General features: G+C 29.9%; 1 protein-coding gene across 2 annotated transcripts; it reads right to left on the reverse strand.

Moving 5' to 3' along the window:
- Positions 1–55,964: 55,964 nt before the first annotated feature.
- On the reverse strand, positions 55,965–199,807 carry LOC142326491 (uncharacterized). 2 transcript variants are annotated; one of them, XM_075369071.1, is made up of 4 exons: positions 199,417–199,807; positions 114,062–114,149; positions 73,177–73,254; positions 55,965–57,912 (listed from the first exon to the last, which is right to left on the reverse strand). In XM_075369071.1, exons 2-4 carry the CDS (start codon positions 114,092–114,094, stop codon positions 56,983–56,985), a joined length of 1,041 nt encoding a protein of 346 aa, XP_075225186.1. In that variant the 5' UTR covers positions 114,095–114,149; positions 199,417–199,807; the 3' UTR covers positions 55,965–56,982. The 2 variants fall into 2 exon arrangements, with proteins under 2 accessions (XP_075225186.1, XP_075225187.1); XM_075369072.1 differs by lacking the exon at positions 114,062–114,149.
- Positions 199,808–288,358: the final 88,551 nt, after the last annotated feature.

Here is a 288,358-nt window from a genome sequence, read left to right on the forward strand (position 1 = left end):
TCAATGTAACTACCATAATACATCTTTTGTCCAGGCTCTTACTGAAACCGAACTTGTTTTCTTTTAGTTCACCTTCTATCATATATTTCAATTATTTTAGTCGCTATTTTCTATGACTGTGAAGAATTTAAGTATATTTTTTTCTTTTCTTTTTTTTTAATGAGAACGTAATTTTCTTGACAATATCAAAATGTCAAAAATGCAGACGCTTTCGTATATATCTTTGTGACACTTATTATAAAGAAATTTATAATATATTAATTCATAATTTTAACATATTATTTCTATGTGTAACCCTCCGGAATGGTCTAATAGTAAAATGGCCGTCGTAGATCAGCTGTTTAATAGCTGATTTTCGAAATCGAAGGTTCGAATCCTAGTAAAGGCAGGCTACATTTGTATGGATTCGAATATTAGACAGTGGAAATCGATATACTTTAGCAGTTGGAATTCATTTACCCACGCATCTCAGGAATTGTCGAACTTTCTTTCTTTATTTCTTTTTCCTGTTTAGCCTCCGGCAACTACCGTTTAGATAATACTTCAGAGGATGATGTGTATGATTGTGAATGAAGTGTAGTCTTGTACATTCTCAGTTCGACCATACCTGAGATGTGTGGTTAATTGAAACCCAACCACCAAAGAACACCGGTATCCACGATCTAGTATTCAAATCCGTGTAAAAATGACTGGCTTTACTAGGACCTTAATGCTGGAACTCTCGACTTCCAAATCAGCTGATTTGGGAAGACGCGTTCACAACTAGACCAACCCGGTGGCTTCGGGAATTGTCGACCTGAATCTGTACAGGATTATACCTTATTTTTGTTATATGTATCATCCTAATCTTTTCCGGCTATGAGATTGCTTATTTTTCACAAGTTGAACCTACTGTAACGTACACATTATGAAAATAAAATAATTTCTTTACGTAAGACTTAGGTTTTTTGATTTTTTGGAAGGGTTTTTACTTTGTATTATTGTTATTTACTTTTAAATACTTGCGTTTACATTTTATTACATTATAACATGTATATCAGTTTACTTTATGGTAAATTATTTTCTTTCCACCCTATTCTCGGGCCGGATCCACAACAAAGCAAAGCATAGCCCAGGGAGTTGTCTACTCAAACGGCTCTCACCGTCCGCCGACCATAAGTCTAGTCAGCCCGCCGGTTAGATCTCATTGCCTGCCTCTAACCCGTAGGGTGGGGTATCCAAGCCCGACTACGTCGTTCCTGGACCCCACCCCAGAAGCCGGGACTCGATCTTGACGCCTATGCCTCTAGTGAGAGCACCCTGTGCTGGGCTCTCACACTGGGTCTCGTGTCTTTCTCGCGAAGGGATGAGAGTAAATGATTACGGTAAATGATTAAAGGCAGTATATATATATATTGTTCCGTTCTTTTTTATTTATTCGTTTACTGTGATGTAATACTTAAAATAAATTAATTAATAAGTTATATTTCACTTGTTTTATAAATTTCGTAATAATAACGTAAATAGGAGAAAATTCTGTTTGTAATTTTATTTAATTTTCAAATTTGCTGCAATTAGGATGACGTTTGTTTTAAATATTTAAATTATTGAAAAATAATTAACCGATATTCTGCGTACTTTATATATTACGGCATAGTCATATTAACCGGTTGGACTAGACGTTTACTAGAGAAAGTTCGAGGATTACAATCAACATTAAATTAGGGGTTGATGAATATTATTTTTGGATCTCTCAATTTAACTTTCAATTGTTATTGAGCTATTTTTTCATATGGGCTATTAAGCAGATATCTACAGTAACAGGTTTACATCCCTCATCTATGTTTCTGGATCCGTCTAAGTGATTAAAAAAAAAGTAATTGAAGGCATATTTACATTCCTAACAAGCTTTGAATAGGATTAACACTATTTGGACAATAATTATTATTTTTATAAATTTTTACTTACTAATATACGTAATAAATTTGAAATTATAACTTTTAAATTTACGTTAAAATAAAATAAATAAAAATTTACGTTATTGAAGTTTTACAAATTTTTATGTATCAAGAGCACCTACTTGGGAATGAAGTAATGTTTCTGCCTTTAATCTGGAACATTCCCGTCCGAATCCCATTAGATTTATTTTTTTTATTCTACTCGATTTTTTGTATCATCTTATTTACCAACCTTTAATCTCCCTTTGTTGAGTTAAAGATTATTAAACAAAGAAATCCATAACTAATAAACCGATTTACCTTTTGTTATTTATTTTTAATCAGCTTTAACTGTTTCTATAATAATTTCATAAATTTATCTTTACAAATTCTTGCAGTTTTGGCTGTTCATTGCTCAGCGAAAACATTTTATTTGTGATATAAATCCATTTCATAGGAAATTAATGTATTAATTATACCTGTGGCTTTTAAAACGCCATCCAAGAACGTCTGAATCTAACTCCATCGTAACAATATTTATTTTCCCTTAAGATAAACTTTTTATTATTATTATTATTATTTTATTTATTTATTTATTTATCTTCTTGTAGTGCATTTAACAAGGAAAAAATCAATAAAATAAAAAATTAAATCCTTTAAAATTTGCTGCAATACATAATTAAACTTGATTGAACTTCTGTCCACGAACGTAAAACAGAGTAAAACGGAAATTCTGTTTTCCTCTAGTGCTCTGAAATAATACAAAACTCCCAAATATCAGACGATTGAGGTTTGGGTTTAATATAACGAGGGTAATGGAAGCCCTTATTATTTCTCGAGTCAGGTAGATAATGTACTTTCAAAACCGGAGTAGTGATCTCTGCTCTTACCGAATCATTCCGTATTTCATTCGATTTATTGAAGGTAGTTTCTGTGTTCCTATAAGTCAAACGCGGACGTCTGTGTCGTGTTGCGGTCGCTCTTTAACTGGAGCCGATCGCTCATCGGTCGTGAGCGAGTCGACTGAGCCGGGTGACCGCACCGGTGTAGAGTTGACCGTGTCGGATATATTCGATGAGCACGAGAAATTTTTACACTCGTCAAAATTCGTTCCTTCCGGCGAAGCTCGCAGATAGCCAAGAAAGCTGATTCGCTTGAGCGGGCGCGTCAGAATTTGATTTCCGACTTGAAACTCGAGGGACTACACTACATCTCTTGCGGCGATATGCGAGTATTCGGTAGGTAGTCTTTGTTCTATCAAAGGGTAAATGACGACTGGCATTATATTCGTCAGATTTTATAAAAGCTGTAAATTTGGATGATCCCGCGTTCATCGGCTTGGGGAGCGGCTAATGTACAGAGTGTTCAAAAAGTGAAGTGACGTAACCTTATGGGAAAACGAGTAAGTTAGGATAGTTGTTAAAAGGGGCCTTCAGTATGCGATTCACGTAATTTAATACGATGTTGCACGCTCTTAAACGCATGTTGTAATGTTGAGGGATTGCAGCGACGCATCGTTCAATTTCTCTCTGCCATTCGGGAACGGTGTGAGGATGAGTTTTCTAAGCGGCATCAAAGTATCCACACAAGAAAAAGTCAGGAGGGTATAAATAAGGTGACCGAGGGGGCCGTAACCCTTTCGAAATCAGTTGTCCATGAAAATGCAGATTCAAGAAAGTCATATTGTTGTTGGCTGTACGGGCCGTAGCATCGTCTTGCTGAAGCCACATGCACTCTAGCCGGTCTGCAAATATAATGTTTACAATTTGTTGCACCATCTGTATATAGCGCTCGCTGTTCACTGTGCCACGAAAAAATGTCATGATGATCCGCCTAGGTGACATTGTACACCGATGCAGACAAGACTCGTGCAGCTGATGTGTTTTCTCCGCTCACCAAACGCGTGAATTCTGTGCATTCACGCATCCATCAAGGTGGAACTGTGCTTCCTTAGATCAAAACCGGTCATCGAGTTCTTCTCCGTCTGGCTTTACAGATGACATGAACCGCTGACAGAAAGCTACACGTTTTTCAGTGACTGCAGGCAACAACTCGCGAAGAACACGAATTCTGTACGGATTCATCTTTAAACTCTTGCTCGATGTCGTGCGGGCGCTACCAACGGAGATACCAAACCGGATAGTTAGGCGTGGCACAGATGTCTTGTGACTAACAGCATATGCAGCTTGCACGTCGATCATTTTTTCTGGTTTTAGCACTTTCGGTCGACCACTTTTGGCTGGACCTGCCGCATTCCCTTTCTCTTGGAACTTGTACAGCCGCTTGATGAAGGACTTGTTCGGTGCATCCACACCGTATTTTTCTATGAAGGCTTTCCGGGTCTGGGCATAACTGGAACATCTAATGTATTAGGAGACAATAAATATTCTCTGCTGCATTGTGTAACCCGTTTTCCTCAATTAAATCGGCAACAAAAGATGGAGATGTTCTTCCATAAGGTTGCGTCACTTTTTGAACACTTGATATTTCAGTAAATCCAGCTGGGACAGATACGGATCGCTTGATCGTTTACCACGCTATCATCGCGCAAGGGTGTCAAAGAGTACGCTCAGGTGTTCATAAAACAGTTAAAGCAAATTTTTTCGAACTTTTAATTATCTTATCTTCGGATGAACTGAAATCTTTTGGTAGATAAATAGTTCCGGTTATTTTCATCGAACTAATATCCAGTAATTCGACTGGCTTTTTTCGTTAAATTTATTACGTTTATTTAAATTATCATGTAAGCGACAGGTACATAATGTTGGTATTTTTATTGTTTCATTAGCGGTGTTCCATTTAAGAATTTATGAATGATTTTGCAGTAATGTATTTTTTACTCACTTTTTTTACAGAGGAGGGATTTAATGAAAAGTACGGAAATTATTAACGCTGACCAGTATATCTGCACTATACTTCATTCTTATCCAAAAACATAAATTTAGTTAATCGCTTGATTAATTAATTAATTGTTTATAAACAAACGAACACAATTAAAGATAAATTTATATATAGATGAAGCTTATGTACCTGTACGGGTTATTTTTAAATTATAAACCGATAGGTTTTATTTTGTTTGTTTTGTTAAGTTGATATTATATTGACCTTGTCTAAAATGTTTTTTGTCAATTAATCAGTCAGTACGTTTGTTATCTTATTTTATCTGTATTATTTAAATATAATTATTATAAAATAAAAGTATTAAAAATGAAGGACAAACCTCGAGGCTTACGTTATTTTTTACATAATAATTTATTAACAATATCGCTCATAATTATAATGATAAGGCAAAAACTATGTACTCAGGTCTTTACGCGTTTATTGTTTCGATATAGGATAATATTAATTTAAAACGTAATGAAAAATAACTCTTATTCAAAAATAAAATGTCAAATTAAGAGAGAAAACAAAAAAAAAATTATATTTTACTGGTTATTGCTTTTTACGTGTTAAGACTATTTCGGATAAAAAATTAAACCAGCCTAAGATTAGGCTAACTGTAAGTAAAATGGAGATTCGTATTTTTAAATATGCCTGATATACTGAAATATAACCTACTCCATATTTTCGGATTTTTTGGATCGCTTACCGGGATATTTTTTCATTTTCCATCTTACTTTATGTTCATAGCCACACCTGTTTTGAGGTTTGTTTTCAATTTTTTCACTTGTATCGCTATAACTAAAAAAAAAATAAATCAAACATCTATATCTAAAAAAACAAATTATTTTCAGATTCAGATTTACTTTGTTTTATTTTTAAGTAAAGAGGTTAAATAATTAAGAAAAACGAATGATGATCCTTTAAATCCTGTCTGTTTATTTTATAACTGGTAATCCATTCCTGTTTTTATCTGAATTATTAAGTAAATTGTGTAACCGTTATCCCGTATCATCCCCTTTATAGGAGAGTGATACGAATAGATATGGACACGCCTTTAAATTTTATTATTTCTTTAGTACTAATAGTAGTAATACATTGTTTATTCAATGACAGCTATAAGACCAGAATAGAATACGATATGTTATACATTATACTTCATTCCACATTACAAATAGAGAAAAAATTTCACGTACGAAGAATAGAAAAAAAAAATGCTAATACAAATTTACATTTTTCAGTGTTTGACAAGCGATAGAATACAAATATATACTTTACATTACTTTTGATTAGACATTTTCTGAAATATTTGTATTATTTCACATTGTTCTTTTGATGAATTAAATTCATTTTTTACTCAAATTTATGACTTAAAAACCAATTTCACCGATTAATATCGGTCTACAAAAGTCACACGATTATTCTATCTGGTTAATAGAGAGCCACCATCGATAAAGACTTTCTCAATAATTTAATTAGGGAATCCATCTGCCAGGTAGATGGATTACCTGGCAGATGGATGCGTTTGCTAAAAAATATACATCCTTCGATAAGCAGCAATGATTTACAATCATCAGCGCAGAAAACAGGAAATCATTACATCAGTATTTTTATTTATATTTCAGTACGGAGATAAGTCGTATTTGAAAAGCTATCGATTAAATATGAGGGTCGTTGAATAATAATAAAAATAAGCAGCCGGCGACATTGTAAAATCTGTTTAATGAGTTAAACTGAAACAGTATGATGTTCAGGTTGGTATACCTGAGAGAAAATACCAACTGTTGGAAAAGAATTTCAATTATTATAAGTTCTTTTGTTTATTTTAAATGTCGGCTCTGCTTGAAACGTGTACCGTGGAAGAACAGCATGCTGTGATTATATTTTTAATTTCTAAAACTGTAAAACCGGTCGAAATTCACTCGCGGTTGTTAAAATAGAGTGGTAAAAAAATTGTACTAGGTAAACCGAGCAATTTTTTATGAATAGATTGAACGGTTTAAATCCGGTACAAATGTTACTAATTTTCATCGTAGCGAAAGACAAGTGAAAGTTTCGACTGACATTTTGCAAAAATCGCATTAAAAATCTTATTCTCAAGAAGAAGATGCATCAAAATTGGGAAATCGGTGAAATTTGTACTGTAATGTCAGGACTATCAAATTCATTATCCATAAACTTCTTTTTTTGTCTTCCAGCCGCCGTCTGCCCGTGCAGACGGTAAGTGTCGGGCTCCCACTGACTACAAACCCTTCCCCCTTATATAACATGCCTTGATACCCGCCTTTCGGCATTACTCAGACCATGCTGTACACTTAAGGGAATCTTTGGCTGGGTCGAAGAATCTTGGATACATCAGCAGCAGTGATGACCCCTAAGGCCCCCAGCTGCCTCTTTGCTCTGGTTAAACAAACACAACATACTTATAATGATGTGTGTGTATATATATATATATATATATATATATATATATATATATATATTGTCATATTATTCACAATGTAAAAAAAAAAAATTGATAAAGAAGGTAGAAAATATTACACTCGGAAAATCTTTTATTCTACCACCTTCTTATTCTTCTTTCTATCACTCATCCATCATCTTCTGCTATAGTACTGCTCTCTGCTCATTTCTGCAACAGAGTTTCAGTTTTCTTCGTTGTAAAGACGTACATCGACCAAATTATCTGTAACCAACCGCCCAGTGACCGCTGTACACCGCTGTCTCTACTCTGCCCACCTGTCGTACTGAAAAAATGTGCCGAGTATATACTCCAGGCCTTCATATACACACCCGGTGTCTTCTCTTCTTTCCTGTTCGCCAGGTAGGCACTGAACGCTCCACGGCCTGTCAGTAGCTGGGTGAGCTAAAGGTTGACCTCCCCGTGCTCCCGACAGACCCGCCTACGTGCATCTGGGATTATTCCATACGTCCAGCGGTCAGATCTAGCCTCATCCGATCTGTTTTGCCACCTTTCCGACATCGCATCCCAGGTTTGCTTCTTTAGGTGCCCATCCGTCTGTCTACTCGCTCTCGTATTTTTAAATCCATCGAAGGTACGCCTGCATCCAGGAAGACCGTCTCGCTGAACACTGTTCTACAGGCCGAGACAACTCGTACCGCCATCCTCTTTTAGATCCCATTTAACGTTCTTTTGTTTTGTGAGACGTCCAATGCTCTACACCAAACCGGAGTAGCGTATGCGACCTCTGAATCGATTATTGTAGTCAAGAGCCTCCACTTATACGACCTTAGTTCCCTGGGTTCTGCATGAGCTTGGTGAGTGCCGTTGTCATCTTTTTTGCTTTCTCGGAAGTTTTAAGAACACGGGTCGTAAATTTCACACTACAGTTCAGCCGTACTCCTAGGTACTTAACTGAGGCCAACGGGTTTATAACTGTACCGCATATTCTAACAGTTATACGGGGAAGATTATCCGTAAACTTAATTACCGCAAAACGTATTTGAGGTTGATTCCGAGGAGGTCGACTCAAAATCAAAGACGCTCGAATTCACATTTATACGATACTTTGACAAGTTGACCATTGCTTTTGACGGAAGGTAATTCTTTTTTAGATCTCATAATAACTTGTGATTAAATTCTGATCCTTCATTTTGATACGGAATCCATACGTCAAGTTATGGAATGGAAATATACTAGTTCGCCCGCCAGTGTAATTTCAAAACCTTCGCGTAAGCAGGTAAAAGTGTTGGTAACAGTGTCTTTAGAGTTATAAAGACCCAATTATTGCGTTCTTTTTTGTTGAAGAACGGCGTTCAGCGATTACTATTGCAATAGGATAGAAAATAAAATGAAACCCGTAATTAGAAGGAAACTCTTTGTTCTCTTTCAAAAGTTGTAATTTTTGTGCACGATAACGCCTGCTTCCATAATACGGAAAGCTATTCAGAAGTCCGGTAGGAAGGCGTTACTACATCCATCGTATAGTACAGATCTCGTACCTTAAATATTTTTGTTTGTTTGGTCCTTTCAAAGAGTTTTTACGTGCGCACCAATTTTCTCAACAATGAGCGGTAAAAAATGGTTCAGGCACCGAGCCGAACAGTTTTTTACTACTGAATCAAGAAATTCTACAGAACGAGTACCTAAATGTAATCGTAGATTATGTTGAAAAGTAGTTTTAACATTGAACAAGTGTGTTTCATAGTCATTGAATTAACAGTAATTTTTCTACCGTCATTTGTCTCTTTAATTATTGAACGTTCCTCGTAACTGCTTTATCGACTGCGTAAAGGGAAACGTATGTAAGTAAACATTAGCATAACATAGAACCGTTCTGAAATACTGCTGATAAACCCTTGCATCCGCTTGAAATATTATTATTAATCCAAGTTTTACTGGTAATAATCTTTTTATTTTTTGTTCCGGCAATACATATTTATTTATATTTTATTTCGTGGATTTCCAGTAGTAATAAATTCATTAGACCGCTTTCCAGTAAATAGTAAAGCAAAAGAAACAAGTTTTTACGTAAAAACTATTAAGCTCGTTTGTTTTTTTATGAAAAAATTTTCCTTTCCGATAAATAATTAATAATCAACAAAGTTTATCGGCTTTGACGGGCAGTTTTGAGATGAGAAGTTTTTAGAAACTGTTCCGAGACGCAGCTAAATGTTTCTGATACTGGCTTTAACAAATGTTTTTTTAATGATTAATTATAGAAAAGCATGACAAAATTTTAATATATTTTTTGGCTTTATTTTTATTTTTTGAGTGTATGTTGTTCAGAAAAGTGATACGAAATTTTTATGAAAATGCTAAACTGTATTTAGCAGTAGACAGCTCGTACTTTCTTTCATTATTATGTGATTTATGGTAGATCGTAATAATAACTTTTCATATTAATTAACGAATTGGGAAACATAAAATATCTCTTAAATAGGTTTCAGAAAAGAAATCTATTAATGGATAGGATAAAGTATAAATTTATTTTCACATTACGTCGTTTCCACAAATATTTTATTAATACACGACGTTTATTAGTTTTATTATGTTAAGGCCGTTCATAAATTTCAATGCGTGACTGAAACATAATAAAAAAGAATGCCAAAAAAGGACATACTGTAGTTCTGTGCGAATGTGTAAACAAAATATGTTGTATATTTGGGAAATAAATCATATATGTTGTATAGAACTAAAACATATACGAAGTTATATTACTGTGCTAAAATAAACCACTGTTTACGAATAATTTTTTTATAATTGGAAATTAGCCAAAATTTTGTAATTCCTAATTATACCTTGAACTATAATTACGATTTTTTTTACGAGTAAGCTTGGAATTTAATTTTCGTTAAATTGACATACGTTGCTATTTAACGAAGGGATTTCTTAACGCTTTACAGAATTAGAGAGTTTCAATTATTTGTACAATATATTTCTTAATATGTAGGATTACCCGTTAGATATTTCAAAATCGTTATCATATTATTTTCAATTTTATAAAACTAAGAATTAACTCGCATTTTTTGGGATGCATACAAGGTGCATATGTCATTAAAATTTCAAACTACCGAAATCATTTATGTACATTTAAATTTTAAAACTTTTTGTTAAAATCTATACACATTATCACCACTTTTAAATTAATAAAATTATTAATATACGAGTAATATTATTTATCTATTTATTATTTTTAAATAAAAGGAATTTAACCATTTTAAAAAATACCTGAATTTTTTAATTCTATTCAGTGTGAACGTAAAAATGTGCTAGTATAATTTTCGTTAACGACAATTGTGATTTTTTTATATTGAGTTTTAGCCGACATTTTGATCTAGCTAGATCTAGTCTGTCACTGTATCCATTATCCTCATCCTTGTGGGAATAATACTGATAAATAACAATTAAAACCTGTTCGTTCAATTTATTAAAAAAACCTATCACTGTATTGTATGTCTTCAGAGAAACAGTACGGTCAATCAACTCGAAACTTTCTGAAGTATGGGGATTTCAGAATAGTCAACTCCCATCTTAAAAATAGTAGTTAAAGCTGGTTACTCGTGCGAAGGACGGGTAAAAGTGTTTTGTACGGTTCTTAACGGTACCAGACAAACGCTGTGAGGATGCATGTTTTTTGTGAAACAGTTTGTGAACGAAGTATTCTAAAGAAAGGACTTGTGGACGTTATCTACAGCTATCTGTCTGGAGTGTACGTATTGCATACAGATTGTTTCCTTGGAGACTGGAGCTAGCCGCATACAGTTGTCCGTGCAAGAAATATTATCTTCAAGTTAAGCCAGTTGAAGTTTCTGCCCTTGTGACATATTTATTGTAATAGAAAAAGCAAGTTTAAGTGGAAACTAGTGGAAACAGTGGCGCCTCTGGAGGCGCCCGCTGAAGTAAAGGGCAAGTGTAAAGGAATGTGCGCCGTACACCTTGACACATTTAAAGCTACTTTTCTCAATAACCGAAAAAGATAACGAGAAAGACGGATTTTTTAATAGAAAATATAATTTCAACGGTTTCTGAATTCGATCTGACCAACGGTTTGGCGATAGTAGTAAAGTTGAATATCGGCAAGGAAAGTAATCCGGATAAACCGTTAAAACGGCTACCATCTGGAAACACTTCGTAACGGCAATACTACAGTAATCCCCCTGTTATCCGTCCCCCGTTTAATCGGTTCTCCTGATTAACCGCCGAACCTCCTAAAATAACCGTTTGACCGACTCTTCGGGTTAAACGACCCTCTTGTTTTTTATAAAACAATTTTTCAATTTATTTTTTTATAATTTGGTTATACGATTTAATGTGATTATGTTATACAGTACAGTACTGTATTAGTATGTGCGATAAAAATTAGGCCTACAGGCAAAGATTTTTATGAAATTAAAATACGGTACACACGTAGACTCTATACACTACTGTATGACACCGGCTTTGACTCGTACATTTTCTCAGTCAGTCTAAACATAAACAAACAATTTACACTGTTATTTCTCGCATTAATTTCACAACATCAATACATTAAGCCAGTGATTCCCAAACTGTGCGCCTTAGCGCCCCGGGGAGCCGAGAAATATTGCAAAACTTTATAATTAATTGAACCAAGACATTTATAATTATTAATTTAATGTTAATAAAGTAAAAAAGATAATGGAGATGTACGAGTTTTATTTATTTTTATCTATTACTTGCGAGTAGTCATACGTTTACTTAGGGTAGTGGTAGGACGTAGGGAAAAATTTTAATTGAGAAATGGCGCCGCGACTCGGAAAAGTTTGGGAACCACTGCATTAAGCGGTTTTATTTAAAAATCTCTTCAATATGGTGATGTCATAACTGCGTTATAATCTCTAAGTGGAGTCTCAGAAAATCATTACATCGGTTGCGTTATGAATGGTATAACATAAAGTAATGTCTATAGATTGAAAAATTATTTTATATAGTACTTGTTATAGCATTATGAAAAATAACCGCCTTTTAAGTAACGGACACACAGTGCGTAGAAAATTTTGTTCTCGTACATTAAATTGTACGTTTAATTTTAGTTCACGTACATTAAATTTTTTTAGTTTTTTAAAATTTCGTACAGTTTACTTTTTCGTGTACTTACAGTTATGAGTAGCAAAAGAAAATTTGTAGTTTCGATTGAAACTAAACTAAACTAGGGTTAGAAAAATTATATAAAGGTCAGTCGGTAAAATCAGCGGCATTAGATTTAGGTGTCGGTGAAACAACGATTGAAGATTGGGAAAGAAACTGTTCTCAGCTTGAAGCATATTGTACGCAGCCAAGCGACTCTACAATCAAGGTGTACCTTAAAAAATCTGTTAGTTTAGCGCTGTGGATGCGGTTCCTTCAAAAAAAGAGAACGAGGAACACCTATCGGCGCGGGCGGACCTCTATTAAAAGAAAAGACCATTTATTCTGGATGGAAAAATAGCTGCAGCAAATGGTTCAGCACTATTAGCGACTCCTTTACCGCAAGTGAAAGACGGTTACATCGTTGGAAAAAGCGTTACGAAGTCCATACCTTAAGTTTATCTGGCGTAAAATTATCTGTACGCCACGCTGCAGCGGAAAATTTTATCAATTTCATAAAAAACAGCATCTATAAAAAAAATCTTAGTTACTAAATAACTGTATAATGTCTACTGTATAATGCGGACGAGACGGTTCTCGTATATAAGTTGCTACCAAATAAAACGATAGCCGTTCGGGATGCAAACGCTGTTCCAGGATATTAAAAATCAAAAGAACGGGTAACTATAATCGTCTGCTGTAATTCAAGTGGTACTCGTAAACTTCCATTTTTTCATTAGAAAAGTATAAAAATCCGAGAGCGCTGAAAAACATTAATAAAAAGACGTTACCGGTGTATTACACTGCACAAAAAATGCACGGATGAGTGCTTCGTTATTTAAAGAACGATTTTATCGCAAAAGAAACGTTAAATAAACGTTTCCTAAAGTAAAACAAAACTAAGAAAATTAAATTTACCTGAAAAAGCTGTACTATTCGTAGACGATGCTTCGTGTCGTACTTCTTCCGACGAGTTTTTAGAGGCAACATTAGGGCTCAATTTCTACAGCCTTGTGTAACATCCTTAATCCAACCTATGAATCAACGGGTAGTACCCTTCATATTTTACCCTTTAGTTCTAATAGGGTTATTATATACAACAGGGTTATAAGTATATCTGATGTAGGACCTTCAATTTTTTTTTTGCTTAATGATCTCGCCACATTAGCTTGAAGCTCGTGGGATATGGAAATGGAATCTTTGCAGCGCATGAAAAATGCCACGCTATTGTTACAATATTAGTACGAAAGCTTAAATATTACTTAGTATTGTACAAAAGATACCGCCACAGTATCTCCTATTCATAAAAAAAAATTCTTCAGTTTAACCGACTTTTGCGATTAACCGACTACCCGTCGGTCCCGAGTAAGTCGGTTAACAGGTGGGGAGGGGCTTAACAGTAGAATTTCTTCATCAATTACTCCATCCGATTCTTCTTGTGTCGCTTTATACAGAGTGATTCAAAGAAACGGGTAATTTAAAAAAATTAAATAACGTTAATGGAAAATTTTTTTTAGAAAATGAATTTTATTTCATGTAATTGTACAAATGTTGCCATTTTAGGATACATACATTTTAGTTTATTTTTTAAAGATGAAATCTTGCAGGTGACCTCCTCTTCTTCGTAAACACTCACGAAGTCTCTTCGTTAAATTGTTCATGGTTTGACGTAACATCTCAATTGGAATTTCCCCAATTGCTTCTCGGATCTTTGCCTTCAGTTCTTCCGTTGTAGCAGGTCTACTGTGGAACACTTTGCTTTTAAGGTGACTCCACAAAAAGTAATCGCAAGCTGAGAGATCAGGCAAACTGGGAGGCCATCTAATGTCACCGTTTCGTGAAATGACACGTTATCCAAACAATCGGCGTACAGCTGCCATCGATATTCGTGCAGTATGTGACGTTGCTCCGTCTTGTTGAAACCAGACTGTGTTAAAAATCGGTGGAAATCTCTTTTGTTGTTCCACAACAAAGATTTCAAGCACGGCTACGTAACGAGTCGACGTCACTGTAATCGCAAGACCGTTGTCGTCCTTAAAAAAATAAGGGCCTATAACACCGTAAGATGACATAGCACACCACACGGCCACTTTCTGGCTGTGCAACGGACGCTGGTGTAGCTGCGTAGGATTTTCTTGTGTCCAGTATCTGAAATTTTGCATGTAACAAATCCACTGAGGTGCGCTTCGTCTGACATCCACAGTTCGTGAACAAACTCTTCGTTATCATTTATCTTCTGAAGCATTACATTACAGAATTGTGTTCGCACAACTGCATCGTTCGGTTTCAGTTCCTGGACGATCTGCAACTTGTATGGATGGTATTGCAAGCCCTTCACTAACATTCTTCGAACACTTGAACTATGCAATTGTAAAGATGCTGATAGACAACGGATTGACCGATGAGGACTTCGTGTGACAGCATCTTGTAAAGCTTGAACATTCTGTGATGTACGGACGGTTCGCTCACGGCCTGGAGGTTTCTTTTTCATTGCCGAACCGGTTTCCTCAAAATTAGATATCCATGTTTTAATTGCATGTGCTGATGGAACACGGTCGTGCCGTCCCAGATTAAAATGACGGCGAAATTCTCTACACGCTCCCTCCACACTGTCATTGTTTTTGTAAAACGCTTTGATAGCAAATGCACGTTGCGCACCACTCCAAGGATCCATGACAACTAAATGGCAGGTTAGGTTAGAGAGGCTGGCGCCACTTATCAAGTGGTACCAATCGCTCACGGCTACCAACACAACTTTCAAAATTTCCCGTTTCCTTGAATCACCCTATAGAAGCGATGTTTTACAAACGTCTTTTTAGTGATTTTGACCGTCACATATTCATCTAACGCCGTCCAGTCTTCGTACTCGTCTGTGGTCATGTCCTAAGGCCACACTTTTTTTTTTTTTTTTTTTTTTTTCTTCTGTTAAGCACACGTCTACGATCTCACTTTCTCGCTTAATACAGGGAGCAAAAATGATAACGGTAACCTAACTGGTGAATCCGATAACTTTATCCATGATTACAGTAAACGATTAACACTGTATGTGGAATTAATTAATGTTGATTGCTTTGTTATTTATTTATGAAACGATAATCGTTACAGATATTAAAAGAAATTTAAACTTTCGTGTAATTATAAAAAAAGGAATGAAAATGTACGTTTCCGAAGGTGAATAGAATGGAATATGATTCTAAGTAATCTTAAATTTCGGGGTAAAGGTTTAAAAAATAACGGGAAACTTTTAATTTTAGTCTTCAACGTCGGTCTTTCTTCTTTCTAAAGTAAGAAAAACAATAAAAATACCCTTTTTAAGTTTTTTTTTTGTAGATTTTTCATGTCAGGAGTAATGTTTGCCCTATTTCAGGTGGATTAAACCCGTTAAGGTTAGGGGACAATTGTTTTAATTTTTATATTTATACACTTTTTTTAATTTACCAATTTATTTTTTTTTGTAGCGTTTACAGATCGAAGGGTTTGATTGCTTATTAGGTATTCGTTAACATAAAGAATGATTGTAGGGGAATGAGATATTGGATCTCATTTGTTGGATTAAATCGGGGCGAAAATTTATTTAAGAGACAAATAATAAATCTGGATTACTTCGTAATAAAATTTATAGATATTTGTTATTTTCATACGGATAAATGTAAAAGTTTTGAAAATAACTTAAAATTTCTTATAAAATTTTCATGTTTTTGATGATTTATAACTCCCTTTGAGAATAGGAACTCGTTCAATTTATCGATTAGTACCGGCTAGTATCTGAAATTTTGTTTTATTTTTCATTATAAATAAATTTCATCGAATATATGGAGAATTTACATAACTTAAAATGTGTAATTTTTTTAATTTAAACACAATTTATATTTTCTTCTAATTTTATTTGATTGTAACAAAATTAATTAAAATTTAAAAAAAGAAAAAACTTAATTACATCTTTGGTATTGTACGTATAGCTATATTGAACTCTGTGTCTATTCTTTAATCCGATTATGAGATAATAAAATATGCTGAGTTACTAGAGGATAATTAGGTAAGGGCATATACACTACCATAAAGACGAAATATAAGAAAGGGTTAGATATGGGGTAATTATTAATTGATTTAAAATATTGGTCGATTTAAAATTAGTTACGTCTCGATGTAATGGGTTTGTTGGTCGACTTGTTGGCCTTAGGCGTTGCGTTTGGGCTCATGCACTTCGGTCGGATTGCGATTTCATGTCTAAACGTGACAACGATATGCTCTGGCTATAATAAACACACACACATACACACAGAGTTTCATATAGCATAGCTGGGCGAACAAGACTTGTTTTAATTTAATTTCAACTACCTCATAAATCGTTTTGTAATCTGATAACAGAAAGCTAATTATCTGACATGTTCATGAAACACGGTAACGTATCAATCAATTCCGATTTCCTGCTATAACTATTTTCTGAAAAAAAAATTACGTGTATATTCAATAAAACCCCTTTATCCGGATTAAATAGGCCTCAAAATAGTCCGGATAAACGAAAATCCTCGTAATTCGAATATTTGATGTATGTCTTATAAAATTATATTCATTAAAAAAAAAAAGAAATTCTAACTCGTCGGATGTACATTTATGACGGGAAAATGAAAATTTATTTTTATTTTCGAAATTTAAAGTTACTATTTAATTTAAATTATAAAAATTGCTCGTTGTAATTTAAATTGATTTATTTATTCTATAAAATAATGAAAGAACACTTTTAAGAGAAATGTAATATATATAAACTTATACGTTTGATGTAATTTTTAAAAATATTGTAAACGAATTTAAGCATTAAAATAATCTAGTAATGCATTTATTTCATGAAGTATTGTAATCGCAATAAATTTCGGTTTTCAGATTTCAACGGAAATATCCATTTTGACCATCCCTGAATCCATTTTGACTAGTTTCGTCGTGACGTCTGTATCTCGCATAACTCGAAAACGATTAGCCGTAGAATGTTGAAATTTTGGATTTTGGACTATTGTAACATCTAGTTGTGCACTTTCCCTATTGATTGCAATGGGCCAAAAGTGTCCAAAATCCAAAACATTTGGATTTTGGACTTTTTCTTAACTACAGTAATAATCCCTTATTGAGAGCTTTACAAGGATCTATCGTAAGTGGTACTTATTTTTATTGGTTCCAGAGTTATATCCCAATAAAAGTTTGATTAATGAAATATTTGTATCTTAGAAGGGTAAGGCACATCTTTTTTTAAATTTAATTGTACTGATTTAACCTCTGATAGTAAAAAAAATTACAATAAATAATAATTTAATAATAACAACAAAAAATATGTAATAAAAAATATACGTAATTTAATAGGCATACAAAGAAGTCATGAGGACTCCATATCCGATTTTTTTTTAAACAAATGAAATTTGCATTCATTCATTTTTCTAGAGTAAATGGATTCATTCATTTCGAAAAAATTGACTCCTTTTACTTTAATTTATTAAACCGCAGACGAACCGTGCAGTCGCGTAAATGTTTAACGACTTTTTTTCTTTTTTTTCTCTCTCTTTTTTTCTGTTTAGCCTCCGGTAACTACCGTTTAGATAATACTTCAGAGGATGAATGAGGATAATATGTATGAGTGTAAATGAAGTGTAGGCTTGTACATTCTCAGTTCGACCATTCCTGAGATGTGTGGTTAATTGAAACCCAACCACCAAAGAACACCGGTATCCACGATCTAGTATTCAAATCCGTGTAAAAATAACTGGCTTTACAAGGACTTGAACGCTGGAACTCTCGGCTTCCAAATCAGCTGATTTGGGAAGACGCGTTCACCACTAGACCAACCCGGTGGGTTAAATGTTTAACGACTAAATTCGACTTACTATACGGTTGCCGTTTTAAGTCGGTTAACATATTGTGACTGTCTGGAGTACTTCCATACATTTGATCATATGTTTCCTAATCATAGATCATCATCTTCCATAATTCTTTTTTACATCCAGGTTTAATGTTTCTGATAGCTCATGGTCCATGTGCAAATAAACTATACAGTATAAAAGTGAAATAAACTGATGCTCAGGATAAATGTAAGGTCGTAGACACACACTCTTCTTTTACAGAATCGTTTATTAAGTCATTCTTTAATTACGAGTAGCGAGTGACGTGTAGTTACGTTTAACTTGGGTTACAATATCTATCTGATTTTGGAAATAAAGATAATCTGTTGAAATTGGTGAACAAATTTGTGACAATATAAAAATGAAAATGTTTCTGTTATCTTATTATAAATTTATTGTCAATTTCTTTATTTCAAATTTTCCAATGATTTAATTACTGAAATTTAATTAAATTAACCTAAAATTCGCACGAGTTTAGTTAAAAAGTATAAATAGAAGTAATACGAAATATAAGATATATAAAAAAATATAATAAAAGAAATAAACCGAAATAATAACATCTTAAGAAAACCTGCTTCGTCTGACAAGCTTCGTTATAACAAACTTATAACAATGCAACTTCGAATCGTTTGAATTACCGATTGATTCACTTTAACCACAGAGTCGCGTTAGAAAAACGCTAGGTGGCGCTTACCGTTGTATATCCTCTTGGTAAACGGGTCGGTCGTTTCGTTGCACTTCAAAACAACTGAATAATATAGGGACTTAATCATCAATTCGACAAAGAATTCCTTAACAGCTGTGTTTTAAAATGAGTCTTAAGTCGGATTTTTTTAGTTTTACTAGATATACAGAGTGATATGCGATAAAATTGTACAAGAAACCCGAATGCAAAATCAGTGACTGATTTGCAGCTTCGGAAAGACATAAGTATTTTTAAATAAGTTTGAGGCGGGCGCAAAGTGAGATCCGAACGGCGGGCCGAGACGTGGAGGCCCGTTAGAATAAAGGACACTCCCCTGGGCTGTGTAATACTTAATTGCAGGATCCGGCCCGGGGGAGAAGAAGAAAAAGAGAAGAGAAAAAAAGTATTTTTAAATAATTATAGAAAAGTCTCCTCCATTCAATAACCTGTATTGAAAAATTTATATTAAATCTAAATTTACGAAAATGGCTAATTTCGCTAGCTTATTTGTAAAGATAAGTAAACTTTGTACTGTAAAACATAATCTCTTCTCAGACGGGTCTCTTGCACCGTATTCGTCTCTTCTCCTCTGCTCATCACTAAACTTCTGTATTCCTGATTTATCTCATTTCCTTTTTCATCGTTTGTAAGTTTTACTCTTTTTCGGTCACTTTTTTGTATTTTCAACTGATTCTTCTAACATTGTTTAATCGATCTTTCTCCTCACATGATAATGTCCCAGCCAGTTATCTTTCCTATTCTGAATTGTTCCGATTAAGCTTTTATTTCTAGTTCCTCTCCTAATTAGCTTTTCATTTCTCATTTTGTTTAATCTTCCTCAATTCTTTCCGTACGAAAATTTCAAATGCCTTCAGTCATTCCTTTTTCTTAACATCAACGTTTCAGATCCTTACAGAATATCCTTTTTGTGTAACATTGCATTCCAAGAAGGTTCTTTGAGTCGAACTCCATCTTACTACGCGGTAACTGTTTTTTAACGTTTCCTTATCCATTACTGTTCTTGTTTTTATTTCGTTTTCATATCTGAAATTTTTTCTTAACATCGTACTAATTATTTGTATTACTTGTTCATGTTTACTTCCTTGTACAATGTAAAGGAAGTATTGTGATCACGAAAAATTTCGGTTTTCAGATTTTTACGGAAATATCCATTTTGATCATCCATATATACTTCTTGATCAGTTTCGGCGTGACGTCTGTAGGGTGTATGTGTCTCGCATAATTCAAAAACGATTAGCCGTAGGATGTTGAAATTTTGAATTTAGAACTGATGTAACCCACCGGGTTGATCTAGTGGTGAACTCGTCTTCCCAAATCAGCTTATTTGGAAGTCGAGAGTTCCAGCGTTCCAGTCCTAGTAAAGGCAGTTACTTTTATACGGATTTGAATACTAGATCATCGATACCGGTGTTCTTTAGCGATTGGGTTTCAATTAACCGATCAACTCAGGAATGGTCGACTTGAGACTGTACAAGACTACATTTCATTTACATTCATACATGTCATCATCTTTCATCCTCTGAAGTAATACCTTACGGTGATTCTGGAGGCTAAACAGAAAATGAAAGAGGACTGGTGTAACATCTAGTTATGCACCTCTCCGTTTGATTGTAATCAACTGGACCAAAAGAGTACAAAAAGCCTAAAATCCAAAAAAAATTGGATTTGGGACTTTTTTTAACTGCAGTAATAAGCCCTCATTGGGAGATTTTCTACGATTTATCATAAGTACTTTTTTTCATTGGTTCCAGAGTTACAGCCAAATCAAATTTTAATTAATGAAATATTTGGATCTTACAACGGGAAGGCACATCGTTCGAATCAGACTTCATCTCCTTTTTTGTTTACCTTTTTTTTTTTTATTTAAATATATTGATTTATTAATAATTATTAACCCCTGTAAAAAAGCTTACAATAAATAATAATTCAATAATAAAAAAATGAAATAAAATTAATAAAAAAATATTATATATATATATATATATATATATAAATCAAACTTAACCTACACTCGCTTCTCTCGCTAACTTTGACCAGCGAGCGAAGCGAGTGTAGGTTAAGTTTGGTTCGATTATATTTATACTTTTAGATTTATTTATTATATAAATTTATGTATATATATATATATATATATATATATATATATATATATATATATATATATATATGTATTTATTTATTTGGTTATTTCATAACCGAACATGGACATTGCCCTTTTCGTTATCTTCAACTGCTCATTCACGTTATCTATGAACGTTCCGGCAAATTTTTTCTCTTCTTTTCGTCTTGAAGTTGACCTCTAAATCATATACAATACCAGTAACATATTGCAATAAGGGAAAAGTTGAGGTTTGGGAATAATTGCTCAGAATTACCTAAATTTTAAATATAATTACTACGTCGCTCTAAATTTTTGTATTTTTCTTTTTGTCTGCAGAGTAATAATGACGTTTTAATAACAAGGTACGCAGTAATACGATATTTGAATACAATAATTTCTAAAACGTATGTCGTTTAAAGATATAAAAACTTTTTTCGATACTAAATAAACCCGTATGAACTTAATTTTTTTTATAAAGCCGAAGTAATTTTTTTTTAGTGTTATTTAAAAAAGAAAGAAAGAAAGATAGAAGAAGGTATACTACCGTTGTTTATTAGGGATCTTAAATCGCGTTCCCGACGGTAACGTTACGTAGAGAACTTATGTTCCTTTATACGACTGTCTAACTCAAGTCGCTGCGTTTATCTGGATTTAAAATCAAGTGGCCGAAAAACTAGCCACAGGCCGGGTCGAGCCGGTAATGAAGTGACAACTATTGGTACACCTTATTATTACTTTCTAGCGTGTAGCTCGATTTAGTGTTACTTCCACCGAACGTGAAATTAAAAAAGAAAAAAGTATTAATAAAATATATAATAATAATAATAAAAAATAACATCGGTCGATTTACAATGTTGAACTCGTAAGCATCAACTTCACTTAAAATGTTAATTTTATATTCTATAATGGTTTTTATGTAATTTACTGCTCATTATCTTTAACACTAACTGCTAACGCGTTTTGTTCTGTTAACATTTTTAAATCTCTCTCGACCGGACTATCTTTTAACCGTATTCAGTCGTTATAAAATCAACAGTGATAAACTGTATTGAAACCTTTTTCTATTAAGCGAGAAGGTAATGTCGGGGCATATTCTAACAGTAATAAAACTTAATTTATTTTGAAAAATGGATACGTCTAATTCATCGAATATTTTTTACATTGTTTCAGCGTGTCGGCCGATTAAACACGTAGGATATTTAAATTTATATGAATTATACCGTTGTATAATCGTAATTAAGGTTCTGCCGATCCAAATAATTGTTACGTTTAAATATTTATTCCATGTTAATTTTAGAGATTCATAATTTTAATTAAACTAAAAAGAAAACTTTTGAATATTTCCGCGTTTTATGCTAAATTATAAGTGTAATATCTTTCGATTACGGTAAAATAGTCGTCGTGTAATGGAACGCGTCAATGATTTTTCACGTTAATATTACAGAACATTAACGCATAATGCTGTTGCTGAATAGTTCTTTGATCGGGGATTGTGTTTTTATACATATGTATTTTTTGAATTATTTTTTCTTGAAGTAGGATGATGGCTTATTCAAAATAATTTTAGTCAAACTCGGGTATCGGATCCGGGATTCTCTGCAAATCGTCAGTTTTATGACGACCGATCAATCGTACGGATTCGATTACCACCCGCTAACCGATATGGAACTGTTTAGATGCAAGACATAAGCCGTATCAGAACGTTAAACCGAGGTGATTCTGACAGAGCAGAACTCTCCCTGGTTTTAAATGAGGATACTTCCTGTTTAACCTCGAGCGGTCTGGACCATTACTACCTTACTCCGGTTTAAATATCGATCGGCTGTATCGACTGGGATATAATTTTTTAGGTACCTGGGGATTGCAAAAAACACACGTGGTACCACGAACAAATATCGATTCCGTGATACCAGATTCCGTATACGGAATCCGGTCTGGATTCCGTATATGGTTCTATAACCGGTGAAGCCGAACGAATGAGAGATGTAAATCATTATTGTTGATGACGACTTTGTGTAGATCGGTTGAAATATATATTGCTAAAATTTTTCCTCCCTTGGTATAATAAACCAAAAGAGCGTACTGATTTTTTTAGCGGTGTTGATCCCCTGATGAACTGGTTGCTGATCTTAGATATTTGTAAATTTAGTTTTTAATTAGAAAAAAATTAATCGGTTTATTATCCTTTAATAGCGAATAAGTCAATAATGTCTTAATGGTTTTTTATTTGTAGAAATCTATTTCAACATATTGATTAAGTCCGTCAAACAAAGTATAATTCATCACATTTTTTTATAGTCTGATCTTCAGAGTTGTTTTCTAACATTCCAGTCAGTTTAAAAATAAACTTATTCAGCTGTATCCCCTTCTTGAGCGTAGTAAAATATCAGTCTAGAGTGGAAGCAATTAAAATCAATTCGGTTTAGTTTATTACATCTGGAATCCAACTTACAGTAACAATATCGTTTCTTGATCAGATTCCTTTTTTGCCTCTAGTTACTTAACTTTTATATATACATGTATGCATTGTATATTTCTTAAACATCTTGTTTTACTTATAAGTATTTATTAACTATAAATGTCTACGGTTGCGCATATATATATATATATGTGTGTGTCCCGGGAGGTTTTGGCCAAATTAATACACTTTTTCGGGATATCGAGATAAAAATAAAAACTAATTTGGACAAATACCCCAACTGGCTTCCCCCCTCAATGGCCGAATGTGATGAGGAAGAGAGAATGACGGGCAGAGAGAAAGTGAAGCGAGATAAGGCACTCATCCACATTTAAATTTTTTGTTTCGATGTACTGAATCGGTTCCTTGAGTTCGGCCTACACCTCCCGAGACCCTACATATATATACACACAGACTATAAAAGTATCTTTGAAAATTATATAAGGATCTACAGATTTAAAATTAAGGAAATTAAAATTTGTTCCAGTTTCGCTTTTTAACGTTTTGATACAACGCATCTCTAAGCGTATAAATTAAAAAAAAAAAAGTTTTACTGAAAGAACCACGGTTGTAATTTTCTTTTATTACTCACGTTAAGCGAGAAATGCCAAAAATTAATTTTTCATCACAATGGGACGGCTCAATATTAATTGTTTCAATTTAAAAAATGGCAAATGTTGCGACTGTAAGAATTACGTAAACTGTTATGTGTAATTTATATAAGCTCATTCTTCAAGTTTCTTTTTGCAAGTTAAAAGCGTTCTTGCGTAATCCAGTGAAAATAATAAAACGAACATAAATCGAATTAATGAAGATCGATTTGAAATAATAGCTGAAGCAAAAGCTTTTGGTTTAATTTTATATGGAATTAAAAGTTAAATATAAGCATGTGTTAACTAACGTAACTTATATATATATATATATATATATATATATATATATATATACACATAGACAGTGCTCGCTACGAAAAATTGTCAGTTGATCTAAAAAGATCGTATACCATAAAACTTGCTTACTTTATAATGGAGGTTCGACAGTGTACCCTATTTTTGTTAAATAAAATAAAATAAGACTCAATCTTTTGTCATATTCCCTCTTTCTGTGAGCTTTCTGATTCCAGTAGTAAAGAATTGTTCACTTTGATATCTGACCACTCTTGTACCGCATTCTTGATGACTTCTTCATTGTTACCGAAGTCGGTGCACGTAAAAACTGAAATAAAAAAAAAAATTGATGTGAAAGATCGCGGACTGTGGGGGGTGTGGCAACCGATCCCTACCCGGGTACTTTTTTTTTACTCCGTGTGTATGGAACGTTCCTTGTTCGTGCCCTTTTCTAGTCGGTGGAAGGAATATGAAAGCGGTTTAGTTGTTTTTTCAGTAACTATCAGAAGATGGCGGAAAGCAAGGGCACTTTGATCGCCAAATCTGCCCAAAAACACGCCGGAACGGCGAGTGAGAATGTAAAAACTAATTACGTATTTGTTTCTGTGTACATAGAAATTTAAATTAAGCACCGTTGGACTATAGTGTTTTGCAGCGGAAATTTTATTAAGTTATTATCTAATAATAGTAAAAGATATTATCTTTATTGATATTTTATTATTTATTCTGTTAAACCGAATACCATTTTCGTGTACCATATTCTTGAATGTTATAAAGTGTAGAATTAGATTATTATCCTGCTTCTGCCTATTCTATTTGATTCATTTTTTCGGTTCTTATATTTTACAGAAAACTTTAACCGTGGCCTTGAAAAGGCCCAGAAAATAATTTTCTGGAGCAGCACCCTTACTAATTTTAGCTACGAACTACACTATTGGTCGGGAGTGCAAGTTGAATATCAGAGTATAGTTTCAGATTATTCTATTAGATAATTTTTCACTATTGCCATTCGTCTTTAATTATTGAAAGACCTTATAACAGCCTAAAAAAATCAGTTACCAAAATCTATTTGAAAGGATTTCTACACAATTAAGTACATTATTTTGTAGGAGTTTACATGGATTTATTTTTCCCGGGCGTTGTTTTATATATTAGTATCTTTATATTTCTCGGTTGTCGCTAGTAATAGATATTTTTTAAATACCGAATTTATATCGATTTTTTACTATAAATAAATCAGTTGTCATACTTTAGACTACAGCACAGACTTTGGAGGTTTTTAAAATTTTAATTTAAAATATGAAAGTTTTACGTACTGGATGTAGCACATACGTATAAGTTATCCTACGTCTCGTACAAGTTATATAGATCGTTATGTTTATTAATTATCTAAGTTAAATTACATTTATTAATTGCTTATGGGATGTATTGGGAGTGGGACTCTATTAGAAAATTGATTGATGGTACTTAATATGTCAGACTGACAAGTACACATCGACTTTAAAGACAACCCTGGAACGGAACAGCAGGGGTTCTTTGCTCTACCTCTTGAGTACTCTATAAAAATAATCTACTAAAGATAGTTAACTAGTTTTTTCTTTTAGTTTCTTTTTAATCGTCGCTTACCTTAATGAGATTTGAATATTTTTGTTCGTTAATATTATGTATTGAATTCAAAATAATTTGTTACATTTAAGAATAAGACATTTTTGTACATTATTTAAACAACTTTTTCTTTCGATATATTCTTTTCTATAATCAGTCTGAAATAATGAAATATGTGTTACGATTACTGATTCTTGTACAATATATAATGAGCTCAGTCCTCACAAAAAAGTCATACAAATAACTTTAGAGGGCTTAATTTTTAAGAAGTAAGTTGGAGGAGTGCATTTTAATTAAAATAGGGGCTTCAAATATCATTAAATAAATTCATATGTAGATAAATCCATAATTCATGATTGTTTATCAGATCTTTTCCTGTACTGCTGCTTTTAATGTATCGGTTACTTATAGATTGCAGTATATTACTAAAGGGAGTTTATTCGAGAACTAGTATTACTCGGAAAATATATATTTATATTTTCAGGATATTTGAAGTGATTTTTAATATTTTAATGGTTTTAAGTCTAATTTTAGCAATTAATCTAATTTAGCTATCAAAATAAAACATTTCAGTTTAAGTTTTAATTTGAAAAAAAGATAATAAATAAAACAGCCTTTAAAAAATTCGTGTTATTTCAATTCGTTTTTAAATTTTGATTTTCATAAGTCCATGACAAATTATAAATAAATACACCAAATCACAAACAACTATCGACCATTTATTATTACTTAATTTGACACCGATTACTAAAAGTTGAAATTAAATACTTGTGAGGAGGTATCTTTTTTTACTTCCTTGTACGAAATCGCCAAAAATTTCAGGTTTCAGATTTCAACGGAAGTATCCATTTTGACCATCGCTGAATCAATTTTGACTAACTTCAGCGTGGTCTGTACGTACGTGTGTATCTCGCATAACTCAAAAACGATTAGCCGTAGAATATTGAAATTTTGGATTTAGGACTGTTGTAACTTCTAGTTGTGCACCTCCCCTTTTGATTGCAATCGACTTGACCAAAAGTGTACAAAAAACCCAAAATCAAAAGAAATTGGTCTTTGGACTTTTTCTTAACTACAGTAACAAGTCCTCTTTGAGACCTTTTCAACGATATATCATAAGTGGTGCTTATTTTTATTGGTTCCAGAGTTATAGACAAATTAAATTTTAATTAATGAAATATTTGGATTTTATAAAGGGAAGACACGTCGGTTCGAATCAGACTTCATCTCCTTTTTTTTTTTTAATATAAATGTATTGATTTATTAATAATTTATTAACCTCTGATTGTGAAAATTTTTACAATAAATAATAATTCAATAACAATAAAAAAAAATATGAAAAAATCAGAAGTTATTAGTAAAATAAAATTTTATGTAATTTTCATTTAAAAAAAATGTGAATATCAAATTTAATTGGCGTACAAGGAAGTCATATCATGTCCACATCAAAATTTCTTGATTTTTTAGTGTAGGCTATTTTTAAGTCTGTCTTTTAAAGAAATGTGTTTTTATTTTATTTTAACGGTTAGGCCTCAAAAAAATTTTTTTTTCCAGTGAAAAATTAGTTCGCAAGAAGCATAAAGGAGAGAAGTTTACGATTTGATAAGGATGGAAATAGGAATTCAAAGAAACTATATAAACAGTCTTCTGCCGTGTTTCGACTAAAACTTTCCTGATTCGTTTTGGAGGTAATTTATTATTATTATTATTATTTTTTTAGTAGTTATTAATATGTATTATTATCTCTAGGTAAGAGAAAATAAATAGAGATGATTTATCATTGCTTCTATTTCGTTATATTTAAAATAAGAAGCGTAACCCTGAAAAACGACGTAAAGAGACTAATAAGCGTAATCTATGACGACTGGAATACTAGCGTAAGATGAATTTTTTTATTTTAATTTTTCCAAGTAGATTTTTTTTTAATTTTCCTGTGAAAGAGCTTTGAATATGAGAATGATTTCAAGCTGCTTATGCTTATGCTGTAACAACACCATATTAAGTTTAATTTTGTTTTCTCTTCAACTAAGAAAACCTTACGCATGTATCAGACAAAATTTACGCTGGATACAATTTGCGGAATAGCAGTGGTAAGAATTTCTGAATGCTAGGTGGATTTGTCACTGTAAATGTAACCGATCACTTAGGGCTGATGTTGAGAGTGCTGTAGAGATCCTGTTGATTATGGAATATAATAGACATTTCAAAGCCCTTCCTTTTAAAATGACCAGGATATCGATATTTTTGTACACCACTTTTTTCGTTCCCATCTTGAAAATTGTGTGCTCTTTACGGGAGGAAATAGTCGTAAACCCGTCTTACTAGCATAAATAAGTTGTTCATATAAAGGGAAATTAAAATTGAAAAAATAAGTGTGTGTGTGTGTGTGTGTGTTACATATATATAAAAACTATATTCGTGATTTTTTGTTTTAGTGACCGACCTTTGAACATAGTGACGGACGGATAACTGCAAAAATCTGAGTGTAAATCTTAATTAGCTTCATATTAGGTAGATTTCATAAAAATGCTACCCGTTTCAATAACCTGCTAATCATGGTATGCTAATTTGGTACCCGTTACAATACCTATTGTAACGGGTACCATGATTTGACTTCCGAAAAATTACGACATACCTTCGCTTTTTACATCCCCCAGATTCCAAAACCACCGTCACTTTAAACGTTTATATATGTATATATATATATTTCTCTTTTTTATGTACACGATAACTGCCGTAATTTTGCGCCAATCACTTTCAAATTGATACATAAAATATAACGACCCAAAATCTCGGTCGAGTTCGTTAATGGGCAAAATCGGACCATGGGGGTGGAAATGAGGGGACTTTTTCGAAAAAACAAAATATCTCAATTATTTTCTTATTAAGTAAAATATCGAATTCGTTTAACGTTCCTACTACTCTTTGGGTAAGGGCCTAAAACTTATTTAAGTAAAGTTTTTTTTATCACCAACCATTGGCCCAGGGGGTGGAAAAAAATAGGGTTTCGAAGACAAAAATCATACCTCCCTTAATAGGCACAGTATCGAATCGGTTTAAAGTGGTCGTTAGTCCTCTAAACATTACCTAAACCTTTTGTCTGAAAGAATTTTTGCTATGACTAACCCTTACGGCAAGGGATGACCGAAATATTGCTGGAATTGTAAGAAGATGGGGTTGTCGTATGTTAAACATAAGAAACTTTTTTCATACGCAGCTGTTGTCGTATCGAGTAAATTTTAAGTTTTTCTTAACTTTAAGATGGAAATTTTTTTTATTTCCTACTTAGCACCGGTGAAATCTACTTCCGGTGTACCGAAAGATATTTTTTATAATTTGTTCATTAACTTGAGATTTCAACAACGTCACTCTATTAGTTTTACTTTTTTCATTCGTTCTTTTTATACTGCAATTCAACTGATTATTCGTACATTACATGTATGTACTATCCAATTAAAAAAAGAAAGTGTAATAGAAAAATTCAACATAGAACTTTTATTACGAACATTAATTGAAATAAAAATTGATAATTCTTCAAGAAGCTACTTTTAATTTGTTTCGTTTATTAAATACGTCATAAGGGTATTAATTGTAAAATTTATGAGGTATATAAAAATGTGTAAAATGTTAATGCAATATATCATTATTTGATATTTACTTAGAAATTATTTATTATTACAGCGTTAATGTAAAACTTTCTTTCTGACTGGATAAGACTATTCTTGGCACCGACAGTGCTAATTGTATTTTGTATGTTTTAAATATTTCTTTGTAGTTCGCATCATCATGATATTTGTGTAAAAAAAAAGATAATAACATTATTTTAATTACTGTTTTAAATTCCTCCATGAATTTATCGGAAATGAATTTTTTATAATTAATATGCCTGATACGGTATTGACCTGGTATGTAATATTTTCTTTGCAGGCGGTTAATTTTATTTCACTGCGTTTCATAAGAAAGTAATTTTTAAACCGTTTGATGTACGCTGTGTCTTTTACATTATATGAATTATGTACGTATTTAAACGATATTTTAATTCAATTAAAAATTATTTTTGTGTATTACACATTACATAGCTTACGTGTTAAAACTGTTAACGAAGTATGGGATCCTTTAACTAACTTTTCAACCGTTAAGTATAGAGAATTGAAATTTAGACGCCACTTTCGTATCTCAAAACGATCTATTTTTCAATATGAGATCACCGTATCCCAAGCACCATGAAGGCCCCAATAACGTGGAAGTAAAAAAAATAAAAAATAAATAAATAAAAAAAAAACTTAAACGGGAAAGTAGAAATGTGACTTATAATTTTGGAAAAACTTCGGGCTACGACAACGCTAATGAAAATGACAGCCATTTAATATTTTTTACAACTAGTTTAAAAAGATATCTGCAATTTTTTGTAAATAATTCTACACCTGTGAAAGCTTAAACAAAAGATTAATATTAAAAATTAAAGAACACGACTGCCGAATAAAACATTGCCCTTATCTAAATCATTCCTTCTTGCATTCTGACCAGCTCTCGTGCGCGAAGCATTATCGGGTGGGATCCTCACAGTCACCTCATCCGCGATACCCGATATCGTACGGTGCTCAGCCGTTACCTTTATGGCTGCTCGCTGCTGCAAGGCGGTCCCTTTTTTCTTCTTCGGTCTAGGGCTGCAACCCGGTCCGGAACCGCATAAAGCGGTGATGACAACGCAGTCGTCATTATCGATCTACGTTTACTCGCCTTGGGACACTTCTGCGTCGCCATCAGCCGTCCCAGGGTCGCCACCACCTGCTTGCACCTTACTGCGCCTCCTGTAGGCGGGTGATGAAGACCCCCGACCTGTCGATCCAAACACTCAGGTATTTGGCTCGGCGCTGAGCACGTTTATCTGCATCGCATAATCGCAACCAGCCTTTACTTCTCTGTACTCATCTCTGCCGCTCGGATCCTATCGTCCTATAGATTTGTAGTAATCGGCGATTCACTTCCATAAAAAATAATAGGGGCAGTCATAACTTTGTATAATTTAATTTTCGTATTCTGGCTTTATTATTTGAGGTTATAATGGTGCTACTGTTTAGGAACTTCTTTACATTTCCTTCACCGTAACAATCTAAGTAATGAGAGTGTTATTTACTCTTAAGATTATGATATAAAGCGCATTTATTGAACGAATAACGGTTTTGTTTTTTTTAATTTGTACCCGTTATCTTGATTTGGGATTACGCACGAACGATATAACTTATTTAAACCTAACTTTCAAAACGAATATGTTGTGACCGGTCATGACAGCTTACGTGATTAAAATCTTAATAATGTATGGTATTTATCTATTTGAAATATTTACTAGGGCTATCCCATGTTAACGAAATATAATTTTTTTTGCATACGAGTATTCACGCTAAATATGCATTTACAATATCTATTTATATAATTAATTAATAAATAAGAAAAAAAGTCAAAGTTAAACTTGTTTCACAATTGTAAAAATTTATTTTATTTTTTATATAGCTCTAGATACAATTTAGAAAAATATTTTAACGGTAGAAAATAAATTAAAAACAAATATCTAGGAAAATTTTTTTTGTTTAGTTAGAGCCGGGGGAGATTCTACGCTTCCATTTACATAGTCTTTATTTACGGTGTATTTGTGAACGATGCTTTTTAGCGAAAATTATAAAGAAATAGAAATTGAAGAAAGTAGAATTTTATAAAAACGGTTTTTAAATCTCAACCGGATTCCTTCCTCGTCTATTGCGGATATTTGTTGTAATTATTTGGTTAAAAAATGAACTGTTTTTCCTTATTAAACGGCAAAGAATATCGAACAAAGATTATTCTATTAAAAACAAAACAATAATAATAGTAATAATAATACAAAATATTAATTGTTTTAGTATTAAATAGATTTCAAAGTGTGCTAACAATAAATATAATAAAAATAAAATCAATACCTGAGTGGTCTATTGTCGCGATGAATAATAATTAATTAATTGATATTGTTGAAATTGTATCCCGCAGACATAGTTAACTGGAATGTTAACTGAAATATTTCACCGTTAAGGTAGTACAAGTGTTACATATATATATACATTGAGCCCGTGCAATACTATTACAATGCAGTAATGCGTATCTGTAATGGAATATATATTATATAAGGAACGGTTTAATTAATCTATTATTTATAATTTATGATTGACCTAGAGATGACAGGATGAAGAATGAAGTTTACTAATAAGAGAAAAGGGTTGTGTGCGGTGTGGTAGGAGTGGGAACTTCGGTTATAACTGGATGGATGATTGAGAGAATACGAGTACGTATACCTTGTAGCATTTATCGACGCACATGAGTGTGTTGTTTTAATGCCTTGTTTGTTTGTTTGTGTGCACTGCATGCAGTGAAGTGGTTAGGACCTTACCTTGATTTAAGTCCATGTTAAACAATGAATAACTACTGGCCTTCATTATAATTTTTTTTCCGCTGGACTGAAATCAGATGTCGAGTCTAATAATAAAAAAGAAAAAAAGAATATTGTTTAAATATTTACGATTTTTAAAAGTTTGCTAAGCTTATAAAATAGTCTGTATTCTTTCAGTAATAATAATAATAAAAATTAAAAATTACTAAACGAAATATATAGGTAATATGTAAAATAAAAACAATAAATATAGTTCAAAATTTTACAAAAAAATAAAGAACGCTTTATCCTTGAAACTTTGTAAACGACAAAAAGGAACGAATTTAATACATAAAACTAGTTGATAAAGTTTTTAATCGTTCTTGCTGGTTTTTTCAGTAAGTGGTACTGCTGTACTTACATTTGCCTTAGCTGATGTTATATGTAATGTTTTTTTCTAAGACACGAATTTAGAATGCGATTGATAACTGTCTTGAATTTGAATTGTTCCTATTCATTTAGTGTAACTTTATTGTGTATTTATACGTCACATTGAACGAATGTTTAAAATGCGGTCCTTTTCTGTATTATTTGTGGTATATCAAGGTTATTGTCTATATCGATAGATTTATGATTTACAAAAAAGGTTTTTTTTTTGCTGTACTGGGCTTTTAAATGTTTTATTGTATATTTGTTTGAAACTGCGTCCCGTTTGACCGGTGTAGTAGAACATATACCGGTTCAGATAGTATATTCTAGCGGAATTGTGTTCTACGAGTACGTGGAATGGCTTTTGCAGTTTTATTTGTTTTAAAGGCTACATTGTGTTCAAAGTTTATTTTAATTTGTGAGCCGCTTTATTTTCTCTGAATCTTCATGCGAGTTATGATGTATTTTTTTTTTTAATTATTTTTATCAATGAGTGTGCTGTTAGATCCGTTTATATATCCTACGTATTTTGCTTATATAGTCCTTTTTACGGTAAAAAAACAACTCTCAGATTTTTTAACAAAACTTTTTATTTAAAATTAAAGGTCCTTGCTGCTTTTCTACATAATTATCGTTACAATGTAAACACTAATCTTACCGTCACGACGAGTTTTTTATTTCCGTATGATATTCCTTCACTATCAGTTCATTGGGATAATTAATCACTTTTGTCTTCGTTACTCTAAAAAGGTGCGTTTCTCCCAAAAACCTTTTTACGTTGAAAACAAATGCTAGTCACAGGGGCCAAATCGGAGCTATAGGGAGGATAACCGAAAATCTCTCCCTTAAATTTTACGAATATTTTTTTTTTCTTTTTTTTTAAAGCAGCATAAGGTCGTACATGGTGCATTTTGTGCAAGATGGTTAATTTATTTTTATATTTGAGATGAATAGTGATAATTTCGTGGATAATAATGGTGCGAAAACAAATGAAAACTTTACATTAATTTCATCATGAGTGATAACGACGAACCTGTTTGATGGATACCTCATCGTCACCGCGATGAGGTTCCATAATGGCAGATAGATTCGTTCATCATGAAGAACGTTTTCTCTTGTTTTTCTGTATAAAATTTTTACATCCGTAGTACCGATGATTCATCCATCACATCTCGATAAATTTCCTTGATTTAACGGTGAATATAGCACGGTCGCATATTTCTTGCATTAAGAAATCGAATCTCAGATCTCATTTCACATGCAGCGGGATTCTCTTTTTTTCTTTCCTTTTTTTTTTTTAAAGTCGCACAGAAATAATAAAGGTGTAAAGAATGCGATGAAAATTCGTATAGACTAAGGAGACATCTGATTGAGTATTGTTAAGTAAGAAAAAACTTGCGCGAACGGGTATTACGTTCCTATTATTACGACCCTATCATTGAAGTCTCATATCATTGAAACCATCAATGATGTGGATGTTTTTCAGTAATCTGTTGTCATAAATCTTAAAGCAGAAAGTTTAAGCCGTACCCGTTTACGGTAGCTTTGATAATTTAAGGTGTTGTGGATAAGTGTGTGTGTCGTAAGTTTATTTGTTTTTCAATGCGACTCGTAGGAAAATGAAGATAGGAGATAACGTCTCAGAATTTTTTTATGAATATTATTTTCAAAATTTTTAACTTCGTAAAAATCAGCATTCTAGAAAAAAAATGTTATTTTAATTTATATATCGATACGGGATCTTTTTTTTACCAATTTTCGGCTATTTTTATAAGATTTTCCGGAGTAGTTCAATTAAGTCTATTGTCAATTACTTATTCATTATAATTTCATATTTTTTACTTCCTTGTTCGAAGTAAAGGAAGTATTGTGATCGCGAAAAATTTCGGTTTTCAGATTTCAACGGAAATATCCATATTGACCATCCCTGAATTAATTTTGACTGGTATCGGCGTGACAACTTTACGTACGTGTACGTATGTACTATCTCGCATACCTAAAAAACGATTAGAAGTAGTATTTTGACATTTTTGATTTAGGACTGTTATAACATCTAGTTGAACAGCTCCTATTTTGATTGCAATCAATTGAACCAAAAAGTCCAAAATCCAAAAATATTTGGATTTTGGACTTTTTCTTAACTGCAATAATAAGTCTTCATTGAGAGCCTTTCAACGATTTATCATAAGTGGTACGTATTTTCATTGTTTCCAGAGTTATAGCCAAATAAAACTTTAATGAAATATATGAATCTTGTAAGGGGAAGGCACTTCGGTTCGAGTCAGACTTCATCTCCTTTTTTTACCTTTTTTTTTTTAATTTAAATATATTGATTTATTAATAATTATTTATCGTGATTGTAAAAAAATCGTTACAGTAAATAATATTATTCAATAATAATAATAATTAAAAAAGTATGAAAAAAAATCATAAGTTATTTGTGAAATAAAATTAAAAATGTGTATATGTAATTTAATAGGCATTATTACATATGTTTATATGTAATATATTTGGGGAAACAACTGATTATTTAATATTAATTGAAAATTATAATTTAGAATGGTATTATTTTTGAATTTTTTTGTTTAATTTTATTTACATTAAATTTAACTACAGAGTAAGTGAAAAATAGACCCTCACAAGAACCACATAAACCGTACACTCAGGCATACATGCCCGATCTTTCATAAATTGCAATTCTTATCTTTTAGTTCATTACTCCAGTGATATTGTCGGACAATATTCTTTGTAAGTCGGAGTTGATTGTCATTTCATTTATTTGTTCTTTGTTGTCAAACATTTAATCACTCTTTGGTTTGATATAATTCTTCTGATCTTAATTTGTGTACACATTCTCTAGCTTTCAAGATTTCTCTCTCTTTATATTCATCATCCTCTTTTAATCTTCTTATTCTTTCCTTGGTTTTAACGTTTTCTTCTACTTTATATTCATCTTCTGGTTGTTTTTTGAGATATATTTCTTCATCTTATCTTTCTTTTTCCTGTATGATTGTTTTTTTTTCATTTTTGATAATTCACCAAATAATCCAATAATAAAAACTGAATATTTTACACCGTAAGGTCGAAATTAACATTTGTAACCAGTATAGAGGAATTCGCTAAACGGAATAGTTTAATTATTATTAACTTATTTATACGATTCACCAATCTGAAACTTTTGTTAATCAGCAACTCACGAAGATATGAATAATATTGATCTAATTATATGAGTAATAAAGGGACTTTTACTGTAATCTAATATTTCATATAAGATTGTTGTATTAATAAAGATTTGATGTTAATAAAACCTAATATTTCAGCAATTATGTAAATTTACACTTATTAAAGAATTTGAGGATCGTATCTCACTTTCAAATGAAATAAATTTAAATGAAGTGCAGCAAAAAATGTAAGTAATTTAATAGGCGTACAAGGAAGTCATGTGGTGTCCGTATCAGATTTTTTTTTTTATGCGAAAAGGCCAACTTAAAATATCACTTCTTTTTAGCTTTTGTTCTTTCTCCATGCTTTCTCGTTTTTTTCGTTATGGCTTCGTGTTTGCTCATCTATCCATTTTCTTCTTGTCCTTTTTTCTGCTACAAGAACCTTTATATTTTTAATTATTCGTGGAGTTCTTTCTATTACAACAGTCCTCTTCTTTCAAACCTATCCTGTGGAGGTCGTCTTCCAACCGTTTCAAGTAATTTGATTTGATTTTCATTTTCCACGTTTCGTGAAAGATTTGTTTATTTAATAAATAAATGTTCATATTTATTAATTTACTAAATTAGTTTTTACTTTACGTGTCCAGAATATTTTTTTTTTTTTTGAAATGTTCATGAACCACGATTATTAATAACAATTTAAATACGGTTAACAAGTGGACTGCAGTCGCATCCTAGTTGTAAATAAAATGCACAGAATTTACAGGTTTGGGGATTTAAACTTATGTACAATGTTGAATTTTACATTTTTGAATTTTTTATTTTAAAGTTTATTGATACTACTATAACGAAGTCATATAGAGATATTTTCAAAATACCACGTACTACAATAGCATTATAAATTTATTGTAGTTTTTACTTAAACTATTTCTGTATTCAGTGCCAAGAAGTAAAAATAATGAAGAAATTTATGATTTTATATTTCAGATTTGAGAACCTTCCAACGGTTCTTTATTTTTCAGTTATTTTCCTCGGTTTCGAATTTACTTTACATGGCATACGATCAAATTTCATCGTTTCAAATTCTGTAATTCACTAGAATACATTTTAAACTATTTTTGTCCTGGATTCTGACAAACAAAGGGTATAACAAAGTATTCAACCGTTTGAAGCAACATTCAAACTGAGCGTATTTTATTGTGGTGTTAGGTTGCGAGGACCTCGCAACCTAATAACCTAAAGATTATTCGACTCGATCGATAAAACCAACCGATCTGTCGCGTCCCGAAAGATTGAAGGCTAGCCTACATACTGTAATTTGTTCGATATAATTCCTCAATTTTTATTGAAGTTTCGAGAGTCAACGTTCTTCGTCCCTCAGATTCGTATAAATTCTAAAAGATTGAAATCGCATTAAAAACTTTACATTTCACTCCATTCTCAAAGAAAAAACGACGAATTTTGGTAAAAAAGTGGTTAAATCGGAAGGGATTTAGCTGCAAATCTATTGATCGATTTAGATGCAAACGATTTAAGAAGATTTTTAAGAATCGACAGTCTGTGTTTCAGCCGAATACTTAATGTGGTGCGGTCATCATTTATCTTAAAACTACCTAATAATACATAAACTAACAAATTAATATTGAAAATTTTAAATTAAAAATTATTAAACTGATTTTACAAATTACATTAATAAATTGACTTTTTAACATCACAAAATGAGTGGTAAACGACAATTTTACTAGGGATTTACTAATGTGAGGGTAATCTTGAACTGGACCGTTTGTGGACCTTGAACTGGACCTTACTAACATAGGGACAGCTTACTCGGTTCAAGAAATTCTACAAACGGTAAAATTTGATCGAATGGTTGGTGTGGTGGTTCCGGCCAAATTGGATAATAAAAAAATAGGCCTTAAATTATAATCGTGGATTACGAATCGATTTTTAATTGAATTACGATTATACATATTATAAGACTTTTCATTTTTTTAAAATAAATCTGTAGCCTTGCATCTTCTCCGTTTTGCAGTATGCACAGGAAATTAATCTCAGGTAGCTGACTCTTGATAGTTATTTCTAAAATGTTACTAGAATTTACCTACTACCCAAATAGGAAGAACCCAATTTTGTGGAATTAGTATCTGCCCGTTGTCTCTCATAAGATACAGAAAGGGCTTAACTTTGTATATTTAAAAAAACACAAAAAGACTTACCGTAATATGTTATATTAATACAAATTCTGTGTTCATTCATTTTTTCTTTTGTTTTTTAGTGTCGATTTTGAATAATTTTTCTATAGCAAAATGTACTGAACTATTAGTCAATCGATCAATATGTTTTTATTCCCTCAAAATAATACAATTACCAATGGTAGTACATAAATACTGAATAATAATTTAAAGTACAAATATCAATGGCTTTACAAACTGGATTGCATAATAATAAATTTCAATTAGGGGTTTCTAGTGATAGTGCTATCCAGTGAATATAATTACAATTATTTTATAGTTACCATTGGCGGTTAATAAACTAACAATAATTTATTAATTTCATAACTAAATTAATGAATTAAACATAATATCGATCTATAATTACGGCTTCGATTACACACAACGATGAAATCAGCCAAAACCATGAATTCAAAAAATATATAGATTGAATAACTGCAACATTATCGAGATTAATTTATAAAATTTATTTGAAATAAAATTCATCCGTTATCCCGTCCGCTATTTCCCTCAGTGAATTACTTAACCTCGAAAATATAAATTTAATAGGTGTCGGGTGTACCGCTTACACACATTATGAAACTGTCTCCTATAGAAAGTGATGAAAACCGTCGGAAGGTTGAAACACACTTCACGTCGTAAATGGTGTGATAAATTTATTGTAAAAAATTATTTACGTACATTTGTCTTATTGTTAGGAGATCCGTTTCTTTAAAAATGTTTTTGTTAGAATTTAGGCGAAACTTATCCAATGTATCTATAAGAATATATTTTTCCTCAGTAAACAGTTTATTTAAGGGAGTATCAAATGTCCCGAGCAGAACTTCTGTGTAATAATTCTGTAAAGAATGAGCATATGCGTAATGTATTCGTTGTAATTATATGAAAACATTTTATTTTTCGAAAATTAAGTACTATATTTACTTTTACATAATTACTTTCTATTCGATTACTCGATTTTATAAATTAAAATTTTGATATGAGATTGCCATTTAAGATTCTGATCTATCATGACTCACGGATATTTTACAGTCGTAGTCTTTGTTACCGATTCACAACCGCAATTACTTATACATTCGAACCTCTTCTTTTTTTTTTGTCTTCAGTCGTTTGACTGGATTGATGCAGCACTTCAAGATTCCCTATTTAGTGCCAGTCGTTTCATTTCGGTATACTCCCTACCACCTACATCACTAAAATTTGTTTTACATATTCCAAACGTTGTCTACCTTCACAATTTTTCCCTTCTACCTGTCCCTCCAATGTTAAATCGACTATTCCAGGATGCCTTAATATGTGGCCTATAAGTCTGTCTCTTCTTGTAACTATATTTTTCCAAATGTTTCTTTCTTCATTAATTTGCCGCAACATCTCTTTATTTGTTTCTTTATCCACCCATCTGATTTTTAACATTCTCCTGTATCACCATATTTCAAAAGCTCTAATCTTTTCTTCTCAGGAACTCCGATCGTCCAAGTTTCACTTCCACGTAAAGCTACGTTCCAAACATATTCTTTCGAAAATGTTTTCCTGATCTTTAAATTAATTTTTGATGTAAACTAATTATATTTCTGACTGAAGGCTCGTTTTGTTTGTGCTATTCGGCATTCTATTTCGCTCCTGCTTCGTACATCTTTAGTAATTCTACTTCCCAAATAACAAAATTCTTCTATCTCCGTAATCTTTTCTCTTCTTATTTTATATTCAGTAGTCCATCTACATTATATCTATTACATTTTATTACTTTCGTTTTGATCTTTATTTTCATGCGGTAGTTCTTGCGGACTTCATCCATGCGGTTCATTGTTTCTTCTAAATCTTTTTTACTCTCAGCTAGAATTACTACATCATCAGTAAGTCGTAGCATCTTTATCTTTTCACCGTGTACTGTTACTCTGGATCTAAATTATTCTTTAACATCATTATCTGCGAGTTCTATGTAAAGATTAAAAAGTAACGGGGATAGGGAACATCCTTGTCGGTCTCCCTTTATTATTACGGCTTATTTCTATGTTCTTCAATTATTACTGTTGCTGTTTGGTTCCTGTAAATGTTAGCAATTGTTCTTCTACCTCTGTACTTGAACCCTAATTTTTTTTAAATGCTGAACATTTTATTCTAGTCTACATTATCGAATGCCTTTTCTAGGTCTATAAATGCCAAGTATGTTGGTTTGTTTTTCTTTAATCTTCCTTCTACTATTAATCTGAGCGATAAAATTGTTTCCCTTGTCCCTTTACTTTTCCTGAAACCAAATTGGTCTTCTCCTACCACTTCTTCCACTCTCCTCTCAATTCTTCTGTATAGAATTCTAGTTAAGATTTTTTATCTATGACTAGTTAAATTGCAGAACACGTATCTAAATATTTTATTAGAATTTTATTGTTAACGGGTTATAAGAGAATCTTGGAAATTTTCGCTTTACCAGTTCAATCAAAAAACCTGTCGTTCTTGACTGTTGTCAAGAATACTTTGTGTTTGTGTACGGATACAATTTAGGTACGGAAATCAAAAGAATGACTACATTATACTCACAGAGATGTCCAAAGTACTAAATTTAATGTCACTATTTAAAAAAAAAAAAAAAAAACAAATTACTGTATGTTATTTTATACTGTATTACCATTTCGTTATTTAGATGTATGAATACGTAAAATAGAGGTAAAATTGTACGTAGTTTTATTAAAATGTCGTAGATGAAGTAGAAACGTTTGTAAAATCGAGGTTCGTTATATAGAGACTCGACTGTAGTAGTATCAAGAACCACCACACAAGATGCTGTGTGAATTCAGATCGACTGGCTATCCGTAGGCTGGCCAGCAGCATTTGGAGAAATCATTATATATTTGGTTTTATCCCGGTTTAAATTTAGTACTTTGTGTTCAAATGAATTTTCAATTTTTAAAATCATAACCTCTGACTTGTGGAAAATATCGTCGCAAGATCTTCGTGAGAATAAAACAGCAGCGTCCTCGGCAAAAGATATAAAAAAATATATCGGTCTTAATTTTAAATGGATCAATGACGTAAATTAGATGTATCAAGGCGAGAGCATCTCCGTGCCCGGGGGAAACCATAATCGGGTATTGTTATCCGGGATTTGTTTCCTGTTATTCAAACAGTTTGTGAATAATTTCATTGGTTTATCTCGTATTCCATAAAAGTGAAGCTAATTTAATAGTCTATCACGAAACACTGTGTCAAACGCCCATGCCACATCCACAAAAATTGATAATGATTTTTTATTGCTATCGAAGTAATTAATTAGTCATTGTGTCAATTTTTTAATTTCATCTTTTATACATTTATTTTCCTGGAATCCATACGGGTTTTGATCGATTGCATTTAATTTTTTTTAAACAGCACAATAACGTGATCTTTATTATTTTTCCCATAATTTTGGTGAAATTACTTAAAGGATGAATAGGTCTGTAATGTCATGGGTTAGTTTTTTCTTGATTTGAATCGTGCTTTTATTTTAGAGATTTTAAATTATAAGTTTTAAATTTGATCTCAAATCATATTTTAATTATTTTGATCGTTTTTAAAGTTTTGGTATTTGATTCGTTTCAGTTTTTCTTTTTTTTTTTTGTTTGGAAAACAATAATAGCTACTGTCAGCCACTTTTGTTATTTTCAAATCTTCATCTCAATGTTACAGGCTAATTTAAGGAATATACCGGGGGTTGAAAAAAAAAACAAAAATTACTTTCACAACTGTATATTTATTTATACAGTACGAATAAAAATTTTATAATATTCTAAATTTAATATTTCATACAAATAAAAAAAAAATGTATATTTTACATAATTATAATAATGATAATATATTACATCTATAACATATATATATATATTTATATATCTTATTCATTTATATAAACTATATTTATAAATTGCTTTTATTTACAACGAAAGTGTCACAGAAAAAATAAACTGGCCGATAAAGTCCCTTTAAATAATATTAAAATTCTTTTTTTCAATCGAACCCAACATTTATTATACACCCTATAAATTATTTTAACTAATCTATTCTTTGATTTTTTTGTTTTACTCTTATCATTATTTTGTATTCGAATTGAATCTTATAATTGGTAAAAACAAAAAAAAAAATTATTTAATTAGTTTTATTCATTATTGATAAATAGAAAAAATATCGTGGATATATTAACTTTAATATCCATTTAAAATATATATTATAATAACCAAAACAATACATATAAAAATAATGCGATTTACACATATATGTAATCATAATTCTTTATAATATTTAGTCTGATAATATAGTTTTGATGTCTTTACAAGTATGTGTGAGCATATATATATATATATATATATACTACCTAAAATATTACTAATAACAAATAAATAACTGCGTCAGGAATTTTTATTACCAAATTCCAAATGTGGTGGATTATTATTATTGTTTTTATTATTGGCATTAAGATATGCAAATTTAATGAAATATTTTTTATTGATTAATAAAATATGAAATAAAACCGAAATCAAAAATAATTTTTGAAATTTAGTAACAAACATGGTAAAAATCAAAGCAGTTGACAGATGTAAATACGTACGAGAAATATTACTAAAGAACATTATGGAAAAACTTAACGTAAAAGGAAATAAAATATAATGCTATTATCATATCCGTCGAAAAGTAGTAGTTATAATAAATAAAATCTATACATTGTAACGCGAAATTTAGGAAATTTAACACAACAGTAAAACCTTAATGTTTATATTAATCAGAAACAATAATGCTAGCGAATAAATTAAGAGCGGAAAATATTTGTCCGAAGTGCAAAGGTAATAAAAATATACTAAGATAAAAATTTAGCTATAATATAAATTTGAAAAAATTAGACTCGATTTAAAAAGGAGATTATGTTTCTTTGAATATTTATGAAGAACGAATAAAAATTGAGAATATCCGAGAAAGTATTTTACTTTCCTAAAACTTAAAAATAAAGCTAATCGTATGAGAAATAGAAGAACTGAAAGAACGAAACATAAAGAAAGAGGAAATGTACGATAGAGAAATGTTTCGAAACGAAATATAAATTCTTTAAAGTCCTCTGGAAAAATCAACAGCTAAAGGAGACAAAGTCGCAACAGTCAAAAACGAATTCAAATTGAAATAAAAAAATATATTGGCTAAACATCAAAGTAAAAAACATAATGCTAAGTGAAGTTGTTTTAACGTGGACCATAAAAGATCCAAATAAAAAAAATTAACCTTTCAATTTATTATAAAATTAATTATATTAATAATTAATTTTTATAAATTTATGCCAGGGTTTATATTATTGGTTTGTTCGCATTTTTAAAACGATCTATCTATCGCTTTAAGTAATTAACTTTAAACAAAACACAGTGTTATAAATTTTAAATCGTTATATTTTGATCTTGTTTAGTTTTATTTTATTTTTTTAGTTAACGATGATAAATTTGCAATTATCACTTTAAGTATAATTAATTGAATTTTAATTATTGAACTACGTGTGAACCGATTGTTATTATTATAGTAATATTGTCTTATTTTATTGATTACGATCCCAAAGAAGTTCTATTAAAATGTATAGACAACAGAAATGTTGGGTAATTATTAAATATATATATATATATTTACTAACAATGATTGATGATTATTACGTCATATTATTTTAGATGATGCCCTTTATCTTCTTATTATTATTTCTTTATAACGTTTCTTCGTAGAATTGCGATCGGTGTATCACGGTGAAGCGAATCCAACTCGTTATTTAAGTACTTGTAATGTAGGTAGTAAGGAAAAAAGGGACAAAAAATTTCCTACGTTATGATTAAAAATGAAATAACGAGGGACATATCTTGTTAGTGAAGCAATCGTGTGTCGAGTAGAGTTATTAGCAGTCCGGTAGCGACTAGAAAATTTATCTACCTACCTCACTAGTTGATTTTTTTTCTGATTTTAATTGACGAACCGCCTTCCTGTTTGGATGATGGACCATAAGATATTACTTCTATGTATATTTTATTTTTTTTACCGTAATAATAATAATAGTAATAACAATAATTATTGTAGTAGTTTAGAATTTAAAATAACTACGATTGATGGTTAGAAATAATCTGCTTAACTCTTTATTATTTATTATTAACTCTGTTGCTAAAATGACTTGCATAAAAATTATTTAACATTTCACAATACCTGTATCTCGATCGTATTATTATACACACGGTATATTATTTACGAATTAAGTCATCAATTTTTGCTACCTGATTTGTTGAAAAACTAAAAAGAAAGATTAGTTTACTTAATTTTTAATTACTAACTCATACCTTTTACTATTCAAATTAATCATCACTAAAAATAAATGTTCAATAAATAATAAACGCTTAACCGTTTTTTTATTTTTAACAAATAAAATGACAACTAAAGTAATAACAATTTTTAATACTTTTTATTGATGTTATATAATTAATTGAACAACATTAAATATTTTTTATTTGTAAATATTTAAATTCTATGAAAATGTTGCGGATTTTTTTTTTTTATATATAAAATAATAGGAAAAACTATCTACATAATTTGTACGTTTTCCAGAAAACCATCTCTGTTAACTAAATCTTAATACTTTGTTTTATGTTTTAATCTATAACCGGTAGATAGACATCTAAAACGTTTTGTATTTTTCATCCCGGTTTTGTTTAATTTTCATAAAATTTTACTCTCTCCATAGGTTCGTCGTTTCCAATCAAATTCGTATTCTTCGGGTCTTGCGTTCTGAGTACGATACGGTTAACCCGGATTACATAAAGATATCGATCGAGCACCAGCGATAATAATCGAACGTATTAGTTTAACGAAACATTTTTCACGAACCTTATTCTTTTACCGAGGGCAAGATTAAAATTGAGAAAAACAGTTTGTACTGACAAAATTTCTTAATGTGTGATAATTACAATTTCGGTTACGTTTGTTAGTAAATTCAGTTCGAACGTAATCTTTGATATAGCTACTGAGGAAATGTTGAGCGAACCTTTAGAAACGGTTAACAGTTTCATATTTCACAGGGATGAGCCTGTTAGTAACGGTTTGGCGTGGAGAGGTATTGCTCGAATTTTTTCCGCTGAAGACGGTACCGCATCGTTTGACCTGCTACCTAGGTTGATCATAACCTAAAATTCTAATTTAGATTAGTAAATTAATTTCAAATATATTTATTATTTTAAATCCGCTAAAAGAAAAACAATGAGTTTTCAATAATTTTTCTGTTTAACGAAAGAAAGTATAAATCCTACATCAAATAACAAACATCGATGGATTTGTTGATTGTAAGTAAACGAAATAAAATTTAATACTGGCTTAATATTAACTCAGGGAAACAGTATCTTTATAACCGTGCTTATTAAGTATATACGATTTTATTTTTTGTTTATATTTTTAAATAATAATTTTTATCTGTTATCAAAAAATAAGTAATGGAGTTATTTTTGATTTTAATAAACATAATTGTAACATTGTCAATGGCTTTCTTAAAGTAAATTTATGACACAGTTATATTATCAGCAGTTTAGGACAAACGTACATTTAAAACAACTTAAATATATTGTTTTAACGTTACATGATTTTGCGCTTAAAAGACACTACAGTAAAAATCACCTTGCGCTCATCATTTGCACTTCTATTTTATTGTTTATTTGTTTTGCTTTTTAATATTATAATAGAAGCGTGATCTACATTTAAACTATATGTGTTTATTTGTATTTGAATAAATTAGTATGAACGCTAAGCTATATAATGGAAAATATCGATCGATACGATTAAACAAGAGAAATCAATTTTACTGGAAAAGCTTCTTAAGTTATTTAATTTCTCTTTATCATGGTAGTTCAGGCGTAGCCAAAGGTTTTTGCCTCCGGGCCGAATTGGAAAGAAAACCTTTTTCACGGACCAAACGAAATATTAAAATTAAAAAAATATTAAATACAAAAACGAAAAATAAATGTAAGTAATTAATACAACAAATTAACAAAAAAAAAAAAAAAACTAATGACGTATTAAGTTTTTTAAATTTCCGTAATTTCCATTATTCAGTTGCTTATAAGAAAAGCTATTATCGAAAAATTTATCGCGGGCCGTATGTTAGCCATGCATGGTAGTTCATTCAATGTCCACTGTCTTCTGATTTACATGAATTATTAAGCGAACGATAAGATAATATAAGCGAATCTTAAGATAAGATTTATGTATTAATTGAATATTTTTATGAATCGAATCCAGGACACCGTGCTAGCACTAATAGCAACACTACCCGGAAGATCTCTTGTGTGATATATGATTATTTAGAAAACGGTAATATTAATTTTATAATTATTGGTAATATTAAGAAATCTGTTGTTTTTAAAAATAAAAACACTTCAAGATGTTATTTACCATATTTATATAATACTGATTTTTTTTAGTAATTTTTGTAATTCTAAATAAGTATTTTGCCTAATAAATTTCTGTACGAAAACTTGGAATCCTTAATTGATACTATGAAAAAGAAGCGAATTTCTTTCTGTGCACACTTGTTAAGATTACCGCAGGATAAGATTATTAAGAGAATTATCGATCGATTTTGGTCTTTAAAAAATCCGCCATTATGGGTCAAAGAAGTTAAAGAAGACATGCAAGAATTAAATTTGACTTACGAAGATTACTTAATAAATCCGAAAAATTAAAATTTGTTATTAAAGATCCGAATACCAACTTTAAAGTAAGAACTTTTAATTATACAAAAAGAGTTTATTCAGAAAAGGATCGTAAAGCAAGATCATTAAGAACGACTAAATATTGGGAGAAAGTAAAAACTAAGAACTTAAAGGCCAAAAGATCGGCAAAAAGACTTGAATTATTATGACTAAAGTGGTCCTTTGCGGCCTTAAAAGTAAAAAAAAAAAAAAAAGTATTTTAAAAACTGAAAATAGCCGAGTTAGAGACGAGTCTTTGCCATATATTTTCAATAAAGTGACTTTTATACTATTTACTGTTACTAACTGTGAATTATTTTACCAACTATTCATGTCGATGGATAAATCTCTAAATCAAAATTTTATGGATAGGTAAAAAACAAAAAAAAATCTGTTTTAATAATTTTAAACAGGTTGAATGAGAAAACGGGAGCGAGTGATATTTTTTATCGATATTCACCCCATAAGCTCAAAGGCTAATGCGGTGCATTAGCATCCAATTCCCAAATACCGTGGGAATATGAAATGAAAATTGTTTTATGTATGAAAAATGCGTTGTCTAATTGGTATTCGAACCCGAGACCTCTGGATGTAAGGACAATACGCTACCGCTCTGGCAAGGACATCCCCAGTTTTAATACAGTATGTTAGTGTACCGTATATGTAACCGGATTATTTTTTGTCTAGTTTTTTTTTTATTGAACTTATATTATTTTAACCTAAAATTGTAGTGCAGTAAAACGAACTAAGAAGAAATAGTTTCTGATATGTAAAATAAATAAATTGATTTTTAAAAGCATCTTGAATAAAGCTGTTATTTTATCCCGAAAACTGAATTTAAAAAAAAATTAATGCGATTAGCTTTCATTTACAACAGGTCTGTGCCTAACGTAGTGACAGAAATTGTTTTGCCACAACTAAAAAGGTACATAGAACTTGCAAAAATAATTTCAATAATTTTACACGGTTTCAGAAAGGGACCTTCTAGAAAATCATCTGAAATCAGATCCAGCTTGTTTAAATCGTACTACAAATTCAATATATACCTACGAAATCTGTGGGTTTTTTTTCACTCATGTTATGGATATTGTAAAAATATAGTAATTTTACCAATTTTATGCGTCACTTAAATTTTTAAAACAAAATTTTCAGCTTGTATTTAATCTTTTTTTGTTTGACGAATTAATTCTTTAATTCATCACAGAAGATTTTGAAACTTGTACATGGGTATATGGAAGTGGAATCTATAACAATTGAATAATTTTGAAATTTGTTTTTTAAAAACTTGTTAACGAATTCAAGTCTTTCTATTTTAGTTGTAATCTTTAATATTCTTCTATTCAACAAAGCGAAGAGGAAATTGCTTGAGAAAATGTTTACATTCGTTTGCTTTTTTTTTAATTCCGCTAAATTCATCGTGAAGGAAACGAAATTAATCTATGTAGGTAGCTTTTAATTTAAATTATGTTAAATCACTGTTAGCAATTTGTTTAATATCTTCAAATTGTCTTAACCCCTTTTCTCTCTCGGTTGTTAACCGTTAAAAAAATATTTTAGACGCTATTTATTTTTAATTTCGCTAAGTTTATTTTGTGTTATATATGTTATTAACTTTAGAAAAACAAAATCAGATATGTTAGAACGATATGACCTATAAATTGTTAAGTTTAACCGATGTTTTACAAACAAATAATTTCGTCAAGATAAATAAATGAAGATCGTGTGATACTTATGTACTAACTTAAACTTATATATATATTATGATGTCAAAGGTGAAGAAAGCTAACCTTTTTTTTCTTTCTTCGTTATACTAAGATCTAATTGTAATCTATATTTATGTATTATACTAACATTTAAATGGGTTGGTACATTAATGAACATCTTAAAGTTGTTTATCGATATACTAAATAAGATTAAAAAAAAAAGAAAAATAAACAAATGAAATGAAGTGAAGAAAGCGTTGAGCGATAGAGTTATTCGGTATCTTTGTTGCATCGTGTCGATTTAAAGTCCGACCGAGACCAAAATAATATACAAAACGCTACCGGTTTGACCATAATAGTAATTCGGTTTAAACATACATACCGTTGTAAAAATAATTGGCAGTCTTTATACAAAGAGCAGTATAATAAAAAGAGAGAAGAAAATAAGTTGAAATTAAATTATGCAAATTAGACGTATAAAAGAATCAAGAGTTAAAATTTCGGACGGTGAAATCTTGATCGAAAAAGAAAACGTACAGATAAAGACATTCGGTCTGTACTATTTAAGAATTGAGAATCGTTTTCTTACTTCTATCGTATGCGACCGTTCATAACGCTGTTTCGCATCAGATCGTAATCGTCATAAACGATAGGACATCCTCTTTTATGTTGTTAATTGCAACGACCGGGATAACATTTCAGTTCTTTTGCGACGCGGATCGATCGGTGAACTTCGATTAATTAGACGAAAACCTTTAACGCCTGTCTGTCGGGCCGATTCAATCATATTTGTCTTTAATGAATGCCTATGACTTATATCTTTATGACTTTATTTTAAAACGACCACCATATGTTTTATTATTGTGTATGTAATAATAATAATATAAATTATAACCGATCTTACTGATTATCCGAGCACGACTCCGATGGGAATTTATGTGTCCTAAATACGAACTAATAAGGTTGAAATGAATATTAAAAAATATAAATTATATTAAACATTTATTTATTTATTTATAAAATAATTCTAACTGCGATCCGTATGTAAAACATCTTTTCGTTTCACGCTTCATTAATTTATCATTAAGTGTACGTATCGTTAATAATAAAAAAATACGAGTAATAATTTAAAAATCAGTTCAGAAGCATTTTATATAAAATCCATGCTTATTACTATTGGTTTTTTGGTATATTATAAAATGATAAAATTAAAATGAAATACCCAGGATTTTCGGGAGGTATTTTAAACTACTGTTTTTTAAATGTTAATTTTTTTAAAATAATTAAAATAATAAGTTCAGTAAGAAATATACTGGAATTTTAAAGTACTCGAAATTCTTGCAGTTCATTTCTCAAAAGCATTTTGTTTTCTTCTACTTTTATATGTGTAGACTAGAGAGATTCACAAACGATATAGTTCTTTTCTCACAAGAACCAGAAGAAATATAAAGACAAGCAGGAACTGCAGGCGGCTGGTGAACCCTACGGTCCAAGGATGAACCATAAAAAAAAGCCGGGTTATATTCAACAACTTTCCCGAGGAAAGAAAAATTTTTATCTGTGGAGAACTCGAACAGATAGATCACGTTCTATATCACGGTCAACGGATGTCGACTGAAGGTGATACGATCAAACAAGTTAAACGAATTAAGCTTGGATGGCAGGAATTTGGGAGCCTTAATAGCATTTTAAAGAACAAACTCCCGTTTTGCCTAAAAAAAAAGTTTTCGATCAACGCATCTCCATGTAAACTGGAGGAGCCAGGCCGAATGGGCAGTAGTGGAGAGTTTTATAGTGTACTTGCAAAGGAAAGAATTGCTGAGGGGACCTAGAGCTCTGTTGGATTTCTGTTGTATTCTGTTTAAGTTGATGTTTTGTTTTATTAATTATGTTTTTGTCGTTCTTTTTATCCTTCGTTTTTTTTTATTCAGAAGGGATGGGACGCTCAGGTGTCCTACTTTCGATGATTGGAAGTTCACAACGGGTGGGGTAAAGTAAGACCGTAGTCCCGATGGGTGATCCCTCTGGGGTTCCCCATTAGAAGCATGGCTTCAAGACACCTGAACGTCCCACTCCTCCTGGACGAGGCTGTCACAATCCTAGGTCGTTCCCAAAAGAAAAGGCGGACGGGTCTCATTTCTTGCTACTGGTTCTACAGCCGTGGCCCTCAAGTAAATGCCTTCTCCTTTGTTTTGTTTCAATGTTATTGTTCCGTGTAATATTTTTACGTTTCGTGTTGAACTCACTTTTACCTTCTACAGGCATGCAGTTCAGTTATTTTGTTTACTTAAGTCCTTTCAGTCTTTCTTAAGACTCAGAAAGATGTGTTTTGTTTTGAGTTCATTAAACAGTAGTACACCGATGGGAATGTCACTCGTGGCATCCTGGCCGAGGCGGACTGGAATATGTCTAAAGCCGAGGTTTCGAAGATGACCTCCGGTAAAGCCGGAGGAACGGGAAGGGTGTCTTTCCCTGCGAAATTAGGTCCTTACCTATGGAAGCGAAACTAGGACATTACAGAAGCTGCGAGTAGCACAAAGAACTGCGGAACGATGTACGTGCTTGGAGTTAACAGGCAGGATAGGAACACCAGTAAATGGATCGGAGAACAGACGAAAGTACATGATATCATCGTTGAAGGATTAAAATGGCGGTGAACAGGCCATGTAGCAAGAAGGATGATAAACTAAATTAGCAGTTGAATGGATACCACTAATTATTAAATGCCCACGAAAAAGACCAAAGGCCCATCGGATTGATGACAACAAGTACGTTGGACCGATTTGGCAGAAGATTGTTAAAGACCGTATTAGTTGGAAACATGCTAAAATGGATCGTGCTGATTCATCCTGCAGTGGATTGACAACGGATGAAATTAATGAATTTATATATAATAAATAAATAAAATCGTAAATAATAATTAAAATTATCCATTGAGCTTTAAGTTTATACGGAAATGAAGCCAAAGGAAGAAGAACAGCCTTATTTCACAGCTTACGGTTCAAAAGAGAATTATGTAATTACATTCGGTAACTGATCGCCCTCTACTTTTTCAAGTATAAATTGTATGATGTACCGTCATTTTTTAGGTTACTAAAATGTTGACTTCTGTTAAGTGTAACATTATTTAAATCTACTGTAATCCAGTCCTTTTAGATTAAAAATTTACTATTAGCTGTTTGGGTATCTGACCCCTCATCAATAATTGAAAATAAAATTATTATTATGATAAAAACGATTTTTACTCGGAAAGTGTTGTAATATTTCATTTTTTTAGCTATTTCTACTTATGATTGATTAAACTGCAGATTTACAAATAAACTTTTAATGGAATCTCTATTAATTACAGTAGCAAAAATCAGAGAAGTTTGTTATTCAAGTTGCGTTAGCATTGTTTTATTGGAAAAAAATCTTTTTTAAGGTGTTTTAGTAAACTCGAGTTAAATTCTGTACACGTATCTACATTTTATCTTTTATTTTTTTTCTAGCCGTGTGGCTTTTATTGAAATGAAACTTGATAAATTAGACATCTATCCATCAAGATAGTTCACGGAACGTAGTCCATTAGACGATTCTCAGTTTTGTAAAAAAATGTTACCCGAGAAGATATTCGGAGAAAAGAGAACTTTTTTAATGATTACGCCAAATTCATTAATGCAATGATTGCCATTAGTGAGATAAAATTATGAAAATCGCCCTGTGTTGATGATTCGTTATTAAAATTATATCCTGATTCGATAGTTAAATGAACGGATGACGTAATTAATAATTTAGTATGGTGACGACCGTCTCGTTGCTTGGTGGTACTAGTCGGTACCGTAAACATTAAGTCTGCGAATAAGATAGGAATAAAGAATATTGCAAGATGTAGAAAACAATTCACGGATGGAAACCGTACGTAGGTCCAGTAAGGTTTAGCGATGACTGTTGTTCATGTCCTTTTAATAAAGGTATTATTGTAGCGAAAATCAGAGAAGTACAAGGGCATTAACGTAACTTATAAGGACATTTATTCCTTAGGAATGGAAAAGTGATAAATCGGCAAAAAAATTAAAATTAGCTTTATCAAATTATATTATATGCCGCTTAAAAGAAGTTCTAAGTTTTATTAAAGGCTAAGAAAAACACCGGGCTAAGGGTTATATTTTAAAATCGTGGAAACGTTTTTACTTGTTCTTGTTAAAAATGACAGTGCTTTTGGAAAAAAGTTTCCGTGTACGGAGTTTTATATTAAAAAAGAATTATTTTTGTTTAGATTTAATTCAGTTTATTTGTGGTGTTTTAGATTTATAATAATTTTAAACTATACGCACACGTTCATATACAAACAAACATATATATATATATAATATATAGTTAAAAAAAGAATCTTTATCGAGAATTTATTCTTTGATTTTTTTTTCATCGAAACGAATGTAGTACTGTATTAGGTTTATAGGTGGATAATTATTTTTTACAACTATAATAATTTCTTATTACAAAGCCTGGAAATAATAGGTGTTTTTATCATAAAAAAAAGAAAGAAATATAAAAAGAAATAAAGAGCCACCCATAGAGAAGACGTTTTTAAATGTTACAGACGTGAAAGGAGGCATCATGTTTTAACATTTTCAACGATGATACACGGCTTATTGTGTACGTAGATATGAGTCGGTCATTTGCTATGGGGCAAGCAAGCCGTGTTTCGCATAGACAAAGCTTATCATCTGTAATTTTATTTTATGTCGCTATAATATTTTATAAAGTACATAAAATTTAAGAATATCGTTATTATTTTCAATTATCTATTTTTATGAAAAACTTAACGAATTAAAGTATTCTAACGGCTGTGAAATTTTATAAATAAACAGTTAGTTGTATTTGTAATTTCTGTCGTCGGCAATTATACTTTAAATAAATAATTATAATATTGTAACTTATGTAAATCAGTTTTTTTAATCTAATATTAATCTAATATACCGTTTACATTAAATTTTAAATCTTATACAAATATTAAACGGCAATCTATTTCATTGTATATAGATTATCCTTAATAATTACATTTTATACTGTACTTATTCCATTTTTGTAAACTTAATTCCATTTTGTAAATAAGTTTTATTTTAATAAAAACGTCGTAAATAAGTTATCCGAATTGAGTAGTTTTTCTTTATTTTTTAGATGCACATTGTGTTTTGAATGCATTAATTCATTTGTGTTCTCACAAACGAATCTGACACATTTGTAATATACAGTGAAATATAATACATATATGTAATATCTTATTACTTGTTAGTTAAGAACGTCGTTTAATTAATGGTGAAACTGGTTTTGATTAAACGACTACAATCGTTATGTTTATTATTTTACGTAAAGAATAATGATGTAGCTATCGGCATATCGAAAAAGTTTTTCATAATTTAATTTATTTTAGAGTTTTTCATGAATGTATTAGATGTATTAAATTTTAATTATTATTTTTATTTTATTTTCAGTTCGGCTTAATAACAGCTTAATTTTTTTTTAATAGGGATTCCATTTTATTATTAATGTTTTATCACTGTGCATTCATTTTTGAGAATAATTTCAAAGAAAAAATTAAACTTATAAAATTTTCAAACATTCCTGTTTATAACTTCGTTTGATATTTTGAGAGGGGCTCCATGCTAATTAAAATAAAACAAATCTTTCTTTTTATTTTAGTAAGTACGATGCGGAATCGGGTCGATCTAGTTATACGTATAGCGCGCCTTATCATGCGGATTAACAAGAAAATTCTTGGCATTTTCGATTAGTAAAACAAATCGAAAATATGGATACCGGAGTGATATTTGGTAGACCGTAATATATTAAACACATTTAACGGGTGCCACAAATGAAGTTATTCGTCGATGATATTTGTAAATGAATTTGCTTTGAGATCATTTATATTTAACGTTCTCCAACAGTACTAAAATAACAATGTTAGAAACAGAATAATACTGTAGTTAATTTTTATATTCAGAAGACGCTCACTACATCCATCATTTACCTTCAGGCTTACCTAAACACGTTTAAACGTGTTTAAAAATGTACGCTGAAGCATTAAAGGAAACACACCAGACTGAATTTTGTTGTTTGTTACTCTTTGGCTACAGAATAAAAAATATTGTATAAATCAGTGACTTCCCATAATATGTTAATTCAAATTCATCTTATTATGGAAAATCCCTGGTGATAGAGTAACGGCTCCGAAAGTACTCGGATGTATATTTTTAAAATTGTTGGTTATTGGAACTTGTAATTGATATAATTGTTTTAATATACCAGCGGTGTCAAACGCTTCGTAAATTACATCTAAAAAATATTGTCATCAATGAAACACGGAAATTATCTGTGAACAAAGTCAGATGTTAGTCTCATCGCTGACAGTATCAAAGAAAAATTAAATCGTATTTTACTGATCGAGGTGCGTTTGCCTTTGTTTAGGTGAACGATTACAATTAAGACAGCCTTTATAAAAAAAAAGAAACCAACGGAGAGAGAAATTATGCCCGCAATAGTTTGTCAAAAATAATAAAAATTGGACGTAATCAGAACAGTATTTTTATAAAAAAACAAAAAATAAATAAAATCTAAATTACAAGGTTTAAGCTTAAAAACGAATATTTTTTATTCCTGATGTTCTTTTTTGTATTTTATATAAAATATGAACAAATTTTTTCTTGCGTGTACGTCTTATAGCATTTGTTATATTGTGCTTCAATTATTATGCAGTACACAATATATATTTACCTACATAAATTAATTTGTGGAAATTTAATTTATAAAAAAAAGTAAAATTTAATTTTTTTAAATATTTAATAATTAAAAAACGGAAAAGTGTACCGTAAAATGTTGGAAGCGATTTCACAGTTGTGAAATGTATCCTCAGTTAAATAATACGTAATAATTTTTTTGTAACACAATTTCGCTAATTATATAAATACTCGTTTCGAGGTTATAATCCTATCATCAAATTAAAACTTTGGTCGTTCATATTTAGTTTTTCGTAAATTATATTAAAAAATTAAAGTATTACATTGATATATATTTAACGACACAAATCTACGAAAGTACGTTATGATTCTGGTGTATATGATTACACATTAGTTTAATCCGATGATGAGAGTTACAAACTGGAAACCGGTAGCCATATAATCAGTCTTTTTTATTTTTTTAATTTAATTTATGCTTTTTTTTATAAAATAACTATTGTAATGTACATATAATTCGTTTTATTTTAATAAAGTACATTTTTAGTTTTTTTTTATTTGGAAATTTTAAATTAAAAATTGAGTTTCTCAAAAAAATATTAACTTATACTAATTTAGTTCGTGAAGATTAAAACAAAAAATTATTACTACTTTTCAGTCAACAAGTTTTGAGATGAAACAATTCGATTCAAATCCTAAGTTATACCTTGAAAATATACGCTTTAAAATTATACGATACATTAATTTTTTTTTATATTTTCTTTTCCGTACAAATGATGGGTAGACCCGAGTTCCTTATTCAGCAACATTATAATTGTTAATATTACAATCTTTATCAAGCAATATAATATTATTTACCATTATAATATGTATATATATAATTCATATTTAATTATCGTACATTTTTTGTTTATTTTTTTTTAATAATTATTGTAGTAGATATAACAAACAATATATTCTGAAAGTAAATTACATAGAGTTTATTTCACGCTGTTTTTACTTCTAATTATAGCCTCTTATTATTACTATTATTGTTGATTTCATTAACAGCATAATAACATTATTTAAAAAAAATCTATTATTAAAACTAATAAATAAAATAAGAACACAATTATTGTTACTTTTTTGCAGCTTCATATGCATGTACTACATTTCATGCCGCTGATTTACGGTGTAAATAAACATAATAATAATAATAATAATAATAATAATGATGATAATTCAAAGTAATCGTATTTATTCCAATTTCGGGTAAATTTGTTGCAATTGTTTGTAGTAAGCTGAACCGTTGATAAGATAAACAGTAACTAATATTCCACCAATACTACAACAATTTTCACTTTTAACATAAGGATCACAATAAGGATGTTGATTTTTATTTTATAGCGTTTAATTATTATTCACAGAAATCTAAAAATCATATATCGTTTTGTGAAATTTGTTTTAGGTAAGTCACACTTTTTCCTGTTTAATATTATTTTAGTTAAAATTTATCGTTCGTCAAATGAGTTTTTAGATTATTTTTTTATCGACTAATATCGTCTATAATCAATTGTTAATTATAATAATTTAACATCGCATTTTTAAATGTCGTTCTATTTGGATACGTATAATTTCAAACCATAACACTTGTCTTTATAATCATACTTTAGTCGTAAGATCGAGGGGCGTTGTCCTTTTAACTTGTTCCGGAAGTACTACGTTGTTCTGTTCGTCCCTGATTTCGTCGACGTTAATATCTTCATCGGAATGTTCGTGATCCGAAGAAGATTCTTCCGATTTCGTTCTCGGACTTTTAACAGAGAGATCGATCGGTACGTCGTTTTCAACTATTTCTTCTTCCGTACAATCTTCAGGCGTGCCCGCGCTATCCCTTCTAGGCGGTGATCTCTGCGATCTTAGGACGCGATCTAAATAATATCTTTTATTATAAATTTCTTCTTCGATGTGAGGTGACGTAAACGCGTTAGGTTTCGTCGAAAAAAGATAATTAGGTGACGGAAATAGTAAGGGATTTTGTTGGTGCGGTGAAAAATTAGGCGGGAAAAACGCCGGATGGGGTAATAATGACGCTAAAGACGGGAAAGGTAAAAACGGACCCGGTGGCGGTTTATAAAACGGTACGCTTTGGCGTTCCGCCGTCGTTCGGCTTCTTCCGTCACCGGCTTCGACCGAAGAATCCGAATTATGCGATTCCGGAGAGCTGATCGTCGGCGACGATTCGTCTAAACTTAACATCAACAGCTCGTCTTTGCTTCTGGCTATTAACTGCATGTGCAGTCTGGGGTCGAGATGAACGGGCGGCGTCGGTAGATTATTCGGCGGGTCCGTTCGGTTTCCTCCGTTGCTCTTCTGTTGATTCTGTTGCTGTTCTTGTAATAAACAATGTATTTTAAACCAGTTGGAACGTCTTCCGTATCTTGAACCGCTTTTTGACATACCTACCAAAAGACATTTCCTCAGTCGACACGCCTTACACGATGTTCTGTTCTTTTTGTTTATTACACATTCTCCATTATTTTTACATTCTGATATCGAACTTAAGTTGTTGTATGAACGTCCGAAGAACGACTGAAACAAAAAAAGAAGGAAATTACGTTAAAATTTGGTTTACAATAGTATTTTAAGTTATTTTTAACCTAATTAAATGAAATTTTACGGTATTGGTAATCTGTTATTTCTGACCGGGTCGAAGTTTAAAATAATTTAGTCGTTTGTTATTGCTATATTATCGCATAAGATGAGTGCAACCGATAGAAGCAGGACCAAGTGGTATTATTTTTTCTTACGTTATTTGGAAGATATCTAATCCATTGAATCAGAAAGATTTACTTCTGATATAACAATTTGAAGTTGAACGAATTTCTATCGATAATATTTTAAATTCTCAATAGTTTATTGTTAGAATAGTAGTATAATACCGTAATAAAATTTTTAAGCATAACTACGATATTGAAAACTCTAACGTACAGGATATTAATTTCTTTTCTAAAAAACTTCGTTTCGTGAATCCTATTACCACTTTTTCAAAATCATTACATTACATAAATAAATACTGTGTTATAGATTTTCCGAAATCCTCGACTCTTTTTTTTAAGACAAAAATTAACTTCAGATTATTTTGTTTTATATTAAATGATTATTATAATAAAATATAAATTATTAACATTTTTCTGGTCAGATTCAGTTAATAAAATATAATAATAATCACTATATATATTATAAAAAAATATCGAACTTATCTTTGTCGTAAAATAAAAAAAACACGTTATTGAAATCGATTTAAGTATTATATTTTGCCCTTCCTAGCATTGTAACTCTAACATTCGTAGTTAAGCGTTTATCAAAATACCGCTTATCGTTTATACCGCAAAATACCGTTTATCAAAAACCGCTATTATCAAAATTACTTTTAGTTCTGAGCCTTCATGAGTTGAGATCGTCGAATAAATAATGATGTTAAGACGTTCCCAATTCAGGAAGGGTCACTATTAAAAGCAGTTTTGGCAATGGAGGTACTCCGAAACGAGTCTACTACGAATGTTAATAGTAACAGTGCTAGGAAGGGCAGAAAATAACATTTAAATCGATTTTAATAATCCTAATGGAAATATAAAATGCTATTGTGAGAAAAATGTTATTGAACTTACAAAAATTAGGATTTACAGTACCATTAAATTTGTAAAAAACAGAAGTTATCGGCAATCGGTAATTTTTTTAAATCTCTTGAAAATAATTTGGTTTTTCAGTTTAGCGACATAGTTTATTAATGGCGATCTTAGTGATATTTTTTTATTATTTATTACTTCTCTGTACGTAAAAGAAATATTGCAGTTGCGAAAAATTTTGGTTTTCAGATTTCAACGGAAATATCCATTTTGACCATCCCTGAATCTATTTTGACTTGTTTCGGCGTAACGTCTATACGAGCGTACGTTTGTATCTCGCATAACTCAACAACGATTAGTCGTAGAATATTGAAATTTCGGATTTAGGACTGTTGTAACATCTAGTCGTGAACCTCCCCTTTGGATTGCAATCGACTGGACCAAGAGTGTCCAACAAAGCCCAAAATCCAAAATAAATATGGATTTTGAACTTTTTCTTAACTGCAAGCCCTCATTGAGATCTTTTCAACGATATATCATAAGCGGTACTTATTTTCATCGGTTCCACAGTTATAGTCAAATAAAATTTTAATTAATGAAATATTTGAATCTTACAAGGGGAAGACACATCAGTTCGAATCAGACTTCATTTCCGTTTTTAAAAAATAAATATATTGATTTATTAATAATTAAAAGGGATAGTCAATAATTAAGTAGAAAAATTGATGTAGAAATGAAACAGTTTGTAGGAGAAGTTTTATACTTTCATAACTTTAGGTTGGTATCACTGGGATGAGTGAGAACAGCTGACGGATAAAAACTGTTTATTTTTTTTTTATAGCCTCAATATTACATTTAACGATGGCGTGTCCGTTAGAAGTTTCCACATTAGTTGAACAACGTTCAGCGATCCGTTTTTTGCTTTATGAAGGTGAAAAACCGTCTAAAATCTTTTCTCGAATGATTTTACAGTACGATGAAAGTTGTTCTGTGTACCGGGGAAATTTTTATAAGTTGGTAGAACAGTTCAAAATCGGTCGAACCTCAGTGACTGACGAGCAACGTCCTGGCCGGCCAGTTGAAGGTCAACTCCTTTGCTTGAAATCCGCATTGACGACATTATTCGTGAAGACCGACGTATTACAGTTGAACATATAGCAAAAACAGTTGCAGTAAGTGTTAGCACAGTTCATAACGTCATCAGTAACAAGCTCAAGTACAGCAGAACAAGCGCAAGATGGGTCCCGAAAGAGTTAAGGCAACAACACAAGGAACCAAGACTGAAAGTGTGTATAAACTTGAAAGAACGCTATGAAAGGGAAGGTTCTTCTAAACAAAATTTTAACGTATTTTGAAACTTGGGTTCCCAATTTTGAACCAGAGTCCAAAAGACAAAGCATGTAATGGAAGCACACCGGCTCACCTCTCCGAAAGAAATTCTGAACACAAGCTTCAGCGGGAAAAGTCATGTTGACCGTCTTTTGGATGCCCAAGGTGTCGTCTGTAGTGATTATTTGGAAAATCAGCGTACAATAAACAGTGTCTACTATTCAGACATGCTGATGAAAGAAGTAAAGCCAGCAATGAGAAAAAACGTCGCGGATCTCTAAGAAAAGGCGTGATATCGCTACACGGCAATGCTCGCCCTCACTCCGGCCAGCTGAACTAAGAAACCATTGGAAAAATGGGTTGGGAGATACTACCACATCTTTCCTACAGTTCAGATTTGGCTCCCTCGGATTTTAATTTGTTTGGTCTACTCAAGGAGGCATTAGGTGGGAAAAAGTTCAGAAACAACGAGGAGGTCAAAGAATCTGTGGGAAAATGCCTAATAAAAGAAGACAAAGACTTCTTTGCATCAGGTATAAAAAAAAACTTGTTCATCGTTGGGACAAGTGTATTAATATTATTGGAGATTATATTGAGAAGTAGTAAAAGTCCCATTTTGTAAAAATACACAGTTTTTTCCTACACCAGTGTGTCTAATTATTGAATGTCCCTCGTATTAACCTGTAACTGGGGAAAAAAAGTGTGAAAAACCAGATATTACTAGGGAAATAAAATTTTATGTACTTTTCATTTTAATTCAAAACTTTTTACAGAAGGTAATCATTATTAATAAATCAATATATTTCAATTTAAAAAAGTTAAAAAAATATAGGTATATGAAGTCGGATTGGAACCGATGTGTGTAGGGTTGCGGATCGGGCACGTTCTCACTGAGCGACGTGAAACAACATTAATATATAAACTAATATAAAATGCTGATACGGACACCACAAAAAAATGTGATGCAATGTGGTGTCCACCACAATGAAATTGTGTAACTGTTCACTTTATTAAAGAATCGGAGGATCGAATCTCACTTTCAAATTAAATAAGTGAAGTGCAGCAAAAAATGTGTGTATGTAATTTAATAGGCGTAGAAGGAAGTCGTGTGTCCACATCAGATTTTTTTTTGAGTGATTTAATTTACTTTACTGTTTTTTTTTTTTATAAACCTTATCTGGTCTGTTACCGTATGTTTTTAAAGGCGGAAAATATTTTTCTATTATGTATACTGTTTTGAAAATGCATTGTTTTTTCATAACGCAGAAATAAAATACTAATATTTTAGGAAAAACATCTTGATTCTAATTATTATGTTAAATATCTTTTTTTTTTGTCAAATTCATTTGTAAAATAAATGAATAATTGAACGACCAAAGCGATATGCTGTTATAATTTGCTTTTAGCATTTCGTTTTTTTAAGCGTTTTTGACGGTCCTGTACAGTAAGTTTTTGATTTTTATTAAATCGTATAGGAAGGTTCCCTCGAATTAGGCGTAACGATTCCTTGGAATGTATAACGAATTTTTTTGTAAAATTTGTCGTTACTATTTTGCTTAGATTGTTGGAAAGGACTACGGGGAGGAAGAGGAATTTTTCATTGTTAAGTCATAGTTAGCGCGTTGTATCTCCATTCCTGACATCATCCATCGTTTTCAGTCTCCGCTTTCTAGTCTAAAGCTTAACGGCTATCCGTAAGATAATTCGCTGTTTACGATTTAGTTCATCTTTACGCCTATCGTTTTCATCTTTGGGACTCCTATTACTGTACAGCATCGTGCATTTTTACAATTTTAGTATTTAACAATTCATCTTATTTTGATTTTTTTTGATGAACTTATTTTTTTATGATTATCCTTTCGATTTATAAGGTAAATATCTACAATTCCTTTTCAAAATTAATATTAAAAAAAGAGATGAGTTTTGAAAGTATCTCCCGACAATTACGTCAGTAATATCTGTGATGTCTATATAAATAACACTCTGCTTACTTTATTACTTTATTACAAACGGTAAAATGATCTATGTACTTGCTGCTTCTTTTACGTTCAAGTTATCGAAAATTCCATTTTGCATTGTATTATGATTTTAATTTTAATAATTTGGTTTCGATGTACAAGTCAATTTACGCGCGGTCTACTTCTTACAGTGCTACTAACTAGTAGAATTATTTTTTAACTAGATTCTAAAACGTTTATCAATCGGTTGAAATAAATGATTTAATTGTAAAATTATATAAAATATTTATAATCTGTCTGATAGATTAATTTAATATTTTAACATTTCAGCCACAATGTCGGTGGTATTGTAAAATCTTTATAATTAACTTTAAAATAGTCGACGTTCATTTCCATATCATTTAACTGGCGCAAGGTCTTATAAAAATTCGTTTAATAGAGAAAAAAATATATATTTCAATTTACAGTATCGTAGTAAATATAATTAAGTCCTATTGGGTTTTATTAAAGTACGTAATTAAAAGTCGAATGTAATCGTGTAGTAATAATAGTAATTTAAGCAGATATTATGAAACAATAGAAAATTTTAATGGCACACGTATTACTATATAAGTATATACGACTGTCCCTATTTTTCCGTTTCAGTGAGGAACTAGATCAAGGTCGTTGTTTTCGTATTTTTATACAAAACTATTGCGGGATTACGGCACAGGTTAAACGAGGAAGATGCAAGCAGTCAAGTGCATACAATAGGAGGGACTATAATAGTAGCGCGTAAATTACGTAATTCACTCTGTTAACTACAAGCTAGGTTTTTTAAGTCACGTGGTTATTATCGCTACTGTTTATTTTTTATTTTTTTAAAGACCGGCGGTCGGGTGGGGATGAGGGGATCATTCTCTCTAGTTTGTTGTAAATACGAGAGGAAATTGTGGGCGTCTTGCTCTGGTTGTTATACCGATTTCAATGACGGACCACCACACGGACCGAGCCTGCGGACGGATGCTCGGTTGAATTAATAGTTTCACGGTTCGCTTCTGATACGTCATCTGTAACAAAACGGATCATTTTAGAATTCATCGGATATATACGTATTTAGGTGTTAATTTTTACTTTATTAATTCAGGTAGAGTAAATTAAATTAAAAAAAAAAACCTAAAAAGATAAATATTTTAAATGACTTTATTTTAGCTTAATAAATTGGTTTTAAGCGTCTGTGTTTATTTTTTTTAATCTATATTAGTTTATTCATTAGAAAAACTAATAAAAGTATTACGGTAATAAAATATGCGTAACAAGTGTCATCCTACGTGTAGTCTTCTTTCATTCTTCTGGGTTCGAATCCAGGACAGGACAGGGTTGGCATTTTTCTTGTAATAAAAGATTAATTTCTTATCGTAAGAATCAGAGTAGGTTGTAAACATCGAACTGAATAATTTTGAAAATATTTCCGTTCGGTTTTTATAAAAACATTGCGTTCTAAAATTTCGATCACTAATGGTAAACTTAGAAAAAATATTTTTAATTATTTATTTAAGGATCGGGTATACTAAACTTCGACACTTTATGCAAGACCGCATTTAGAGGGTGAATACAAATATTATATTAGCGTTACTTCAATGTTTCAATGATGTTATTCGGTCCAGAGGTTTCTTACACTAACTGAACGTGAAAAATTACATTATCGGTTGAGCGCATTAAACCGAGTGAACTGTACGATTCAGTAATATTAATGTCGTTAATGAAATTTCAAACAAAATCGTTAATTTATTTTTATTACGAGTACAAGAACGCGTTTGATTCGCATTATTCATCGTTTATTGCAATATCATTGCTGGATGTTTAATCCGATTAATGTGTTATTTCTCATCCAAATTATTTGCTAATGTTTATTTAGTATGTATATTCTTATTGTATATTTATTTTGTAATGTTTTAGTATGTTAAAATATGTATTCCTTTTTTCTATACGTTTAAGATAACAAGATTGTTGTCAATTTTGGTTGTGTTCAGATCCAACATACTTTTCAGCCGTATTCTAAAAACAATGTAGTTGAAAATAACAGCTGTACTAATATCAGCTAATTAAAATCGTAGGATCAGCAGTAACGGTGTCTCAAAACGGTCATAAGAATGATTGAGAATGTTTACGTAGCGATTATAAAAACTTGTATTTAATAAAATAATGTAGTTCGATTTGTTGTTAAAAAATTTTGTAGCTTTAAATATGAAATAAATTTATTAAAAATGATTGATTCTGCAGGTAATTTTTTAAAGTAATATTTAGATAAATTGATGCCGAACATTTATCTAAAATATTGATAAACCTTAAAAGAAGTAAAAGGTTTTGCGTTCAGCGTCTAGTTGGCTTATTATTTTCCGTGTTTATCAATAAATAACTTTTTATTGTATTACTTTAATCTTAACCTCCTGTCCACCGTTAGGTGTTGCTTCAGAGGATAGATGAATTTCAATTTTTGTAGCGTGTGAAATGCCATGCCTGACCGGGATTCGAACCCGGGACCTCCGGATGAAAGGCCGAGACGTTACCACTTGCGACACGAAGGCCGGCATTACGTTAATCTGTTTGCACATTTACTATGTGAAATCGATATCATATTGTTGTAGTTTTTCTTCGGTAAAAATTTTCGGAAATAACCATAAATGTCCAACTCTCTTGCCGATAGTCCGTAACTAATCTTCACACGGGCTAACATCCATTTTTTTTTTTTTTAATTTATCGAATATATTGGGTTATATTACTCTTATTTTCTGAAAATGTAATGGAAGCACACCAGTTCACCTGTCCGAAAGAAATTCTGAACACAAGCTTCAGCGGGAAAAGTCATGTTGACCGTCTCTTGGATGCCCAAGGTGTCGTCTGTAGTGATTATTTGGAAAATCAGCGTAGAGTTTATAAATTGTTAAATTTCCAATGTATATATTAATTATTTTCTTTATCCGTTTAATTTAATAACATATTACAAAATATAATTTGATTAACAGCAACTTATTTATTAATAGATGATACTTTTATAAGATATTATTTTAAATATATACGATACTCGTTACCGGTTTTTTTTTTAATAGAAATTGAAGTAAAATTTAAAGTGACAACGTGCGAATGGAAAGCTGGTAAATGGCCTTAGTTCATAGTTTTATTGTCATTTTAAACGAGCATCATGGTTCAACGATTGAGACGTTGACCCCCATTGGTAGTCAAAACCTTCTTTATAGATACATGAAAAATTAATACATTTATTATTAGAAAAAAAAATTCATATTACTGTTTTTTATGAATTTTATTTTTTGAACAAAAAAGAAAAAGTGTAATATGAAAAATGAAATTTCATTGTTTTTTGGATTAGTGTCATTTCATTGTTTAGTGCTGGATTAACAAAGACGGTATAGGGATTGGAAATTAGTATAAGTGAAATCACGTTTATGATAGACAAGTTTTGGACTTGTACCTTATGTTTCAAATATCTAAAGATACAGCCTAAGAAAGCGGGTAAAATATAAATTTACAAACAGTAATTCCATCAAAAGAGAAACGTGCATGTCGGTACTTATAAATACGAATAATTAAATAACATCAAGTGCTCTTGGGGCGCCATTCGGAAATTGGGTAAGGAGTGCGATGGGGTGGCAGCGTAATATCTCGGCAACAGCTCGTCGATTTTCACGATTCAAACGGCGTATATATCAGCTGGTCGAGGGCTAACTGTTTAACGTATCGGGTTCACTCTTGATCGACCGGATCTTTGTTATCCGGAAATTAAATCGTTTAGCCCTATGTTTTGATTGCACTTGCCCACCGTAAAACGTACCGATCCGATCTTTCACTAAATACGCTCAAACCTGTACGCTAGCGCAACTGTAAAAAATAAACTTATGAAGACTAACTCATAAACTTATGAGTAGAAAATAAAAAAAAATATGTAAAAAACCTTTTAAAAACTATTCTTATTTAAATGCACTAAAAAGTAGAAAATAAAAACTATGTAAAAAATAATTAAAACCACTATTAAATTAAACGCACTAAAAGGTAAAAAATAATTTTAGGACTGTATCGTAAAATCATAATCATAATAAAAATTGATTAAATCATAATAAAAATTACAAACGTAATTTTATTTTTCAAGTAAATTCTGTTAGTGGATGAATTATTTCATTTTTTACATCTGTTTACGTATGCTTGACTGATACTTCCTTTATTACAAGATTAAGATATATAAGGGATAACGTGCGTTATAAAAAGCATTACTTAAATCTAAAGAGGTCATACTAATAGATTGTTCGCGACCCCGATGTTAAATTAAAAATTTCTGTGAGGTAGGTTTTACGGTTTAAGTTATGTTTGACCTTTTAAATTTTACGTGATCTGTATTCTGTTTTTATTTGTATTATTTCATTTTAGTTTTATATTTCAACATAACTGTTTTTATTTGATAATGGAAGCCGTGAATCGAGTTTTCAAATACCTTACGGAACATGAAATCAACAAAATATTGTTTAAGGATAATTCTTCCTGTAAAATATTTTTTTTTCTTTTTGTGATCAACGCAACTGATGAAATAACACTGGATTCCGAGAGAAAAAAGAACGATGAATGTAAAACAAATGTAAAAAAAGTTAGCGATGAATGTAAAACTAAACCGAGAAACATACTATAGGATAGCTTTTTGCGTAAACCGCGCTTAGTCAAGAGTTAGATCTGCCAATGAGCATTATATATGCTGGTTACAAGATTTTAAAGTTTTATGTATATATTTAGTAACGCCTAAGGAAAACAGGAATTTCGCAGATAGGTGCAAAATAAGGATTTTATTACAACGTTTAATTAAACATATTTTATTTCTGTTAGCTATTCTGTAATCATAGACCGATCGAAATAACTCATCTAGAGGTGGAAAAAAATTTTAGCTTATGTTAAAAAGTGACCTCTACAAAAGTAGTAGATTTTTGCATGAGCTACAACTTTTGTAAGGGAAAAAGTTTTCTTTCAACCCTCCAAATCTCCCCTTCATCACCACCGCTCACGCATTTATGTTTTTTACGTTTATTATAAGCCTTTTTACCATTTCCACTTATAAAAGTCCAGCTAACAATTTTTTTTTTCTCTAAGCGTAACTTGGCTGGCCTATCATTCCGAATCGTTTACCTTTAAGAAAAAAATTTCACGCCTTTTTTATTGTAAAATGGTTTTGTGAATCTAATCAGAAAAAAATTATTTGAAGATTTTTCAAAATTTTGAGTTTGTTAAAAACCTGATGATTTTTCATCGTAATTAGTACCAACCTTACTTGTCGTCTGATAATGGTTTGTAAATTCAGTTTTAATAAATCCGGATACAACAGATAATTGGTGTGCATTTTCACATATGTCTGTGAAGTAATAGAGGCATTTTGTATTCTAATGTTTGAGCTGATTATATATTATAATTATATTATATATTATATATATATATATATATATATATATATAATCTTAATCTTTAATAAATAAATACACTTGTATTTAAGAAAATCTCCATCAATTTTTTTATTTAAGTGATCTCTATATATACACACGCTTTGAATGAAATATAAGCAAATTATAAGATGAAATTTATTTTCTGAGAAAGTATAATTCAAATCTGGGGATTCCAGATATAAATGGTGAACGTTACGTCTCGTCTTTGAAAGTTTCATACTACTTAAGGGAGAATACATAGGGCGATACGAATTTTCTCGCTGTACATTGAATTTGTGTGCAGCATTTTATCTACCGCTACAAATATGAGGCGTCCTTGTTGTTGGTGTGTATGTAATCCTAGCTTGCGCCAGCGGGTGTATGTGAACAGTGTTAGTAGTTTGTAATCTTCTTCAGGTGTATTATAATTATTATATTATATCTGATCGGAAGTCGTATCGAAAGGACGCGAAGTTATAGTCGTCTTTATCAATTGTTTTATCGTTTATTTTTTTTAATGGGCGAGGAAGAAAATAAATAAGAAAATGCAAATATCTGAATGAATCGAGTGTTCCGTGGAGTGTAAACAAAAGAGTATGTTTTGAAACGGACGTCCTTCAAGGGGTATTGCTAAGTAGATCGGAAGCAAACTTTCGCTGTTGCCTCCATTGGCCTGTGTAAACCCAATTGTGCAATTATTACACCCGCTTTCATTACAGTCAGCCGCTAAGGTCAGTACGGCTCTGTCTTGTGTCCAAATAATTAGACTTGCGCACGCAGTGACCCTCCCCCCCGATCCGATTCAATCTTCGTATGTATTTATTTATATACATATGCCCACGCACACGTAAAACGATCGTAATTTATATTTGCTTATAAATATATTCAGCTTACATAATACTTAACTTGTTCTATATTTATATACTTGACGTAACTTATATTTCAAGTATGAACTAAAGCTGGCACTGAATGTTTAATATGATTTTTTTATATCTTTTGTACTTATAATTTTAAAATTGATTTTGTCTATATATACAAATGATTTAATTCGGCCGAAAACAGTAATTCGATGTAATTTAAAAAAAATTAATTTTTCGAAGTTTATGTTAAAGAATAACAGTAATATATACGTAGTAATATTATCTGTTTATAATCATACAGAATATCTAGCTAAGAAACGGAAAGAATTTTAGAATATGTTCTACAAGATAATATAAATAAAAAACAAGTCCGTGTAAACATGTGTCAGAACGCTGTGTTTTCCATTTACCGTTTACGAAAATTTTCGATTTTTGCTTCGAGAATAAAGCCATACTGAAATTCTTGATACTTAAATTAAGAGGTAAATTTGATAGCTTCATATAGTTTTTGATTTTAAGAATTAATTTAACAGGTTTGGGACTAAGTTCTAATGTTATTTTAGAAAATTATTGTAAATCCCAAAACCAAATTTTTTAGGTTTGACGTACAGTAACTTCATTAAATTTACGATAAAGAAATAAAATATTGTGACAAAATTTAATTCTCAGAAAATTTACGTAACATCAATGGAATAAAAGAATTCAGGATATTTGACTTGTATTAAAAGCAAAACAAGAATCTTTTCAATATCGGAACGTATCTAGAACCAAAATCAACTTTGTACTGTTGGGAAAGAAATCCAGGGAAAACTTCTACGCAAGGTGTATCTCGAAAATTAAGCGTGACCGTACTTATTTAGTATGAATTTTTATTTGTATAATGTGTCCTAAAGTTATTCCCATTTCTTCGTGAGATATCATGCATGTTACACCGTAGGAAAACAGATAAAAGTTATTTCAATATATATTGTGATAAATGTACTGGAATAGTGAAACGGGGGAGCGAATTGGGGGAAAATAAAGAAAAAACAATAGTAATTGCTGCACGAGACAGAGTACCTTGTACATATAGTCACCTAGGGCTATGGAATTCAGGCCAGTGAAATGTGTAATAGATTATAAAAAATCTTTAAATAAATTTAAAAACTGTTATAACCTATCCGAAAATTACGTTTGTATAACAATAAAATATTGGGAAAAATTGCAGATGCATCTATGTGTTATATATTAAAAACGCCTATTATTCTAAAACGATAAAAAAATTAATTAAAGAATCAGAAAAACTGGCAAATAAGAAATTATGTATATTATTTTAAACTGACAATACACGCTGTAATATGAAAAATAATATACAGTCATTCAAAGGACATTTTTAAAAAATTTAATTTATATATATATATGTTAACAAAAGTGAAAAAAATGTCAAGTAACATATGAAATCAAATTCAGTAACTGTAGTTTTACGACCATTATCTTGAATTTTATATTATATGTATGGTATGTGATAAATTAAAACAGTTGATAATCGACCAGTCATGAAGCAAGATTATATTAAATTCACTATTACTACTAGGTTATTAGAAATTACGCCTTTAAATAACATTGGTTCTAATTTTCTTAACTTTTTATTTTAGCGTCTTTATTTTTCCTTCCCTTATTGTAACATTGAAATATCTTTAACGTTCGATTCCGAGATCTCAACACTGTAAATATTTGGGTTTTCATCTTTATCGACGACTTAATTGGGCGAAACATATCACTTTTAAGCGTAACAGTTGGATTTCAAGTTTAAACACGTGCTGGCTGATAGGACATAGATGTCGGCTTTCAGGGGTGAGTAAATTATCGATTTATAAATCCATTTTTTGATTGAACATTTATCAACATTTGATTTGTGTCTTAATAATGAAATAGAAGAGCACTCCGTACGGCCAGAGGTCAAAAGTCACCTAATTGAAACGATAAGGCAAACCAAGAATATTGTTCCTCAGCAATCTTGAAAAATCACTGATCGTGTTATCTAATAAATTGATCGCCAAAGAAATTGACAGTTGTACACATGGTCTTACGGGCTTGAATTGTGGGGTACAGGGTGCAACTCCACTATTAACATACTTGAACGCTACCAAATAAAAGCACTGCGGAAAATACTCAACACACCCTGGTACATAAGCCTTATATGTAATGATCTCAAGTTGCGAACCGTTCGGCAGGAAATCTCTCTGCTCAACCTACGGTATCAAAATCGTTTGGATCGTTACCAGAATTATTTGGCGGTCAATTTATAAGATAACACGATCAGTGATTTTTCAAGATTGCCGAGGAACAATATTCTTGGTTTGCCTTATCGTTTCAATTAGGTGGCCTTTGACTTCTGGCCGTACGAAGTGCTCTTCTATTTTATTATTAAGTCACAAGCCGCTGGGTCTGGCAACTTAATGTTAGTTTAAATACATCATATTTACTTATTTTTCTATGATCGGATTGTAAAGTTGCTGTGTCGTTATAAAATTAAAAAAAATTGTAATATTAGAAATAAATAAAACAGCAAATGATTTTGATACGTAACAAAAATATTCGTCACTTAAATACCTTTCTTTTTCCTGTTTAGCCTCCGGTGGTAACTACCGTTTAGATAATTCTTCAGAGGATGAATGAGGATATGTATGAGTGTAAATGAAGTGTAGTCTTGTACATTCTCAGTTCGACCAATCCTGAGATGTGTGGTTAATTGAAACCCAACCACCAAAGAACACCGGTATCCACGATCTAGTATTCAAATCCGTGTAAAAATAACTGGCTTTACTAGGACTTGAACGCTGTAACTCTCGACTTCCAAATCAGCTGATTTGGGAAGACGCGTTAACCTCTAGACCAACCCGGTGGGTCGTCACTTAAATACCATCACAAAATATCGATATTCACTGTAAACTGCGGTAAGTTACGTCTCAATTTTTTAACCGAATGTTCTCTGGTTAAAGATTATTTTTATAAAAAATAATTCCTTACGGGGGAAATGACAAAACAGTTAATTAAATTAGTTCAGTTCTTTTATATATTTTATATTCGTGTTTATTTTAAATAAAAAAGTTACGTTTTGGCCATTTTTATTTGTAGAATGTTTTTGAAGTTACATCGTCAAAAGATATATAATTTTTTTATACTTATATGCAGCTACAAATAAAGGTTGTGTCTTCTTATAGAGTTCTAGTACGCTTAGTTCCTTCGACAAATATGGTAGAATAATGGTTAGTTCCTTTCCTCTAATAAGATTTCATTTGTAACGAGTAATCGTTACATCAGTTATATAAAACAAATTTAGAATATAATTTATGTACTGTATTATCGTAGTATTTAAACCAACAGATTTCAAGTCGGAACCAATTTAGAGATTTCAAGGGATCTCAAACCTATTTATGGATCTAGATTTCTTATCTAAAACTTCTTATCTTAATGTATATTGATTGTCTACATTTCACTTAATCTTTGGATTATTTTCGAAATAATTTTTTTGAAAATTTAAGGAGTCTCCCTATGAACTAAGAATTGTCAAACCCCGTTATGAGAAATTTCATTCCCAGTTTTACACATATATATTCCCGTGATTGAATTATAAAGAGAAAAACGTGGATTTAAATATATTTTTAATATTAAATCTGTCCTATTTTCTTGAAACTTAGAAATAGATTTTCATTTTTTTTTTTTTAAATCAAGGCTGTGGATTAATTTATAATTTAGTAATTAATTATAATAAAAAAAAAAAAAAAAAAAAATCTTGCGTAGTAATTTAGTAATTACTATTTCTATCATCGATTAGCTAATTAAGGAAGGATATATATCGTAGATTAACGGTTTATAATCATTGATCCATGCTTCATTGGCAGTGCAAAGATTTTATCGTTTAAGGCACCATTTTTATATATATATATTATTTATTTATTTTTTGTTAATGAACAATCGAATTAAAATAATAAATTTGTTTGGATTTTTTAAAATATATTATTCATGGAAACTCTCAGCCGTGAATCTGATATGGAATTACTTATTAGTCGACCACGTGGCCACCACTGTCCCGGATAAGTCATGACCGAATAGTAAACTAACTTGTCTCTTATTGATGACATGGCTACTGTGCGATCTAAACGACAGTAATTATCTGATGTGATAATCCGATAGGAATTATGTACGGCTTCTAGACCCGTGATCCTATCAATATGTTGTATACATATAATTCACTGCATTATAATTTTCTTAAGCGTATAACTATAACGAGTTTCCATATAAACAAGGAAGTTAAGTAACATCGGATGAGATTAGTAATTGGATGAATCGATCGTTTAGAACATATGTCGATCGGTATTCTTATATTTTATTGTTAGTAAGGAGACATGTTTACGTACATTCTTGCCAAATATATTATCCCTGACATCAAGAGAAACTGGAGGAAAAAGGATTTGAAAACAGAAAAAAAATGTCCTTCTACTATGATCATCACCGTCGCAATTTGTTTGCATTATAATTGTAGAAATTTTTAGAAAAATTATTTTACTAAAATGTGAAATTTTAAGAAGTTTATAACCGCTAGATGATTTTTAAAATTTTCCTTTATATTATAAATTTATCTTACCTTGCAACCTTCACAGGTAAATGCCCCGAAATGAAAACCGGCTGCTGGCTCTCCACAAACTTTGCACTGTTGATTCATCTGAAACAAAAATAAAGTAGTAAAACTTACATTAAATTCTATGCAAATACAATATCATCCTTTTTTTTTTAAAGAAAAGATCGGTCTAATTTATCCCATTATTTTTCTATTTCAAATATTATAAACATGTAAGGTAGGATTTTTCAGGGGAATGACTACAAAAAATCTGATGTGGATACGATATGACTTCCTTGTACGCCTATTAAATTACATATACACGTTTTTTTAACATGCAAAGTACATACAATTTTATCTCATTAATAACTTCTGATATTTTTTAAAAAATTATTTATTGTAAATTATTTTTATAATCAAAGGTTAATAATTATTAATAAATCAATAAATTTAAATTAAAAAAAAAAGGAAATGAAGTTGGATTTGAACCGATGTACCGTCCCCTTATACCAAATATTTCATTAATTTGGCTATAACTCCAATGAAAATAAGTATCAGTTATGATATGTTGTTGAAAAGCCCTCAATGACGGCTTATTACTGCAGTTACGAAAAAGTAAAAAATCTAAAAACTTTGGATTTTGGGCTTTTTTGGACAATTTTGGTCCAGTCGATTGCAATCAAAAGGGAAAAGGTGCACAACTAATGTTACAACAGTCCGAAATAAAAAAATTCAACATCTTAAGCTTAAGACTTTAGCTTTAATTTCTTTTTTTGTATGTCTCTACGATTTTTCTGAACCGAAATATTACACTTAAAAGAGAAAAGGCTAATTTGTCTTTATAAACGTTAAAAACAATAATTGCAATTATTATTTTTAACAGATGGTAAGTATAAAAATTTTGGGAGTCCTAGACAATTTTTGATTCTCAATGTGGGCGGTGGGCGAAAAAGTTTGAGAATCAATGGATTGGAAGAGAGTGCGATTAAACGGTCAATCTCTTTACCCTCCATTCATAATGAAAATTACAATAAAGTGAAATTGCGTATTATTTTTTATTTTGTTCTTTTATGATGATAGTAGGATTGTTAATATATATATATTTTTTTTACGGTTAATAGTTTGATTTTAAAATCTTTATTTTTTGTGTAAAAATTATAATAACTAAATAAGGCCGTTAAATTTGTTGGTCGTTCGAGAAAATAGATTCGGATAAAAATTTAATGGTAATATATAATAAATGTGTGTTATTCGATATAGTTTAATGAAAATTAACATTTTCCTTTCATATTACTGTTTAAAGGATAAAATTGCGAAATAACCTTGGAAAGAAAATTGTTTAGGCTATAGCATTGATCCAGAAAATTGATTCTTACAGTAATTTTATAGAATTCGTTAGAGAGAAATATGTGGTTTCATTTTATATTATTTTATTTCGGATTCGTGTTTTATAATATGAATTTATTCAAATCGTATTTATTCTGAATAATAATAAATAATTTATTACAAACAATTTTCTCTGATTTTCTTTATCTAAAGTTGAATTGATGTTAACTAGTATAAAAGAATGAATATTTTTACGTAACGCTTATTAGTTTTTATTTCTGTGTAATTTATTTTTCATCAGTTTTTCTGACGTTCATTTTCAATAAAAAAATTCTTTCACCAAAATAAAAATAATTTTTTTCAACAAAGTAATATTTATCAGGAAATACAAATAATACTACATGCTACTGTAGGGGAACTTTATGGTAAAATAGGGTGTTCTTCGAATTATGATTTTTTTCATTCGTCTGTATGATTTATTCTGTATATCTATACAATATACAGTATAAGAAAAAGTGTGTTAACTGGGTACAATTTTGAACGTTGTGGTTTTTCCCCATCTTGACCTTTCGTACCCGCTCCAACCAAAAAAATGCGATTTTACCGTTGAAAAATTCCGAAAAGATGTATATATATCCATGCATACATGTTGGTCTGTTTTTTTCTTGATCCCAGACCGACCGATTTTGATTAAATTTAGCATGATAATTTTTATATGTAGAGGATAATGTCATTTAATTTTGGCCACAATCGGTGAAGGGGTCAAAGAGATACGGAACTTATGGGTCCTGTGCCTCAAACTTTTCACATAATTTAATGCCAAAGCCCCACCTAATCCTTTCTGGTGGTGAATAAAACATTTTTTTTTAATTTTTTAATTTTTGGACTCTAATTTCCGTTGTTATATTAATAAGACGATTCTATTGCATTAGTATACCACTTTTGTTTTATATTTTTATAATTTAATTTAATTCAAGCTGGAAAACTAATAAGCTTAATTTTTTTTGCGTTTTTTCGCCAGGTTTTATTTTAAATTTCGCACTGGATAAACCGATTTTTAAATAATTTGGACTATGACTTCTAAATATAGATCATTGATGTAGTTTAATTTTAATTACAATCTAGTAATGGGGTGGGGAGGTACCGTTTCAACGGGTCTCGGATCACAAAACTTTACTCGAAGAGTAGAATAACTTTTTTTTTGCTTAAATCTTTATTTCTAAGGTGCGTTTTTATACTTTTGGTTCGTGCCGACCCGTAAATATGCCGAAGTGAATCCTCTGACTTATAAAACTGAGGCCTTATTTTTCCACTTAAGTAGTAATACTCTGAAAGCGGAGCCCTGGATAGCTAGCTATTTATGCAATTCAATGCAAACTTTTTACGTCCTTGTACGAAGTAAAGGAAGTATTGTGATCGCGAATAATTTCGGTTTTCAGATTTCAACGGAAATATTAACTATCCCTGAATCCATTTTGACTAGTTTAGGCGTGGCGTCTGTAGTAACGTATCTCGCATAATTTAATAATGATTAGCCGTAGGATGTTGAAATTTTTGATTTAGGTCTGCTGTAACATCTAGTTGTGCACTTCCCCTTTTGACTTGATCAAAAATGTCCAAAAAAGCCCAACATTCAAAAAGTTTGGATTTTGGATCAGAATTATAGCGAAATAAAATTTTAAATAATGAAATATTTTGATCTTACAAGGGGAAGGCATATCGATTCGAATTCAGTCAAATTCGAAAGTTAAATATATTAATTTATTAGTAATTATTAACCTGTGATTGTAAATCATTTTTACAATAAATAACAATTCAATAATGTCAATAAAAAAAAAAGTATGAAAAAAGATCAGAAGTTATTAGTGAAATAAAATTTTATGTACTTTTAAAAATGTGTGTATGTAATTTAATAAGCGTACAAGGAATTCATGTGATCCCCATATCAGATTTTTTCTAAAAGAAAAAGATTTAGTTTTTTATACTACTGCTCTATAGAAGATGTCTCAATAAATTTTATTTTATCGATAATTACGTTTATCTTTTGTCGTTATTTTCATTTATTCGTAGCATTTTACACTTTCAAAATATAAACTAGCTGCTTATACCTAATAAAAGATAGCTCTTAGGAAAACAAACTTCCTGAAAACATTTTTGAAAAAAAATAATTTATTTATTGTATCGTTCTGTATTTTATTTTAATCAGACATTTTATTAGTTCAGTTTTATTCTTTCTTTTTTGTGTTTTGTTAATATTTTAACCTCAAAATTTTTACATCACGTTGATTGTCTAGAAATATTTCAATTACGTGATGGTCTCATTAGATTGTGCCAGAAACTTTTCTTTAAATCTTATAATTTTAAATATTCCCTTTTAACATAAAATTTCAGATGCTTAAATTCTTTTTTCAGATTTCCTAAACGTTTCGCTGATTTAAGCGTTACTGATCGTAAAAATATTTTTTTTTTAATTTTTATTTAATAGCCAGGAAATTTTTTCGTTTTTATTTTTTATTCATAAATGTTCTAATCGTTTTTGATAATCTGTTTTTTATATCTTGTTTATTCGGTCGAAGTTTTGTAAATTTATCGCCCAATTTTATTAACGTCTTACATTTTTTACTTTTCTCTGAGTTTAAGCATGTACCCAGAATACTTTTTTTTTACTACAAATAGGAGTACATTAGTTACCCTACTTCAGTCATTTTATTTTTTGGCAGTGATCCTTTTAAGACAACTGACATATAAAAGGCACCGGATAGAGTTTCTTTCTCTGATAATAATGATGCACACCAATACAAAGAGAAATAGAAGGAAGGCTTGCCATGTAGTAAGCGACCGTACATTTGATTCGGTGAAGAAGGCAATGGAAAATCTCTTAACTTTCACTTTTTTCAGTAAGCTTGGCGCGAGAAAAAAATTATGTCCTTTTTGAGAGCGCTAACACCTGTTACAATTGTGGGCTTAAAACACTACATACATCTTATTTAATTCGTTCAATGAATCGCATTCTATTTCTTTTGTTTGTATTGAAAATTAATTTCTCTCCAAACGTTGAACCCTTTCTGTTCATTATCTTAACGAAAATCAACAATGTTAACATCTTTATTTTCTTTATTTTCTTTTGAATCTTTTGCTTTGGTCTGAAACTTTTCTTTCGGCTATTTTATCAATTCTTTTCTATCGTATACAAGTTCAAAAGCCAACAGGATTAAGGCTCTATCATCTTTCTGAATTAAAACTTTTTGATACCGTTCAGACGCAACTCCGTACCGTTCACACAGCTCCTGACGATTCACCCGGCTCATGATTCGCACAGCTCCTGGCGGTTCACTCGGCTCCATCTACACTATATAAGCCGGCTCCGCACAAGATTCTCTCTCTTTCTCTGACCATCATTCGAAGACTCATTCGAGTGTTACAGTTTTACTATTGTTCAGCCAAAATTTACACTTCATACAGTTAACATGTAAATTACACATATTCTTCAACAATGTAACATACAAACTAAATTAAATCTGAAATATGTTTATATATAATGATCATTATATTTTACGAAAATATATTCTTCAAACATAAGTGAACAGTGTTCTTGTATTTTATTTACCACGAACCATGAACCAGCAAGATTAATACACAGAATAAATAATACACCTAACCAAGATATGGCACCAAGGTGGTTTTTATTCAATAGATACTTACTTACTAAAAATAAAAGTCTGGTTTCGTGAATTATAATTAAATTTAGACGGTTAGAATGTGTTGCCGAGTGATTACAACAATAAATAAAATATAAACAGATATTAAAAATATTGTTATTACCGGGTTATCTTGAATAAGAGTGTTGCTTTTTATATACATTCTGTAAAAATAATAACAATCGTGTAAAGTTCAGTAACGAGTTTAAAATTATTTTCTACGTAACACGTTCTTAAGTAGCAGTTTATCTGAAGGCCGTGATGAGAATAATACACATTTTTTATTAATAATAAAATATAATAATAATATTGTTATTAACATTAACTTTGTGTAATCAGGGATATTTTACAAATCAAGGATGAATTATTAAATTAATTTAACCTTGGCATAATTTGTTACTTTGATCCGTATTAACATGTTATTAAATGTAGAAATTATAATTGGTATTCACAATCTAACGATTTACTATTAAATTTATGTTCATTTCACTTGTAGGCTCTGTTTCCGTAAATTAAGTGAATGTTCAACGTATGCATTGTCCGTTCGTATGTTTGATTTTAATATTTTTCTATATTTCGATTTAAGATTTATTTAAAATAATTATCTATTTTAAATTTATTATCTTATTTGTATAAATTAAAAATCTGCTATTAATTTTATCTTCATCACTATTAATTATTGATCGTACACGAAATTATATAGTAATAATATGTAAAGAATTACCCTAAACAATGTCGGCTGTGTTGTACGTGTGTAAGATGTTTTGTATGAGCCTCATTTTTTTTAATCTTTATTTTTTTTTTTTTTTGCTAAACTTATCGAAGTAGAGGCTTTGGTTACGTATTTATTGGTTCTTTGAGTTGTTTGTTTAAGTGTGTACTTGAGCTCCTGTAATTGAAAAATCCTGCCGGCCTCCGTGACGCGAGTGGTAGCGTCTTGGCCTTTCATCCGGTAGGTCCCGGGTTCGAATCCCGGTCAGGCATGGCATTTTCACACGCTAAAAAATCATTCATCTCATCCTCTGCAGCAATACCTAACGGTGGTCCCGGAGGTTAAAAATATATATCCTAGTATAGATTTTCATGAAATAATCTAACGATTTGATCTTGCACCTTATAAGACGCTTTGAATAAAATAAAATTACCAAACGGTAAAAGCCATTTTATTTTAAGCAGAAAAACTAAAACTGTATAGATATCATATAAAAGTGATTAAAAGCAAATTTTTAAATTTATATATATATATATATATATATAAAATAAATTATATATATAAGATCATGACTGTTGATCAGTCATGATCTTTTTTCACTCTATTAAAAATTCATTCAATTTTCATTAGTGGCTGTTGCTCGATATCAACGTAATGTTGCTGTATAACTAAATAAATCATATTAATAACTTGCTGTGTGTTTATGTATGAATTAGAATAGAAAAAAATATTTCGAAATATGTGATTAAAAAAAAGTAAATATAAAAGACATCGTGTTATTGCTAATTTATATACTTATAAGCCATATAGTTATCACCGTGCAACGGAAGTTGGCGGAGGGAGTGTCAGCCTCTCTTTCTTACATCCGGAAGGTTCTCGGTTCGAACCCGGTCAGCTTGATTTTTTTTCACCCACTACAAAGTAGGCTAACTGTGATTGGGTATAGACCTGTAGTTACCAGAGATAGATGATGACACACACACACACACACACATCAAGAAAATTATCACTAAAGATGTTAGAAATATATTTATCTATAATTGTTTGTTTTACCCGATATTTCTTCTTGATTATAATATTAAAAAAAATTCTTTTATGTTTATTGAATTCCCCACTGGGCTGGTCTAGTTGTAAACGCATCGTCGCAGATCGCTTGTTTAACAGTTGAGTTTTGAAGTCAAAGGTTCTGAGGTTCAAAACCCTATTAAATGTTAGTTGCTTTTAAACGGACTTGAATACTAGACATCGGATACAGGTGTACTTTGGTGTTTGGGGTTCAGTTAACCACACTTCTCAGGAGTGATCGGTCTCTCTTTATTTTCTGTTTAGCTTTCCGAACCACTGTAAGGTATAACTTCAGAGAATGAATGAGGATGAGATGTATGAATGTAGATGAAGTGTAGTCTTGTACAGCCTCAGGTCAACCATTCCTGAGATGTGTGGTTAATTGAAACCCAACCACCAAAGAACACCGGTACCCACGATCTAGTATTGAAATCCGTATAAAAGTAACTGCCTTTACTAGGACTTGAATGCTGTAACTCTTGACTTCCAAATCAGCTAATTTGCGAAGATTCGTTCACCAGTAGACCAACCCGGTGAGTCTGTACAAGACTACACCTCATTTATATGACATATCATTCTCATCTGATATGGTTTGGGGGGGGGGGGAATGCTAGTTCACTAATTTACCAGATTGATCTAAACTAAAGAATATTTTTGCTCTTTTTTGGAAGTTTGAATAATTATGTATTAAATTTAAGTCGTCGATTTTAATATTCATATAATTTTGAAAATTTTCTTTTTTTTTACATTTTAAAATAATAAAAAATGATCGTAAAGTACAAGATGCTACATCTGTGGTGGTGGTAACTTTTACGCGAAAGATTCTTGAGTTCGAATTCTGATCAGGCTTGGCATTTTTTCACGCGTTACAATACTTAATTTTCAACATCCAGAAAAAAGAGATATAATTGGACGTATGCTTACTGTTATCAAAGTGAGAATAAAAAATCATTTTAAATTTCCAATTTTGAGGTTCAACAAAAACATCCCATTTTCTCTGGAATGAAAACCTATTTTATCGTAGTTTATTAAAAGTTGGGCTATTTGAAAAAATGATTGATTAACCGACCGAACGGGGTCCTATTTTCAATCAATCTTTTAACTTTTTATCTGTTTTTTGTATATTTGTGACGGTCAAACACGTTTTGCAAATTTGATGAAATATTCCTGCGTTTTTCTATGCTTTTATTTGTAACGATTTTTCATAAAGTATTTTATATCAGAACGGAATAATGTTTACTTTTTTTTTTAGACAGAGTGGTGAACGGGAGATTTCCATTGCCGATGTCCCATCCATTCTTGACACAATCTGGGCCGCTGAGCATTATTCCTCGGTCAGTGTGGGTATTGTTAATTTTGCGCTAATTAATTACTACTATTTCTGGCTTCAACAGCCGAGGTATGATGTAGTCCATTAATTTTTTTATTCTGTAATTTAAAGCTTGAATACGCAATGGAAGTTTTCTCGACAGTGGTCTGCGAGCGATGCGAGGTTTTTTTGGAAACACTACTTATGGTATGGGTTATAAATTAAATTATTTTTGCTACTGACTTTACCGTCCCATGATCAGTTACGATCGACAATTCCGTGAAGTAATTTATTCTCTGTTTATTAATTCAGTTTTGTTGCAGAGCTCGGTTTGTTAAATTATGTTTATGATTTAAAAAATTGTATTGACAGATTTGTATTAATATATCTTCTTAGATCATATTATTCTTTCAGTATTCTGGTTGTCTCTTGTACATTTTCACGTCTCTCTGCTATCGGTTACTTAGTTGAGCGTTCATTTATATAAACTAGAAGACTTCATTTTTAAAGTGAATAATGTAAATAAATTTAAAAAAATTTAGAAAAAAAATCGTTTGAAGAAAGTGGCGTTTTCAGTTGTTCCAAATAATTACGATTTTTTTTACTGCCGTAGAAATTAAGCGTGAAGTTTCAGTAAAACTATAACAAAAATTCTGACGTATCTGTGGTATCATCTATAAGTAGGTCTAATATAAGATCGTTTGATAATGTGAGGTCGATATGAAGGCGTTATTGTGAGGTCATTTTCTCAGTTTGTATGCGACGGATGACACCTCCTCTCTACGGGCCAAGTCGTTTGTCTCAAGGCGACACGCATTACCGGCAGCCTCTAAATCTAAATAAACTAACACTAAACTGTCAAATCCATCGGGAATAGACCTTGACTCAGCTTTATTTTATTTTATCATAATAACCACGCACGCTACTACTTGAGTTAACTATCGATGACATGCTGTTTGTACTCGCTTATAAAATTGAATATTAAATCGTCAAGAGTTCCGTGGTTTTATTCGTGTGACGTCATTTTCTTGTGTTACCTGTTTTAAAATTAAATTACGTTTAATAAAAATTACGTTTTCACTTTAATTTATCCATATTATATCCGTAATAGTTGAAGATATACGCATAAATATTATTGAATTATTTACGACCAATAGGACTCGAGTAAACAAATAACAATATATATGTTCTTTATTTAGTTATCCTGTGTACGGTGAATATTTTTTTGACACGATCTCCCGTTGTGAAATATTGTGGTCTGTGCTTCATTAAGATTGCATCTCCTTCATCTTTTTGAAGGGACCACATTGTACTCATCTTTTTGTCGATTTAAAAGTTTTTTTTTTTACTTATTTATTATGAATCGTAAACACTACTTTTTTTTTTTATTCTGAAATAATGATGGGAAAAATCTACTTCACGGATAGTTTATAAATCGTTTCAAACTTTAGCCGAAGGTTAAAAATGACTGTGAGAAAGCTGAAGCTGCTGCTGAACAATATTTCTCTAGTATTTACACCATTTTCATCCGACTGCACTAATGGAAGTCCGATGGAACAATTTTGTTTTGTTGTTAGGACAACAAAACAAAATTGTATATCTTAGCAGCTTATTTTCTTTCTCCAATAATTAACTTCTCTAATTGATGTTTAAATTATTCAGATTTAACAAATTTCTTGGAAAGATTAAAAGAGGTCACTCGGTTTTAATCTTATCACAGAAAAATTTGTGAAGTAGCTTCCATAACAATAAAAAATTTGCGTTTGTTCAATATTATTTATACGCGTCTGGAGATTGTAATTCTTCCTTTCTTTTTGGGAAGTTGTAAACGACCGATCTTCTTGTACTAACCAGTAATTTTATCTCCTGTTCTATCCAGAATATGGAAACGACTATCGCTGAAATGATTTAGACCGATAATGGACGATTTGAATTTTTTCTTAATTTTCAGATCGTGACATGTACAGGAGAAAAAATCGTGGAATTCTAAACAGTAATAAGCATTCGTAGAGAAAAATACCCCATCGTAGCTTTTCATGGCATCGGTTTTGCGTTTGATGAATATGGCATATGTTTTTCTTCAAAATTGAACATTACTTTCCTCATCAGTATGTTTTTATCGTCAGATATTGCCTTGAACAACGCTACTCTTTGGTGAAGATAAAAAGTGCGAAGTGATCGAAAAAGATTTATGCTGGAGCGCCAAAGGAAATATTTTTGTTCCACGTCTATTTTCCGTAGACACATTTGATTTTTGACTACATATAATACAACGGTAGCAACTTTCGCTGATGATACAGTCATTTAAGCACTACACGTTTTGCAAGATAGCACGAGTGAAATCCAGCGATAAATGATAAAAGAGTCTAGATGTCCTTTGCACCTAAAAAAAGTACCCTCCAGGATTTATAAACAGTACATGTTTATTTATAAACAATAGAAATTATAATCCAGTTTATTAACAAAAAATTGAAATTTTCACCGGTAACTAGTAATATACAAGATAATTGTTAAACACGCCTAAGTATAGGATATACAGTTCTGGGGTCAATCAAGTCACAGAAACATTGAGATACTTAAGAAATTCCGTTCAAAACCATTTTTATACATCACAAACTCGCTCTCTTACATAACTAACCTATTACGTAATACATTATGAAAACTTCCCGTAATCATTTCAGCACCGTGTATATAAGAAAATTAGAAAATAATGAAAATTTAAATCTATAACTTCCTTAGCAATAATGAAAAAGTCGGAATATTAAAACAAATGAGTTTAAAAAAATGCATTATTACAATTAATCGATAAGGAAACGATGAGTGTTCTCAGAGCACGAAACGAATTAATCGCATCCATTCATTGTTCTAACAGTAGATTAATTAAAGATATATTACAGTGTTAAAACGATATATACCTTTCCAATATTTAAATTAGTTTTCTTTTAATGAGATAAATTATCTTGAAAAACCTTATAACATACTAAACATGTCTAATTTTAAAAATATTAGGGCGCGCGCGCCGTAACACATATATTCATATTTGTTTTATATTTTGATTTTAAGATATCACTTTTTGAGCATGCATAACAACTTGTATAAAAAATTTTAGAGGTGAACAAATATTCCAGATGTTTTGTATTTAAAATTTTATATTAAGAAAAGTGACTGGAGAATTAAATAAGATGACCTTTGATTTTTTATCGTTATTATGTAACAAATTATTAAGCTTCAACTTATCGATCATGATACAAAATAGAAAGCATACAAGAAGAAAAACAAGTTTAATTTTCTTCTTTTTCTTAGTTTTAATCATCAAAGGTTGAATAGGGTTTTCTTTAACTAAATTTGTTTGTCTCAGGAATGGTCGGCCTGAGTCTGTACAAGATTACACCTCATTTACATGTCATACGTGTCATCCTCATCTCACTGGGCCGTGCGGGGAGGGTTGCTTATTGTTCACTAGTGGAACAGATTTCAACGTACACATTACGAAAAATACAAAAAAAAAATAAGAAAAATTTTGTTTGTAAGCTATTACGGTTTGGTATTTTATTTAAAGAAAATGCTTACTGAAGTATAAGCAAGTATTCGTAAGCTTTAGAACAGTTCGTTTTTGATACCGTAAATGATTATCTTTTTTATCTTCCAATCTTATTTAAGAAACGATTTATTTTTTATCAGATAACTTTTTATCAGGAACTGGTTTATCGTTTGTATTTTATTATATTAAAATAAAAATTAAGGATTTGCCGCCTGCAAGGATTAAGATACGCCTTTAAATTGATATATAATAATGCCTTCCTTTTATATATTTATTTCTCATTAATCTTATTTTATCAGGGTAACAAGTTATTGGCATTTAAAGAATCCAACTTCTATTAAGGGTTTTTTTCTGGTAAGCACTGTTCGTGTTAGTGATGTTCAGTAAAATATAATTAATGTGTTAAGGCAATTGAAGAAGTAGCGCTAACGACGCCAGTTTTCACTCACGAAGTCATCTGTTCACACCGCGCCTAGAGCGACCACAACCGTCTCAAATTTTAACTGTAGTTTCTACTTCTGTTTCTTTATCGGTAAATCATGCATAAAATAACTGAAATTTCGATATTTTAATTTTTGTTTGGTATTTGATTGCAATATGTTTTTGGATAATTTTTTCTTTCTTTTTTTTGCCGGATTTGCTCATCTTTTCATTCTTGAAATTACGTAATTTAAAAAAAAAAATCCTTTAATTTCATTGTACCGTTAACATATTTTTACTTATAAAGGTATTTTATTTTAATATCTTTAAAATTAAAATTCGTTGATTACTTCGTGCAAAGTAAATAAATGGTTGCGCTTAATCTTAAAAAATAATAATTTCGTGTATTTAACTAGCCGCTTAACGTGAAATGCTAATAATTGATTACAGTTACCCAAATTACCATAATTCCAAAAATAAATTAATTATTGAACTATAATACTTTACTTAAATTATATTTTATAATGCTGGATTTGATTGAAAATTAATAAAATCAATCGCATTTCAACCGTGAAAAAAAGAAAACGTTGACAATACAGTTCGTTTCTGATGCCCGGTTTACACACACATCCTCACAGAAATTAATTTAAAACGTTTATCATTTTATTTAAATATAATATTTTTTCGTTTTTTTAATTCAATGATTCTAACTAAAGCGAGCTCGCATATCGTATTTAATTCTCGCGGTTGTGGCGTTACTAGTGGTGGCGGTCGGCACAAACTAAACTAATGAAATTTCTCAACCAATTTGTTCAATAGAATAAATTTCGCTTGTACGGTTTGCAGACTGATGTATCTGCGAGGCTTAACGCTTCAGGTATCGATCAGGCTCAACGATCACCCGGTCGAGTCGACCTGATCGAGTTCGAGACCCAGCCAGACCGACTTATCTTTTTACACTTTTAATTTATTTATTTAATTCGCTCACCTGTGAGATCATAACATAGCAGTAGTTTAGAGCATTTTTTTGGTGGGGGTGCGATTAATGATACTTGCAAAAAAAATCTTTTTTGCAAGTATCATTTTTTAATCGTTAAAAAATGTACCTAAGAAAAATATGAGCTTAATTAGGCGAAATCTTGAGATACTGAGGGTGACTTTGCTCTACAGCCTCATTCCGTGTACTTTTTAAGTTGAAAATTTAATGGCATCGATGCCCCGTATATAGAAGTAATCTGACCAATATTGGTCAAAATCAGTTCAGTAGTTCTGTAGATATAAAGTCATTTAGAGTGCGACATCGAACGCACGCGTACATACGAAAATTAACATCAGGAAAATTTCCATCCGGTTTTTTGGGTTCCTTAGGTGTTAAAACATTAAGATCCGGTAAAAACCGCATATGTCTAAATCGGACCGATTACAATACTTTCACTTTTACAGCTATAGCTCTACTATAGCGCTATCTAGTCGGGAAAATGAAAAAGATTCTCGTTTGGCATTATAACTTTTTGAAAAATATATTTTAATTTATATATTACAATGATGCATTGTTTGGTATAAGTTTAGGCTGTCTAGTTTACGCATTTCGAAATTATCTCATCCGCATCTACCCGTGTTTTTTTTACGTCTATTCGTATTACGCATTCGAGTATTTATTGTAGGTTTTTCCTGAAAAATAAATTAAAAATATAGCGATTAAATTTTTATACTTAATAATCTAAACTTTCCGCTCTATTTCGTTTACCAATAAAAAATAATCCATAAAATTTAACTAATTATATGTTTAATTGCGCTTAAATATTATCAGAAAGTTTTCTAGTCAAAATATCAAAATATCCCTAATAACATAATTACAGTTTACGAATTTTATATGTTATTAATACACAAGGTTTTAACAAATTATCCTTAATACTTCCCCAAAATTTGTCGGTCCAAAAATAATCTAATTATAATTATGTTAAAAAATGGGATACATTCGGCGACAATATCCGGTCAGAAAGATTTGACAGGTTTATAATAATGTGAATAATTTATAACACTATTTCTTGTCCTTAAAATTGTATTAAACCTTTTAAGGTAAATATTTCATATATGGCGAATTATTTAATAATCTTCTACGTCTGTTTTTTTATGTACTGTATCGCCGTAAAAGTGTCGAGACAAAATACGGGTATAAGATCGAATAACATTTATTTTCATAATAAAATAGCTGCTTAAAAAACAAAGCAATTAATTAAAGTTTTTTTATCTGATAATTACCACTCGGTAAAACGTTGAAGAATTTAATTATTAATTTTACGTATAATTTTAAAAGCGGTCTCATATTTGGTTAAACTGGTACTGTATGTAAATTGTTTAGGCGAAGGTAGGTCGGTGTTCACGTACAAAGTTCCATTATAAAAACATCGTGAAATGATTTAAAATTATTTTTTAGAGTTTATTTATCTAGTACAGTAATTTGTAACGATAACCGAGTCTAACGTATTACGAGGAAGGAAGTCTAAGGTTTAATGTAAAACAAGAAATACGAACGGTAGAATGATATAAATTGTTAGCGTAATACTCGGTACACCGGGCGTTTGAAAACTAGTAAGTTAAAAGGACATTTAGAGCTTCGGTCTATGTATACGGACGAAAATGAGCTTTTAAGCTATTCACCGCCGACAACGAAAAGGACGATCGAACCGAAGCTCATGCCTCGAATGTAAATGAGGTCCGTTCTAAATAAGATTAAACGTATAACCGTCTATAAATACCTGCTCATCCAGATAAAACACACGAGTCTCCGCTATAAAACTCTGGAAGAGACCTAATAAATTATAATAAAACGTTTAAAAGGTATAATAAAACACCGCTTACCGTCCGGTCGTATCCCACCTACACCGACCGTCATCGAGTTTACTATTCTTCGGTAATAAAACGAGATATCTTGGTATAGGCTATGTCGATTAAAATTTAAATTATTTAAATTTTTTTTAGTTTTTTTTATCCAAGAGATTGAAATTGGCGGCTCTGTTTCACCAAATGGGTTTTGGATGCTTCGTTTTTCTGTTACTCATAAAATAATACATTTTATTAGAGTATTATGTTTAAATTGTCGCTATACCTATAAGATTGTCCTTCTTTGTACAAATACGGATACTGGAATAATTCGTCGATACACCTTCTACATCCAGTATTGTACAAGTAAATGCTTTTTTCTGAACAGACTAATGTTGTTTTATTTATTTTTTTATTTTTATAAATGTAGTGTTACATTGAATTACGTGTTAAACAAGGTTTAAAATTTACCAGAATCTATTTTTATTTTTACTTTATTATGTAATTTTTATTTCATAATACTAGTCTATATACTAATGTTTTTGGTACTTGTTAAGATTGTCAAAACCAAAGTACATATAAATAAAATTTGCTACTACATCTCTTAAAAAAATACACGTCGTTATATTTTTTTTATTTTAGCAGTTAACCTGTTTGTATTTTATATTGCATTTGTGTAATATCCATTTTTTTTTTTAATTTTATTCGTACAATTAAACTGTTTATCTTAAATATTTGTTTATAATTCACAATAATTTTAGAAAATTTTCAGCCGATGAAGATTATTTATTTATTTTTAGTTTTTAAAATCTTTTACTACACATAACTCATAGATTTCAATATTTAAACAATTTTACAATTCTATAGTAACCTTATTTTGTACGTCATACTCCGTATCTTGTTATTAAAAAAAAAAGTAGATTAATGTCCATCCAAACTGTTTATAACCGCTGTTTTACTTGTGGTTACCATTTAGTGACAGCCATTTTTAAATTATTATATTTTATAAGAAAATATTTTTTTTTAATAATATTTTAAATGTAGAATTAATTGACCGGTTCTGTACATATTACATTTTTTAAGTTAAAATTATACGCCGCCCCGAAATTAGGATAAATTGAATTCACCGATTTTAAGGCGAGTTCCTATATATTCTCTTTTCTTTTTCCTGTTTAGCCTCTGGGAATTACCGTTCAGGTATTACTTCAGAGGATGAATGAGGATGATATGTATTAGTGTAAATGAAGTGTAGTCTATATCAGTCTCAGTTTGACCGTTCCTGAGATGTGTGGTTAATTTAAACTCGGCCACCAAAGAACACCGGTATCCACCATCTAGTATTCAAATCCGTATAAAAGTAACTTCTTTACTAGGACTTGAACGCTGGAACTCTCCGACTTCCAAATCGGCTGATTTGGGAAGTCGCGTTTACCACTAAACCAACCCGGTCGGTTCCCTATATATTGTCTATAGAAACACGACATACTCGTGGCTACTGCGACGGCAGGTTAAGTGCCGATTGACCATTGACTGAACGATACCGGGTTGAATAACATAACACGAGTCAGCATGCGCTGTATATGAATGATATAGTTTGATATAGTCTGTATAGTTTTCTTTTTATTTCACTAATCTTTGTTAATTGTATAATTCTTTGAAATAAGTAATAAATTTATTTCTCCTTAAGAGTAAAAAAGTATTAAAAGTAAATTTTTATACCATATTTAACATTGCATTTTTTTTTTATTAATCTTGAGAGTTTTGATTTATTTGAAAGACAGTTGAAGGAATTACGATATTTTACGCAAAAAGTATCTCATTTTTTACACGTCTTTTGTGGTCGTGCAAATTTATATGTTAATGAATTAAGTAATAAAAAAAACAAAAAAAAAACAGAGTTTTACCTTTTAATTTTTTTGTTGGTAATTTAATATGGCTATTTCTTTATTAATTTTATTTTTACGGTACAAACACAATTTCATAATTTTAATTAACAACGGAATGTAAAACGGTTTTTTGCCGGATTTTTATTAAAACAGGAAGAGGATCTTCATTATTTTTGGGAAAATTATAGTTTTTTCACGTTAATATGTAAAAAAAATAAATACATTGCAGGTGATTTAGTTATTTGTTTTATTTTTTCGATTTGAAGTAATGTGCAGTAAATACATATTTCCGTGCTGAAAAATTTTCTATATTTTACCGACCCAAAATAGCTGTTAAAAGTAAAAATGATATTGAACCGATCATCAGAAAATTAGAAAAAAACTAAAATTATAAAACTTTGTCTCATAATACTAGGCGCACACCGCTGACTTTTTGTAGCTCCATTATTTGTTTTGTTTCCGTGAATTATCAGCACACTTTGACTGTCATCCTAAAAAATCGTGATTTGCATCATCATTTGTAATATGTATCTCTCAGGAAGACGGTCGTGTTAAATGCAGTTGTAATAAGAATAACGAAAAATAAATAAATGTTACTGGGTCCATCCGTTGTGAACCGAAAGCTCCATAAAACAAAATTTTACTATGATATATTATGTCGGTCTATGTTATGTTATATTTGATAGTTATCCCAAGAACCCAAGAAATTATTAGATTATTTCCGTATGCGTATTGAGAGTTTCTATGATTGCTGTACATTTAGAATACTATTATTACTTCTGGAAATAGAAATATTAGTTTCCCAACTTCAATTTAAATTCAGCGATCGATCAGTGGCACAATATTCATATTCCTGGTATAAATACTTCTTCGATCTCTTCAGGAATTGAAAACCGGTTAGATTCCAATTTCCTGGACGACCTTGAGATCATTTTTTCGTTTAGATTTATCTTTCTTGTTTTTTCTAATCTTTCTGTTCGTAAAACGTTTTTCTTTTGCATCGTTACGCCCTTCCTTTTATCCTTGAAATGCTCTTTGGGTTAGATATCCTCCGGGATTTTGCTAAAAATGTAAATTGTTACAGCGTCCTTAGTATTTTTGAGGGCGGCTTTGCTTATTCATTTGTCCTTATTAGTAAAAAAATATCTTACGAAGTAGTTCGTGGATTTTTTTTAAGATTGAATAACTTTACCCGAATGATTTTTCTCTGATTTATTACTCGGATGTTACATAAATGATATTTCTGGGAATTTCCGTACAGATTGTTGTTACAGGAGGGTTATTTTCAAAGTTTATATAATAAACACAATATTTACATATTAAAACTTAATTTAGAGATAATTAATTAGATTGATGCCAGAAAATGAATTGTTCAGTTTAAATAGTAATTATATATATTTATTACTCATTGTTTTTTATAAATACACCGTTAGCATAGTGTATTAAAAAGAGATATTAATAACAAAGAGTATATATATTTCATTGTAAGCAAATTAAATAATACCATTAATTTTAAATGTAAATAAAGAGTTTAATTATATGAATTTGCGTACATCATTTTAATATTTTAATTAATTTTGGATTTACGTATATATTTTATCGCATTCTTTTGCACGCTCGGATATTACTCATAATAGTTGCAAAGTATTGGAACGTATTGCAAAAGTAATACTTTGAAATTATTAAATTATTCTTTTATACGTGACAATGAAAGAAAGTCGATTTGCGGTACGCATTAATCTTCCCAGTTTTATGTATGAATAATAACTACAGTGTCTAAGCAAACCGATATTATCTTGCCAAAAATTTCGCAATAATTCTGGGAGTGTTCTTTGGTATCTGTTGACACGGTGAAATGCCGTTTGTTTGGGGCTCGGAAAAGGTTTATCGTATAATTTACGATAGTGATGTAAAATACATCCAATGATGACCGGCGTTTTTTAAAAAAAAAAAAAAAAAACGTTTTAAGGATATGTATGATGTGTAAATGAGGTCTAGTCTTATACACACTCAGACTGACCGTTCCTGAGACGTGTGGTTAATCGAACATCAATAACCAAAGCGCACCGGTATTCGCTGTTACTATTCAAATCCGTACAAAAGCAACTAGCTTTTACTAGGATTCCAGCCGTAGAACCTTCGACTTTGAATATCAGCTGTTAAACAACTGTTTACCGTAAGATAAGCTTGGTAAGAAAATAAATAAATGAAAATATATTGTTAAAGGAAGAATTATTTTGTTTATAAAAAGATGGTGGGAGGGTACTCCCCCCATACATAAATAAACATAATATTTAACGTATATATTATTAAAAAAAAAACATTAAGTACAGTCATTTAAATTTTGCATAATATGAATTTAATTTATTTAATAAGCGTAACAATTTTAAAAAATAACAAAACATTAAAGAAGAAAGTATATGGGGTACATAAAAAAATAGGGGAAAAACCTGGAAAAAGAACTCGTTTAATTTTTAAAAAAATAAAAATATTTTTCCCAAAAAAACATACATAAATATATAAAAAAGCCAAATTCATTTATTACTTGTATTAAAATTTAAAAAAATTATAAAAGCATATTTCTCTTTCTTCAAAAGTAAAGAACACTACTATGTAAATTTACTCATCTGTAATAGAAATTCGAAATTTCGGTCGGTTGAAACGTGTAATTAAACTAACCGAAAACAAAAGTTGACAAAAAGTACATAATAGAATACCTTTTAAAAATCGGAACAAGAAGTATAGAATGGAATTTTTATTGTACATTCTTGGTCATGTAAACAAAAACAAAGATTTTAGTTTATACTGTTAAAAGATATAAACTAGGAAATCCTACCCTACTAAACGGCATTTGTATGTGTATGCGTCCCCCTTAGTGTAGCACCGGAATGTACCGATCAGTAGCGGAAAATCACGATTCGTTAATACATGACTGTCGTGCTTGATCAGGTGTATACTTGTTACGTTGTTATACGTCGAAGTTTTGAGAAAATTTAGTAGCTTTTAACCGGATCGGAAATTTCGGACGAAAATCGCAAATATCTCGAAAACCATCGGTCCTAGCGTTCTGAAAAATGTTTTCAACCCCCTAGACGTCATCCCGTCTAATCCCGATGGTACTCGTCGGAAGATAATATTTTCAAGTGCACCCGGGGCGCCATTCGGAAATTGAGGAGGTGGTGCGATGGATTGCCACCGTAATATCTCGGCAACCGCTGGTCTGATTTTCACGATGCAAACGGCGTATGTATCAGCAGGTCGAGCGCTAACTGTTTAATGCATCGGGTAGATTGTTGATCGACCGGATTTTGGTTATCCGGAAATTAAATCGTTCAGCCCCACAGTAAAACATACTGATCCGATCTTTCGCTAAATACGCTCAAACCTGTACGCTAACGCAGCTGTAAAGTATAAACTTTAATGACTAAAATTAGAAAATAAAAGATATGTAACATTTTTTTTAAAACACCGCTTTTAAATTAAACGCACTAAAAGGTAAAAAACATTTTTAGGATGATATCTCAGAATGGATTCGACAACACAAGCTTTGATGGTGATATTTATGATTATGTAAGTCATAGCTTCAAATTAAAAATTTGATGTTTGGCAAAAACAAAATATATATAACATAAAATGTGGGATTTTACGAATAAAAGAAGTCACTAGTGTAGAAAAATACTTGTAAAATTGTTATTTTCGAAATTGAAAAGTTTTACGATTAATGAGAAGCTTTGCATTGAAGTCCTTTGTTCAGAGATTTTAATAATAGACCGTGACATCGTATTAGAAAATCAATCGATTTGTAGTTTTAATTTTTATTGGTACAATGAGAATAAAATAAGCTGTAACAATAAAAGCTTGTTTTGTGATGGAATTTTCTGTTTTATGAGCTAAGATTCACGATTGATCTAAGGATATCGTATCGTAACACTGTTTTATAACCGTACTATTTCAGTTTAATTTAATTAATCCTCGAGTTTCTTTTTAATAATATTTTTATTTAATTTGAAGTCGGTATCTTATTTTAAACATTTAATCTTTATTATATGGTAAATCGTGCTTTGTTTTTTTTTTAATACAAATGATGAACGAAATAAAAAAAAATAATAAAACCAACTTAAAAAAAGCTCACTAAAAAGTAATATTTTAGCGGTTTTTCCATTTAAATTAAAATTTTTTGAAGTCAGCATAAAATTTAAAAATTTGCTCCTGCAAACATTTTACTAATAGTAATTTAGCACTATTGAAACTAAAGAAGAGATTGAAAAAGTATTATTTTTTACTGTTCAGTGCGATATTTCCTTGCGGTTGATTTTACGTTTCTAAACGGATTGTTGTATTTAATATTATTTATTTTCATTTATTATAAAATCTGGTTAAGCCTACAAATAAAAAAAAAAAAAAAAAAAACACTTGCCCATATGAAAAACTCCATTCACAAGAAATGTTAACGGCGAGAAAATTTCGCCCGTTTCTTATCGTTCTTATTTCTTGGTTTCTTATTTTCGCTTTATAATGCCGAAAATTTGGGAGCAGAAGATCTATAAATTAAAGAGGTAATATGCAAGCTGTAATTCAGAAAGGAGTGAGACAAGAATGTAGCCGATAATGACTGCTTTTCAACTTGTATCTAGAAGAAACAATACGGGAATTGAAAAACAAATTTGAGATTAAAGTAACTAACCGAAGAGAAAATGTAATAGCGTTATAGTATTCAGCCGGTGTTCTTTCAGCAGAAACAGAAAATTAGTCGTTATGAAATGTGAATACTGAGGAATTAAAGATTAAAAGTGGGGAAACTAAAAATTACTGTATTTTTTTACCTAAAATATAAAATTACAAAGTTGGACGAAATAAAGCAGATATAAAGCAGAAATAAAGTTGGACCAAATTTGCTTTGGTACAAGCAAACAAAACTTTTACGCGGAATAGCAGAGGTTTCAATTGTAGATTAATGATTGAAAAGATATACTCTTAAAAATAGGTGTAACGCTTAAAAAAATGTAGTGCTTTAAAATGATGAAAATTACGGCGGTAATAAAATAAGAAATAAAAATATATTAAAATGAACTGAGAAAATTTTGCAAGAGATCGATTAGCTCGGTGGCCATGTGTAAAGACATGCTGCAGGTTTGATTGATTTTTATAAAAACAGATTATAGAGAGTAAAAACCGTAGAGGAAGTCGAAGATTGGATTCTATAAAACAAGTGATTAATGATCTTGAATTTAGTAATTATGTTGTAGTTTAGAAATTAACATCCAGCAGAAAAGAATGAACAGCAGCTTCATATAAATAAAATGACTGATAACTAATAAAAATAAAGAAAAATTTCATAAAACTATTTTTATAATATTCTTCTTCGTACATATTCATGTAATATATGTATATATATAAAGTTGTTCTTCGTAAGTGATATTAATTTACACTTTTCCAGGAAATGGTACGGTTAAGTTTGATAAAAACAGGATTTACATTTGTTAATGATTACAGAAAACTTTAAAGAAAAGATTAATTTTCAGTCGATATCAGTTAGTAATATCCGACTGAGGTCAGATCAATTATTAAATTACCCGCATTATTATTATAATTGTTGTTAACAATTACACAAAACCTTACTACAAAAAACGAATAAATGTTGACATTTTTGAATAACGAGGTATTATGCCAGTATTATGTCTCAATGTTTTAACGTGTATATTCATATACATCTTTTTTTTTCTTTCAAGGATTTTTTTGTTTAATTATTGTAAAATAATCTCACAATAATTTTTTTTATGATCGCATGGTATGGCGTAACATTATCATTCGTTTTGTTTTCACTGTCAACAGGATGAGTTACGTTACATCGTAATTAATGTTACACTATGTAGCATAATTTTAAATAAAACGTAGAATTATAGTGTACTATATGCCGATTGTATACTCTTATTTTGTCGTAATGGTTTTTTTTTCTTTTACGTACATGATGAAATAAATATTTACTAATTTCTTACTGAATCTACTAAATGCACTTTTTTCACGTTTTATTATAAAATTGCACACGGTCTACGTAAATACACTTTGGACTCTGTTGAAATGTTTTCCGACTTTCTTACTAAACTCTTAAGGTTTATAAAATAAAAAATTAGCTAATTGCATACATATTGAAATAGAATATCACAAGAAATGCTCAAGGACAGTTCATAAAAAATATTAATATAAATAGGTGGGCGTAGTTATTATAAAATTATAATCAGGGTGATATTTTACAAAAAATAATTTAAACAAGTTTTAAATCTGTTAAGAATTAAAGAACAACACTACCAAAAAAAAAAAATAAATAAATAAATAAATAGAATTCGCCACCTAGCGGTTGAAATCGGAAACTTCTGGGCATAGTTTTTGAAATTCGCATTTGATTTTCAAATAAGCGCATTCGAGTTCGTTGGGCGTGCAGGTGACAAACATGTATATAGGATAATTAAAGAAGGTGCGGGTGACAGTTTTGTATAAGTATACTTTTTCAATTTTTAAAAATATATTTAAACATATATATATATGTGTGTGTGTGTGTGTGTGTGTGTGTGTGTGTGTGTGTGTGTGTGTGTGTGTGTGTGTGTGTGTGTGTGTGTGTGTGTGTGTGTGTGTGTGTGTGTGTGTGTAATTTACGACACTTCCGGTAACGTAAGAATTACAACGCGGGGTCGGTCATACATGTAAATCGTTTCAACCGTTGAGCTGCTACGGTGGAACAAATACATATATACATACACCCTAAATATATTACACTATTTTATTTGGCAGTCGTGTAAAAAGAAAGAAAGAAAAAAACATTAACACTTACTAAACAGTAAAAAATAGATTTCTGTGTTTATTTATAAATAATACATTAGGAAAAATTACAGAATACAGCACTTACAACTACCCAGTTGGTTTTAAGACCTTGCCGCCATGTTCAACTTTCCTTGCAAAAACATAAAAATCGTTTGTTTTCCTTTATTTTTTTTTATAGAAAAACAGGTAACGAAAACGTTCAAACAGTAACTAAAATAACTCCTAACTCAAACAATAAGTGAATAGCTGATTTCTAGACAAGACTTTAAAGTTTTATAATTTATAAAAGAAACAAAAAAGTTCACGATCGACTTTAAAAACTTAGGAAATCGATTGGAGATAAAATAAGGACTAAAAAAAAGTTTCAAAAATTCAAATATTTAGATAAAATCATAAAACTCAATGATTTAAATAAAAGAATCCAACAATGAGAAAACTCCTGAAAATGTCAGTTAATTAAAAAACCGTCTACAACGACAAAGCTACTCAATAAAATCCAAAAATTGCAATTACGATACTGTAATTAATATTGAAAGTCTCTACACAGCCGGGTATCTGGCTTTAAATATGTAGGTGAACCGAAAAAATTGAACAAAGAAAAATCGTAAAAAAATCTTACTACTAAGAAAAATTGGAGATGAATGGAAACTCAGGAAAACTGCGAAATCTACAAGGAGATGGAGAAATTATCAGATGTAATCAGGAAAATTTGAATCTATTTCTGAAAATACTTAATTTTACTGAGAGTGCAAAAATCAGGGCGAAATTTTTCGCCAGGCGACAAATGCTAACGAAGCGTTTCCGAGCATATGTTTCTAAGGACTTTCTTCTTTATTTTAACCAGTAGAACACATCCTGAAGATTGTTACATTCTCTGTGTATTGGGTACTAATATAAATCTGGAAGGCAATGTTATGTTTATTGGTTGTTATGTAATTTTCCTGACACAAGTATATTTTTGGTTAATGTGATCACTATTTTTTAAACGTAAGCGCAATCAAAAAATATTCCATACGAGAAATATTTAAAATTGGTTTTGAATTCGACTAATGTATTTTTTTTGTTAGAATCGAACTTACAAAATATAACAGTAATAATGTTACATTTGGGTAATTTATTTAGGTGTTTCCATTTTAAAAATTATTTTGTAAATTGAAAACTTGTATTTGTAACTCATATTTTGACATTTTTAATTATTGCATTTGGTAATTTTTTTATATAAATCAAATAATATTATGATTTAGAAATTTTTTTTTGTTTTCAGTCATTTTACTGGTTTGATGCTGCTCTCCAAGATTCCATACCTAGTGGTAGTGTCGTTTCATTTCGGTATACTCTCTACATTCTACATCTCTCACAATTTGTTTTACATATTCCATACGTTGCCAGCCTGCACAAATTTTCCCTTCTTCCTGTTCCTCCAATATTTAAAGTGACTCTTCCAGGATACCTTAATATGTGGCCTATAAGTCAGTCTCTTCTATTAACTATATTTTTCCAAATGCTTTTTTCTCCATCGATTTGCCGAACACCTCTTCATTTGTCACTCTATCTACCCATCTGATTTTTAACATTCTCCTATATCTCCGCATTTCAAAAGCAAATCTAATCTTTTCTTCTCGGATACTCCGATCGTCCAAGTTTCACTTCCATATAAAGCTTCGCTCCAAACATGTACTTCAAAAATGTTTTCCTGACGTTTAAATTAATTTTTGATGTAAAAAATTATATTTCTGACTGAAGGCTCGTTTCGCCTGCGCTATTCGGCATTTTATATTGATCTTTCTTCGTTCATCTTCAATAATTCTACTTCCCAAATAACAAACTTCTTCTACCTCTATAATCTTTTCTCTTCCTACTTTTACATTCAGTGGTCCATCTTCATTATTTCTACTACATTTCAATACTTTCGTTTTGTTCTTGTTTATTTTCATACGGTAGTTCTTCCGTAGGACTTCATCCATGCCGTTCGTTGTTTCTTCTAAATCTTTTTTACTGTCGGCTAAAATTACTATATCTTCAGTAAATCGTAGCATCTTTATCTTTTCACCTTGTACTGTTACTCCGGGTCTAAATTGTTCTTTAACATTATTACCTGCTAGTTCTGTGTAAAAATTAAAAAATAACGGTGATAGGTTACATCCTTGTCGGACTCCCTTTATTATTACGGGTTCTTTCTTATGTTCTTCAATTATTACTGTTGCTGTTTGGTTCCTGTAAACGTTAGCAATTGTTCTTCTTTCTTTGTGTTTGAACCTAATTTTTTCTAAAATGCTGATCATTTTATTCCAGTCTACGTTATCGAATGGCTTTTCTAGGTCTATAAATGCCAAGTATGCTGTTTTGTTTTTCTTTATGCTTCCTTCTACTATTAATCTGAGCGCTAAAATTTCTTCCCTTTTCCCTATACTTTTCCTGAAATCAAATTGGTCTTCTCCTAACACTTTTTCCACTCTCTCAATTCTGTACAAAATTTTAGTCAAGATTTTTGATTCATGACCAGTTAATTGTTCTGTATTCTTCACATTTATCTACTCCTGCTTTTTTTTAAGTTTATGTTAGCATAATTAAGTTAATTTTATGAAGTTGTTTTTTTACTAACTAAGCTTACTTAGATAAGCAAGAAGGTCTGAAGTAAACAGAAGTAATGAACTAATATTTATAAAGTAATTATCTCTGAGTTTAATGAATCTGGTTAAGAGTAGTGTTGTTCTTATTTCTTAAAGTTAAAAATAACAGTAGGACATTTACAGCTGAAATGGTACGTCATCATTCATTTGACTGGTTTGATGAAATTCTCTTTTTTTCTGTTCTGTCTTTTGCTAAAAATTTCTCTCTGAGTTATTCGTTTTAAGAATTCCTAATTCCGAATTCTATCGATTCACCTAATTTTCAATATCCTCTGTTGTTTTCCTTTCTGATTTTTCCTGTTTTCCACATTTCTGTTACATAAAAAGGAATATTTCATATCAGTATATTTAAGAAAACTTTTCTAATGCTTTGATCCAAATTAAAAAATTAACACCGTACACCTTGCAAATAAATCGAATAATCATTTTAATACCGATAATTATCATAAAATTATTTTGAGTAACAAAAAGTCACGATGAAATTTTACGATAAAAATAATAGAAAAACTAACATCAGAATTTAGATTAATAACTCATAAAGAAATTTTAATTTCATATTAGCAGATTTTTTTTTCTATGTAAATTTCTTCTTATTCCAATTTGCTTTATTTCGTCCGCATTTTTAATCTTACTTTTAGATAACTAAATTCTATAATTTTTTTATATTATGGTCATCTATCTTAATATTTAATTCATTATCCTTTTTTCGCATTTTCTTCGAAAATCATTTGTTTTATTACTATTTATTTTAAAAGTGAATATTTCTTCCAGCAATGAATCCACGCCTGTCAAGAGTTCTAATTCTTTTTACTTCTGCAAAAACATCTTATGATGTCATTAAACGAATCTGAAAATTTTTGTATTTTATTTTTTGAAATAACTAGTCTCGTTGTCATATTTTCCTTTGAAATGGATTATGATATTCGTTTTTTTTTGTATGTGAAATACAATCTTCAACGTTTTGGACTTCCTTTTTTATATTTAATGTGTTATTTTATAAAAAGTAGTACAATTTTTAAATTAATAGCGCGGATACGAATGTAAATTATAAATAAGATAAAAAAAATTATATATGTATCAGGAAGAGTCTTGAACGTAACAAAGTAGGAAATTTCTTTTTTAAGAAGTACTACGAATTATTCAAGGTAAAAAAATCTTGACGAGCTTTAAATTGTTAAAAATACTAAAATAAATATGTCGTACATTTAGTACGGCTCGCTTATTTTTTTGTAATCGTTAAAGCGAATAAAGTATTTTATAATTTGTTCGATCGTAATAAACTGGAAGTCATTTAAATATAGTGATAAAAGAGGACAGTAATTGACCTCGCTGGCTACTTAAGAAAGTATAGTATACACTCCATTAGAGAAGACATAAGGATCATCGAGGAAAGTTGAATATGAAGTGGTAAGTCGATTATTATTCTTCCTTTTTCTTTTTTTTATTCTTTTTACTCTTCTTCGTCGTCTCTCTTTTAAAAGTTAAAAGATACGTAAGGTGACGATTACAGACCCGGTTCTAAGTCGCGTAGGTAAATACTTATCGTTATTCGTACAATCTGGAAGCCTTCTTACTATTATTGCGGCATTTTGATATCGAAATTAGCTTGTACAAGCGTTTGTAATTTGCTTTCTTTTTTTTAACTTCAGGCGCTTTGCCAGTTTAAACTGGATTTTATTGTTGGCGTTTATTTTTGCTTACGTATGTGGGTCGGTGTATCTGTAAAATATGATATTTACTGATAATGTTAAAATTATATTTTAATATAGGCCTATCGATGTTTTAAGATTCCAATAGTTTTATTTAATTGATAACGCGAAATAAATTCCAAATTTTTTATTTCATTAAAACTTATTTTTATTTATTCGATTTCTTTATCGGAAAAAATAGCTTAATTACTTATTTGCCTTCAGAATAAAACAACTTAAGCCGACCTCATGTAAAAAAGATTACCGGTCGCGTGTTTTCGACATTATGTCACCATCAGAAGAACGATAAGAAAGTAAGCGTCTGATCGTTACCATTTAATGTTGTAATCGATTTTCGTATCGATTATTGTTCTGAAGACGGCATAACGACGAAAACACTGGACCGATTTTTTTCAAATATAAAAGAAGATTAACATTTTCTCTTTCATAAGTCTGTTCTCTTTTTCATTCTTTTTACTTATAATTTTATAATTATACAGATACCAAATGATCTCCGCCTTTCTATATAACGTGCACCCTTCTTTATTTCTTCTTAACTTTGACTTCCTGTAATATCAGTTAACGGGCAAATTTTTTTAAAATTTTTCCGCCTTCTATGTTTTTGACCTCCGGTTGGTACTCTTCTTCTCAATAAATGTTCAACCCATAATATTTTCTTTTTCCTCATTACTGTACTTTAAAACACGATTACAAAAACCGAAATTTTAAGATGTTTTTCTCCCTTTAAATTTCAGTTACTAACAATATTCTTATAACATTAACTTCCTGATCTCTGTACGTTTTATTTTTTGTAGAAATGATTATTTTATTCTTCACACGTCGAAACATCGCCCTAGAAAAATACTTATACTATAGCTGATGATGTCTTTGACGACTCCGGTTATAACTGAGTTTGTGACCAGTAAATGTCGTTTGCGGGCCAATTAACGCAGTTTATTTTATAAACGTTCCCATAGCAACGCGATAAAGTTGCCTTATTGGGTGAGTATCTATATGCTTTCTGCAGTTAATCTAGCACTTTCAGCTCGTACGTTTAGTCTTGGTTTCGTAGCGCTTTCTCGTTAGTACTAGTAAAGCATTAACGCTATAAAACGTTTATAACAAACGATTTATAAGTTATTATTGACGTTTATTTTTTACGAGTGCGTTAAAAAGTTATGACGTTCTGTATTTTGTAATTAAATAGGCCGCTGAAGATAATACCTTATGGCAAATGTTGTCTATGCTTTATTAATGTCCATATAGCTCAAACATTTTTGCTTTTAAACGACAGATAACATCGTTATTAACTTTGTTGAACGCGGCGTCATATTCCTTTCTTTTGTCATTTACTTCTTTATCATAAATCTATTTATTTATTTACATAGAAACAACAGGCTTACCCCCTCTTAATAGGTGCATGATAAATAATGGATTTTGTATCGTATGAAAAATGCTATGCTGTCGGGGATTCGAACTCGGAACCTCCGAATGAAAGACCGAGACGCTACCATTCCGACACGGATAATTTTTGTTTATTTACTAAAAAATAATGTATGAAAATACCAAATGAAAATAAAATATTCAAAAAAGAAAAGATAATCTACGAAAAAATTTATGAGGCTACTTTCCAGGGCAGCTTAAAAAAAGAAAAAGATACAGTTATATAAATATATATGTATACACGCACGAGGCTCGGCTGATAAATTTTGCACACAAAAGTCCATGCGTAGCAATGGAATGAACAGCGATATTGAAATAAAAAATGAATAAAAGTACAATAACTTAGCTAAAAAAATGCAGTATTTATTTGTCAATATAATCCCCGTTTTCACTGATACACTTTTCCCAACGTGTGACAAGTTTTGGCAAATTTGATTTTTAAATACTCAAAAGTATGTAAAAATACGAATTCGATTCAAAAATGTCAGCTTTTATAACTTTCAAAATTAAGTTCAATTATCCATTATTGTTTTATTATGAAGTTTTCTTGATACTACAATCCTAAATTTAACCCAACTTTGTCCCTTTATGATGTTTATTATTTTTTTCCAAAACCCTTTTCAGAACCAGTAGAACCTGTTATACAATAGGATCCTAAAAAATCACGTTGTTTCTCTCCTCCCTCACGTTATACTGGGAGTTGATTCTCTATCCCTATTTTTTCGGCTGGTACATTATTCAAATTGAGGGTACTACTTAGAGCTCTGATAAAAAGTATTAATACGATTTCAGTTTTTGTCAATTATTTTTTCTCTTGTCTGTAGATTTAATTTTAATTTAGAATTAATTCGTGAAATTGAAATCTATTAGTTGTCATTGATATTCCTTTATAACATATTTTTTTGTTATTACATCCAAATATATAAATTAAATTGTTTATATATTATATAAAATACGCTTTTGTCTTATATCGTTACGTCTCACGAAAAATTGAAGGTAATCAACTATTTTGATTTTTTCCCGTTTGTTCCCTCGATAAAGAAGGGTGGCCGAACCGATTTTAACGATAATCGCGTAATTAATTAATTCAGGAGTGAGTTAATCACATTTGAATAAAACCAATAGGGAGCATAACAGCCTCTTAATGAAAATTTTCTTTTTCCTTTTAATGAATTACTCGTAAGAGAATATAAAATAAATCTTATATGTTTAAAAAATCGGGCTGAAAATCTATCTCCAGTCCGTTTGAGCGTTCTACTGGACGGATCGGGCTGGTTTTTTTTCTGTTGATTTACTGATATTTTATCAAGCGTCATCGGATCATAAATTTGAGTCTCCTCTGAGAATTCCTCAAAAAATCGTCATTTGTTACTTAATCGAGGAACTTTCCGAGGTTATATTTCTAATAAGAAAATCACTTTGAAGGCCTATCGATGCTTGGTTATATTTCTGCGGGCCATTCCGAGCAGAATAAAAACAAAAATCAGTCCGACCCGGCCAGTAAAACGTCTGGACGGACTGGAAATAGGTTTTGAACACGCGTTTCACCTGTGGTAGGAAAGGAAAAAGAAAAACAAAAGGGTTAGGGGTGAGACGTATTGTAAATGAAATAGGCTTTCAACCGAAAACCTTCTTTTTTTTCAGTATATAACATTGGTTTGTAATTATAACGCTGTGGAGCAGCAAGGGGACACTAGTAAACTTTTAAATAGCTTTTATAGGAAATATTTTTCAAACTTTTTACATAATTTTAATAGGTTTCGACCGTGGAGTAAGTAATTTATATAGTTAATTATTCAAAAAGGTAGAACAGTAATTATGATACGTAATTTCATTCGGGGGATGGAAAAATGACTATGCGGTAACTTTGAATATTAATAATAATATTCTCTCTCATATTCTATATGGATATTCGTATCCTGCATTCCTGTGAACGAGAGAAATTTTTAATATTTATTTAACGTATAATATCTTTTTGGTTGTTAATATTTTTGAATTATTTAGTAGCTGCTCTTTTACATAGTACTTAAAAACTCTTTTAATAAAATCTTGTTACCTTATTAGTACTATTGAAATCACTTTTAAACGGAAGTTGTTAATATAATATAAGATTTTAAATTAATTGTTGAAATGTATAATAGATATAAATAGTTATAGTATAATAATTTTAAACATGGCCCACATTTTCATATCGTTATTATTATTATTATAATAAAAGGCCTATATTTATAGTATGTATATATATTTTTTGTCTATACAATTTTTTCGTTACACTAAAAAAAGGGTAAATACATTGTGCGTCTCGCCTAAAAATAATTTAATTTTAAATTGGATAATAAACAGTTTTGTAGTATTACGTTTTGAATAGAAATAAAATTTGCATTTAAATTGGTATCTTAAAATCTTACGGCCGTTTCATATTCGCATTACATTTATTCAGGTAATTTAAGATAACTACCCACACGTAGTCACCGTGTGTTTGATATCAAGAGACCGTATAGTACTATTAGAGTATACGGTTCGGGTATCTAACGTTGTTATAATATATTCTTCGTCGTTGTTTAATACCATTTAGTGGTAATACTGTTCGTTAAAAATGAAACGAAATAAAAATTATTTCTGTTATTCTACTTCTTAGATGTACATATATTTACTAGTATATCTGTTTTTTTATTCTTTTGCTTATGTTTTTGTTAGTATAATTATTACATAGAATATGTTGTAATTATTTTTATTAATATTATTACTATTTTTCATGTAAAACATTTTTGATTGTTAATTTAGTTATAAAAATGTTGTTTTTTTTATCAGGAGGTGTAAATCTGTTGTTTGTTATATTCCCACCATTTTAATTATGTTATTTGATTATCATTTTTATATACTAAACATTTATGCACCTATTTCACATTAACAGAGAGTGGACTACTCTGTTTATTGATTTTTGTTAATTTTTATTTCTTAATACAATATATTTCTGGTTTTATTTTATTAAAATGCTTTATTTATGATCCCATTAAAATAAAAATATTCTGTGTATGTAAAAAACAAAATTTTTAAATGTGATAAAGTTGTATTTGTAATCTATAATATCTTTAAATCATTAAATGTCTTAAAATTACTTCGCACGTTTGGAACGTTATTTTAAAAAGATCGATATATGTAGTTTTAAAAATCCTCAGTTCTATTGGTTCTGTGACTATCTTTTATGTTTCCCATAAAGACGTGATTCTGATGCCCGATTGTAAACTTGCTGACTGTTATTGAATCGATTCTCAGCGTGTACCTAAATTTTTCCGACGTGGTTGAATTCTATTGTAGGATTATTAATCGGTAAAAGACGTATTACAACAAATATATAATATTTTATAATCGATAACTGCGTTGTTTTAGTAATTAAAAAGTGGATTTATAAGAGTAGAGTCGTTAATTCCGTTAATAGGACTTTTAATAAAAAACTGTTTGGTTAAAAATTTTCTTTGTAAGCTTTAATGCAAAAACTGATTGATATCTGTTAACTATACGACCAGTGTAGTAAATGTTTTCGGATATATATATGATATCTGTTAACTATACGACCAGTGTAGTAAATGTTTTCGGATATATATTTACAGATAATCTGTATTGGTAAAATTGTTAGCATACCCTTACATGCAAGCGATTGATCACATACTTACCGTTCTAGGAAAATTTGTGACTCGTTTTTTAAAATATTTTTATCGTTTTCTGGTTACTTGCACTGAGACAGGTTCCTTGCCCCCCATGACCGTCTATTTTGTAGCTAACATTTTGTGTTTATCATTTCCATTTCTAGCTAAACGTTTCCGTTAGGGTAGTTTATCATGTTTAATATTTTCTAGTCTCTCTTCTGTGCACTTTCTACTGATCGTCCTAAAATCGGTCCTTAATCGATCCTTTTCCTCTCATAATTTAACTCGACCGGTTAAATTTTCTGTTCTGAATTCTGATTAAATATTTTTCTCGTTATCTCTCCTCGTATCTATTTAGTCTGTTAGTGCCTGTTTAGTGTCGTTAGTTCACTTTGTCTGTCCATTTAATGTTCTCTAATTTCCTCCTTCTTCACAGTATAAATGTCCGCCATCTCTTCTTCCTCCTTTTAGTATCTATATTTCACTTCTATATACTGAAGTACACGCTTCATAACACGCTTTTTTTTCGTAACACTTCATAAAACGCTTTCTCAATTCTATCTTACTATTATAATAATCATTTTTTTTTTATTTCTTTTTTCTCCTTTTTATTAAACGCTTCTTCAGGCGTTACTGTTCAAATTCATATTTTATTTTCATTTTGCAGTTTTCTGTTACACTACGCCTAAGTACCTATACTATTTTGTTTGCTTAATTCTTCGTTTTTTTTATCTTATCTTATATATAACTGATCTTTTGTTTGTCCCGTATACGTTCCTATACCGATTATATATTCATCCGATTGCTATCAAACTTTGGTGAGTTGTGCGCACGCTCACGAAGTTTCTGAATTAGTTTGGACCCGGTTCACTTTAGATTAGGTGGTGCTGGGGTCGAGATATTTCGAAAATTGTATTTATGATCCGATTTGGCTCATATTCGGAATATATATTAGTTGAAAAGAAAAAGTTTTGGAAAAACTATACCCGTTTGATGGCGTCGGTGTCGAGATATTTACGAAAAAACAAACAAGTATACAGACTTTCTTCTATATGTGTGTCCGCTATAGACTAAAAAACTACCGGACCGATTTACGTGCGGGAAAAACTGAAAAGGGGAAAGAGAAAGGGAAATAGGGGAAAAAGGGATAAAATCAAAGGTTAAATTTTGTGAAGTTCCCTAACGTTCAGTTTTTAATGTTTTATCAAATTTTCGCGTGTGTTCATTTAATCTATACACGAGTATATACTCAAATCTAGCAATAGCGAAGTATTGCTGGGTCTGTTAGTACTTAATAAGAATTTTAATTAATTTGGGACCTCTAGGTATTTTTTTATTCTTATAGTACGTGTTTGTTGTTAGCATTAAGGTAAAAAAGAAAATAACATTCGGCCTCGGTGTGCAAGTAGAGTTTTCCCAAGGAGAGGAAGTAGTACTTATTCGTTACGCTTTAATGAATTTTATTATTTTATTAAACAGATGATCGGTGGAAGAATTTTAGGTTATTATTAATTAAGACTGTTAAGTTTACGTCGATGCCATAATTTAACACATTTCACTGTAATGTATTAAAGACGGTTGTGTTTTTTCGATACGTACTTTTAATCACTAGTTTAATAGGAAACGCATCAACTCCCTGTTTTTACTTATGATTTATCACGGTGAATGTAGGTCGCAGCGATATGGTTCTAAACAGACTAAACAGTCATTTATTTATTTTTTATAGGCTTCAATAAAATAAAAGTTTGTAATTGACCTTCCTTTTTATTTTGTTTTTAGGTTCAATATTAATTTTACCCCATGAAATGATTTCGAGTGTGGGTTTATCTTTTTTTCGGTGATTTCTTTACAAGTTTTTCTAGGTGAGAGAGAATTTTTTATTTAGTTTTAATTGAAATTGATGTGGACACCACATGACTTCCTTGTACGCCTATTAAATTACATATACACATGTATTTAAAATGAAAAGTACATAACATTTTATTTCATTAATAACTTCTGATATTTTTTCTCATATATATATATATTTTTATTGTTATTATTGAATTATTGTTTATTGTAAAAATGTTTTTATAATCAGAAGTTAATATTTATTTATAAATAAATATATTTAAATTTAAAAAAAAAAAATCCCTTTCGGCACGCCGGAAGGTGGAGGTAGATTTCACCGGTGCTAAGTAGAGGATAAAAATAATTTCCTACTAAAAGTTAAGAAAAACTTCAAATTTACTCAATACGACAATGATTGCACGTGAAGAAAGTTTCGCATGTTTAGCATACAAGTCCCATCTTCTTACAGTTCCAGCAACATTTTGGTCATCCCTTGCCGTAAGGATTGATCATATCAAAAATTGTTTCAGACAAAAGTGTTAGGTAATGTTTAGAGGACTAACGACCTTTTTAAACAGATTCGATACTGTCCCTATTACGTGAGGTAAGATTTTTTTTGTCATCGAAACCCCATTTTTCTACCCCCTGGGCTAATGTATGGTGATATCAAAAAACTTTACTTATATAAGTTTTAGGCCCTTATCCAAAGAATAGTAGGAACTTTAAACGAATAGTAGTATAATATATATATATATATATATATATATACTAATATATATAATAGTAGTATAATATCAGTTCAGGTATATAGTACGGTATTAAAAGTATCTTTTTGCGAAAATTCAAGGAAATTAGTCGAAAAACATTTGTACTACTCAAGTAAAAGTGTAGAAAATATTTCCGCATTCGAAAGTTATATATTAGATGCAATATTTTTACGTCATTTCTCGATTTTATACTTTTATTAAAAGCCTCTAAGTAAAAATTATATTTTAACGTCATTAAAATTTCCCTTAGCTCCCGATCTGTCGCAGTCTTTACGAGTCATTCATACCATTCTCTTTATTTTTAATAACACGATGTAGCCAAATTTTTGATTTGTTTATCTTGCGATTTGTTTTTTTTTTTATGAAACAGCTGTTTTGTCAGTCTCTCTTTATTTTGCAATAAAAATTGTGATTCAAGTAAAGTTTAAAAAAATATCGACTTTAAAAAAATTGCATTAAAAATAATAAATTTTTTTTTCTTTAAAACATTTGGACTTTTTATGTAGACGCTAAGAGTAAATTGGTGATGCTTGTTTGATTTTTAATTAAAAAATAAGACTATTTCGTTGTTTAGTTTTTATTACGTCTGTTTTAATTGTTTTATTTCAATTTTAGGTGAATTCGATTTCTATTAATATACATACTATACTGACATCGTTTAGGTGTCAATAAAGCAACTTTTATGAATATTTGTTTAAAAAAAAAAAATAGTTTTATTCGTGTTACCTTATCTTTTGTTTTGCCTGTACAAAAACGTGTTTGTTTTTTTAAGTCGGGTATGCTGAATTAATAAACCAGTCTATATTATTTTGTTTAATTATCCCGTATTAAGCATTCTTTTACTATCGGATGAGTATTAAATAATTTAATAATAATGTACGGGTTTATGGTAGTAAAATTTAAATAAGAATTTTATCTTCATACATATTTCAATAATGACGGCACATTTTAATTTATGTTTGGAAGTAGGGTATTATTTAATATGTGTTTTAAATTCGCATTTGAAATATTCAAATCGGGGCTAATATTATTAATTCCTCAAATTAATTATATTTGTTCTGTATATTAATTCTAATCGACGAACGTAATTGTAGTTTTTATAAGGTCGATAAATAACTATTTCTAAAAGCAGAGAAAGGTTATTTTTTTAAACGGATTTGTTAAAATGAAAAACTAAACCTGTTCGTTAGAACGAACTAGTCGAATATCCAGAAAATATTCCATTATATCTTGTATAAATTATAATCAGGCTCGTGCGATAACAAGGTAAAATTTATGTTTATGTAAATAGATCTCACCGCACTTGAGGTTTAACTTTTTGATGTTTAAGGAAGTTCTATAAAACAGTCGCTGCTGTTTATTGCAGAAGTTCAAGCAGGAATTATACTAGTAAATATTTATGCGATTCAGCGTTATGAATGTCGGTCGATATAATGTATGAATATTAATCCATCTGTCATGTATCTTAGAAAGTATTAAAACTAAAGCGTTAACCTTATATTTAATAAATAAGACTTATAAACGTGTTGAGTATGTCTGTAACTTCATATTTTTCAGTACTATACAAGTTAACAAAGGCGTTCAATTTAATACTTCCTATACGTTCAATGTACGTTAATTGACATAACCAGAACGATTGTATGAGACTTGGCACGAGATATACGATTCACTCCTAAAATCGGTAGTCGACACCTTAAGTGGTTTCTAGTTGCATTTTCACTGAGACGAACATAATATTGAATATCGGCACGCCAAGCCCAAAATACCTATTATATTCAGCCCTTTAAATAACACACCTGTTCGCCACAGAGATCGGTTATGTATAGAACTACTTACTACTTACAGAGAAAGCAATTCTGATCGATGCGTCTTGTATTTTAAGTGCTTTACGTATGTCACAGTTGTAGTAAATTTTTGGATAGCCTGTGTAAAGCAGTGTCACCCTTTCCTTTTCTGTAATGAAACGTTCAATGCCTCTGTTCAGTGGGGAATTTCGTATACATTTACGTATGTGTGTATTCATTAGGATTCGTATATATATATATATATATACAGAATTAACCAATTTTTATATATATATATATATATAAAAATAAATGCATTAGGAAGTTCATGTTTTCTCAGTACACGCCGTAATCCCAGGTCGGGTCTGTTTATTTCGTCATCGAATATTGAACTCGGAGTCCCCGTAATATCAAACCAAACGAATGTTAAGCACACCGATTATCAAGTTCCTACATTGTTTCAATCATCCAGCGTGCATTTGATTATAACTCATAGAGTCTAGAAAAGAGAAGCATGATAAATTTGAATAAAACGATGAGATAGTGAGGAACAGAGATATTACACAGAGACTAACCAAATCTATTATCAGGCTTACAGCCGTGCTCTTACAACTTAGTTTATCCCTACTTCTCAGAAGACTACTGCATTATTACCCGTGCACTAATAATCAACGATTTTATGTTGCTTGAAAAATATGAAAAATAAATTTTATTGGTTATTAAAAATCCATGCGGACACGTACTTAAGTAATCAATGAAACCTTCCGAATATTGCGTAGATTGCAGAAATATCTAATTAACAGATTACTCATTATCAAACCACATTTAATCTAAATTTACCTGAAAATATTTTTTGGAATATCTTAAATTTTTTTAATAAACTTCTTTAAAACGGGCTTTTACCTTTGTTACAAAGGGATTTATGCTCTAATTCAACGAACAGTAGCGTATGATTAAACGTAGCGTTTATCAAGACGAGGGCGTTGCTGTCGATCTATTAACAGATTGCTTTCATTGCATGTATTTGATCAGATTATAACTTAATCGTTATTATGAATATAATTAACTACCAAAATTATTGAAATAAATAGTCTTTGTATGTTATTTGTAGTTGATTAATGATCCTATGCCGATTATTTATTTATTTAACTTGAATTATTAATTTTTTAAAAACATCTGTCATTTGATTAAACCTTGTTTATTCTTAGTTCTAACCTTTACGTAATAGAGTGACATCATGAGTGTGTTCTAATAGTTTGAAGAACGATTAGAAAACAGTAGCGAGTGAGTAAACGCATGCTCGATGAATGCAGAGCACTTAAGTTCCCGGAATAGAGAATGTGCCCACAAATTCATTGATGTGTGTATGTGGGAATAAGTAATTTTCAATGTAACTATGACCTTTATGAGTTTATTTTGTTTAAATATACATAGAACTAAGAAAATATAAATTATAGTATATATATGTAATTTCAATTACGGATATGCGATACTGGATTAAAGAATTAACAAAGTTTTTATTTGAACTTTTATACAACTTACTTAACAAAAGTCAGCCAAGTTTATGGAAAGTGGGCAGTTAAAGATTACACGATCCTACATTTAAAAAATGACAACATCCGAAGAAATGATGAAGGTATTTAAAAAAAGTTTTGTTGCGAAAGCTTTGTTGAGAAAAAATTTAAGAAGGTAAAAAAAATCAATGTTTCTTGAAACGGGTGCCTCATTGGTATTTTTCTTAACAGTCTAATTAGATTTAATGAAAAGTCAAAACGCACCTGTTCATTCTCAATCAATTTTTAAAATCTTCAAGATTATTTTCCCGTAACCAGATTCATGCGTAAGAGTAGTTCACCCAACCGCCGATTTGCTTGCTCTTGTATTTGTCAACTAATTCTTTAGACATGTTTGCTGCGTAAACCGGGCTTACATAAACGGAATAAATCTATCTATGTTCACTGTTAGTTCGATAAATTATTCAGTACGTGTTTCGTTTATATTAAGCGGACTGTAAGTAAAACAAATCCAGATTCGAATTAAAAATCGTCTATTAAATTGGTCATGATTTAATATAATTTGTATTATTCGTACATTGCTGGAGAATATATATATAATTTAATGTATGTACATGTCTACTGTATGATGTGTAAAAGTCTTCGAATAACAAATAGTGACGAGGTTGGACTGGACGAGACTGGTGTTTAGCCGGCTTACATAGTGTAGATGGAACCGAGTGAGTCGCTAGGAGCTGTGTGCGGTACGGAGCCAAATGAATCGTCAGGAGCTGTGTGTGTCAACATACTGCCCGCCATAATTTAACAAATCTTACGATAACATAATAAGATTGAATTCAGCAAGCTTGGCGACTAGGCCGTAACGTACAGTTGCGTGTTACGCACTAAACAATTAATGAAATAAAAACATATGTTTAATAAAATACAAACAAATTATCTTGAAAAGAAGAAAAAACTAATATTTAACACATTACATAGTTCACTGCTGCCTGAACAGTATGTTTGATGAAAGAGTAAATAAGCTTATATCTTTTTATAATGTATTATAAATCTTAATATTAAAAATAAAACGGCAGACATGTCGATAATTATGTGAAAAGAAGATTTTATAGTCATAAGGAAGATTTTATAATTTTTTTCGCTTGTAGCTAATGATTGTTATTATTTTCTGCCGCTACATTTGTTATTTTTAAATTCTCCCATAATAATTGTAAGAAAATAAAATTGTTTGGGATTTTCCAGGTAGAAGTTATTTAATTATTTGCGATTCAGGTAAATTCGTATGTTAATCGTGTACATCGACCGAGCGGTCGATGTAAGAGAAAATCGTTAAAAGTTATTCGATTAGTTTTTTCCTATTATTTGTTTTTCCCTTATATATGTTATTAAATGCCGATTTGTTGTACCTGTATCGTACTAACCTACTTTTTTTTATTTTGTAAAACGATAGACGGCCTTGTATGTTCGCGTGAGGACTGCCTCAACAATGGTGCGGGTGGGAATAATACGTGCGTTGTATTTGTTGTTCCGTCGCTCCAGTTGCTCTGTTGTAATGTCACGGTTGGTTGATTTTGACAGAGAAATTATTCAAATAATACCATCAACCTCTTCTTTTTTATATCTATTTTAGCATGTTAACGTCTTGTCAACATTAAACTCTTTTCTTTTTACGATTAAACAGGATCGTTTTTTGTACTAAATTTACAAAAACAGATAATTTGAATTAAGTGTTTTATTATTATATATTTTTTTTTTTGTAATTCAAATAATTTTTTTTTTGAAATATTTATTTATGTATAATCGTGGTTAAAGACTCAATTTTAATTGTACAATTTAAATATTTAAATATTGTGATATTGTGTATAATATTGTGTATAATTTAAATATTGTGAATCGCGTTATCAACCGAGATTATTTATCTTTTTTTTTATTTATTTCTTCAAAGTCTTTAATCTTTATCTAAATATTTCTTTTAAAAATAATGATTTATGTAATGTGTTAATTACGGCTTACATTTGAATTGTTGAAGCTGAAAGCGGTTGCCATGTTGTTTCCTTTTGTTGTAAGTTGCTGCTTCTTGTTTATGTTGTTCAGCGTTTAACTTAAACAAAAAGAAAATCAAATTTACTTGTCATCCTATATTTCTCCATTATTTTTAAATATATGTAATTAATTGAATAATATTAATTTATTTCATTAAGAGGAGAGGTGTAATATTATTTATGATGTTTATTTCAATTTAAATAAAATGTGGGCCGACGGATAAAAAATTGAAATTTTATGTATTTACACCGTTAATTTCAAATATGTCACCATTGGGATCTCGCAAGATGCAGAAGTTATTACTAACTTTATTTAGGAAACGTATCCTGGATTTTGAGCGCATTAAAAATACCCTATTGGCATGTTTTCAAACATGCATCTCCTCCATTTTTCTGTGTAGCAGTCGACTTCATTTTTTTTTGTAATGGAAACCATAAATTTTAATAGCGTTTTCGGATAAAATACATAGTTATAAGCATTTTTTTTTGGACGCTTTACCCTGACCACAATTGTTCAGGAGATATTTCTCATCTCCAATTATACTTTACAAGCTGAACTTAATTCTGTAGTGCTGCAATTTTACTCTCCTCATTATTAAAATTGAATGGTATTTTTGTTATATTTCATTATTTTAAATAATTTTTTTTTAAAAAGGACATTTTTTTCGTCTTAAGAATTTTACACTTCAAATCTCAATTCAAATTTTGCTTTATTCTTGTTATTCTAATAAATAAATGTAAAAACACACAAAATAGTTATTTTTAATTTCAGTCTATGGAAATAAATGATTAATTTAATAAAATTGCCAAATTATTTTTCATTAATTGAAATAAAACATAGCTATTTCATCAATGTTTTGTCGTGAAATATTACGAAAGTACAACTCATTGAAATACAATAATATAATGAAATATTATTATTATCATTATCAATCTGCCGGGCTAGTCTAGTGGATAAACTCGTCATCGCAGAATCAGCTGAATTTCGAAGTCGAGCGTTCTAAGGTTTTAGCCCTTATAAAGAAAGTTGCTTTTATATAGATCTGAATGCTAGACTGTGGATACCGGTGTTCTTTGGTGGTTGGGTTTCAATTAACCACACGTCTCAGGAGTGGTCTATCTGATTCTCTTCCAGACTACATATTTAACGGTACATTTACATGTACGTTGCACTACATCACGTCTGGCAACCCTCTCTTTTTTCTGTTTAGCCTCCGGAACCACCGTAAGGTGTTACACTTTAGAGGATGTATGTATGTAAATAAAGAGTAGTCTTTTGTACAGTCTCAGGTCGACCGTACCTGAGATGTGTGGTTAATTGAAACCCGACCACCAAAGAACACCGGTATCCACGATATAGTATTCAAATCTGTATAAAAGTTGTTACTTTTAAAGGCTGTTGCCTTTACTAGGATTTCAACCATAGAACTCTGACTTCGAAATCAGCTGTAAAAAAAATTTGCTATATGACGAGTTAATCAGTAGACCAGCCCGGCGGGCTAGGCCTGGCAAGCCAGTAGAAGTAATCGCATTTGCCTATACACACACTCAGACCCAGCAGTAGCTGGAAAACTGGTTGGACAAAAATAAATATTATTAATATTATAAAATAACATTACAACAATATGGAATAAAATTACGACATTGTGGATTTAGGCTCATCTTATAGAGTAGATATACCGGTAGGTATATGTACCCTAACCGACCGGGTTGGTCTAGTGGTGAACCCGTCTTCCCAAATCAGCTGATTTGAAAGTCGAGAGTTCCAGCGTTCAAGTCCTAGTAACGACATTTACTTTTATACGGATTTGAATACTAGATCGTGGATACCGGTGTTCTTTGGTGGGTGGGTATAAATTAACTACACATCTCAGAAATGGTCGAACTGAAACTGTACGTGACTACACTTCATTTACACTCATACATATCATCCTCTGAAGTAATACCTGGACGATAATTCCGGTGGGCTAAACAGGAAAAAGAAAAAAAATAAAGAAGGTATATCTACCCTCTCGAGTTACGATAGGTAGCATTGGAAATTGTTATCGAATTTATTAATTGAAAATTACATGGTTGTAGCTAGTGAACGGTTCCGTTTAGTAAAAAATGTCGAAAATATAAATATATGAGATTTATGTGTTGTATCTGAAAATTTTATAAAAACTAAGGTTTCCATTTTTATTAAAAAATATAGTAGTCGTCCACATATTGGAAAAATGGAGATTTTAAACGCGCCAAAACGGTATTTCCAATTCACTCAAAAATCGAGGAAGTTTTTCTATTTAGAATTCTTTGTAGCTTTTTTCTGTATGAGATACCAATTACAGCACACTTAAATTGAACACTGTTTATTCTATTATAATTTACATACATGGATTATTCAAATTTAAGGACTAAATTACTAAAAGTTTTGTAATTTGCTGTATGAACGTATTTTATGAACATAAAAAAAAAGGTTTTGTTATCAGAATTATAAATTCTATTTATTATTAATAAATTTATTTGGTTTGTTAAGAAAATAAAATAAAATGAAATCTTCTAGAAACTGTTTTCTTTTTTAATACGTGATAAAACATTCTTGTTTTGTTTACTTTTTCCCGATAATAGTTGATATATAGTTTTTAGTTTATTTTTTATATTTTAAAGTACTGCTACATAATTTCATTCTAATCGTTTTGTAGCTCCTAGATTTATCATGAGTCAAGCATCGCCGATCAATCGTTTAAATCACGTAGAAATATTTCAGGTTGCAGTTTGTTGAACTATTCTGAGACCTTAACGGTTTACTTTTGAGTAAAGAGCAATTAATAAGCTAAAAATGTAGGTGGAGATCGAAGTCAAGAGAAGGAATAAAAGATGTGTGCATCGTAATTGCGGCTGTCAATCATTCCAGTCGTTATAGTAATTAATCGTATGCATAAATATTCGTTAGGGTATTTGTCTCCTTCAAATTTAGTGAAACTGAACACCGAAACGTATTATAAGGCTCTAATTTTAAGCGATATGAGCAAGGAATCTACCGTGAAAGATTGACGATGTTAATTCATTATACTGTAAGCTGATATTCAGCTTATATTCTTACGGTAATGTGCTTAACATATAACGATATATTTTTAACGTATGTCCTATACTACTTTTTTAGCGAAAATATTGTCGGAGTTCACCGAATGTTATGTTGAAATTATTTATATGCAGTATATATATAAATCGTGAATGTGTACGTAGATATATGTGCATATAAATTAAATTAATCTGCTGTTCAAAATAAATTTCCTTTTTAATGCTTAAAATAATGTATAACAAGACGTCAGTTACTCCTGCTAGTTAATATCACTTTTAAAACAGAGATAGAAATTTAATATGACAAAATTTTAATATGTTTACTTTTATCTAGAACACTTTTACCTTCCGTACACATTTTTATTAACTAAGGTAAATTTTATTAAAATTATTTAAACTAATTATGTAGTATTAGGTTATATATTTTTTTAAATATTAAATTTCTTTAAAAAACGATCCGTACCGATTTTGATAAAATTTTATTGTTTATAATTCAGTGCAGTTTGTCTACTCGCTCGTAACCTCTGTCTGTCTATTTGTATTTAAAGGACATCCGATTTTTTTTCTACAATACATTATACTTTGGCAATATAATATATTCCGTACTCTTTGATCTCTTATGACTAGAAAAGTTAATCCCTTAACATATATCACGAAAATATAAGTATGAAAAATTTATTCATAAGGGTTTTTGATAAGTTCGTCTAAAGTCAACAGGTGGAAATCGTGGTTGAAGTCATTTTTAGTTTCCCGCATTTCCGCTAAGAAACATAAACAACGTTTTAGTCAGAATCATTCATAATTATGTTCTTAACAGTCGTTTGAGTCGATCGATCAAAAGCGTAAACGAATAAATATTTATGAGCACCATTTGGGGCTGTTCCAACATAATGTAGAAGAATTTTTGCATCTTTTCATAGCAGTCGATAAAAGTTAATACATTTCAACCGACCTGAAACCAAGGAACAGTCAAAATATTGGAGGGAGATTATAGTTCCAAAGAAGGTAAAAAAAAAGTTCCATCAAAAAGAAAGATGGCGGCTAATGTTTTCGGCAATGATCCATGACATAATCTTCATTGACTTTGTGGAAAAGAGTAAAATGATATCCCGGCAATATTATGCATCTTTGCTGGGTCATCTCCAGAAATGAAAAAACCATCGCTTTTGATGAAAAAAGTTTTTTTTTGCCAATACAATACATTGTGCGGTTTTTACAACGAAATTGTTTTAGTTTTGCTAAAATATTTTTCCCCATTCCTCTGCTCCACAGATTTAGCACCTTTTATTTCCAGATATAAAATAACGCGATAGAAAGAGATTTACGCGAAATTATGAAGCTGTTTTCAAAACATTGTGTATTTCGATGTAGTTAAAAATATATTGTTATATGTTAATCGTATTTAATCGTCCTAAAAGGATACAAAAATCTTGAGCATTATTTAACTATGTGAGTAAACTTAGGGGGAGATTACGTTGAGAAATCTAAAAGATTTTTACCGTAAAATTTGCGGTTTTTATTTTAATTCTGAGATTAATTACTTTTAGTATTTGCTGAAAATGTTATAATTAATATCACATGTATTTTTAATAGTAATTATTAATATTATTTTTACGAGTATAACTGAGAGATAATATTTACGGCCACCAATGTTTTTTATATTTCATTGTTGAAATAATGTTCATTTCTTTTAAGTACCATACATAAGTACGCTTTTATTTGGTATTAGGTTAAATTTTTTTTTTTAATATAAAATTTATGATTCCATTTTCAAAGATATTTTGGGACGGTTAGTTATTAATAATGAGCTCGTTCTTTAACTACTTCCCTTCAAATTTTGTAGGTTCTATATGTACTAGTAATTATATTAATCTACAAAAAATGAACCGATGAAAAAGTCAGTACATGGGAAGCGTAACGAAAAGTAAGTCATTGATTTAATGTTCGAGAAAAATGAAAATTTTTTTTTATTTAGGAAAAAATTGTCTTTCTTTAAAAGTATACTTTAATCATGTTGAAAAATTAAACCAAGGCAAGAAAAAAAAATTTCATTCGCGAATATTTCATGTCGTAAAAACCGAAATACAAACGGTTACTTTTTTGTGTAATTTAACCCTTCCCGGATTTTGACATAATATTACTTTCTCGTGAATGTTGTCTAAAACCGCCACCGATGTAATATTACGTTTTGAGTTTTAATCAGCTTTATTTTGTTTTTTTATCGATATATTAGAACCGATTATACATATTTAGCACCTTCGTTACTCACTGATGGAGTAAAAATATTATATTAGTTCGATTATCAATATTATCGGCCTTTAAGTTATTTCTGTGTTATCATTATTCGCAAATTAAAAAAGGGAAGTTATAAGTATGCGTGCATAGTGACCGTTATTGCTTATAAAGTTAGTTTGTGTTTGTAACTTTTATGAAATGTAAAAATATCTTTACCGTACAATTAACGAAGAAAAAATGGATAATATCCGTGGTAAAAAAAAAAAATATATATTAGAAGCTGGTTTTTTAAAAAGATTTTATATTCATTTAGATTATACGTATTAATTGCAATAATTTAAAAAAATTAAAATGTGAAGAAAAATGTTTCGAGAACGGGTTAAGGGTGGCCGTACTCTTTAAATATTATTTTATTACTAAAGAATAAGAAATTATTTTCAAGATGTAAAGACAACCTGAAAAAAGTATTAAAAACTGTTTCTTTTAAATGGAAAAAACCCTGCAAACAAGGGGGTTGGCAGAAAATCTCGTTCGTGTTAGCAGATTTGACTAAAAAAAAAAAGATTTAACGTTTATTAAAAAATGCCGTCCAGTTCTTTGAACCTAAAAATTGTATATTCTGATAGAACACATACACAGATATATATATATATACGTATACATATAAGAAAATAAGTCACGATAAAAGGTAGTAATCCAATAATAAAGTTACGAAGAAGTGAAATTTCCTTATTCAAAAGGACAAAGTGTTATACCAGTTCATGTAAAAGTTAAAACGAACTTCTTTCTTCCCATGCTATTTAACATTGTAGTAATCAAATTTAAATAATGTTGATTACCAAATTAATATGAATTATAAAATAAAATAAATATTTAAAATAGCTATTAAAAAATATATATATATTATGACTAGATTGATGATATTTAATGATATATATATATATTGGACGGAGAGATTTTATATTGATTGGTATGGAATTTTTATTAGAGTTCTCAATTTAAAAAAAAAATGGCGCATTAACGTTCAATATTAGTTAAATCCACGAACCAGTACAGTACTCAACATACATATGTTACGGTACATTATTAGATTTACACATGGATTCTCAATAGATTATTCAAGAAAGGTTTTTATTAAAGGGTTTCTTTTTTAATTCACCTCTTTAAAGAAATTTCTGTTTTTATAATGTCAAAATTATTAGGCATGAATCTAGCCTTTAGATCGTTTAAAGTTATTAAATCATTCGGACAATATAGTTTATTATTTAGAAGAAATTATATTAATAATAACTACTTTTACTTAAGAGAATATTGAAAATAATTTCAGTAAAAAGATTTACTCTATCAAGCGATTTGAATAACATAGTACTTTAAAAATACATATACGTGTATTAAAATTAATTTTTAGAAATAATATTTTGTTCAAACAAAAAGTAATAAATAATAGTAAAAATATATATGTATAAATGAAATAGACGTAGTTTATTGGTGAAATACAGCCTGAAGATGTAATAAGATAAAATAAAGAATAAGAAGATGAAATAAGAAAAAAAAATAAGAAGAGAAAGGAGAAAGCTGAAAACGAGGATGCAGGCACCAGCAATATTCGCCTTCAATAGCGACATATATGTTGCTTTGTATTTGCTTTTACTTTTATTCAAGCTACCTTTGACCCTAACATCTGATATTTGACCTAACACTGGAATAAAGAAGATTCTAAGCGTATGCAGTACTACGTAACAACACAGGTTAAAAAAAACTTCTTTTAATGTATATTCAAGCGTTTTTACCAAGGATTTGGATGGAAAGTGATGGTTTTAAATAAGAACGTAAAATAATAAACAGCGGAATGCAATAATTCAAACAACGTATTATTACCGTAAGTATTATAATAGAATTAAAAATATGCTGTTCGGTTAGATTAGGCTGTTTTTTTTTTATTTCGTACTAAATTATGTAAAATTAGAAGGATAAACTACAAAATAAAATTATTTTATGAAAAATAAAGTTAGATTATTGATAAATTATTTCTATTTGATTAATATCACAGAACGTATAATAAAAAAAAAAAGATGTTTTGTTAATTTCGTTTAATAGGTCTGAGTTAAATTCAGTGTTATCGATTTGGATTTTTCCGTTACGAAAAAAAATTGTTTTTGTACTATATTTATTTTTAGTTTAGTTAAAGGAAGAAACATGATTTTGAACAGTTTTAATTTTGAAAAAACCGGTTGTAAAACATAAAATGTTAAAGAAGATTAATTCAGTTTTTTTTCTACATTTTATTTTCACACTTTGAACTTCCGTGTACGTTTAATTTACATTATAAATTAAAATTATATATATGTATATATACACTTATTCAAAAGTGGCTTTTAAAATGTAAAGAGATGTTACATTTATTTTCCGTTGCGATAACAATCGTAATATATTTTGTTCAGTAATGTTCAAATTCCACGCAGACACTGCTGAATATATCTTGGTTTGTACTCGGTCACTGGATAAAACCAATATAAGGGCGAATGATTAGATGTAAATTTTTTTTTGGCTTTTGGACAACATTTTAAATTATCAGTATACAATAAAATCAAATATATAAATCATTATCCTAAACTGGTGTGCTCATACGGCGTCCAATTATGAGGCACTTTGCCAAAGTCAAAGGTACAAATAATAATTTTATGTTTACAGTCAAAATGTTTGCGAACATTTACTCCAACTGGTGTAGAATATTATAAATAAAACCATTCGTACATATCTAAACATTTATATCGTTAAAGAAGAAATTTTAAAATTAAACAATAAATATGAATAAAAGAAGTCTTGAATCCCTCTAAAATCATATTTGGTATTAAATCTATTAGAGTATATAGAAATTGTACGAAGATTGAATCTTAAGCATCCGGTAGACTTATTTGGTTAACCTTTCAAAGCTTAATTTTATTGATGAAGACAATCACACTGTGTTTGACTAAATCGTAAAATTATAAATTGTTCAAATTGAAGTAGCTTTGTTGAGAGTTTCCTTTTAACGCCACTGTTCCTTTGTACAGATCAACTAAATGTTCCATAATATTGAATAATTTGTACATTAACAATATGTATGTGGAATGATCCATAATTACGTCGCATTCAACTGGATAATTTTTTTAATTTTAAGAAAAAATGAAACACATTGTCTGAATTCGAGTTGATGAGAGTTGTTTATATTGCGTGTGAAGTAATTTTTCGCTATTTTTATAAGACTACATATACATACTTTTATTTTAATTTTTTTTTTCTTTTTTAAGTAAAACGTTTAATTTTATTAGCAGTCAACATTTTGTATAAAATATGGAATATTTATGATCAAACAAAAATAAAATCGATTCGTGAGTGACGTGTTACAAAAAATGTAATTCCTGAAAAAATTTTAAGTTTGAAAAGTAGTCTATTTTTTCAAGAAAAAATTAATAATTAGAATGTAAAATTAAAAAAAAAAATTAATATACTTTGAAAATTTTAATGATTCCATAAATTTTTTTCTGTTAGAGAATGAAAATTGATTTTGATTTTGAAGGTACGCGTGATTCGATGAGCAGTTAATATTGATAATATTCTGGGGCGTAAAAATCCTTCTAAGCGAATGGTTTTTTAATATTACTAATAATAATAATAATAATAATGAATAATGTCTAATAATAAATATATCTATAACTTTATTTCTATTTTTAAATATACCCACATTTTAAAATTTATTACTTTATAAGTAAATTAAATATTTTTTATAACATATTTAAAAATGTTTGGAAATGTTATGCAATTCTGTCCACTTAAGGCTTTACCCGATCTATTGTTTTACTTAGGAGGAAAATAAGCCATATGGGTTAATAACTTTGTAGATTCGGTTCGGTATACTTTCGATAATTTTATTTTCTATTTTTGCTTTCGGAATCCCATTGTTCGCTCATTTTCTTTATAAGAACATGACGCAAAAGCAAATAAAAAAAATCTTTTGTTTCCTCATCTTTTTACTTTACACCGCACACGAACAAAACGATACAAACGTCCTAAAATTTATCGTATTATGTAAAAAATAATTCTACCTAGTAAAGTTTTTTAATACGGATCCTCTGTGGCCGTGTTTTTCCAAACTGTAACCAAAATTGAATGGCATCAATTCCCCATATACAGATATCATTGAGTTAAATTTCATACAAGCCAGTTCACGCAGTGTATATATATATATATATATATCCATCCGGAATTTTTCAGTGATAAATTTGGGTTTTTTGTTTTAGGCAGTGGTGAAACATTAAGTTCCAAAAAACATTTGACCTGAATAGCATTCGTTCTTTTATATATTACGCGGTATAGCTATGTAATATAATTATATAAACGAGAAAGTAATGAACTGAATTTTTTTATGGTTTTGAAAAATTATATGGATTATTTCTTACAGAAAACAAATTAAATGTCGGGGTGCACGGTTGTTGGTTTAACGTGAAACGATACAGACCTTGAATGAAGTTCCTTCTAGCTGCAGACCAACCAAATTATCTGTAGAGTTAAATGGGAGAGCCACCATCGTAATTTTTTGTACAAAACTGAGAGTCTGCAATGGAAATTTTTAGTTTCTTCACTTGGCCAACTCTACAGATAAACTGGTCGGTCTGTATGTCAGCGAGTCACTTTTAGTGTATTGGATCCAAATAAAAACGAGACATTGAAAACGTACTAAAATTAGTTTTAACAAAAAACAAACGCTAAATGGTACATGATATTTATTTCGACTAATATTCGACGACAAGTTTGTTCAACATCGGTCTGTGATATGAGAAGAAAGAGACAAGGCATAATAACCATCGGTAGAGGTGCTCGCGCCGTCAGCGTCGTTCACTGAGCGCGCCGTGCCAGCTTTGCGACGCTCCCGATACAATCGCTCTCGCTCAGCACCGGACATTGGGGTACGTGTGCGTGGCCCATAACCTCCCCTTTCCAACGATATATGTAATTTATATTTCCGGCTGGCTTTTGAGAGGCCTGAGGTGGACATACTGAATTTTTATACTTTTTTACATTTTTACTTTAGTATTCTCCGAAATACAGTTATTATTACTTAAATCGATCTACTTCGACAAACGCTACACACTAATCGCTGCACTAACACGTCTAAGTCGTGAGCTACACTGAATGGAAATGAGCGAGAGCGCCAATTTTTGCCGATCTGCGCTGTGCTCTCTCCTCGCCAACTTGCTCGCCAGTGACGCAACTCAAAGTCTTATCGGCGAGTTGATCATGTAAGTTATAAAATGACACCGCATTTAAGTCTCTGAGACTAATAGTTAGGGAGTTATTAAGGCAGGACGATATAGATTTCAGTTACGCTACAAATTTCTGTTCTGGTACCCGTATGTTTCGATGTGATTTTAAAGACGTCTCACGTCAAAAATATTTTTTTCAGTACCGCGGGAAATTTTAAGATAATAGAACTGCGAGGAAAGAATGGGTAGGATTTAGTGTTTAAAGCAAATTTTCAACTATTAGAAACCTGTCTTTTATTTTTAGATTAAAGACCAGGAAATTTGTAAGCCCTTTTAAGAAATATATGAAATTTCCAGCTTCAATAAAAGTTTCCGTATAAATGAACAATAAAAATAAGGACTTACAAATTGACGCTTATCAAATTTCACGTCGTTTCATGATATTTTTATGTAGAAATACTTGAGTACGTTTAAAATATACGTAATACTTTTATTATCAGGTACCCACTACCTTACGTAGGAATGCATTCAACATTTAATATTGTTTTTAAATTAATTTTTTCTTTACGTTTTATCCCTTTTTCACCACTATTTTACACGTTTAGAAAATTACTAAATTTTTCCTCTTCTGCTGGAAATCTGAGAGTCCAAATTTTTTGATTAATATAAATACGCGTTTTTATAAATAAATATCTTTTATTTACTATTTATTTCGAATCGAGAAAATTGCACCCAGTGATAATTTCGGTCAACTTAATTTTCCCTTTGACTTAGCCAGCGATCCTTATAGGAGTTATAGAATATTTATTAGACTATTTTATTTATATACATTTTATTTAAGTGATAGAGAGGTAATTTAAATCTTTCTCGTATTTGTTAATACCTAAAACATATATATATAAGGAATTTTCGTATAATCGATTTAATTGTACGATTCAAATTAAGTCTTCGATTACGATAATTTATGTTTTTAATTAAAAGTAAATACACGCTTATAAATTATCTCAAATATTTTTTTTAATTTTATAATATATTTAAGAAAAGAAAATAGTTTTCGGTTAACTATGTACTGTATCCTCTAATTCTAATAACCTGAAACCCCCATGCATGTTACTGAACCTTCGATATAATCTAATCTTCACAATCGTTTGTCTCTTGATATTTCTTGTTCTACGCCTTTCAAACAGTAATTTTATTATCGCGGTTCACGTCCCTTAGGATTACTTATTGAGGACTGTAACTTGTACGTGCAATTAAACCAAGTCAGAAAAGATTCCAGGTAAAATTGTAATTTATTCCTTTCGTTGGAATAGAACATCTACGAAGTAGATAAATAAACAAGAAAAAATCACGGTAAAAATGTATACTTTTTTAAAACATACATATTCTGAGAAATGTCGAATAAAATTATTCGATTATTATAATAAATGTTGATCCAGTTTATAAAATTAAATTGCGGTTTGAATACCCTTATTCTGAACTACTAAAAACCACTAGTAACAATATAAAATGACGTGAATTTATCGAACAAGTTTTTCATGTATGCCGCGGTACACAGATTAGATTACGCCGCAAATTACACCCGACCATAGCTCAGTTGTTCGTGCATAGGGAATAGCACGCTTAAAGTTTATAACTTGTAAGATAGTTCAAAAAATTTAACGATGTAAACTTTGTAAGAAAAAGTTATAGTGAACGCGCGCACGCACACACGCAAAGAGACTTTATAAATGTGTGTGTGTTTATGTATAGAATAATATACTTTTCCGATCGTTTGACAATTTTATATAAATTTTTAAAAATCTACTTAACAGCTGACATAAACGAAATTCATTCCAAAATTTACTCTGACAACTAATAAAGCTGAAAATCCTTGCAAAATCTACCTGAACAACTACAAAAAATAAAAATCTTTTCAAAATGAAACTTAATTAGATATTACATTTTTTTAATTTACTTTAACAATTAACATAAGTAACAGCCTCCAAAATTAACCAGTTTAGAAAAATAAATTGTTAATAATCGCAAATATTTTACTTAATTAGATAAATTACAAAATATATGAAAGAAATTGTTTTCATGTGTGTATTTAGGAAATAGGTTTGGTTACGACTGCACGTTTTGAAGATTAACTTTTATGGAGATGCAATAAAGATAAATATTTTTGCAAAAAACACAAGCTTTTGATTTAGTATTTGATAAATGTGAAGTGGAATTCGTTTCATATCGTTCTGCTGCATATTACGTTGATAAAACTACTTACGTATAAAGGTATTTTTCAAATATGAATGAATTTATTTTAATATCGGCCAAACACAATTTTGGTAAATCTATAAAAAATACGAACATGATAATGGTTTGCGAAGTGTAAGGGGTAACGAAACTCGAAATCCAAAATATGAAAAGGACAATTATATTATTCTCAAAAAAAAAACGAAAAACTGAGTTTATAAATATTTATTTATAAACATAAAATGTTACGGTTTTACTTTTAACAAAACTTTTAGTGAATTTACGCTTGTATTTCTGGAGCTAAGAGATTTCAACAGGGAACGTTGAAAGAAATTTGTAGTTGATTTTTAAGGATATGTTAAAAATAACGATCACAAATATTTTTAAAATAGTGATTTCATAAACAAAATACGAAAAAATTTTTAATCCTTAAAGAAACCTATTTTTTTCTGGTACAAATCTCCATAAAATTACATATTTCATTCAAAATTTTTATTTTAAATTGCTGAAATAAAATGAATTTATTGAAAAAGCACTCAAAAACTCCTTGAAAGGCTATATAAATAAGATAATATATTTTGGTTTTACTGGTAATCATCTTTTAATCTATATTTTGATTTATCAGAGAATGAGGTTATGATTTGTTCAAAAAAATTAACATTAAAGGATTCAAGTTCTGGATAAATTTGAAGTTTCAAATTCAACTATTCATTCTTACATCGGGAAAACAATTTAGGAAATAAAAAATATAGTTGCGAAGAATTAGGAAAATGAGTGTAGAGGATATTTAAAAGTAAACTAAAGATTACCAAAAGATGAAAGACGGATATAAAATCGATGTTGGCATTCCTGTAGATGAATATTTCATTAAAATAGAGATTGAATATCGATTGTACTGTTAAAGGTAGGTTTATTGACTTTTTAATCGAGTGAAAGAACTTCACAGGTATAATAATATAACTTAAAAATAAGGGAAACTAAACGTACAAAGCCCAAATCTCTAAAGTAATTCGTATCATGTGATTTGTTTGATTCGTAAAAGTAAATGAAAGTAAAAATAATTTCGCTGTTATTTATATTAGATTTAAATTAAAAATATGTTTGTAGATTTAGTAATAACTATGATGTATGAAGTTGGAAAACTCACCGGGTTTGTCTACTAGTGAACGCGTCTTCACAAATCAGCTGATTTGGAAGTCGAGAGTTCCAGCGTTCAAGTCCTAGTAAAGGCAATTACTTTCAGACGGATTTGAATACTAGATCGTGGATACCGGTGTTCTTTGGTGGTTGGGTTTCAATTAACCACGCAACTCAGGTATGGTCGAACTGAGACTATACAAAACTACACTTCATTTACACCCATACTCATCATCCTCATTCATTCTCTGAAGTAATACATGACGGTAATTCCGGAAGGCTAAACATAAAAAAAAGAAGGAAGTTGTATATACGTAGGAGAACTGCTGGAATTTGTCTTCGACTGTAAAAGTAAAAGTTTTGTCTTCGACTGTAAAAGTAAAAGTAAAAGACTGTAAAAGTTTTATTTTTACTTTAGCCATGCAAATGATAAAAATTGCGTTATTGGGATATATTAGTTTTTCCTATTTTCTTTGTTATAGCTTTTAAATAATAATTAGGATTTATTATTGGATGGTAATTATACTTTTACTATTACTATTACTTCTTAATGTTAGTTACGTAATTTTGAACATTAAACGTTGAAAAACTTTCGTTTTGAACGATTTAGAAGTACTTTAAAATCCTGTTAACGATCGATAAACTATTTACAAAATTTTCTTTTTCATGTTTAAAATATGGTGTTTTAAATTAGATCTCCCTTAATCGTTCAGCCTTCGAAATTACCACGATGTATTATTTCAGAGGATGAATGAGGACGGCATCTATGAACGTAAATGAAGTGTAGTCTTGTACAGTCTCAGGCCGACCGTTCCTGAGATGTGTGGTTAATTGAAACCCAACCACCAAAGAACACCGGCATCCACGGTCTAGTATATAAAAGTACCTACCTTAACTAGGTTTTGAACATTAGAACTCCCAACTTCGAATTCAGCTGATTTGCGATGACGAGTTTACCATTAGACCAACCGGGGGGGGGGTTAAATTAAACCTAACTCCTGCAAATATTAATTAGCTAATAAATTTATTGTATTTTATATCTTAAATTTTTGTAACACTACGTTAAACAATTTTTTCAACGTCTTTTTATCGTTTTCTATAATTATACTGTTAAACGGCTTATCAAAAGATTTGCTATTAACATTAAATTTTAATTATCCATAACCTGATCGGAGTTGGGCCTAGAAGTGTCACATGAGGATGAAAAGAAAACAGGTGAACGCGAACTATAGGGAACTACATTGGTTGCTACGGAAAAAATTACGCATCACGTTGTCCAATAAAGTTCTAATGTATAAAGCTATCCTACGACCAATCTGGACTTACGGCGTGGAATTGTGAGGAAAAAGCAAGTAATAGTAACATAGATATCATACAACGTTCCCAAAACAAGGTAACGAAAACAACTGCAGAGGCGCCATAGTTCACACAAAATGATGAAATTTATGAATATCTGGAGCTTCCGACGGTTCGTGAGGTTGTGAGAGCACAATGCACTTGAAAAAAATGTTATTTGTAATTTAGTAGGCATTATTACATATGTGCATATGTAATCGATTTGGTGAAAAACAACTGATTATTTAATATTATTTGAAAATTATATTTTAGAATCGTATTTTTGGATTTTCTAGTTTAATTTCTGTTTAATTTTATTTAATTATTCTGGAAATTCTGTTTAATTTTATTTACATTAAAGTTAACTACAGAGTGACTGAAAAATAGACCATCACAAGAACAACATATACACTGAGGCATACATATCCGATCTTTAATAAATTGCAAAAAATCTTTTATTTCATTACTCCTCTAATATTGTCGAACAGTATTCTCCCAAAGTCAGAGTTTATCGTCGTTTCGTTTATTTGTTTTTTGTTGCTAATCATTTAATCGCTTTCTGGTTTGTTATAATTTTTCTGATCTTAATTTGTGTACTTTTCTCTAGATTTCAAATTTTCTCTTTATGTTCATCATCCTCTCTTAATCTTTTTATTCTTTTCTTGGTCTTAACGTTTTCTTCCTCTTTATCATCTTTTCTTAATTTTTTTATTCTACCCTTGTTCTTAATATTTTTCTCTTTTACAACAGATTGGTGTGTTCAAACCAGTAGTAGTCTTAGCAGTTTTGCCGATCAGTGAAAATCTTTCAAGCAATCGCTGTAGTTTATAAATTGTGCATTACAGTTGAAACATTACCTTTTACCTTGATGCATTACCTTTTTAAAGCGATATGTAACTTTTAACTTATACAGGCACACGCAAGCGCGCGAAAATCATAGTATTTTAAACAACATTAAAGATAGAAATCAGAAAAAAAAGATTTCCAGTTTACTGTAATATATTTATAGAGAAATTGAAAAATCCATCCAGCAAATTTTAACCCCCCACTACCCGCTCCGCGGTTCAAAGTTACTTAATTTTAATCTGTTTACGATGTACATCATACAGATTTTGAGAAAAAATTTTACCCTTTTTTAAGTTTATTTACAAAACGGTAAAAATAAAATAAAGATATCTGATAATATAACAATTTATAATGGTTTTAATTGTAATGTAAAACAAATTGTTAGGGATGTAGGATGTAGAGGGTATACTGAAATGAAACGACTAGCACTAGATAGGGAATCTTGGAGAGCTGCATCAAACCAGTCAAATGATTGAAGACAAAAAAAAAATGGTTTTAATAACCATACTTAGCTTAGCTTAGCTACAGACCACTAGCTTGCTGTTCTAATGAAAATCAATCCTGAATCATTTGAGGTAAATGAACAAATATTTTGATTAGATATACCTTATATTTTTCTATTTTCCCGATGTTATAAGTCTACATAAAAAGTTAATTGTTAGGAGACGAGATCGATAATAATTAAACGGTTAGGATCCAATTTAGTTTCATCTAAAACTTAAGAATATACGGTAAAATTTATCAACAGGATTCGTAAATGCAATTGTATTAGTTTTTATAAAACGATGCGTTAAAAGGTTTTTCAATATTACCTGTAGAAAAACGTATTTTAGATAGGATAGACGGTTTTTAATAACAATACGTTTTTCTACGTTATACCTAGATGGGGTTTTAAAAGGAATTTAAAGAGAAAAAGTGGAAGTTTTAAATTAGAAATTTAAAGACTTGGAAATCCACATAAGAATAGCCGCTTGTTTCTAATATCCAAAGTTTTACTTATTACGGTTAACCAATAATTCTAAATCAATCGTTTACCGATGTACAACCCCAGACACTTCGAAGTTTGAAGTAGGGCTGTAACATATAGATAAATGGATGAACATTTTTGTTGATGTCGCAGTGTAATAAAAAAAGCTTTTATACTTTGTTACGATATAGCGAAGTTAACTTCGGGATGAAAGTTTATATACAACCGATTAAGATTTTACACTTAATTTGTTTAGAATTAGTTTTCTTACGAGCTAATTTTTAAGAGCTTACTACGTTAGAGTAACAGGTAATAAAAATAATATGTACTAAAAATAATACTATTAAATAATACTCGATACTTAAGTTTACCGACTTATATTGTTTTACTAAGAACCGGTTATAACGGAAAAATCTGCTTCATTTGCATATGCGGAAAACCGTAGGAAAGCGCTGTTGCACTTATTTTGTCCGGTCTATGCAATTTCCGAACTTAATAACTTCGACAAAACATTTTGTAAATTATGAATCTCGTTAACGTATGTTGAAATATTGATTTCTAGTTTTATCTTCATAACATTTTCTTTTTTAATTAGTCTTTGTTTTCCTTCTTATAAACCTACACTCTTCTCGCTGCTATATATTAAATAGCCTAATTCGAACTACTGAAAAAAGGTTCAAATGAAACGACGAATAGATTAAGAACCGATTGAGATTATAAGGAAACATATTAAAGTTTTTCATGGATTTTATAACCGGGTAATGTTAACGTAATTTTCTTTCAATAAACGTTCGATGCGCATGTAAAGGTTCAATTTTCGATGGAAAAAGTCCCAACCTTTGTTGAAATACGAAAACTTACAATAACGGTTTCTATTTATCGAGTCATCTATGCTATCTATAGTATCGTATCATTGTTAAACAGCTGTGTGTCTAGATGATCAGCGTTCACGATTCGGTAACCGAGCTAGTTCTCTAATTTAATTTTCACACAAAATTAATCGACAAATTGAGCTCATTTGCGTGTACGCGTAGTTAGGTTATTAATTTTAATAATTATTTGCGAAATATTTTTGTAATATTTTGCCATATTAAATATTTATTTCATTCAGATGTTTGTTTCTTAATCGTCTAACTTGTATCGTACAATTTGTTAATCTGTGTATATTATGTGTACTTGAATGGAATATATATATCATATAATTTTTATAGGAAATCTTCCACTCTCCCTTAAAGATGTTCTTATAGTTATTTTGTATGTATGTATAGTTCCTATGATTATGTAAACCGAATTTTTTTTCTTGTTTTTATGTAACAGATTCTGGTGAAATATTGATACCGTGTAAGCGATAAATTCTTGAAAATCAACATATTAAACATCAAATAAATTTTGAATTTTAACAATTTCTTTACAAATATTGTAATTTAAAAAAAAAATTCGTTAGAAAATTAGTAAACCGGTATCTTTAAAGATGAAATAAGCTTAAAATCACTCATTACAAACACACACGTACGCACGCACTCAGATTCATAACACATATTGCGTTTTATAATGATTTATTACGTCTTCGTAAACGGATTCCTTAATTTCTGGAACCTAATCGATATAGTTAGTTAGCAGTTATGAAATAAAATATTATTTATATTTTAAAATATAAACGGTAAAAGGTATAATAAAAGAACGTGTGAAATAATTCTTTTAACGTAAACACCCACAAAAGTTCAAACCGGATGCCATATACGGTGATATTTTGCACAATTTATCGAACTGTCAACGTCATTTCTTAGAATAAAAAATATCTTAGGAACGAGTTCTTACCGTAAAATATTCGGTGTTTGTTGACAAAATCGTCATATAGAACAGGACAACAAACTTCAGTTACAACAGAAAGATGTGCTTGAATATAAATGAAATCTTTTTTTTTTTTTTTTTAATTCGCTTACAGTTTTTACTTAAAATGTAATTTGTTGGTAAAACATATACGCGATGAAACGCGATAAATTTTTCTTGTAACATTTTATTATACGATGTTATTTTAAAATAAAACTAGTATACCGTTGTAATATTTATCATTTTGCTTTAAGGTTACGCTTTCTGTTTACGGTTTAACAGTATGATAAAAATGTTTTTTTCATCTGTACGTTCGATCAAACTCCTTTGTAACGTTTAAATAAATATTGTTGCACCGGAGTTCATATTTAAATCGAACCGTTATATGCATAAAAAATCCGTACTCTGTTGCTCTTTCGTATTCGTAAAATTTTGCTCTATCTTGATTTTCCTTGTTGGTGTTAATGGAAAACATAAACTTACCGATATTATAAAAAAAAAATTATTACCGTCGATTAAATTTTTTATGTTACCGTGCAGAGTATTTTAAATTTATTTAAAGTAGCATATAAAGTAAGAGAATTCAAAAATTCAGTTTTAAAAATAACTTTTGGAGTACTGTCACCTGCTATTATTTTGAAATGTTTTAATTACATACAAATTGTAATTAAATAGATTTAATTAGGATTTGGGAATTACCATTATTCATTTGTAAATTATTATCTCGATATCATTTTACCTTAGATTTTCATTTTTTATTAGAGATATTTCTAATTCGTTTTTCAATTTTTGCAAAATCTTTTTTGTTAGTTTTGTTGTTAAAGTATGTTTAAGTGTTTCCATTTTTTTTTTTTTTAATTTTTATTATTTTCATAAATATTTCATGTGGCTGGAAATTTTTCAGTAAAGTTCCTTGAACCTCAGAAGGTTATCGAAGGAATCATAGCACAAGACGACTTCAAGTTTTACCATCTTTATCGAATAATTTTGTGATCATATCTTTTACCCTTCAACGATTTCGGTTAGACCGAATGATTTTCTCAATACTAATGGACGTTTATGAAATCAATTTATTTATTTCAGTAAAATAAATAACTGGAAAAGATTGAAATAAAAAACAATCATTTTAGTCATGATAATTAATAAAATTATGCTATGCCCCGAGTAATTAATTTTGTTTTTTAAAAAAATTGTGGAGTGGAATGGTTTTCTCTGGACCGAATAGTTCATACCTAAAGGTTAAACCATTATTTGCTTATCAGGTTGTAAAGTGAACATCATTACTTTTAGAGAAAGAGAATCTCTAACGGTTCGTAAAAGTTACCGAAGGAATGTGTGAAATCGTAGAATATATTTTTTTAATTTTATTACATGTTTTAGAACCGATCTCGTTCTCCGACGTTTTCCGCTGATTTCATTTCAGGCCCTACATTTACACTTTGATTATTTTTAGTTTATTTGTATGCATATTATTTATTATTTTTAATATATTTATCATCCCCAAACTTTATTTTTTATTTTTTTTAATTTCACTTGTCGACCTATAATAAAATCATTTATTTATAAAAATTTACATTTACTTACAACTTAATATATTGTACTTTTTCTCTGCGTTAACAGCTTTCATCTTCGTGATTGAAATATTTTTGAAAAATTAAAAAAATGTAGAAGTATGTTATTGACAAAAAATTAAGCATTTTTTTTTTACAGTTTGGATGTTTAATTCGTATTACATAGCGTTTTTATGAAGGACAGATCTCCGCTAAATCTCTTTAAAAAGTGAAAAAAAATGGGTAAATAACAATTTTAAGCAGTAAGCAAGTAAGTAATAATTGATATAATTTTATAAATAATTATATATTGCTTCCAGGATGTGATTGCAGGAATAAGTCTTGTTTTTTTATTTATATTTTTCACTGAGGTCTTTTTGTTTTACGTCGTTTTATTTTTTATAATTATTTTTTTAAATTTTGAGAAAAACTAAATACGTGTTTCAATCTTCTATAATAAAAACATATTTTGTAAAAAATATTTAAACAAAAATACCTTTTGGTTTTCTACCTTAAAAATGTTAGCAATACAGTATACAAAATCAAAGTTTAAGAATGAAATGGAAGTTTTTATTCTTTAGTTTCATTATTTATGTTTTTTTTTTGTTTTTTTTTTAGTTTAATCTGATTAAATTTTTTATTGTAAAAAATGATAAAGCTTACATGGAAAAAAATCAGCAATTTAGTTATTACCTGTGTTATTTTACATATAAAATCATGCAATTTCGTTTATTGCGTGATCTGTTAATAATATTACAAAAATAAAAACGAAACATCTATAAAAAATATAATTAGCTGGTTATATTAGGCACGGTTTGTTTTTTTAAACTATATGAGATTTCTGTATTTTATGGAAATAATAAACAACATGAATTTCTTTTCTTTTGTTAATGTTCTAATACTAATATGGTAATATATTGGTACTTTACCCTGGCATAATTTTAAAAAATTACATATTACTTAGGAGTTCGTGGGAATGGAATTTAAAATCGAATCGGATTTTATAGAACGGTTAATCATTAGTAACGCAAAATTTAATCTCGGGTTAATTTTATTGTATATCATGTAGTAGAATACAGTTTAAAATTTGTTATTCTTTTTTCCCTTTTTAAACGCGATAATAGTCGGTTATAATTAATTAAAAAATTATTTAATTTTCTATAATAGCTGGATTTTAAAACGAGTCTTGATATTAGACATTATATCTGACAAAAATAAAAAAGGAAAAAAAAGAATAAATATCGCGTCGTAAAATAAATGGTATGACATGGCTAAGATAAGGTTTGCGCAGGATACGATCAGTGACTGTGTGAAAATGTTATAATTTGGTTCGGCGTGTTTATTTGGACCACTTGAACGGACTAAAGCACGATCGATCTATTAGAGCGGCTAAATGCCCTTCATTACCGATTCACTGGTTAGATGTAAATGATTTTAATACAGATGAAATCAATTTGCAATAATGATTATCAAATCTTTCGTGTCGTGATTCGAAACAACGTTTACATTTTATGCTTCTTGTTTAAGCTTCATCTTTAGTGGTTCTTTGTCTCATCCTTTTTTCAATGCAACCATCTTAATAGTTCAACAGTTTTTTTTTATTATTATTTTTATATATTTTTTATTTTTATTATTATTTATCTCAAGTATGTGATTCTATTTATCACGCAAACAAAAAAAATTAAATACACGTTTAAACAATTACACACATAAAATCAACGATTCATGATAATTTGTGATAAAGAAATTCATTAATATTTTGAATAATTCATTAACCGTGAATTATTACCTCCTAATCATTATCATAATTTTTTACGGTATTTGCTAATTTTGTTTTTCGTATAACCCATTATAATATGTTCTTTATGTAAACGAATTCAACCTTTAGTTTTTATTATTGTTTTTTTAAACCGATAAATTTAATAATTGATCTTAGACGGCTATATGTAACAATTAAAAATCAATTGTTTAAATCGTGAAACAAATTTATACCGTAGAGTTTTGTATAAAAAAAATTGAAAAAACGAAAATAAATTAAACGAAGTTGTAATATTTGACGGTTAATTATAATGTATTTAATAGATAATTAACATTATATATTTTATCAGTATGTCGAATTAAAATATAATCGATATTAATATTTAATCAGTTTAATCGATGTATCAAAATATTTAAAGGTGTAATTAAATTTAAATTATTAAACAATAGTGTATTACGTGTAATGAGCACACTACTTTTATTTATTTTATTTTTACTGTCGTATTACGGAGTTTATTGGAAAATACGTACAACTGCGGTGATATGATGCATAATTAATTTGATTTTTTATTATAAAAAAAATCAATGAGGGAGTGTTTCTCTTTTTATGATTCTGTTAGATAGATATCATAAGAAAGCTACCTATTGTAATTGGTACCGTGATTCGACTTCTGGAAAATTTCGACATATCTTCGCTTTTCACAGCTCCCAGACCCCAAAACCAGCGTCACATTTCAAAAGTTAAGTATACATTTATATATAAATGTATTGTGGAAAATGTATATATATATATATTTTAGTTTCTTGTGGATACAATAACTGCCGTACTTTTCCGCCAATCACTTTCAAATTGATACATAAAATATAACGACCCAAAATATTGATCTTGCTTCTTAAAGGGCAAAATCGGACCGTAGGGGTGGAAATAGGTTTTTCGAAAAAAATATATCGCTATAACTCTCTTATTAAGTAAAACATCAAATTCGTTTAAAGTTCCGTTTATTCTTTGGATAAGGGCCTATGTAAGTATAGTTTTTTATATCATGACCTATTGGCCCAGCGGGTGGAAAAAATGGGGCTTCGAAGACAAAAAAATCATATCTCTTTTAATAGGGATTAATATCGAATCGGTTTAAAATGGTAATTAGTCTTCTAAACATTACCTAAACCTTTTGTCTGAAACAATTTTTAATATGACCAACCCTTATAGCAAGGGATGACCAAAATGTTGCTGGAATTGTAAGAAGTAGAGGCTTGTCGTATGCTAAACTTAAGAAACTCGTTTTCACATGCAACAATTGTCGTATTGAGTAAATTTGAAGTTTTTCTTAACTTTAAGGTGGACATTTTTTTATCCCCTACCTTTTTTTTCTTCCTACCTCCCGGAACCAGACCCCCAATTAAGCATGAACACGGTTCCGGGAGGTGCCTTTGCCTAGTCGCCAGATGAGGAAATGCCGGGCCCGGCTATGGCGTTCCCGGCCTCCATCACCCAGCAACCGGGACTCGGTCCATTGTGCTTCGCCTCTAACGGGGACACCCCCGCCGGGACTCAGTCTTTTAGCTCAGGGGCTCGAGAGTCCCCGCACTTCCTCATCACCGACCACCCGTGTAAGCACGGGCGAACGGCAGTTCCGTACGGAGTTGTCCCTCACCCCCTCGCTTCCCGATATTTCAGTTGTAGTATTCCCGACACAAACCCCGTCACAGTGTCGAAGTCCACCGAACTTCGAAACATCGTTCCAACGATGGTCCCCACCTCGAGATGCCCAGTTACTACGGCAGTACAATCGCGGCATTCCTCGTCCTACCGCGGGCACTGGATATCACGTGTTCCGGCCTGTCTAACTCCTTACAGTAGGGGCAGAAGGGCTCTTCTTCGTCCACACAGGTATGAACGAAAGACTCCATGGCCGGTCAGGAATTGTGTCAGCCAGAATCCCAGTTCGCCAAACATCCTCTCTGCCCACAGCTCAATGTGCGTGATCAAACGATGCGTCCACATCCCTTTCGTGGATGCATCCCTATCGCCATAGCGATAGGGATCGATCTATGGCCCTATCGCCGTAGCACTCTTCCACACTGGGGCACCATAAAGAAGAATTGAGTTCATCACATGCGCGTACAGCCTCCTCTTGCAGGTACGAGGCCCTCCAAAATTCGATAGTAACTTAACCAAATTCTTGAGTCTTTCCAGCTTTCTCACTCACCGCCTGGACGTGACGAGTGAATGGCCGCCTACAGTCCAACCACACTCCAAGATATTTGGCAGCCTCTCGTGATTGGACCATCGCTTCCACGATCGAAATCGGGAAAGGCATCAGACCGCCGCCTTCCCGCCATTGAGACAAATAGAGATTTATCGCAGGACAGATGACTTCCCACCCGGCCATCCACTCACCGACCATCGCAATGATCCCTTTCGTGCCAAAAGGGATTCTTTTTTATTTTGTTTATAAGATATCGGTCATGTCAACATTTATGATATTTAATTAAAATTACTTCGTAGTCGATCTTAGTGAAAGAATGGTCGTGTTTGTATCTTTCATCCAAAAGGTGTTCGGAACCACGTCAAGTTTGGAATTTTTTACATTATTATTTAAATTCCTACCGATGTACAAATTTCTTTAAAATTGTAAATTAATCGTTAAAAAACTAGTAAATGAAAATTAAAAGCGATTTTAAATAAATTATGGTACAAAAAAGATTTTTAAAAGAATGTTTTTTACTTCCTTGCATGAAGTAAAAGAAGCATTGTGATCGCGAAAAATTTCGGTTTTCAGATTTCAACGAAAATATCCATTTTGACCATACTATATTTATTTATTTTTCACAAAGAGAAATAGTTTATAGAAATTATACAAACGTAGTATATAACCTGGCCTACTTTTAGCATTTCATGTATTTGCAGATGCGATAAGATACATTTTTTTATTTTTATGGAATTTTATAATAATGTATGATGTTATAAGACGAAAAATTTTTCGTTTGAAAAAGGGAGCTGTTATTTTTCTTAGACAGGTGGTGAAGAAGCAGTACGGTGGATCAGTCGTCAAGTCCCTGCTGTTGCAAAATAAACATGTCTCTTATAGTCACCCACCAATTTCATCTCGTTTGCTACGAGTTAGGTATTCAAACTATTTATAGATTACTCCATCATTAAGCCTAAATTGTTTTTTTTTAGATTATTTTCTACTACTTTAATATAAGTAAATATTTAATTTTATTTTAATTTTTGATAAAATTATGAGTTTAGTGGCGAAACCTTTTGCAGTCGTTCGAGATCCGTTTTGTATTACATTTTTATTTTCACTTTGCTAATTAAGTATTGTTGTAGAATTTAATTTCTTAAATTCAATACAAATTGAGCTAAGTCTACTGTTCTCACTACTACAATTGCAAAGCCAGTCCTTGTTGGAAACAGAAAAGTTGTGCACGTTGTAAATTTCATTTCAGTGCGTATGGACAGCTGAACGTCTAACTCTTAACAAGAAACTTGTAATCGATAAACTACAAATAAAAGAACGAAGAATACTCAAAAAGGACACATAAAAGACGGAAAAAATACAGAAGACACAATAGTGATATTGTATCTGAACATAAGAGAAAATATCCGAGTGTAATCAGAAAAAAAGAATCTTCTGCGGTCACTTACGTATAATGAGCAATAACAGGCTCTTTACACGCTTTAAAAATTAACAAACCGATAACAACTGGATCAGACATGTTGAAAGAGACGTGGAAGAACTGAAAATAACACAAGAAAATATCAAAGAATGTTTACTAGCGAGAAAGAAATTGCAAAACATCACATGTTTCAGGAAACACAAAAACAACAGAATGAAAAGATACTGAAAAAGTGAATTAGTTTAAATAACCAGTTCACTGCGGGTAAAAGGAAAACAATCTCATATTTCTTGCACAAATATGACTTTGAAGATGATCTGATGAATCCTTGAGAAAAAGTTTTTAAATGAACAATTTACGATCGGTATGACTTTGAGAGTAGCGTATAATCTACATATACTTAAAACGAATAAAAGTATGAAACTTTCTAATTTTATTTTATGGTTTACACTACTTAGAAAAAAGAGTTTTATTTAAATTTTATTTTAAAAAATATCAAAGCTGTTTAGCAGCTTTGTATTCGTAGTCCACCTGCAACGAAGTTAGAAATAATTAATTTTATACGTTATGTTTGCGGATTATAATATTATTGTTAACGTAATGGCACCATTATTATTTGCATTACTTGAAGTTATCACAGTTGAAAATGTTATTTAATATACGTATACATACTAAACAGGATGCAGTTTATTCACCGGTATGCAATTATATTAAATAATTTTGTTATCAGATATTTTAAGACAAGTGTTTTCATCCCGGTATCTTTAATGATATTATGGTAATTCAGGAATGTTATACGATTTTCTAATGGTTTCATACGATTTTAATTGTGCCGACTTCTCTCTTCTTGGAGTCTGTATCGATGTTTAGGTATATCATCGATTCAAGTCTTAGTATTCTAACTTGTTAATTTTTTTTCATTTGTAACTAAGCTACTTACAATATGTGCGTATGAAGTTAAGTTATTTGTTCAACAACAGTGTTGCGTTCTCTGATTTTATCTGCTGTGTACATCCTGTGATAAAAATAAATGTTAATTGTAACAATAAATTTAGTATTTCACTTCGATATTAGCTTTTAAAAATGCGGTAAATATTTTTATTTTTCAAATTTGATTTCCCCACCTCAAAATAATTGTGTAATATGTATTTTTTTTTTAACTTCCGGGACCACCGTTAGGTATTGCTTCAGAGGATGAGATGGATGACAATGTAGCATGTGAAAATGGCATGCCTCACCAGGATCTCCGGATGTAATATGTAATTGAATTTTTTTAATTTAAATTGCCTTGCTTAGAGGCTAACCGGCTGGCTTACCCACATAAAGCGCTTAAAAACTTAAATGGCAAAAAGACGCCTAATATGAAAATCAAAAAAGGAATAAAAAATTTTAAAAAATACTAATAATTTTTTTTTCTGAGAATCTCGGTGATAAATAATTCTTAAACATTTTTCCACATTCTTTTTAACCTGATGTGATGCAACTTTCATTTTTTCTGTTGTTCTTAAATCATTTCAAATTTCATAAAAAATTATAATATCGAGAGTTTTTCTGTCGATGGAAAAAGCTGTTTAGAAGGAGAATGAAGTGAAATATTGAAGTATGCAAGTTACAAGTAAGAATTACGTAAAAAATATATCCTAATTTGATAATTTTTAGATACGAAACCGGTTGTGACCGTAATTCCCCGCTATGTTGATCCATGATTCCCACAAAATTAAACGGATTCAACGATCGGTATTCAGAAGTCATCGTACTATATTATTTAAAATTCTGTTAATTCCATCTAAAGATATCAAGCAAAACTATTACTGACAAAAAAACAAAAACCAAAAACCGATGAAGGAGTATTATCCCCATCTCTGAATGAAATTGTTAAATACGTAACTAAATCGATTTACAGATTTAATAAAATCTTCTAAGTAGAGCAAGAATTTGGATTTGATTTCACAAAAGATAAGAAAGATAATGGATTTCCCTCCCATCACTTTATGAAAGGGTTGTAGCTAATCTTCATCAGAAAATAGTTTTACTACTTAAAGGGCATTGATCAATGTGAAAGATTTACCTACCCTTTGAGTAAAATTTTGAAATATAGGATCCATATGGTCCATATTTTGCTGCCCCTCTTGGCCGATTTTTGATCAAAATTAAACGGCACCAATGCGTCCTGTACACGAAATCAACGTGCCAAATTTCATGCAAATTGGTCACCAGTCTAGAAATATGAAAAAAAAAACGCAGGCCAAATTATGTATGTATGAAGGACATTAAACAGACAAATTGATGTAAAAGAGTTGTGTATTTTTTTAAAAATGAGACTTTTACTATTTCTTAACATAATCCCCACAATATTAATTCATTCACTTGTCGCAATGATGAACTAGCTTTTTTATACCTTTGTCTTGTTGTTTGAGGCATTTTCCCACAGATTCTTTGACCTCCTCGTTGTTTCTGAACTTTATGCATTTTATATTAGTTTATATATAAATGTTGTTTCACGTCGCTCAGTGAGAACGTGCCCGACCCGCAACCCTTCACACATCGGTTCCAATCCGACTTCATATACCTATATTTTTTTAACTTTTTTAAATTGAAATATATTGATTTATTAATAATGATTACCTTCTGTAAAAAGTTTTGAATTAAAATGAAAAGTACATAAAATTTTATTTCCCTAATAATATCTGGTTTTTCACACTTTTTTTCCCCAGTTACAGGTTAATACGAGGGACATTCAATAATTAGACACATTGGTGTAGGAAAAAACTGTGTATTTTTACAAAATGGGACTTTTACTACTTCTCAATATAATCTCCAATAATATTAATACACTTGTCCCAACGATGAACAAGTTTTTTTTTATACCTGATGCAAAGAAGTCTTTGTCTTCTTTTATTAGGCATTTTCCCACAGATTCTTTGACCTCCTCGTTGTTTCTGAACTTTTTTCCACGTAATGCCTCCTTGAGTAGACCAAACAAATGAAAATCCGAGGGAGCCAAATCTGAACTGTAGGAAGGATGTGGTAGTATCTCCCAACCCATTTTTCCAGTGGTTTCCTAGTTCAGCTGGGCGGAGTGAGGGCGATCATTGCCGTGTAGCGACATCACGGCTTTTCTTTGAGATCGGCGACGTTTTTCTATCATGCTGGCTTTACTTTTTTCATCAGCATGTCTGAATAGTGCTGTTTATCGTACGGCGAGTTATCAAATAATCACAAAAGACGACACCTTGGGCATCCAAAAGACGTCAACATGACTTTTCCCGCTGATGCTTGCGTTCAGAATTTCTTTCAGACAGGTTAGCTGGTGTGCTTCTATTACATGCTTTGTCTTTTGGACTCTAGTTCAAAACGGTGAACCCAAGTTTCATCACGCGTTAAAATCTTGTTTAGGAGAACTAGATTCCTTCCCTTTCATAGCGTTCTTCCAAGTCTGTACACACTTTCAGTCTTGTTTCTTTGTGTTGTTGCGTTAACTCTTTCGGCACTCACCTTGCACATGTTTTTCTGTACTTGAGCTTGTTACTGACGACTTTATGAACTGTGCTAACACTTACTGTAACTGTTTTTGCAATATGTTCAACTGTAATACGTCGGTCTTCACGAATAATGTAGTCAATGCGGGTTTCAAGCGAAGAAGTTGACACTTCAACTGGCCGGCCAGGATGTTGCTCGTCAGTAATTGAGGTTCGATCGTTTTTGAATTGTTCTATCCACTTATAAAACGTTCCGCGGTTCATACCACTTTCACCTTACTATAAAACCATTCGAGAATAGATTTTAGCCTGTTTTTCACCTTCAGAAAGCAAAAAACGGATCTCTGAACGTTTTTGAACTAATGTGGAAACTTCAAGCGGAAACGCCATCGTTAAATGCAATATTGAGGTTATAAACAAAACAATTTTTATCCGTCAGCTGTTTTCAGCTCATCCTAGTGATGCCAACATCACTAAGTCATGTTGTAAGTCACTAAGTCATGAAAGTACATAACTCCTCTTACAAACTGTTTCATTTCTACGTCAATTTGTCTCTCTAATTATTGAATGTCCCCCCCGTACATACATACATTCTTTCGAAATTATTCAACGGTAAAATTGTGTTTTTTGATTAGAGGAGGTCATGAAACATTAAGATATCCAAAAGCCAGGTTTTTGATACTTTCGTAGTGTCGTATATGTATAGCAGTACACTATAACTGTAGCCTTTTATAGAGCTGAAATGTAATAAAAGTATGATTTTTATTTAATATTACTGCGGTCAACATTTTAAAATTAGCTTCTGCGTATCAGAATTTTGTACTATCAACCGAAATGTTTTTAAAAATGTTAATTTATTATACGGTTTAAATACGGTATATATTTGTAGTGTACAATGTTTGCTAAACTGATCTTTTATATCAAGTCTTTGTTAAATTTGAATCCTTAGTTTTTGATTTTAGATATATATATTGATTTCTTTCTTAATAATTTTGTTTATCGATAATAGAACCTGATGTACATACGCAGATATTTTATCATTAAATAAAATGATAAGGGACCAATATTTAATAAATATTTAAATTTAATATTAGTTTTTTGTTATAGTTTTCTATCATATGAATAGTGTGAATATTTTTCAATGGGAGAAGTATCTGTAGGATTGATTGATTATTCATATACCATTTTGAGGCTAACTTCTATCTTATCCAATCCCTTCATACAGTGGAGTGTTTTTTTAAAATTTATTATTAAATAATTCATCTTTATTAACCGATGTTGAACAATCAATTGATCGTGAATTTATAAATTTTTTTTTAAATTCATTTTTGTACGTTTTAAACAGGTATTTAATACGTGATTGATGTCTCTGTAAGTAAGGAATATTTATGAACAGTCGGATTTCAAATTAAAGTAATGCGCATGACTTATAAGTGTTAGATGTATCAGATTCTTTTCATGTTTTAACTAATTAGGGATGCAGATGTATTGGTCACGTTTTTGTTATTTTTGTACTGTTTTTCGTTAATCTTTTGTCGAAAGTTTTTGAAAATGGATGATATTATTACGAGAAACATGAGAGATTATAATAATATACATTCAGTATTAGGATAAACATTTTATATATAAATAATAGGTATGTATATACAAATTAAAATATTAAAATATAATAATAATTTTGAACGGAGTATGTGAGGTCGAATAGGGGTCGGGTTAATGTAACATCATAAGTTGTGAATCAGGTCGACCCATTTTATTATTTCAAACTGGTTGTTTAGATCTACCGCGCGGTAGTGTGTGTGTGTGTGTGTGTGTGTGTGTGTGTGTGTGTGTGTGTGTGTGTGTGTGTGTGTGTGTGTGTGTGGGTGTGTATCTAGCGATGGTGGTTGCTCGGTATATTAGTAGTAGTGCAGACCCTGCAGACGGTCGGATAGTAGAAGTAAAAGAAGAGATCGTGTACCGGAGAATAATAGGACAGTACACGTAATAGTTCGAACGTGAGTTCACACGACGTCGGTCCGTACCGGACCCGTTCCAGAATGGGTCCAATAAATTGATTTCTTTGGGATATCGCGCGTCGTACCGAGAACCTATTATATTTCGATACCGTTTAGAAGGAACATTCTATGAAAAAAAAATTATTTATACTTATTGCAGGGTTGTATTATCATTTTTATATATACGCGCGTACAATTTCTTTAACCTTCACGAAACGGTTTGCATATTTTCTAGACGATCTTCTCTTGCGTTGTTTACGGGTGACCTCTCTCGGCTCGATCTCACTATGTACATACACCACCCGCCAAAATCAACTTAATAACTCATTTTACTACGCTATTATGTGCTACGTCCATGTAAATAATCACGCGAACAACCCGGTTCTATATTATCGTATGTTTGTATATATACAAAGCTATGCCTTATACTCGAGAGAAGATTTACTAATCACAAACTATGAAGCATCGTAAAATATTTCTGATTTAAGACCTCTTACTCTTTACATTCTCTACTTTTACCTTATTACTTTCAGAACTAAACTAGTAATTTTAAATACTTTAAAGGTATTTAACAGTATTGAATTTTATTTTTTTACTTTTCATATACCGGTGTCGTTATCTCACGTTAAACAAAAGACAGAGTATATTTTCGTCAAATCTTTCTTACGATACTTAGGGGTGTATTTTCATAAATGAGATGAATACCGTACTCTTCAGATGTAAGTATCTTCCAAATACAGTGAAACCTCCGAGTATACAGTAATCAGTAAGAAAATATGTTTGTTATGTGGAGATGTACGTAATTCAGAAACGAAAAATTAATTTATTACACTTCCTATAAACTATAACTTTGATATTAAATTAAATTCTGCAAGTAAATGGTAACTATGAATTAGCTTATTGGCAACACAGTAAAGTAGTAGGAGATACATTAAAGCCGATTTTCACCGCAAAATAATCTAATAACATTTGGTCTTCTTATATCTTAGAAAAGTAGCGAACTGTTTTTTAAATGTACGAGGAAATGTTTCACGCGTGCATATGACGCAGTTTACGTCACGTTTTTGCTGCTTGTATTGGATTGTTGAACATAGCGTCGCAAGTTTTGTAAAAATACAACAAAAAATTTACCAAAGAAAGAAACATATTATTTAAATTAATATACTTTATTTTTATTTTTTTGCATTTTAAAGAAAAAAAAGGTTATATAACTTAGACAGACAATAAAACTTGTGTATCTTATTTTTCATTGTAATTAAATTGATATTTTATTATTTTTATTTTGCATATCAAGCAAATTTTGTTAGAATAACATCAGTTAATCTTTTAGTTTAGTTTAGTTTAATTTATAATTATTTATTTATTTATGTTAGATTTTTTCTTTTGTTTCAATTTTTTACTTCCTTATACGAAGTAAAGGAAGTATTGTGATCGCGAAAAATTTCGGTTTTCAGATTTCAACGGAAATATCCATTTTGACTAATTTCGGCGTGACGTATGTATGTATCTCGGATAAGTAAAAAAGATTAGCCGTAGGATGTTGAAATTTTAGATTTAGGACTGTTGTAACATCTAGTTATGCACCTACCCTTTTGATTTAATCGACTGGACCAAAAGTGTCCAAAAAAGCCCAAATTATAAAACAAATTGGATTTTGGATTTTTTCTTAACTGCAATAATAAGCCTTCATTTAGAGCTTTTCAACGATATGACGTAAGTGGTACTTATTTTCATCGGTTCAAGAGTTATAGCGAAATAAAATTTTAATTGATGAAATATTTGGATCTTACAAAGGCGCTCTTATTTTTGTCTTTAAACCTGAGAAGAAAGTAGACGTATGCGACCTCCTCAGATTTATTGACAGAATGAAGCGACCTTTTGTAATATTTTAATTTTCAAGGAACTCTATCCGTTTTTCTTAGGAATGAAGGAAAGATTCAGTAGAGGGTAAATTAGTCGGATCATTGAAAATAGATGAGTATGAATCCTCGTTTTACTTCTGTGTTACTTTCCATTTTCAGTCTGACTTTTCAACGGCTACGCGTTAGAAATTTCAATTTTTCATGAATAAGCCTAAAATTTGTTTTGTAATCGATCTACTGCCGTGTAGCGTCCCCTTATTATATCATTATGTTCATATCTTTTGTTTGAATTTTTTTAATACTTTTATCTTAAGACTATTTTTGTATTGTCATCGAAAAAGTTACAGGCAGTTTAAAAAAATCGTATCAGAAACTACTAGAAATAATCAAACGAGTATTTTTTTAAAAATTCACCGTGTGAAAAAGTTTTTTTACATACCATAGAGTGTTTCAATATGAGCTCTGTTGGTAGCTCTTCAAACGTCCAGCCGTTAATTGACTTCTGCCCAGGTGGCAATAGCAGTGGTTTGTATGTTGTGCATCCCTAACTTTAAACTGTAAACAATGATTTTACGTATCCCCGTATAAAAAGTCTACGGGTGTCAAATCTGGGCTTCCCAGAGACCAAAGCAAAGGATCGGCCCTACCGAACCAACGATTAGGGAATCTCTCATTGAGAGCGCGTTGAACGCCTAGTATAAAGTGTGGGGCGCATCATCTTGTTAAATTATTACACAGCGTTACTTTCTTGTTCAATTTGGTTGACTTGCGGGAAAACATATAGTTGTAGCGCGTCTAAATAAACATTTCCTGCGATAGTAGGCTCATGAGAAAAAAAGAAACGGGTCAGTCACACGATCGGACATCAAACTGCACCACACGTTTATTTTTGGGGAATCTCTGACGTACTCAATAATTTCGCTGGGTTGCTGAGATCTCCATATCCTATAATTATGCCGTTTGACGCAACTATTGAAATGGAAAGTTTCTTCGTCCGTAAACATAACAGTTTTAAAAATGTTTCGTCACCGTCAATGTTATTAAGAATTTTACTTGCGAGTTCAACACGCTTAGGACGATCGGTAGGTTTGAGGTATGTACAAACATTTTTTGAGTTGGTGAATTAAAAAAAAAAAAATAGATTACTCGTTTGGTAATCAGAGGTACGATTTTTTTTAACTTCTGCAACCTTTTTCGGTAACCTGTACTTCGGTCAGTGATGTTCGTTATTGAAAACTGTGCTTATGAATTGCTAGTTCAGTAAATGCTGTGACTAAATCGTTTATATTGACAATACCATTTTGTACTTTATTTTAATTTTTACTTCATTAATTCAGTTTCATTTTAGAAATTGAATAAGTTAAATTAAGTACAAAATGAGAGCGAGGTCTAATTAAAGACTAGTTAATTTCACTTATTTCTATAGTTTAATACTAAATAATTTTTAATTATCTTCACTTAGTATACGTGTTTATAAATTCCTGTACTTCAATAAGTAAATTCTATTTCTCCATAAAATGTTATTTTATTGAAATAAATACGAACACCTCAAAAGTTTTGTTAGGTTTAGTTTTTTGCATGTTAATCGATGAAAAGCTTTATGTATGTGGGTGTGAGTTTTATCATAGTTTATTTTAAATTACTAAGTTTCAGAGGAGTTACTATATAAACCAGTAACTCATATAGATATTTCAGTTGATGATTTAATAACGGTAAGTAAAAGCGTACAAGAGCATTTTAAGTATAAGTGCTTAATCGAACGTTGCATAATATTCTTGTTTAATAACAATATTAAACTGTTACTTTATTCGTGTTATATTATTATTATTAATTAAATGTTAGCTGTATAACCTTCCCATAGATGTGATTAATTATTGAATGGATGTGTAGAGTATATTATTGTTACGGTAATCAATTACAATTGTTAATTTCGTAATAAAAAATATTTATTTACATTTATTTAAGAAAAATCATGGATGGCGTAAATTTTTTTTTAAGAATTGTGAAACTGTGAATAAATCACGATAATTATTATTTAACTGAAGGTTTTAATTATTTTGTATTTTAATAATAAGGCTAACTAAACTAAACTTTAGTAATATACACATTCATCTGGCATTGAATCTCAGCTGTCCGTTAAAGTAAATTCTTTGGGTGGGGTTTTATCTATTGTTTAGACACGTCTATCGCCTAAGACCGTAGACAGGGATAAGCTACACCTTTTTACTGTATATATGTATGTATGTGCATAAATTCATTATGCACCATATACCACACCTTAATTGAATGAAAACGGTGGCATTTTTATAATAGTTTTAATTTTAATATATTTATATTAAGTTATCGGTTATGTTTACCGGTATAAAATAGCCTAAAGGGCAATTTATGGCCATCGATTTATTATCGGTATTAATTTATTAAAAACAAATTAAAAGTACTTCGTGTTCCCACGGGTCAAGACCTTACGTATACGACCAGGAAAGGAACCTTGAGTTGAAATTCCAAAAAAAATATATCGTTAGAAAACCTTTTTAAATTTCAATCCCCTTAATCGTTATTTCGCTAAAATGTTTAAAAAAATTAATTATGTAAATCGTTAGATAACTAATCTCGGTTGATGAGGGGAAACGCACCTGTTTTTAAACTTTCAGAAATGTTTATTACAAAGATTCCGTTAGTTTTTCAATAAACAGTTGTTGAAAATTGACCTTCGGAATTGACCATCTGGGTTATAAAACTGAGGAATCCCAGAAGAAAATGAGGAAAAAGAAAACTTTATGGTATATATTAATGAAAGTTGTATGAACGGTAAAGTAAATATAGTGTTTGTAGGGCGTTTAATCTTTCAAACATAAATGTTTTGCATTAACAGCATTATAGAAACTATTTCTAGGGACACCGGACATAACGGATTCCAGAGTATATGTTTATTTTCTTAAAAATGTATTTACCATGTTGAGCCGGTCGGTGCTGCACTCTAGCATTTACTAGAGCTGGCCGGCGAGTTAATCTAATATGACCATTCTACGTCAGAATCCCGCGCAGTGCGGTCGTGTTTTCTTTTCAGTCCAAGGGAATTCGTAGTTTCTTGATAATGTTCAAGTTCAATTACGACTAAAGTGTCATACATTCGTAAGTTTAATGTAACTATTGTAATTCAATAAAAATGCCAAGGGTGACAAGAAATTAAATATAACGATTCAAGAAGAACATAGCGTTGCTTCATTTCATCATCTACCATCTCATCAAAAATACAGTTCACACTAGCTCTAAATTCTACCATATATATATATATATATATACATACAGCAAAGTATAATATTTACGTAGTCATTTATACAAAGAACACCTGCCACGGCTGTGTTTCAATAAGCGAGTCTGTGCTTTTCTCGACGGCTATACTGGTCGCCAGTTTATAACCGGAAATTTTTTTTGAAAAATCGTATTTTATACATTTCCTTCCGGTTAAGTACAAGAAACCTTTTTTTTACGAAATATTGTAACAAACGAATAACGCGTTTGGCCGTAACTTCATCATATAAACGTAATAGATAAAATGTCAAAAATTTGAGTTAAATTAGGACTACTTTTCTTTCCCTCAAAAGAAAAACTTCACGATTATCGATACATAACATATTTTCCTTGTTAAAAAATTAAAGGAAATCTTTACCGGAAATATTAAACAATTTATTTTAAGAAAGAAAAAATTTCATATGATGGAAAAGTATTGTTCTCGTAATTTTATTCTGTTCTTATTTTGTGAAATGTATGTTTTTGTCTTTACAGATCACGAGATAACAGATTGATCACAGATCAAGAGCCGAGGTAGTTTGATTTGCTTACCTTTCGGTATCAAAGTCTGATAAATCTCGGCCTAATAATTAAATTTTATTATTGCTTTCTTCCTTTTACGTGTTTTTTTTATAGATTTAAAATTAATTGCATATTATCTTTCCTTTGATGTTACGTTATAAAAATTAGTAACAAAACTCACAACATCGGCAAGGAAGGTTCTTACGAATTCTGATTAAAATAAAGGTGCACCAGACGTAATAGAAATTAAAATGGTTATCAAACGACTTGTTCAATTCATAATCGAGAACATTGAAACCGGTTTCAATGTATTGTTATATATTTCTTTATTCGGTTGTTCGTGAATGTATGAGATCGGTACGGTTGTGGATCCAACAATAAATTTGCTAATGCCCATTCCATTTGAAATTATTTTATTATCGTGTCATAATCATCATCCAAGAATTAAAATTTTTAAATAAAGTAACGTTATACGTATAAAGTTTATTGAAAATTTAATTATATAACGATTGTTAAATTTAATTCGGTTTAGTTATTAAATCATTCGTAAAAGTCTATTTAAATTTGATATATTTTAAAAAGAAATTATATTACCTAATCTATGTACTGAGAACCATGTAGGTTGATCTAACATGTAATGTATCTTTGACCTTTACGATGATTAAATTTCTTATAATGGTGCCAGATGTGCCATCTCGTTTACATTTAAATAACTTACATTTAAAAATTATTTTTTTCTCTTTTATTATCGATATTAATAACATCGCAATTCTTATTTTAAATATAGTATAATAGTATTATAATAGTACAAAATAATAATTCTAAGGATTAACAATTTTTTTAAATTATTTTTAAATTATCGTCAATCTGAATTATTTATGCCACTTGTTTTATTCAAACGTTACACGATAGTAGTTTTCAAAGTCATTCTATATTTTTATTTATAATAAACATCTAATTATAATGATATTTATCTGGAAATCATTACGTATGTGACAATATGTAATAAAAATATGAACTTTATTAGAATATTTTTGTTTACACTAATATAATCATTGTTAAATATTTAAACTTTTGATGATTAAACGAGGCTAAATTGACTTGTAACATCTCGGTTGTCGGGACAAGTTTTGCATGCGTGTTTGTGTGTGTTTTCTCGTCGTTATTAACTTTCAAATGGATGAAAAGATTTTAACAAAATTTAACAGGATTGCTGCTTTCTTTGGCAACAAAACGGTTGCTTTTTTATTTGAAGTGTATAATAATGTCTCAGAGAAGTATCAAGTCTTTTCATTTAATTTTTCGTTTAAATTATATAAATAAGTGATTTTTTTTTTAAAGATTTTGCGTTGTAACATTTTCGCACGTTTAGCTTTGTGTTTAATATTCATATCTCTAGATTAATTTTTCGTTATACAAAAGTAGTAATAAAATATGATTTACTGAATGAAAAGAGGTCCTGTTGCTTGGAACCCGTTTTATTAAACTTTACATTAAGGTTCTTTACTATCAGGTGGAACGTAGTATTGGTAATAATAATTTTTTGTATTTTTTTTTTTAATGGAGGCTGCTACATTTTTTAATCAGATGATAACGGAGGAATTAAGTTACTCGAACTATCTCTGTTGGCAAATTTGAAACATGGAAGTAATATTATGTAAGTAATCGGGGAAATGCTAATGGAATGTGTTTTCGAGAAAAAATAAAAGCGAATAAAAACGAGCTTGGTTGTAATTTTTTTTAAAAATCTGATGCACCACATGACTTCCTTGTACGCCTATTAAATTACGAATTCACATTTTTTGACATGAAAAGTACATAGAATTTTATTTCCTTAATAACTTCTGATATTTTTCATCTTTTTTTTGTTGTTATTATTGAGTTATTTTTTTGTAAAAATGTTTTTAGTTACAGGTAAATAATTATTAATAAATCAATATATTTAAATAAAAAAAAGAAAAGATAAGTCGGATTTGAACTGATGTGCCTTCTTCTTTTAAGATCAAAATATTTCATTAATTAAAATTTTATTTGGCTATAACTCGGGAACCGATGAAAATAAGTACCACTTATGAAATATCGTTGAAATGCTTTCAACGAGGGCTTATTTTTGCAGTTAAGAAAAAGTCCAAAATCCAATTTTTTTGGATTTTGGGCTTTTCTGGACACTTGATTCAGTTGATTGCAATCAAAAGGGAGGTGCACAACTAGATGTTACAACAATCCTAAATCAAAAATTTCAACATCCTACGGCTAATCTTTTTGAGTTATGCGAGATACATACATACATACGTTACGCCATTCTAATTAAAATGGTTTCAGGGATGATCAAAATGGATATTTCCGTTGAAATCTGAAAACTGAAGTTTTTCGCGATTACAATACTTTCTTTACTTCGTATATGGAAGAAAAAAATCATCATATATTTAAACTTTTTCTGTCCGTCAACAAGAGCAGTGTTATGTCTATTAAAAATTAGGAAATTAATATTTTAACGTAATATTGATCCTAGTATCTAGCTCCGATTTCACCCAGGATCTCAACAAAGGAATGGATGTTAAACCGTTAAACCTATAGCAGGGCCCGCGGTAAGGATGTTTTTACTGGAGTAGGAAAGTATGTTACAGAAACTATTTATTCGTTTGTTTATAACACTAAGTCCAGAATTGTTGCACCGAATACCGCCTGTAATAACAATTCCATTCTACAACTATAATTTATTGTCATTTATCATTTTTGCACTTCACGTAAGGACGAATTGAAAAATGTTAATTGTTGACGTTATTAGCCATTTGTCCAATCGGAATATAAAATTGAATAATAAAGAGAAACACAATTTATAAAATATATTTATTAATGTCCTGTAAAAACACTAAAATATGAAAGTATTATAAAATCTAAAAAGAATTCATGAATTTTTTTTATGATAATTTTATTTGTTAATTATCATAAAATTATTGCCACATTTACTATAGTTTATTCGCAGTTTTAAAAGGAAATTAATCTGAATCTGTAGAACCTCTTAATAAATGTAGTTCCAAATTTTCACCTAGGAAAAATGCAAAATAGAAATAAAACTATGTTTATTTAGTGGATATAAAATGCTTATAATCATTGTACTTTTATTAGTTATCAAAAGGTAAAATAAATAATAAATAAGCATGATTTAAAAGGAATTAATTTTGAGAAATTAAACAGTTTTTTATATTCAAGGATAAAAAAGCTTTCAATCCTTGAATGAATAAAAATATGAATTATTTGTGAAATTTCTATATCTATTGAATTTCATCTTCAAAATAATACTTCCTTCTATCCACAAACTTCATCTTTTTACACAGTTTATTTTATTTTATATTTTACCGACACATTAATGCATTTTTAATTTCAGCCAGAGTTTTAATTTTATGTATTTTCCCGGTTTGTTTTTCATATTAAAATAATTCTTCACAGCATATATTTGAATTAGTGCTAAGATCGAGTTTAATTGTCTTTGGATAAAGCGTCTTTTCGTAAATGATATCTGAATAAAAATGGGCACATATTACAGAGTGTGTCACGAAATTCTCTCGGAACTTTCATAACCTATTCTACTCGTGAAAATAATGGAAGAAATTCATTAAAAAAATATATATCCTAAAATGTTTCCTTTGCGAGTTGGCTAGTAAAGAATTTCGCTAGGATTTCAGCTACCCCGGTGAAATAATATTGTACAGAAATTTTCAGGATAATAATTAACGGGCAGAATCGGTCATCTCTTAATGAGTTTTGACCTCAAAAATCGAATAAAATATTCTCAGAACCGTATTTGTGCAGTAGTTTTTGAGAAAGTGGAATGAAACACAGTAATTTGGAGTAAAAACTCCGGTTTTTACGTTTGAAAAATAGGTTTGTTAAATATAATCGATCGGTTTTGTATAACAGGTACGAAGTTAAAGCTAAGATAATTAAAATTAATTTCTTTTTCATTTTGTATTAAAAGAATTACACAGAGTTTATTGTTTTATAATTAAAAGTGTAAAAAAATATTTATTAGTTTTTATAAATATTTCGTCAAAAGTTATTAATTTTTGTAAGTTATAAAACGATTAATTTCTATAATAAAATTAGAAATAAAAGTATTTTTATAATTCTGTAAATTTTTATTTTATAATTATTCTAACGAATTCTTTGGTTCGTTCTAAGAAGCGGATCGATTTTATATTGTTGTAATTTATTAGATTTATTCCTTCAATTTACGAGGAGTATTCGTAATTCTTTTATTTATTTTACGAGTAGAATTATTTTATTTTTTATAATACTGTATCGCGGAAATTTTAATGACATCACGGCGATTAAATTTTTTTATAATTCCACGGATTATGTTATTACATGAATGAAATTTTTATCTTTAGCATTACCGTCGCTGGGAATTCATAATTTTAACAGAATAGATTCGTTAGCCGCTTACGTACATCGTTATTATATACAATTCATTCTATTATTAGGTGTGAAGCCGGGTCGGTCTGCTCGATTTCCTTGTAGCTACGTAGCCCGTGAATGAGTAGCGAGTGAGATAAGACTGGACACAGAAATTGCGTGATCCATCGGATCGTGACGGGCGAGCGCGTGCGCGCTTACACGCGTGCGCATATACGGTGTCTACGACGGCGAGATGTATTTACGATGTATCGAAATGCGGGCCCCGTTCAACACTTAATATTTCACATAGGATAGCGTGTTGTCGACTTTTTGATCGTTATAAACGACTTATAAATAAAGGTTGCTCTTCATTTTGGCCTTCCACGCACACAGGGCCATCCTTCTTAAAATCGAGTTCGACCTTAACGAACGTTTAATGTTATTTTGAGCTCATTTTTTACTCGATAGGTTGTTATTTCTTTTGCTCGTTTCTCAGGGTGTTAAAAAAAGTGAAAGGCGTGCAGTATGTTTGTCTGTAAGCTGTCATTACTAGTTGCTATATTTGCCGGTGGTCTACAAATCACTGCATGATCCCTGATCGTACACTATTTTACGCTTGTATTAGTTTGTAACCGCTCGCCGTGTTTATCTATTATAATATATAATATAATACCCCTCGATCGGTGTTAATTCGTTTACAGCTCTAATCAAACTAATAATAATTTCATTCGTACCCGGTTAGAAACACAACAATACGCTATTTAAAGAGTTTAAATTAATTACGTATCGTATTATTAAGTTACAGTTCTTTTTTCCTTAAAAAATTCTTAAGAACCAATTTTTTTCTGTATTAAATACTATTTGCAAATTTATTAATATGCTGATATTCATTTTTTTATCTATATTTATTTCCTATCTTACAAAACATGAGCTGAAAGTTTGCCCCTCGTCAACTGCTGAGTCTAGTATACTGGTCAGTTGTTTGCATTTTTTATACAAATTTGTCATATTAGTAATCGGATGATATCATCCGGTTAGATAGTACAACAAACCCCGCCCGCCGTTCCCGCCGAGGCCAGCCGACAGTTCGGTTAACAAAGACGGGGCAAACCTTCAGCTCACTTAGTGTGACTGACTTCAGTTAAGGGGATGTGTTCTAAATTATTTTATTTACTTTTATGAATGCACATTCAAGCTTTAATCTTTATCAATTCCACTGATTTAGATGATTACTTTTCATCTTTTCCAAGAATTAGCTCTGTTGAATCCATTTATAGGTTATTTCCACGTAAATTTAGCGGAAAGATTTATTTAAGATAAAGTACATCATCGACGTAAACTAAACTATTCCATCATATTTTATAAATTGGAATTTTTTTTTTTTCAATTAATAGGTAATGTAGATAAAAGCTTCGTGGAATCGAGAAATATATATTTCCGCATTTCACTGAATCTTAGCTCACGTTCATCGTAGTAGACTACTTATTTCGTTTTTCTTCATTTATTTTCTTAATATGTTTTAATCTTCGCGATTCTTAAAAACCAGTTTTCCTTATATAGAAGGATAATTTTTTGAAACCTTTTTTTTTTTTGTCTTCAGTCATTTGACTGGTTTGATGCAGCTCTCCAAGATTCCCTATCTAGTGCTAGTCGTTTCATTTCAGTATACCCTCTACATCCTACATCCCCAACAATTTGTTTTACATACTCCAAACGTGGCCTGCCTACACAATTTTTTCCTTCTACCTGTCCTTCCAATATTAAAGCGACTATTCCAGGATGCCTTAGTATGTGGCCTATAAGTCTGTCTCTTCTTTTAACTATATTTTTCCAAATGCTTCTTTCTTCATCTATTTGCCGCAATACCTTCTCATTTGTCACTTTATCCACCCATCTGATTTTTAACATTCTCCTATAGCACCACATTTCAAAAGCTTCTAACCTTTTCTTCTCAGATACTCCGATTGTCCAAGCTTCACTTCCATATAAAGCGACACTCCAAATATACACTTTCAAAAATCTTTTCCTGACATTTAAATTAATTTTTGATGTAAACAACTTATATTTCTTACTGAAGGCAAACTGAAGGTTTTACTTACTGAAGGTTTTGAAACCTATACACATTAAAAAACAAATTAATAAACTTTTAAAAACGAATTAAAAAATTTTTTTTTTTTTAAATTTTGATTTTTGTTTCAGTTGGCGTCATTACGAATTAATTTTTGTTAACTTTGTCTTGTCGTATATTTCCGATAAATATTTCACTAAAATATAATTATGAAATCAATCGATTTCATAATATTAGTTTACATGTAATTTGTAATCTAGTAAAACATTTTTATAACGATGATGCTAATCCCTTAATCACTGTATAATTTTATCTCCTTTAACTAAAAAGATGTTTACTGTTAAATAGGTTTTTTGATGAAGTAGATAATTTCGTGGATATATGTCTTAGTGGATCACGTGGTATCAATCTAACAAATTTTTTTAAAGAAAATAAATTATACCATAGGTTATCTCTAAAGTAAAGACCGTTTCATTGTAAAAAAAAAAAATTATTTTGAAAATTTTAAAATATTTTCAATCAGAAATCGATCAGCAGTATACCAAACCGATTCCGAAAGACTGTGGCCATCAGTTTGCGTCCAAATGACTGTGGCTTGACCTTTGTTAGTCTGGTTGGTGATTGAGGGTGACGCCGTTCACTTCACAGCCGTTTTCTCCCTGGCGTGTTCATGTTTCATCGCTGGTACCAATTGAATTAAGGAACTCATCACCTTTTTCTTTGTAGCGCATCAAAATTTCCAAAGCAGATGCCATTCGGATTTTTTGTGACGTTCCGTTAAGACGTGCGCAAACCTTTATGAAGCCTAAATGGTCATGAACAATGCGACCGATAACGGCTCTTGACAAATCAGGAAAAAGGAGGGTCAGGTTTGAAATCGTTGAGCGATGATCTTTTCTGATTTCATCATCGACGCGTTTCAACAAGTCTTCGGTAATTATCGATGGCCTCCTCGAATGTTCTCCATAATGCACATTAATTCTGTTATTTCTACACCTTTCACGTCATTTTTGGACGTTTCTTTCATTCGTTACATTATCACCGTACACAGCAACCAACTGCCTATGAATTTCAGCCGGCTTAACGTTTTCGCGGTTTAAGAAACGTATGACTTCGCGTATTTCACAGTCGGCGACAATTTTGATTTTACTATTCATTTTACAACGTAATAACTTACATGTAATCATAGATACTACAACGCGACAACTTACAGACAACAATGTATTGTGTACATTACTGGCGTGACTATGAATGACACAGGTTCGCCAGCCTTAAGGGGAGAGATTTCCTAGTGACCTTACTTTAGAAATATCTCTCGGATTCTTAATAGTTTATGTTTAACATTCATTTTTTAGAAATTAATAAAAATATACTTATTAATAAACTTAACAGTGACATACCTTCCTTTATTATATTCAATTAAAATTTTATTGGCTTTTAAAATCTATATATATATATATAGACACACCCAGTCGTATTTATAATGACAGAAACAAAGGAGTTGGAATTTTTTTTAGAGTAAATATTTCTTTTTTTTCTGTAAAGTAGAAATATGAACATTTTGGTAGTGAACGGTGAGTTATACAGTCTACAAAATGAGTTATGAGTTTTTTGTTAATATTTTGTTTTCTAAAAAAAATCATTAGTCGAGTGCAAAATGTTATTTACTAGCGTTTATTTGTTTACACAAAAAAACTATTCAATTTTATTATTTATCTCTAGGAAATGCTCTTTAAAAGCATAGTTTACATATATATAATAGATTTTCAGTTTAAAATAAAATTTCCAATTATTATAATTTGTATTATAAATCCTTAATTTGAAATTACCTGTGTAAAAATATTATAAGTATTTGTACGTTTTAAAATAAAGAAAAAATGATGATTGTGGTAAATAAAAGAACTGATGCGTGATTGTAAAGGTGAAGAATAAATGAAGATGTCACCAAAAAAATATAACTCATAATACATATAAAGTGAAATCAGGTAGAATTTACTTTAAACTTGTATAAAGAAATAGTACTATGAAAGAAAAAAAAACACGTTAAAAATAATGACTAAAACATAGAAAGTTTCCTTTAGATAATTTATCTATATACCAATTGTCCTTATCATAATATCAAATGGGACTGTTTATTTACGATCAAATGTAACCAAAAAAAAAATTTGATTGCTCTTTTTTGCTTTTTGTTGTTAAATATATCCATAAATTTGGTTATAAGAATTAATGCAAGTTAATAAATAATCATAAAATGATGGTGTTAAAATTTTCTATATTATTTATACTCTGACATTTTTTTCCGTTGTAGTAACCCAATTAAATTTAAAACCGGTTTTCTCATACTGTATGTAATGTGAATGCGGCTATTGAAAACTATACAAATTGAAAAACATTTCTTGTAAAATTTTGAATTTCTGATAGATATTGTAATAATTTTCATGCAAATTCAATACGTTGTACGAGTCGTGAATCTGTTAACAGAAATTTCTGTTTTTTAGGTCGGGCAGTATCTATTAAAGTACATTTCATCGATCGTTTAATTTTACAATAAAAAATAATTTAAAAAAAATTTTCAATTTATAAATTATTTGAAAATGTAATTATTTATGTAATTCCAGTTTTGTTTGATTGCTTCTGAATCGCATGCAAAGTGGTGTCAATTCTTGACTTGACCTTCTCAACGAAGAATTATTTTGTAGCTATTTTTTGTATCGGTATCTCCATCTGTTTACCTTAATATCATTTAATTTGTTTATATTTTAAGTGTTTATATTTTACAATCTGAGGTACCTCAAGGATGCGTTCTCGAACCCATCTTGTATGTTCTATTTACGGTTGACATGCCAATTACGGCAGATACCACAGTTGCAACGTTTGCTGACGATACTGCAATTCTTGCTGTCCACGAAAATCCGACTATTGCGTCTCGTTTTATTCAAGATTATATCACTCTCCTGGAATCGTAGCTTACGTGAAGGAAAATAAAAATAAACGAAATAAAATCAAAGCACGTCATGTTCACCCATCGTATGGAAGACTGTCCTCCTGTTTCTGTCTTCAGTGTACCGATTCCGAGATTTCAGAACTGTAAATATTTGGGTTTTCATCTTGATAGGCGACTTACTTGGGCGACACATATCACTTGTAAGCGGAAGCAGTTGGATTTCAAGTTTTGAAACATGTACTGGCTGATAGGACATAAATCTCGGGTTTCAGCAGAAAGTAAATTATTGATTTATAAATCCGTTTTGAAGCCTGTTTGGACCTCGGACTTGAATTGTGGAGTACAGCGTGCAACTTCTCTATTGACATACTTCAACGCTACCAAACAAAAACACTGCGGATCACTGCTGGTCAGCATACGGTATCAAAGTCGTTTAGATCGGCACACGAATTATTTGACGGTCAATTTGTTAGATAACACGGTAAGTGATCTTTTAAGATTGCTGATGAACAATATTCTTGGTTTGAATTATAGTTTCAATTAGGTCACTTTATGGTCTAGCCGTACGGAGTGCTCTTCTATTTCATTATTAAGTCACAAGTCGCTAGGTCTGTGGCCAAGTTAAGGTTAATTCATCTTATTTAAATAATAATTAAATTTATTAAATAATTATTAATTTAATAATAATTAATAGTTAAATAATTCATCTTATTTACTTATTGTTCGATTATCTTGCTGAACAGATTGTAAGGTTGCTGTGTCGTTATAATAAAAAAAAGTATTTTAAGTAATTAGCATGGACATTAATCAAGTCTGTATCTTTTTCTTATAATTAGTTGTGTGTTCTGTGATGCCACTCTGATCGATGTTTCCCTTGATCCATCCAAGCAAACGTCGGGAGAGTTCCTCTTTTATTCATGGAATAGCTACCTAAAATTCATGACGTGATGTACGAGTATATATAATTTAAATATTAATATTTTTTATATATAAAAATAAAATAAATTTAAAAAAAAAGCGAAGATAATTTGACTAACCTTGCTTTATATTGACATGACAATTGAGTCTTCCTCAATTATAAAGTTAATCGTACACTTTTTCAGTGGGGGTGGAATAAAACATGTGTGACAAAAAGGGGGTGTTAAAAATTAACATCAACTATATTTATATAAATTAAGTTTCCACTTACCAACAGTTTATAAAGTTAAATCCTAGTACTTTCGGAGCTATTACTCCATCTTCAGGGATTTTCTAAAATATGTTAATTTAAATTCAAATCAATAATAGTTTTTAAATTAAACTATTATGTTTATGTAGTCGGTCGTCAAGAATAAAATTATTAACGTTATTTAAATAATAACGTTATTTAAATATTCGTAAAGTTACTTGCATCCACGGGCCGATCAAACATTTAGAAATCTGGAGTTGGTAAGCTACTTCAACAGATTTTTCAGTTTATTTCTCATAATAAAAGCGGTTGAAAAGGTTAAAGTGTGTGCCTTAGAACTACTTAAAAGGAAAAATCGTGGTCAAGTACGGGTTAATCCGTAAACGAGGCAAAGATCGGTTGTGTAATTTGTTAGATGATTTGTGCTTGCAGCCCCTAAAAAGTCGTTTTATAATATATATATTTTAGAACGTTAAAGAATTAATTTGATAAATTATTCTACATATGTTTGCTAATGTCATATTATTCCGACGTTTTTATTTCACATTTTTATCACTATAATACAGTGAATTCTCGTTATAAATAATGATATTTTATAATATAACATTAGATAATAGTAAATTATCAGTTATTGTAAGAAATGTATTGTTAATTATGCAAAATATGAATATACAATTTAATATGTGATCAATTTCCTAACGTATCACCGACTGCTTTTATTAACTGAGTTTAATGAAAAACTTTAATGATATATTTTATTATTTTTCCCCAAATCTTTGGAAATTAATCATACTTGTTTAATGCCCTCTTTATTATTAAATTTAGAAAATAATGGTTATGCGTAATAATACGATTGTTCAAAGTGTAGCCTCAGCGATCGACTGAATCTGTTACTTGTCGATCGCGGATGCATTCGGATAAGATAATCACATTTTCTATTCCGGAAAGTGGCGATTGTCGCGTTGAATCTACCGCCTTTGGGTTTAAAGCGGTTAAGTTGCACCGTCGACGAGCAATTCAAAAACCGTTGTGCGTAGATATCAAACTTAATGTTCTGGTACGATATAGTCGTGTTTCATTTATTAAAAACTAAAATTGTTAGTAACCTATGAAATATAATGCAATCTATTTTAGTTTCTTGATAAATATTAAAGCAAACATTTTACCTTCCCGATATTTTTTATTTTATATACTTCTACGTAATTGATCATTGTCCATTACATTTTTTTCCATTACATCATTAATTAGAAATTAAATGTTATTATTTTTTTTTGTCTTCAGTCATTTAACTGGTTTGATGCAGCTCTCCAATGTTATTATAAATTTGGATAATCTATGTGCTATATATACTTCTTTATGGCTATAATCTATTGTTATACAAAGCCTTGGTAGTTTTTACTGTACTAGAAATAAATGACGGTCTGGAATAATTTGCTTCTTCAGTTACAAAAATAAATGATTAATTCGATACCTGGAAAAAAATTTATAAAACACAATTAATATACATCTACTGTATAGGCCATTTAAATCGGCGATGTCATTATTTTTGGAAACAGATTACTCATAAAAATATGAAACGTGTAGTATTTAATAAAATAATAATAATTATTGGAAAAGAGTACGCACAATATTGTGAATAATAAAATATGGAAATGAGAATGAAAAGTGGTAACGACATAATTTGTTATATCTTACCCCATACGAGGAAGGGTGTTAAATATAATCTTTTATCTTTTTAAATAATTTTTATTATAATTTATTTTTTTCTTATTTTGTACCAAACCGACGGTCGTGATTTAATATTTATTAGAAAATCCTGGGTGGACGATTGTTTTTTGTTTAATGATACCTATTTTGTAACTTGCTATTTTTATACATATATGTATTTCTTCTTCGATAATCATTATGTATTAATAATACAATAGTTTTATCCTACGATCAGGGAGAATTAACTGAAGTATACTATTTTGCGGAATAAAAAAATGGTCATTGTTGACAATGCTTTTCAGATAAGTTTAACGATAGTTTATTTACACATACGCGCGCGCACACACACACACATTCATATATATATATATATATTATAGTTTCTTCTAGTCATCGTTCGTAGAATATAGATTTTTATTTTACAATTTTTTTATGTTAATTGAACAGCCTACTTCACGGTAGAACTTGGCAAATAAAGTAGTTGTTTTTATAATGAATATTAATAAATTTTATTTATATAGAATGATTTACATTTCAAAATGATTGATCGATTTATTATTTTATTTCAAATGGAATAATTATGAATATCTGATGATCGTAGAAAAATTATAAATAATTATTTATTGTTCATATTGATGCCTTTTTGTTTGTTTGTTTTTTTTTAAAATAAAATAAGAGAAAGATAAAATTTTCTAGAAATGAGGTCGTAAAGTCTCATTTTTCCCTGAAGGCCGATCGCCGGGGGGGGAGTTAAATTAATTCATCAGAAACTGGCACAATTAATTCTCCCGTAACTTTTAAACAAATAGGTCGATTTCAATGCGATTTTCTCATAAATTATTTTTTATTCTTTACGCTGTCTTTATATATTTTTAACTATTTAAATATATGATATTGCACTTGAATTACTTTTTTACATAATATAATCTTGTTGAGAGTTCGTATAAATATGACGGCCAGCGCTGATCGTTCCCAAGCATTCATTTGTTCCTACACGTAAATAAATCATATGTACTAAAATTTTTGTTGTTTGGAGGTTTTAAAATTACAATTTTTTTCCATGTTTCCGATAACATACACGATTTCATTTCATTTCATTTCTCAATTTTTTATTTATTTTTATATCGACTGAAGAAAAATATCCTTTTTTGATTATTTTTTTAAGTTATTAGATTTTACGCCCTTGGTAAACGTGAAAAAATATTCTTAAATTTACCATAGTGACTACATAATAACTAACATTATCTCATTCTTCTTGCGAAATTTGAGCGTTTTTAGATTAATGGTTTCGAGGTTATTTGTATTTAAAAACAGAATGTTTTATTTTATGAACTGGAAATTATACGCACTAAGACAATGTCACATATGAATTTATATTGAAAATATATCGGCACATTATATTAATTTTTTCCATAAATTAATTAGCGGTAATTTATGATGACCATCGGTCAAAAATATAATTAGATTATTGTGTGATATTATATTATTTCTCTTCGGGGAGAAGTTATTTAAACTAAAAAAAAATATACACTTCTTCCTCGTTGTAATAATAGTTATCTTATTTGTATAATTCAACTTTATTAAAACTAGTATATCAGTTTTTTTTTTAATTACAATTTTTGTTTTTATATTACTTAAAATGTGAGAATAATTGGTAAACTTTTTTTGTTCAAAAAGTGTATATTTGGGCGTTTGAGGAACTACTTTATTAGTTAAGAGAATAGCAAAAAAAAGAGTCTGTTTAGTTTTTTCTTTATTTTAACTCTTAATTAAATTAAATTGGTTAATTGGAAATTGGTCGGGATTTCCCTTTGATATTTCCTCCTTTTAGACGAGCCTCTTCATAAGCTATTCGTCAATAATGTTATAAAGCGGCTAGCAGTTTATCTTTAGTTTTTATTTAATTATAATATAGACTTCTATTTTATTATCGTGTAAACTACTTAATATTGCCAACATTATACATATATAAAAAACCCGTTTTTAAATGTTATATTTCATTTACTTTTATCAGCAAAAAAATGAAATAAATTTAAGGCTATGCATTCCCTGTTTTTAAATTCCTTTGATTTGAGAAATAGAGAAATATAAGTTGTTTGAAATATATCGTTACGTATTTTTGTTTGTTATTTAATCGCATTAAATTATAATGCGAATTAATTATATTGAGAATTAATTTAGATCAGCTGATATCTTTGTCTAAACATTAAGATCTGTTTTTTATCGTATTTTTGGAGCTATTTTTGTCTGCTATTTGTTCTTTTTTTCTTTTTTTTTGCTGAATTCGATTATTTACAGTCAGCTTCTACATTCAAGCTATAAGTAAGTCGTATAACTTGATAATATTTGATAGTGTCTTTGAGTATAGTTAAATATAAAATAATTAACCCACCGGGTTGGTCTAGTGGTGAACGCGTCTTCCCAAATCAGCTGATTTGGAAGTCGAGAGTTCCAGCGTTCAAGTCCGTGTAAAAGCAATTACTTTTATACATATTTGAATACTAGGTCGTGGTTACCGGTGTTCTTTGGCGGTTGGGTTTCAATTAACCTCACAGCTCAGGAATGGTTGAACTGAGACTGTACAAGACTATACTTCATTTAAACTCACACGTATCATCCTCTGAAGTAACGCCTGAACGGTAATTCCCGGAGGCTAAACAGGAAAATGAAAAAGCCTCCTAACGTTCTCACTGTTGTCTAGTAAATTCAAAGCTAGGCGATTCTGACCTGGATACATATCTCGAAACTAGAGGTTCAACTTCTTCTGAAACATATGAAATGCCTATGTAATCGTTTATCTCGGTATTCCTCGCGAACCGCGGCGCTTGGGTTATGTTCTGTAGTATTTTATTCTGGAACCGTTGAATAATCTCCTCATGCTGTTACTGGTTGTGCCTCTGAGTTCGATTCCGTAAGTCCATACCGGTTTCAAGAAAGCCTTGTAAAGCAGAATCTTGTTGGATATATAAAGTTATGATCTCTTATCCGATATCCAGTACATTCATTTAAGCTTAATATCAAGCGACTTCCTTTTCTCCCTTACATGATCTCTCCAAGTAAACGACAATCAAGGTAAAGCTCAGGTACCGTACTTTACTGTAATAAGGTATTCGGACACCGTTTAAAGGAATTTCAGGGCAAACTTTGAACAAAGATTCAGGGCAACTGCTAATTTCAACAAGTTGTTATAAAACGAATACATTTTTTTACATAACTTCAATGTACAATATTACAATACGTATATTATATCACTCAATATACGTATAAATATATACTTTTTTTCTTATAAGCTATCCGATCTGTTACTTCAGTTAAGAAATTATTTCATTAAAACTTTATTTTTTTAGCTGCATACGAGTATCTTTCAGTTCGAAAGGTATGCATTTTTCAAATAAATTTTCTTACGTTTTAAGAATAGTAGATGATCATTTTTAATTTCTTTTTCGTTTAATTATTTTCATAGTGGTTTCCTGTTACTTTCATCTCTTTTGAAAATATTATAGATTTCCATTTTTGTAATTGTAATATCAAGCGATTTTTTATTTTATTTTTATTTTAGTAAGTCCTTTGATATATAGGATAGAACCTTTCTTATAGAAAAAACGGTTTAATTTTGTTTTATTAATATGATCGTTTGATTGATATATTTAAGTAGTAAGTTAAAGAGTTACAAAAGTAATATGAAATTGAATGACGTATAATCACCTCTCTTATTATTCTTATATACGTCAGTTACTCCTTGTTAAGTAACAATAATTTCAACATTATTATTGTTGTTATACGACGTATTAAATATATGGTAACCGGAATTATTAACATTCTGATGATTCTAAAGTATATGCTAGAATGTTTTATGCGGCGTTAAAGTTTATATCTCAAAATATACGTAACGTATAATACAGTATTGCTACAAAATTATTACCCTTATCTTTGTAATTTTGATTTGTTAATGCCAGCTATAAAAAGCTATTCATCATAAAATGTTATGTTTACAATCAGATCGGTTTCATGTTCTTCGAATTAAACAAAATAAAAAATACTTGTAAAAGTTTGATAACAAGTCAGTACTGAAATTTTAAAACAGATTTGAATCGTTAAAAAATACATTAATTTCCTTTCAGAAAATAGTTTTTATTTTTTTGAATTAGGCGATCTTATGGTTCTTAAACAGGTTTAGTTTATAGGGAAAAAACTTTACAGAATCAAAAATGTGTACAGTTAAATTTGCTTAAGTGTATCATATGAGATTTTCATATTAACAAAGATTTTTATAATCACAATTATTTCCTTTTGCCTTTAATTTCTTAAAATTTAGTTTATAATTTCTTATTATTAGAATATATAAGCAAACAAAGTCTGTGACTTTTGTTATATAAAGAACTTTAAGTTATAAAAATAATTGCGAATGCTCCTTTCTGAAAATGTACTATTTTCGATGTGAAATCACTACTTGAGATGCACTGTAGGCCACTTTTGAAAGCAACAGTGGTAAATATTAAATAGCCGCCGTTTTAATTAGGATGTAGCATTATGTTTTTACTCAAACAGTTTTCTTTTTCAACGATATTTTTTTAAAACGATATTTCAAAACCCTACTCTTTATATAAAAACCGTTCAAGTTACCCGCTTTACTATGGGGGCTTGGTGACATTGTATTTTCACCGCGAAGAATAAATCATTTTGAGGTAGCATATGAAAAATTTCATTTTTCTATGTTTAACGTTTAAAAAGTTATTTAAGGGTACCATATTTTATGAAAGCCCTATGTATATTACAGCCAGCAAACATTTTAAAAATACCGATTAATTTATTAAATAGACTAGCTGCAGAGGCGTGCCGTAGGCACGCCTTCCCGAGCTAGGCCCTCCGGGCGGGTTGCCCTAGCGGGCGGTGTCTCGGAATGGAATTATTATGTGTCAAAAATTGATTACCTCTTTTGTAAAAAATTTTTTTTTTTTTAATGATGAAAATTGATATAACGAAATTTAAATCTAGAGATTGATACTAACGAATTAGGATTTTCCGCTAGTGATCGGTACATTCCCGTACCTACGTTTTGGTTATAGTTAATTATTTTATGAAGAAAAACAATCACATAAATAAAAAAAGTATATTATTAATATATACTAGCAGACCCAGCAATGCTTCGTTATTGCTAGATTTGCGTATATATATATATATATATATATTAAATTAACACAATTGAAAGTTCGATAAAACATTAACAAAATGAACATTACGGAACTTCAGAAAATTTAACCTTTCACTTTTTCCTTTTATTCTTTCTCCCTTTTCCTTTTTCTTCTTCCCCATTCTCCTTTTTCTATTTTCCTTTTTCCAATTATCATTCTTACCATATTCCCTTTCCACCATTTCCCCTTTCTATTTTCCATTTTCGTCACTCTTCCCTTTCCTCCCCATTTTCTCTTTCCTTTATTTTCATTTCTCCTTCCTTTTTCCCATTTCCATTTCCTTTACCCCGTTTTCCCCTTTTTTATTTCTTCCATTTTACCTTTATCGATTTTTCTTTTTTGCTATTTTCTCCTCTTTCCCTTTGCCGATTTTTCCTTTCCCCTTTTCCCCGCGCGTAAATCGGTCCAGTAGTTTTTTAGTATATAGTGGACACGCATATCGGAAACATTGAAATGGAATCGTAAAATATTTAGTATAGCGTATGTTGCTTTTACGACCAACAGATAGCGCTGTTTTTCAAAAAAAGCATTTTTTACTTGTCACAAGTTTAACATCTTAAGTATATTAATAGTAGGTATATAAAAGCACGCGCGTATTTGAATATAACGTTGTGTCAGAATTTCAAAGCAATCGGCGAAGAACTTTCGGAGATTAAAGATTTTGAGGAAACGAACATTTACATTTTTATTTATATATATATATTGATATATAATAATGTAACAAGTATACACCTGACCAGTATGAAACATGTACTAACGAATCGGAATTTTCCGCTAGTGATCGGTACATTCCCCGGTGCTAAGCTAAGGAGGACGGACGGATGGACACACACATACACACACACAGATCCTCCTTCATACAAATGCCCATTAGTAAGGTAGGATATTTCAAAAAAACGTTTTTAATTAACTCCTTATTACTTATAGATTACTAAAAAAAAACACGTTAATTATAAAAGTATATAACAATCAAACGGAAAATAATTCAATTTGTTTGTAATTTCAGATATCCTCTAATATGGTAGACTAAACAATAAATTATCAGAGAATGAAATAGACTGTAATCCAAAAGTGTTAAGTCATTTAGTAGTTAATTTCATTATAAAATATAATAATTTTGAAATACTACACGTACATAAATTATTGTTTAAAACAGTTGTAATAAAATTAGAAAAAAAGCTATATCCATTTACGCAATAAAGTACTCGGAACAAGTTACGATGTATAATAAGAAAATTATTTCAGTTTTCATAATATAATTACAATACAGAAAACAATAACTAGTATATATTTTTTTTAAATGTTACTGCACTTACATAAAAAATTATGACGAAAGAGAGAATAAAATAACAACTGAAATGTAATATCGCACTAAAGTTAGCTATTTGTAGATGATCATGATGATAATAACCAGAAATGCGAATACAAAAGTCGTAAATAGCCGACAATCTTGTTAGAAAAATAACAACGTAAGCTATTATATATTTTTTAATCTGTTAATTTTATTAATATTTTCTTGATAATTTTAAAATGTAAGCCGGAGTGGTGCACTATTTAGAAATAAAAACGGAATAACTTCATAGAGATGTAAAAAATTTATAAATTGCACTGTTTAATCCTGAACGTTAAGGAATAGGATAAAAATACAATTTGCTTAGAAAAGAGAAAACAGTTTCAAAAAGACATTTCAATAAGCTTTTGAATAGAAAGAAACAGCCATTTTAGCGCAAGAAGGAAAGAAAATTTTCTAATTTTCCAAGAACCGCTTAAAAATCTGAGATGTTGACTGTTCTTTTTTTTTTCTTTTATAGTTGAGAATTCACAAATTTCGCATTGCCAGAACGAATTACAATTTAATTTGTTCAATACTTTTATTTAAAACATTTAATTAAATATTATATATAATTTGATTGACATTTCGACCCGCTTCTAGACAAGGTATGAAATTAGTTCCTAATTCATTCCCGATCTACTTTTTTAAGATCTTTAATAATCCGAAACCAAAATTTTACAATTTCGAATTAAAACGCGCGTATTTTTAATCTGATGCTTAGTTTCATGTTTTTAAACACAGGAATGTTTATATATACTGATTTATCTAATTTTTCTACGTAATTTTCTTTTTATATATTACATAGTTATGAAAATCTAAAAGAACATAATTAAGGTATTAAGAGATAATATCTTTTAAAATCAAAGAAAATAAATATTCACCTGTAATATTGGTGATGGGAAAGCGATAACAAAATATACATTATTTATTTTGTTTGCTTTTTTTAATACTTAAAATAAAAATTGCAGCGTCACGAATGTGACGGTTTCATCAAATATGATTTAAAATTTAAAGAAAAACCTTCACATCTTCCGTAAATGGAGTTGTAGGGGTGTGATAAGCTAATATGACCTTCTTTATGTAGGTTATGTCATGTATTTCTCGTTACAAAGTATACTATCACTTTGACGTCGCTATGTTTATATATTGAATTATGTTTTTAATATATGTAGTGTGGTTTTTACGTACAGATGTATTACATAATATAGGTATAGTAGTTGTATTTTTATGTTTGTATCGGTGTATCGATTTTAAATAAATGTAATCCTTAAAATTGCATGTAAAAGTGCGTGATTGTATGATCATTACTTTAGAAATATAGGAGGCATACGATATCAATAATATTTTTACATAATAATTATATCGTGTAATAGTCATGTATATCATAATCATGTTTTTTTATTTAAATAGCTTTCACGTTTAATTAAAACATTTATAAATAATACTTCTAGTTGCTATACATATTGTATTATACTTTATACCAAATAAAGCGTAGAACATTCATTTTAAAGGAGGATGTGTGTCAACTTGCATTTACATTCTTCGATTTTTTTTATATTATCATCATCATGTGGTTGTCTGCCATCTGCCGTGAGGCAAGTCCTTAGCCCCTTGTCCATATTCATTCCAGTCCACATTCATTTTAAAAGCTGAACTTTGAAGATCCTCATAACCTTTTAGATAGTTTATAATTTTTTCCGGGCTCTTTTTTCACTTTCTACTGATCATTTTAGCATTATTTTAATCGATCCTCCTCTCATCCGGCCGATTAGCTTTGGTATTCTGAATTGTTCCGATAAGATTCTGTTTTCGTTCGCTCTCTGTACGTTTTTATTTTTCATTTTGTCTGTCTATTTAATCTCCATCCTTGTCCATAATTAAAAATGTCTCTAGCTATTCTTTTTATCAGCGCATATGTTTCGAATCCACATCAAAATATACTACATATATCGACTTCAAAAGATGTTTCTTCCAATCTAATTCAGTCGTACTGTATGATAGTTTATTATTTCTATTAAATGCTTCATCAACCGTTGCTATTCCTGTTTTTATATCGTTTTCGCTTTATAATTTTCTGTTGGTATACTATGTAAATGTTCGTACTGTTTTAATTGTTTAATTTTTCTTTATTTTGTACAGATTCATGAATTTATTATTTCCTAGTAAAAATTCTGATTTCTATCTTGGCACTTGCATTTTTGTGTAAGCATTTCTTGATCTTTAAAAAAAACCGTTCGCTTGCAACGGTACGAGGACTCCTTCAAAGTATCTTAAAGCATAGTTTCTAACGGGTTTATTTGTCTAGTTTTGAAATATTTTTCTGGATTGATCGTTTCTTTCTCATTTTAAATCTTTTCCCTTTTCTTTTTGATTTACTTTGAGATTTTTCTTGGATTTTTAACGGAATCGTTCTGAGAATTGTTTAAATCTGTAGAATCTCTGTCTTTTTCCATTCTTTTTTGTACGGTTTGGTGGTGGCATCTCTATTAGCTTCAATAAGACTCAAAAATTCGTGGCTATACAAAAAAAAAAAACACATAAGGAGAGACGTTTTATGAGATAAAACATGTCCTTCATAGAATATCTTTTAAAAAAATTGTAGATTTTGTTTCCTAAACGATGCTTGGAATGAATGAAATATCTGTGTCATTCTGACTTTCCTTTTTATACTAGTCAGTCTTTTGTTTATTGCTACCCTGTAGACTGAATTTAAAATCGATCAGAATTATTTTAGTCTTCCTAGTTGATAACAGTTAAAATAGATTAGACACTTAAAGGAAGGATACGTTTAACACAAAGAAATAAATTGGCGTTAGCAAATCCTTTAATTGTAGTACCGTACTCGTGAGTTTGTAAGTTTTATTAGTTCCTAAATATCGACGCTTTTTCGTGTACTGTACCTAATTTTTTTTTTTTAATTTCCCTATGATGAATCATATTTTTTATTTCCGTATTCCTATAAAAAGATTTCAGCGCAATAAGAATAAAACATTCAAATACGCTGTATAATATGTTATTAAAAAAATATATATTTCTGTCCTAGAAGAATTAAAATAACCCAGTATTATCAAGATATTTATAGACTGAATAATTACATTAAGTATTATTCTTTCGTTAGTTGTGTTACAATATTCCGTGGTTATATCAGTAATTGCTGGTCGGATCTACTGAGCTTTAACTATTATTATATTATTACTGATCGGTATGAGAACGTCTGACTGACCCTGATTTTTAAAACCGCAGTTATTGCAACACCGCTTGGGAGATAGTAAATTAAAAAAATATATATGTATCCAGTGACGAAGATCGACGACGAAGACTGCCTACTACTATTATATAGTACCTACGTTCGTTAAACTATATTCTCTTCCGTGAACCAATTTAACAGCCTTTGCTACTAATTGGCGTATTCTTCTTCAAGGTCCGTTCAGTATAACTACTGTAAACATTAATTTCTATCATTTATATTTTGAAACGTAAGAATTTAGATTTACTTTTTTTAATACTACTGAAATTTAAAATCAAAAATATATGTTTTTTAAGGTTATCGTGTTGAAGGATTATGAATGTGAAATGCGCTCATGCGTAGATGTCGTAATTAAATTACATTTCATACATAATAGTACAAAACATAATTCTTTCCGATGTGCGTGTAATGTTTGTTCTAGTTTCCAGGGTATTACAGCTCGTGCCTCGGTGTCCTTGGTCCTTGAGAACTTTACCTTTCTTCATCCTGTCTTCTTGTTTTCGATTACGTACACTGGTCGTTGTTTCTTTTTGCTCTAGAAATTACGTTATCACCGTTTTTATTCGTAAATTGTTTTATTATTTTTAATTATAAATTATTTATTAATCCTACTATGCCGTGTAAAATATTTATATTATTTCTTATCTTGTTAATTACGTAGATTCGTTCATTCTTTTGTAAGTTTATGAAGGTCTCTTTATGCGAAACAATAAACCTTTTTTTGTATCGAATTATATGTAGTTTATTAATCGACTATTTATATAACGTTTAAGTTGTAATTCAAACAACTTAGATTTCAAATTAAAGCATTACTCGCTTTAAAATAAATATGTGAATAACAAAATAGTAAATACAAAAATATAAAAAATAAAAATAAAATAATAAACAACAAAAATATAAATATATGAATAACAAAAACATACTTTCTTCTGCACAGTTTTTTAAATGTTATCTATCTCTCCTTGGAAACATTCGTAGCGACGCGGCCATTCATCCGGGGAGATCCCTGGGTTCGAATTCCGGTCAGACACGGCATTTTTCATACGCTAAAGAAATTCCATTTTCTTATTTCCGCGTAAAAGCTTCGCAAGCTTCTGCGGAAAATTAATTCATCAGCAAAAAAAAGTTTGCACAACGATAGCAACGTGCAAATAGCTTTTATCTATTTTAAGCCGGAGAGAGGGCAAAACCGCCGGCGTATCCTGATGGACACTTCTGCAATCAGGATAAAATCTATCATTAACCCCTTACAGGAAACAAAATCCCAGGACCGCTGGTAGCTATAACTTACCGGAACATTTCTAGGATATACCGGTTTTAGAGCTTCCTGCAGCAGATAGTACTGATTTATACAGTTAGTACTCAAAACGGGGAAGAAGATAGAAAAAGCTTTAATTTTGTACAATTATACATTTTAAAAAAAATACGGGGTGAAAAAACACTTTTACAAACAGGTCTTAAGAAATGATGGTTCTTATGTTGCTGTAAATAAAACAAAATAAATAAAGATATAAATTAAATTAAATAAAGCTAAAATAATGTAATGCTGTTTTTCTATTTGATGTAGAAATTGATGTACATTTGTGTATTGCGATGTAGTAATGTTCTAGTATATTTTGAATTAAGTAATTATCCTGTAATTTTTTTACATCCGTTATAATTACTTTGATAATAGTTTATAAGCATAACGTTCTTGAACCATTGTAAAATGTGAAATTTAGTACTGAGCATGTAGAATATTTAATTTCTGCTGTCACTGAGTATTTCGATGCTATGAACTTTTTTTTTAACTTTATTTAGTTATTTTTTATTTTATTATTATTTTAACCTGATCATAGTTTATTTTATTGTCTTACGTTCTTTATTTTTTCCTCGTTTATGTAGGTCTGATATTATTTATACAGTAACTTAACTCTAATTTTCTTTATCTATTAGTGTGACGTTTGTGGGATTTCCAAATTATTTTTTCCTGTAATTCCTTCTCTTTGGAGTATCCTTTTCTTAAAAATATTATGTAAGTTACATATTTAAATTTTTTAACTGTCGTACCTTAAATTTAATTTTGTAATAATTATTTTTTCAGCATAATTATACAATTTTTTTTTGCCGAAAAATAACTTATTTTAAAAAGAGATGTACACGAGTGAATCGAATCTAGAATTCTTCTATACGTTAATCACATTACCACCTCTCGTATTGTTATATGCGTATTTTTTTTTCATTATTCTGTCATGTGCAGTTTAACATTTTCGGTGTCAAATTAATTAATTGAATCTAGAAGATTACAAAAATAATTTTTTGCTGTCACGATTTTAATTATAATTCAGTTATACACAGTATAAATAATTATGTCCCTTTCTATGTATAAGTGGTGATCTTTTGTTTTTTGCATTAGTTTCATACTGTACCTAATATAATATATATATAATATAAGGTACAAAATACAGCCTTTCTCTTAAAAACAACCTATAACAACTTTTTTCACATAGTTCACAAACTTCACCGTTCTTCTTACTATTTTAATTTTGTCATTCATTCTTATAAATTTATTAATAAAAATCTTTTCCTTAAAATATGAGAAAAATAATACTACGAATGTTACTTTCGATGTAACATTTTTCCTTTTCGATCCTTCTTTGAATTTCTCGGCTGTTTTATCGATCGGATCATGTTTTTCACCTTTTTCCATAAATAAAATTTGCTTTAAATCCAAATCTCACGATAGCAGTGACGTAACAATAGTAATTAAAACAACTTTTATTCTTTTTCAAAGTACAAACTCATCGAGGTACTCAATAATCTCGTTTACTACGTAATGACTACTTTTGGCGTACCTATCCTGATTTTAATTCAAAGTAATTCCAGACATCAAAGGTTTCCCGTAATGTTAATTTAACGATCTTTAGTTACATCCGTTGTTAAATATTATTCGATAAAATTTAGAAAGCGCATATGCAATAGTTTTATAGCGTAATAGCTTTTTCTGGAGTTGTCCGAAATAATATCGGCACTGTTAATGGTACAGTGGAGAACATAACGTATATAAGCCGAGCGATTTATCGTGTGGTTCGTGTTTGTATTCTTCGTGCCTCCTAATCGGTCCAGCGATCCATCTCTACCCTGACCTTTTTTTTTAAGGTATCTAAATATTGACGAATAATACTTATATTTATTTTCAATCGATTGCTGTCTACGTAAACATGTAGCTTCTAAGTTCAAAATTTCAAGCGCTTTGAAAGTTTAAACTTAAAAATATGAACGAAGACTTTCACTACTTTTTTTAAGGATTTTTTTTCGTCATCTAAATTCCCATCTCATTCTCTTTTTGTAGTAAATAAAATCGTATTATAGTAAACCGCATAAATATCGTCATTCTTAATTTGATGGTCACATTCTTTTTTTATACCAGTCCTCTGTATATGTTCCCGAATTTTTACTGAAACATTTTGGGCGACAAAGAGTTCATTTTGCTGACCCTCTATCAGGATATAATTAAATTGTCTTTTCTTAAAGGAGAATTTAATGTTCTGTCAATCGGTTATTAAAATTATTTATTGTAAAATATAAGCCAAATATGCACTCTCTAAGAAAATTTGTTATATCTAATCGTAATGGTATATCATACGTGTTTTACTTTCTTGTACGATGTATCGTGTTGGCGAAATATTTTGGTTTTCAGATTTCAACGGAAATATCCATTTTCACCACCCCTGAATCCATTTTGACTAGTTTCGGCGTGACGTCTGTACTTACGTATGTATCGTATAACTCAAAAAGATTAGCCGTAGGATGTTGAAATTTTGGATTTAGGAGTGTTGTAACGTCTAGTTATCCACCTCCCATTTTGATTGCAGGTCGACTGGATCAAAAGTGTCCAAAAAAGCCCAAAATCAAAACAATTTGGATTTTGGAATTTTTCTTCACTGCAGTAATAAGCTCTCATCGAGAGCTTTTCAACGATATATCGTAAGTGGTAGTTATTGGTTCCAGAGTTATAGCAAATAAAATTTTAATTAATGAAATATTTGGATCTTACTAGGGGAAAGCACATCGTTGAGAATCCGATTTCATTTCCTTTTTTTTAATTTAAATATATTGATTTATTAATAATTATTAACAACTTATTGTAATAAAATTTTTATGTACTTTTCATTTTAATTCAAATTTTTTTACAGAGGTTAATCAGTATATTTAATAATATTTATATATAATACATTTAATAAATCAATATATTTAAATTAAAAAAAAAAAAAATTAAATATATGTTTATGAAGTCGGATTAGAACCGTTTATGTGTCCATCGTTACGGATCCGACACGTTCTCACTTACGTCACATCACTACTTGCGAGGTAAAAAAAAATTAATAAATAAACTAATATGAAATTCTGATACAGACACCACAAAAAATGTGATGCGATGTGGTGTCCACCACAATGCAATTGTGTAACTGTCCGCTTTATTAAAGTATTAGAGGATCGTATCTCACTTTGCAACGAAATAAGTTTAAAAGAAGCGCAGCAAAAAAATGTATATGTGTAATTTCATAGGCGTACAAGGAAGTCATGTGGTGTCCACATAAGATTTTTTTAAGTTTGACTTCTTGTGTAAATTAATTTTTATGTGTTTTTTAAAATAATTTCCTTGAACTGTCTATTCTGGTTGGTTATTTTTATTATTAACGAAGTACCTCCATGTCTTTTAATCGGAGTAGACGTACTGTTTTTTAATGTTTATAAAAATTGAAACTTTGCGTTTAATTTGCAACTCGTCAAAATTTAGAAAACTATATATGATGCACCGTAGTCATACTAGGCACTACTGCAGTGGAAAATTTGGTATAAAGGACGTCATATCTGTTCCAGCAATCCTTCCGTACCCTGCGCGTCAACTGAGCTTTCTTAATTTTGATGTGTAATAGTAATTTTATTTTCTTGTTATAAATAATGAAATCAATCATTCATTGTCATAAAATTCTGATTGATGATTCTGTAAAAAAATAAATGTAATCCTGTAAATATTTAATTTGTTTATTTCTTTATTTTTTTACATCGTGTCAATACAGACGATCGGTAATAACGTAATTGTAATTATCAATAAAAGTAATAATAGTATTAGCTTTAGATGCAGTATTTTAGGTATATAAATGACAAGACGTACATCAATATGTCACCTGATCGGCTCGGTAAACTGTCTATTGTCTGTTGTCTATATTGTTGTATAATTGTATTGTTTGCCGGTTTCAGATTGTTTTCAAATTTAATCAATCATTAATACGTACATAATGTTCCTAAATATGTGCATCAATCATTAACAAAATTACATGTATGTATATTGTTGATTTATTTAATCCCTAGAATTTCATGTCGTAATTTTTTTATAATGATAGCCGTATGTATTTATAATAAGAAGGTGAAAAGTCAATAAAAATTATTTTTTGCGTTAACTTTTTAGATTTCCTTTAATTAATTTTTTCACCGTTTTTTTTTTATCGGTGGAAAGGTTTTCTAAGTTTTACATTTTATTAATTATATGACAGATGTCTTCTTTTCTTATAAAATTAAAAATGAAATAATAATAATAATAGTAAATATATACATAAAAATAATAATCTTCTATTGTGCACATAAATATTGCAATTTAAAAAAATACAATGTCTGTGATATAGTTTTTAATCTTTTTATTTTGTGTAGTACTTCGGGAGTTTTCTTTAAATTTAAGTTTACTACAATAGAATTAACTATAAAAATGTGCAATCGGTAGTAGTTAAGGATTATGTGGGGAAAAAAATTTTTTAGTTTTTTTTTGTACGTTTAAACTGAAGAATTAAATTATAATTTTCAATATTCTAGGCTTATAACTGATTTTAAAAATAAAATAACTATTTATAATAAAAACTTTGTAGTAATTACGAAACTTTTATATTCTTATCTGTATTTTTTAAAGGAATTACAATTTTTATAGAAATATGCGTATTTCTTTCTTACAGCTTGAAAGAACCTGAAAAAAAATACTGATCAAGGGAATTAATTTTTAAAAAGAAATGTAATATAAAATATTAAATTACACATGAGGTTTAATACATTTATGTTTTATCATCTGTTCCTATACACAATGTTACTATGCTCCTGGTTTATATAAATAAGCTTTGTTTCTATAGTTATATTATTTGCCGGCTTAAGTTTACTATTAATTTCCTGACTCAGCCATTTGTTGGGAACCGAATCAAGCTTTGATGATTCTAGTCTAATTAATTACTGTTTTATTATTATTCTCCTGCGATAGTAATTAATGTTTTTATTATATATTTGTTTCCTTTAATCATATCTTATAAAAAGCCTTATTTGTTGAACAGAATTTTTAAGAGGTGAAATAAAAATTACAATAATTTTTTGCAGAGATTATTTATTACATTATTAGTCGTATTATTATTGATTATTTTGGTTTTAGTTAGAATTGTCGTAATGAATTATAAAAGTTTCTATGCGTAAATCGTAACGACCTACAAATTTTTCTTTTGCGGTAAGGTCAGATTGTTATCAGCATTGTGAGAAAATAAAATTATCTTTTTATTATAAGTAAAATAATTATTCAATTAAAAAAAATAATAATAAAAGTTATAAAAAATGTAATTAGAATTACATTAGCGAACGGCCGTATTATGTAATAATGGTGATATTATTTCGGTCTACAGTCGATTATTATTAAAATGCTGTAGCCGGTAGAGAAATTTACGTGTATTAGTAAATAGTCTGAATATTATTTTTGGAACAACGGCTGACTGTTACTCAGCCGTTAAAAATATGGTGATATCCAGTAATTACTTCAGAATGAAATGTCTAGATGGAATACAATTTTTATGAACGATATTTATTTTAATAAACAAATTAATTAAATTGTATTTCATGTGATACTTTTTCGTTGAAAAATTGCGGAAGGATGTATTTACGGACGTAAAGGCCAGTATACTTATATATTGGCCCGTTTTTGCTTGATATCTCCAGTTTGGACGGACTTGTTTAGATTAAATTTATGTATATAGAGCATTATAATGACATTCAATTTTTGACTAAATCGGTTGAGCGGGCAAGCTGATATAGACCTTAGGAATTCGATATATCAAAAGTTTCAGATTTTCGCTTAATTTAATTCTGTTAGCTAAGATACTTTCTGATGATGTTTGATCTTATTTACACCTCCACAAATCGTTTGGGAGGAAAATACCTTATTTTTCTTTTTTGTCGTTTCAGGACTGAAGACGTATTGTTGTAGTAACTGGATGATTTCAGTACATAATGTATCACTTTGGTTATGTATTCGGAAAATACCTTTTTTTTCTTTTTTGTCGTTTCAGGACTGAAGACGTATTGTTGTAGTAACTGGATGATTTCAGTACATAATGTACCACTTTGGTTATGTATTCGGGAGATTTCATTCTCTGGACTGTATAAGCCTTAATTTACATGCTTTTTTCATCAGTTATCGTTTTATTTGATATCTTCAGATCTTATTAACAAATTTTTATTACATTTTGAACGATGACATCTAAATGAGAATCATGATGCCTTTTAATTTCGGTTACTATTGGTCGATAGGATGGAGAGTTAGTCACCGATCATTGAGGACTAGTATCTACAATTTTACTCAAAGAATAGAATCGTTTTTTGCATAATTTTTATTTGTGTAATAACGTACTTTAATGTTTCATTTAATTTTCCAAATAAGTAATAGTTTGTCAAGGGCGAAGCCATCGATAGCCAGAGTTCGTTGATGCTTTTTTTAATGCATTACTGGAATTTAAAAAAAAAAGTGTAAAAAGTTACGGTTATACTCTGGTTTTACTTGTAAAACAAATAATTTCTATACAGTGTGCGATTATAACCCCAGAAAATTACCAGTATGAAGATTTATGTATTTTTATGTATGTTAAAAAGGTTTCCTAGCTAAATGAAATTTGTAAAAATATTACATTATTTGTAGCGTGTAAAACATGTCATGCCTGACCGGGATTCGAATCCAGAACCTCCGGATGGATCAAAGGCAGAGTCACTTCGCCATGGAGATCAACGTGTGTGTGTGTACAGGAATTATACATACTTATATTTTCTTTTATATCTAAACGAAAGTTAAAGGATGCGGCAGTGAATCCAACGACTTCAATAAAGTTATTAAGAGTGAATTACTTTACCTTTAACAAGTATCAACACAACATAGACATGAAAGAATTTACTATTTTTTATTTTAAGTCACCGAAAAGAGAAATTTATCGTCCAGATATGAACCCAGCAGCTGATGGCCATTTCGTCATACACACTTCAGTAAGTCTCTCGCTAAAGTCAGCAATTACTCTATGCAGCATCTCTAACGGAATTCTAGAATTTTTGGAAGCACAATATCTTAAAATTTGCTTGTTAAAAAAAACTTAGATCTTGAAATTTACTCTTTTTTCATAGTTACGTTCGTTAATTGCGCGAGTTATTTGAATTTTATACGGGTTAAGTTTGAAATCACTGTGTAACATGTGCCGTGTACCGCGGTCAGACAGTCCGAGTGAAAAAGAATGGTGATGCGCTTATCGACGTGGAATTCGCTCAAATTCCTCTCTTGCAGTCGCGATATTCTCGAGTGTACGTACTATTTTTTTTACATTACCACCTTTCTTGTTTAGCATAAAATTGGTGGCTTCAAAGTTTCGAGCCCATGTCTTGATGGCACGAGCTGATGAAACAGCACGATCGCGTAATATTTTCAAAATTCACGTTGATACATAACTGCCTCAGTTTTTGTAAAAGACTTTCACAACAAAGGCAAGATGTTCTTCGCTCCATTGCAACTAAAGGATTTTCAATAAGCTATAAAACGACATCAGCGGTTTCATCCCTACTCAACTCCATCTCTGGAAAATCGGCGTTGCAAAATCGACCGATTCATTGCTGCCGCACTCTGAATTTACAATTTCATCTTTAACTTTACATTTTACGATATAAAAGATGTAAAATACAAAAAACCAATAAAATAAAGGCAAAAGAAAATGAAACAACGACGTTTCGTTTAAAATTATAAACTTTTTCTGTAATTACACTAGTCTCTCCAGTTTATCAACGTTAATGTTTAGTCGTGTACCACAACGATTCTCCATTACTTAACCGAGTTGTCGCTATCTGTTGATATAGGTCATTACTTCTCAAAGTGGGCGATAACGCCTCCTCATGGGCGCTGGAAGCCTTCAGTTAGGGCGGTAGAAGGCCCCTTGAAAAGGCCCTCTAAAAAAAGGTAAAAATGATTTTTCCTGATATTTCAAACTAACATTAAATAACTACTATACTAGTACAACAAATTAAAGGGACACCTGTATTTTATGATAAAAAATTATTGTATTCAAACTTTGTGGCCAAGAGGCTAAGAGAAACGAATAAAAAAGTATTAAAATTAATTATATTAAAAAACAAAAAATAATGTTATATAATAAAGTAATTTTATTAATTATATTAAAAAATATTGAATACTCTACTTTCTACTTTTTTTTAAGTATACTTCAGATTTAAACAATCATCAAATTAAAAAAAAAAAAAACAATAAGAAAAGTTTTAAAAATTTGAAAGTTTTTCCTCGTGTTTGATCGAGCGCATGGGGGAAACGAAATTTTTCAATAATCTGCATTAAAATAGTTTAAAAGCTTAAGACTTTAGGTTTATTTTCATTTTTGTTATGCGTCTACGATTTTTCTGATCCGATATATTCCACTTAAAAGAAAAAAGGCCACTTTGTTTTAATTATTGTATTGTTATATTGAATATGCTATCTCTATTGTTATATAACTACTTAGATACAATTGTAATATTTTGGAAAGCATTTTTAATAAAAATACTTCCAAATATGATTAAATGTGCATTTTAATTGCTCTCATTTAAAATGTAAGTTTCAACTCAGGAATAGGTTATGCCACGTTTAAAAACAATAATTTCAATCGCTGTTTTTAAGAGCGCATCTTATAAACACCAATTGTAATTATTATTTTTAACAGATTGTAAGTTTAAAAAATTTGAGGGAGTGGTAGAAAATTTTTAATTCTTAATGTGGGCGGTGGGTGAAAAAGTTCGAGAATCATTGATATAAGTGATGGTATTTCGATTTCTAATCATTAATCGGATTATTTCCCCCCTATTTTATACAAATAAACGTAAAATTGTAACTTAAGAAATTTTTATAATGCGTTTTTAAAAAATAAAATAATCAGAAAAGATGTTTACATATATTTTACGCTATTAATAGTTCCGGTAAATATTTTGTAACCGACAATTAATGTACCGTAGATATTAACACATAAACGAGAATAATAAAGTAGAAAATGAATTTTTGTAATAAAAATAAATATGTCTCAATTTTGTAGTAAAGATGTTGTTCTCGGTTATATGGGTATTGCGTCAGGTACTATCAGTTAACTCGGACAATGGATGTTAAAGACAAAGATGATGCGTTCGTTACACAGCCTAATGCTGTAGTTATACCGGCAGTTTGTTACTGTTGCATAACTTCGTTATATTCATACGTTTAACAAACAAACCTTATATCTAAATATTACATCTTTGCATATTTTTATCATCGTTATATTACACGGTAACCTAAAACCGAATTCGTAAAATTTACAAAATTTATTGTTCGTTTTATTTCTATACTCATTATGACCGAATTATTTTGTTAAGATTTTCTTACGAGTCGTTTAGAATAAAAAAAATATAATCTATTTACGTTGCAAAAAGTAAATTGACTGAAAGCCGTCGTTTATCGAAATCGACATCAAACGATTCACCCTACGGTAGTCTGATTTTATTGAAAATCTTCTAATATTTTTAAGCGTTTATTTTCTGTAAAAAAACTTACTTTTTTTATTTACATATATTTTAATTATACCTAATTTATTTCACGCTAGGTGTGACCCATTAAAATTTACTGTACTCCGAAAAAAATCTTTTAATATCGAGTGCTTAAGAGAAGTTTCTTTGTACTCTTGTAATTCTACATCGGTAAACCGGTATTCAAAATATTAATGTAGAAAATTATTCATCTCAAGCGCGCGTGTGAAACTGAAAATAACGATCTGAAGAAACAAAAATGATCGTCAATAACAGTCATCTTTTTCAAATCTAGTCGGGTATCAAATAAATGTGTATAAAAGTAGATTTACGTACACTTACTTCATCACTGAAAACTGATACGTGAAAAAATATCAGACCTTTCAAAGAATCGAAACCGAGATTTTCTGTTCATGTTGTACGGCTATACGATCAATACAACAGTTAAATATATGTTATTCTGATCGTTGAATAATATTGTACTATATAGATCTCAAGTCGAACGGCAGATATGTTACTTTACGGATAAAAAAACTGTTCGTTATTTTCCAGGATGGATCGAGGGAATCGTGGTAAAACTTTCGTCAAAACAGCATCACGTAATACATATTAATTAAAAAAAATAAAATCCAAATTTAAAAAAATATATAAACAAAAATAATAAAAGAGTAAATGAGGAAGATAATAAATTTAAAAAATCTGATGTGGACTCCAAATGATTCCTTGTACGCCTTTACATATTTATATTTTTTATTATATTTTTCTTTTTTGGTTTTATTGAATTATTATTTATTGTATTTTTTTTACAATCGGAGGTTAATAATTATTAATAAATTAATATATTTTAATTTAAAAAAAAGGAAATAAAATCGGATTCTAACCGATGTGCCATCTTCCCCTTTCAAGATCCTATAACTCTGGAACCATTAAAAATAAGTACCACTTATGATGTATGATTGAAAGGCTCACAATGAGAGCTTATTACTGCAGTTAAAAAAGTCCAAGATGAAAATGTTTTGTATTTTGAGCTTTTTTTGGACACTTTTGGTCCATTCGATTTGAATTAAAAGGGAAGGTGCACAATTAGATGTTACAACAATCCTAAATACAAAATTTCAACATTCTACGGCTAATCGTTTTTGAGTTATGCGAGATACATACGTACGTACAGACGTCACGCCGAAACTAATCAAAATGGAGTCAGGGATGGTGAAATGGATATTTCCGTTGAAATTTATAACCCGAAATTTTTCGATTACAATACTTTCTTGAGTACATGGAAGTAAAAATAACCGCATAATTAATCGCAATTCAAAAGACGTTAATAAAAGTTATTTGAGCATATGTCTAAGTACACACTGAATGGGTTGCAGAGAATTCTGTGGTTTTTCTTTAAATTATTTTATTAGTAATAATTAAAAATTCGTCGACAGAGTAATATTATTTATAAAAAATAAAATCTTTCGATTGTCAGATTTAATTAATTTATTAAAAATGCCAAAGGAAGCGTAATAAGTTCGTTTCTTGTAAACTGTTTTCGCATTACTCTTTCTCATATTGTGTTGTATTACCAGGAAAACACCTTTTTTCTGATTTTAGAGGTGAATATTTTTTTTTTTTTAGAATATTTGACTATTCTTTTTAGCACAGATTGGACCTTCATAACTATAAACGCATTAATAAATTTGATGCTATTAAAAATGTTACTTAGAAAATTATGAAAAAAATAATTAAATTTTTCAATTAAAACAATTTAATTGCCAGTATAACAAATATTTAATAATTATTAAAATAGGTTATAAAAAATAAATTTAATTTTTGTTGATTTTTTGTATTTATTTCTTTTTTTATTTTATAGTTGAAATTATTTCTACTAAAATAGTTTAATTAAAAAACTGCATATTAGAAATTAAATTAATAAATTTATTATAGTTTATGCTTTTTAACGCTTAATATAAAAAAAATATAAAAAATTAACTAAACCAAAAATAAATATAAAATAACACTTTTCAGACGAATCTGAAATAAAATAAAATTATCAAATTTTTGGACATCGTCTTATAATAATAACGATAAAATGCAAAATAACAGAGAAAGACTGCTTTTGCAACCATCCATATTTTTGTAAGTAAGCCCCATCTTGATTTGACCGTTGAGTGAATTTTAATTTTCAAATTGTATTATTTGATTTTTTGATCGCGTCGTTGAAGATGCCAGAAAGTTTTTTTTATTGTAACTATTAACGGTTTTACTTTGTTTCTCTGTTGAAAAGTAAATGGTTTTAGTATTAATAAATTATTATAGCGACGGCCATTTCTATCAAACCAAACAATAAAACTACTTCTTGTTATTCAGCAAAGTATCTTTCTATGACAAAGGAAAAATCATATAAACAGTCGCGTTTAAAATTAAATTAAACGTTTTTCTTTTATTTAATAAATTATTGTTTGGTTTGCTAAATAAAAATACATTTCAATTTTCTGTAAATGTTAAAATGTACTTAAAAAAAGGCTTTCATGATGTAATCTTATTTTTATTTATTTATTAAATTCTTTTATTAACTTCAACATTTTTATTGTATCTTGTACCGACTTTAGTTTTTGTTTTCATGTAGTTACCAAAACTATGTTTTTACAACATGTTAATGTAAACAGTTAAGTTTAATTTTATTGCAATCTTTAAATATCCTTTTAGTTTTAATTTTATAAATAGCGGATAAAATCGGATTACAAATTTCCATAGAAAAATTCAAGCACGTTTCGTTTATAAAAAAGCACCAAATTCGTTAAACTTTTAAAAATCATAAGAATAGAAAAATTTTAATATTTAGAAGAAATAAAATGTGATCAGGGAAAGTGAAGAAGACGTACAGAATAACTAAAGAAATCTTCAACGAAAGTTTTTTTTTTTGTAAACGCAAAAATAAGACGTTATAACAAAATAATTAAACGTAAAATCTTTAAGCATCGAAATATTTAAACCTAAAGTGTAAAAAAGAAATAAAAAAGTTTTAACAAACAAACAAAAATTTTGAGAACAGAGATCAATAAAGATAGAACAAAAATAGACCGACAAAAAATATTGGAACCGTTAAGGAACAGCAAAATTAAATTAAATTTGTTTTCAGAAATCAGAAATCAATTGAGAGAAAAATATATCTCTAAAAAGGAAATCCAGTATAAGGGAATTTTTTAAGAAAAAATACAGAAATTGGATGATTATAAAACCAAAATAATTTAAAAACCTACAAATTACGATACAGGGTTGAAAAAAAGAAAAACGCCATAGTGAAATTAAAAATATTAGAAAAAGAATAAACAAACAAAATAAGACCAAATGTTTTAACGCGGTTCATAGTAATCAAATCGGGAGTGGTGGTAACGAAAAGTATTTTGAGGTTTATCAAATGTTTTCAGTTTTTTCTTCTTAATTCTTATTAACAAATACTGGGTTATTGCTTTTAATTACCATTTAAATGTAAAAATAAGAACGGTTCAAAATTTCAAATAACAAGTTTAAAAGTTGATAAAATATTATAACATGATCTTGGTGCGATGTACCCCTTATAATTATTTTTTACTGTTGTAATAATTATATTTTATTTATTTAAATATGAGGATTTCATACTGACAAGCAAGTTATATACCGGTATTAATTAAATAACATATCTAGATGGCTTAAGATAACGCGCATTATTTTCTTTGAGTTTTAAGCAAAGCGTTTTTCCTCTTTATTTGAATCTCTAAAGTGCCTGTCGATCATCTTTTTGTTGTAAACCTTTGTTTATTTAAATTTATGTGAAATGTATGACCAGTATTATTTTTATTATTTTTTAGTTCTACAAATATTAGTTTTACCGTTAAGAAAATTTGAAGTATTTAACAAAATATTGTTATAAAATTAATTTTTTTTAACTTCCCAGTTTTTGGCATACGGTAATAATTTTTGTTTTATTTTATATAATTCTTTTTGGATAACCAAAGATATTTAATACAAAAATATGCCCGTATTTAGACATTAGGTTTCTACAGATGTTTGCAAATATTTGCAGTAAATATTACAGATTCATAATAAATCATTAAGTAGTCACAAATCTGCGACTATTCAAGTTTCATTATTTTTACATCTTTCAAATAAATACAGAATTTTATTTCTAAGATCAAAACTATTTATCGGATTGCTGAAAGAAATAACGGTAAATATATTATATGCGAATTGTTTATGCGACGATTCTATAATTATTTATGTTATTACCTTTTTTTGTATCGTAAAAGGACATCTTACTTGGAAATAAATATCTCCAGAAGGAAATCAGGGTAAAATACTTTAAATATAAAAAAAATAAAACACTTATTACGGTAAATAATGATGGATTTCTATATTCCAAAACGTTTACGTACTTGCAAGTAAACGTCATCGTTATGGATGGTGTGCTGGAGACTGCCGCGTTGAAAGAGGTAGAAAAGACTCGTAATAGACTTAGTATCGAGCGCATTAAGATAAAAGTCACATACGGGCGTTTAGATTTAAAGATTAAGTTCGATTTTATTTTCTCATCTATCTCTAAAGTGGCTCGCTACTGTTGTAATAGTACTGTATATAATTGCACGTTTAACGTTAAAATATCCGTTTGACTTAAAAACCTGTCGGCTTGTTGTCGTTTCGTTATTTATTTATGTTTATATATACGTAACAATGAACGCGCTAAAGAATGCCAGTTATTTTGTAGGTTGCTCTCGATGTCGGACGGATAGATGTAAGAATCGGAAGAAGAGTTCTAATACCGATTTCTGCTAACAGATCGCGTTGGCTGTTCTCTTCACGTTTATACACTATATCGCAGCACCGATGTACGTAGACTCACCGGTTACTCATCGGATTATGATAATATTCTGTGTGCAGCGTTAAAAAGAATTAATTATTAATTTTTTCAAACGAATCGTTATGGAATATTTTCGTGTTGGTTTTTTTATGTAATTCGTATGCGATTTATTATAAATAATATTTAATGGTAAAATTAAATAGAAAAATTAACATTAGAAAATATTTCTCATAGTAATATTTTTACTTGTGTTAGAACATTTGAGAACAAAATTGAAGTAATTTTAAATTTGTTATTAACAACTATGGTTTAAAATTTAAATAACCGGGTTGGAGAAATTGTTTGTTTTCTTTTAAAAAAACTTGAACGAATTTTGAATTTGTCAAGAATAATTTTAAATACATAAAATATAATTAATTTTAGTATTACCGTTAAGAAAAATTGAAGCATTTGATGAAATACAGTATTATAAAATGGATTTATAATTTTTTTCCTATTATTGGCAAACAGTAATAGTTCGTTTTTTTTAATATCATTTCTTTTGGATAATCTTCATTTAAAGATATTTGGTAAAAATATATCCTGTATTTAAAATTTACATTATTTTAATTATGAAACTGAATGAATGTAAATGAATTTTATATATTTATATATATATATATTTTTTTTTTACTGTAAGTTATCTGTGTTATTTTATAATATATAATTTGATGCGATTAATTTTTATTAACGTAGTCGTTAGAATTAAGGTTACCAATTCATTTACATTTGTAAATTTATTTACAAATGTAATTTGTACTTTTATTTGTGAAAGAGGAAAATTCGAAGTTACTTATAAAATTTCATTATCATTAGTATCCGTAATAATTAGATTAAAAAAAGAAATAAAAAAATTCTCGGTTGTAAGGTTAATATTAAATATTAATTATTTTATTTTTTGTTGTAATATGTATTAAGAAAATAGATTTCATCAAAAGTTGATTATCCAGTACTTTATTTAACAGGTGTAGAAGTAAAACATTACAATAGTAATTGAGTCATCCAAACCGACACAGTTTTTATTAGGAGATCCGGTATTATCAAACAGGCACTGCATCGTCATTAGGCACACGAACTGCCACCAGACCGGAAACGTTCTCCGGTTAGGTTGACAAACAGCCGCCGTCGCCTAGCCCGATCACGCCAAGAACGCGCTAGCTCTAAACGTTATGCCATTCTCAACACGGAACTATTAGGATTTGGCGTATATCCGGAGAACTAAATTAAGAAGTTATCGGATATCAGTAAAAGATAACGGTCGACATACTCACGGCGGAATAACAATATCTAATGACCAAAGGTTATCTGAAAAACAGCCTGGAAGTAATCGTTTTCAATATATCAAGATACCGGGGGATTTTTATTCATGTAGATCCTAGATTAAAAAATATTTCACGTCGATGTGTATATTGTAAAATAAACAAGCCGTTTGTTTAGAAATTTAAGATCGCTCGAAAATAGGCTTATGCTCCCTAAAAAGGAGCATTCCCCCACAATCACGATATTGTGTAGCGGTTACAAGTAGTTGCGTCCAAGTTAATTGTAAACCGTTTAGCCCAGAGATAAAAAAAAACATCGGGTTGGTCTAGTGGTTAACGCGTCTTCCCAAATCAGCTGATTTGGAAACTCGAGAGTTACAGCGTTCAAGTCCTAGTAAAGCCAGTTTTTTACACGGATTTGAATACTAGATCGTGGATACCGGTGTTCTTTGGTGGTTGGATTTCAAGTAACCTCACATCTCAGGAATGGTAGAACTGAGAATGTACAAGACTACACACTTCATTTACACTCATACATATCATCCTCATTCATCCTCTGAAGAATTATCTAAACGGTAGTTACCGGAGGCTAAGCAGGAAAAGAGAGCCCAGAGATAAAACAGGATTTAATTAATATGGAATAAAATTCTATCTTTCATCAGTAAACAGATCTCCTTAATAATACATATATATGTGTGTGTGTTTGAACACAGTGTCCCATAAGTTTCCATAATAATAAATAAATAATACTAATAATAGTTAATTTAATAATATAAACATATATGTAGTCGCAAATTTGTATTTTTATAAATAAAAATGGTTTTCATTAAAAAAAAATATTTATTTTTTGTACGTAAGGAAACTTATGAGACTATATATTTATATATACATTATATAAAAGTGTGTGTGTGTTTATGTTTGATTATTAAAAGTTTGTTCGCGACATTGACAAGGCTTAGGCAAATCATATTTTATTATAATTTTAGCCGGAAGATAAAATATTAATAATATATTTTCACTAAAATAGCTAACAAAACGTCCCTGTAGCGAGAGAGTCGCGACAAGTGTCTTACAAAGGTCAGTTAAATGTACTTGTCATTTTTTTCTAGTTAAGCTGCATATTTATTTATATTTTATTTTTATGTATGCACATGTGTTGATAATTCATGGAAAACGTTTCGTTTCCTATTTTTGCATTAAAACCCGATTAGGACACTGATATGATAATTAAAGTCGCCCATTAAAAGTTATGATTATAAAAACTTGAGTATTTTTCATCGTATCGTTGATTAAATATATAAAATTTCTATAAAACGTTATATTATACGTCAATATAAATTCGTTTATTCCACTTTATTTTATTTGTTTTAAATTTTATCGTTATTGAAAGCGTAATTGGTGTTTTAATAATTTCTTCTTTTTAATAATAATAATAATAAAATTTCGTTTATTTTATTTAACATATGACATCGTTTCGGTGTATAAACTTGTCACGAAGTTTTCCTGAGATATGCTTACTACTTTAAAGGATTCTTTGATAATGTAACCTTTTTCGTTATTAATAAAACTAACCGGTCATCGATCGGACTTCTCTTGAGATTTATAAAAAAAATCTTAAGAATTTAAATCTGTCTTTATAAAAATAAATAAATTGTAAATAATGCTTCATAAGTATACACGGGGTAACATCTTTAATGTAGGGTGGTTTTTTATTTTTATTTTTTTGATGGAATGAATAAATAAAATTTAATTTTATAGATATTTAATGAGCAGTAAGAAAAAAAATATTTTCATTCTGAATGTAAGCGTTGAGGAATATTCAGTATGTTAGTCGATTAACAAATTTCCTACTGTGCGATACGGCTACGTTAAAATAAAACTAGAAAATCAGAATATCATTTCAAGATAATGGTGTTTATAATAAACAACGATACAGTTTTAGCATTTTGTTTTTTTCTCCGTTTATGTTAATATCCATATGAAAACATATTGAAAAGCTTTTTCGATCTATATATATACTTTTTTTTATTTTTAAGTTTATTATATACGTGTACGAATTTACATAGATATGATGGAATGTTCCGGAGTAGGTTATTTGTTTTTATTACATGAGAAGAATCTCCAGTGTTACTCTAGTGTACATCTGTGAATTATTATAGCATAAACTGAATAATAAATAACGTTTAAAAGCCACAACTGTATAGGTTAAACGTACCGTAATACTACCTTTTGTATCTTAACATTAATAGGCTATTTTATTTTTTAATTATAATCTAGATGTAATTTATGCGCCATGTTTTATATTTAATTTTGATAAGTTATTGAATGTTTTTATCAATTTTTTTTCTTATTATTTCCATAATATTTATCTTAAAGAAATGTGTAAAATAATTTTTTTTTTTCATTAAACTTTGTAAACTTATTTTTTAATATATTTACTTTTAAATTTCTTCGACGTAGTTGAAAACACGCATTTAAAGAATTCATCATATTTTTTTACCGGAATAAAGTTTTACTAAAGATAACAACTTCTTAAGAGTTATTTTTATAAATTGCTATTGTTAAAAGAAAATTTTAAATATATATTTCCTTAGCTCGAAAAAAAAACAATTTTTTTATCTGTGATTTACATATTGTTTTACTTTATTATTTTTTAGTGTTTTATTCATATTTAGAAGTTCATTTCAATTTCACTACCGCATTTCTGTACAACGTTTAAAATAAATTATTTCAGTCGGTCTAGATTAAATTTTATTTTTCTGCACTCGGGTCATTCATCTTATTTCGATTTTATTACGTCGAATATAGATATTTTTAATATCGTTTTCTTCTACCGGTTTTCCAACTACTGCTGATCTACTAGCGCCACGGAGGCCGGCAATGTTGTAAATTTCTTTTATTTTTCCTATTTTCCTTCCGCGAATTATCGTTCTGGAAATAACGCCCACAATGGATTTGAATGCAAGACTGTGGATACCGGTGTTCTTTGGTGGCTAGGTTTCAATTAACCACTCTCAGGAGTAGTCGACCTGAGTCTGTTCCACACTATGTTTACCGGTGCATTTATACGTACGTTGCAGCTACCGTTCTGGTAATTACTTCAGAGGATGAATGAAGATAATATGCGTGTGTAAATGGAGTGTAGTCTTGTACAGTCTCAGGTCTACCGTTTCTTAGATATGTGGTTAATTGAAACTCAACCACCAAAGAACACCGGTATCCACGATATAGTATTCAAATCCGTATAAAAGTGCCTTTACTAGGACTTGAACGCTGTAAATGTACCACTCTTTAACGTAATGCGTTCTTTTTAATTTAAGATATATACAGAAATTTTTTATTTTACTTTAAGGGTAAGATGTAGTAACACGTGAAAAAAATTACATTGTGAAAATGTTTTATTAATTTATTATATTTACATTTTTATAAATTAGGTTTTTATCTTTTTTTATACAAAATATTAAATCATCGTATACTAATTAATTCGTTAACTTTTATACCCGTGTTCACAGTTGTGTTAATATATTCAACGTTCACATTTAAAAAAATAAATAAATTACCAAACGATCGAAAAGGTTTGAAGTCTAATTTGTATAAAATTAAATAAAAATCTATTCTTTTACGGCATTCGTTCTCAAAGCGGACGATTACGCCCCCTTGTGGGCGCTGGAGGCCTTCAGGAGAGGCGATAGAAGACCAACAGAAAATTGGGGGCGTTCAGGTGGTCTAGAAAGGCGACGATGGCTGATTAAAAAAAAAAACCCCACAATTATGTTTTCCAGATATTTCCAAGTTCAAAAACAATAATTCCAATCGCTGTTTATTTTTAACAGGTGGTAGGTTTAAAAATTTTGGGTACGCTAGAAAATGTTTGAGTCTCAATACGGGCGGTGGGCGAAAAGGTTTGAGAACAGTGTTACATGGAATTCGTATCGCCTAGCGATATATTTTTAAAAGTACCCGAAAATTAAATAAATTTACTTTATACGCGTTAAAATGTTTTAAAAAAATAATCAAATTCTTATCAATTACGCCTTATTCTCCTAATGTGTACTTGCAATCTGTTCAAGTAAAAAACAATAAGCAACCTCTCCCCGCGGCCCAATGTGATGAGGATGGTATGTGTGAAATGCAAATGAGGTGTACTCTTATATACTCAGGCCGTCTATTCTTGTGTTGTGAGGTTAATTGAACTCCAACCATCAAAGTATACCGGTATCCACTGTCTAGTACTCAGATCCTAGTAAAAGCAATTAACTTTTTCTAGGATTTGAAGCTCAGAACCTTCGACGTCGAAAATCAGCTGTTAAACAACTGATTTGCGACGACGAGTTAACACGTAAATTATTACTATTTTATGCAACCCGTTTTATTTAAAATATTATTCCAACAAATTTACCTAACTATTATTTCATATAATTATTAGTTTTATTTATTAATATAATATATAAACATTTTTTTTATTTTGTAATTGCCACTCTGATTAAAGTTTTTCTACGGTTTAGCAAGATGTTCTTTCAGGCAAATTAAGCTAGAGTTAATATTTATCTATTAAATGGCGCTCTTACCAGTCCTGACTGAAATATATACATGTTATATATATTTACGTTAAGTTCAAAATAAACTATTTATTATACAAAAAATTATATTTGCGTGCTTTTTTAAAACGTTTTGAAATATACTGGTACTACATAAGATTGGTGTGTTTCAATAAGATTATATTTTTAATTTATAAACGCGATGAATAAAATAGATTTTGATTTTTATTCTAGATTTATTATGGTTATTTATTTTATTTTTATTTTTTTATTCGATTTCTCTTCTTTTTTTATTAGATACATCTTTAAAGATTTTTAATCTTTACTAAAACTTTAGGTTGATTTATTTTTAGTTATAAAAGACTTGGAAATATTTTTGTAGACAAGCTTAACCTTTTCTTTCATAATTTTATTTATTTTCACTTAAGTTATTAAATGCATTTTAATAATGTGAAAAAAATGATAAATTGTCTCTGGATCAATGAAGCAGTATCAAATTATAAATTAAAATAGTTGTAAATTTTTATTACGAAATTTTATTTTTAATCTTTATTACTTCTTTAGCTATTAAAACAAATTGTAATTAATACATCTCACATTTTTAATTATTCTTGTTTATTTTTTCTGTTTACTTAATAAACAAAGATATATAATTTTTTCCATTTAAATGAATTTGAAACTTCATGTAATTTTTGTTTGTTTTGTTTCTTTACGGTAGGCTTAAATAATTAATTATTTTGGTTTTCTTTTTTAACGTAAATTAATGTTTTTTTATAATTAAAATATTATTTGAATTACCCTTAACGTATTAGGAAGGTTTTATGTTTATATTTTTATCTGTTCTGTAATGATACATAATATATTATTACTAATTAAAAATAAAAATAGGTAAATATTGTAACTTATTTTGTGTATATCTGTAGCTAGCTAATTATTATTAGTTAATGTATGTGTTTAAACGCATATTTACTCGTAAAAATTTTTTAATTATTAATATCGGCAGTTTTTAATGCGTTTTATTTCTTTAGAATATTTCCGAAAATACGTGTTTATATTTCTTTTAATTTGTATTTTAGAATCTAGTTTTCTTTTTTAATTACCTTCCGTTTTTTTACTTAAAATTATTTTATAAAATTCCTTTGAATGGGTACGAAAAAACTTTGTTGCATCTGAATTTCACCGTTTTTATAATGTCGTTATAAATACCGCACACACATATTTATATGTTTATGTTTACATAAGTATTTCCATATTTGCATTAACCTTTTTTGCTAATTAACGTGTACTTATATATTTTTGAAGGTAGGTTTACTGGATTATATGCAAACCTGATTTACATTCTTGCTAATTTTATTTATTAGTTTAGAATTTACAATTTTTTAGATAATTCTCACCTTCGAATATTTATGTTTTTTTACAAGTCTTGAATTTATTTATAATTTTAATTTTATTGTTATTAATAAATTGTTTTATGATTTATATATGTATTTTTTGTTATCCTACAGGTCTAATTAAAAATTTAATGTCCGTCTCGTTTTAATAAATTTATTATTAAGTTTTTTATTTTGATATTGTATCTTAATTTCCGAAATTATTTTTATAAAATATATATATCTATTATCTATAGAAAATAGATTCTATTTTTATTGTTATTGATAATCATTTTTTTAATTTTTAGAATTTCATTTGTAAGCTGTTTCTTACTGTAGTAAATTTATTTTTAAGTTGTGAAAAATATGATCAATATTTTTGGCGTTCTTTTTTAATAAATCCACGTTTTGTTTACCTGCATAAAATTATCTAAATTGGTAATTATAATTTAATTATATGAAAATTTATTGTCAGTATTGATTGAAAAAAAATCCTTGAATGTATCTCAAATAATTTCGTTAATAAAAAAGACTTTGTCTTCTTACCTGAAAGTAATTAAGAAAATATTATTTTCATGATTCAATAGCTCTTTGAATTTAAATAAAATTAAAGATTAATATTTGTAGTGTAGTTGATATATTATTACAAGCAAATTCAATTTTTATTCTTCTTAAAAATTTAATAATTTTTTGTAGGTTTCTAATTTTTGTTTTAATTTAACGTTCACCCTTTTTTTTAGCTCTTCGGGTGATTTAATTTATAAGTATTAGTTTTTCTTTTAATCGATTAAATAAATATCAATCGTGTAATTTTTCAAATCCGTTAATATTAGTTTGTTTTTGTTTCCGTATTGAAAGTTAATGTTTTGAGATAGTAATGTTTTTATTAGTTATTTTAAAACACTATTGATTGTGGTATAACAAAATTAATTAGTGTTTTTATCAATTAGTGGAGTTAACCTTGTTTGAAACAATATAGTTTTTTCGTTTAGGTTATTTTAAATGTTTTTTATAAATGTTAAGCGGTATAGTATTTAACTAAATATATATATAGTTTTATATAATCTGGTTATTGTATTTCTTATTAAAAATAATTAATCCTTTACTTATAAAATAAAAAAATAAAATAAATTAACAAGTGAAACTAAAAAATAAAATTAAATCTTGAACTCCCATGAATGATGAAGCAATTTGTCATCTCGAAGACAATTCAAAACGCTTTATAAAAAAATAAATTATATAAATAATTTTGTTAAAATACATAAAACAAACGAATATAATTAAATTCAAAGACTATATTCATGAAAATAAAACCTTTAAAATTAATGTAGTTGCAACAATTCCATAATCGGTCGAGTAAATTAATAAATTTGATATATATTTTTATTTATCGTCAATCTAATTATTTCAATTTAGTAGTAATATAGAAAAACTACCGGTAAACGTTTGTTATTTTTCACTCTATATATTAATTCATTGTAGTCGTAATTTTTATTATTTTATATATATATATATATACATATATAAAACTATTGATCGCATCCTAAACGAATGCATATTTAACCGAATAGTCGACCATTATTAACGTAGAAAAGTGCAAACTTACACCTATTTATAATTAATTACTTTTATTTGCGTAGACATATTTATTTCATGCTAATCTAGTTAAAGTTTTATATTACGAGTTAATATTCTAGAAATATACGTAGCTTATTTGTAAATAATCATAAAGTAATACACTGACGGTAAGTAATATATGCAAACTACTTTATTTGTACGGTAAATAAATATGCTACAAATATATATTAGTAGTTTTATTTTTAACTGTAGTATCGATGGATACAGTAATGGATGTTAAAACAAAATTAATATTAGTGTGAAATGTATTATTATTTATTATTATTAATAGCTATTACAGCTGATAAAATTCAATTAAATCTACTGATTAATTTTTGATCTAACTCTTGTTTATTTAAATTTATAAAACAAAAATATTCAATAAAATTATACAAAATAAGAAAAAACATTAATAATTTATACTCATTTATTTAAAAATATTGTGCACTTTACGTCATGGTTTTTTTATTTATGTATATATACAGTTTAGAAACAGGAGTCGTTACAAATTATCATTTTACTTCTTGATTTATAGACTACATCGGTGCATACCAGACTGCACAGACTGCATACCCATATTTTGTTTATTCATTGATTCAGATTTTTTTTGTTTTTTGATAATGTGAATATTTTAAAGTATAATATAAAACAGTATTTCTATTTTGTATGAATATTTCATTTAAATATAATATTAACCCGGCTAATAAAAAATAAAAAAATATTTCAAGTTATATTTGATTATTATTCATCTATTGTGTTATAGAATGACTTTTTTCAGTGTAGTATTTTTATTTCCCATAGGCCTAGTAATTGAGCTGTTTAGATAACAATTGTTTATTTATTCCGGTAGGCTAGGAAATAAAAATCTGTATAAGGATTTACAATCGGATTAGATATCCGATTATTAAAATCCACGTATACGTCGCACCCGTAAATCGATCTAGTAATACATCCAAAATTTGGTACAGTTATGGTTATTAATTATTACCTATAAAATCTATATATTATTATAATTAAGCTTTTTAATAAATTTAAATTACTTTAAAAAATATGTTTTCATAAAAACGTTTAATATAACTCTTGTATTGTATTACTTAATGTATTACTCTTGAATAATATTAACCGCAATGAGAAAAAAAATATTTGTAGTATAATTTTTTATTTTTTATTTTAAGAATATTAATTTAATCAAAGATTTATTATTAAAAATAAAAATTACTTGAAAAAATACAATAATTACTAAGAGTTGAAATTAAATTATGTTTTTTCTTTAGGCCTTTATAACACGATTCAATTCATAAATATTACACTAAACATGTGCTCGCAATATTAATATTACAAAAATAATTTTTAAATTACAGGCTAAATTTAATTTTTGAATTCCAAACATATTGAATTTTTTGTTTAGATAAAATCAAATAAATTTGAGTATTCTTTTGTAGACCGCTTAGATTTTCTTAAAAAATATTTTCTATAACAAATTTTTTTGCGTGTTCAGGTCAAATTGAATTCTAATTAGTGTAATTTTAATGACAATATAAATATGAAATCGGTTGCCTTTTTATCTAGTTTTTAAAGTGTAAAAATTGTTCTATTTAAATTACTGAACGTACAGTTTATCATTTTAAATATTAAGAGCCGTAATTTTATTTTAAAATTGTTCTATGTTCATAAAATTGTTATAAATTACTTTTAAAGTGGACGGTTAGTTTTTCCTTTATTAAAACTTAAAGGTTAATGGAGTAAAAATGAAATATTGTGAAGCTGTTTTTAAAAAAAATAAGTTGTGTATATAATCTTACCTTTAATATGTAGCGTTTGATGTAATGCTGGTAATGATAGTATCCTTTATACCGTCGTAGTGTGTTGAAGGCAGTATTCTAAAATGAAATCAATCACCTACCACTGACACAGATGGATATATAAATAATATAATAATAAAAGGTTACAATAAAAATAATAATAATAATAAAGTTAGTAATATCACGGATTGTCTTTTGTGTGCACAAAATCACCTCAGTAGCTTATTCACTCAGCAGCTACTGGTCTTTTTCCTTTTACCGACATATCTATACAGTGGCACTATTATAAACTTCATTATTTGACGGTATCGCACGTTGTTGTCGTTGTCATCCACGTGGGACAGCGGCCGGGTCGCCGTTTATCGCGAGAATGAGCATACCGTACGCTTCGTAGTCCGAAGCTCGGCCCTACCGTAGAGCGGTGTGTACTTTTGGAGGGGTGGGGTATGGGAGGGAAGAGATACACCTGTATACCCCGCCACCAGTGAGTATCCATATCCCACCTTCGATATATTCTTACCTCTCCTCGCCCCATGCACCTTATTATAACATTTTTCCTCCTCCACTTGCATGTTATTCTGTTGTCCTCGTTCGTTTCTTTCTTTCTTTCTACCTTTCGTATATAATTCATCGTCGCCCGATATGATTTTCATAATCCGCTATCTAACATAACTTAAATTTCTCATATATACTAGCGCATACGTTAATAATCTTTACGAATTTCTTCATCGTAGTATTTTCGTTCTTTACCGCACATTAAAGTCTTCGTATACGTACACACACTACGTTTCATAACCGCTTACTGAAATCTCTCGAGTTTCTTTTGTAAATATATATATATTATTATTTATTCGCGTGTTTTTGACCCATTTTTTTGTGTAATATATGTATCCTAGTTATAATTTCTAATTTATTTACTTATTTTTCAATATAATAGAGAATTATTTATATTTCTATTTACTAGGTCAGGTCGTTAAAATTTTAAATAATTCGCTACCGTTAACTAAATTTAATCTTATCTTTTAATTATTATTTAATTGTTTCGCGGTAGGACTTAACCGAATTTTTATTTTATTATCTCTCTCTCCTTATGATAATCATTTGATAACTTTCTCTTAATCTATTCTTCGGTTTTGTTTTTGATTCGTTTATTTTATCTTAACGTATTTATTGTATCTCAGGATTCCGATTGTTTTTTTTTTAAAGTTATATCTTTATGTATACTAAGTAGGTAAGGAATACATATTCACATGTATTAATATATCTCTAAATAAAAATATATTACCCGAACTCGATCTAAACTAATGGAAGATAGATTGTTTTTCTTTTTAAATTTCGTTCCCAGCTGCATCGTTTGCGGATGACACGCCGATCGTGGCTATGGATTCTGACCCTATCGTAGCTTCTGCTAGATTACAAGCTGTACCGGATCTAATTAACGAACGACTACTTAAATGGAAGATAAAGATAAATCCACCTAAATCTAAAAATGTTACGTTTCTGATGAGGAAGGGTAACCGCCCACGGGTTCAACCTAACGGCGTTCTCATCCCGCATGCTAACTGAATGCGATACCTAGGACTGGATCTGGGTCGTCGTCTGACGTGGAGGATTCATGTCAGGGAGAAAAGGACGCACCTTAACGTTAAGTTCAGTGAGATGTACTGGATTGTTAAACAAGGGTTCGCGACTATCGTTACTTTTTTTTTTTTTTTTTTTTTTTTTTTTTAACTTCCGGGGCCGCAGTTAAGCATTACTGTACAGAGGATGAGATGAATGATTTGTAGCGTGTGTGAAAAATGCCATGCCTGACCGGGATTCGAACCCGGGACTATCGTTACCTAACAAGCAATCGCTGTACTTCGCTGTCCTGAAACCGATTTGGACCTAAGGAATCTAACTGTGGGGTACGACAAGCGAGAGTAACATCGGAATCGTACAGCGATTCCAGTACAGTCTATTGAAAAATATAACAAGCGCCTTGGTTTGCGAAAAACATTGAAACACACGATTATATGAGGTAGCCAACTGTTCCAGAGTAGATACGGCATTAAGTCGCCTAAACCGACTACATATATTAGATCTGTGAGGTGAATCAGCTACCCTAGGGTGATGTACGTCGTCAAATTTTTCGTTTCGTTTAGCCACTTACTTTTGTCGGTTCTTAGATTTGTTTTTCTCTCTCTTTGTTTGATTAGTTATTTTTTGTGTGATCGAAAAAAGTATTTGTTAGTATTTTCTTTCCTTCTATGTTTTGAACTTTATTAATGTTCCTGGAATTAACTTTGCATGTACTTGTTTATTTTTATTATATATTCTGTATAAGATATGTACATATCGTAGGGAAATGATGAAAACGGAGATTTGATCAAATCCCTAAGATAGATGATCAGTTCACGGAAGATGTTAAAATTATAACTCTGTGGGGTGAGTTCCCTAAAGAAAGTAAGTGATTTGATCAAATCCCTTAACTGCTTTAGTGAAAAGATGAAATAATATTGTTAAGGTATTAAAAGTAATTATTTAGTAAACCATGCATTATTAAATGTAGAGTTGGTAATACAACAGTAGTCATTGAAACACAAATTATTTATTCGAAACTAATTGAAAAAAACACTATGAAAAAACTTATAACTTAATTACTTAACTCTTTTTTAACCTCCGGGCCCGCCGTTAGGCATTGCTTCAGGGGATGAGATGATGATATGAATGATTTGCAGCGTGTGTAGAAATGCCATGCCTGATCGGGATTCGAACCCGGGACCTCCGGATGAAAGGCCGAGTGGTAGCGTTTCGTTAAGAAAAAAAAAATTAAGTTTTTTCATGGTTTTTTTTCAATTAGTTTCGAATAAATAATTTGTGTTTCAATGACTACTGTTGTATTACCAACTCTACATTTAATAATGCATGGTTTACTAAATAATTACTTTTAATACCTTAACAATATTATTTCATCTTTTCACTAAAGCAGTTAAGGGATTTGATCAAATCATAATTGTGATTTGTGGGTGATTTAAGGAAATCGCCCCACAGAGTTGTAATTTTAACATATTCCGTGAATTGATCATCTGCCATAGGGATTTGATGAAATCTCCGTTTCTATCATCTCCCGGCGACATATGCACATGTATACATATACAGTTCTTTAGGGATTTTAATGGATACTCCTATTTTCATGTCTTTTTTTCGTATTCCGATTTACTTGTGGTTCCGATAAATTGGAACATATTTTAATTAAAAAATGAGGCAAAAAAGTCTCGTTTGTTTTAAATAGTGTTTTCTTTTAATGAAAAATAGGTTGAATTCGTTTGTATTTCTAGAAGTTAGTTCAAGTGATTTATATGTTCTAACATTCTGAAACTGATTTAACCGATAAAGGCCTCTTTTTTACTGGTGAATGTATTTTATGATTGCATATAAACTTTTTAACCGAAGTTATTAGAAATAGGCTAAAAGTTATTTTTTATATTCTAATAAATTAAGTTACTTGCAATTCTTACGATTTCTCGTGATAAATTATTTTGTATTGTTTAGTAGATTTCTTAAAAATTATTTGAAATAAAATTTCTATTGTATTTTAAAACTGTTATGTGAGTTTTTTCGTCAGACTTAATTTATGCTCTCAAAAGTGTGATGTTTTTTCAGTTATCGTTCAAGATTCGTTTTCGCACTTATGATATAATGGAGGCACAAAAGTAATAATTAAAAAAATAAATTTTTTTTAGAATTTCGAATTTCAAGAATACATACCTGAATTGGTCTTAATTAGGAAAGTTTTAATGTACTAAAAATTATAACGACGATTTTTAAATATTAATATAAGTAGATAATATTTTATATCTTTGATTATAGAAATTACTGAGTTTATTCATTTTAATTTAAAAATAATAATCTGTTAATCTTAGAGATTTCATTGAATCATTTTAAGAAAAGCGTATATAAACCCCTCTAGAAAATTGATTCTTAAACTTTTTCGCCCACATTCAGAATCAAAAATTTTTTAGCGCACCCAAAATTTTTAAACTTACCATCTGTTAAAAATAATAATTGCAATTGTTTTTAATATGCGCTCTTAAAAAACAGTAATTGCAATTGTTCTTAAACGTGGCATATTCTATTTCTCAGTTGAAACTTACATTTTAAATGAGAGTAATTAAAATGCATATTTTGAAATATTCGTATTAAAATTGCTTTCAAAAAAATTACAGTCGTCGATATAATTATATAACAACAATAGTAGCATAGTCAATATAAAAATACAATAATTAAAGCAAAGCTTTCAGTTGAAGGATTAACTTACATTAATGTTAAGGATGAATCTGACGTGTTTGTTAATATCAGGCTCGAATTTACTTAAAAACAGCCGTAAGTTGCCGCCTTCGGTAACATGCAGCTGATTTGTCTTTTTGGTTAGCAACGTTGCTACAGCACTAAATCCACGTTCAGATAAAACGATAATGGGAATGCTATCAGAAACTTTTGAAAAATCGACCGTAATGTTCACGAAGAAAACCTTTCAAATTTTTAAAACTTTTCTTATCGCTGATTTTTTTTTAATCTGATGATATTTTAAATCTGAAGTACACTCAAAAAGTAGACTATTCAAGTTTTAATTGTTTTTTTGTTTTTTTATTCGTCTAAGCCTCTTGTTGGAAAGTTAAAGTCGTTTGAATATAATCTTTTTGTTATCGTAAAATATACGTTTCCTTTAATTTTTTGTTCTTTGTAGCAGGTATTTAATTTTAGTTTGAAATATCAGGAAAATATAATTTTTGCTTTTTTTCTTAATCAGCCTTTCTAGATCACCTGAACTCCCCAATTTTCTGTGGGCATTCTACCGTCTCTCCTGAAAGCCTCCAGCGCCCACAAGGGGGCGTTATCGCCAACTTTGAGAACGAATGCTCTAGAACGAAAAAAAACATTCAAATATTACTGTTTTGTTCAAAAAAATTTATCTAATTTAAGAATTCTTAATTTAATTAATTTATATATATAATCTTTTTTATTTTTTTTAATAAACTTTTTATTTTTATTAAGAAATATTATAAAATAATTGATTTTTAACAGACTTAGTCTGCCCATACTTTTCTTTTATATTACTTAGAACAACTTCCTAGTTTGTTACAAACTTCTTCGTTAGAAATATTTATAGCAATGTTAAGTTATACGTTAATTATTTTATTATTCTTAATCTAAATTTAAAAATGTATTTTTTAAGTTGTGATTTATGTGAATATATTAATCAAATTATATTATAATTTAACTTGTGTGCAAATTTTATTTAAATTCAAAATAATTAGAGATTTTTTTAAATCACATTTTACATTTCTCTCCCGTAAATAAGATGTTTTTTTGCGGTTAAGAAAATTATAACTTTAAAAAAAATTAATGATTTAGTTCTTTGTACCAGTTATTCTTATCGATCCGTATTTATATTAATCTGAGTGGAATCATAATGCCCACGCGTTCAGTCGTTCTGTTCCCACAGCCCACGTTTTCTGTAGCCGACCGAGTCGTTACTTTATCGATGTACGTACGTGGAGGTTAAGCTAAACCTGTGTATATTGTAATCTTATTAAGATTCCATCTGTTTTGACATTAGGGGTAACATTATCGTTTTTCATATCTTATTTGTTTTAACAACTACCGTTCAACGCGTTGGCATTGTTTTGTTATTTCTCTTGAAACCTGATCGGCAGATAATTGGGAAGACATTTTTACATTAAGGCTGTAGATATTATTTTGTTATGCGATATACCAGTTGCTTCCCATAACCACTTTTCAATCAACGGGAAGGTTTACATTTTTGTCCGAATGGTTCTTTTTGCTTTTGTTGAAATGTTTATCAATTTATATGTATATATATGTTTGTAGGTAGGTTTTTAACGTTATTATTTAAGAATTTTTGCTTTAATAGTTCTCAAAAATATGAACTATGATATTTTTCACAATGTAGATATTAAGCGATCAATCACAATGTACCAGGGTTTATCCTAAGTTGTAATATTCAAAATAGCGTTCGGTAAAGTCCATTTTTTCCCAGTCCGAAAAAATAAAACATCTGAAACTCATTAAGTGTAATAAATAATAGAATTGATGTAAATAGGTTTTTTTCACAAAATATGTAGACTGTATAATCAGAATTTCGCAACAAAATTATTCGTGGATAATAATGTAAAAATTGGTAAAAATCTCGGGAACAATATCATTCGTGAAAAAATATTGCAAATAGAAAAACGCCGTAAACTGTTAAAAAAAAAATTAAAATGTAATACTAATTCGCATTTTTATTATTAAACAATGATCATCAGTAGATACGAAGGAGTTACTAAAGGAAGGCTATACGTAAATTCATATGTGTTAAAATAAAATTCATATTTTATTCGAGAGAAATATAGATCTAATATGCTCAAAACGGCGTCTCAGACGAAAATGGCAGCAATTCAGGAGGTCAGAAGACAGAACCTTCTTAATAGGGTTGCGCGGAGGCTGAGGAGGTTGTTTAAGGCTGTCAGAGACGAAACATACAAGGAATACACAATATAGGGAAGCCTGCGCAGGAGGTTTCTTCTTACAGGCCAATTAGCCTCTTTCCAGTCATATCTAAATTGTTTGAAAAGCTGTTACTTCGCAGGTTTATGGCAGTTTTGGAGGGTGAGGTGGTAATTCCGGACCACCAATTTATGCTCAGGTACGACCAGTCCACCACCGAACTATCCCATAGAGTCGTCAAGGTCATCGGTGAATGTCTGGAGGAAAGGAAAATTCTACTCGGCGGCATTCCTAGACATCCAACATGCCCTTGTTAAGGTATGGCTGCCTGGCTTGCTTTATAAATTAAAATGAAAACTTCCTCAACCCTACTACTACCACCTTATCTTACGGAATTCTCTTGAGGGACGTTTCTCTCAGGTAAGATGTAATGATGAGTTATCGAAATTCTTTGGCGTTAGGTCGGCTGTCCCTCAGGACTCTGTACTTGGTCCTGTGCTATATTCCATATTCACACCAGACCTTCCAGCCCTGAAAGATTGCATCGTCACTACATTTTCCGATGACACTGCTATCCTTGCCGTTAACAAAAATCCTGACCTAGCCTCGCGGGAGCTGCAAATGGCGTTAGACCTTGTCTGAGCGTGACAGAAAATACGGAAGATTAACGTTAATCAGGGTAATTCAAAGCACGTCACATTCGCCATGCGAAAGGGCGACTGTCCCAATGTGTACATGGCTGGTGTATTGATCCCACACAGAGTGAGCGGTACCTAGGACTTCATATAGATCGGCGTTTGACCTGGAATTGTCACGTGAAGATGAAAAGAAAACAACTAAACGTGAAGTAAAGGGAACTGCATTGGCTTCTACGGAGAAACTTACGGCTCACGTTGTCCAATAAAGTTCTAATTTACAAAGTTATCCTACGACCAATCTGGACTTATAGCGTAGAGTTGTGGGGAACAGCAAGTAATAGGAACATAGATATCATATAACGATTCCGGAACAAAGTAACGAGAGGAATTGCAGAGGCGCCACGGTTCACACGGAATGATGAAATTCATGAATATCTGGAGCTTCTGACGGTTCGTGAGGTTGTGAGACAGCGCAGTGTTAAATACCAACTACGACTTGAAAATTACGTCAACCACTTAGCGATCAATTGCTTAATAACAGCGGGGACGTCCGAAGGTTGAGACGTCTCTATGTGTTTGACTTAGCGGCTACTGAATCACAGTCTGATAAATGATAACCCCAAATCTAGTCATATTTTTCTTGTTTATTTTATTTCTTTATTTTTTTTGTTTGACTAATTTTTGTTTTAGGACTATGACCTGTTGGCAGAAATATTTTCTAATGAACTTTAAGGTGCCTTCTTACCGATAATTGTTATTATGGGGATTCCTTAAGAACCCCTTATCATGTGCTTCTTATCAAAATACTTACTTATGGTTCTGGTAAATATTTACTTATGGTTTAAGGAGTCGATTGTAAATATACTACTGGTTGTAAAAAAAAAAACGATTTTTGTATTTAGTTTTAGATTTTTTTTCTTTCTTGCAAATGCTCTTCGGCATTTTAAAATAAAATAAATCTATTTCTATAAATATAATATGTAAAGGTTTTATCAAATAAATAATATATCTTTTTATAATTGCGTTGATGAAGTTTAGCACAGCAATTATTTGTATCAAAATATTTTGAAAAATAAAGGTGAAGTCATTTAATAAATTAATAAAATTGAGATCGTCTTGAAATGTAATTTAAAATATATAATTCACGTTAAGGAATTTCTGGAAATTATAAGAAAAACAATTTTTTATGCCAATGATTGAGATGTCAAATATATATCTCCGTATTGTTTTAAATACGAATATGTTTAAAATCGTATATTTATATTAAGTGTATTTTTGTGTTTACATCATGTATTACATTAAGAATAGAAAAAAAGATTAAGCAATTGGTAGAGTGAGAATTTTATTTTTGTAAATAAACAAATATGTTTGGTTTCATTATAGTGTAGTGTACAAAATTAAAACTTCTAAATCTTTTGTGAAAAGTAAGGTATTAAATTCTTTTTTAAAACTTCAACAAATATCTAAACATACAATTTTGTTGGTCACTACCATTCCTATTTTTAATTTTTCCTCTTTTTTCAAGATAAATAATTTATCAATATTTCTGTAGACATACTAGTTGGCATTATTGTTTAGTAAGCAGAATTACACGCATTTATGAAAAATGTAATTAAACTATTTACTTACAAATTTTTTTTTTTAACTCAGGATAAAAAAATGCTTTGTGGTCATGAGGAGGAAGAGCATTCTCGAAAATTAAAAAAAATGTTAATATACAACCTTTTAAATTTAGGCTGTTAGTATAAACTACTTCTTTTTGAAACGGGGAGACGGCTGCATTTCTTATATACTTGTTAAAATATTTCAATAAAACTTTTGTTAGGTTTTAATTTTCTTTTGATTTATGCACTTTTTACTTCCTTGTACGAAGTATAGGAAGTATTGTAATAGCAAAATTTCGGTATTCAGATTTCAACGGAAGTATCCATTTTGACCATCCCTGAATCCATTTTCACCAGTTTCAGCGTGACGAACTTCATACGTACGTACGTATGAAGTTCATGCGTACGTATGTATGAAGTTAGGACTGTTATAACATCTAGTTATTATTATTAAGGACTGTTGTAACATCTAGTTAAGCACCTCACCTTTTGATTCCAATTGACATGACCAATATTGTCCAAAAAAGCGAAAATTCAAAAAAAAACATTTTGATTTTGGACTTTTTCTTAACTGCAGTAATAAGCCCTCATTGAGTGCTTTTCAACGATGTATCATAAGTGGTGCCTATTTTCATTAGTTCAGAGTTATAGTGAAATAAAATTTTAATTAATGAAATATATGAATCTTACAAGGGGAAGGCACATCGGTTCGAATCGACTTCATTTCCTTTTACTTTAACCTTTTTTTTTTTAATTTAAACGTCAAAAATAAAAACAATATGAAAAAATATCAGAAGTTATTAGTGAATTAAAATGTTATGTACTCATATAAAAAAATGGTATATGTAAATTAATAGGCGTACAAGGAAGTCATGTGGTATCTTCAGATTTTTTATTCTCGGCTTGGGATGTTTCTTTATTGGGAATTATTTCTTTACATGGGAAATTTTAATCGTAACTTACGAGCTACTTTTATCTGTTTTATTATTTGTTAATAGTTTTTTTTTTTAATTGATACAATCAATTTTTCATTTATTTTATAGGCCGAAAAATCGTCTTTTAAATTTTCTAGTTGAATTCCTAATTTTTAATCTTTTAGTAATTATTATGTAAAAATTGCTATACAAAAAAAAAACCTTGAAATCTATCGCAGTTTATTCTTTATAAATTTTTATGTTTTGTTTTTATTATATATTTTTTATCTCTAATCAACACTGTTTAAAGAATTCCCGTCGGGGTCAATGCACTTTGTTAAGAGTATTATCCTTGCGTGATTTTTTTAAAAAAAGTAGTAAAGGATTTTAGTATTGTTTATTTTAAAATAGTATGTATTATTTAATTCGATTGTATTTTATTTTTAACTACTATTATTTACTGTATACTGTATATATATATACGAGTATATATAGTAAAGATATATATTTTTCTCTAAATATATATCTTTTCCTGAATAAAATTTATTACGATTGTTAAGTGAGTTCTTGTTATCAACAGTCGATCGCGATAATACTTCAATGATTGTGTTAACATTTTATAAATTATTTACTTTTTTTGTTTTGAATCATTTGACTGGTTTTATGCAGTTCAAAGATTCCTTATCTAGTGATAGTAAGATTCCCTATCAGTCGTTTCATTTCGGTATACCCCCTACATCCCTAACAATTTGCTTTACATATTCCAAACGTTGCCGGCCTGTACAATTTTACTGTCCCTCCTTCTACCTGTCCCTCTACCTATTAAAGCGACTATTCCATATTGCCTTAATATGTGACCTACAAGTTTGTCTCTTATTTTAACTGTGTGATCAGCCGGGTTAGAATTCATAAGTACCTAGGTGTTTAGTTTGATGAGAAGTTGCTGCATAGCAATCACGTTAGGCAAGTAGCACCGGACGCCGTCTCTGTGATGCTCAAGCTTAAGAAGATTGCTCGGAAGGATTACAGGCTGTCAGGCCGTCATTTGTACATGGTGTGCCGAGGTGTCTTCGAAAGTATGGCCTCTTATGCTGCGTCCGTTTGGACGCATAGATTGGACAGAAATAGATCACTTATTCAGAATTTAAGGAGTGCACAGCGCATTAATAGTATGCACTGGTGTTTTTAAAACAACCTCCTACGAGGCTACCACCGTATTGGGAAAGGATCTCCCAACTGTTTTAGTGATAAAAAAGTTCGGGCGACCATGTGGAAGTTCCGAAGAGAGGCCGAGGTATGTAGGATGCGGTTTCGAGTCGGGCCTGTACTGGAGCGGAAAGGTGATCACAATGCACCGGTTCTAAATTTCGTTCAGTTGCCCATCTCCCGCCTGAGGAGGAGGCTTTAACAGCCGCGCGATGGTTGCATGGCAGCAAGAATCGCACACCACGACTAAGGAAAGGTCCTTGTATAGATTTATACAGGACTTGGGGGAATGGTACGCCTGTCGTTCGTATTTTAGGGAATCGGGTGCCTAGGTGCTCTCCAACCACGCGAACTTAAACCAATATTTGTTTCGGTTCCGCCTGGCAGCTGATCAGCTGTGCGTCTGCGGGAACGTCCAGTCGAACGGACATATGATGTTCGACTGGCCCGTTTCCTGGCGATGGGGGGGGGAGAACTCAGGCCACCCTGGAACGTAGAGGTTAAGGGGAAAATTGGCTACTCATAAGCGGCGAGTCAGTGTGGCGTGAGCCGCATTGTCGGACCGTGTGGGTGTTCCTTGATGCCGTTGCTTTGTTCAACCAGCATCAGTAGTTTATTTAAGGGAAAGACTCCTACCTCACTGCTGTGGGAAGCTACCCGAGAGTTATGGCTGGCCATCAGCCAATTAAAGCTCCAAGCTCTTTAATATTGGTGAACAGCTACTTGCTGGCATTCAGCGACCTAGGCGTGTCCGTTTGTTTTTCTTTACTCTTCCTTCTAATATCAATCTGAGCGATAAAATTTCTTCCCTTTTCGCTATACCTTTCCTGAAACCAAATTGGTCTTCTCCTAACACTTCTTCCACTCTCCTCTCAATTTTTCTGTACAGAATTATAGTTAAGATTTAAGATGCATGATATTTAAGCTAATTGTTCTGTATTCTTCACATTTATCTGCTCTGCTTTCTTTGGTATCATGACTATAACACTCTTTTTGAAGTCTGACGGAATTTCCCCTTTTTCGTAAATATTACCGGTTTGTGTAATCTATCTATCGCTTTCTCACCTGCATTGCGCAGTAATTCTGCAGGTATTCCGTCTATTCTAGGAGCCTTTCTGCCATTCAAATCTTTTAATGCTCTCTTAAATTCCGATCTCATTGTTGTTTGTCGGGAATTACGAAATTATACTGCGTGCAAAACTCTATAAGTCGGTCCCCTCTTTCATTCCTTTTGTCCAGTCCATAATTACCCACAATATTTCGTTCCTTGCCTTTTCCAATGCTTGCATCCCAATATCTAACTATTATTAAATTTTCATCCCCTTTTATGTGTTTTATTGCTTCGTCAGTTTCTTCGTATCCCACACTATACCTCATCATCATCATGGGGATTTGTAGGCATATAAACTTTAACAATCGTTGTCGGCTTAGGTTTTGATTTTATCCTTATTACAATGATTCTATCGCTATGCATTTTGAAATACTCTACTCTGTTCCCTATCTTCTTGTTCATTACGAAACCTACTACTGTCTGCCCTTTATTTGAAGCTGAGTTAATTATTCTAAAATCACCTGGCCAAAAGTCGTTTTCCCCTTCCCACCGAACCTCGCTAATTTCTACTACAATTACATTTAATCTATCCATTTCCCTCTTTAAATTTTCTGATTTACCAACCTTTTTTAGACTTTTAACATTGTACGCTCCGACTCGCAGAATGTTATTTTTTAATTTTGTTATTGACCACTTGCTTAGTAATCCCCATCCGGAGATCCGAACTAGTTTACCTCTGGAATATTTTACCAAGGAAGGCGCTTCCATCTCGGTTATTACAGAGAGTTACATTTTCTTGGAAAAAAGTAGCTGTTGTTTTCCATTGCTTTCGACTGCACAGTTCTCAGAAGATTGAGTGATGTGATATGTAAGTTTAAGCCCTCCTACGCCCTTAGGTACTGAAAGAGCTGCTGTCCTCTTTCAGGAATCATTCCTTAGTCTGGCTCTCAACAGATACCTCTCCGATATGGTTCCACATTCGGTCCAGTTACTCTGTATCAGTAAGCACTCAAGCCTCTTCACCGACGGCAAAGTCTCATGATTCATACAGGGAGATAATTTACGTATGTTTTCTATTTCAAACAGGCGTAACTTTTTTTTGTTGTAAATACAAGGTCGATAATGACCGATGTTTAAATTTCCTAAAAATGAAAATTGTTTCATTTGATTTTTGTAAAGAATAAAATAGATTTTCCCTTTTATATTGAAATGCAATTGTTAAATACCCAATTATTTAGTACTGCTGTACTAATAGTTGACGTGTGTTATAAAGGAAATAATTAGGTTACTCTACAAAGTTGGAACAGTACAAAAGAGTTCAGGTAAAATATGAATTCCATTCTTTAATTGTAACAATCGAAATATACAGTTAGGTTTTGTAAACAGGTTTATTTTATACTATAAAAACAAATTTTAGTTTATTTTTAAATTATCGCAGTTATCCAGATAGTACAAAATACTACATTGAAAAATATAACATTCCTTTTCTACTTATGATTTGAAAGTCATTATATTTTAATACCTATCATACTGGGCTTGTTTATTTAGCTTGCATTTTACTTATAATAAATACAAAATTAAAAAAAAAGATGTTGTGGTATCAATTGATTAATATTTAATCCTGCACCATTTAGAAATTTGTTAAGAAACGCAATCAGTAGTTGCTTGATTGCAATTAAGAAAAAATTAAATTAAAATTTACAGATCGATAAGGAACGTTATACGGAAAGCTGGATAACATACGTAATTATGTAGAATGGTATGACTCAGACTTATATATACATATATATATATGAATATTAACTTATATGTAATTTATTTCAGTTTATTTTCCTCTTGATTGGATAGAATTAAATATAAGACATAGTTTACTTAAAAATATTATCTTTATTAATCTCTTGTATTAACCAATTTACTACACAAACTTATAAATATTAACTATTCACACACACACACACACACACACACACAAAGTGGGCGTATCATCACCAGATGCAAGTGAAAAAGATAACTTTATGTTCTCTTCACGTAAACAAATAAAGATGACTTTCTTATCTCTTTCTTTGTTATCTCGGACTCACATGATTACTATGGTAATATTTCGAAATGATTAGATAGATACATTATTATCTAAAATTATATATATATTACAATGTAAATAATATATCCATTATAAAAAAGCATCAGTCTCTAGATTTTTTTTCTTTTTAAGCCTCCGGGAACTGGGTAGGGTAGGGTAGCCTCCGGGAACTAGGGTATTGCTTTAGATGATAAAATGAAATGACACCATTTCGTAGCGCGTGTGAAAATGCCATGCCTGACTGGGATTCGAACCCAGACCTACTGATGAAAAGTCGAGATGATACCTCTCGCGCCAAGGAGGACGACAAGATATTGATGCTTAAAAGAAAAAAATGTATATTTTGATTTCAATAAGCAGAATCAAGCAATTCTATAATTATAATAAATTCAACAATTCTAGGTTTTACGACTTGTCATTTCAACTATTTATTTCTGAGATTTGGTTTTTATTCGCTGTTATTGTTATATTATTAATTTGTAAATGGAAGTTTGAATTTATTACGTATTCTTGGAGGAGTTTTGAGAATAATGATTTGGTATTTTCGACTTTATGAGGTTAAGATTTGTTGACATTCAATTTTTTTTTGTTACGTAACTTTGCCTACGCCAATATCTTCGATCGTGAGTTTAAAATATTGTAACTTGCTTTATATTAACAGTAAAAAAAAATCACGGGTGCTGTTATTTTATTCCAAAATTACTGTATATGTTTACTTCTCCAGAACATCAGAATTAAAAAAAAAAAAAAATAATAATAACCATTCCTACTTCTCCCATGAGGTAAAGCCTGTCAGGGATACGTCCGGAGAGGGGATGTGACGACCGGAATTTTCAGAAGATAGTTATCTTCCCCTAAGGGGGTTGAAATGAACTTACTTCTAAAAATGGCCTATAACTGAAAAAAAACGATGTTCCAAAAATTCCCAAATTTGCGAAGATAGGAGATGTAAATGTGCGAAAATTCTACTGACGTTATATAGTAATAAAAAACTGTACTTTCCTGCAAATTTTTTAAAAATTAACATTTCAATTATAAATTATAATTGCAATGTTAACAAAAAAGTAATCGGAAAATAAAATAAGAATACCCTGGAATTTGTTTAATTAATATGAAGCAAATTATTATTAAACTTCAAAGGCAGAAATATTGCGACTAATATCTAATTGTCTGTAGTTGTATCGTAACATTTTTCATGATTTTATACATTCTAATTAATATAATTATTATCGCGGTTTATACTGTTATAGAATGAATGTCAATGAGACATGAAATAAATAATTTCTTCATAGAATATGATGACACTTAAAATAACGTTTCAATAGTTAAACGTTGAAAAGTGAAATTTAAACAAATGTTCCTACTTCGAAACGATCGATTTTTCAGTATTTAACCACCACACCCGAGCATCCGGGAAGCCCCCGGCTTAAAATTTTTACTATCCCTGCAAGAGTATTTTTTAACGATTATTGCAGAAATAATAATTACAATTCACTAAAGAAAATAACGATTTCACGACGTAGAATACTAATAAATTATTTTAGATAAATAGAAAATGTAATTAATAACAATTTTAATTACGAATAAATTAAAAATTGAAAAAATTTTCCCCGTTTTCAGTTATGAAGACGTAGTAGAATATTTATTTTTCACTGTTGAATAGGTATTTAAGAAGTAGTGTAGGCCACTTTTGAAATTAGTTGTAAAAAAACAGTAAATGGTCATCACTTGGCTAAGGTTGTCTGTCGTAGCTTGAAGTCTTTTATGGGAAAATTTTTGTTCTTACAACCCTACTCTTTCTATTTGAAATTTTTTAGTTGCCCCCCAAAGAACCCCATGTGAACTTGGGTTTAATGGTTGTATCGTTGAAAAATAAATTTTAAGCTAGAAGCATTTATTTTAATTATTCTTTGTTTAACTGTTGAAATTTTATTAAGGTTTTCCATATTTTATTAACGCCGTTTGTGTGTATATATATTGAAGGAAAGTGGTTTGAGTACTTCTTTAAACTTTTTTGAATTGATAAAAAGAAATTAAATGATTTCGCCGAAAATTGATGATATTAATTATAATAAACTTTACACACTATAATGATGTAAACGTGGTTGTTGTCTTATTTATCTCGTTTGCACTTTTGTGTTTTGTGCATTCGAGAGCTGTTTTTGATACTTTATAATGAAGAAGTACGTATGCAAGTTGAAATTTTCAGGGATAATATTTAAGGATTATTGAAATGAGGGAATTAACTACTGTAAATGTAAATACAATTTATTAATAAGAGTTTCTAGCCGGTTTTTACCACCTAATAGAAATCGCCGAGTATTATAATGCGGTATTAATTTCAAGGGAATCAGGTTGTCGGATGAAACGCTACTGGATTCGAATGGATTAAACACTTTGAAAAGGACTAAAGGACGATTCGAAGACCAAATTAGCAAACTAGTGTTAAGAGATTTATTTAGTTTGTTAACAGAATGATTTTATTATACACCGGTCTTCGTATTAAAAATATTTTCGAAAATTTATTTTACGTAAATAAAATAATTAATTTCTTACTGTCGAAAAAATGATGTTAATTCTCGTTTATAACCACACACACGCGCGCGCACGTATATATATATATATATATATATATATATATATATATATATATATATATATATCTAGCATATAATTCAGAGCTACTGTAAACAAACGTTTTTATCTCCAATAAGTGGTCGAATAAAATAGTAACGGAATAAAAGTTGTTACAATGATAACTTAAAATTATCCTACACACTGCATGAAAATCGTTGTCATTTATTGTAGGCGATATTTTCTGCAAATAAATATTTTATTCTGATTGATACTACTACTATACGGGTAAAAAAAGGTTATATCGCAACATTGGCCTGGATTGGTCAAGGGAAACCGTGGTAAAATCTTAATCGAAACAGGATCACTAAATACTGTGTTAATTATAAGTGTGTGTCTATATTAATAAGTGTGTATTATTTTTACCAAAAATAGTATATATTTTTGCAAAAAAAAAAAAAAAATATATATATATATATATATATGTACTAGGGTAAGTCAATTATTATCCGCAATGTAGTTATACATTTGATCACAATACAAATAGGAAACTTACATGTACATAATTTTTCAACATAGTCCCCTTGCATTTCAACGCACTTGGTCCATCAATGCACAAGCTTCCTGATGCCCTCATAAATGCAGGTTTTCTGTTGAGCTGCGAGCCAGGAACGCACCGCTTGTTTCACTGTTTCGTCCGAGGTAAATCGACGGCCCCTTAAACGCCTCTTTGAGTGGATCAAACAAGTATTAGTCAGAAGGGGCAAGATCAGGACTACACGGAGAGTTTAAAGTACTGGCTACAAGCCAGTACTTTGAAGTTGAGTTTCTGGAGCTTTTCAGCAATGTGAGCAGCAGTATGTGGACGGGCATTGTCGTGCAACAACACAACACCTTTCGACAGCAGTCCTCGACATTTGCTTCGAATCGCAGGCTTCAGCTTGGCAGTAACCATCTCACTGTAACGCGCACTGTTTATTGTCGTGCCCCTTTCTTCATAATGTTCCAGTACTGGGCCTTGTGAGTCCCAAAAAACCGTAAGCATCAGTTTTCCTGCGCACGGTTGGGTCTTGAACTTTTTTTTTGCAGGGCGAATTTGGATGCTTCCATTCCATACTCTGCCGTTTACCCTCCGGCTCGTAAAGATGGATCCGTGTTTCGTCACCAGTGATGATTCTGTCTAAGAAGATGTCCTGTTTGTTACCATAGCGATCCAAATGTTTTTGGCAGATGTCCAAGCGCGTTTGTTTATGCGACTGTGTGAGTTGTTTTGGGTCCCATCTTGCACAGACTTTCGTCCGGCTCCTTTGTCGTGCGAACACTTGTGCAACCGTTTTTGAATTTTTCAATCCATTCGTAGACACTCCGTTGCAGCAACACACTGTTCCCGTACTGTACCAAAAGTCTTCGATGAATTTCGCCAGCTGATACACCTTCCGACCACAAAAACGGATCATTAAACGTTGCTCTTCTTTGGTGCAGACAGAAAGCGGAGCAGCCATGTTTAACGGCAGGGCAGCGATAATGGAACTAACCTAGCAGCATCAAACCTGCACAGACATAACAATTAAACCACGCATGCGTCATCTACGCAACCCGACAGTTCTACCAACATAAAAACATAATTAAATTGTGGATAATAATTGACTTATCCTCGTATATATATATATCTCAAAATAATAGTAAAAAAAAAAAACCGAACACAGTAATAAAAAAAGTATAAAAACCTACCAAGAGTCGATTTTCGCGGGATACCGCGAAAATAACTTACAGTAACATATGTCTATCTATAACATATATATAGTAAGTATATATTAACATACATCCTGTATGTTAATACATATGCGTGGCATATATTATATATATAAACACAAGGATGCAACAAGGACGCCAAGAAGATTTACTCCATTGAGAAGTGGTTGTGTATTGTTTTTCATCCCAGGTTCAGAGTTTGAGACCTGGTTGCGCATAACATTTGCACACACTACAAAATGCATCTTTACCCATCAGTAACTTATTGCGTCAGTCAGCCTGTTGTTGCTAAATAAATTTAAAAAAATATTCGGTGAGAATATTATTATTTTACGAAAAGTCACAATAAAACTTAAATTTATTTATTAAATGGATAAATTTAAAATTATTGATTAATTACTCTATACCGTACAAATTTTTGTACGATATCATCTTGAATTAATACCTATGATGTAGAATCTACATAGAGTTTAGATGACTGAAATGATTTAGGACGTACAAAGTACATTATACGTTGATACAAGCAAGAAATTACATGATCAATAAAATGATAAAGAATTAGCCGTTTTCTGATAACTAATTTATCGATTTTTAAAAAGCGAGGAATATTCAATAATTAAAAAAAAATCAGTAGATCTCTATCGAGCAATATCTTCATATTACAGAATTAAAGCTTAGTTCAGGAATTGTAATTAATTTTAAGTTTTATAAGTCTACTCTATCTCTCACCTTAATGACTAGTTTTTAACTTTTTTTTTTTTTTTTTTTTTTTTTTTTTTTTTTTTTTTTTTTTTTTTTTTTTTAGTATAGTTTGCTTACTGATTTCAAAATAGTTTTATTTATTATGATTATGCTTTCTTTTGTAAGATTTCTCTTTTTTAAGTCGGCTAATATACTAAGGATTCTATTTCCCGAAACTATCCTTTTTCCAGTGGATGTCAGATTTTTTCGTTTATGTAGGTCGTATTAGGCATAAAATCTCGTTCTAATAAATTTTAATTTTTTTGTATTAATTCTTTTTTATTCTTATATATAGGTACTATTTTTTTTTTATATTCTACGCTCCATAAGATGCTTATAAAATTGAATTAAAAAATAATCTACGCGGTTGCGTATTATTTTGAATAAAGAAAATCATTTTTTATACATTATATTATTTATTTTTCTTTTTGAATTTTAATATTATTTACGACTATAAAAATATTAATATAAGTCTATATTATTAATAGAAAAATAAAAATAAATGAAATGAAAGGAGTTAGTCTATTAAATCGTAAAGAATATTTTCGCGCGAAACCAGTTTAGGTATTGTCACACTCATCATTGTTACGTAATATTTAAAAATAAAATAACCGATACTGGTTTCATGATATAAATTCAATGGGCGAATACCGTACAAAAAAAATCTTTTTGTTTTGTAATTGTATAATTTATGTCTGAATAAAATATTCATAGGTTGTATTATTATTTTTATTATAAGTTACTATTTACAAGATAATAATTAACTTAAAATTTTGTAATTTAAAATTACAGGAGTAATCTATAAATTATTTACAGTTATACACACTTGCACGCTTAAGATTTAAAATAACTAATCGTTCGATATGTTATAGCTTTTTATACGATTGCATAAAATGACGTTTAGAAATTTAAAGATGAAACGCAAATAAACAGTTGATAAAACATAAAAAATATTGTAATTTATTAGTCGTGTGTAAACATGTAAATGTGGGTGTTTTTATTTGTTGTTTGAAATAAATACCAGAAAATACCAGTAGTAGATCTGTTTTGTATTATTTTAAAAAATATATATATTTACATAACGGTCATATTATGTATTTTATATAAATTATATACGGTAAAACTCCAATAGTCGGCACTCTACGGATCAGGCTCATAAACATGGACTCAAAAATGGCTCTTCGTTTAGTGTTAAGTAAAAATAAGCGTAATTATGACCCTTGATTCTGAATAAAAATAAAAATTCGTATTTATAAACAAAAATAGAATTCGAATGTATAAATTTATCCTTATACCTAATCGAGCAGCATTTTTTTAAATACAGTTCATCCATTTTTTGTTTGCTTTTAACATGGAATATTCTGTTAACATTTTTACTTTTAGTCAATAATCTATTATTTTGTTCTCGCTTCGTTTTTCTATGAATTATAACAATATTTCATTATTGATAACAAAAGTAGTTTCACGACATACAGTTCACGATGTATCGTCATACATCGTATATAATACGATAAAATAGACCGGAAAAAACGTTACTTATTAAAAACCGAATCGCAAAGTTCGTTAGAACTTCGCCAGTAAGTGTCCGCAGAACTGGACCGCACGGCGAAGTCAACGAACCATGTTTACGCTTCTAAACATATCTAAAAGTGAAATTAAAATGGGAGAAAAATAAAAAAATAATCGTTAAAACATTATATTTCAGTTCAATTAGATCAGTAATAAAGAATACTTTTAAAAAAATACCTGGAATTTTTTTAGGCAACGTTTTTTCTTCCATTTGATGAACCGCGGGACTCGAATATGTCAGTTTTCCTCAAAAAGGTGAGTTTACGAATCGTGCCGGTAGGTATCAGTACTTGATAGTACTAGTTAGCGCACAAAAACTTGTTGAAGTATTTGAAATAATAAAATTTAAAAGAAAACATACTACAACTTGTTTTAATAGTAAATGCTCTTATGTAAATCAAAGTACTGAAGATGAAACAATTTTTTTAATTCCCATCACTTCATTAAAAAAAAATAAAAGTATTACTTTACAAGAGATTATAGCTGACAATAAAACACAAAAAAAAAACACGAACGGCAGGGATGTGTTGCAGATGTGGAAACAAAGATTTGTTACATACAACAGAAATAAATTCGATTGGTAAAATTTGTATACTACAATTTAAAGTAATTGATGGAGAAATGAAAAAAGTTCATTTAGTAATAATAATATAAAAAGTATGTCCACGGGTACGATAAAAATCGAGGGTTACTCTTACAAAGTAGTAAGTGCGATATTACATCACGGATCTTCGATTAGTGAAAGTTTTATTAAAAAAAGGAGAAATGAAGAGAATGATATGAATACCAAAAAAAAATTCTCTGAGAAATTGAAAAAAAAAAAGTATATTTGTTTGTTCTAGAAAGGCAATAAATTTTAATAATAAATCCATAAGATAACAATCAGTAATTCATTTAAAAAAAAAATAATTATATAACAAAACGCGGAGATATTCAAAAAAATTACAGTGAAATTGTAAATCGTACGGTAAGAGTCTCGCAGATATCATTTATTCCCCCCAATAAACAAAAATTTCTGTAATATAAATAAAACTGTTTTTACGGATTACCAAAAACGTTAGGACACTACATTTTTATTATCAAAATCTGTTATTCATTTAGAATTTTGTTTAAAAAAGGTACATGTTAAATATATGTAACAGACAATAGATATACAATAATAGATAATAAACGATTAAGCTTTCCATATAATAAGCAAAAGATAGAAAAATTTGTTACAAAACTTACCGGTCCGATTTCATTTATTAAACAACGAATAATCATAAGAATTGTATTGTTTCCCTAAATGTGGTATGTACATATACATGGGCCGGAGTTTGAAGAAATGATATCTTTTTTCTTTTACCTGTTTAGCCTCCGGGAATTACCGTTCAAATAATACTTAAGAGGATGATATGTATGAGTGTAAATGAAGTGTAGTCATGTACAGTTTCAGACCATTCCGGAGATGTGTGGTTAATTGAAACCCAACCATCAAAGAACACCGGTATCCACGATCTAGTATTCAAATCCGTGTAAAAATAACTGACTTTACTAGGAAAAACACTAGAACTCTCGACTTCCAAATCAGCTGATTTGGGAGACTGATATCTGAGAGACTTTTACCGTACGGTTTACAATTTCATTGTAATTTTTTTGGATTTTATTTACTATAACAAATTGTAAATAAAAATTAAAATAAAAAATTCCGTAATACTTTTTGAGTTTGTAAATACTACTAATTAACAACACTGAATTTTTGGATGCATCTTCATTTAAGATGTACAGAAAATTTGTTCAAATTAATATCAATTAAATTGTATATTTGGATTGATTTTTTTGAAGAGTTTTTTCGAATATCTGGACCGCCTGAACAAAATTTATTTTTTCCTTCAGGCTTTAATCTTCTGCCATCTCTGTTAATTCTTTACATCTTTCCTGTTTTGTTTCCTCTACCGTCTTGAGCTACTTTAAATCTCTTAAACTTATGTGCCGTTTTTTTGAAAATTTCCCTCTGTGAAATTTATTCTTCTTTTATTCATAGAGATCCTTTTCTATCTCTAGAAGCCAATCGATTTTAGATTATGAAATAAGATGAATATATCAATAGTTTTTTTTTATTATTTTTAAATGACAGTTATTATCGGTTTTTTTTTAAAAATTGTGTCGATTATGATTTCAAATTTTCTATAAATTTCATAATTTAAAACATTTTTATTTTTTTCACTTCGGGGTAATATTTTATTTAGGTTTTTTCTTCTCTTTTTCAAAAAGCCTTATTTGATTATTTAACGTTAAAGTTTCTTCCGCATAAAGACTTTCAGGTTTTATAACCGCGTTGTAATGTCTGAATTTCGTACTGTAAGAAATCGATTTTTTTATTGCAAAAAGTTTTGTTTAATCGGAGTGCCATTTTCATATTATTCTATTTACCCGATTTTGTAAACGAATATTGTCTACTCCATTTTCCTGAATTATTTCGCCTAGATATTTAAATTTTTCATTTTTCATTCTCCGGTTTTCTTTTAAATTTGTCATTATTCTTTCTTTTTTTTCAAATGAAATCTGCAGTTCAGTTCTTTCGACGATTTCCTTGAAAATTTTGTCTGTTTTTGGGCTGCATTTATGTCATTAGTGAAGCTCGCTAGATGATCTGCAAAAGCAAAACGGTACGTTGGTATTCCTTTGTGTTTTATTCTGAATCTTGTGGAATGGAATGGAATGCAAAGTTGGCGGGAGTTTATTTCTCCCTACTTATCGCAGAACCTGGACAGAGTCCCTTGCTGCTGGATGATTCTAATCGGGCTTGTTTTTTAAAAGGGTTATTTTAAATGGCGGGTCTAATTTTTTAAGTTTTGTTTATTATTTAGTGATTTTAAGACGGATTTATTTGCAGCGTTTTCGAACCCATTTTATGGGCCGACCGCGGAAGGCTAGGCTTATGCAACCTGTCCTCCCGACGTAATTCTCCTTCAGACCGTCTACTGAAGTCCTTTCGGTGCTACCGCTTCATAGGCTAGCAGGAATACGCCACAACGGGGCACTAACTATAAGGAGGGAGCAATGCGACCCCTACTCCGGAGGAGTCGCAATTGCTGGTTTATTTTACTCTACTTGTAAGTTTTAAAAAGGAGAGGTTGTGTAGAAGCTCTTCATCCGCTTCTGCTATGGCTGCCCTTCAGGACGCATCTCTGCTGGGCTCTGTTCCGGACTCCAGTCCGTGATGTTGAGACGAGTAGTGGGTCTTCCTTCTTCTTCATCTTCTTCTTCTCCCTCTTCTTCCGAAGACCTCTTCATTCTTCTTTGGCCTGCACTTTCCAAGAATTGGTAGTAACCGAAGTTACATACCGTTAACTAAATCTTGTGATCGGAGGTTTCAGGTTATATAGTTTTCTATTCGCCATTCACAATTTACTTTATATAAAATACAGTTATATATAGAAACGGTTATAAATAGAAACGGTGAGAAACCATCGCTTTGTCTCATACCGGTTTCAATTTTGAAAGGTTTTAAAATTTCTTCAAAGAATTTTACTTTTAAAAATATGTAGGTACCTTTAATCTACATTGATCTTACTTATTTATGGTTTGCAATTTTTTTTTTTAATTTTTATATTTTTTTATGTATTATTCTATGACAAACAGGTTTTTTTCTTTAGGTTACCTTTCATTCCTGAGGGCAAATACAAGAGCGGTTGATTTTTTGTTCGTGGATTAATACACCATTCGTGACGTGATGAATATAATGCATTTTTAATATGTACCAATCAGAATAAAATATTTATTTATTGGAATTTTATACGCATTTATTGTTTTGTATTGTTATGAAATTTATCGATGTGGGAATTATACTGATTGTGGTAGATGGTATGTACGAGTATATCTATTAAATTCAATTTTAAGATATTATTTTGGATGATTTGTTTTAAATACGAGAGCGGTTCGGAAAGTAACGTCTGTTTGGCTATAAATAAAAAACCCGCGTATATAAAATATTTTATTATATACAACTTAAAACTATAGCTTTTAACTATTTTTCGCCATAGTCTCCATTTAAATTCAAGCATTTGTCATAGCGTTACACTAATTTACAAATACCCCGTTTATAAAATTCAGTCGCCTGGGTACCTAACCGACCGTTTCACGACAGTTTAAAAATAGTCATCATTGAAGTGCTGCAACGCAAGCTGTTTGAAACGCATGTCTACTGTGAAAATTTGAAGAAACTTAGGCGAGTCATTTACAACAAACGTCGCGATATGTTTTCATCCGATGTTGTTTTTATTTTTGACAACGGTCGTTCTCACAGTGCTCTAAGAATTCAAGAACTTCTGAACCGATTCCAAGGGAACGTTTTTGATCAGATCATCCACCTTACAGCCCGGACTTGGCGAAGATTGATTTTTCATCTCTTCACTCGCATGAAGAAATTACTTGCGTCGCAGCACTTCGATGATAACGACGAATTGCAGAATGTCGTGAAAGGTTGGCTAGGTACCCAGACAGCTGAATTTTATGAAAAAGGTATTATTAAATTAGTGAAACTCTATGACAAATTCTTGAATTTAAATGGTGACTATGTCGAAAAATAGTTAAAAGCTGTAATTTTAAGTTGTATATAATAAAATATTTTTATTTATGCAGGTTTTTTATTTATAGCCAAACGGAGGTTGCTTTCCTAACCGCCCTTGTACATTAATTGTACAGTGTTTTGTCATTTCTATGTTAACTTAAATTATTATTCGATTAAAATGATTTAAATAATTTATTAGTATAATATATTTGTTTAAAAATAAATAGCTGAAGTAGTAATTAAATAATAAAACAGTTAATTTAATAGCGAGTTACAAAATGATACTTAAAATATTTATTATATACTAAACTTCATAAGTACAAAAGTTAAATCGGTCCAAATTTGTCACATAAATGTAATGAAAACATTTATTGGCGATCCGATATAATAACTTAAAGAGTTAAAAGGTATACTTCAAGATGTGTTACGACAAGTTTGGGATTCCTTCATCATAGATTAGATTTATTATTATTATATTATTTTTTGATTATAATTATTATTAAGTTATTTTTATTATTACTATTATTATTTCTAAAGCATTGTTTCAATCATTTAATTTGAAATGAGTTTTTATTTTTTAAATTTTACTGATCGTGGCGGAGTGGTAGCGTCTCGGCCTTATATCTGGTGGTCCCGGATTCGAATCCCGGTCAGGCGGTTGGCATTTTTAACACTATGAATTTGCATTTTCATATCCCAAGCACAAGCTTCGTCAAGGTTATGTGGCGATATCATTAAGAAAAAAATTTGAGCCATTCTCAAGAGCGGAATAATTTATTAAACCTTTGTCATAAATGTAGGTAAATTAATTTTATTTATTTTTATTTTTTTTTTTTTAGGAAAAAGATTAACGGGATGAAATTACAGATAGAGAACGTTTAAGAACCGTTAAAAACAATTAAAACTTTATTTATTTATGAGGATATTGACTGATAACGAATATTTATTACTTGATATTAAAATAATAATTATAAATTTAAAAAATTTTATTTAAAAATAAAAAATATTTAAGTTAAAAAAAAAAACTTTGACATCATCCTGATTACGTCAAGAAGATTAATGACTGTCACTTTGAATAAAACAAAACTAGTCGAGATGATGTACATACATAAATTAATTTTTTAAGACAGTAATTTAACTAAGATATATCATCTAGTAATTAAACCTTCTAATTTAACTAGATTAAGGAGCATTTGACACGCTGTAAGTTTCTACACAAAAATCAAGAATTCAGCTGTCTCACAACATTGCTTGTAAATTGAACTTAAAATAGATTTATTGGATAATAACATTTTAAAACGTAACCTTAATACCTAATATAAATAATAATACCTAATATAAACCAGATAATTGGAAACTTACTTGATAAATAAATAAATTGTTCATTCTGATCGATACATAATTATATATTATATAGACGTAATTTTAATGTAAGATATAATTTTATATAATTATAAAATAATAAATGGATCCGATTTAAGTCCATATTAATTATTTATAGACGCATGAAATAATTAAAAATTTAATACATAAGTATAAAAAGTTTACAATAAATAAAATAATTCAAAATTCAGAAGGCGCTACTGAAATTTATTTAGAAAACATGTGTTCACGTTGAACGGGGGATATAGCCCAATCAGTTTTGTTTTAAAAATTCATCGACAGAGTTAAAAGCAATCTTTTAATTTTATTTTCAATAGATCGGTGGCAAGATTTTTAAAATGATTGGATAGTTTACTGAAAATTGCTACGGAAGCATAAGAAGAACCTTTCTCTTAAGTCCAGATATTGTGAGTCAATAAAAATTTATCTTGTCTGGTTTGGTTTGGAACGGATATTGTTTGTTTTTTTTAATGAGTAACTGACTATTATTTTTAGTAAAGATTGAAAATTTTATATATATATAAATCTGATGTGGACACCACATAACTTCCTTGTACGCCTATTAAATTACATGGGGCTTACGTGCCCCATGTACATGTCGGCTTACGTGGGTCAAACACATCGAAGGATTAAAAACAAAATGCTTCAGACTTTTAGATATTCTGCGAGTCCTTAGGAAGATCGGGCATGTCTCAGTGTATATGTTGTTCTTTGGAGGGTCTATTTTTCAGTCACTCTGTAGTTAACTTAAATGTAGATAGATTTTTCCAGAATAATTAAATAAAATTAAACAGAAATTATCAATACATCAATAACCTATGTTTTGGAATAGTGCATTTTATTTTTCTATTAATTTATTTCAGGATCAATTTACTCAATAAATTCACAGTTAGTTACAGAGCCCGATTCCATTACAAGAACCTTCAGTACAATATTAAAACAATATAAAGATAATATTTTTGGTTTATAATCTGGTTTATTCAAATATAAAAACGTTTGGAATAACATTAAATATTTTTCTTCCTAAGTGCGTGAAGAAAGGTCAGACTGGTTTAAAGGTGGTCTGTGAAACAGAAGGGATGGTACTTTACTTCTAATGGGGTCGTTACCCTTTACAAGAAACTCATTTTCAAATATAATCCATAAACTGGTGCCGAACAAGAGGTATATTTTTTCTTATACCTGTTATAACTAACCGACCGTACCATTCGGCTAACGGAACTTTAAATCCCTAACAGAAGCGAACTGCTACCACCAGTAACGTACTCCGTCTTTGGCTTCTTAGCTTGTCATTTTCTTTTGACTGTCATTCATAAAGACAGGTCGATTGTTAAAATGACAATTTTTAGCTTACTTGTTAAACGGTTATAAATTTATCACATCGATCCTTAAATATTTTTAATAATTTTTTTCTTTTATTAAAATTACAAAGCGGATCGTAAAAAAAGTTTTATTCTGTATTTTCTATACTTAAAAAAAATTGTAAATCAAACACGTAAATTTTTTAATTGGCTATAGTAAAAATATTCCTTTTAACTAATTTCATCGATTTATTTATTTAACATTTTAAAAGTTCACTTCGTTTGTTTCATCAAAGAGCGAGCGTTACCAAACTGAATACTGAAAAAATTTCAGAAATTAATAATCATAAAAATAGATTCGTATATAAAAGTATTAACAGCATTACAAAGCTAATAATCTCGTAATCAATAATAATTAATTCGTTAATCAGATTTAAATAAAGCTTATTTAACTTGGACAAACACAATTAATTCGTAAATGATAGTAAAGAAATGAATAGTTTGAAGATACATATATTAAAAAATCCATAAAACATTTTTTTTTTTTTAATAAACGAGTAACTAGACAGTTTTTACGATTTCATAAAAAAAATTACAGGTTATAATTATATACGACGTTGCTTTAACAAGTAACAGGAGTTTAGCATTGAAAAATTCCGGAATTATATAAATGTTTGGCCTGTGTTTTTTCATTCTGGATAGACTGATTCGAATGAAAGTTGGCATTTAATTCATTGATGAATCGCTTATCACTGGCGATTTGAAAATTCTACTGAAAGGATAGGTAAATTTTTGATATTATTATGAAATTTCATACTGTAAATGAATATGGTTCATTTATATAGTTTAATGTTGGTTTAATTGATCGAGCGGCATTCAATTTACCATAGGTTCCATTTCTCAAAATTTTACTCAAAGAGTAGAAATAACTTTTTTATAATTCGGTATATTTTAGGAGGTTTATGTAGTTTTGATTCGCATTGTGTCGTACCGACCCCGAAAGTTTACAGGAAACACTTGTGAAATTTTAATGGCGCTGTTAAAAAAGGGTTCTCCTTATGCGGTGCCACCAATATCGATTAATATTTTTTGTTACAAAATCAGCGAGCAACGGAATTCCGTAAGCACGAATACTAATAAAATTAGTAGACTGTATGGCATTGCGAGGGTAAAGCCCTCTATAGCCTTTCGCAAAGGTGGAAAAGTTATGCGAAACTTTGGTAGCTTTTTTTCATTTTAAACTGTTTTAAACGTTTTTTTTTTTAACTCAAGGTATTTGATAGTCAGTTAAAATTAAGTAAAAATTTCGATATGTTTTATAATTTTAATTGCAGTTATTCAAATTTTCTTTTAAATGATGTATTAGTACATAAAAAAAAAATATTAATATACAATCTGTATTATTTTTGACAACCGAAGTGCGGTAAGGAAGGATGTCTCAAATTGAAGGTTCAAATTCCAGTTTTTCTATTTTTGCCGTTTTATTATGATAAATCAAGAAACTATGGAGAATTGCAATTTTAGATTTAATTTTATATTTCTTAATTTTAATTGTGTAAATGATAATGTTGTTGATGGCTAACCGTTTCTTATGACAATGTTTTTTTTAAACAGTGAATGTAAATTATTTTTAATTTATTTATCAAAATAATTTTATTTTACGATAGAAAATAATTTTCGAATAATATTTTTTTTAAATGCTTGCTTGCCCTAAAATATATGAAAAAGTGAGGATACCTATTTTACAGAACAATATATATTAAAGTCGTTATTTTTTTAAAAATTGTTTTGAAATTTTGATAATTTATAATCACTACATGTGTAAAATTATTAGATTTTTTTATTTAAATTGAGTTTTGCTGTTTTAATATTGGTCCTTAGCATAAGTAAATTTTGAAAATTGACCTCACCTTTTCTCAAGGGTTCATTTAAAAAATGTCATTAATTGAACCCTAATAATGTAAGTGTAACACTTAGATAGACGATATAGACGTTGAAACCTAAGAAAATTAATGAATAATTTTTTCCTGTGATAGGAAAATTAGTATACGATATGTTTTGAAAATAATTATTGATTAATTAGAATCTGCAATTTTTTTGTTGATAAGATTAACTTTTAAAATAATAACTCCTTAACAAGTAATTCGTGCGTGGTACTTTTTAGATAAGTTTAGAGGGAAAATCGGGAATACCGTGAAGTACGTAATGCTGTTGTTTGGCTTATTTTTAAACCGTATCGATACCACTTTGTGTGATAGAGCATTCCGTGTTCGATTTGTTAGTAATAGGAGTTAAGATACAGTAACGTAGGAAGGACTCTATCGACGTTCAATATTGTGTTTTAGGTTTTAAGTTAATTAGGTTAAGAATGTATTTAGTTATAATAATGGGTTAAATAATTTTATACAATATTCAAATTTTTATTTCACCCTCGAAATTACTATATGTAGTGCTATAACAACATTCTTTTTGAGGAAAGTAAGCTTTAAAATTATTATTATTATTATTTTCTATGTATTTCGAAAACCTGAATCTACAATCCGGTTTTATATTTTACGACTTATTTATTGTTTATAATACAAATGTCAACATAATCATAAAAATCGAGCGTCCAAGTAAAATGTAATAAAGATTCATAGTATAAACCGCATTATGAGTTATTAGATTTCATTACTCTTTACCCTATATTTAAAGTCCATATATGTTTCCGAATTATTGGCTTTTAATTAATTGGCCGACAAGATCACCTGACTTAACTCCCACTAGATTACTTCTTTTGGGGCCGTTTGAGAACGATAGTATACCGACAAAAGTTAATACTAAAGAAGAGTTACTCGTTAAAATACGAGATTCTATTGAATTTATACGAAACGATACTGATATGATACGAAAAACCACCGGAAATATTTTCTGTCGGGTAGAGTGCTGTGTACATTGTGAAGGAGAGATTGTCGAACAGTTATTGTAACTTAAGATTTGTTATTGTTACCGTTTATCGTTTCACGTATTTTATTTTTTTGTTTTTATTATATTAGAATAATATGATTTTATTTCTTATATTTCGTTAATTTTTCTTCAATAAAAAATCTAATGTGGACACCAGATGACTTTTCTTGTACGCCTATTAAATTACATGTACTCATTTTTAAAAGTACATAAAATTTTATTTCACTAATAACGTCTGATTATTTTCTTATTTTTTATTATTTATTGTTATTATTGAATTATTATTTATTGGACAATTTTTTCTACAATCAATATATATTTAATCAATCAATATATTTAATTAAAAAAATAAATAGTTAAAAAAAGGAAATGAAGTCGAACCGATGTGCCTTCCCCTTTTATGATCAAGATATTTTATTACTTAAAATTTTATTTGGCTTTAACTCTAGAACCTATGAAAATAAGTACCACTTATCGTTGAAAAGCTCTTAATGATGGCTTATTACTGCAGTTAAGAAAAAAGTCTAAAATTCAATTTTTGTTTTTGGATTTTAGCTTTTTTGAACTATTTTGGTCAAGTCGATTGCAATCAAAAGGGGAGGTGCATAACTAGATGTTACACCAGTTCTAAATCCAAAATTTCAACATCCTACAGAAAATCGTTTTTGAGTTACGCGAGATACATATTTACATACAGACGTCACGCCAAAAACTAGTCAGAATAGATTCAGGGATGGTCAAAATGGATATTTCCGTTAAAATCTGAAATTTTTCGCGATCACAATATTTCCTTTACTTTATACAAGGAACTAAAAATAGATTTTAAAAGATTTTATTTACTTTTTATTGGTTGTATTTACATGAATTTTCTCAGAACTAAATTCTCTACAAGTTTTGTTACTAAATCTTGCTAGTAATTTTTTAATTTATTAGTCATTTAACAAAACTATTGTACTTCAAATCTAAAAAAAGAAATTTTTTTTCGGCACCGAATTTTGTGTTTTACGTCAGCTATGTTAAAAATGACTGAAGTTAAAGTTCTGAGATCTGTTTTATGCTATTTCCCAGCTCAAATTACATAAGGCATCACCAATTTTACGCCTTAATTTCTGTCCAAAAAATTGGAGTAGGACTTTTTTTATTAGACGAGCTAAAATCCGGGCGAAATCTTTCGCTAGCCGTAACTCGAAAACAAAGTGTTTCCAGGTATATCTTTATATGAACTTTTTTCATTATTTTTACCAGTAGACCGTGTCCTGAGAGTTTCTTTGTTTCTTCTTGGGATATTCTGTTTTTATTAATTTGTTCCCTTAATTCACAGTCAGTAATAACGAAAGTGGTGAAATTTCTATCCCCAGTCTGGAGCTTGTTCTTTCCTTACCAGCAGTGATAAGGTACACCTGAATTTAATAGGAAATAATCTATTACGTTACAGATTTTTGATCGAGATGTGCCGGATTCGAACGAGAAACCTAAAATGGTGCTGAAATGCCGTGAATATAAATTATTATTCACTGGAGGTCCTTAATATTTTGTTAAATTTTACTTTATTACTGGTTCCTGGAATTTGTACATTCCAGGAATGTATGTATAACACATAAAAATAAGTTATGAGCTGAAGTATTGTTCTGCAGTGGAGAATACAGAAAGAACTCATTCATAAATCGGATCTTTTGTCGGTTTTTATACCTGTGTAATCCTTACATGTTTTGAATCCAAAAATAAATATTTTTTTAATATTATAACATTTTAATATAAAATTTAATTTTATTCCTTAATTAAATCGTTTTTTCTTAGAATAAGATTCTTCAGTAGTTTTCTTATAGAGGACTGCATAAGTGCACCGTTTTATTGTTTGGCACTTCAAGGAGAAATAAACTACGTCAGAAATATTTTAAAATCGAATCGTGGAGATGAAAAGTAATGTCGTGTCGGTCAAGAAATTTTAAAACGTTCATCTTATGACAATTAAATTTTTTTCGGTAGAAATTTGATTTTAATTTTAATTAAATTATTTTACGTTCACTTATTTAAAGGATACGATAATGATTGTGAAGGAACCAAAATTGATGAGAATAGAAGACGGTAAGGTGATGAAAATCTGCACAAAGGTAGGGAAAATTGGACGAGTCAAAGATGAAGGTATTTAAGAAAGATGTTAACGGAATATTATAGAATAAATATCGACAGCCGAGAAACGTTATTACGCAGTAAGGTGAAGGTGAACTCGAAGAAGCGTCTTCTGAAATATTACGTTTGCAGTATACTTCAACGTAGGATGTGAAATATGGGTAATAAGAAATAGGAAAAAAGAAAAATTGGAAACCGAGCTGGTGCAAGGCAGATATTGATGTTGTAGATGTCACTTTAAGATTATTATTGGAAAAGTTATTGTATTTTTCTCTTTTTTTCTTCAGCCTTTAAATCGGTTTAATTTTTGGTCTTCTTAGTGTTCTGTTAGCATTTTTCGAAATAGAATTTAATCGCTTAATGGATATGTGATTACTTTTTTGTTAACGGGTATTACTCTATTTTTTTAAATTTTTTAGTGATGTAGAAAGGTTTTAGTCTGTAATAAGTTTTAAATTTCCTGGCGAATTTAGCTATAATAGCTATATTAAAGAGGAAAGTATGGTGATTGATTTTATTCATTTTTTTTCCAAAATTCGTTATGGGTTTTAGGGATATCGCAGAAAAAACTAATTTCGATTTTCTTCTAATGCATTTTAAAGAAAACTTTATTGATGTAGATATGTTACCTAAAATGCATACAAAAATGATAGTTTTTTAAAAAAATCAACCCAACTCTTAAAATTGAAATATATGTTTTTTGTTTTTTTCTTCTCTCACTTTGGTTTAAATATTATTCAAATTGTTTTTTTGAAAATTTATTCTTCGTATATAGAGCTATGAGGAAATGTCTACTTTTTTTTTTAATTATAGACGACCTAAAGTACATAAAAGTTTTTTGAAAAATTATTTTTATTACTTTACCCTTTATTGAAGGGAGTATTAGATATAGAGAAAATTTTACATAAGCAAATTTATTAAGCTTAACCCACGTATGAATATTTCTAGGAAATTTTTTCTTAAAATTTATTCCCCCACCTGTAAAAAAAAAAATTCTATTTTTTGGGTCTGACTCTTAATTTGTATTATTAATAGCCGGGTAAGTCGTGGAATACTTTTCCAGCTTTTTTAAGTCACTATAAAATCTATCTAATAAGCTTTTATTGAATCTGATTGATTACAGTTAGTTTTTGTATTATTTATTTAAAATAAATTAACGTTAATAATTGTGAGTTAAAATTATTTAAAATGTTAGTATTGATAATGCCTTCAATATTAAAATAAATTACAATTTTTTTACAAGAAAGTAAATGTTTAAAAATAAACCCAGTTAAAAAGCTTTGCTCAAACATATACACAGTTTTGTTTCTTTGAAATCATGATGGTCTTATCCTTTTATCTGGCTAAATAACCATTTACATTCTAAAACGTATGACCATATACCACATGACTCCATAAATTGTGTAATGTGGGTGTGGAAAGCGACAATGAAAGTAATTTCAGGGTATCTTCAGGTATAAAGGACGAGTGAGTAACCCTTATTGCTTTATGCTACTTCTCAGAAGTTTATTATTAGTTATTATTTTTTTCATGATTGTTATAAAATGTATAAGGTAGTTAAAATTTTCAATTTCATCATCGGAGGAGGTTAAATTTTAACCTCCACGTAAGTTTTGTTTGAAGTTTATTTTTATGATTGGTTATACAGTTTTATTGAAATTAAGGAATATATAAAATTACATAATTGAAATCGATAATTATTATTACATTTTTTAACTCAAATTATTGGTTGGTGGCATAGTTTGTGCGAAACGTTTTCGTCAAGCAATCCAACTATTTCATCGTAAAAATTTCCTTGCTTTGATGATTACACTTTTCTGTAACACTAAATAGATACACGGGTCGAGTTGCAATTTTTACCTCAAATATCAGTACAGAAATATCAGCGGGCAGTTGATATTTGTACCTCTTTTTCTTCATTCTTCTGTAGCTTTTCTCCGTCCGCCGCTACATTTTGGAGCCTCATATGTTTCATTACATCTCGAATTTTTCAGATGAGGTCGCAGGGGAGTCTTGTGTGCTCTCGGGGAGCCGCATCCGAGTCACCCCACCACGGGTAGGACTAATTCCCTTCCGACAACAATCTGTGAAGAAGAAGGAAGAGTCCTCCTCCTCCTGTATATGTTATTATTATTATTATTCTTTTGGAGTACTCAGAACACGGGATCAAAAAACAAATTTTATTAATGATTAGCATCTAGTCTAACTGGACTACAGTACATTCACCGTGTTTGTTGTGAGCCACTCTTAGCATAATCTGGCATAATCATTTGAGATTAAAACTGAAAAAATCCATAAATTACTTATGGTTTATTTTTTTAAACTCCTTCCCCTTATACCTTCAGATGTATCTTGTCACTAAATTCATACGTAATTTTTAGATTAAGAATTAAAAATAAATTGTTTAAAAAAAATTTCCTGAAATAAAATTGAAAGATTTCCAACTTTATTGTTATCTAAGTATTTTAATAATAGATATTTATTAAAATTATATTTATAAATATTTATTTAAATTTTTAATTATTTTATTTAGATCCTTATTTTCTACTGTTTCTCCAATTAAATAATACCGCACGAAAAAGTTAATTAAACAAAAGTAAAAAATGAATTTCCAACAAATTACACTAAAACTAATAAGTTTTTATTTCTTCAAATTTCAACTTTTAGTAGTCAGCGCCTAATTAATAATTTCCTAAAGCTTAGTTTTATGCTGACTTCATGTAGTCAGTTAAAGTAACAAAGAAAATGTTTTTTTAGTGCAATTTTTAAAAAAAATTGTTTTTTTTTCAAGAGATTATTGTCCTTTATTTTGTTTTATTTTTGCTTAAAATATGGGTAGGCCTGCAGAAAATGCTGCTTATATGAAAACAGATCTTCGTTTAATAATTACAAAGATGTATATTGTATATTTTGGTAGAAATAAGAAAAGAAATTTTCTTATGATGGTATGATGTAAAGGACTATGCGGTAACACTTTCAGAAGTAAGTACGGGAGTATGTACGTATTTTTTTATTATTTTAATATAAAAATGCTTTGAAAATCGATATGCCTGACATCTGTATTATTATTTTTTTATCACGATCCGAATGTTAAGCGATGATTTCAACAAAATAAAAAGGAAAAATTTCGGCAATAAAGATAAATTTTGTTTAAAAAAGGTTTTTCAATGTTAATTACTAAGAGAAAATTTACAACACCATTAGGGTATTAAAAATAAAAATAATTGCTCGGAATTAGTATATTAAGGGAGTAAAGCTTGAACGTATAAAAAATAACTGAGTTGAGAGTCTTATTTTAACGAAAAATTTAATACGACATAAAATACCGGTATTTAAATAATATATATAATTTATTCATTTAAGTACGTATAAAATTAATTGTAATAAAATACTCTGTTGTTATGTAAAAATTATTTTATATTTTATTATGTAGATTTTTTTCCAGTATTAAGTGTTATGAACATATTTTAAACAAATTTGCTACTCTTAATCCTAAATAAAAATAACTAAGTATTAATAAAAAAAAAATCTTAAAAGTAGTTTTATTTAGACTTCATTTTTATCTAAAAAAAGATTTATAAATTTTTATCAGAGATCTTACTTAATATTATTTGAAACACCCTTCCCGTTTCGCCGGCATGCAAAATAAATTAATATTTTGTAAACTTTTCTATATCCTTACGTAATTATTAAACGGCTCTTGATCATTATTATTAAATATTTATTATGCTTGCATATATTCCGGTATGAAGTATAATATAATGTCTTTAAGCTCCCTTAAAAGTAAATACGATTTATTAAGATACAAAAATGAGCTGTCAGATCGTTGTTTGAGCTGATTAGTACGTAATCATGTAATCTGAAGTCTAGAAAACTGAAAATGTTAACTTATCCTTATATTTATATCGATTAGTGTTATTTTTTAATTTCATTTATTATCGCATCGATATTCATTGCTTCTTTATCAACACTCCCTTTTGGAAGTCGAATAAATCACTGCTAAAAACTCAAACACAAGAGAAAGAAAAAACATAAGAAAATGAAAACGGGGAGTATTTATAGAAATGGATAAGCTTCTTAAGAAAGGTCGCGACTTTCGTTCACTGATAAAACGTACACTTACATGATAAACCGGTAACACCGCTTTGTTGTACATTTTTCTTCTTATAAAAGCGATTTTCACTATTAAATAATTCATTAATTAACACGTTCACACGTTTTTACTCTTTTCTCATCACGTTTTAGAAAATACTAGGATATGTATCAAAATGTTATTAGGAAAAACTGTTTAATCAATTTATTAAATTATGTACATACTAGCTCTTTATTATTACATACTAGCTGCAGGGTATGCCTACGGTACGTCTCTGTAGCTAGGCCCTCCGGGCGGGTTGCCCTAGCGAGCAGCATCTTGGAATGGAATTATTAGGTGTCAAAAATGGGATTACCTGTTGTATAAAAAAACTTTTTTTTTTGAATGATGAAAATTGATATAACGAATGTTAAATTAGAAATTTAACTCTATAAATTGATACTAACGAATCGTGGCCAAAGATTGGGGTGCTCGAGCCCCCGTCCTAAAGTTAGTTTTTACATTTTAGTGCGTTTAATTAAAGAGTGATGTTTTAAAGAGTCTTTTAATATAGTTTTTATTTTCTACTTTTTAGTTTTGATAAGTTTACAGCTGCGCTAGCGCACAGGTTTAAGCGTATTTAGCGAAAGATCGGATCGGTACGTTTTACGGATAAGTGAAATCAAAACAATGCTAAACGATTTAATTTCCGAATAATCAAGATCCCATGCGTTAAAGAGTTTAAGTAGTGAAAATCGAACGAGCGGTTGCCGAGATACTACGGTGGCACCCCATCGCACCTCTTCCCAAATTTCCGAACGGCGCCCCAGGGGCATTTGAAAATATCATCCAACAGATACCACTGTAAGCGGATAGGACGTCGTTGTTTGTGGGGGGTCGAAAAAATTTTTCAGAGCGCTAGGACCGACTTTGCGATTTTCGTCCAAAAATTCGGATCCGGTTAGAAACTACTAAATTTTCCCAAAACCTTGATATATATATATATGCGGTATATCGATATATAATAATATAACAAGTATGCACCTGACCACCACGAGACATGTGCTAACTAATCGGGATTTTCCGCTAGTGATCGGTACATTTCGGTACTAAGCTAAGAGAGACGTTTACACAGATACACATACAAGTGCCGTTTGGTAGGGTAGGATACACATTAGAATATGATTTGGATGTACATTTAAAAAGATATAACAAAATTATTTGATACCACAATCGCCAAAGAAAATAACTTCATTGTGAAAGTGTTAATGAATCACCTTATCACAAAAACAGAATGGTATAAAAAAAATTGTAAACTATACAAACCTCAACAAATATCTACAGTGTAAAGGTATCAAAGATTCCGAAAAAAAATGATATACAAAGAACCTGAATATTATTTGCTACTTTCAAACTTCTATAAAACAGCATAGAAAAAATTTTTTTAGTGAATTAAGTCGAGCAAAAAGTTGAAAGATATATCAAAAATTCTTTCTCCACGGGGCTGTTTTTCCTATGTTCATCTGTGGAAGACTGTCTTTTCTTGTTGTCTTATACGTTAGCAATATTTGGTTAGAGTAAAATTATTTTGCCATTTATTATTCTCTATTTGAAACAGCCCTATGGCGATTGAATTTTTATAATAATGTTCAAGGTTTTATTCGACTTAATTTATTAAATATTTAATTTTTTGTTAATTATAATTTTTTTTAGATTAATTTTTTTTTTAACAATAATAATTAAAGGTATTAAAAAACCCTGAATTTTTTTCTTTATGTATTAGTTAAAATAATTTTATAGTTACGCCTGTGAATTATTTTTTATATTAGCTTCATGTACTTTATTATTAATTGTGTATTTTGTGATATCGTTTCGATCAACGTTTCCTTGATTCATCCAAGAAAATGGTCGGTTCATTTTCGTTTTTTTATCGGTGGAGTAAAATAATATCTACCCGTTTCTTACGGGATCTGCATAACGTATTATTACGTATGGATCTGAATAAAAGATTCATTTATTTAAAAAAATTCTTCGGCGTATTTAATTAAAGGAGTTATTATTATAATCGTGTTACTTTGGTAGTACTGTAATATCTGATGTTATACGTACAGAACGTTTACGTTACAAATGTTTTTGGAAATGCTAGTAGTTAAAAGAAGGTTATTGTACAGAAGTTTGGCTACGAATTCTAAAATAAATACTGGAAACGTAAATTTTAAATATACATAGTGACGATTATTCTCTTATTCTTTGAACGATAAATTTGAATTAATTACATCTTAAGATTGATCGAAATGAAACGCAGAATACCAATTTATCACGGTGTATTTCATAAGACGTTTATCCTAATCTACCTACGAGTTTTATTATATAAATAAATACGCAAGGAAAATGTTATTAATCACAGAGTAATATACTGTTTTAAGATGTTAGGTTTTAAGGATTAATATAAATCATACGGTCTGCCCTATTAAATTACATCTAATTTTCCTGTCGTAAATAAATAAAGAGGTCGGTACAGAACATAAATATCATTGTTAAACTAGATATTATGATCGTTCGGAGACGATTTTGGTGACAATTGATATGCAGCCTCGTAAAAATACGTGTACACATTAAAACTCACACGACTTGAATCTTACAAAACCCGTAACCGTCATACTTATAATGTGGGCCTTTATAAATATGGAGGAAGATAAACGGTATCCTTTTCGTTTCTTCTTTTTCTTTTTATTCTATTGTATTGTCCTTAACAGCTCTTATTTATTTTCTTTTTCTGCTGCTGTAGCTAGCAAACTTTCATTAGCACACTCGTGTATTCTATTATATGCTAATTTATTACATAATTTATTTTACGATCGGTCGTCATCGTCTGTATTGCAGACAATTCTTTTTAAAGATAGAAGCCTATTCAAAGAGAACAATATATTCAATCATAATTTTATAATGTTAACTTGGCTGACTTTGATTGTTCGATTACATTTCATTATTTGTGTGTTTGTTTTATTTTTATTTGTTCCTTAGTTTTATTATTATTGTTTTTTTTTCGTAGCTGACGTAAGTGTGGTTTTTATTGTAACGGCACCGTTTTATAATTTTTAGTATATATATTTAAAGTTTATAACATTATATTTAAAATCTCTAAATCTTCTATTGTAAACAAAAACGTTTATTACTATCGGTGAATTCTTTTGTAACACCCAAACCGATCGGTAATCCAGGTAAATATATGGCTAAAGGCCGGTTTTATCGAGTTTGATTTCTCATCGATTTCTAAGCTAAGTATAGTTTCACTTTTCTCTTAAAGTTAGTGTTTTCTTTTATTCTTCGATGAATTTTAATTATGAAGTTCTCCATTTTTTCTTTCATTTAACGATTCCATGATTCTCTTTATTTGAAATGTAAGTTCAAAAAAACAATTACCGTATTTACTCGGGTAAATCCACGTAACTGAATATTTAAAAAGTATTCAAAAATAAAATATTCCGCCAGGTAAATTTAATTTTCTCGCCGATTATCACATATTAATTTATAAAGCAATTTAAAATCGTTTCCTCGTATAAATTACGCCCTTTCTTTTAAATAAAAAATTGTCAAAAAAAGGCGTGAATTACGCGAATAAATACGGTAACCAACATCCTGAATCAAGATCATTTAATATTTTTAAATATTGACCGGACCTTATATATTATAAAATTTACTTCACAGAAATCTTTAATTCATCATGGAGTTTATAAACAAAACCATCGCTACGAATGTTTTTTTTTGTTACTCGTGTAGTATCATAGCTACTAATGATTATTACAACTAACAAGTCATCAATTTGTTTTTAAATTGATCGTATTTGAACCAGACACTCTAGAATTAGAAAAATATTCTAGTATGTGTGATTCTCTCAATTTTAGTTTATTTTTTTTTGGTATATTAAGGTTCTTTTCTTGCCTTTATTTAAAAAAAAATGTTTTTATACCGATATATTTGTATGTATCTCTCGCTTGTAAAAATCCTCCTTATTTCAGCACTATTTTAGAAAATAAAATAAGTTTTGTTTTGTGTTCCGATCAGTCGGAACTTATTAAATCTAATATACTTTTATTTCTCATTAAATGAAAAGAATATATATAAAAATATAAGGTAGAAGAAAGCGGGTTAAATCCTTTAATATTCGGATAAAGGAAAAAATGTAAATAAATTCCGTTGATATTCTGCCGTGTAAAAGGTATTTTTTTAGGGTTTGAACTAGCAACTTGCGTTTTAATTAGCTAAAAAAAAAGTTTATTATCTTATTTGAAGCGATCAAGGATGATAAGGGGTGGATATTAAAAGATTACGATGAATATGGGGTGAATGGAATTAAATAATTCCGCCCTAAGGACTTCTTACGGTCTCCTTTAGGCAGTGGTGTTTATTCCACCAATTCCTTAGAAGATCGGGATACCTTAACCTAAAAATACATCAGTTATCGACATCTTTCATTTAGCAGTCCAAATAAATGCCGAAACAGTTTACTTTCCTTCCACGTACTTAAGAACTGCTTTGTAAAAGCACATGCGTCAATTTAAAAATGAACTCTGATCTCAGAATTTTATTTGTTGTGTTGAAGTATCTAACGGAACTATATAATGTACAGCTGGACATCACCTCTTCAACTGTTATTTTTAGTAAAGTATAGCTTATATTACATTAGTAAAACGCTACGTTTGTCATAATTACTATCCTTACGTCTTAATTCCATCACCTCTTGTGGAGTTCTTAAAAAAGTCAGTACGAGTTTTCAAGATAATGATATTGACGTAATTTCCTGGTATTCTCAGTACCCCAAAATCTGCAGTTTTTTTGTCGATGTACCCGTTTAAATGAAAATGGGCCACCCGATATCATACATTATCAAGTTGTTCAAAAAGCTGTTATCTTTGGCTAGGCTACAAATCCGGTTTCCGAATTTTCTGGTGACGCCTTTTCTATTTCCTGTTTAGTCTCCGGTAATTAATTCAGATAATACTTCAGAGTATGAATGAGGATGATATGTATGAGTGTAAATGAAGTGTAGTCTTCTACATTCTCAGTTCGACCATTACTGAGATGTGTGGTTAATTGAAAACCCACCCACCAAAGAACACCGGTATCCACGATCTAGTATTCAAATCCTTGTAAAAATAACTGACTTTACTAGGACTTGAACGTTGGAACTCTCGACTTCCAAATCAGCTGATTTGGGAAGACGCGTTCACCACTAGACCAACCCGGTGGGTTTCTGGTGACGCCTAGTTAAGCAGATCGACGACGGGTAGAGGCAGATGGATCCTCAAGTTCACTGCCGTAAACTTCCACCGCTGCGTCAGTGCGCTTAGTACGTCTTCCCGGAAGAGCGCCGATCGATCCAGTTCTTTCAAATCGGGCAATTAGGTTCCGAATTACGTTATCGCTAGGAGATAATCTGACATTAAAATGTTGCCTGCATTATTCCCGAGTTTGAATAATTGATCTTTCACTGGAATACAAAAAACCCAATGAGTTTGACTCGTTGATAGATTCGTAGCGATTTTAATTTCCAAGGGATAATCTACAAAAAAATGTAAATAAAAAAAAAATTAAAAACGAACAAATTACGACTCAAACCCAACAGTTTTTCATTAGCCAACCTATCAGCTAATGAAACGAAAAATGCTGCTCGTATGAAAAAAATCCGTTTTTAAGAACGATTTTTCCGTTGTTTCTTTTAAATGTAGCTGATATTTAATAAGGTGTTTCTTTAATATGAATTTTATTCTTGCTTTCTTATAATTATTCGAAAATTACGTAATGGTTTCTATTCGTATACATGTTAATTTTGATACTTGTTTTTATTTTGACTATAACCTGATAGTTATTTACCCATAAAAGTTAAAAAGAGTCGTTTTCAAGAAACACAAAGACGTAAAACCAGTGTCTTTAGTAAAATAAGAAGAGGTGTTGAAAAAGAAGATATATTTCTGTTACCGAAGCTGATTGAAGGCACTCGATTAATATATTTTCTTTTTTTTATTATATAAAATATATTAATTTTTTTTCTTTATTGTACGTTATTGAAATAACTTTCTTCAGATTTTTAATTTAAAATAATCTTAATTAAAAAATTACTTTACGGTGTGTAGCTTGCGTTAAAACGTTGCGTCAAAACTGCGTTAAAAGTCTACAAAGCATGAAGATATAAGTATCTTCAAATCGTGTATGTAAACCGTGTAATATTTCGTTTGAAAAAAATACCTTCTTGTTTAGGTACCTGGAAAAAACTTATAAAAAATTTGTCCATTCGGTGATAATTAAGGGAATGAACTCGCATAAGAAAAAATAAATAATACATTTGAAATGAGAAATCTCTTTTAAAAACTATAATTCATTTTAACGTAATATTTTTGTTTTCTTATTTTTTTAATTAGCATATTTTTTTATAGCATTTGAGTTTAATTGCAATACAACCACTACTTCTTCGGTGACCTTAATTTTCATTTATTTTTGATGGTTACGTGATTTTTAAAAATAAAAAAGAATTAATTATTAGTTAATTTATTACAAAATATTAAGAAAATTAATTTTTTACGTATAAGTAAACCAAATTAGTTAGAAATTATGTTTGTGGCCAAAAAATTGTAATGTCCTTTACAGTATTTGCTGATTAAAGTCGTTTATGTGATTTATCTATTTCTTTATAAATCTTTACTATTTTTCATTGATTTTTGTTTAGACTATATGGTTTTTACGTGCTATAAAAATAAGAATAAATAATATTTTGGCGTTATTATTTTTTTAATAATAATTATAAATTTTTAGTTAATAAAGTGTATATGTATATATAGACTTGGTACAATAATTCATGTTTCATGATGACTTAGTGATGGGATTTAATATTTTTATAATTATTATATTTAATAAATTTATTAACCAATTTTTTCCACGATATTTTTGACGGTTCTTTTGATGAATGGTTTTATAATAATTATTCTTCGATCGGTAGCTACGTCTACCTTAGCTAGCCTATTAAAGATTGCGGAGAAAGTGATACCGTGACACTTTCTCGAAGAACGGTTGCGATATGTAATTTTATTTTTTTCGTTAATGACGGTTAGTTAGGCGCATCGTATAGTTTGTAACGATTACAGTACCGGTTTACGGTCTATTCCTGCATACTTATACCTTATTAAGTAGAATATATTGTAAATATCTTACGTTTTGCCACGCTTATTAAAAAAATCTACTTTTGTATTTATGCGTGTTTTTTCAATTTATTTGAATAAATCTATACGCTTTATGAATATCAATTCGATATCGCGCTTCACTCGTTACTATTGATTAATGTCCGTACACTATATTCTAAGTGAATCCCGGGAATCACGTGTGTTCGTATAAGAAAGTTCCGGTCTATAACTGGTACTTGCTGTGCGCCTACTACGAATAGTTAATCCTAACTGTTTGTTTACGCGAAAGATGTTCTCTACCGTTTGCACGTAGGCTATTTAATTTATTACGCTCACGAATATAAATGAAACTGTAAAATTGATAAATTTTTGATTTATTTATTACTGTTTTTAATTAAAAAACTGATTTCAGTCGTAAACGAATACAATTTACGTTAAACCGTACAGAAAAACATCGCAAATTATAAATTGGCTCGTATAGAAGCTCGAATCCAGTCTGAATTATAAAAATTTCTTTAATCCATTTTTATGGAGTAAAGTCGTATATAAAATAATCATTCTTTTCTTAACCGGACCTAAAAAAGAAAATATCTATGTATTTTAAAGATAGATAATACGCGCATCGTTAATAATAACAAAGCAAAAACGACTTCATAAGTTGACAGACGAACAGAAAAATAAACGTTTTAATTATTAATGGACTAATTACATCTGTTTTTACTAATTTGAATATTAACCGCCAAACTGTTACGAGGAAGTATCATCGGGTCCGAAATCAAAACATTTTCACGCAAACGTATATCTGATAACAAATTGAATTCTAAGGAGCTAGCGATGTGGAATTCTTCCAAAGACGTTGTTCAAGGTTTTTTTTAGTAATAAAAAAGCTGAAAATAATGATCTATTAATAGAGAAACTCTTAGTATATTACAACAATTTAAGCTGGAAAGATTCACTAAAATTTCCAATATTAACATCTTCGCTCCAAATTTGGGTGTTGTGAACATCTAACGAGAAGAAAGTTTCTATCAAGCTATGTTACAAAAATAATAGTGTTACTAAGGCAGATGGAATGGATCTACGATGAGTGATTGATTGATTACTGCTGGTTTACAAAGAGAATATTCCTCGGTACGTAAAAAAAAAAATAATTCCTCTGCTACACACCAAATTTTGCAAAATACACGTACAAATTTATATATATTTTTGTCACTTTGAAATGACAGTTACAACAAATAAATACAAAAAATCGGTTAAGTTGTCACAACATAACCGTAGATTATATTTATCACCGTGAAAGACCGATATATGACAGATATCGATATTCTCCTGTGAATGTCGACACATACCAAATATGTCGGTGAAATATATGTCGGTATAGCGGACCTGAGTAACGGATTCCTACCAATTAAGAAGAAAGTAGTAGAAAGTATAATAATGGAAGGAATCCAGAAAGGAGCAAAAAGGAACCTTTTTAATAAAGGTAATAATTTCGTTTAACAATGGTCTTTTGTAATACTCCCCTTTGTGACACACCTTAATAAATGTTTGTTCCGTGAGAAGCGTTACCGGACCTAGGGTAGGAATGCATGGGAATGAAAGAATGAAAGGGCTGGGTCGATCGTTCTCACGCTCAACTGGGATCTGGTCTTGCGGGTAAAGAAGATAGGAGTATAAATACTCTAGGGAAGAAGAGTTGAAATCAGTTCTGCGAAATCAGTCTAAGCGAGACGTTATGACGTCAGTGTGTGAGATGAGAGTCTGCGAGACGTCAGTCAGCGAGAGTATTCTAGTATTCTGCGAGGAAGGCAGTGAAGGAACCAGATTCTGGTTTAGGTTCAACGCAATTGCGGTGATGTTACAAGTAATTCTAGTACACGAAAACAAGAAATCGTTCGGTGAGTTACTATAAGACTAAGTGAAAGAAATAATGTACTAAATATCATTCATAAACAGTTGCGTAGTTTTATTTGTGAACAGCAAAGTTATTTGCCGTGAAAGAACTTTATACTTGTCTTACCTTTTGTACTAATGTTGTTAGTACAAGACTAGTGGTTAAAGGTGCAAAGACTAGCGGTCATGCTATGGGACTGAATTTTGCTTTTCATTATTAGCTTCGTGTGAATAAATCCTGACGATTACTTTAAATTCTCTTTTGTATGTAATCATTGTTTATTATTATTATTGACATTTATTGTTATTATTGTGATTCTGATTACTATTTTTATTATTCTAATTATTATTGTGAGTTGTTTATTATTTTCGCTAATTATTATCATTACTATTGACAATATTATAATTGATTTGTTTTATTTTCCTTATGTTCTTTAAATAATAAATTGTAATTATATTAACATTTCCAGTTGTCAATCTCTCAATATCCTGATGTAGCCGCGAAAACGTGACAATACATTAGGACCTTCGCCGACATTCAGCCTGCACTGACAGTAAAAGTTGAATAAAAATATTTTTATAAAAAAATTGAACAAAGGGCAAACCATCTGTCTGTATCGTTATCGTTCATCCGTGCAGTTAACGTATTCTGTATATCCTGATTGGCCCTTTCAATTTATAAAATGCTGACAATTTTATTAAATTTTCTTACAAATGCGGTGAATTTGATTAATCGCCTCCAATGTTGGAAAATAACATATATAGTTTATATGTTTAACGTTGATTAGACGAGGTTAGCGAGCGAAGCGAGCTTTGGTTATGTTTGGCTTAATTATAAATTAATCTAAATAGAAATTGTAAATATAACTATAATTTAATTAAACGAAATTAGCAATTTAAATTTAATCTTTCTTTTTTTTTAACGATGATTTCTCGTAATCTATTTACCTTAGAGTTTGGTGTCGGGTGATTTTTTTAAATTTCTAGTTATCGTTTCAACCCCGCCAGAGCTTAGTGTGTTTGTCGACATTTACCGGCGAAGGTCCGAATATATAATAATATAAACAAATATTTCGGTCTTTCACCGACAAATATGGTATGTGTTGACATTCAGCGGAGAATATTGTAATTCTGTAATTACAGTCTTTTACGGTAACATATTCACAACGGTGATCAGTAGATTAAAAATATTTTCCCAATTTATACGATTGATTTTAAAATTCATCAGCTGTTTTAAGTTGCAAAAAATTTTTTTTAATTTATAGACCGGTGTAATTATGATTAGTTACCTTATTACTAACGTCACCAATAATGTTTAACCATCGTTGCTGTTACAAAGTCCGTACGGTATTCGTTACGGAAGGGAAGGGAAACAGCGGTAGCACGTAAATGAATTTCAACCGACGTTTCACAATAAATTTCCTATTATCTGGTTATTATATTGAATAAATAAAATCAATAAATTAAATACGAAAAAATAATGAAATTAAACAGTCGTAACATAATTTAAACAAAAAAAAAAAATTTTATTATATTCTTTACGAGAGTGCAATTTACATAATTTGAAATTAATACAATTTAAAAACTAGGTTACTGATCATCATTGCCATTTACATTCACCCGATTCAAAAAAAGAATGAAACCAGTACTATAATTTAGAATCCAATAGAGTGGAAATAATAAACTTTTATCAATTTTATTTTTATTTTAAATCAATTTAAATATTTCACTGACGCAGAAAGTTAATTATGTCAGAATATCTTTCAGTCACAGAAATTTATGTTTATAATATATTACATTTTTTGATGAACTTGTTGAAAGATACAATTATCGACAATTGGAATCGATCAAATTAATAAATCCACCATTTGCCCGAATGGGTCAAAGGAAACCGAGGTAAAAAATTGTTCAGAGCACCGTCAAAAAATACACAAGTAATTTTTAAATAAAAATAGATGTGATTAAAGTTCATTTAAATGTAAACACATGAAAAGTTAAGGTAAATAAATACAAGAAAATAAATAAATGACATCTAAGTTGTTATACTTTTCTGGCATTGTTTATATATTTTTATATTGTGGAAAAATAATGATGCTTGAAAATAAATTTAAAAAAAGTTTTATAAATTCAAAAAATCGATATTTTTAAATTTTAATCGGCTCCCCAACCTCTAATATTGCCCCGTAGTATTTTTTGGGGGTTACTTGTACTATTACTGTACCTACGGAGGATTAAAAAAAATTCGGTTAAAAAATACAATAGGTAGAAAAGATTGATCTTTTTTTATTTTTGGAAAAGGAGGAATATTTTGGCGGGCAAAATCTTTTTAAAATAAGCATGCCCGGATGTACTGAACTTAATATAAAACGGGGCTGTGTTTTTATTGACCCAAAAAATCTGCCTACCTTACCCCCTGGAGATATTGACTTCACCAACAGATTGTCTCATGTAGACGAGAATCTGCACAAAATTTCATGAAGATCGGTTTATTCAGACAAACGTTATTAAGCTTCAAACACGCCAACACACGAACATTAACCCCCACATTTTTTGTTTTTGTTTCTTGGTGTCCCTGGGTCATGAAACGTCGAGAAATGAAAAAAAAACCCGTATCCCATTTTCTGATAGATTACTTCTTTACTTCTTGCAGCATAGCTCTAGAGATTTGACTCCAGGAAAGCAAAATTCAGAAGGTATTAATGAAAATTACTTGACTTATTAATACAAAGGTATTAAGGCTCTTCAAAGCAGAACAGTACAGTATGATACAGTAGCAATCGTCATCAATTTCTTAATCGATAAATCCAGTTAATTCCTAGATCCAAAGGATATCAATTTTAAGCCGATAAATATTTTGAATGGGATGAATTACGTGATAACGTGATGAATTATTTCCAACTGATCTGCATTCAAAGTTGATTTTTTAAATTTATTTCATAAAATGATGTATGATTTAATTTTTATCGTTACTTTTATGTGTAATCTAGTGAAACATTATAAAAGTGTAAAATAATTATTTTCTTTTTTAAATTTTAAATGTCTGATTAAAAAATAATGCTCCACTGAGATAATAAATCGCAGGCGACCACCTACCTTTTACGGGTATCGTATATTTTATTTAATCAGTTAAAATGCTAACGTTACATTATGAAATCTGTAGAAAAGTTACGGAAACTGATGAAATATGGTAAACCGATATATATATATAAAAGTTTTTCACGATTGGCTTCTAACCAATAGGCTTTCGAGGTCGTCTTGCTATCTCCCCTGTTCTTTATTTCTCTCACTTATGCTTTTAAATACAATAAAATTTTAATATTTGTTAATGTAATCTGGAATTTCTCTTTTTTCATTGTATATATTTACCTTATCTGTCTGTCTCACCTATCGGATTATGTAACTGCCAACTTTTATAAGAAATAAGTTCCTTTAATCATAAAGTACCACATTTCTAAGGCAGTAAATCTCCGATGATCAACACTTACCTAATAATATCTTAAACCTAATAAAAGGCATACTTGTTTTACATTAATATAAAATTTTCTTCAATTAAAATTACTCAGTTTAAATCCAAGTTGTAGATTTTAGGTAACGAAATTCGAATTATTTTTTTTAAAAAGATTCATAATAAAATCCGCTTAAAAACCTCTGAACTAAATGAAAAAAAAAACAATTTTATATTTTGACTTTTACAAGTCGATACCAGATTCAAAACAGTAACACTAACTTTTAATTCAGAGTTGATTTCTATAATGAATTTAAAAAAAGAGGATTGAAAAGATATATAATATTTAATTAATCTTTTTATGGAATATCAGTTACTTTTTAAGTTTATTATTTTTTTTATTTTTACTTCCGTGGACGAAATAAAGAAAGTATCGTGATCGCGAAAATTTCCGGTTTTCAAATTTCAACGGAAATATCCATTTTGACCATCCCTGAATCCATTTTGACTAGTTTCGGCGTGACGTCTGTACGTACGTATGGACGAGAATCTCGCATAACTCAAAAACGATTAGCTGTTGGATGTTGAAATTTTGGATTTAGGACTGTTGTAGCATCTAGTTGTACACCTCCCATTTCGATTGCAATCGTCTGGACCAAAAGAGCCAAAAATCAAAAAAAAAAAATGGATTTTGGACTTTTTCTTAACTGCAGTAATAAGTCCTCATTAAGAGATTTTCAGCAATGTATCATAAGTGGTAATTATTTTATTTGTTCCAGAGTTACGTCCAAATAAAATTTTAATTAATGAAATATTTGGATCTTAAAAGGGGAAGGCACATCGGTTCGAATCCGACTTCATCTTCTTTTTTTTTTAATTTAAATATATTCGTTGATTAATAATTAATCATTAACTCCTGATTGTAAACATTTTACAATAAATAATAATTGAGTAATAACAATATAAAAAATATCAGAAGTTATTAATAAAATAAAATTGTACATCCTTGCATTTAAAAAAAAAAAATGTGTGTATATAATTTAATAGGCGTACAAATTAGTCATGTGGTGTCCGCATTAGATTTGGTGAAACATCTGATTATTCGTTTTTGTTTTCATTTTGTTGATGGTTACATCGAAATAATTTAAAAAACATAGTGTTAGATGGCACACATTTATTTAAAGAGTAATGAAGGGACTTTTACGGTATTTTAATATTTCAGGGAAGATTGTTGAATTAATAATTGTATAAATATTTGATGCTAATAACTAATATCTTAGCAATTGTGTAACTTTTCACTACATTAAAGAATTAGAGGACCGTATCTTACTTCGAAATGAAATACGTGCAGCAGAAAATGTGTATATGTAATTTAATTGGCGTACAAGAAAGTCATGTGGTGTCCACATCAGATTTTTAGTTTTTTATAATTAGGTCTAAAAAAAAGCTTTGTTCTTATTAAAAAAAAAGAAATCCAAAGGTGAGAATCGTGTATTTTGATAAAAATAAAGAAAAATATTTTATGTAAATAATTAATAGTTTGTTAAAAAAATCTCTCATTAAAATTATATGGTATAATTTAAAACGGGATATCAAAAAAACAGAATCATAGAAACCGTCTTTAGATTGTTGAACACTGATAAAACATTTATATGGATCGAATTGTGGTATTCTCTTTTTTAAAAGTCGAATGAAACTTTATTAAAAGTTCGGTTGAAAGGCCGAGGAGTTATCATTCGCGTCTGCGGAGGCCGGCAAAATTTAAAAGTAGAATTTTCTTCTGAGGATTATTTCTATTTTCTTTTTATATTCAAGAAATACCACGTATTTCTTTTTGAACTATACATCAATAAAAAAAATCTCTTTAACCTGAGGTTTTTTTTTTTGGAAAAGTGTAATGAAGAAAATCCAGGAAAATTTATTAGTTTACTGAATTGCTAATAGCGGTGGTCTGAAAAAAGCACTTGTTTCTAAACACCAGCATGCACATCCTTATCATTAAGTATATTCCCTGTACTAAATTAAAAACAGCTATTTTTAATTTTTATAAATTCATAACATTTTTTTTGTTTAGTTTCGTTCTTAATAATAAAAGTTGATTTAGTTTTTCGTTTTTCATATACATTATATCATCAATTTTCTTTGAATTAAATTCTCTACAAGTTTTGATATTAATGTTTACGCATTTATTAGTAATTTAACAAAATTATTGTACTTCAAAAATAAAAAAAAAAAGGATTTTTCTTCGCCGACTTTTTCTGTTGGATATCATGAAAACTACGGAACCTGTTTTATTGAATTTTTCAGGTCAAAAAAATATAAGAAATAATCGAAGTTTACCACTTTATATTACGCCTTAAAAGTTTCAGTATAACATCATTTCACCGGGGTAACTCAAATCATGGCGAAAATTTTCGCTAGCCATAATTTCGATATCAAAGCGTTTTCGGATGTATGTTTATATGAACTTTTCCCCTTTCTTCAAGATATAGAATCGGTTCGTCAAAATTATTTCTCTTTCCTCCTTAAAATTACTCTGTATTTTATTCCACTGTGTTTTGATCATCATTTTTAAATTAAATTTCTACATTTCGTAATTATAACCGTTCACCTAAACGCCATAAAAAGTTAATTTTTGTATTATTAAAGTACAGGTAATAAATTTTTAATGTTCTTTCTCAATTGATATTTCAATTGTCCTATTAACAGAAATGATCTTGCTAAATTCTATGCGATTCACTATAACTTGTCAAGAAATACTAAAAAAAAGTGGAGATATAAACTTACGTATTTTTTAAATTTGTTAATGCTAAAATTATGTTTTTTTTTTGTTAGAGGAGGTAATGAAACGTCAAAATGTGAAATAAAAAACCGAGATAAATAATTGACTTATTTATGTTGTATAGTGTATGTAGATAGTGAAACTACTATATAGTAGGGAAAGCAAAAACAACTTAATTTGTAATTAAAATCGTACCCTAGTTGCATCGCTACAAGACTATATTTGGTTTAATAGACTGCTAGAGTTCTTCATTCGATTAACCTTCTAGTTTACGTACATTTTTTGTTGCAGATTTAAAAAAATGTTTATGAGTATTTGTATTTGCGTATTTTTAATAATTTTTGTAATATTATTTTATATGCAGGCCTATATCTCATCGTTAAATGAATTTATTAATATTATGGAATTTTAATAACTACTGTGGATGTTCTTATTATGTAAAACATGTAGGTATAAATTTTAAATTACAGATTATAAAACACAATTTTAATTAGTAATTATCTGTTATTACATAAAGATAATGAAGATATTATTTGGTTTTTTAACAATAATATTATTATTTTATTTATATATAGTCTGTGATGAAACCTTGAATAATTCTTAGTTTATATTTACTTTATCTACTTATTTACTGTTTGTATGTAATATGATACAAGTTTATAAAAGTACATTTTAAATTGTATTATGGTGGAGGAAAACATCTTCATGGCCATGAAACTCATGTAAGAGAGTATAAAAAAAGTTATAATAAAAGTACAATCGCTAGGAAGAGAAGAAAATAACGTAAGGTTTGACACTCGGTGTATCGCCGGTGAAGTGAAGTGCATTTGGTACATCACGTTGTCAATTACATTTAGCCGCCGTTGTAATGCTCGACTCACGACTATATTAACATATAATACGATTTCAAAAGGGGCTCTTCATGACCTTGGATGAAGAAGCTTATCTAACTGTGTCACATATATATATAATATAGTCTTCATGTATTCAAGTTTTAATTTAATTCTTCTTCCCTTTTTTTCTATTATCATTCGTTCTTTATTTCTTTCTTTTTCGTATACATTTTTCCTTCTCTTTTTTCTATTATTATATTGCATCAAAATTTTTTGTTGTTGAATAAATTTACGTTAAACAATTTTATTGTTTTTCTCTATGTCGTAATATTATTTATTTAAAACGATCTTGTACATTTGATAAAGTGTTTAGTACTTTTTCTGTTGATTTCTTTTGTATTTATCAAATTTACTTTCCCTTTAACAGCCGTTACCATTCAAATAAGAAAACGGTCTAAAAGTTCATTTAAACGTTAAATAGCCTGTTTTATTTTTTTTTTTTTGTCAAAACAATCTGGGTATTGTAACTTAGATGAAATATTTTGAGAAGTTCTTAATTTTTTAACAATAGTGCAGACAAGGAAAATCATGTATAAAATTCCCTTCCTTGAATCGTTGAATTTTTACTATTACTTACTGTGTTGTAGTATAAGTGTAACTTAAAATATTCACGTTAAAGGGATTGTATGGGTAGGCATCAGGCTTTACTTTTAAATATTTGGTCTTTTTACAGGGGTTTGTTTTTAAAACCCTACTGATTTTTATAAAAATTGTTTAAAATGGACCGCTCATTTAAAAAAAGGATGTTTTTGAAAAGTTAATATGCACAAAAAGCTTTGTTAAGGGGTTATTTTTAACGCTTTTCTTGTAATATATATATCTTATTATCTAACCATCATCTAGTAAGTTCAGCTTTTATATACCAACTTTCAGGATAAAATAAAGCTCAATTATATTTATTTTTGGTTAGTTTTAATACTTCTTAATCAAAGTTAATATAAGTAATGAACGGCTTACTTATTATAATTACTTGTAAATACTCTTGAACTTTCTTACGCTGGTAGTTTTTAGTTTTAAGCGTGCTTATACCTTCTACTGCATAAAGTATCAAATTTTCTTAGGAAAGTATTACACGCGCAAAAAAAACCACTGGCCAACTTATAATCGATAAAAATTGATATATTACTTCTTCTATTTCTATTTTTAGTATAAAATTAAGATCTTTCAAACTGTATTTAAATGTAGTAATACAAAGTAAAATTTAAATATTTCAGTACGAATCGCTACTCTTTAATTGTGCTTAATTCATTTATTATCCAAAAGTAATACACAATTTATACGGATATTCTTGAATTATTTAATACCTGGCTATTCATATAGTAATGTAAATAAATAAATTTTTAATTCCGATGGATACATCAAGTCAGGAATAAGTACATATATTGTTCCTTTCATAAAAAAGGAAACCCTAAGCATTTTCCTGGGTGAATCAAGGGAAACCCCGATAAAACCGTGATCAGAGTAATTGTAAAATAATAAATGGATGTGATTAAAGTCCAGTAATTATTTAAAATATAAACACGTGAAATGATAATAAAATAAATACATGAGGATTAAGAAGAAGGTTAAGATTAGTATCTTGCTTCAGGAAAAGAGGTAATGGGAGTTTTTTTTGCATCTATATCTTCTACATTGATAGGGCTTCATACCACTAGAAAAACCTTTTGCCAATCCCATTCCGATGGTCTGTGGTAAAAAAAAAATTAATTAAAAAATATGTTTTAAATTTAAATCTATCTCGCAAGATACCCATTACATTTAAAATATAAAAATCTTGTTTTTTATATACCTACTCTGAAGAGTTTCTTGAAAAAAAAAATAGCCAAAAATATACACTCCTTTCTTGAAAATTACACCTTCGTTTATTTAGAATTATGGCCGTTTCTTTACATTTTTAAAATAATTTTAAAAAGTCCTTTTTTAAATTTATTATCACCATTTAGGGATTATTTTCTTAAAAAGTAATTTTACTCGAATGCTTTCCCTTGATTATAGGAGTCCCCAAAATGAACAAAACTTTTTTGTCAATTTCAAATTTTCACGCTCAAAACGTATTTTATTAAACATTAATGACTTAATATCTATGAAATATCATAGAATTCAAAGAGATTCAGAAGGCGAAGAAAGAATGCGCTAACCTAAAGTGATCGGATGAAAGGAGGAAGCGGCTCAATGAAAGAATGGAGTATTGGAGAGCTACAAAAATAGCCACGAGTTAACTATTCTATACGATCTTACACTGACCGGTGTCGGAAAAAAGTCATTAAAATGCTTCTTACCCTTCTGATGGAGAGCTCCCAAATTTTTTAAATTTCTATTTCAATTAATTTAAAATCAGTTTTAGTAAATATTTTAATCGTTAATAAAAGTCATTTCAAAATCATTATTGAACAGAACAAGAACACAATAGTCCCACTGTTAAACTTTTATTAAGTCCTCCATAAGTAAAGAAATAACCAAGTTTTTTTTTAGTATATTTATTTAAATATACATCAAATTGGAAATAAATATTTTTACATAAAAAAATTCTGGTTACTGCTTTGAAAAAAAAGAACAGTTTTATATTTAAGATACTAACGGAGCTTAAAACGATTGAATTTAAAAATTGCATTACTTGACTGCAAACATGCGAAGCCGGGAAACTAATGCAATTCGTTGCCAGTTTTTTTTCTATTTACAGTACACGCTATTATAGTGTGCGACATTAAATAACTAACTCCGAATTCAATTAATTTCTCCGTACTTTTATTCCCGCTAATCGTTTATCTGGAAAAGAATACTTTCAACGGTATAATGTATAGATTTATACGCCTACCTATTCATTCATTCATTGCCTAGCGGTGACTCTTATCTTAGGTTAATGGGTTTGGTCAATTTAAAACGCTGACAATAAATGAATGATAATATACTGACAAGTACATGCTTGTGAATGGGATACAAGTGTGAAGACATTGTGCTAAGCATACAAATGCTTTGTATGTCAGGTATAGTGATAAGAAATGGAGCTAAAATAGGCACAATTCCCCCTTAATTGTGTGAAATAATGTGTTTTTACTTTAATCTAGACTATTTTTAAAAATCTGTGATAAATAAAAAACCAATTCGAGTAGGATTATTTTGTTATCAGTTTTATAACAGTAGTAGAGTGATTCTACTACGTAGCAGAATATATGTACTCTCTACTTCTATTGGAGGATATGTTTGTCATCGGATTTAAATATTACTATTAGTAAAAAAATAACTATTAAAATCGGTACAGATTTTTTTTCACTTTGTTATTTTTTCAAGTAATCTTTATTGTACCTTATTGTATATTTTAAGGGGCGTTCATAAACTGCGCACTACTTTAATCCTTTTTTATTTCCTGGTGGGTGCACTTATATTGAACTACACGAATAGCGTATTAGGCCTACCGCTGGTCATTGACGCGTTATTACTGAAAGATATGTGTATATTTTTCTGAAGAATATTATTTTATAATGAAAATCCCAGGTGGCTAAAAATCACACCCTTTCCTTGTCCGTCAGTATTTATAAATTCAATAATACGTTTCGTCAACACTGTAAGGTGTTGCGATTGAATTAGTGTCGTGGAGTCAATTTTTGGAGAAGTGAACGAGGCAACGAATTACTTAACGGAAGGTTTTACAAAGCTCACCCTTGTTTAAATTATCTTGTAAATATTCTTTTAAAATTTCAAACATAACTTATATCGATTTGCAAAGTGTAAACAAATCTAATAGAATTAAGGATCCCGTAATCAGATGTTGAAATGACGCCTTAAAAAAATAAAATAAGTAAATATCATGATATAGGCTGACTACAGTATGTGAAATGTTTAGAGTACTCAATAATGTTTAAAGGTATAACTTTAATTTAAATCGACAGTTTTTTAAGTGAAGTTGTATTATTTGTATTCTTAATAATTTAGTATTAAATAGATTGCGTTTATTTTTAATTTCTCGTGGAATATGGCTAGAGTAGCTAAATTAAAAGGAAATGTATGGCGATCGTGTCAAAAATGAGAGACAGGCCTTTTGAAAATCATTCAGTTTTAGGGTCCAACCGGTTCATCTAGACAAAAAACAAACACATTCGTACTCAGATCTATTTCGCACTGTTTTTGGCCTTGTATCTCAGGATTGACAAAACTGATATTCTTCAAATTTGACTGAAATACAAATAATGGTCTTGTATTTCTACATATGGAGCATTGATCATTTTTTTTTCAATATTCGTTAAGGGGCTGGCCAAATATCCCGAAAAAATCAATTTCGATTTTCTTCAGAAATATTTTAGAGAAAAATTTGTTAAAGTTTGTAAATCTAAATACATAATATATATATATATTTTTTTTTTTTATTCCATTTTTTCTTTATAAATTCAACCTCACTTCCTGAAATTGAAATATATTTTTTATTGGTTTTTTGCTCTATCTCTCTTCGTTTAAATATTTTTAAAAACGTTTTTGAAAGTTTATTATTCATATATAGTTTAAAAAATGTTTTACATTTTTTTTTTTTTAAATATAGACCCCGGACCTAGATGCAGTAAAGTTTTTGAAAATGTATTTACTATTTAGATTTTATGGAAGAGGATGTTAGATTTCGAAAAAACCTTTAGTGAAGCAAAGTTTGTTCAGCTTAATCTACAGTGTGGGCGAAAAGTCCCTTTATATGTTAACAGCATGGTACAGTTAGACATGTAGATAAATATTGTTATGAATACAAAACAATACAAAAAAAAAACGGTATATTTTTTACTATTGTTGAGCAGATTGACTATTATTATTTTCCGCCATAAGCTGAGTTCTGCGCATGTCATATCGGTTAGTGTGGGAAGGACGTGACAGTCCCGAGTTAAACCGTGGCGGATACAAGTGCTTTCACTGTTGAAGAGCATTTGGTGGCTTCTGTGTGGGTCCACGAACGTCAGAACACAAAAAGACAATGACAGACAATTTGCGGGACTTGGCTCTGCGGTTTGGAAAACCGCCGCCATCATGACCAACGTTATTCGCTCGGGAGAAGAAAACCTGTGCGACGGGAAGCGTTTTCGATGCACCACGTAGTAGAAAGCCTACAACTCGCACCGAAACTTGAGTTGCTGTTGCGGAATCAATTGAACGACCGCCAGTGAAGTAAACCCGTAAGCGGTCTGTAGAATTAGGCATCCCGCGATCGATTATACGAGACCGTATGCGGAAAGATTTGAATGTTTCATGTTTTCAGCCATCCTCAGTGAATTGAGTTGAGTGACCGTGACTTGGAACAACGTCTACATGAATTTAAAATGCTGCTCGCACGCTTCCAAAATGCAAATGAAAAAAAAAAATTATGTTCCCCGACGAATGTGCGATTTATCGTCGCTCACGAAATCGTAACGTCGTTTTTTGGACAAAAGACAATCCGCACTCTATGAGGAAATCGAGTGCAATCTTTCACATGTTATTATTTGGGCAGGAATAACGGCATACCATCTGCTTGGACCATATTTCTTTGGTGGTTCTGTGGAATAGCACAGCTATCTTCTCATGATTAACACGTCGTTGCTTCCAAAATTAACGGCAAGAGGAATAGCTGATATCGTTACACTTCAAAAAGACGGCGCCCCAGCACATTTTGCTGTAAGTGTCCGCATATGGCTAAATGAACCGTTTCCAAACCAACAAATGAATCTTGAACCTTTGTAGCAATGTTATTCACAGTAAATATTAATGTTAACCAGACATAATGATGAAATATACTGTTTTTTTTTTATTCATGATAGTGTTTATCTACGTAGCCAACTGTACTACGCTATTAACATGTAAATAGCTTTTTGCCCACACAGTATATGAATGTTTTTAGATAAGTGTTTTCTCAAAATTTATTCTCCCGTAGAAAAATTGATATATTCTGTTGTTTGGTTTCAACTTTTAACTTTTTTTTTTTTATTTCTCTTCACCTCTTAAAGGGTTATTAAAATTAAAGTACCTTTGGCCGCTTGTATTATATTACCTACCCAAAATGAGAAGCAATTTTTTTCCTTACTTTTATAAAAGATATATTTATTTTTCAATATTTTTAAACAATTATCTTTTAAATTTATTTTCTTTTTGTTACGGATCACTTCTATATAAATGAATTTATCCTAAATTTTCCCCACAGAGTTAGGAAGCCCCAAAATCAAAAATGTTTTTTTTTCAAAATTTAGGAATTTTGATGCTTAAATCTTATTTTGGTAATTTTTTGACTTGCCGGGCACATCCGGGAAATACATACAATACTTTGCTAGCTGTTTTTTAGTGTTATCGTATTATTACAATATTACATTCATTAATATTTATTTAATAGTAAACTGTTACAAACGAAGTAATTCGTTTGTTATAAAGTCCTAATCTAGGGTGCGGGCGCTATTGGTGTACTGACTTTTATTCTAAGGTACTTGGTTCGCGATTCGGGGCCGCCGATTTTAAGAGAATAGTTAATGAAAATTCCTTTAAAAAATAATTTGGTAACGATGCGACTGAAATTAAGTGATATTTACGGAGACCTTATAATTAATTAAACTTTGCTTCAATTAGTATTTCTGTTTTGTTGTTTACTATAATTAAACATAACTTACGATAAAGTAATAAATATTTGCGATTAATTTTTATTTATCGAGTGTCAATTTTAAATTTATTGATGTTTATTTAAAATTTCTAAATGAAAACTTATTAAGAAATTAATTAAAATTAATGATCGTTGTTAAGTACAAAATATTTTGAATAACATATACAAAAAAACTTTTTTACGTTGTTACCTGATTTGATAATAAGCGAAAACCTGTTTCACATTTTAAAAAGAAATCATTTACCAGGTATCAAATGTTAATTTTCAAGGTATTTAAAATAAACAATTTTGCGTATCGCATACCGTTTTTGTTTTATCCTTTGTTCAGGTTCGATCGCATAGATTATTAAATGTATTATATTATTAATGTATTTAATAATTATGTGAACGGTTTCTTTGACGGCCATTTTGTTCTCAAAATTGTAGTTGCGATCTCTTTTAGAAGTAATTTTTGAATTGTAGAACGCAGGTTGAAGAAGATTAAGGCCACCTCTCAAATGCCAGTTGTAAATTTAAGAATTATACAAAATATCTAAAATTTAAAAAAGAAATCGGATCAAATTGTAGGACAGGGAAATATTTATATAATCTGTGCAAGAATCATATAGCAGAGATAAGAAAAAAAGATGAAGAGAGACGAGCTCCTATTTAAAAAGGAGCGGAAGAAAGATTTCGTCTATCCTCATTGTTTTCAATATTTTGTGTATAGAAGCGATACAGTAATTAAAAGAACATCATGAGAGTGCAGTTACTATTGAAGCAGAGAAGATGTTAAGATTCCGATGTGAAATGATGAAATAAATATGAATACTTTACTGTTTATATCAATTTGCTATTTATTACTGTTGTAATTGGCGAAACGATAGTGTATCTGCCTTTTATATGATAGGTTTTGCGTTCGAATCTCGGTCAGGATTGGCATTTTTATGTTATACAAAATTCATTTAACACCAAAAAACTACAATTGAGCGTTAGTTTGTTTCTGTAGTTTATAAATAAATAATTATAACTTATTAAAAGTTTCAAATATAAAAAAACATTTATGGTTTACTCGACGTGGCAACTTAACCTTTTAACTCTAGACTAGAATTCGTTTAGTTGCTACTTTTAATATTTATAGAAATGGGAGAGTTTTGAACCTAAATCTGTCTCTGTCTACGACGAAAATACTGTATATAATAAAATAAATATTTTATTATAAAGAAACAAGCTTCTCCATATCACCAAAATTCGATCCTGTTCGTCTATATTCGTACATAACCCCATAATTTATTTGGTTATATGTTATGCAAAATTGTCTAGCAATTTTTAAAATGAAGTATTCTATGCCAGGCTTATTGGCTACTAAATTATTTCTTAATAATTTTTTCATTGCTACTATTAACACGTCAATTCAATTGAATCCCGGATTCAAATCGATGCGTTAATCTCGTCCCACCGTACTGAACATCATTACTCTTAGTGGAAGCAACTCGGTATATTATCTTTTGTACCTCAGTTGCTTTACGTGGTGTAATAGTCATAAATAAGTCTGTTTTGTATAAAATTATTATATAAAAGTTTTATGCGATTGCGGTGAAGTAATTGTTTAGTATGTAAAGAAAATCTAATTCTACGAGTTTGCGCTGTTAACAAGAGTAATAGAGATGATGAACATAATAATAATAGTAATATTTTAATAATAAAAATAATAGTAATAATAATGATAATAATATTGTTAATGAATGCAGTCATGTATACATAAAGCAATGGGAAAACTAGCTAATCGACTGCAAAGGTCAGATTATACACTAGGAAGTGAAGAATAAAGAATGAAGACGAAGAAGTAAAAGAAAGAGAAGATTTAGATAGGTACACTTAACTTATTGTAATGAGGGATGAAGGACAGGTGAAGATCTTGACCCTTGAGGATTGCTTCGATGATCCTACCTGATAACTTGACTAATAAATCTAACGACTAACGTTTCACTGATACAGCCTATACTGTAATGATTGAGCGATAACGGGGAATATCATTGAATACTACATTAACTATTATCATTGATATCGATAAATAATAATTACATTATGAAAATATACTGTAGGTCTTTGTCAATGTTGTCACTCAGATTAAATGTTCCAGAGAAATACCGAATTTAAAAATATATTTTATAATATAAAGATATTAATTATATGACGTTTAATTAATTATATACTCGTATAGAAAATTACATTTAAGATTTGAAAAATAATTTTTTTTTCAATTTCTCTTTAAATCAATTTTTTTAAATCGACACCAGATCAAGGATTAATAAGTGTTACTTATTTTTATGGATTTTTTTAAATTTTATTATTAATTTGGTACCCGCTCTAAATTTAAAAACTAATATAATAATTGAAAAAGTATTGTTTTTTTTAAAAACAATAAAAAATTATGTAAATACTGTTTTTAATTAAAAATTTACATTTTTCTCTCCACTGCAGTGAAACGATTTGCTATCGTACTTAAATTAAAACTGTAATGCGGAAATACATATTACTAAAATCCTATTTTTTAAAAATAATTTTCTTGAGGTTTTAATTGAAAATACTTCGGTTACTGAATTGATTTCAGATTGTATATTATTGCGCTATAATTAAACCATTATCGCATCGAAATGTTGGAAAATATCAGCAACGTAAATATTGACTTAATATGTTGTTACGTTAATGAATGTGCAGGATATGCTAAATAATAAAATAAATATTTAAAAAAATATCCATATCTTACTCTATGAAATTAGACAGAATTGCTTTCGTATAACTCAACATAATACTTACCTTACAAGAAAGAGTCTTATTAAGCTTCCATTGCTATTTTTAATTACCGAACCGATTTATTTAAAATACAATTTAAACATTTTTGACGTGAAACGTCTTTAAAATAACACCGAAGAATACGGGTACCTGCACACAAATTTGTAGCGTAACGAAAAGCCTTAATAACTCCCTAACTATTATTAGTCTCACACACGTAAATGTATCATTTTATAAATTGCATGGTCAGCTGGCTGATACGACTTTGAGTTTGCCTCACTGGCGAATCGGTTGGCGTGAAGGGGGTGCAGCGCAGATTGGCCAAAACTTACGCTCTCGCTTATTTCCATTTAGTGTAGTTCACAACTTACATGTGATAGTACGGTTATATGTGTGTTTGTGTTTAGATATCGATTTAAGTAATAATAAACCGGGTTGGTCTAGTGGTTAACGCGTCTTCCCAAATCGGCTGATTTGGAAGTCGAGAGTTACAGCGTTCAAGTCCTAGTAAAGCCAGTTGTTTTTACACGGATTTGAATACTAGATCGTGGATACCGGTGTTCTTTGGTGGGTGGGTTTTCAATTAATCACACATCTCAGTAATGGTCGAACTGAGACTGTACAAGACTACACTTCATTTACACTCATACATATCATCCTCATTCATACTCTGAAGTATTATCTGAATTAATTATCGGAGACATCCGGTAATTCTAGTTATAATAGACAGCACCTCTATCGCTACTTATTATGCTTTATGTCTCTTACTTCTCATATCGCAAACCAATGTTGAACAAGATTGTCGTCGAATAGTAGTCGAAATAAATATCATGTACCATTTAGTGTCTGTGTTATGTTAAAATTAAATTAAGTACGCTGTCAATGTCTCGTATTTATTTCAATCCAATACACCAAAAGTGATTTGCTGTCATACAGACCGACCAATTTATCTGTAGAGCTGGCTAAATGAAGGAACTAAAATTCTCCATTGGAGACTTTCAGTTTTGTTAAAAAAGGATTCGATGGTGGCTCTCCCACTTAACTCTACGGATAAGTTGGTCGGTCTGTAGCTCGGTGGAGCTTCACCCAAGGTCTGTAACATTTCACGTTAGACCTACGGCCGTGCGCCCTGACACAGCTCACCCGATTTTTTTTAACAGAAAGCGTATTAATCTTTCGTTAAGTTTTTATATAATTTTAGTTAAAACAAACCGTGAATTTTAACATAAATAATATCTTTAAATATTATAATATATTAATATTTAAATGTTTTATTTTTTTTGCACATAAATATTGTATCAAACAATTTTCACTAAAACTTTATTAAAATCTCTTAATGTAACGTCAATTATTACATCTGTTTTTCAGTTTATAATTTTAATCGTGTAACTTTGTTTTACTGATTTGATCAAGGTTTTACCATAATTCCCCCTTGAACCATTCAGGCAAAACTTTGACAAGAGTTTTTTTATTGTTAGATTAGTTACATATTTTTCCAATCCAGACGTGATCTGTGTAATGTATTATTATGTAACTAACAGAATAAAAATAAAAAAAAATTATTTTCGTTTAAAACATTTCCCACTTAAATTATGAATAACTAAGAATTTCCTCGAAATAAACGAATTTCGAATAAATTCGTTTGTTCCGAAATGAACGATTTTCCTCTTCAAAATAAAAAAAATGCTCGAAATCAATTCACTTTCCTAAGAGTAAGGCTTGAACCTTCAAAAAAAAAAATATATATATATGTATTAATAAACGATTTAAGTCTATAAAGTGCGATATTATTTTCGATTTAAGGATATACTTGTAAATAACATTGAATCGCATTTTGTACTTGTTTTTGGTAGGAGAAGACTTACATTAGTGTTTTCCTTAAAACAAAATGGTTTCTTCGATTTTCATTAAAAGATTGTTTACAGTCACGTGACTGATTTTGGGTGCGTAGTGGAATAAAATTAATTTTGAAAATACCTTCAGTAGTAAATTTCAAAAAAACACTGATATCGATTTAAATAAGACATGTGGTAATTTGTTTTAAATTGAAAAAAAATTCTCAAATTTAAGGAGGGGGATTTTTTATGGTGATTAAGTGATTGTGACCTAATAACAGGAAGCAGAGTGGCAAATTCAATATGTCCGAATTTTAATTTAAAATTAAATTTTTATTTAAAAAATTAAAATACTTAAATTTTATTTAAGTATTATTTATTTTTTATATTTATGAGGTCATTTAACACAGATATGTTAGTATCCAAATGTTTACCGTAAGGTGTTTATTACTTGTAAAAGTTTCTTTTTAAGTGTACGTAGAGCATATTTGAACTTGCATATATTCAAATATGCAAGTTCCCTTGAATCTTCACAATTATTGTCATCTTAAAGCTGCTGATGAATAATTTAATTCGTTCTGAGCATTGCAACGTGTTTCTTACTGAAGTACATAAAAAACCAGTTTTTCTGCACGCACAAAGGAACATATCATACTCTTTCTCGGAATTAAAAAATAACATTTTTTAAAAGTTCTCAAGCGCTGTCTGCTTGCCTCTTGTAAAAGGATGATCTATTTTTCTTTAAAAGTATTTATCTTTTTTATCAGTAAACTCTGATATATTAGTACACCATAAATACATACGAGTAAATTGACGTAATCTTACACACTGATAAATTTTGAAAATTTGCGTGGTTTTCATTCGTTTATCACAAAAAAGTCGGTATTTTTTTTCTTACAAGAAAATTTGTTCGAAAATTGCATAATTTAACCTTTAAAATGTTCCATCAGGAATCCTAGGAAATCTTCGCGGTGCAAGATTATAAGAGATATCATTGTCGTTAATGTCAGTGCCGTTACGCACAACGTGAATGATATGGAAGTGGGAGTATATTACGGACTAGCTGACGAGTTCCTTACCATGACAGACTATCCATGACGCAAACCAAAAGTTTCACATTCTCCAACTACGGATGAATTGCTTCTATCGATTTAGTTTAAACCCCTTCCATTGAAGGAGAGTACGAACAACTAACCATACAAAGGTTATTAAATCCCCGTCAATTATCCTTTACGGAAAACCGATATATTAAAGTTTTATGATTTGCTTGGAACGGTGTTGGATAAATCTGATCACTGTGTGCGTTTAATATCTAGTAAACAGCTTCTGGTGATTTTCAAAGATGTAACTGACTAGGTCAAAGAAGATTATTGACTTGGTGCGAGAGCAAGGTTTATTAGGACCACCTTCACAAGACAGGATGAGCGGGAATTTCGGGTGATACTCAAAGATTTACGTTATTAAGTCCCAATAAATATTATAAGAGAGAACATTGAGAGCCACGGATACAGGATCCGAAGTATTGTTATCATCAGACATCGGGTAACGAAGAAGTCTTGTCAACCTTGAGCCATGTAGAGTAATAATAGCGGGTCTTCCACCTAAAGGATATTGCAAAGTGTAGTGTCCGCTTCAAAATACCACGGAGATCTGAGCTAATACAGTGAATGCGATGTCAGCAGTATGGCCACAGTAAGAATAATTGCATACGAACTGTGATTGAGTAAGATGCGCAGATAGACGTAGAACCGCGGACTGCCCCAAGAAGGATAATACTATTCCACCATCATATTTTGCCATTCGTGCCATCTTGCTAATAATGAGGAATGTTGGGTGTACAAGGAGATCTTGCAAAGGAAGGAGAGGCTAAGGGCTATTTACCGTTTGTAGTTACCGTTGTGGGTAACCGTGGGTTGTTACCGTTTATAGTGACCGTTTAGTATCAATTTTGTAACTTTCCTTTTATCAATTGGAGATGGTAAGAGGACTCGAAAAGTCATTCTTCTGGTTTTCCTTGATTTTATGGTGTAGTCGTAGACAGCAACGACTGTGATTCTATGGTTGATAATTGTAAGAAAGGTCCGTGACTTGTTAGATTTTTATGTCGCCTCGGGAATTTCTCTTTTTTAACACTAATGTTGAGAATAATTATAATTCTTCATCCGATCATTCGTCTGTTCTATTGACCGTTATCACGATGGTAATAAAAAGGAAGAAATTCCCAATACTCCATAATAACACGGACTGTCTCTAAGCAATACTTTACCGTAATGAGATGGGAGAACAGATGAGGGAGAGATTTATGACTTCTTGGATAGCCTGGTTTCTCTAGGACTACTTATCCGCATTTCACATTTGCAGAAGTATCTCAAGCGATCAGGAAATTTGAGGTTTAAATAAGAATCCTGGTTTGACTTAGTAACTCATAACATGCTGTTTGTGTTACCAATAAGGGCCATCAGATAGATAACACACCTCTTTAGTGGAATCCTTCAGACGACGCATTTCCTATCGGAATGGAAAGTGTGAACAAATAACGTCGGTTCCAAAACCTAGCAAACCTGTATAAAATGTATTATTATACAACCCTATCGGCTCTTTGCCGAATCTCTCTATGGTCTTTTAGAGACTTTTCTTCGGACGAATTACGCCTGGTTTAGTAAAAGAAGTCGTTATTCCTGACCATCAATGTGGTTTCCAGAGTGTCACTCCACCATCGAGCACACATGTAGAGTTTTTGATGTCTTCAGCAGTTTAGAAAGGAGGAATATTGCTCTGCTGTTTTTTTTTTTTTTTTTTTTGATATCCAACAGGCTTTCAATAAGGTCTGGCTGCCTGGTCTGCTGTACAAGCTTGAAATCATCTTGCTTCAACCATATTATTTGATATTACATAACTACATGGATGGGCGGTTCTCACAGGTTAAATACGGCCAAGAGTTATCTGACTTTTTTGATATCAGATCAAGGGTCGATTTTGTATTCCATCTACATCGCTGTTCTTCCTAGCACGGACTACGACACTCTTGCGTCCTTTGCTGATGATACGGCGATTATAACGGTTGACGTTGACTCAACGCCTAGCGTCGGAGAAACTGCAAACGAGTTGAACTTTCACAGTGGGTGGTTAGCTAAATATAAGGTACGGGTTAATACTGCAAAGTCAAGTCGTGTGACGTTTACGATGAGGAAGGAAATCTGCCTAGATGGTGTTTGCATCCCTCATACGGACAACGTACGATAAGTCTTCATTTGGACCTAACATGGAAAAATCATGTGAGAGAAAAGAGAAAGTAATTAAATATTAAGCTTAAGTGGTTTAACCGGGTACTAGATAGGAGGTCCTTGTTGTTATGTAGTAAACTGTTGTCATTTTTAAAGTCAATATGGGCCTAACTCTGGGGTACGGCAAGCAATAGCAATATCGACATCATCTAAAGATTCCAGAAAAAAGTGGTGAGGAACATATCGGAGGCGCCATGGTTTACGAAGGACAAGGAAATCCACGATTACTTGGGATCCCATTTGTTCACGAGAAAAATCACGGGGGTGAGCTCAGAGTATATACTTGAGCTTAACGCGCATGAAAACCATTTGGCTGTTAATATTTTGGATAACAGTGAAGGTTTGAGACTACTGAAAATGTTGCATATTTTGGATCTTGAGACTGTTGTATGGTGAATATGTCCTTTGTTTATTTTTGAAGTTTTGCAGGTAATTGTTTATAGAGTATTTTAATTTATTAATATGATTACCTTTGTTATGTTGTTTTTGAATTGTTTAACGTTATTGAATTGTTTTATCTTGTGGTTTTTATTTTATTTCTTCACAAATAAGACTTGTGACTGTTAAACTCGTTTAATTGCTCTGTTTTCAAGGTTTTGGTCCTTTTTTCTCTCTATAATTAGTTATGGAATATGTGTACTCTGTTACGGTCATTGTGTGCATTGTTACTTTTTTCATACAGAAAATTCGATATGGATGGATTTTGAAAAATTTCATTTTTATATGTTTTTTGGTTGAAAAGTTGTTAAAGGGGTGTCATTTTTTTATGACTTATAAAAAGGTACTTAATTAGATTTTTTTTTATTATTACGGGTTTATGTAGTAATTATTGAAAGAATAAGTCACAAAAAAATAAAGTTAGGCTAAAATAATAATTTAAATACAACCTAAAATTGAAAAATAAGAAGTATTTGTAGAGTATAATTAGGTATTACAATACAATATTTAAAAAACTAATATAGCAATGAGTAGTAACCAGCAATTTATAAATTTAGACATTTTAAATTTTACTCGTACATTTTAGAATGTTATAAAATTTCCATTAAATTTCCTCTACCATCTTAAATGAAAAAATTTTCTAATTCATTTTGTAAATAATTGAAAAAGTAATAATAAAATACAATTTACAAATTAATGTGATGTTAAATAAAATAAAGTAAAATAATTAAATACGAGTGTTATTAATAACATACAAAAAATGATGTAAAAGAAAATGGATTGCATATATTGCCGAAAATAAATCACGCAAATATTATTGTTTTAAACTTAATTTCTTATATTTAAAATTTTATACTTACAAACTTTAAATTAGTAAACTTTGAATCGGTTAAAAAAAAAGAAGGTAACTCCATATCCGATGTTACAGCGTCAAGAGTCGTGCAATGTCATTGAATATATATTTTTAAAAAGCTCTGCAGCGAGGCGTCAGAAGAGCGGATTTCCGGTCTTAATTAAGAAAGAAAGGATGTTGCACTGCTGTAATAATTTTTAAAAATAATATTGCTTTCGGTGTAGCCCAAATCATACAAACTTGATGTTTCGGGACCATTAGGAAACCAGATCGCACCTGGTTGTGCTTACAAAAATATAATTTTTTTCTTTCTAATATCACCCTTAAGTTACTACAAGAAAACCTAGAAGACATACTCAAAAACCCAATTTTTTACCTCGAACTCCAATTCCTGTGAACCTATTTGCTTGAAAATCAATGCAGCTCTATTCCCAAAAGGTTTATACCACCCCACTAAGTTACGTCAAAATCGGTTGAGATTTGCGTCCGGTAGAGCGGACGAAAAATTCTTAAACGTACATATAATTCTCTAAAAATGTCTTTATTATTTATAGTTTAATAGATTTAAAACGCACTGTAAAATTTAAGAAAGGTAAACTTAAAGAGAAAGTGTGTATGTGTGTTCGGTACAAAATGTGTGAAATCCATTCCCAACCGAGTTAAATCAATACCAAACTTTCCGTGCAAATATGTTTATGTAAGTACAGAAACATACAGCGTACTACATGATTTTGTGCGAAGTATACGATTGTAAGTTTGGAATTTTATAATGTGTTGTTGCTAAATTTAGATGTGATTAAGCAATGCTAATTAGAGATAGGACGTAAATAAACAATATATTATTATAATAAACTGGAAACAAGAATCAATTTGTATATTATAGCGAATAAGCATGATGGGAGGTAGTAGGTATAATAAGAGTGTGCTCATAAATAAACCAAAAGCTAGAAACTGGAATCATATGATCGCTTTTATTCAACAACAAACCGGCCATCTCATCTCATCTCATGCATGTTGAGCACGTTCCATATAGTTTGTTAAGTCGCTTCGCTAATACCACGATTTAGTTCTTGTTGTAATATATAGTCAATGATTTCTTATTGAATTTTATATAAATTTTAAATAATCATCATATTTTACACGCAACAGAACACACACACACACACACACACACACACAGTGAAAAAGTTAAACCAATTTTTCTTCTTGCTTTCTATCTATATAAGTTATTACTAAGATAGTTTATCGCTTTTATGAGAATCGTACATTTTACATTACAAAATAAAAGAACTCGGTTTCAAATTGCATTACGATATCTTGCGAGAATTATTTATTTATTGTATTTTTATTGCGCATTGAAATATTCCATTATAATGAAGGAAGCTTTTACTACATTAACTGTAGTTATGCCTTGTATAATTCTATGATAAAAAATTGTGAAATTTAACCTTTAGCAATTATTATTATTATAATTATTCATTTTCAATCGTATGTAGTTCATTTGACATTTCTGCATCATGCGTTTATCATTTTAACTATTATGAAACTTGTGTATTTCTTAGATTATTTCTTTTAATTTTGTGTTTGCTGTAATATAATATAATTGTATATGTCTATTGTAAATTTTATTTATTACGTTACCTATTGTTAATTGAGTAGAACACCTGAGTTGGAGCAGTTTATAATTTTAAGATATATGCCAAAATTAAAACCTGTTTTTTCACTGACTTCAAGTAAAATACAAGTTCTCGTTTGATTCATATGTTAATTATCGTATTTCCCTCTGTATGTGTTTATGAATGTGTATTTATATACATATATATATATATATATATATATATATATATATATATATATAAAACCTTATTTTTTTTAAAAATTGGCCTATTTCGATGATTATTTATTATTGTGTACAGGAATTTCTCCTGTTAGTATCGTTGTATTTAAGTGGGCAACATTTAATTGGAAGATTTAATTGTCTATATAAATGATTTGATTTTTTTCTTGACATCGTTCCCTAGAAAGGGTTTTTACAAGTAAAATATGTTTTTTTTTTTTGAATAAAGTTTTATTGATATCATCCTGATATTATAAATATTTGACCCAAAAATTTGAGAAAATTAATGGTTAAATTAGTAGTAAGAAAAAAACAGTTTCATACTTCAGTTAACTTTATCCGTTTTTACTCAACAGTTACTTTTGTTTGATTACGCCTTAGTTTTAATCAGACATATATCACTACCTTTTTTTGCAAAACGGTTTTTTTATATGAACTTCGTTTATTTGAATGTGTCCGACTAAAAAATTAAAATAAATTTAATAAAAATATAACAAATTTTGAAATACGTTAGTCGTAAAAAATAATAATTTTTCAATACTTATTTAAGTTTCAAGATGTTTTTAAAGTCAGCCAACATTAATAAATTGTAAGCTGTTAGCAGCTGATTGTTTTTTTAATTTGGCATCGACTTAAAAAAATCGACAGTGAAAAAATAGAAAAAAATTTTACTCTTTACGGAGGTTTTAAAAAATTTTTTAATTTAAAAAAAATATTTTTAAAGGATTCATTTAAACAAAAAAAAAAACACATTTTGATGAAAATGAAATTAGTATGATTTTTATCCCTTTTTTATAGTGTATGTCATTTCAAAATCCGTAACTTTAAGTAAAAAAAAAAAAATTGTGTTTATAACATTGTATAATATAAATTTTATCTTTACCCTAATATTTCATCGTTTCACCGATAACTTCGGTTGGCATTTAAACAAAAATTCTTCTTTCTTTACCGGAATACCTCTAAAAATTTATCTGAAAGTAATAATAATTGATAAAAAAAATGAACTAGAAAGTTATTGTCGGTTTAAAGTCACTGCCTTTTTGTAGTACAATATTAATGAGTAATTAAGTAACAGAGTTGGATTTAATTGAAGCGTAATTCAAATAAATTTGTGTATTTATGAAATTACATGTATTATATAATATAAGGTACGACTTTATCTTTAATATTGGAGGCGCTTACGAAGTTGACAGCTATTTAGAAGGATAGGGCGATCTCGAAGAATACAAAGGTCAGACTGTCTCAGGTACTATCTTCCCAGTGGTCGTATACGGCGTTAAGAGCTGGACCATCAAAGTGGACGACCTGAGAAGAATTGATGCATTCGAAATATGACCTTCAGAAGAATGCTCCGCGTTGCATGGACGGAAAAGAGGACAATTATAAACCTGGTGGATATGCAGAGGAGGTTCACAATATGATTCCAGCGCATCCTTTACTTTTTCGGCAATAATTCCGAAGGCCCGGCGAAATTCCTGAGAATCTGAGACGGGGAGAATAAAGGGCATCATATCACGCGGAAGATCGCCGACAAGATAATTGAACCAAATTGAAGAGGCGATTGGAGGACGTTACGCAGATTGATTGGAATGGCAGAGGACTGTGAGTTATAGCTTGATTTAAATCGGGTGATTAGTATTCGGAGATGAGAGGATGGATCACTGGTGATGTTAATAATCTATTTAATACAATGTCGTAAGTAGTCATTACATATACGGTAGGGATATAAAAATATAATATTTGTGTAGACAATCTTTAATGATTTATGATTAATTTTAGACGGTTCCTGTATTATTTATTTAATGAAGTAATATATAATTGTACTAAACAGATAGATTGTAATGGAAGTTTATGTTTTCTTATTTTTAATCAAGATACAGGCAGTTAAATTTGTTTAACTAAATTCAATGGAGAAATTTCTTATCTATTTTAAGAAAAAACATTTTATAAAAAATTGTTTTTTTCTATTAGGAAAAAAAATGGTTTTATTCCCTTGAAGAATTTCCCCTCCCCCAATTTTAAGTAGTTTAAATAATTTTAACTTTAAAATTTGATTTAAGTATAATCTACACAACAAATAAACATATTCTGTTACTTAATTTAACTTTTAGGTACATTAAAAATTATATTTTTTAATCACCATTAAGAAACTAATTCCCTATGTTATTATTTTATAAATAAATGTTATACAATGAAGAAAATCAAATGATATTCTGTAGTTTAGTTATGTAGGTTTCTCGGTTTATTTTCTTAATCGGCATTTCTTAACGCAAAAGTTTTATTTTGTTGCTTGTAGTTCTTTTTTCTTTCTGAGCGTTTTAATGTATGTTTAAGTAAGATTGTTTGTTAAAACTGATGTTGTTAAATATTTACCCGACTAATGGAGTTGACAGTATAATAATTATTGTGTACTCCTTTATGTTTTCTAATTGGTTAAAATTTTCTTCAAACTATTTTTTTTTAAATCATCGCTTGAAATTAAATATAGAATATAAAATTTAGTTGAAAAAAAAAATTATTTATGAAATAATGAGCTGTTATTCATTATTAACTAAATCTGAAATGATTTTATCTTTAGGTGTTTAGAGTATAGAAAATTTTTAATATAGTTTCTCTGTATATTAATGTAATTTTAGATAAGGCTTTATTTTTGTAAATTAAGGTTTCCTTTCTTCCTTTATGAAGGTAACGTTTCCTTTCTTTATATAAATAAAGGATATAAAGCATAAGTAGTTCCATTATCATCTATATTAAAAGAGAAATGCGATTAAACGATTTAATCCTATTAAACAAACGCTTTAATAAAACTTGTCTTTAAAATAGTAAGAGAAAATTAAGTAAAATATTTAGGCTAATAAATATGTAAAATTGTTACGTAAATGAAGAATTATATTCTATCCTACGATCAAAAGTATTTTCTTTATTAATGCAGGAAGTTGAACCTACTAATACCGAAGTATACTGTTAACTGTGAGATCAGAGAGTTTGTTGGGTTTGTCACACTCTGATAACTTTTTAGAATATAATATTTAATTCGTATTAATACTTCTGTAAAAAATAAAATACTTATAAATCTTATTGATTCTATTAATATATTTTATGCTATTAAAAGATACAGACTTTATCGTACGTATATTATAAAAAGTATACTTATTAGAAGCCGATACATTATTATCCCTTATCCAAAGTAGGTGTGTAACAAAAAAGTGAATATAAACATGAATTACAAACATCCTATACTATGCTTACCAGAGTAACTGAGGAGTGAAGCGGTTTCCTAATGTTTTATTCATTAAGGTAAATGTATGTTGCATATCAGCGATTTGAAATGCAGGTGATATATGTAACACATGAATTGAAATGTTAATGAGAATTTTATTTAAATAAAAATACAATTTTTGGCCAGTATCTCTTACGTCTTTGTACCTTGGAGTTAATAAATGTATTGTGACTTAAGATTCGATTGACGTCCGTAAGTATGAATCATACAGACCGTTATTTAGATAATTAAAAATTTTAACTAATGTTTATATTTATGAATCTGAAATAACCTAGCTAATAAGTCGATATTTATTTTTAAAAAAAAGCAATGTCCATTTTTTGTTAAACCGGATAACCAAATTATTTTCGTGTAATCCGACGCAATAATGCTGGTAATGAACTCGGTTTACGAGAAGCGGCTTTATTATGTTTCCGTTGCCATCTTTATTAATTATCGAACTATTTAAAAAAAAAAATCCTCCCGCCAATTTATTTAAAATAAAATTAAAAGATATTTTTTTTACAGACATTACGCTTTACAGTTTTATTAGTCTAACAGGAATTTTTAAACACTTTTTAAACAGTTAAATAACACTGAATCTTCTAAATTATATTAAATGGTCGTACGAGATGTTCAAATAAATTTCATCAAGGCCTTCTGAATTGTGAAATATATTTTTATATTTATTATCTTTATTTATTTACCTTAATAATTTAAGGTAAATTAATGTGTTTGTATTTTAAATTATATGGATTTTAATAAAAAAATGTTAACGTACAATTAATTCTAAATTTTATAATGTTGCTATGATGAAGGTTTTTCTTGTTTCTTGCAGACAAAGCTGGGGCGGTTGTCTTTATTATTCGTCGAGTAGGACATACACCCATTTCTAGCGTGACGTGTCATTTAAATGGAACAGAATATACAATTTATTTATGTTATGTAACAAAAAATGTAAAGCAAATAATTAAATAACCTTTTTTGTTGATTCACTGCTTCTTTAATTGAGCAAAGTACTAAAAAAAGATTTAAAAAGGATGTCTGATAAAATTATAGAAGTTTGAAAACGTACATTTTAATAACTTTTAATGTTAAATCTATTTCGTTTTTCAGTCGATTTAAAAATCATTTCTTTTTACTTCATTGTAAAGTAAATGAAGTATTGTGATCGCGAAAAATTTCGGTAATCAGATTTCAACGGAAATTTCCATTTTGAACATTCCTGCATCCATTTTGATAAGTTTTGGCGTGACGTCTATACATACTTACGTATTTATCTCACATAATTAAAAAACGATTAGCCGTAGGATGTTGAAATTTTGAATTTAGAACTGCTGTAACATCTAGTTGTGAACCTTCCCTTTTGATTGGAGTCGACTGGACCAAAAGTGTACATAAAAGCCCAAAAACTAAACATTTTGGATTTTTGAGTTTTTCTTAAGTGCAGTAATAAGCCCTCATTGAGAGATTTTCAACATATATCATAAGTGGTACTTATTTTCATCGGTTTCAGAGTTATAGCCGAATAAAATTTTAATTAATGAAATATTTTACAAATATCTTACAAATATCTGAAATATCTTACAAGGAGTAGGCACATCGGTTCGAATCCGACTTCATCTTCTGTTTTTTTTTGTTGTTTTTTTTATATTTTAAATATATTGATTTATTAATAATTATTAATCTCCAATTGTAAAAAAAGTTTTACGATAAATAATAATTCCATAATAACAATAAAAAAATAAATATCAGAAGTTATTAATGAATTAATGAATTTTTAAAAAAATTTTATTTAAAAAAAAAATGTATGTAAATAGGCGTACAAGGAAATCATATGGTGTCCACATCAGATTTTTTATACTTATTTTCCATGATCATTCGGGGCTTTGGCGGATTAATTTTACGGCCGTTAAACTTGCCGAATCTCCTTCCTTATTTGATGATGCGAGTTAGCGATGGGAGAAATAAGTCTGGTCGGTAAATGCTTTTAAATTTTGCAAACGGGTTTTCATTACTTTTTAATACTACTTTAAAAAAAAAATTAATTAAAAATTTTATTAATGGAAAATCGAAAATGATTTGTTTAGTTATTCTTATTCATAAATTATTTAAAGTATAATTTTTATTAATTTTGTGGTTATCAGGACTTTTAGTGTATGATTTATTTCTTATGATTGGAAAACTGCTGGAACATAAAATATTGTGTTTTGAGATAAATGTACGTTACGTATAATTTAACGTATTCAAGTTGATTTTTAGTTTGTGAAATAATTTTTCAGTTTTTAACAGTATATAACAAAAATTTAATTCTATTTTATTATCGTCTTACCACAGTCGCTTATAAATCTGATTTTTATTTAGGTAATTTCTAATATACCACCTCCCCTCTTAATGATCCATGAAAGGAAGATGTACGTGGGTGGGGCATATGCGCATAATATCATCTTCTACTCCCGATCCTCTACCTCTACCACTCTTCTTCTATCATCTTCTTTTTCTCATCATCATCATCATCGGTTCTTGCTGACCAACGGGACTAGTCGTGCTTTCACTGTTTCACACCGCTGCTTGACCTTTCCATCGAGCCTCATCTGAGAGGGTCATCAATGACACGTTACCGCCATCTTGTAATAATCACGCAATATTTTAATTCTATTCAATTTTACTTAAACAAGAAAACATGTTTGACTCCGTAGAAGAAGAATACGGATTTCTCTTGAACTGGATAACAAATGATCGTGAACAATACTCAATTTACGTATATAAATATATTAACTCGTTCTCGCAATAATAAAAATAAATAAATAACAATACGTTCATTTTATTTGCGTAATTTTTAATTGATTGCGATGCGATTTATTTTACACACGCATTCCTTGTAAGGCTTAAAAACGGTCACTGGCCTAAATAGATGAAGGAAGTTAGATCGATCGTTATATGGGTTTAACTATGTCAGCCTGTTACACCGGGTCATCAAAAAGTTACACAACCTAAAAAAATACGATGTAAAATTTATAATTTAAGTATTTATTTTTTTCATTTATAGAACAGAAAATTAAAATAATTGTTGAAATTTTCATCGCTTAAAGAGAAGTTTTCATTCTTTTCATTATATATTTTTGGATATCTTTCATAATGTAGCTCTTGTAATTTTTTTTCAATTTTATTATTTTATTTAGATCTTCAGTGTTAAATTAATACAGATCCCGTGGTGGCGTGGTAGTGTCTTTGTCTTTTATCCGAAGGTTTCGGGTACGAGTCCCGATCAGGGATGTGATTTTTCACGCGCTATGAAAATTCATTATCATCAATTACGGTAAAAAGTTATCGGGTACATAGTTACAAAAGCAAATAAATTACTGCGTATAATCTTTTTCAAAACTTTCTGTGGAAAAAATCTTCTAATGCCACATCAAGGAACTATAGATTGTTAACATCTTGTAATTAGTGGTAATTTGGCCGCTGAATGTTTTGTGCCATTGTCTTAAGGTAGGCTACAATAGTTTTCATAGAGTTCTAAAACTCTGTTATGGACACCACATGACTTCCTTGTACGCCTATAAAATTACATACACACAATTTTTTGTTTTAATGAAAAGTACATAAATTTTATTTCATTAATAACTTCTGATATTTTTACATATTTTTTTTGGAATTATTATTCATAGTAAAAGTTTTTTTACAATCAGAGGAGGTTAATAAAATTATTAATAAATCAATATATTTAAATTAAAAAAAAAAAAAGTTAAAATAGAGGAGATGAAACCTGATTCGAACAGATTTCCCCTTGAAAGATCCAAATATTTCATTAATTAAAATTTTATTTGGCTATAAATTCGGTTTTTAATAGCATCAATCATTTCGATTGTTAGGACGAAGACGTAACAGAGCGTACATTACCTCTTACCTTAGCATTTTTACAAAAAAGTGATCGAACAAATACTTTATATTTTATTCGTCGTCTGAACCAATGAATATTTTATTCACTGGAACCAATGAAAATAAGTACCATTTATGATATCGTTGGAAAGCCCTTAATGAGAGCTTATTACTGCATTTAAAAAGTCCAAAATCCAAACGTTTTTGAATTTTGTTATTTTATGGACACTTTTGGTTCAATCGATTGCAATCGAAAGGGAAGGTGCACAACTAGATGTTACAACAGTCCTAAATCAGAAATTTCAATATCCTACGGCTTATCGTTTTTAAGTTATGCGAGATACATACGTACACACGTACAGACGTCACGCTGAAACTAGTCAAAATGAATTCACGAATGGTCAAAATGGATATTTCCGACGACATCTGAAAACCGATATATTTCGCGATTGCAATACTTTCTTGTATGATGTACAAGGAAGTAAAAACGGAACAAACTTAGTTATAATGTCTTAATAAACTTCTTTAATGACAATATTGTTGAATTTTGCGTAATTGCCTCCGAAACAACAACCGATTTTATCCCGTGAAAAAGCGATTTTTTCAGAATCTAGAATTTACACTGCTCCTAGGTCTGTTATTCTATGTTTTACTATAGTTTAGATGAAACGGAGTTTCATCACAGGAATTAATATTATGTAATATAATATTACTTATTTACTTTTAATGAACTATTGAAAATCATAAGGAATAATTAATATTCCTTTTATTATTTATGGGGTTCTTTTAATTCAAGTACAATGATTTTGTTAGGTTGTAATTTTAAACTCGTAAAACAGTTATTTTAGGAATTCTGAACTGTAAGGATAATTCACCCGATGATTTTCCATGAGATTATAGCAATCGGTTTTTAATAGCATCAATCATTTCGATTGTTAGCACGAAGACGTAACAGAGCGTACATTACCTCTTACCTTAGCATTTTTACAAAAAAGTGATCGAACAAATACTTTATATTTTATTCATCGTCTGAATGTTAGGAATCATGTACCCCGATATAATCTGTTGCTTTTCTGAAAACTCATTTTACATTTCTAACGAGCAGATATTTCACAAAATGATAGAAATAAATTCGGTGTTACTAACAGAATGGAAATAAGTTTCCTACATATTTCTGCTGATTTGAGGTGAATTTCTAAGTTATGTGTCGAGTAACTTTTGTGTGTTATAACGTTTTTCTGATATACAGACTTCAAAATTTTAGGAAAACATAAAGCAAAAACCATTATCTATTGTTAAATTATGGTTTCGCATTGATGAACTATTTTAAATTTGGTATTCTATTGTCATTAACATGTTCTCCGTTAAGTTTTCACGGAGATGACCGATTTCACTGTGTTTTAACTTCCTTGTACTAAGTAAAGTATTGTCATCGCGAAACAATTCGGTTTTCAGATTTCAACGGAAATATCAATTTTGACCATCACTGAATCCACTTTGACTAGTCTCGGCGTGACGTCTATACGTACGTATAGACGTACGTATAACTCGTATAACTTAAAACTGATTAGCCGGAGGATGTTGAAATTTTGGATTTAGGTCTGTTGTAACATCTAGTTGTGCACCTTCCCTTTTGATTGCCATCAACTAACTAAAAGTGCCCAAACAAAGTCAAAAATACAAAAAAAATTGAATTTTTGACTTTTTCTTAACTGCAATAATAAGCTCTCATTGAGAGATTTTTAAGGATATATCATAAATGGTACTTTTTTTTTTGGTTCCAGAGTTATAACCAAATAAAATTTTAATTAATGGAATATGTGGATCTTACAAGGGAAGACACATCAGTTGGAATCAAACTCATCTACTTTTTTATTTTTAACTTTTTTTTTTTAAATTTAAATTTATTGATTTATTAATAATTATTAACCCGTGATTGTAAACAAAAATTACAATAATTAATAATTCAATTAAAAAAAAAAAAAATATATAAAATAAAAAAATAAATAAATATCAGAAGTTATTAGTGAAATAAAATTTTATGTACTTTTAAAAACGTGTATATGCAATTTAATAGGCATTATTACATACCTGTATATATAATAGATTTGGTGAAACATCTGATTATTTAATATTAATTAAAAATTATAATTTAGAATTGAATTATTTTTTGATTTCTAATTTAATTTCAGTTCAATTTTATTTAATTATTCTGGAATTTTATTTTAATTTATCTACAGTAAAGTTAACTACAGAGTGACTGAAAAGTAGACCCTCACAAGAACAACATGCCCGATCTTTGATAAATTGCAGAGTTTTTATTTTTGAGTTCATTACTTCTTTGATATTGTCGGGCAGTATTCTCTATAAGTGGGAGTTGATCATCATTTCGTTTATTTGTTTTTGTTACCAATCATTTAATCGCTCTTTGGTGTGATATAATTCCTCTGATCTTAATTTGTGTACACGTTCTCTTGTAAAAAAAAAAAATTTCTCTATATATTCATCATCCGCTCTTAATGTTTTTATTCTTTCCTTGGTTCTAACGTTTTCTCCCTCTTTATATTTATCATCTTTTCTTAATCGTTTTATTCTTCCTTTTTTCATTTTCCTGTTTTTTAACTTTTTTAAAATTTAAATATATTTATTTATTAACAATTATTAAACCCGAGATTGTAAACATTTTTTAACAAAAAAATAATTCAATAATAAGAAAAAAAATAAATCCGAAGTTATTAGTGAAGTAACATTTTGTACACTTTTAAAAATTTATATATATGTAATTTAATAGGCTTACAAGGAAGTCATGTGGTATCTACATCAGATTTTTTTAAATGTTTTTATATCAAGAATAATTGATAAATTGTACTTGTGTTAAATTTTACATCATCGCCAGCTCATTTTTAAGAAAATTACTGTTACTTTTTTCTTCTCCATTGCTTAACATTTTCCCTTGTTTTTAAAAAATTGAACTACATTTTGTTTTGGAGGTATAAATGTAACTTTTACATTACTGACGAAATAAAAATGAATTTGTGTTGTATAGTTGCACATTTTTTGACCGCAAGTTAGCCCTCCATTTCCTATAACTAATAATAAAATGGAGGGCTATTTCCTATAACTAATAATGTAAATATAATTTTTCCCCTCAGTTCATTAGTCGTATGATTAGTTTGATGCAGTTTTTTCTATTTCTTCTTTATTTTGCATTAAACTTTTTTTGTCAGCATATTTATTACAATTTATGAATGATTTTCTTTTGTTTATTTTTATCTTTCTATCCTCTTGCTGTATTTATTTTTAATAATTCTTTCCATTATTGAATTTTAATAATCTAATTATTTAATAATCCTGGACGTTAAAATGTAAATTACATACCTACTTCATCATTTATTAAGAAATTTCTGTAGGCAATTTCTTTCATCTGTACTCTTTAAAACCCCCTTTCCTTTTGAACTGTATTAAAGAAAATTTTCAGCATTGTGTAATAATATCATCGGTACCGTGTAGCGTTTCACCATATACAAAGAGTTTTAAAAAATTATTTTTTTATTTCTTTAATATTTGTTCGATTATTGTAAATTTTCAATGTATTTCAATCTACGTTTTCCTGTGCTATATCATTATCTGAAAAACGAAGTTCTTCGCCCTCGACTACAAAATTGTTTTCTTAATTGGGTTTCTCTATTAGATCCGTATGTTTTTTTAAATTTTATTTTAATATGTGTTTCAATGTTTCATTTCAAGAAATAAATCGATTTCAATTATTCTTTTATTTTCTGTTATAGAGAAAGTTACTGTTGTAGTCAGTCCCATTCTATCAGGAAACTTAAGTAGTGTCGATTACTAAACGAAAAAATATATTTGTATAGATGATTTGTAGATATTTCCCTCCGTTTTACTTTTTATATCATTGTTTAATATTAAATTATTTTAGTTTAATTATTTATTACCTAATGTTATTCCGATATTTAAAGTAGTTTTAAGAAAAATACAATAAAATTACTTGGGGGGAAATCTTATGTGGACACTACACGACTTCCATGTACGCCTATTAAGTTGCATACACCCATTTTTTGTTGCACTTTTAAAAGTGCAACAAAGTGTTGAAAGTGAGATACTATCCTCCAATTCTCTAATAAAGTGAACAGTTACACAGTTGCTAAAATGTTAGTTATTAACTTGAAATGTTTATACAATTATTAATTCAAAAACCTTACCTGAAATATTAGGATAGAGTAAACTTCCCTTTATTACTCTTTAAATAAATGTGTCATAGCTCTCATATTATGTTTTTACTTTCGGTTTCCAGATGTCAACGGAAATATCCATTGTGACCATCCCTGAATCCATTTTGACTAGTTTCGGCGTGACGTCTGTGCGTACGAATGCGTTTCGCGTAACTCAAAAACGATCAGTAGTAGAATCTTGACATTTTCGATTTAGGACTGTTGTAACATCTAGTTGTACACCTCTCCTTTCGACCGCAGTAGAGAGAACCGAAAGTGTCCAAAGAAAGCCCAAAATCCAAAACGTTTGAATTTTTTCCTTTTTCTTAAGCCCTTTAAGCGAGATTTTCAACTATATATCATAATTGGTCCTTATTTCCATCGGTTCCAGAGTTATAGCCAAATAAAATGTTAATTACAGATGTCACGCCGAAATTAGTCTAAATGGATTCATCGTTGGTCAAAATGGATACATCTGTTAAAATTTGAGAACCGAAATTTTTCGCGACCGCAGTACTTCCTATACTTCGTACAAGCAAATGGAAATAAGACATGTTGCTACATATCTGAGAACCTGAGTTCACGTTCGGGTGGTAATCTTTTTCATCAATTCTCTGTATTCCGTTTTTTATATATTTTTATCAAGACGTAGATTTTTCGTTTTTATTATTTTTGGGACTTTTTTCCTCCGTTTTGGCGGCGTTTATTAAAGATCTGTTTTAATTTTGAATTAGAAACTTTAACCGTGGCCTTCGAAAGGCCCAAAAAAAATTTTTTTGGAGCAGCACCCCGACTAACTTTGCTACGAGCCGCCACTGAAAAGATTATATTTTGAAGAACCGTATTATTAGAAAGACTAGTAAATTGAAAAACTAATAATAAAATTAACTTTGATGAAAATTTAGTAATTTTTTTAAATATTTTTCCAGAAAGCCTTCTTTGAAGTTTGCCTTTTATAAAAAAATAGACTGTTAAAACATGTAAATAAAAACATCAGGAGAACAGCAAAATTGTTTTCGTGTAATGCAACTCAATACTTCGGTTTATGAGAAAGAACCTTTAGTTTTTAATAAATTATCAAATCGTCGGAAAAGTTATCACATCAATTTATTTTATAAAATACGATTACTGTGTCGACGTTTTTTTTTAAAGAATAATTTTAAAAACAATCCGGAATCTTTTGCATCACATTCAACGTATACTTAAATATGTTCTCAATTTTCATTAACGAATTCTAAATAGTAACTTATTTAGTAGTTATTTTTATAAATTTAGCATCCTTATTTTATGAATTTTTATTAAATTTACCTAATATTATTCCATATATATATGTATATTTTAATATAATCAAATGTGTATTTCGTGATGCTGCTCTGATCCAGGTTTTACCGTAGTTTTCCTTGATCCATTCAGGTGAAGTTTTGGGGATTTCCTTTATTTTAATCCCTTGATTAGCTTATCCATCGATACCTGATGTAATATATCGATCAGATTAAAAAAATCTGCTTATTTCCTGTGACTGTTACAGTGTTCTAAAATGGTTCTTGGTATTTTTTTAATTCCCTTTTTTATAAGTTAAATTTGAAAAGCAACGGAAATAAACTACATCCTTTATTCCATTGTTGATGTTTTTTTATAATCACAAATGTGATTGTTATAGGATTAATATTGTAAGAAATAGTCGGGTCTTCGTTTTACATTTCCTTTCTTACACTTTACTGTAGTTTACGTCAGATATAAAAAAGGCCTCTTTATTTTTTATCACCTATATCCACTAATAGAATTTATCATATTTATACTCTATACTTGGAAATTTGGAATCGATATCGACAAAGAAGTCTAGTTTCATCGTTCCATTAAAAACAATTTACGTTTACGAATAAAACTTTTATAAAAAATAAACTAAAATTTAAAAAAATATATTTTTTATTACATAAAATTTTATAGGCATAACTAATATAATAATATTATAACAAACATTAGAGAAATAAATGCAACGGATCAGTTTTTAGGACGACTGGCGGCCGCCGGTTGACTGGTGAAATTACTTGACATTTTAAGTGACTGGTAGGTACTAGGACCGGAACGGTTGAGAAAGAAGGTGATATTATTATCATGGTTGTTGATTTTTCTTTCACAATTTTCTTTTATTATATTAACTCTCTAAATTATTGCATTAATAATAATAAATTATTATTATTATTATTGTCGTTTACTTTAATTCCCGTTATGTATATGTTATTGGTAAAATTTAATTTCTTAAATTTCTGACATTGTAATGTATTTTTCATATTTTATATCTATTTATATAATTTCGGTTTATTATATTTTTTAATTAATTATACAAATTATTAAGTTAATTACATAACGGTTTTTTTTATAACTGTTAATATTTTTTTTATAAGTTTTTATTTCGAAATACTTCGGTATTAATTATTTATTTTTCACTTTGCTATTGAATTACTTTTAAGTTGAATTTTCTTTTATTTGTTTATACTTATATATTTTGTTTTAATTTAATTTCTTTAACGTAATTAGCAATAAAATCTTAATCTTGTAAAAAAAAGAATATGAAGAAACTTTTTAAAAATATTGTGTCATAATTTGTAGAATATAAAAGAGTAATTTTCTTTCCCTGAATTAAAAAAAAAAAACAGTTAACGAATTCAGACCTTTACATAAACCTGAAAAACAAAACAAACTAAATAAAAAAAAGATAAAATAGTAGTAACTACGGTAACTTAAGTTCTCAGACCTTTGACGAGGAAAACTTCGTAACTTGTTTCTATTGCCGTGGTGACAAAATGTAACAATGAAGTTAAAGGATTCATTTTTTTTCTTTAAAGAATATTTTTAATTGACAACTTTACTCCCAAGGGGGGTTGGGGCCCCGTTTATGGTTTAAAACCTTCCCTGGGAAAACACAAATGTATCCTGAAAATTTGAAAGCAATCGGTCGGTTGGTTCTGTCTTGATGCGAGAACTAAAACTAATTTCCCCTGTATAAATAATTATTTATTTACTCTGACCTGAACGTGCAGGCATACGTCCGATTATAATTTTTATTTTGTTGTTTGTATTACGACAAAAATAGTTTTTTACTGGATTTAACATGCCTCTCTTTCTTTTTCCTGTTTAGCCTCCGGTAACTACCGTTTAGATAATTCTTCAGAGGATGAATGAGGATGATATGTATGAGTGTAAATGAAGTGTAGTCTTGTACATTCTCAGTCTACCATTCCTGAGATGTTTGGTTAATTGAAACCCAACCAGCAAAGAACGCCGGCCTCCGTGGCGCGAGTGGTAGCGTCTCGGCCTTTCACCCGGAGGTCCTGGGTTCGAATCCCGGTCAGGCATGGCATTTTTCACACACGCTACAAATCATTCATCTCATCCTCTGCGGAATGAAATGCTTGAGTGCGGACCCGGAGGTAAAACAAACCAAAAAAAACCCAGCAAAGAACACCGGTATTCACGATCTAGTAGTCAAATCCGTGTAAAAATAACTGGCTTTACTAGGATTTAACATGCCTAGTTTAACTGGAAATTGAAGCCAGAACCTTACCGATGAAAGGCAGAAACTAACATTCTGTCACAGAGCTCGCTGAATTGTAATAATTATTAAACGGTGAAAAATCTCAGCCATCAGACAATAACAACATTGATGACATGGCTGGGATAGAGCCTCTAAATTTAAATAACAAAAAAACCTTATCCTTACATTTCCTTTTTTTTATTAATATAAATTAAAATACGGAAATCACACAATTAAATGGACAAAATATAGTTTAAGCAAATAAAAATATTAATAAAAACCGGATATAAAAGTAAATATGGTAATAAAAATATTCATTAAGCTGAATAATAAAAAGAAAGAGACGTTCGCAAAACAGTGTACTTTTTGTTTTTCGTCGCGCCTCACTGCCGGCTCAGTAATACATCTCCACCCTGCGCGGCAACTGAGTTTTCTAAACTTTGATGAGTAATATATATCCAGCCCATTGACCGACTCAGGAAATCCGTTACCGTGTAAGTCTAATATCTGTAGTACGTGTTGGTAAAGCCAAATTTCTAGACCCTCCCAAAAAAAAATTAGTAATTAGTAATCAACATTACTATTATGGTGTATTGCAGTATTTGTTATGCTGTAGTTGCAGTAAAGACATGGACTGGTAGTGCTACGGTAAATCTGATTTTGCTGTTACAACCATCTGCAAAAATGGTGGTGATAGTTTCGTGATTGCTAAGCATGAATTTCAAAGACATTTCAGTATCCATTACAGTAGTCTTGTTTCATCAGTCTATGCTGAAAATGCTAAAATTTTGAACCTATCGCATTACAAAAGAAAGGTAGCTACATAAAGACAGTTCATATACCCCAAGAGTGTAGTGGCAATGAGAAAGGCTATTGAATCGTGTACATTATGACTGGCTAAGGCCAGTGATTGGTACATTTTACAAAAATATTTACATCTAGAAAATTTGAGTTACTATTCCACTAAGTGAAAAAGGCCAAGAAAAGTAAGATAATTTTTGCCAAATGGTTTTATGAATTACTAATTGAAACCAATAAATAATAAAAAAAAAAAACTAATCCATTACTAATGAGGCTAATTTTCGTGTTTCAGGGTTTGTTAATAAACTGAATTTTACTCTCGCATAAACCGTGGCATCTCATTTGAAATCACTTCAGTTCCAAAGTTATAAATTAATGTATGGTGCACGATCTCTTCCTGTGGAATTATTACGAATTATGTGTTTCAAACGGTAGAGAAAGGGCTGTCACTATTTACGTACACTTGTTAGATATCATTTCAGTTTATAAACTCGGTTTGTCATCCGGCATCACTTTTTTACAAACTGGAATTTCTAGCTACAGTATATGACTGTTCAAGATCAGGTAGCCAGATCACGTGATCAGTCAGCACGCATTTTATTTCTTTGTATACTGAAAAATTCAGGAGTTGAAACTTAAATCCGACTAAAAATTAATTGAATACTTGTAGAGAGCTGTTAAGAGTGACGCTTGAACTTTTAAACAGACTTAATGCATACAGAAAAATTGTACTCTTAAATGATATTTTTATAAAATTGGATTACCACATTCTACATCTGGTCAAGTCCATAAGGTCCAGGAACGGAGGGGGCGGTGTGGAAAGTGGAATTGTCACAAGTTGGGTGTCTTCCGCTACGGTGGTTGGGGTGTTACCAACCAATGATTTTATGTATAAAATTTGTTTATATATTCAAAAATTAAATGATTCCAATAATATATATGTTCATTATGGTTTTAAAATGACCAAATCCATTGATATATATACCAGTATTTATAATTTTAGTATAAAGAAAGTCAATAATATTGAGAATTCTAATGACGTAAATGTTTTTTTTTTAATAAAAATAATTTTACATAGCAATTAAAAACAAAAATGTTTATTCCAACCCACAACCCACGTAGGGGAAGACGCTTTCCTTGTGACGTTTTCGGTCGCCACCACACCCCCTCGTTCAAGCACTGATGGATTTTAACGGGACCCGTCTTTAAACCTTCTAACTGATTACACCTCACAGTAATAAGCCAGGCCTCGGTTGGAATGCCACCGTTGTAAACGCCTCGGTAGACATTTACATCGGTGATTTTTTAACTCAGCTTTTGCCTCCGCTGCAGGCCTCATCCGGATATCTTGAATTTCCTACATCGTTGCCTTCTAAACCAGCTAACCGAGTTCGCGGAAGCACGAATCTCGCGGCTAGTTCTACACTTTACTGAGCCAATTGTGTTGAGTGTCTCTTAGATCGACGCAATAGAAATAACTACATACCACCATCATTGTTGCTCGCAACGGAATTTACTCCTACCTCCCTTAGTGAACTCATTTTTAGTTCATACCCTTGACTTAGGTATAGTTGGACTCCGGGCTGGTCTACAAGGGAGAAGTGGACAGACCTCCTTCTTCCACTCAGCTCTATCGCAGAGTCCTGAGTGACATTTAATTCACTTTCTACCATCGTCGAAATGCCGCTACACCCACGGCTACATGGGACTCCATGCCCCCGGCAGTGCAGCGCCAACCCGCCGATTGTGATGCTTGCTAGTTCAAAATGCCTTCGTCAAAACGACGCTACACTGACGGCTGCATGGTCATCCATACATCCGGTAGTGCAGTCGTCGCTCTGCTGATAGCTTACATTCAGTATTAATAACCACAAATTCTATCTGACCGTGGCTCGATGCCAATACGCCTACCTCCGGCCAATCAACTTTCCAGACGGTCCCTAGCCACCCGAGTTGCTATTGTAGTTATACTTCCTCAGTAGTCCTGCTGAGCGCGAGGAAACTAAGGAAGCCAGCGACAATAGTCCATTCTCTGCAAGTCTTCCAGTTGACTCGCAGTTCAAGAAAGGAATTTACTCTCTCAAGTTCCTTGACAACTTTAGTACGTTCAGCCTCGTACCGGAGACAGACATAGAGGACATGGTCCACAGTGTCATGAACTCTACATCCCGGGCACAAGCTCTAACAAATGTTCAGTCTTGTTAGTTAATTTTTTTATATCAAGTTTTAGATTTGTAGGTAATAGATGGCAAAAAACAAAATTCAGGATGGTGCCCTCCACCCTGCCACACTTAATCCTACACCTCTAATAGTGTTATGGTTCAATAGTTTCTGTTATTTTCTTCTTTTACTTAAATTAGTTTAACTTTGATTAATTTGTAAATACATCTTGCTATTATAGCTCTTCCTGGTGGGTAAAGAGTTTT

Source organism: Lycorma delicatula, chromosome 6 (assembly GCF_047948215.1).
Source record: "Lycorma delicatula isolate Av1 chromosome 6, ASM4794821v1, whole genome shotgun sequence".
Classification (NCBI taxonomy): domain Eukaryota; kingdom Metazoa; phylum Arthropoda; class Insecta; order Hemiptera; family Fulgoridae; genus Lycorma; species Lycorma delicatula.

Excerpts from the sequence above, each read along its gene's own strand:
- LOC142326491 (XM_075369071.1), bottom strand. The coding sequence starts at position 114,094 with ATGGCAACCGCTTTCAGCTTCAACAATTCAAAT. Across the intron at positions 73,255-114,061 it reads TCAGCTTCAACAATTCAAAT|ATGAATCAACAGTGCAAAGT; the intron begins GTAAGCCGTAAT and ends TTTTTGTTTCAG. Across the intron at positions 57,913-73,176 it reads TTACCTGTGAAGGTTGCAAG|TCGTTCTTCGGACGTTCATA; the intron begins GTAAGATAAATT and ends TTTTTGTTTCAG.